This window comes from Phyllobates terribilis, unplaced genomic scaffold (assembly GCF_046119375.1).
Source record: "Phyllobates terribilis strain yellow unplaced genomic scaffold, ASM4611937v1 Scaffold_34__1_contigs__length_13252353, whole genome shotgun sequence".
Classification (NCBI taxonomy): domain Eukaryota; kingdom Metazoa; phylum Chordata; class Amphibia; order Anura; family Dendrobatidae; genus Phyllobates; species Phyllobates terribilis.
The window spans coordinates 9,596,430-9,884,787 of record NW_027362794.1 but is presented as its reverse complement, the minus strand read 5'-3'; the positions used below and the strand labels follow the sequence as shown (position 1 = coordinate 9,884,787).

The following is a 288,358-nucleotide window of genomic DNA, read 5'->3' as shown; positions in this document are numbered from 1 at the left end:
CCCCAGCCTGGTCCCCATCTTGGAGGACTGTCCCCAGCCTGGTCCCCATCTTGGAGGACTGTCCCTTATGCCGTTCTACACATACAAGAGAAAAAAAAGATTCTTCTCACCTGTCCTCCGTTCCCTCGGCGTCTTTTCTGCACCTGTGGCCCGCAGGCACCATAGACCCCGATCCAGGAGCTGCCGGCAGCTGCGCTTCAGTTCAGTGTACTGCCGCGCAGAGACCGGCTCTCTGCACAGCAATACCAGTGGCAGCCGCCGGCCTATCAGAGGCCAGCAGCTGACATCTGCGCGTGTCAGGGACGTCATACACTGCTGCGCTGGACGCAGATGTCAGCTGCTGGCCTCTGATAGGCCGGCGGCTGCCACTGGTATTGCTGTGCAGAGCAGTACACTGAACTGAAGCGCAGCTGCCGGCAGCTTCTGGACCGGGCCGCCATCGGGGTCTATGGTGCCTGCGGGCCGCGTGTTTGAGACCCCTGCCTTACAGCAAACCAACCATTTGCTTTGTGTGTAATACCAGGGTGAACCCAAGGTTATGTAATGATTTGTACTCACAGAACTATAATAAAACAATAGATTTGTCACTTAGTTGATTTTCTTATAGAATGATCAGACTCGCAGAATTGCAAGAAATCAGTTCTGCAGTTTTGTAGGAAAGACTTTGCCCATAAATCCAAAAGACTTTGCTAAAACATCTGAAAAGAATTCTGCCACCATCCCTTTCTTTTAGGAAGGATAATGGCCGTTCTCTTTCTTCCCTTTCAGAAGGCGTTTAATGTGTCCAGCGACTGCTCTGCACTTATACCGCTGGCAAACACCGCAATGAGGAGCGACGTCCAGGAAAGTCAGGCGCGCGGCTTACTACGTCTGGGGAGGCGCAAAGAAGCGCTGGAGAGCGCAGAACTGCTGGGAATGGAATTGGAGACATTATAGGGAAACATTATTTGTCCAACTTGAGAAGAAAAAGTTGCTTTATTATGTTTAAAAGTAAAAATGGATGAAACTTACTATTATGCTCTAGTTAAAAAAAAAGGTATGGAAAAGTTGTCATATTTGCATTGGTCCAGGATCTCCTTCTGCCAGTGACACCTATGTGGGAATGGAGCTGCCAACACCTGGGACCAGCGCTGATATAGTGTTGTGGGAAAACGCTGCAAAGTCAGAATGCTTTAAAAAATAAGTGTTGTGTAGGGGGGGCATGTCCGGCAGCCATTGGGTGCGTATGTGTCCAAGGGGGCTCCGAGCTACACAGAGGGCTCATCCCGGCATGGCGGGCCATCAGTGTGACTCCTCTTGGTTACAAGAAGCTTATGGGCCCATTTTCAGATGAGTTTGGCTGTGCTCCATTAGCATGGCCTACGCGATGCTCAGAGTTGCGGCCTCACTTGAGCTGAGGTGGGAGACCAGAGGACCTTGTCTGCCATTGTCCTGTTACCAATGGGCCCCAGACTGTGAGACCCGACTCAGAAACACATGGCCCCTTAGCAGCGCTTCACTAATTGGTACTGTCCCTTACCACAAGATGGCGTAGTTGGCCCAGACCAAGGGTGCAGTTGTAGGTAGACATTGTTCCCCCTGATACCATCACCTATTTACCAGCGCTCAGAGGGAGAGTGAGAGGAGACTGAGGAACAGGGCACAGATACGCCCTCACAGACATTATCGGGCGCACTTACAGTCTGATGTCAGCCATACCAGTGCAAGTGGCAGTATCTCTCATTAGTCAGCACATGTAATATGCAGGTACTGTTATGTCTGACCTTATTCTGAGCATAGTACTCTGCTGCCCTCATGTGGTGAATGTGAAAACTGAAACATCTCTGCACATATAAATAAAAATGATTATTGTATCATAGCACCAACATATTCTGCAGCACTTTCCAATTAAGTAAGGACTTATACAGACAATAAAAACAATACAATGTAACACATTTTATCCGTTACAGGAGGAGTGAGGGCCCTGCTCGCAAGCTTACAATTTATATACTGAACTCTCTCAGTATCTTAAGCTGTGCAAAGCCCCCCGCTCTCATTCTCTGATGCCGGTGAAATCTGCAGCATTAACTCTGGCTTTGTGGGGTCCGTCCTTTTCAGGCTCATTATAGCTCATTTGCTAATTCTACTTTGGCTACATGAATCTAGTTCTCTATGAATTTGTCTGTCACCCCTCCCCCATCAGATCCTCTTGTTTGTGTGTCTGGAGTAGATCATTAGTGATCCAGTCTCCTTGGGAAACTGTGCGATCTCCTTTTCCGTTGGATTCTATCCTTCTCTTCCTGCCCCTCTTGGAGTTGTACACCCCCGGTAGCACACCGGACCCTTACCTTATTCTGTGACAGAGACCACCTACTACACGGCTCATTAGAAGGGGAGATGTAGCGTCCGTCCTTTGCTCGGCTTCACCTGCATCCGGCTATTGCTAACCCGGGCTGTGGAGTCAGTAAGCCAAACCTCCGACTCCTCCATTTCCAGGCCTCCGGCTCCCTCATACACGGCTCATGTGTAAGTGATAAATTTACTGTAGCACAGATTCATCTCAGCTAAAAGTCTAGACCCTTAGATCAGGAATAGGACAGACATTTATAGGACATTTCATAACTTTACCAAATTCTTGTGAAAAAAATATTCCCCACAAACTACTGTACCCAATTTATTATATATTTTAGGAGTCTGAGTTGATCCATTTTATACGGACTCCACCAAAATGGGCTTCATCTCACAACAGAACAGCAGATAAGCTGCAACTTGTTAGGGTGCTTTCACCTTGCATTCTGTGTCCCCATCGGGGCATACTTCCGAAGTTCCCCAAAAAACAGGGTCCAGGCGTATTCACTGACTGGACATAGTAGACTGGGTCTGGGTGTCTGTCTCCGGGAGGCGTATACTGGACGTTCTCTCAGTTTGCATCATTGCAGTCTAGGCCCCTTTGGCGCATACTCCTAGACCTTGTTTTGTGGGGGTATTTCAGACATATTCCCAAGTATCCACAGCTCTTTTTAGGGAATGTACTGATCTCCACCTATGGCCGGGATAGTTTCTCGGCTATGTACATTGCAGAGGGCATATCACATCCCTCCATCCCTTGCCCCTTGGGTCTGCACCTTACACCTTCATTGCAAAATTCTTCAACTGTAGGGACAGAGACTTTCTTCTTTGCTTGTCTCGAAAAGACCATATGTAGTTTGAGAATACTCGCTCAGTTCTGTCAAATTCCTGAAGGAACTCAACCTTATATACTCCATGTTCTCTCTGCCTCGCCTGAAGGTCATTGCTGACAACCAGTCTGACTTCTTTGAAATCCCACTGGAGGCGTTTTCACGTTATCTGTCTTCAGGTGGGCTTACTATTCAGTCTTTTGTACATATGCCGGGGAGTTTCTATCCTAGTCATGCGCACCCTAAATTGTACCCTTTACAACATTGAAATTTATATAAAGAAGGTATGTGTGTATTCTTGTACTGTACGGAACTTGTGTGTCCTATTACCCATCTGGATATTTATATACCCCCTCCATTTATACCAGTCGTCATGCACAAAGCTGTTGCTTTCATGCTACTATATAGTTCCCCACTAGTAATCTGGCTCCAGTATTTTAACTGTACTCGTGGTATAAATAGGGAGCGGTCCCGGCTGTTGAGCCCTGACACTGATGTGGACTCCTCTGTAATATTGCAGTGTATGGGGACTGGGTCTGGTGCTCTTCCATCTCATCGTCTAGGACACACTCCTGTTATCCTTTCACTCATGACTGCCTCTCCCACATAGAATAAGAAAGCACAGCAGCACTCTGTAAGGACCAAGACATATGCAAACGCTAAGAAAATAAGATCTAAACTGCACTATTGCTAAATAAAATGTACTTAGAAAAAATCAAGGTTCTTAGCTCATAAATTGGCCAATTCATGTGTGCCCATCAACCACGGCAAGGTGACCTCCGCATGATGGGTAACTATTTTCCTAAACATGCCTCTCTTGGGCTATAAGCCTACCTTTTTAAGTGGGCAGTTAGAAAGCAACACTAATTAAAAGCACTCTTGGGTTGATGGGTGGAGTGCAGAGTCAGAAAAGGAGGCAGTCAAAACCTCCATGGTAAACTGCAAGAAAACAAAAAACCTGACCACCACCTCTTGGCCCTTACAGAGTGCTGCTGTTCTTTCTTATTTTATGTTATGCAGTCATTGCAGCGTGCACCTGTTCACACTATATGGAGGCTGTTAGGGATCCGGGTGGTGGAACCTCTGTGCTGCGGTGCAAGGAGGGACCAGAGGGGCGTAACTAGGTATCAACTCGGACTGACCAAGGTCACACGGCGGCTCACTCGACTCCGTGAACCAGGGAAGGACCGAGCAGAGGGACCAATTGCTACTCTGGGCCAGTCCTTCTATGAGAGCAGGTGACTCCCATGGGTCAGAAGGCAGGGACTGACCGGTACAGCAGATGAGCACGGCAGGCAGACTGACAGGTGATCCGGGTAGACGGACTGGCGGACACCACAGGTAACTGGCAGGAGCCTCTGGGTAGGCTGGCTGGTAGGCACGGCAGGTAACTGGTACGTTCTCCGGGTAGGCAGGCAAGCCTGGCCCATAGACAGACTGGCGGGTTTGGACCGTAGGCAGACCGTCGGGCTGGAGAGTGTACTTGCCTGGCGGAGTGGACTGGTAGTCAGGCTGGCGGACTGGACTGGTAGTCAGGCTGGCGGACTGGACTGGTAGTCAGGCTGGCGGACTGGACAGGTAGTCAGGCTAGCAGCGGGACCTGAGGGCTGAAGCAGAGTTTAGAACACCGAGCTACAACCTTGCACAGGCACCTCCATTTTGGAGGAGGTTCCTTTTATATGATAAGACCTCCGGCCATTGGCCGGGAACTCCTTAGGACGGCGCGTGCGGCCCCTTTTAAGAGGGAGGGAGCGCGCGCCCTAAGCACAGTGCCCGGGAAGCTGCACGCGCCGGCAGCAGCAGCAGGAGAGCCGGAAGGTGCCGGGCCGTGAGCGCGGCGGTAAGGGGGACGGCGTCGACGCCGATGCTACAGAGGTTCTGGTCAGGTTTTTGTTTTCTTGCCTCTCCCACATAGATCTTGCCCTGGTGCCGGACTCTGCCTTGGCTGCAGTCATTTTCTATTATTACCTCTGTCACTCCATCCCAGATCTTACTCCTCTCCCTGTTCCCCTCTTGGGAGGGTCCATTTCCAAGGCCACTGTGACATATAAATCCATCTTGTGTCTCTCTCCTTCTCCTTTTTTTTTATTTCAAAATAACAATGAGGACCGTATAATACAACAGGTATGGGATACTTTTGAAGCATTTGCTCATGATATCCTGGCTCCTGTTGTGAGGGATGTGGAGATGACTGAGGTATCACACAGGAGCTCCAGTACCTGTGGAGCATAATTCCCAGTGGCCGGCAGCCTTACTTGTTACACTCCCTCTGCTTAGAGATGATGAGCAACATGGTCCTTTTATGTATGACAGGAATACTAAATGGGGACAAATGTGGTAAACTACTTATGGCAAATCGTTACTGTGACCCCATGGTAATCAGGGCACTTAGGGGCGAGGAGAGGAGAACTAGAGGGGACCCTAAACATGTTCTGTCGGAGTTTGATAATTTTTACCAATCTTTATTCCTCATACAGGCCTGTTTATTACTTCAGTTTGATGTAAAAATTCTAGATAAAGTATTGGAAATTCCTCTGCGTTCATATATTCGGCAAATTATTCATTGTGACCAAACTGACATTGTGCCAGGAAAGTCGACAACCCTCAACCTCCAGCGTTTTTATTTATTTTTCTCTAAGGAGGACACGTTATGGTCTCACTTGATGCCAATAAAGCCTTCAGCTCTATTGAATGGTCTGCTCTTTGGGCGACCAAGCGTTGGATGGACTTTCGGCCAGTGATTACTAAATGGGAGAAGCTCCTATACGCGGACACTGTGGTGCGTATATGCTTCCCCCTGATCCAGGGCGCGCAGCAGGGATGTCCGCTGTCCCCAATGCTGTGACTGTAGTGGGGCCACTGGCCGCCCTTATCCGCTCCACCCCAGAGATTCAGGGGTTTATCCAGGCCCCAACACACAGCAAACTTAGTCTCTACGCAGACAGCACTTTCCTGTACCTGCAAGGTGCTAACGTGTCAGTACCAGCAGCGCTGAATGTGATTGATGAGTGCGGCCTCTTCTCAGGTCAAAAAATCAACTGGGATAAGTCTTTTGTCTTCCCTGTAGACCTGAAAGTCACCTCCAGACAAGCCTCCCTCCTATCTTTGATATGGGTTTCAAAGTTCTCTTATCTAGGAGTCCAAGTATCTACATATTTAGGTGAATTCGCTACACAGCTTCGCTCTTTTGTTGATTATAAAAGCTAAGATAAGGAGATAAGAGAAGTTACTCCTGTCGGTCGCGGCTCACATCAGGTTATATCCCCAATATATGTGAACTTCAATACCTTCAATAAGCGTAACTCCATCTTTTCCTCATTCATTTTGCAGGGTCACAGAACTGGGATCCATCGCCCGGTCCTGTAATATGCTCGGGTGAGGGGGTGGCTTTATCGGACCCTAGACTGTATTATTGGGCGTATTATTATCCTTTTGCGCATTATTGGTTTGTTCAGCTTTCTTGTATATGTAGGTGGAACAGGGATGACTTCCTGAGAGCCCTTGTGGCCATTGTTTGACCCTATGACCCAGAGATTAAACACCCTTTGCACATACTTTTTTGCTCCTCCAAGAGCATACATGGAAAGCACTGGCCCGCAGGGTGATTTATATTTGGCTTGCGGCACCAGAACCTCCACCCCTATGTGGGGCCCATTACCCTGTATGGAGGACTATGTGGGGCACATTATACTGTATACTGATTGGCTCACGACTTTGTCCAAGGTTTTCATTTTGGCCCTCTGTGTGTTTGAGTTTGACATCCCTGTTCTAGAGGGCCCCTTCAATACATAACTGATTTTCATGCAGGCTATATCAATCTAGACCATGGTATGGAAACTTTTCTGTGCTCCTTTTTCTCACAATCATACCCCTCTCTGGCATAGCAGCACTCTTATTGAATTATTAGATTTGGAGTGAGGGCCTTTATGGGAAAGGGCAGGCTCGGTTTACCTGGGTCAGGTCTATGTGGCTGGTGACCCATTTCATGTTCTGAAGTGAAATCTTCTTTACCCTTCCATTTCCTACAGCTTAGACAAACTAATTCCTAGCTATTCCGAGAGAGCGGCTCAACTCTGTATCCTACATTGCACATATTACACCACAGCCAGGATGAGTAGGGTCCAGCCCCAGTTCCTGGATGTATGCCTCATGTGCCGCAAGGGCCGGGGGACGTTCCTCCACCTTCTGTGACACTGTCCAGAGATTTGGGCTTACTGGCCAAGTTGGTTAGATTCCTACATGACAGTATGGAGAAGCCTGTCGCAGAGGACCCTGTAACCTGCCTTTTGGTTCTTGACCTTGAGGCGTGCCTGGGTCACTCCTAACTGCCTGCACTCTTTTGGGGCTGGTGGAAGGGTGAGAGCGTCGATCCTCATATCTGGTGGCAGAGTTTGTGGTATGGTGGAGTGTTCGTCATTTTTTTCCTTCTTACTGTTCCTCGGTCTCACCCCCGGCCCATTCTCTGTTTCCGGGCCCCCAGTGGGAGCAGTTTATTTTTATTTTTTTATTATTAAAATTGTTTGATCCCAGGCCTTCATAATGTACAATCTCATGGCAGTGCACTTGGTATACGTGATATTTTCTTTGCACATCGGTCCCTCCTAGTTGTACACTGCATGTTCGGTTGACTTGTTCTTTTGTTGTACTGTAGTATGTACTTCATTCTGTATTTTCTTAATGACATTGCCTGGATCGTCCGGCTGCAGAATGATTTTGGCACCAGTCAGACACCTCCGTAATGGTACTGAATGGTGGATAAGAATCTGCCTGTATTTCTCAACATCGAGGACACCAAGAAATGGGCAACGTTAAGTGCTGTAGATGCAATGGTCAACCAAGGAAACGTAGTGCAGCAGATGAAAGATATATCAGGATTACTTCCCTTCAGTGTTGGAATATGTCCAGCAGTGTCATCAGCTCTAAGCTCCGTTTGTTTGTTTAGTTAAATCTCCATTTATTATGCCATACCTCTGTCTTTTTTTTGTGCATATATTTGTGTTTCTTCAGATATTTTGTTATACCATGCCTGAGGAAGAGACCTAAGAAGTCCTGAAAGCTTGCTTTGTAACATCATTTATTTTATTATTTTTGTTAGCCATTAAAAGATATCATAACTACAAGATTATCTTGTTTTTTCCTACTGAGAGCAATCTTTTTTTTTTTTTTTTTAATTAGCTAACAAGTAGAGATGAGCGAACATTTCAATGTTCGGTTCGGAAATGTTCATAGAATATTTAGACATTCGCCGAACATTTCCGAACACCATACTGTTCAATGGGGGGGGGGGACAAAAAAAAAGCATATGCAACACCTTCACTCTGGCCCAAAAGCTGTCAAAACACATCAAATTAAGGGTGTAGACACCAGGAAAGTGGGTCAATTGATGCCAGAGTACAAATACTATATTTATTATTACTATTGCAGCGACATTTATTCCGTGGTGCTTTGCATGTGAAAAGGGGTCACCGACTGGTACAAGAGGAGAGCGGACCCTGCCTGCGAGGGTGCACAAACAATCTGCAAGGGATGGTTGAGGATACAGTAGGTCAGGGTACAGCTGGTTGTGCAAAAGTACGCTGGAGTGAGGGTTACCACATATTGTACGCTTGTCAGAAGAAGTGGATCTTCAGCTTCTTTTTCAAGGTTTCCATGGTAGGCGACAGTCTGATGTGTTGGGGTACAGCGTTATCACAGTAGGGGAGATGCATGGAACAAATCTGCTGAGAGCCTAAATCTCGGTAAGCTTCCAAGAGCTCACAACTGAGCAGATAAACCCCTGCACCAATTAATATGAAGGTGAAAGGCTTCTAATGACTGCAGGAGTGGGAGGAATCAAACACTTCTGGCTCCTCTCTGTGACGGTAAACCCATGACACCTTGCAAGCTTCAACACAATGTTCACAAGGTAGACAGCAGTGGTGGTCGGTCTCCTACACAACGAGCTAACTCCATGATGATAGAGGACAACATCTGCAAGTAGTTTGTATGTTCTCCCCGTGTTTGTGGGGGTTTCCTTCAGGTTCTCCGGTTACCTCCTCAGTGAAAAAGCAGCCTTACAGCAGTGTTCACAGTTCAAAAAATTAGGGACTGACACCACCATTTGCGTGGCCAACAGTTTGGAGATGGTGGAGTTCGACCTCTTAGCTTTGTCATGTGTGGGAGGAAATTTGTAAGAAGTAAGGGGCAGACCTAGCACCACACTAAATATAAATTATGTATTTGTGCCAATGTCCCCATGAATGCAAACAAGCATAAGAAAAAGACAAGGGGGATTGGGACAAATCCAGGGCACCAAATACAATTAATAAATAGATATAAAGACACTAATGTACAAAAATATGCAAAATGTTATTAGTCTCAAAGCACACTACATAGGACATTATTAAAAAACATGATAAAAAACATACACAGGACAAAGAAGGAAAAAAATCCACCCAGACAAAAGAAAAATAATCAATAGATATGTCAAAGATGTATTACACAACTGTGCAAGATAAATGTACTTCAATAACAATGGTACATAATTCCAAATATCGCTAAAATATATATGGCATGTTATAGATAAATCAATTGGTAAGAGAGCATAGTGGAAAATATCTATGCTCCACTATCGAGCCCACAAATAAATGAAGTATAAAGCAATATAGGAATAAGGAGAGTACCAGAAAATAAAGATGCACAGAGAAAAGGAAAGAGTATAAATAACCTACGCGTTACGCCAAATGCTTATGAAGCCATGAGCATATTTGGAATTATGTACCATTGTTATTGAAGTACATTTATCTTGCACAGTTGTGTAATACATCTTTGACATATCTATTGATTATTTTTCTTTTGTCTGGGTGGATTTTTTTCCTTCTTTGTCCTGTGTATGTTTTTTATCATGTTTTTTAATAATGTCCTATGTAGTGTGCTTTGAGACTAATAAAATTTTGCATATTTTTGTACATTAGTGTCTTTATATCTATTTATTAATTGTATTTGGTGCCCTGGATTTGTCCCAATCCCCCTTGTCTTTTTCTTATGTGTGGGAGGAAACAATCTTTTACGTGACCACAAATGTGGGACTGAGGGCTGGCTGTGGTGCTGATAGAGGGCGGAGTATGGTGAAACGGACAAACTGCTGGACCGTGAGTGAGGTGCAAGCACAGATGTAACGGTGGATTGAGAAACATGGTGTGCTCAGTGAAACAAACACAGCAGGCATGTCTGCTTCTGATACAGCTGACAGGCTCTCTTTCACCCTGACTGGAGCGGGTACAGAACTAGAAGTTCTGTGGTGGGAGACCTGCGTGACAATACTTGGCACGGTAACAGAGGAGGAGGAAGAAGCAGCTGATGCGGTTGATGAGGCAGCTGATGGTTGTTGAGGTCCGCATTTTAGCGCGGTAAGATTACCAGCGTAACACATGTTGTGTGCGCATGTGAAGGTTCATGCATGTAGTAGTCAAATCATTAGCACTTTTTCCCTCTACTGAGTTTTTTATCGCAAACTTTGCAGATAACGCGATCTGGCTCATCCTTTGCGGTCTCAAAAAAAAAAGCCCAGACTAGGCAACCTTTGCCGCCCCTGCGAGCTGCAGACCAGCGGCCGCTTCCAGTCACTGCCACGGTTGTTGCGAAGGATGCAGTGCTCCTCGTGTTTGCATTACTTTGTGTCTGCGCCATAGGACACAATGTAACCTTCTCGTCTTCCTCCTCCACCTCCTCAGATGAGCTACTCAGCTGCGTACCTCTGGGTTCACACCAAGTTGGATGAACAACCTCATCATCCCATGTGCTATCCCATTCCTCACCTTCAGAGTCACCCTCCTCTTCTTCTTGCCCCGACCGCACAGTACAGTCGAGGGTCACGGAACTACTCTTACTCAACTCCCCCCTCCCCCCCTGTATGGAGAACAATATCTGTCCCAAACAATTTTAAGCGGAGATGTAGCCTGCTTTATATACCAATTTTGAGTTTATCAGGTCTGTGCACCCCTTTTGTGGAGAAAAATATCGGCACCAAAAAATTTATTTCACTAGAGTATAACTATTGTAAAGGAGACCAAAACCTCTTCGAATACAGCCAACCCAGCACATCGAGATTGTTATGCACACGCCCGGACTGACTGGCGTGTGCGGGTGTTGTGGTTCCACTGGACCATGAACCGGAGAGTGCCTGGAGGGGCGTGACTAAGTATCTGGCCGATCCGACCAAGATGGCACGACGGCATACGACGCCAGTGCACCAGGGAGAAACCGGGCAGAGGGACCAGGTGCTACTCCAGGTCAAACTCCGGACACGGGGGTTGACCCACACAGGGATTACTGGAACAGGCTGGTTAGGCTGGCGCACAGACTGGAGGGTATAGGCAGGCACGACTGGTATGCAGGCAGGCGGGTAAAGGCAAGCGCAGCTAGAGTGCAGACAGGGAGGCACTAGCAGGTAGGAACACAGGCGGGATAGGACCCAGTACACACTGGGACTCAGGAACAATACAGGCAGAGGGGTACAGGCAAGCACAGCTAGAGTGCAGACAGGGAGGCACTAGCAGGTAGGAACACAGGCGGGATAGGACCCAGTACACACTGGGACTCAGGAACAGGCAGGTTAGGCTGGCACAGACTGGTGGATGTAAGCAAACACGGCAGGTATGCAGATGGGTGGATACAGGCGAGTATGCAGGCAGGGAGGTACTGGCCGAAAGGACGGGCTGGAGCACAGAAAGGTTAAGACCCAGTACAGACTGGGTCACAGAACCACAGATGCGGTAGACAACCACAGCAGAGAGGGAACGCCCGAAGCAGTGGGTAAGAACAGAGCAGGACGGGGCTGCAGGAGCAGCGAGGGCAAGAACAGAGCAGGACGGGGCTGCAGGAGCAGCGAGCACAAGCAGGGCAGGACAGGACTGCCGGAGCAGCGGGCAGAAGCAGGGCAGGACAGGACTGCCGGAGCAGCGGGCAGAAGCAGGGCAGGACAGGACTGCCGGAGCAGCGGGCAGAAGCAGGGCAGGACAGGACTGCCGGAGCAGCGGGCAGAAGCAGGGCAGGACAGGACTGCCGGAGCAGCGGGCAGAAGCAGGGCAGGACAGGACTGCCGGAGCAGCGGGCAGAAGCAGGGCAGGACAGGACTGCCGGAGCAGTGAGCAAAAGGGTCAGAGCGGAGCAAGGCTGCCGGAGCAGTGAGCAAAAGGGTCAGAGCGGAGCAAGGCTGCGGAGCAGTGAGCAAGGAGTCAGAGCAGGCTAGAACCGCCAGAGCAGTAAGCAAAGGAGTCAGAGCAGACTAGAACCGCCGGAGCGGTGAGCAAAGGAGTCAGAGCAGGCTAGAACCGCCGGAGCGGTGAGCAAAGGAGTCAGAGCAGGCTAGAACCGCCGGAGCGGTGAGCAAAGGAGTCAGAGCAGGCTAGGCTGAGTATGGGGGACAGGGCTCTGTTCACACGGAACAGACAGGAAGGGAAAGGCAGAGCCAGACACCCACAGGGTACTAGCAGAGAAGTAGCGAGTGGACCACAAACTCACAAACGGGAGTACAGAGACAACAAGCAGGAGTTAGGTACGAGTTCAGACTCTGCAGAAAAAGGAAGGGAACGGACATAGAGGCAAAACAGGTAAAGGATAGGAGAGAGTTCAGACTGGAACTGAGTGTACGGAAGAGACCGACACTGCAGCGGAATACAGGAGCGGGTCTAGGAATACGGCCCCCAGAGAGGCAGGACGAACAGGCAAGGAGCGTGTTCAGACAGGACAGACAAGATACAGGAGCGGGTCTAGGTAATCAGCCCCTAGAAGGCGGGAGGAACAGGCTAGGAGCGTGTTCAGACAGGTCAGACAAGATACAGGAACGGGTCTAGGTAATCGGCCCCTAGAAGGCAGGAGGAACAGGCTAAGGAGCGTGTTCAGACAGGCCTGGAAATACAGCCTCCAGGATAGGCAGACAAGAGAACACAGAACGGGACCTGGCACCTTCAGAGTGCAAGCACACACTGAATGAAACACTATGCTCAGGCAGGAATAGATGGGAGCAGCTGAGCTATATACCAGGTGACAGACAGCAATAGGCTGAGGACGCACAAGGGGTGTGACCCACAGCAGGTACAAAAAGCAGGAAGTGATCGGGCGCCGCCCTTAAGCAGCAGAAACAGACACAAACAGACAGCATGGAGGGAAGCCAGAGAGACATTCTGGACTGGAGATCAAGTGCGCGCTCTTGCACAGTGGGAGATGGACCACCATGCAAGGACGCCGCCAGGTATGTTACAGTACCCCCCCCCTTACGCCCCCTCTTCTTCAGGCCTGCCAGAATCTTCCGCAGGGAATTCGAGGACCAGTCGTTCACTTCAAGGAGATCACTTCCACTGTCCACAGGAAAAACTGATCTCATCTGGTTAGCTAGGATGCTACCTCCTATCCAGCCATCCTCAGCAACAGACGAAACGGGTGGAGTACCAGGAACAGCACACAAGGAAGTCTCTCTCCACATATTTTCAGGTGGCACCCCAGAGGGTACAGGAGACAACTGGAAGTCCTTCACCGGGTTGGAGGGGGACAGAGACTTGGAGGTAATCTCTGCTTCGAGGTACATCTTGTCAAGCTCACAGGAAGAAATAGACGGGTTATCAGGTACATAATGAGGAAAAGTCACTGTCTCTTTGTTATCTGGTGGTACCCCGGAGGATTCAGGAAACAACTGGAGGTCCTCCGCCGGGTCAGAAGAGTGCAGAGGCTCAGAGAAAACATCTGCTTCAGAGTACACTAGGTCGGACTCACTGGACGAAGCAGGCGAGGTATCGGGTACCGAGTATAGGAAAGTCTCTGTCCATTCACCACCAGGTGGCACCCCGAAGGGTTCTGGAGACAACTGGCGGTCCTCCGCCTGGTCAGAAGGGTGTAGAGACTCACGGGTAACCTCTGCTTCAGAGTACACTAGGTTGGACTCACTGGACGAAGCGAGCGAGGTATCAGGTACAGAGAAAAGGAGAGTCTCTGTCCTTTCGCTACCAGGTAGCACCCCGAAGGGTTCTGGAGACAACTGGAGGTCCTCCGCCTGGTCGGAGGGGTGTAGAGACTCGGGAGTAACCTCTGCTTCGGAGTACACTAGGTTGGACTCACTGGACGAAGTGAGCGAGGTATCAGGTACAGAGTATAGGAGAGTCTCTGTCCTTTCGCTACCAGGTAGCACCCCGAAGGGTTCTGGAGACAACTGGAGGTCCTCCGCCTGGTCGGAGGGGTGTAGAGACTCGGGGGTAACTACCACTTTGGGGTACCGATTGTCAGGCTCACAGGACGAAGCGGACAAAGTATCGAGTACCGAGTGTAGAGAAGTCTCTCTCCATTTGTCATCGAGTGGTATCCCGGAGGATTCAGGAGGCAACAGGGGGTCCTCCGCCAGGTAGTAGAGGTGCACAGACTCAGAGGTAACCACAGCTTTGGAGCATGCTTGGACATGCACACCGGTTAAAGTGGGTGAAGCATCTGATACCGGGTGCAGGAAGTTCTCCTGTGTGGAGTCTGGATGGGCAGAAGTCTCTTCGGGCAGGAGAACCGGAGCACTACCCACGCACATTACCCGTTGGGGCTTCTCCGGGATACAGGGAGATGAAGCTTCAGTAGGGACTTCAAGGTTGGGGTCAGGAGGTCTCAGGGAGGACAGACCCTGGCGTGACGGCTTGCCTCTACGTCTAGCACGTCTGGACTGCCTCTTGAGGTTGGGAGATGTATTCCGGAAAGCGTAGTCACCCTGTGAAGATTCTGGGTGGACAGTAGTCTCATTGGGCTGGAGGACTATTGCGCTACCCACACACATTACCCATCGGGGCTGCTCCGGGATATTGGGAGGTGAAGCTTCAGCAGGAGCCTCCGGGTTAGGATCATCGAAGACCATTAGAAAGGCCACCAGGAAGGCCATTAGGTCCAGGAGGATCGGATCCTGTGTTTCATATAGGGGGTTGATCCATTCCAAGGCATCACCCGCCAGGTAAGACATAATGAATGCCACCTTAACCCGATCGGTGGGAAAACATAGAGGGTAGAACTTGAAGTGTAGCATGCATTGCTCCACAAATGCACGACTTTGTCTTGGATCCCCATAGTAACGTGGCGGATCCGCAGGAACGAGAGCAGATAGATCCATCTGGACGGGTGCGTAATTCGCCTGGAACTCAGCTGAGAAAAAAAAATAAATAAATTTTATTTATTTATTTTTAATGCATGTATTCGCTGGAAAACTTCTCAGAGAGCGAAGGCCGTGGGGCTCAACGGGAACCATGGCCTGAGCATGCTGTTATGCACACGCCCGGACTGACTGGCGTGTGCGGGTGTTGTGGTTCCACTGGACCATGAACCGGAGAGTGCCTGGAGGGGCGTGACTAAGTATCTGGCCGATCCGACCAAGATGGCACGACGGCATACGACGCCAGTGCACCAGGGAGAAACCGGGCAGAGGGACCAGGTGCTACTCCAGGTCAAACTCCGGACACGGGGGTTGACCCACACAGGGATTACTGGAACAGGCTGGTTAGGCTGGCGCACAGACTGGAGGGTATAGGCAGGCACGACTGGTATGCAGGCAGGCGGGTAAAGGCAAGCGCAGCTAGAGTGCAGACAGGGAGGCACTAGCAGGTAGGAACACAGGCGGGATAGGACCCAGTACACACTGGGACTCAGGAACAATACAGGCAGAGGGGTACAGGCAAGCACAGCTAGAGTGCAGACAGGGAGGCACTAGCAGGTAGGAACACAGGCGGGATAGGACCCAGTACACACTGGGACTCAGGAACAGGCAGGTTAGGCTGGCACAGACTGGTGGATGTAAGCAAACACGGCAGGTATGCAGATGGGTGGATACAGGCGAGTATGCAGGCAGGGAGGTACTGGCCGAAAGGACGGGCTGGAGCACAGAAAGGTTAAGACCCAGTACAGACTGGGTCACAGAACCGCAGATGCGGTAGACAACCACAGCAGAGAGGGAACGCCCGAAGCGGTGGGTAAGAACAGAGCAGGACGGGGCTGCAGGAGCAGCGAGGGCAAGAACAGAGCAGGACGGGGCTGCAGGAGCAGCGAGCACAAGCAGGGCAGGACAGGACTGCCGGAGCAGCGGGCAGAAGCAGGGCAGGACAGGACTGCCGGAGCAGCGGGCAGAAGCAGGGCAGGACAGGACTGCCGGAGCAGCGGGCAGAAGCAGGGCAGGACAGGACTGCCGGAGCAGCGGGCAGAAGCAGGGCAGGACAGGACTGCCGGAGCAGCGGGCAGAAGCAGGGCAGGACAGGACTGCCGGAGCAGCGGGCAGAAGCAGGGCAGGACAGGACTGCCGGAGCAGTGAGCAAAAGGGTCAGAGCGGAGCAAGGCTGCCGGAGCAGTGAGCAAAAGGGTCAGAGCGGAGCAAGGCTGCGGAGCAGTGAGCAAGGAGTCAGAGCAGGCTAGAACCGCCGGAGCGGTAAGCAAAGGAGTCAGAGCAGACTAGAACCGCCGGAGCGGTGAGCAAAGGAGTCAGAGCAGGCTAGAACCGCCGGAGCGGTGAGCAAAGGAGTCAGAGCAGGCTAGAACCGCCGGAGCGGTGAGCAAAGGAGTCAGAGCAGGCTAGGCTGAGTATGGGGGACAGGGCTCTGTTCACACGGAACAGACAGGAAGGGAAAGGCAGAGCCAGACACCCACAGGGTACTAGCAGAGAAGTAGCGAGTGGACCACAAACTCACAAACGGGAGTACAGAGACAACAAGCAGGAGTTAGGTACGAGTTCAGACTCTGCAGAAAAAGGAAGGGAACGGACATAGAGGCAAAACAGGTAAAGGATAGGAGAGAGTTCAGACTGGAACTGAGTGTACGGAAGAGACCGACACTGCAGCGGAATACAGGAGCGGGTCTGGGAATACGGCCCCCAGAGAGGCAGGACGAACAGGCAAGGAGCGTGTTCAGACAGGACAGACAAGATACAGGAGCGGGTCTAGGTAATCAGCCCCTAGAACGCGGGAGGAACAGGCTAGGAGCGTGTTCAGACAGGTCAGACAAGATACAGGAACGGGTCTAGGTAATCGGCCCCTAGAAGGCAGGAGGAACAGGCTAGGAGCGTGTTCAGACAGGCCTGGAAATACAGCCTCCAGGATAGGCAGACAAGAGAACACAGAACGGGACCTGGCACCTTCAGAGTGCAAGCACACACTGAATGAAACACTATGCTCAGGCAGGAATAGATGGGAGCAGCTGAGCTATATACCAGGTGACAGACAGCAATAGGCTGAGGACGCACAAGGGGTGTGACCCACAGCAGGTACAAAAAGCAGGAAGTGATCGGGCGCCGCCCTTAAGCAGCAGAAACAGACACAAACAGACAGCATGGAGGGAAGCCAGAGAGACATTCTGGACTGGAGATCAAGTGCGCGCTCTTGCACAGTGGGAGATGGACCACCATGCAAGTACGCCGCCAGGTATGTTACAGAGATCCAATCAGGAATGTTCACATTTCCCTAAATTAGGGCCTAAAACCACCGAAGTGGCATCAATTTCACTACAGTAGAAATTGTAGAATTAGAAAGGACACCTCTTCCCCTACAGCCAACCCAGTAGATGGAGATCTAATCAGGATTCCCCACATTTCCAAAAATTAGGGCCTAAAACCTGCAGCAGCAGCAAGAGCAGGCACACAACCCACATCACAGACGCAATTCCGCAAGATCAATGCAGCAAACTAAAAACTACAACATCGCCTACTCTGTACAGTCTGCAGTTATGGTGCAAAAGTCCTTGGAGATCCATGACTTGTTCATCTTGATGAAAGTTAGGCGGTCAACACTTTCATGGGACAGCCGGCTGCGCTTATCCGTCGGGACACGACCAGCAGCGCTGAAGACACGTTCTGAGGGAATGCTGGCTGTCGGGCATGATAAAACCTCCAAGGCGTGACAGGCGAGCTCAGGCCATTGATCCATTTTTGAAGACCAAAATGTAAAAGGGTTAAAATCCTCCCTGATAGTATTCATATTGAGCTCTAGATACTCCTCCACCATCCTCTCCAGTCGTTTACCATGTGTCAAACTTGTACTCTGTTGTGCTAGTGCATGAGCTGGTCTAAAAATGTGTGAAAGGACTCAGAAATTGCTTCTGCCACTTACGCTGCTGCTGCTAATGTTTTGGCGTTGACAAACTGACGTGCTGGAGGTTGAAAGACTACAGCTGCGACGCACACTGTGTGCCTCACTCCTATCTTGGGGAAAAGCTCTATTAAGGTTGCTTAAAAGCTTGTTTCGAAACTCCAACATTAGCAGGTCCCTTTCCAGGGCGGGAAGCATCTGGCAAAATTTAGTCTTATAACGTGGATCTAACAAGAGTGGCAACACAGTAGTCAGCATTATTTCGAATCCTAACTATACGAGAATCATGTTGCATATAGTGCATCAAGAAGGCACTTGTATGTCAGGCTCTTCCAGGTGGTCCAAAGCCAGGCTCTGTTGCTGGCTGCGTAACACTGATGCTTTTTTCCTCCGTCCCCTCCTGCAAACCACGTTCAACAGAGAGGGGATGATTATCCTCTTCATCCTCTGACAGCTACTCGCCCATCACCTCTTCCTCCTCCTCCTCCATTTGTTCCTCGGCTCTTGCACCTTCACTAACAGTATGTCTGGTGTCACCAAACCCCTCGATCGCCGGAATCCACCGTCACTTGGCATCCGCCTGTGTGACGATAGTCTGGAACTTTGAGACATTCTTATCCCTTCCGCATCCTCCTCTTCTTCTGGGACAACCACCTCGTGCTGCACACTATTCAAATTCTGCTCCAGCATGTGTATGACCGGAATAGTGACGCTGATGATGGCATCGTCAGCGCTAACTATTTTAACCCCTTTCTGACCTTGTCAGTAATAGTACGTAGCTGTGCCCTGGGACTTATGGACCAGCTACGTATTATTACGCGCGCTGCGATCGCGCCCGCACACAAGCGGGGCGATCGCCGCCGAGTGTCAGCTGATTGTCACAGCTGACACCCGGTGCTATGTGCTGGGAGCGGTCCCGCACCGCTCCCAGCACATTATCCCCCGCAATGCTGCGATCGAAGTCGATCACAGCATTGCGGTGGCAAGGGGGGAGGTGATCGGTATAATCGCCTCTCCTGCCGGCGTCCAGCGATGTCTGCGGCGGCTTCCGGATGTTGCCATGACGATCCGATGTCAGCATGACAACATCCGGGTCACCAGGAGGCAGGACGTTCCTTTGGTCATGCGCAGTGTGCGACCAAAGTAATGTCTCCCCGGTGTGCAGCGCTGACAGGCTGCATGACAAAGAGAGTTGCTGCTCTCTATGCCATGCAGCCGATCAGGCAGCAAAAAGTGAAAGTCCCATAGTGGGACAATGTGTAAAAGTAAAAAAAAAAAAAAAAGTAGAAAAGTGAAAAAAAAAATGTAAAAAAAATTGTAAAAATATAAAAAAAAAAAGAAAAAAAAAATCCCCAAAAAATAAAAATATATTGAACCCATAATATTTATTTATTATGAAAAAAAAAATAAACCAATAAAAGTACACATATTTGGCATCGCCGCGTCCGGAACGACCTGACCTATAAAACTGTCCCACTAGTTAACCCCTTTAGTGAAGACAGTAAAAAAAAAAAAACGAAGCAAAAAACAATGCTTTATCATCATACTGTCAAACAAAAAATGGAATAACACGCGATCAAAAAGACGAATGTAAATAAAAATGGTACCGCTAAAAACGTCATCTTGTCCCGCAAAAAAACAAGCCACCACACAGCAACATTGTCCGAAAAAAAAAAAAGTTATAGCTCTCAGAATAAAGCGACACAAAAAAATATTTTTTCTAGAAAATCGTTTTTATTGTGTAAAAGCGGCAAAACATAAAAAAAACTATATAAAAAATGCACTGACCCGAAGAATAACGCTGCATTATCAATTTTACCACACGCAGAATGGCATAAAAAAAACGCAAAAAAACAATTCCTGAATTGTTACTTTTTGTTTATTCTGCCTCCCAAAAATCAGAATAGAAAAAAAATGTCACGTGCCTTGAAATGGTACCAATAAAAAAACCTCAACTTGTCCTGCAAAAAACAAGAAATCACATGACTCTGTCGGCCAAAATATGGAAAAATTATAGCTCTCAAAATATGGTGATGCAAACACTAGTCTGTGCAAAAAAAAGCGTCTTTTAGTGTGTGACCGCTGTCAGTCATAAAAACCCGATATGAATCTGGTATTGCTGTAATCGCACCGACCCGAAGAATAAAGTAGTCTAATCACTTGTACCACGCGAGGAATGGTGTAAAAAAATAAACACTAGGGTTACAGATGTGCTAGGGTTAGGGTTGGGGTTGTATTAGGGTTGGGGCTAGGGTTGTTTTTTTCAAAAGTAAAGAAAAAAAAAAAGATAATATGGCGACCAGTGTTGACCCAAGTGCTCGCTACTTGAGTTTGCATCGGGTACTCGGGTATGCACTGAGTATCGCGGGTGCTCGAGTGACATGCTCGAGTCTCCGCCCCATATGCTTCGCGGCCAAAAAAAAACGTTGCTGGGGTCGCCTGCCATGCACGAGCGATCCCCGCATGTTTTTTTTGGATGTCTAACAACCGTGAAACATGCGGGGCGGGGACTCGAGCATGTCATTCGAGCACCCGCGATACTTGGTGCATACCCGAGTACCCGATGCAAACTCAAGTAGCGAGCACTTGTGCTCAAGACTAATGACAACTTATTTAATATGTTGACCTAATGTTATCAAATTCTGTCGTACCTTTGGGTTCAAAATGTACACTATACCCCTTGATAAAATTCTTGAGGGGTCTAGTTTCCAAAATGGGGTCACTTGTGGGGGGTTTTCACTATTTCGGCACATCAGGGGCTCCCGAAATGCGACATGGCGTCCGCTCTTGATTCCAGGCAATTTTGCGTTCAAAAAGTCACACAGTGCTCCTTCCCTTCTGAACCCTGATGTGCGCCCAAACAGTGTATTTTCCCCACATATGGGGTATTGGCGCACTCAGGAGAAATTGCACAACAGTTTTTAGGTTCCATTTTCTCCTCTTACCCTTGTGGAACTAAAAAAAATTGGGGCATTTTTGTGGAAAAAGTTTGATTTTTTTTATTTTCACGGCTTCATGTTCTAAACTTCTGTGAAGCACCTGGGGGTTAAGGGTGCTCACCACACATCTAGATAAGTTCCCTCAGGGGTCTAGTTTCCAAAATGGTGTCACTTGTGGGGGTTTTCCACTGTTTAGGCACATCATGGGCACATCCGCTAATTATTCAAGCAAATTTTACATTCAAAAAGTCAAATGGCACTCCTTCCCTTCCGAACCCTGCCGTGCGCCCAAACAGTGGTTTTCCCACACATATGGGGTATTGGCTTACTCAGGAGAGAATGCACAACAAGTTAGATGGTGCAATTTCTCCTGTTACCCTTATGAAAATGCAAAAATGGGGGCTGAAAAACATTTTCGTGGGAAAAATGTGAAAATGTTATTTACATTGCTCCATGTTATAAACTTCTGTGAAGCACCTGGGGGTTCAAGATGCTCACCACACATCTAGATAAGTTCCCTGAGGGGTCCAGTTTCCAAAATGGTATCACTTTCCACTGTTTAGGCACATCAGGGGCTCTCCAAACGCAACATGGCATCCGCTAATTATTCATGCAAATTTTACATTCAAAAAGTCAAATGGCGCTCCTTCCCTTCTGAGCCCTGCTGTGCGCCCAGTGTTTTTTCCCCACGTATGGGGTATCTGCGTACTCAGGGGAAATTGCACAACAAATTTTGGGGTCCATTTTTTCCTGTTACCCCTGCAAAAATAAAAAAATTGGGGTCTAAAGTAACATTTTTGTGAAAAAAGTTAAATGTTCAGTTTTTTCTTCCCCATTCCAAAAATTCCTGTGGAGCACGTGAAGGGTTAATAAACTTTTTGAATGTGGTTTTGAGCACCTTGAGGGGTGCAGTTTTTAGAATGGTGTCATTTTTGGGTATTTTCTGTCATAAAGGCCCCTAAAAAAAAAATGGTTTTGTAAATTTTGTTGGAAAAATGAGAAATCGCTGATCAACTTTTAACCCTTATAGCGCACTAATAAAAAAAAAATTGGGTTCCAAAATTGTGCTGATGTAAAGTAGACATGTGGGAAATGTTATTTATTAACTATTTTGTGTAACATATCTCTCTGATTTACCGGAATAAAAATTCAAATTTTGAAAATTGTGAAATTTTCAAAATTTTCGCCAAATTTTCAATTTTTTCCACAAATAAACGCAAGTGATATTGAAGAAATTTTACCACTATCATGAAGTACAATATGTCACGAAAAAACAGTCTCTCATAATCAGCGGGATCTGTTGAAGCGTTTCAGAGTAATTACCTCCTAAAGTGACAGTGGTCAGAATTGTAAACATTGGCCTGGTCATTAACGTGCAAACCACCCTCGGGGGTGAAGGGGTTAATAATAGCCATTTCAAAACTGTGCAGAAGGGTGCAGAGGTCCTTAATCTGTTCCCACTCCGTAAACGTGATACGCCCCACGTCCGTACTGCGTTGGCACAGGCTATACGACATGACATACTGCGTCAGGGCTCGTTGCTGCTGCCACAGTTGCTGCAACATGTGCAGAGTGGAATTCCACCGCGTTGGCACATCACTATCAACCTGTTAACTGTCATGGAGAAAGACCTCTGTATCAATGCAAGTCGATGACATGAGGGGTGCGAACGGCGGAGGTGAGCACACAGCTTCCGGACTTTCTGAAGCAGCTCATCCAGGCCGGGATAGTGGCGGAGAAATCGCTGTACCACCAGGTTGAGGACGTGAGCCATCCAAAGCACGTGTGTGGGTTCGCCTTGGCGTAGAGCCGCAAACAGGTTCGCACCGTTATCGTACATGGCTTACCTGGCTCCAGGTTCAGCGGAGACGGCTATTGCTGAAACTGAGCCTGGAGAGCTGTCCACAACTCTTCAGCTGTATGACTGCGATCTTCAAGGCATATTAATTTGAAGACTGCCTGATTGCTGTGCTGCGCAGTATGGAGGTGGTGTGAATTTGCTCTGCACTGTGGGAACGCGTGTCTCGTTAAGGCAGAGGTTGATTGCCAAGTGAAGCACAGTGGATTGTCCTTGCAATTTAGCAAATGGAGTTAGGGATTTAGTCAGGATTGATGGCTAATTATCTGCCTGTATTTTTCAGCATTAAGGACTCCATCATACAATTCCATCAGGGAGGCGTCTGATTGCCTCCAACATTATTCTGCAGCAGCAAAACGACCACAAATATACAGCCAATGTCATTAAGAACTGTAAATGGCAAAAAGAAGAAAAAGGAGTCCTGGAAGTGATGATATGTCCCCACAGAGCCCTGATCTCAACATCAAGTTTGTCTGGGATTACATGAAGAGACAGAAGGTTTTGTGAAAGCCTACATAGGATCTGTGGTTAGATCTCCAAGATGTTCGGAACAATCTCCCTGTCGAGTTCCTTCAAAACTGTGTAAGTGCATCCAGAAGAATTGATGCTTTGATGATGTATTGTGTTCATTCACTTTGTATTTTGTTAATTGATAAAAATAGACACTTCTACATTTTAAACCATTTTCACTGTGCAGCATTTCTCCACACCTGCCGGTCTAGTTGATTGGAGGGGTTTCGGTCCTGAGGAACGGTCTTGGGAGCCTGCCGACAACATCGTTCTCCCCCCTCTTCCCCCCTGCGATTTTTGAGCAGTTTCTCCGTCGGGTTGGCCTAAAGAACAGTGGGGCGTCAGGGGGGTGCTGTCACAGCAGTAACTCACGTGCCTCCTCAGCGTCGTCCTACTCTCCATCGTCAGCGTTCGGCGTCTCCTCCCATCAGGGCGGCTCGCTGAGGTTTGCCTCTTGCAGCTCTCCTCTGCACAGCTGCAACAGCATGGTGTTTTCCATTTGGCCTTAGGGGGCGTGGCCGGTCTCTGCAGGAATTTAACCCTGCTTTGTCCTGCAGAGATCAGGAGTGGTACCTGGCGACTACCTGCGGCCAAGACTATCCTCGCCACCAGAGGCTCTAGTGAAAACCAGTTAGTTGCTTAGTCACGCCACTCCAGGGTCAGCCCGGCCCCAGGAGCAGTGGGTCCACACCCAGCCGTGTTACAGGAAGTTTCATCAGTTTTTATTTTAAGTACATTAAGACAACTTTTTCTGTTGAACAACTTCCTTTGTAGAGAAGCTGTCACTTGACATAAATGTGTAATTTTTTCCGTTCTCATGAATCTGCTTCATTTTGTTTTTCTTTCCTGTGCCCCTTAGTTTCTAAAATATGGCACTTTACGCCTTGTGTAAAGTAGTCTTTTTAGCCAACTCGGAGTGGTCTTTAACCCCTTACTGGCCAGGGGCGTATTAGTACACCCCAGGCCATCACTCCCGGTTCCGCACTGGCTCCGGCGCTGAGCCCGCACTGAACCAGGCACATGTCAGCTGATTCTTACAGCTGACATGTGGCTGCAACAGCCGTTGGTGGAATTGCGATCCACCCGCAGCTGTTAACCACTTAAATGCCGCTATCAATCTCCGACAGCGGCATTAGCCCCGCCCATCGGTGACCTGTCACGTGATCGCGGGTTACCGATGCGTGGGCATGGCAACCCGGGGTCTGCAGCAGACCCCTGTGGTTGTCATGTCTTGCTTGCTATTAGCGCCACCGAGTGGTTGGCGCTCATAGCACATGAGCATTTCTGCTACATAGAGGCAATCTGCTCATCGCCTTTCTGAAGCCGAGCCGATCAGGTATCTGCAGCTTCTGGTCTCCTGTGGAGACTATTGAAGCATGCAGAAAGTGGAAAAAAATGTTTTTAAAAATATGAAAAAGGTAAAACAATATATAAAAGTTTAAATCGCCCCCTTTCGCCCCATTCAAAATAAAATAATAATAAAGAAAAAACACATATTTGGTATTGCTGCGTTCAGAATCGCCCATTCTATCAATATAAAAAAAAGAATTAATCCGATCGGTAAACGGCGTAACGAGAAAATTCTAGACGCCAGAATTATGTTTTTTGGTCGTCACAACATTGAAATAAAATGAAATAACAGGCGATCAGCTCGACACGCAAAAAATAAGCCCTCACTTGGCCCCAGATCCCGAAAAATGGAGACTCTACGGGTCTCGGAAAATGGCGCCATTTTTAGCAAACTTTGGATTTTTTTTTCACCACTTAAATAAAAAAGAACCTATACATGTTTGGTGTCTACAAACTCGTAATGACCTGGAGAATCATAATTGCAGGTCAGTTATAGCATTCAGTGAACCTGGTAAAAAAAAAACAACCGTGGAATTGCATTTTTTGTTGCAATGTCACCGCGCTTGGAATTTTTTTCCCCGTTCTCCAGTACATGATATGGTAAAACCAGTGATGGCGTTTAAAAGTACAACTTGTCCCGCAAAAAATAAGCCCTCACATGGCAATATTGACCTAAAAATAAAAAGGCTATGGGTCTGGGAAGAAGGGGAGCAAGAAATGAAAATGCAAAAATGGAAAATGCTCCGGTCATTAAGGGGTTAAAAAGCCTCCCATGTAGAGGAGTTTTGTATCACTACCACTTAGCTAAAGGGAGAAGATTAATATATAAGTAAGAGGAGTGGAGTGGCCGATGGAAAAGGGAATAAAACCAATCCCAGATTCAGAAGAACAGCGGCATTTACACCAAATAAATGTCACAGATTTATGACAAGTGACAGATCCTATTTAATGTGATTGTTTCTGTGACAAAACAGACATTTTCTGATGTTCTATAACTCCTTTCCATATAAATGTATTGTGGGCTCTAGATGGTGCCGTGTATGCTATCATTGTAATCTCCATTACTGGATAGAATTAGAGAAGAAAGACTAAGGCTCGAAGCTGTGACAAAAAATTATCAAAAGTGACTGCAGATTTTATTTGTATTTTTTTTAGGCAAAAGGAGTTAATAACAGCGACCACCTGACTGGGGTCTTACATCTTCAAGCAACTATTCCCAATCATCCGGGGAATCTACAAGAAGAAATGTCTTGTTTGCAGCCACTGATTTCTCTGCCTCCATTCAGTCCACAGTTGTGGATTTGTCCGGCTGAATCTTCCATGAGGCTTTTCCTCTCCATCACTGACTGCGAGGATCCATCACATAACAGCCATAGATTCAGCTTATGTGCTCAGACATCACTGGGAGCCCCCCAGCAATGTATACATGACATTGCCAGAACAGACCACCCCACTGTATCCAGAGCTGATCACTCCGTACTAGGACCCTGGAATAGAAGTGGACGGCCCCCACACACAGGGAGCAGCTGTGGACGTGGTCCTGTGCCGGCTTCATTAGGGCAAGGTATATAGAGGATCTCATCTGTACCGAGAAGCCGGACGAGCAGTCCTGCAGCAGAAGTGACCGAACACTGCGAGGGTCAGTACCTAGGACCACCTCTTGGGAGGAGGAGGATGTTTTAATGCATTATAAAAACTTAGGACACTATAGTCCTGATTGATCAATGCAATTATGCCAGAATTCTGGTGTAAATCACTTTGAAAAGTCACAATTTTTGTGCATTGTTGAGTTGATCAAAAATGTTGTGACTTTTGGTGTTTTCACGTCAGTTTTGCCCAGCTTCACCAAAATGGGCAGAGTTGGGGCAGGATGGAAGTGTGGCACCACAGCTTGTCTAATTCATAGCGAACTGTGGCTTCCCTTACACCAGAAATCTTACTCCAGTCCATGACTGGAGCAAGATTTGTGGCAAGGTGCACGCACCACTTGTCAGAAGCGCATAATTCATGCGCCACTTAATGAATCTGGACCGTCTGACTCCAGCACGCTCCCTCATCAAGAGCAGCTTGAATATGGCCAGTCTTAATGAATCCGTGTCCTAAGTGCTTTATTAGTTAAAGAATAACCGTTGTTTTAATTTTTGTTTTGTAAATTAATATTACACATGATAATAAGTAATTTTATAATCTTATCAGAGAAGTCTTCTTTTTCCTGCTGGATTGATCTTTCAGTCTCAATTCGCGGTAACATCTGTAAAATCTGTATTCAGTGAAGACAAACTTTCCTATTAGTGAGATAGATGACAGTTAGTGCTATTAATACTCTTTAAAGAAGGAAGGGGGAGGAGCTAGTGGAAGGGGGAGGAGCTAGCGGAAGGGGGAGGAGCTAGCGGAAGGCACAGACCTTCTGCTGCAAGTTCTCCTGAAACCACAGTTACTTCTCCATGGAAGATTGCAGCTGGTGTTTATACATAGAATCCTAGAACATTAGAATTGGAGGAACCTCCAGGGTCCTAGTGTCCAACCCCTGCTCAATGCAGGATTCACTAAACCATCTCAGACAAATGTCTGTCCAGCCTCTGTTTGAAGACTTCCATTGAAGGAGAATTCACCACCTCTCGTGGCAGCCTGTTCCATTGAAGAACGCACCAAATCTGCAGCGTGTGCACACAGCCTTGTTGTTCTTTTGGTCACAGGCAGGTCTTTGCACAGTCCTGAATGATAAGTACAGCACATACACGCTAAGGCTATGTGCACACGTAGCAGATTTGATGCAGAGCGTTTTTGCCTCTCTCTGGCGGAAGAAAACGCATGCAGATTTACATGCAGATTTACATGCAGATTTACATGCAGATTTACATGCATTTTTTCTGCCAGAGAGAAGTGTTTTTCCAGCATTTTTTCAGCGTTTTCGCATGCGTTTTTTCAAGCACTTTTCCAAGTGATTTTGAGCATCACTTGGAAAAGTGCTTGACAAGTTGGTCACACAATATAAATCCATGCAACCGGCATGGATTTATATTGTGTGACCAACTTAGATGCTTTAAATGCTGCATCTATAGTAAAAAATAAAAAGAATTAAAAAGTTAAAAATAAAAAACAAACCTGTATACTCACCTCTCCAGTCTCCTCCCGGCGGCGTTCTCTCTCTTCAGCGTCCCGCGGTATACTGGCAGGACCTGCGGTGACGTCATTTAGTCAGCTGATGGTCACGCGACCATCACCTGACCTCTGACGTCAGCGGTCGCGTGACCATCAGCTGACTAGATGACGTCACCGCAGGTCCTGCAAGTACACCGCTGGACGCCGAGGAGAGAGGACGCCGCCGGGAGCAGACCGGAGAGGTGAGTATACAGGGTTTTTTATTTTTAACTTATTTATTTCTTTTTTTCACCGCTTGGTAGCCGGGATGAAGAGGAGTTGTAGTCTCTTCTTCATCCTGGGTACCACACGCACCCCGATTACGCTGCAAATTCTCGGCCATTAAATTTAATTGAAACGCAGCAAATCCACATATACCTGCGGGGTTGCTGCTTTTCAATGGCCGCGAATTTGCGGCGTAATCGCGGTAGAAATGGTCATGCTGCGTTTTGCAACGCAATGTGAATTCGGCGCGCTAATTAGCGCATCATGTGCACAGCACATCCGAATTCACATTGCTTTGCATGGCAGACGGTTTTACAAGCGTTTTCATGGGCACATAGCCTAAGAGCGGGGAGCGGCTCTAGTGTCACCTGCTGGGATGGCACAATCACTGTCACCAGGATACAGGGGACATTATCAGAAAGGAGGAGATGACGTCTCTTCCCTCTCGCCTATCAGAGAATAGATTGCTGTATACGGGGGGCCTTATCCTCCTCTATTACACATCACTCAGTTCCTAAAGGGAATGATTTGACCATAATACAATATATTTGAGTGGGGCCAGTGCTCCAGTTTTATGTTCATAATGTTGAATGGAGATTGATCAGTTCCAGTGTGTCTGAACAGGGTCCGAGCCCACATCTCCTGAGCTCAGGCTTTACACTGAGCATCACTGTCACGGACGTCAGATGAGAAGGGCATGGAGCACGATGTGGATGGTTGCCTCCGTATCCGCCATTACCTGGACTGCTAGCTTTACCTGGACACTCTGGATCAGCTCCTCCGTCTTGTCGAGACCTCTAAGGGCCAGTTCACACAAGCAGATAAAATATCATTCAGAGTTTCATCCAGAAAAGTGGGAGAATTCTTTTCTCACTTGTCATCCATGTGCAGTCCAGATCTAATCTGGCTTTTTAACCATTTACAGTTTCCAGGGCTACAGGATTGCAATGTATCTGTATAAAGCAGATTTTTTTCTGTACCCATAGACTTGAATGGGTGAATCTTGTCTGACGGATGAAACGAGTACATGCTGCCATTTTCTTTCTTTATTTTTTGCTCACACACAGATTCGATCAGTGACAAAAAAAAAAAAGACTCATCTGCACTTTCCCATTGAATAGCATTGGTCTGAGTGCTGTCCATTTGTTCCACAGACAACTTTCCTACTGAAAATACATTCGTGTGAACGAGTCCTAAGAAAGACATTGTAATTGGTTATTAGATGTTGACTGAAGTTTGGCTCTGAAAATGCAGGGCTCTTAAAGACGTTCTCTAATACTTTAATGCAGATGATTTATGCATAAAATAGGTCGTCTATATCAGATGGTTGTAGGTCCGACTCTTGGCTCCCCACCAATAAGTTGTTTATAGCTCTGGCAACGGCCGGATGTAACTTGTGCACAGAGCGCACCCCAGTGGCCACTGCCTGGTGCTGCAGATCACCTCCGGTACTCCTCAATAGCTGGTCTGCACCCGGCAGCGGCCGCAGTGTACGGAGCGGTTTTGTTCCACTTTGAACATTGCCTGCATCTTGCCAGAGGTGATGACAGCTGATCATCGGGGGGCCGATGGTTGGACCCCCACCTATCTTATATTAATGACCTATCCAGTGGAGTATAAAAGTGTTTGATAACTCCTTTTAAAATCTTGTTTCCATACCATTGTCTTATACAGCGTGTATCTGTGTTCTTTGTGTAACCAGATCGGCCTGACCTCTGATGGTTCTTCTAGGCCTCTATTACAGCTCTTACAGCCCCAGCATGCATCATTTGTGCTGGAGAGGAATATGAAGATGCAGGAGCAAATAGAAGAACAATTAGGAAAGCTTGGATTATTAGAAGAGCAAAAAATGCTCATAGTGGAGGTGAGCCTATTATTATTATTTTTTTTTTTTTTAACTTTCATTTTTATATTTTTTTATTTTTAGGACATTTGTTTCCTCTCTTCAGAAAATAACAGTAGATAAGATTGATTAAAGCTTCTGGAAAGGTGTTCAATAACGTCTGATCAGGTGGCTGGTTTGTAATGGTTGTCCTATCTTACCAATCCCTCTCTCCTGCGGTGAATGTGACATTGTGGGATGAATATATATATATGTATATGTGTATATGTGAAAAGTTGTTTGCCCCTTCCTGATTTCTCATTCTTTTGCATGTTTGTCACACTTAAATATTTCAGATCTCAAAACAAATTTTAATATTAGACAAAGATAACACAAGTAAACACAAAATGCAGTTTTTAAATGAAGATCCTAATTATTAAGGGAAAAAAAAATCCAAACCTACAGGGCCCTGTGTGAAAAAGTGATTGCCCTCTAAACCTAATAACTGGTTGAAGCACCCTCAGCAACAACAACTGCAATCAAGTGTTTGGGATAATTGGCAATGAGTCTTTTACAACACTCTGGAGGAATTTTTGCCCACTCATCTTTGCAAAATTGTTGTAATTTAGCCACATTGGAGGGTTTCCGAGCATGAACCGCTTTCTTAAGGTCAGGACTTTGACTAAGGCTGTGTGCCCACGATGCGTTTTTGGTGCGTATTTTGGTGCATATTTGCAGCGCGTAAACGCTACAGAAACGCATTGCATACCTTATCCCATGACTTCCTATGACATTCTGCAAGTTCTGTGCACATGGTCCGTATTTTTTCTGCGCAGATTTTACTCGCAGAAAAAATACGGACATGACCAATTCTTGTGCATTTCTGCATGCGTATTTGCCTATACAATGCATTGGAAAAACGCATGGCAAATACGCATGCAAATACTAAGGAAAATTTCTGCTTCATTTCTGCATCGTGGGCACTAAGCTTAAGCCACTGCAAAGTCTTAATTTTGTTTTCCTTAAGCCATTCAGAGGTGGACTTACTGCTGTGTTTTGGATCATTGTCCTGCTGCATAACCCAAGTGCACTTCAGCTTGAGGTCATGAACAGATTGCCGGACATTCTCTTTCAGGATTTTTTGTTTAACCAGCAGAATTCATGGTTCCATTTACCACAGTAAGTCTTCCAGGTCCTGAAGCAGCAAAACAGTCCCAGACCATCACAATACCGCCACCATATTTTACTGTTGGTATGATGTTCCTTTTTTGAAATGCAGTCATACTTCTACGCCAGATGTAATGGGACATACACCTTCCAAAAAGTTCAACTTTTGTCTTGTCAATCCACACAGTATTCTCCCCAAAGTCTTGGCGATCATCAAGATTTTTTCTGCCAAAACTGAGATGAGCCTTTATGTTCTCATTGCTCAGCAGTGGTTTTCGTCTTGGAACTCTGCTATGAGTGTCATTTTTGCCCAGTCTCTTTCTTATGGTGGAGTCATGAACACTGACCTTAACGGAGGCAAGTGAGACCTGCAGTTCTCTGGATGTTGTTGTGGGGTCTTTTGTGACCTCTTGAATGAGTCTTTGCTGCGCTCTTGGGTTAATTTTGATCAGCCGGCCACGCCTAGGAAAGTTCACAAAACCACAGTTAATTTATGTTTTAAGGAGGGAGGGGGATCACTTTTTCACTCAGGGCCCTGTAGGTTTGGATTTCCTTTTCCCTTAATAATAAAAACCTTCCTTTTAAAAACTGCATTAAGTGTTTCCTTGTGTTATCTTTGTCTAATATTTAAATTTGTTTTGTGATCTGAAACATTTAAGTGTGACAAATATGCAAGGAAAGGGGCAAACACTTTTTCACACCAGTGTACGTATATGTGTGTGTGTGTGTGTGTGTGTATATATATATATATATATATATATATATATATATATATATATGCATATGTGTATATCTAATATATATGATCGTCTTATCCCGTCTGTCTGTCCAGGAAATCCCGCGTCGCTGATTGGTCCGGCCGCGGCCAATCAGCGACGCGGGTTTTCAGAAAAAGATGGCGGCCGTTAGCGGCTCATCTGCCGGACGGAGGTCAGCGGCGATGCAGCCGGGAGATGAGCAGCGCTAGCCGCTCATCTCCTGTCTGCTGGCAGCACAAGTACCCCGACGGGCGGCGCCGCTGACCTCCATGCGGCTACCGTCGGGAGATCAGCGGCGATGCAGCGGGAGATGAGCGGCGCTAGCCACTCATCTCTCGGCTGCTAGCAGCATAAGTACCCCAACCTGTGGCACCGCTGACCCCCATGCGGCTACCGTCGGGAGATCAGCGGCTTGGGCCGCTGATCTCCTGACGGCAAGTGTGAAGGGAGGGACGGCGCCGCTGCCCGGTCCTCAGTAATACGGTTCGCCAATCAGCGATATTGGCGCCAAATTTAAACACCGCTGTGCTGATTGGTCGCGCCCCCCGGCCACGACCAGTCAGCGATATTGGCGCCAAATTTAAACACCGCTGTGCTGATTGGTCGCGCCCCCCGGCCACGACCAGTCAGCGATATTGGCGCCAAATTTAAACACCGCTGTGCTGATTGCGCCCGGTGTACCGCATACATATTCTAGAAAACCCGATGCGTTTGAATCGGGCCACCATCTAGTGTATATATATATACAGTACAGACCAAAAGTTTGGACACACCTTCTCATTTAAAGATTGTTCTGTATTTTCATAACTTTGAAAATTGTACATTCACACTGAAGTCATCAAAACTATGAATTAACACATGTGGAATTATATACTTAACAGAAAAGTGTGAAACAACTGAAAATCTGTCTTATATTCTAGGTTCTTCAAAGTAGCCACCTTTTGCTTTGATGACTGCTTTGCACACTCTTGGCATTCTCTTGATGAGCTTCAAGAGGTAGTCACTGGAAATGGTTTAAACTTCACAGATGTGCCCTGTCAGGTTTAATAAGTGGGATTTCTTGCCTTATAAATGGGGTTGGGACCATCAGTTGTGTTGTGCAGAAGTCAGGTGGATACACAGCTGATAGTCCTACTGAATAGACTGTTAGCTGCTTTTTTCTTGCCATAATACAAATTCAAAGTAAAGAAAAACGAGTGGCCATCATTATTTTAAGAAATGAAGGTCAGTCAGTCTGAAAAATTGGGCAAACTTTGAAAATGTCCCCAAGTGCAGTTGGAAAAACCATCAAACGCTACAAAGAAACTGTCTCACATGAGGACCGCCCCAGGAAAGGAAGACCAAGAGTCACCTCTGCTTCTGAGGATAAGTTTATCCGAGTCACCAGCTTCAGAAATTTCAGGTTAACAGCAGCTCAGATTAGAGAGCAGATCAATGCCACACAGAGTTCTAGCAGCAGACACATCTCTACAACAACTGTTAAGAGGAGACTTTGTGCAGTAGGCCTTCATGGTAAAATAGCTAATAGGAAACCACTGCTAAGGACAGGCGACAAGCAGAAGAGACTTGTTTGGCCTAAAGAACACAAGGAATGGACATTAGACCAGTGGAAATCTGTGCTTTGGTCTGATGAGTCCAAATTTGAGATCTTTGGTTCCAACCACCGTGTCTTTGTGCGACGCAGAAAAGGTGAACGGATGGACTCTACATGCCTGGTTCCCACCGTGAAGCATGGAGGAGGAGGTGTGATGGTGTGGGGGGCTTTGCTGGTGACACTGTTGGGGATTTATTCAAAATTGAAGGCATACTGAGCCAGCATGGCTACCACAGCATCTTGCAGCGGCATGCTATTCCATCCGGTTTTCGTTTAGTTGGACCATCATTTATTTTTCAACAGGACAATGACCCCAAACACACTTCCAGGCTGTGTAAGGGCTATTTGACCAAGAGGGAGAGTGATGGGGTGCTACGCCAGATGACCTGGCCTCCACAGTCACCAGACCTGAACCCAATTGAGATTGTTTGGAGTGAGCTGGACCGCAGAGTGAAGGCAAAAGGGCCAACAAGTGCTAAGCATCTCTGGGAACTCCTTCAAGATTGTTGGAAGACCATTTCCGGTGACTACCTCTTGAAGCTCATCAAGAGAATGCCAAGAGTGTGCAAAGCAGTCATCAAAGCGAAAGGTGGCTACTTTGAAGAACCTAGAATATAAGACATATTTTCAGTTGTTTCACACTTTTTTGTTAAGTATATAATTCCACATGTGTTAATTCATAGTTTTGATGCTTTCAGTGTGAATGTACAATTTTCATAGTCATGAAAATACAGAAAAATCTTTAAATGAGAAGGTATGTCCAAACTTTTGGTCTGTACTGTACACACACACCACACACACACACCACACACACACACACACCGCACACATACGCGCACACACACGTGCACACACACGCGCGCACACACACGCACACGTGTGTGTGTATGTGTGTGTGTATATATATAATTTTCCAAGTGCCAATTGAAACATGTGTTCACTTTGCACTTGCATTTCTTTTAATCTCCCCACTGTCTGCCAAGTTACCTACATTATAGATCCAAATAGAATGTTAGATTCCTCTGCTGAGGCTGTTTCACGTAAGGACACGGGACGTGGTCCCCAGCATGGGACACCCATTCAGGGCCGGCATAAGGGCAGGCAGACTAGACATCTGCCTGGGGCCCCCAGCCCGTGGCGTGCCGCTATAGGGCCTGTGAGTTCGTCCCCCCGCATCGCGCATTGAACTGTATCGGCAGCGGGGGAATGACTGTGCCTGCAGAGTGGAGCTGCTGAGACGCTCTGCAGAGCATGGAGCAGCTGGAGAACGAGGATGAGTATTGTATGTATTTGTTTTTTTATACGTGGTGACCATAATACTGCAGAACTGGGGGGCTGCATTATACTGTATGGAGTGGCTGAATTATACTCTATGGGGGGGCAGAATTATACTTTATCGTGGACTATGGGTTGCATTATATTATATGTACTATATGTTTGGCTGCATTAAACTATAGGGAGGCTGCATTATACTCTATTAAGGACTAAGGAGAATGCATTATACTATATGAAGGACTATGGGGAGTGCATTATACTATATGAAGGACTATGGGGAGTGCATTATACTATATGAAGGACTATGGGGAGTGCATTATACTATATGGAGGGCTATGGGGAGTGCATTATATTATAGGGAGGGCTATGGGGAGTGCATTATACTATAGGGAGGGCTATGGGGAGTGCATTATACTATACTGAGGGCTATAGGGAGTATATTATACTATATGGAGGGCTATGGTGAGTGTATTATACTATATGTGTGGCGCCCCTGAGGGTTCGGTCGCCACAAGAGGGGATACTGCAGCCTGTCAGCAGGTGTAGTGTCTCCTCACCCAGGTAAGGAAGGTGCACTGGTCAGGACCCTGTCTTGCATCCAACACTACACACTACTGACCTATGGGAGGCAAGTATGCACCATAGCGCTGCCTCAGCAGGATCACGAGTGGGGGGAACCAAAAGTTAGGGGAACCATGTAGTGGGTGAAGGGTGTAGAACACACTTTTAGTTTGCACACATAGTTTCATATATAATAGCCAGCCATCTTAAGCACAAGGTTCTTGATTCTTGGTTCTTGGCTCCTGTTCTTTGATTGTGGTCTTTGCAGCTGACAGTGGCCTTGTGTAGGAGCCTGCAGTGTGCTGAAGATGCACAGTCCTCATGCTCTGACCTTGACACGAGGAGCGGGTACGAGTTAACAGAGTCTCTACCCCGGTCAAGTTCCCTTGCTTAAGAAGGTCGGGAGCTATAGTGTAGCTCCATAGCAAAAGGATCCCAGGAGGATGCAGACGGAGCGGTATACGCCACCTGTCCTCGCTATACTGGCCCAGCCAGAAGGACTCCTGCTGCAAGAGGGGTACCGGCCCCCGATATCTGACTTTGTCACTTTAGGTCTCCGTCAGAGAAGCCCGGTGGGCTACAGTGGATCCCGTCGCGGGACGGACGCAACAGCAATTGCCGCCGTGCCCCAAATCTGTGGAAAGTCCAGAGGGATACCCAGCCTTTAGTCTACACACGGACAGGAGAGGTCCAAAAAGGGGAGAGTTAGGAACACTCTGAGGGTCCTGATCCAGGCACCTGAAGGACTTGGGTGCGCTGAGCCCTCATCCCTGGTGGCCGCAGTCATCCGTGAGGAGCAGGTAGAAGCCTTGCGGCTGAGCTAAAAGAACTGTGAGTAAAAGACCTGAAAGACTATCCTTATGGCCTATGGTTCCTTTATTTCTGAGCTGCACCACACCGCACCCGAGTGACCCAGGACTACTCTCCCCATCCTCCTGTTACTTCTGCCCTGAGACACAGCTCCGCCTGTGGGGAGTTATATCATCGCAAGCTGCCACAACTCCCGGCCTCAGAGGACTGCTAGCAGCGCTGGTGGCGCATCACCAGACACCGCAGGTGGCGTAGTCGATAATACCACTCAACCCTGAAAGCCCTTACATCCTTTTCAATGTGACGGCCCTGGGCACGGAACGGGTCCGGTCCACGACTGCATCCCCCCTAACATCTGACCCGGTTCCGAGTACCCCCACCATCTTTTCCCAGGGCAGGGCTGCGAGCGTCACACATATGGAGGACTATGAGGTGCATTATACTAATATGGAGGACTATGGGGAGTGCATTGTACTATATGGAGGGCTATCGGGAGTGCATTATACTATTTGGAGGAATATGGGCCACATTATACAATATGGAGCGCTGTGTGGCACATTATACAATATGGAGGACTATGGGGAGTACATTATACTATAGGCAGGGCTATAGGGAGTGCATCATACTATATGGAGGGCTATGGGGCAGTGTATTATACTATATGGAGGGCTATGGGGCAGTGTACTATACTATATAGAGGGCTATGGGGAGTGTATTATACTATATGGAGGACTATGGGGAATGTATTATACTATATTGAGGAATATGGGCCACATTATACAAAATGGAGGGCTGGGGGGCACATTATACAATATGGAGGACTATGGGCAGTGCATTATACTATAGGTAGTGTATTATACTATATGGAGGGCTATGGGGCAGTGTATTATACTATATGGAGGACTATGAGGTGCATTATACTATATAGAAGGCTATGGGGAATATATTATACTATATTGAGTAATATGGGCCACATTATACAATATGAAGGGCTGTGGGGCACATTGTACAATATGAAAGACTATGGGGCGTGCATTATACTATATGGAGGCCTATGGGGCAGTGTATTATACTATATGGAGGGCTATGGGGCAGTGTATTATACACTGTGTGCAGAAATATTAGGCAAGTTGTATATTAAAGGATTATTTTTATTATTGATCAACAACTAAGTTCTCAATCAACCGAAAAGACTCATAAATATCCAAACTTAATATTTTTGGAAGTTGGAGTGGGTTTTTTTTAGATGTGGCTATCTTAGGAGGATATCTATTTGTGCAGGTAACTATTACTGTGCAGAATTATTAGGCAACTTAATAAAAACCAAATATAATCCCATCTCACTTGTTTATTTTCACCAGGTAAACCAATATCCGTGCTCAAAATTTAGAAATAAACATTTCTGACACGCAAAAACAAAAACCAAAAAATTAGTGATCAATATAGCCACCTTTCTTTATGATGACACTCAACAGCCTTCCATCCATAGATTCTGTCAGTTGCTTGATCTGTTTTTGATCAACATTGCGTGCAGCAGTCACCACAGCCTCCCAGACACTGTTCCGAGAGGTGTACTGTTTTTCCTCCCTGTAGATCTCACATTTTATGATGGACCACAGGTTCTCTATGGGGTTCAGATCAGGTGAACAAGGGGGCCATGTCATTATTTTTTCTTCTTTTAGACCTTTACGGGCCAGCCACGCTGTGGAGTAGTTGGATGCATGTGATGGAGCATTGTCCTGCATGAAAATCATGTTTTTCTTGAACGATACCGACTTCTTCCTTACCACTGCTTGAAGAAGTTGTCTTCCAGAAACTGGCAATAGGTCTGGGAGTTGAACTTCACTCCATCCTCAACCCTAAAAGGTCCCACAAGTTCATCTTTGATGATACCAGCACATACCAGTACCCCACCTCCACCTTGCTGGCGCCGGAGTGGAGCTCTCTGCCCTTTACTGATCCAGCCTCTGGCCCATCCATCTGGCCCATCAAGAGTCACGCTCATTTCATCAGTCCATAACACCTTTGAAAAATCAGTCTTAAGATATTTCTTGACCCATTATTGACGTTTTATTTTATGTTTCTTGTTCATAGGTGGTCGTTTTTCAGCCTTCCTTACCTTGGCCATGTCCCTGAGTATCGCACACCTTGTGCTTTTTGATACTCCAGTAACGTTGCAGCTCTGAAATATGGCAAAACTGGTGGCGAATGGCATCTTGGCAGCTTCACGCTTGATTTTCCTCAATTCATGGGCAGTTATTTTGCGCCTTTTTTGGCCAACACGCTTCTTGCGACCCTGTTGACTATTTGCCATGAAACGCTTGATTGTTCGGTGATCACGCTTCAAAAGTTTGGAAATTTCAAGACTGCTGCATCCATCTGCAAGACATCTCACAATTTTGGACTTTTCAGAGCCCGTCAAATCTCTCTTCTGACCCATTTTGCCAAAGGAAAGGAAGTCGCCTAATAATTAAGCACACCTTATATAGGGCGTTGATGTCATTAGTCAACACCACTCCTCATTACAGAGATGCACATCACCAGATTTACTTAATTGGTAGTTGGCTCCCAAGCCTATGCAGCTTGAAGTAGGACAACATGTATAAAAAGTATCAAAGTGATCAAAATACGCATTTGCCTAATAATTCTGCACGCGGTGTACTATATGGAGGGCTATGGGGCAGGGTATTATACTATATAGAGGGCTATGGGGAGTGTATTATACTATATGGAAGACTATGGGGAATGTATTATACTCTATTGAGGAATATGGGCCACATTATACAATATGGAGGGCTGGGGGGCACATTATACAATATGGAGGACTATGGGGAGTGCATTATACTATATGGAGGACTACGGGGAGTATATTATACTATATGGAGGGCTATGGGGAGTGTATTATACTTTATGGAGGACTATGGGGAGTGCATTATACTATATGGAGGGCTATGAGGAGTGTATTATACTATATGGAGTACTATGAGGTGCATTATACTATGTGGAGGGCTATGGGGAGTGTATTATACTATTTGGAGGAATATGAGCCATATTATACAATATGGAGCTCTGTGGGGCACATTATACAATATTGAAGACTTTTGGGAGTGCATTATACTATAGGGAGTGTATTATACTATAGGGAGTGTATTATACTATATGGAGGGCTATGAGGCAGTGTATTATACTATATGGAGGGCTATGGGGCAGTGTATTATACTATATGGAGGGCTATGAGGCAGTGTATTATACTATATGGAGGGCTATGAGGCAGTGTATGATACTATATGGAGGGCTATGGGGCAGTGTATGATACTATATGGAGGGCTATGGGGCAGTGTATGATACTATATGGAGGGCTATGGGGCAGTGTATGATACTATATGGAGGGCTATGGGGCAGTGTATGTAACTATATGGAGGGCTATGGGGCAGTGTATGATACTATATGGAGGGCTATGGGGCAGTGTATGATACTATATGGAGGGCTATGGGGCAGTGTATGATACTATATGAAGGGCTATGGAGCAGTGTATTATACTATATGGAGGGCTATGGGGCAGTGTATTATACTATATGGAGGACTATGAGGTGCATTATACTATATAGAAGGCTATGGGGAATATATTATACTATATTGAGTAATATGGGCCACATTATACAATATGGAGTGCTGTGGGGCACATTGTACAATATGAAAGACTATGGGGCGTGCATTATACTATATGGAGGGCTATTAGGTGCATTATACTATATGGAGAACTATGAGGTGCATTATACTATATAGAAGGCTATGGGGAATATATTATACTATTTGGAGGAATATGGGCCACATTATACAATATGGAGAGCTGTGGGGCACATTATACAATATGGAGGGCTATGGGGAGTGCATTATACTATATGGAGGGCTATCGGGAGTGTATTATACTATATGGAGGACTATAGGCCTCATTATACAATATGGGGGGCTGTGGGGCACATTATAAAATATGGAGGACTATGGCATGTATTATACTAAACAAGCAAAATGCTGCCTATTCATCGAGTAATTGGATTGTTTATGCCAGAACAAAAATCCTTGTTCTCAGCAGCACATCGGCCGGTGTAACCTGCAGATGTGCTGCTGATAACATGATGCTGTATGGGGACAGATTGATCTATTAGTGATTGTTCTGTATCCATCATTCTTCCTCAGCTGGTGTAAAGAGGTCGGGAAACAAGCGTCGAACGGCTTCAGTATTGTGGATTGCGCTCGTTTAGCGGCCTGATCTCAGCGCATGTAAATACAAGCTAAATGTTTGTGCGGTGCTGTATGTCAGCATTTGGGACCCCACTTTAAACTTTTCCCCAGGGCCCCACTTTATCTAAAATCGGCCCTGCACCCATTTAAATGGTTCCCGTACGCTGCACAGACTGGGAGAGAGAGGGGAGACTATTTGTGGCTTATGTAGTGGCGCTCAGTTTTGTGGACATCGGAGGGAAAGTTTTCTTTTAATTTATGAAATTCAATTCATGCGCTAAATTTAAAAAAATAATATTAGTAACAATTCAACTTTATTTTAGTCCTTAGGTTATGGGTGAGGATCTTTTGGCAGAAAGAACAGAGGAAGGACAAACGGACACAAAAACCACTCAGACCTTGGCCTCTTACATAATGCCGTCTGACGCCGAGTTCAGAGTCAAATGGTTTCAGAAAGCGACCACTTTCCTAATGAGCAGCGAGTAAAGATGATCAGCTCTCCGCCATCACTGACTGTCTGCCAACTGGAGCTTGTCCATCTCTAATCATTCCTGCTCAATGGGGGCCACAATATTTTTACTTCACAGTAATCCCTGACATCTTTTCGGAGTATATTTTATACATAGTGATCTTTATACGGCTGGAGCACTTACAGTAGCAAATCAGATGGCATGCAGGTAGCGTTGTGCGAGATCCAGTATGCCGTCCTGCTTCTATCATTAGAGGGTCCTGCTAGAGAACAGCGGCCACACTATTATACTGTGTCCAGAGTTACAGGAGTCTGTCAGATGTGGACTGCTACGTTGCAAAAAATGCTTAATAAGTTATTTTTTTTCAAACTGGATTGATATGCAAAATATTTTTAATAAAATCATTTTCTTATACTTGCAGGGTTTCTGTTTATTCAGTAATGTTGTAGCTGTTTGCTCTCACGCTGTGGATGATTGTAAATGAATACAGTTTCCTACATAATCATTGCAGCGGATCAGTTAAAAACGGGTGCCGTATGTGTTGTACCCAGGACCGGCATCACCACCCGGGCAAGTGCCTGGGCCCTGAGCGAGCAGGGGGCCCACTCACCCTCTGGGACACCAGCGCGCTATGGGGCCCATGAGTCGGCGGGGCCTGATGCCAGCGAATGGGCACTTGCACTGGGCCTTTCCCAGTGCTTTAAACTGTTTGCAATACTTACCTCTCCCTGTTCCTCTGCTGCTCCTCTGTCTTCTGCGTCTTCTTACTCTGTGACATCTCAGGGCAGAGGGCGCGATGACGTCACTACAGAGCGCCCTCTGCTGATCAGTCCCAGTGCAGAGAGTCGGAAGACGCTGATGAGACAGGCCTGCTTCCAGCAAAGAGCGGTGAGTATTTGATTTTTTTTTTTTTTTATGTAAGGAGTATTATATGGGGCTCATTATATATGGAGTATTATATAGGGCCCATTATCTATGGAGCATTATATGGGGCCTATTCTTTATCGAGCAATATATTGGGCCCACTATTTATGGAGCAATATATAGGGCCCATACTGTATGGAGCAATATATGGGGCCCATACTGTATGGAGCAATATATGAGGCTCATTTTACTTTATGGAGCAACATATGGAGTCCATTATACTGAATGGAGCAATATATGGGGCTCATTATACTGTATGGCGCATTATGTGCGGTCCATTATTCTGTATGAAGCAATATATGGTGTCCATAATACTGTATGGAGGACCATGTGGTGTCCATAATACTGTATGGAGGACCATGTGGTGCCCATAATACTGTATGGAGTATATTCTGCCACCGATGTACGTGGGGCGAGATGTGTCTGAGGGATGTGACACGGATCTCTGTATAAGCAGTGGCATATAGCGTCAACTCACTGACCTGAATAGATGAAAACTACCGCACTCCTGAGGTGATGGTGGTGCCCAGGTAGGGTTACAAGCCCGTAGTCATGTAGAGAAGTAACCTGGCACTCAGAAGACTCATGGGTTCTTTTATAGTTTTTAATAAAGTAGTGCAGAAAAATAAACAACAGACGTTTCGGTCACATTAGACCTTCATCGGTGTACTACAAAAATAAAAATGGCAGTAAGTATCATATAGACATGTATAAATAATACAGATGTGACCAAACATGATCAAATCAAACCAATTAGTCATGAAAAAGTGCTTAAAGGGAGTACAACATGGGAAAAAAAGGATGGGAAGGGGAGGAGGATTAGGAGAGGGAATGGTGGCAGATCCTGAAATCTTATAGAAAGGAACCTACCAGTTAGCAGAAGTGGGTATATTAAAGCAGTAGCCTATTAGGTTCTGTAAGCTGTGGGGATAAAAATAAAGGCATAAATGCCATGGACCAAGGCTATTACTAGTATGGAGAGTGAGGGGATTGTCCCTATGAAGTTACCTGTAGATGTGTGGTAGCCGGACACGTTGTCCACCGTTTGTCAGGAGGTGCTATGAGGGACTGAGGACCTTATGGGTCTTAAGTAGGTAGTGGAGAGGGTTAAAGGTCACTCTCTGGGCTGATCATTGGTAGCAGTGGGATTAGAGCGCGCATATAACAATCAGAAGGATCTGAGAAGCGGAAGTAGCGTCATTTGACGTTCTTTAAGGTCCTACAACGAGAAGGGCCGGTCAGGTGACCGGAAGTGACGCACGAGTGCGTTCCACGCTATGTTGTATGCGTTCCACTGCATAAGAGTAGCACTGGAGACAGTTTGGTAGGATGGAGGGATGTAATAGGATCAGGATAGGAGTCCAGGAGGGTAGGGGATCAGGAGGGAGGAACCGCCGAAGGAGACGAGAGGTAGAGATTGGGAAAAGGAGTTACGCCACTGTACTAATCTTGAACTACATTGTGCCACACTCTCTAAATACGTCAGAGTCCAACGTATTCCAAGGGGACTTAGAGTCCCATTACGCCCTACACTTTTCTATGACCAAGAGGACTATTGCATAAAGTTTGAACTTATTTTAAACAAATGCTCGTTTGATCTCATGACTTTAACGATTGAATTCTTACAGAAGGAAATCATGGCATCCAAAGAACAGATTTCTAGCATTGAAACTCAACTAGCATCCACGATCTCCATAGAAGAATTGAATTCTCTAAAGACCAAGGTAAATCAGAACCTGGAACAACACCGACGGGATACTGAAAAAAGGAAACGACTGAAATTCATCCGTGACGCAGAGGACTACCAGAAGGATCGAGTATACAAATGGCGCGACTTCTCCAGCACACGACGTGGTCTGGGACAACCGGGTCACTCCTCCACCGACCTTTCCTCTTCTGGCTCGGAATTGGACAGACCAAATCACCCATCCACCTCTACTCATTATTTAGGTTTTCGGAAGAAGTACAACCGAAAAAGAGGAGGACGAGGAGAGGCGGTACCAACAGTTGGCGACAGGAGCTTCGTCAGGGTTACACGCTCCCAGGTATGACCCCATTAGTTGTGAACATTTCGTCACGATCCCTCAGCATAGCGGAACTATCGGTGTTACAGAAAGGCCTGTCTTTCTGCCCGTCTTACAAGTGTAATACTTTTGGTTTAGAGATGGATTTACAAAGGTTTTTCAGATCTATTAGACTCAAGGCTCACTTTTCTCAGGAGGTTATTCCCAATACCACTACACCTATCATTAATCCAGTCAGCATCACAGCGGCTAGCCTAGGATTAAAGAATAAAAGTACTTATCGACCCCCCCAGAACTACCATGCTGCAGAAACTTTCATCGATTTTATTAAACAATCTTTCCAAAAATTACGATCAGATATTGATTTAGGCCGGTTACATTACCAACAGAATCTGTCCTCTTTGGACAGACAAGCACTAAAAACACTCCAATCTGATTCTTCCGTTATCATCAAATCAGCGGACAAGGGCGGGGCGATAGTAGTAATGGACAAATCCACCTATCTGAATGAGATTCATAGACAACTAGACGACAACTCAGTTTATGAGAGACTTACACACGACCCCACCTCCACTATTAAGGAGGCTATCTCCAAAACCCTGGAACATCATTGCCTTAAGGGAACAAATGACAACAAAACCCGTGAATTCTTAACCAATACCTTCCCAATTACTCCAGTGTTTTATACCTTACCGAAAATTCACAAGAATCTCGAAAACCCCCCGGGCTGTCCGATAGTCGCTGACACTAATTCCATTCTATCATCTTTAGCGATTTTCTTGGAAAAAATATTGACCCCTTTGGTTAAACACTATTATTAAAGAAATCGCACAGATCCACCCAGAATCCTTATTAGTCACATTTGATGTCAATAACCTATATACCTCCATCCCACATGAGAAAGGGATCACTTGTGTAAAAAACCTACTGGCTATTTCCCATACACCACCAGAGATCAACCGCCTCTGCCTAGATCTTTTAACCTTGGTCCTATCTAAAAATTTCTTCTTATTCCAAGACACTTTTTACCTACAGAAACAGGGTACCGCAATGGGGTCTAATGTAGCCCCCCCGTATGCTAACTGCTACATGTCAAGATTTGAGGAAGAGGTAGTATACACAAATCCACTATTCAAGACCCACTCTAGGTTATGGAAGTGATACATAGATGACATTTTCTGCATTTGGACAGGGCCCATGGAGACTTTGACACAATTTTTTGAAATTCTGAACTCATCCTGGGATGGTCTTGGTTTCACCATGTCTTCCAGTAGACAATCTATTCATTTCCTTGATACCACCATCATCAAAGATGAGCTGGGCTTCCTCTCTACTGACTTGTATGTGAAACCCACAGACAGAAATAGTCTTCTACACTACACGAGCCTTCACCCGAAATCCATCTTTACCTCAGTACCCAGATCCCAATTCCACCGGGTTCAACGCATTGTTAGTAACCCCTCTACACAGGATGTCAGGATCACTGAGATGAGGGAAAAAATTCTTAACATGGCTGGTGGATAACCTCTGTCATCTCGAGCCTTAGAGCCCACTACAAGCACTCGTCTTACTTCTAACAAACGCATACCATTCGTCCATACTTACCATCCTATGGTTTCAATATTACATAAAAAGATCAGGCAACACTGGAACATATTGAAAACAGCTTATCCAGCAGTTCCAGAATTTAAGGTCCCGTTCTTACCATGTTATAAAAGATCCACCAACCTCTGTGACCAACTCGTCCACTCAGACATCGGTACCACTAACACTCAACCAAGACAGAGATTCCTATCCACACCGAAACATTGGACTTTTCCATGTTTACAATGTCACCAATGCAATAACATTATCCGAGGAGATACTATCTATCACCCACAATCAGGCAAACAGTATAAAATTAGGGATTATTTCACATGCAACTCTTCTTACGTGGTTTACTTTTCAAAATGCCCTTGTGGCCTGATTTATGTGGGGGAGACTACTCAGTGTATCAAAGATAGGATCTCTAAGCGTAAATCAACAATATGTTGTAAAAATTTACTCTTACCAGTTCCCTTACATTTTGTGACAGACGGTCATCTGGTGTCACAACTCAAATTCCAGGTGATTGAACATGTCCCCCCTCCCAGACGGGGAGGAGACCGAATCCGTTTGTTAAAACGCAGGGAGTCTTTTTGGATCCATGAGCTACAATCACTATCCCCTAAAGGACTCAATAAAGAATATGATCTTAGCTCATTCACTTAGTTATCAATTAGCTCATGCAATCATATTGAACATGGGCTTAACTATGGCATTTAACAGGGACCTTTGATTTTCTACATATGATACCGTTTATCCAAGGGACTACTAACTCAGTTGTCATTATCATATTGACCTATATGGGATACCCTGTTATTGTAATCATTACTCTGATTCTCTGATGTCTTGAAATATGCGATGCCTTGCTGATATGATCTATATTATTCTATGCTGGTTTAATGATGCATACTATGATCATGTTATTTATACCCTTTTTCTCATTTTCTTTAGATCCCATCCTAATTGGTGTTCCTCCCTCCTGATCCCCTACCCTCCTGGACTCCTATCCTGATCCTATCACATCCCTCCATGCTACCAAACTGTCTCCAGCGCTACTCTTATGCAGTGGAACGCATACAACATAGCGTGGAACGCAATCGCGCGTCACTTCCGGTCACGTGACCGGCCCTTCTCGTTGTAGGACCTTAAAGAATGTCAAATGACGCTACTTCCGCTCCTCAGGTCCTTCTGATTGTTATATGCGCGCTCTAATCCCACTGCTACCAATGATCAGCCCAGAGAGTGACTTTTAACCCTCTCCACTACCTACTTAAGACCCATAAGGTCCTCAGTCCCTCATAGCACCTCCTGACAAACGGTGGACACCGTGACCGGCTACCATACATCTACAGGTAACTTCATAGGGACAATCCCCTCACTCTTCATACTAGTAATAGCCTTGGACCATGGCATTTATGCCTTTATTTTTATCCCCACAGCTTACAGAACCTAATAGGCTACTGCTTTAATATACCTGACGCGCCCCTGGGCCTGCTGTGTCGCGCAGCGTCTCGCGCACGGGGGCTTACCCGGAACCGGATCAGATGAGGGTTGTAGTCTCCGAGTGGCGGGGACCCGGTCCGTGCCCAGGGAGTCAGACTCAGTGTGTGGCAGTCTTGATAGATGTTATTTGAGTGTCGACTACGCCACCCGTTGATTTGCAGCTATGGAGCTGCCGCTGCAGGGCAGACCGCTGAGGCCGGTGTAGAATTGTGCAGCGTGATAGTATAACCCCCAACGGGAGGGGTATGGCCTCAGGGCAGCCGACGTGGAAGATGGGGGTAGCAGGAACCACTCAGAGACGGTGCGGTGTAATTCAGGGTCTTTACTGGTAACAACGATAGACCCTCCCGGAGTACTTGCTAGCGAACGGGGCCTGGTCAGTCCTTGAGCAGATGGGATCTCCCCTGGCCAGGCGGAGTTGTAGGCCTCCCAAACTGACTGTACTCTTCTGGCTACCTTGCTAGAAGCGGATATAAGTAGCCCACGTCCCTGGGTGTACCGTGTGGTGCTCACCCGTATGGCCGGTGACTCGGGGCCTTCTATTGGCTTCCGCTCCACGATGGCGGTGCTGGTCCCACACGTGTGACCGTGCCTTCGGGTTTCTGGACCTGAGGACCTGAAATCCCCTGCCGGTCGGCTTCTGCTGCTGGGTAAGAGTTAGTCCCCACAGCCTCGGACGCCGGGTCCGGTAAGAAAGCTTCTCAGTCAGGGCGAGCTCTGCAGCTGCCAGCCCCTGACTCGTAGTAGTATTGCTCCCACTGAGCTCCTGCTGTTTCTTCCTATGACTGTTTCTTGTCTCTACTCTCCTTGACTCCTCACCCTGCTTCAGCCCCGGGTTTATATAGGGGAAGTTCTTCCCCTCCCAAGACTGGGCAGGAGGTGTGGCATGCACAGGATCCCTGACCAAAGGACCTCCCACCTGCTCTCAGACATAACATCTCTATCACTGTGGCAACCAGACCCCTGGGGTGTCACATTCCCCCCTAGTGAAATTTAGTACTCCGGGACTAAACATATTTTAGAAAAACATAACAAGATAAAAACAATAATAATACAATAAGAAAAACATATAAAGATGGTTACGGCATGTCCGTAACCGGGTGCAGTCTTTGAAGAAAAGCAAGGTGTCCATTTCACCAAAACAGGGAGACGTAACCAGGTAGGGGTTTGTCCTACCCCGAGTCCTTAACAGTCTTTAGTCCGTCCTGGGTTACGCTCCAACTACGTACAAGGATTCCCGGTAAATCCGCCAAGGACTCCTACAAATAACTAGAAACACAAAATTATACACAAGCAACAATACACAGGTAAACATAAATAAAACAATTTATACACTTCAAATCCTCCACCGTGCGGGTAACTGGCCTCTAGTGGCCCTAGTGGACCTACGGAGCTGACTGCCTAGCCCTGAACTACAGGGTGTAGGAGCTGTCAAGGGTAAACTGGGCAGCTGTCTACCGGCTCTTTGGCTCACTAGGGATATGGCAGGCTCACTGCAAGCAGAGGGTTGATCCTCCTGGTCTGCGGGTGTGGGGTCTTCTGCCTCCTGGACCGGCTGTTCTTCCAGCTCTACCTGTTGCTCCGTAGGTGCTTGGGATGCTGGTTGGAGGAAGGTGAGTACGGGTACCACAACTGCACCATTGACTTGAGTCCAAGACCGAGGGAAGTCCCCGAGCAAAGTACTAACCATATCTTCCCTTTCCTCTACGGGTCGATGGTCTTCTTGTTCCTCTTCAGGGTTCCTCAGTTGTTCGGGACACTTCTTCAGGTGGTCCCGGGATACAATAGCTGTGGTTTCCCCTCCGTCTTTACTGATGGTACAAACCTTCGGGTTCTCGTGGCTTGAGGGCAGTACGGTGTACGGGTCCTTTTCCCACTGGTCGTCCAACTTGTGGAGCCGTCTCTTCCTCTTCAAGACCTGCTCTCCGGGTACCAGGGGAACAGCGGGAGCATACTGGTTGTAAGTTTTCTCTTGTCTTTCCCTAGCCTGACAGAGACTTCGCTCCACGCTCTCCTGTATTCTCCGGTACTGCTGCTGCCTCTCTGTGTCCCAGTTTGTTTCTGGTGAAGTGTCCTCGGGTGTCAGGACTCCCATTTCCAGGTCAACAGGTAACTTACCAGGTCTTGCCCTCATTAGGTAAGCCGGGGTACAGTTGGTGGAACCTACCGGGATGTGGTTGTATAGGTCCACCAGATCGGGCAACTTCTCAGGCCACAGACTGCGTTCTTCCAGGGGCAACGTTTTTAAAAGATCCATTACCACCTGGTTCATTTTCTCACAAAGTCCATTAGTTTGCGGATGGTAGGGTGTCGTCCTTATCTTCCGGCAGCCATACAGATTGCAGAATTCCTGGAAGACCTCCGCTTCAAAGGCAGGTCCCTGGTCCGTCAGCACTTGGTCCGGGTACCCGTGTGGACGGCAAAAGTGCTGCTGGAAGGCTCTAGCTGCTGTTTGAGCCGTTAAGTCCTTGACGGGGACGACAACCAAGAACCGGGAGTAATGATCCACGATGGTTAACGCGTAGACGTAGCCACTTCTGCTTGGGGTCAGTTTTACATGATCCAAGGCTACCAGTTCCAACGGTTGCCGGGTGACGATGGACTGCAGGGGAGTCTTCTGGCTGGCACGGTCCTTCCTTCTCAGGTTGCACGGGCCACAGTCTCTGCACCACTTCTCAATGGTTCCCCTCATGCCTACCCAGTGGAATCGCTCGCGCAGCAGGAACTCCAGCTTCTTCCACCCGAAGTGTCCAGCTCCATCGTGGTATGCCTCCATCACCATGGCTGCGTCTCTTCGTGGCACCACTACTTGCCAGAGTAGTTCATGCGTCCGGGAGTTAACCATTCTGCAGCACAACTTCCCCTTGTAAAGGAACAGTCGACTCTTCTCTGCCCATAGTTGTTTGGCTTCCTCCGGAGCGTCTGGTTCAAGGCAAGCCTCCGGGCGAGTCAGCATCTCCTTCACCAGTCGGACGGCAGGGTCGCTGTCTTGCGTTTCCGCCCAGTTGTAGTGAGGTAAGGGGTTCAACGTAGCAGCCTGCTTACTCCTTACCCGGTGGGAATACTGGATAGTCCCATGACGGTGGAACGCAGGGAGTTCAACTTCTTCCAGTCCCTCCGGATCTTCTCCTTCGTCCGGCAGGTTGGGCATCCTGGACAGGGCATCCGCGTTGGTATTGGAGCGTCCGGCCCGGTATTTGATTGTGAACTCGTAGTTGGACAGACGGGCCATCCACCTCTGCTCCAGGGCACCGAGTCTTGCCGTGTCCAGGTGTGTCAACGGGTTGTTATCCGTGTACACGGTGAACCGGGAAGAAGCGAGGTAATGCTTAAAGCGCTCGGTGACTGCCCATACTACGGCCAGGAACTCTAGCTTAAATGAGCTGTAATTCTCGGGGTTCCTTTCGGTGGGTCGCAGTTTTCGGCTGGCGTAGGCGATTACTCGTTCCTTCCCCTGCTGGATCTGGGACAGTACGGCTCCTAGCCCGATGTTACTGGCGTCGGTGTAGAGGATAAAGGGCTGGCTATAATCCGGGTACGCCAGGATTTCGTCCCCCGTGAGGGCCATCTTCAGCTGGCGGAAGGACTCTTCTTCCAGCTCCTCCCATTTGAAGGGCGGCTTCTGGTTCTTGGCCTTCCGGGACTGGCCTATCAGGAGGTCCTGCATAGGTGCTGCCTTTTTGGTGAAACCGGGAATAAACCTTCGGTAGTAGCCTACCAACCCGAGGAACTGCCGCACTTCTTTTACGCTGGAGGGGCTTGGCCATTCCTTAATTGCGGTGATCTTATCAGGGTCGGGAGCCACTCCGTCAGCGCTCACCACGTGTCCCAGGTACTGCACCTTTGGTTTCAGGAGGTGACACTTGGAGGGTTTCACCTTTAGGCCGTAACTCGCCAGAGCTTCGAACACTTCCGCCAGGTGTTTCAGGTGGTCCTCATACGTCTTGGAATATACGATGACATCGTCCAGGTACAACAGGACCGTCTCGAAGTTTCTGTGGCCCAGACAACACTCCATTAGTCGTTGGAAGGTTCCTGGTGCGTTGCAGAGTCCGAACGGCATGCAGGTGAACTCGCTAAGTCCCATCGGGGTGGTGAATGCAGTCTTCTCCCGGTCCGCCTCTGCTACAGGAACCTGCCAGTACCCGCTAGTGAGATCCAAGGTAGAGAAGAAGTTAGCAGATCTTAAAGCAGCCAATGACTCCTCTATCCTTGGTAAGGGGTACGCATCCTTGTGTGTGATACGGTTGATTTTCCGGTAATCTACACACATCCTCATGGTGTTGTCTTTTTTTCTGACTAAGACTAGTGGAGCTGCCCAGGGGCTACAGCTATCCCTGATCACCCCAGCCTCCTTCATGTCTCTAAGCATCCCCTTGGCGTGTTGGTAGTGGGCAGGGGGTACGGGTCGATACCTCTCTTTTATAGGAGGATGGTCTCCCGTGGGGATGTGGTGTTCTACCCCCTTGACTCGCCCGAAGTCTAACGGGTGTTTACTGAACACTCTCTCGTACTCCTGAACCACCCGATAGACTCCTTGTTTCTGGTGTGAGGGAGTGGAGTCAGTACCCAGATGTAGTTGCTGACACCAGTCCTCCATGTTTTTCTTAGAGCCGTTACCTTCCTCCGGGTGAGATGGAGGCAAGGGTTCCACAGATTGTATAGAATTTTGGTTAATGGTATATAACTTGGCTAGCGTGGCATACCGGGGCAGGTACACTTCCCTCTCCCCGATATTTATTATGCGAACGGGCACCCTCCCATGGCGTACATCAACCACCCCCCGTGCTGTCAAAATGGTGGGCCTACTGTCTGAGTAAACTGGTTCTACCATTGCCTGGTAATCCCTACCTCTCAGACCAATAGCTGCCCGGCACCAAATCATCATTTCACTTTTTGGGGGCATGGCAATAGGAAAAGGGTCACACATTCTTACGCTACCAATCTCACCGCCGGAGAGTTCCACCTGTTGCCGTCGCATCAGTGCCCGGATCTCTTTCTGGAGCACCCGCTGCTCGCCGGAGCTGGTGTTCTTGGCAACCTGCTGTAAAAGGAAAATCACCTCTGCAAGACAATTTTCAATTACATTAGTTCCTAGAGTTATTTTTGGGTGACTCTCATGTTTGTCAATATCTACAATGATCAGTCCCTGTGCTGCCAGTTCGACTCTACCGATTTTGATGGTCACCTCTTTAAATCCGATCTGTGGCATGGGCTGGCCATTGCTGGCGATGATACTCAAGTCGTCGTCAGGGTAGCGGGTAATATCCGAGTCATTCCAGTACTGCTTAAAGAGCACGTACGGGATGGTGGTGACCTGTGACCCAGTGTCCAGTAGGGCACTCATGGGAATGCCATCCAGTACCACAGGCAAGACTGGACGTCCTCCCACATATCTGTCGCGCCAGTTCGATGGGCCTGGTGATCTTTTTCCTGGGGGTTGGCCCTCTACCCCAGGTTGTGCCCGTTTAAAGAACAGTACCTTGCCATATGTCCGGGTTGATTGCAGCGGCGGCAGATGGGTTGTCCGTCCTCGTTGTATCGGTCGCTGGGTCTTCCTCTGGCCGGTGGGGTCCTCCTTGGTCGACGCCACGGGATGTCCTCCGGTCCGGATGCCAGCTGGATCTTCCCTGGGGTGGAAACCTGTAAAGACTGCACAGTTCGGGTTAGCGCAGCAACGCTCTTAGCTAGCTCTTGGACCTGATGGTGTAGGTCTGGAGCCGGGTCATTGTCCAAAGCCTGCGCATCAGCTCCCACAGGCCCTGCCGACAAGGGCGCCGCCTCCTGGTGGTAAGTAATAGCTGGGCGCCTGTGGGTCATAACGCCACCCGGTGCCGGTTCTCGGAGCACCCGGATGGCTCTGTCCTTGAACTGTGCAAAGCCCAGATGGGGATCCTGTAAGGCCATCGCCCGCAACTGGGTTCGGTGGGCATTACAATACAGTCCCTCTATAAATTGTTCAGTCAACAGCCTGTCCTCGTTTCCCACTCCATCAGGGTCGGTCTGCTTAATGGCCCTCAGGGCCTCTTGTAGGTTTAGTGCATAGTCCCTTATACTCTCATGCGCTCGCTGCTTGCACCCGTAGAATCTAAGCTTAATCTCGGCTGAGGTGCGGGTATCAAAGGTATCCTTCAGCCGGGTTAGTATCCCTGCGACAGTCTTCTTCCCAGGTGGCCAGGATTTTACTTCCCTTTTAGCTGCCCCGGTTAGTTGGGCCACCAGGATGCTCACTTTTTGCTCTTCTGTGAGGGGGTACACCTGGAAGAGGCTATCCAGCTTTTCTCTAAAGTCATGCAGGGTATGTGACTCCCCTGAGTACTGGGGTAGCCAAGCTGCTCCCGGGATATAGGGCATGGTGAAGGGCATAACTGCAGCAGCGGTGGCGCTGGCGGGGGTTGAGGCAGTGAAGCTCTCCTCCGTATCCGACATCTTCCTCCCCCCTAGTGGACCGTGGCCTACCTTGCGATGATCCTGTTCCGTAGGCCGCGGCTCCGCAGTAGATCGTCAGGGTTGAGGACCTTCCGTCGCGCTCCGGTGACGTCGGCGTCTGCTGGGCTCCTTCCAGGACCTTACGCAACGTCCGGACGTGAGGCGGGGCTTCAGTTCTCGCGCGCTTTCGAAGTCCACGCCCCTCTTCTTCCCGCGCGGCGTCCTCAAGATGGCGTCCAATGGCGGGAAAACTCCACGGATGGCGGGAAGAAGGCCGAAGATGGCGCCGGATGGCGGGAAAACTTCGCGGATGGCGGGAAGAAGGCAGAAGATGGCGCCGGATGGCGGGAAACCTCACCACTGGTAAGTTTGAACAGTCTTTGCTTTTCAGGCACGCAGTACCCGGTGGTTGCGGGCACGAAATCCTGCCGACTACGCCAAAGTTGACGCGCCCCTGGGCCTGCTGTGTCGCGCAGCGTCTCGCGCACGGGGGCTTACCTGGAACCGGATCAGATGAGGGTTGTAGTCTCCGAGTGGCGGGGACCCGGTCCGTGCCCAGGGAGTCAGACTCAGTGTGTGGCAGTCTTGATAGATGTTATTTGAGTGTCGACTACGCCACCCGTTGATTTGCAGCTATGGAGCTGCCGCTGCAGGGCAGACCGCTGAGGCCGGTGTAGAATTGTGCAGCGTGATAGTATAACCCCCAACGGGAGGGGTATGGCCTCAGGGCAGCCGACGTGGAAGATGGGGGTAGCAGGAACCACTCAGAGACGGTGCGGTGTAATTCAGGGTCTTTACTGGTAACAACGATAGACCCTCCCGGAGTACTTGCTAGCGAACGGGGCCTGGTCAGTCCTTGAGCAGATGGGATCTCCCCTGGCCAGGCGGAGTTGTAGGTCTCCCAAACTGACTGTACTCTTCTGGCTACCTTGCTAGAAGCGGATATAAGTAGCCCACGTCCCTGAGTGTACCGTGTGGTGCTCACCCGTATGGCCGGTGACTCGGGGCCTTCTATTGGCTTCCGCTCCACGATGGCGGTGCTGGTCCCACACGTGTGACCGTGCCTTCGGGTTTCTGGGCCTGAGGACCTGAAATCCCCTGCCGGTCGGCTTCTGCTGCTGGGTAAGAGTTAGTCCCCACAGCCTCGGACGCCGGGTCCGGTAAGAAAGCTTCTCAGTCAGGGCGAGCTCTGCAGCTGCCAGCCCCTGACTCGTAGTAGTATTGCTCCCACTGAGCTCCTGCTGTTTCTTCCTATGACTGTTTCTTGTCTCTACTCTCCTTGACTCCTCACCCTGCTTCAGCCCCGGGTTTATATAGGGGAAGTTCTTCCCCTCCCAAGACTGGGCAGGAGGTGTGGCATGCACAGGATCCCTGACCAAAGGACCTCCCACCTGCTCTCAGACATAACATCTCTATCACTGTGGCAACCAGATCCCTGGGGTGTCACATACCCACTTCTGCTAACTGGTAGGTTCCTTTTTATAAGATTTCAGGATCTGCCACCATTCCCTCTCCTAATCCTCCTCCCCTTCCCATCCTTTTTTTCCCATGTTGTACTCCCTTTAAGCACTTTTTCATGACTAATTGGTTTGATTTGATCATGTTTGGTCACATCTGTATTATTTATACATGTCTATATGATACTTACTGCCATTTTTATTTTTGTAGTACACCGATGAAGGTCTAATGTGACCGAAACGTCTGTTGTTTATTTTTCTGCACTACTTTATTAAAAACTATAAAAGAACCCATGAGTCTTCTGAGTGCCAGGTTACTTCTCTACTAACTCACTGACCTGCGCTCCTGTTCCTCATGAACTGCACGTGGTAATCCGGAATGATGATGCAGTGATGAATTCAACAGATTTATTTACAGTTCTTGATGAGGTGAGATGAGGGAAAGTGAAGGATGAGGAAAGGGTAGGAATTGTAGGTATTAGAAGCGCCAGGTAAAGTGGTAACAAGAGAATCCTTTCTCCAGTCCTGCAGCATGAGTAGTCAAGATGGATGTGAAGAAGAAGAAGGAAGTGCTGAGCAGGAGATAGGAGGAGTTACAGACCGAAGGGGTTTGTGGGTAAAACACAAGAATAATATATGTTATAACATACAGTATTATAACTACGGCCAGTAGATGGCAGCAAAGTACAACAATACAATAATCATGTAACATTAGGTAATGCCCCAAATGTCTGAAAGTATTTTCAAATAAAAAGCTGGACAGCACACTCCCCGTCTGAAATCCCTGGATTTCACTATATTAACAGTCTTGAGGTGGGGGTGTTTTCCTGAAGTACTGAGGGATACCTCAACCTGAAAGACAAACAATGCATGCAATGCAACAATAACATATAACAAACAAGGTAGACGAATGTCTATAACAGTTCCTGAAGCAATCCAAAGGATGCCCATCTTCAGATTGGAGAAGCCGCACTAGGCCAAACTGTCTCCAACCCAATTGTAATCCAGTAGTTACAGTTCCTGGTTGCAATCAGATGAGTGTTTTTAGCAGTCCAAAAGTTTCTTGAAAGTTCCAAGTTCAAGTTCCAGATGTGTTGGCGCAAACAAACCTTGTCCATCTGGAGAAGTGTTCAAATTGCTGTCAGCCCAAGCCAACCTTCTCTTTGGTAATTGGGGTGCTGACATCAGGACGGATCTCTGGGTCAACGTCCGGATCCTGAAGACTGAAGCTGCCTTCAACAGCAGTCTCTTCACACTGGCCGCAAAGGAACCCCGGTCCTTTTAACCAAGAAGAGTTTGCGAGGGCACCAACAGACACTGGCCTAGTAGCAATGTCAGCAGGGTTAAGATGTGATGGAACATACTTCCATTGCTCAGGTTTAGAGGATTTCCTGATCCTTTCAACGCGGTTACTGACATAGACATAGAAGCGTTTTGTCTGGTTGTATATGTAGCCCAGAACAACCTTGCTGTCTGTGTAGAATCTTGTGTCATCCACCTGAATAGCTAGTTCATTCTGTATGAAGTCTGCAATCTCGATGGCTAGTACAGCTCCACAGAGCTCAAGTCTGGGTATGGTGTGTTCAGGTTTAGGAGCCAGTTTAGCCTTTCCAAATAGAAATCCAACATGGGCTTCATTGTTAGAGTCTATAACCTTCAAATAGGCAACAGCTGCAATTGTTAGAACCCTCCTGTTAGTTTTTGCTATCTTGTGTTTTGCGGTCACGTGACCAGCTGCCTATATATTCCAGCTCCGCCCTTCTGGCTTTGCTGGACTTCAGTGTTTTTTGCCTGTCTCTCTAGCCAGGTGCTTCGGTGCCTATCTGTCTAGTTTGGTTGGTCCTCTGGGGCCTCTAGTACTTTTTGTCAGTTTGTCTTTTTGCTCTGCAACAACTTCTGTTAGGAGGTGTCCCATTTTTGTCCCAGTCCTTAGTTCTTTTAGGGACCTCTCCCTTTATTCTATATGTCTCCGTTCAGACTAGCCGAGGATGAAGGCGGGTCTGTTCACAAGGAACAGGCTGCCCGCTACATTGTAGGGATTCAGCTTAGTCTTACTGTAGGGACAGCTTTTCCCATTCTTTCCTTAGTTTATGTTGCAGATCATAACTTCGGACTCCAAGATTAAGTCTTGGAGTCCGAAGTGCTATGATAAATGTTGTAATGGTCGCATTGCGGCTGTGGAAAAAGGGGAATTACCTGTACCTATTCAAGATTTTTGTAGGGTTTTTTCGGAGGAGGAGTCGCAAGTTTTACCTCCTCATAGGGATTATGATTGCACCATTGAGTTTGTTCCAGGTGCTACTCTTCCCAAAAGTCGCTTGTTTAATCAGACTATCCCTGAAAGAAAGGCATTGGAGGAGTACATACAGACTAGCCTGGCTGCTGGTCACATTAGACCTTCTAAGTCGCCTGTGGCAGTCGGATTCTTCTTTGTTAAAAAAAAGGACGGCGGTTTGCGTCTATATCTGGATTTTCGTGAAATTAATAAGAGTACCATATGCAATTCCTACCCATTGCCGTTAATTCCTGATTTGTTTAACCAGTTAGTGGGGGCCAAGTGGTTCTCAAAAATTGATCTCCGAGGGGCATACAATTTGTTACATGTGAAGGAGGGTGATGAATGGAAAACTGCTTTTAACACTCCGGTAGGTCATTTTGAGAATCTGGTTATGCCTTTTGGTCTTACCAATGCACCTGCATTTTTTCAGAATCTTATTAACGACATCCTAAGATCTTTGATTGGTAAGAATGTGGTTGTTTATTTGGATGACATTTTGATTTAGTCCCATTGGCAGAGTGTACATGAAGTTTTGCAGTTATTGAGTGATAATTCACTTTTTGCTAAGCTGGAGAAATGTGAGTTCCCTGTGCAGAAAATTAGTTTTTTGGGCTACATTGTCTCCAGCGAGGGCTTTGAGATGGACCCTGTGAAGGTTCAGGCTGTGCAGGAATGGCCTAGGCCTATTGGTTTGAAATCTATACAGAGGTTTTTGGGTTTTGCCAATTATTACAGGAAATTCATTAAGAATTTTTCTGTAATTGTTAAACCTCTAACCGATCTCACCAGGAAAGGTGCGAATACGACCCAGTGGACTACTGAAGCCATTGAAGCATTTGAGTATCTCAAAGAGAGGTTCAGTTCTGCCCCTATCCTTATACAGCCTGATGAGACCAAACCTTTTTTGGTCGAGGTCGATGCTTCATCAGTGGGGGTCGGAGCAGTTTTGTCTCAGGAGAACAAGGGTGGATGGAGTACATCCTTGTGCCTTCTTTTCGAAAAAAAATTCGGAAACCGAACTGAATTATGATGTTGGAAATCGGGAGTTTCTGGCTATCAAACTTGCGTTTGAACACTGGCATCATTTTTTGGAAGGCGCTAGATTTCCTATTCAGGTTTTCACAGATCATAAGAATTTGATCTATCTGGATGCTGCCAAGCGCTTGAATGCCTGTCAAGCTAGGTGGGCACTTTTTTTTTTTCGGTTTCATTTTTCTGTTACCTATATCCCTGGTACTAAGAATGTTAAAGCCGATGCTTTATCTCGCAACTTCTCTCCTACGGTCGGTGCCGAGGAGCAGGAGAGCATTTTGCAGAAAGGAGTTGTGGTGGCGGCATTGGACTCTGATTTGGAGAATGGGATTCTGAATGCTCAAGATGATGCTCCATCTAACACTCCCCATGGGAGGTTGTTCGTGCCTAGAGCCTTTAGGAAAGATTTGTTTGTGGAGTGTCATGAGTCTCGGTTGGCAGGTCATCCAGGAGTTTCGGAGACCAAGAGACTTATCAGTCGCAGTTTTTGGTGGCCTGGATGGCAGAAGGAAGTCATCAAGTGGGTGCGTCAGTGTACTGTGTGTGCCAGGTCAAAGGCTTCACATACTCCTGCTGCGGGGTTGCTTTGCCCTCTGGAGGTTCCTAGTGCGCCTTGGACGCATCTCTCTATGGATTTTATTACTGATCTTCCTGTGTCTGAGGGTTTTACTGTCATCTGGGTGGTCGTAGACCGTTTTAGTAAGATGTGTCATTTGGTTCCATTCATTAAGTTGCCCTGCGCCAAGACACTCGCTAAGGCGTTTGTTAAGGAGATTGTCAAGCTCCATGGCGTTCCCACGGATATTGTTTGTGATAGAGGACCTCAGTTTGTGGCTCGCTTTTGGCGTGCTTTTTGTGACTGGTTGGGAGTTCATTTGTCATTTTCGTCTGGTTATCATCCTGAGTCTAATGGACTGGTTAATCTGTAGGACCTTACACAGCTCCTTCATTACCTTGCTCATGAATAGGGTCCCTTGATCGGTTAGTATTTCCTTCGGCAGACCGGTCCTGGTGAATATATTGACAAGTTCTCTGGCTATGTACTTAGTCGATGAGTTCCTTAGCGGTACCGCTTCTGGATACCAGGTCACATAGTCCATGACCACCAGAATGTATTGGTGGCCCCGGACTGATTTGACTAAGGGCCCCACTAGGTCCATTGCAATCCTCTCAAAGGGGACCTCTATCACAGGTAGTGGGATTAGTGGGCTACGGAAGTGGGAAGACGGAGTGGTTAACTCGCAGGTGGGGCAGGACCTACAATAGTTTATAATTTCTCGGTAACACCCTGGCCAATAAAACCTTCTCAACATCCTCTCCTGAGTTTTCTCGACCCCTAGGCGTCCCCCCAGAACATGTGAATGGGTCATATCTAATACCCTCCGTCGGTAGGGCCCCGGCACTAACAGCTGTTCCACTATCTCACCGCCCCTTAGTTTGGCCACCCGATAGAACAACTCCCCCTGAACTGCAAAGTGGGGGAACCTGGTGTCGGCCCCCGGCTCTTGAGCAACCCCATTACATACAGTAACCTGGTCAAACGCCCCCTTTAAGGTCAGGTCCCGAACTTGAGCAGTCCCAAAGTTCTCTCTGGACACATCTAATTCAGGAAGCTCGGCCTCGTCGGTCACCATCTCACCCTCATTGCCAGCAAGGATGCACAGTGGGAACTCATCCACTTGAGACTTCATCGGGGGCTCTTACCTAGGGACCAAGCTTTGGCCCATGCTACATAGTCCGGTTCCCTTTCCCCACAAGTCCCAAAACGAAGAAAAATCACATCCTAGTAATACGGGATATATCAGGTCCTTTACCACCCCGACCTCGTGGGAATGGGCACCACACTCTTTTCCCACTGTCACTGTGGCCACGGGGTAGTGCTTGGCATCCTGATAGATTTACCGAACGCCCACGGATTTGGTAGGGACCAACTGGTGGGGAAGGGTAGCTCTGATTAAGGTCACCAGACTCCCAGAGTCCAACAACAAAAAACAGGGATCCAGCAACAAACATCCAAATGAGAATCTGAATGTGTATTAAAACTTCATGTTTATTAGAATTCCTTTAAAATCATGCTGTTAAAATTGTGGATCCAAGGGATTACGCGTTTCGAAAAAAATATCCTTAGTCATAACCATGTCTCAGACAAATATGGTGCCAGAACCTCTGCCCAGTGTTCTGGTGGAAGTCAATGCCGATCAGCCACCCTCTCAAAGACTGTCAGAAAGGCTTCTACATCATCCCAGGGGTCATCTTCTGCATGGCCCATCTTACCGCCTTCCTGACGTGTGAGTCATCAGTCGGCCCAGGGGGTGGTGCGGTTGCTCTACCCTGGATGGCATCCGCCAGAAACTGTATCTTCTTTTGCTGCTCCCGCTGGTGCTGCTGCTGCGCCTTTGGCTACAACTGTTGCAGCAAGTTTGGTCGTCTCCTGTTGAGCTTGTTGCTGCTGTAGCTCCCGGTGCTGCTGTAATTGCTGTAGGTGCTGCTGGTGTTGCTGCGCTTGGCTCTGGACTAAATGCTTAATAAGCTCCTCCATGTTTCCGGACATCTGTGGCTGGCTGACGGCCTTCACCCAGGACATCCACCGTTCTCTATGGCAGGTACAAGTGTTCCTAGAATCTTGCCCGTATTCTCCACCAATTGTGGTAAAGCGACTTGCTAGGCTTTCCAGAGGCAGACACAGGACACACGGTTCGGGTTAACTTCCTGCTGGTTTATTGTATGGCATAAACTCCAGCAGCGTTCCACAAAAATAAACAGGCCCTCTCTGGGTTAACGGGAAAACAAAAGATAAAGTATAGCAGAGTCCATTAGCGAGGCTTTGCCCACTCAAAGCAGCACAGTGAAGTGCCCCAAACACCAGTCCTTCGGTGTTGCTCTCTGGCAAACACAGCCTGGAAAATTCACTCTCCAGACCACACACTACAGAAAAAAAACAGTGACTGAGCATTTAAGCTTGCTCAGCTACACCCTGAGGGGACATAGGGTGAATGACCTCCCACCCTCTTTGCCATTCACATAAAACCACACCCTTTAGGAATTAACCCCAACATATAACATGCTGGGGGAAAGTTTGTAGGTTTCAGTTCTCACAAGCTAGCAGCTGGAGTGACACATACCTCCTCTTGCATATAACACCAGTGACTCTGTCACAGGGTGCAGAATACTGTTTAAGGGAACTTTGTGGGGACAATACTGTGTGAGGGGGCTGTGTGAGCATATCGTTCTGTGTGGACATAATACTGTGTAGTGAGGCTTTGTGGGGATGTCATTCTAGGTGCCGGGCCGTGTGGTACATCATATTGTATTAGTAACTGTTGATCAAAATACAAGGGCTGAATAACAGGAGCAGTATGATTTCCGCTTTATATACAATTGATAAAAATCAGTACATTTTATGGTTTTGATTAGCTGCTACAGGTAAGAATGCATGCTACAAGAAGCCCTATTGTATGACAATTGAAAAGCACTACAATCAGCGTCGGACTGGGGAGACTGGGGCCCACCCTACAGCTAGATGCAGATACCTGTTAGCCTTTATCCCCGTTATAGTGGAACCTCGACTGTAAAACACAGGCGGCTCCTGCACATCTACTGTGCGCACAGCACAACTGGGATGTACAATTACGGTAGTTTGCATTAAAGGGCTTCTTTGGTGAAAACAAGTTATCACCGATCCATGGGCTCCTCAGGATTGGTGATAACTTAATGATCGTTTGGGTCCGACCATTGGAAACCGCACTGATCAGAATTGGGAAGTTTTATCCCTGACAGGACACTTTTATCCCCATTTTAAAATGCAGCGGCAGGTGGGATGTCTGACTGCAGATCCATTCATTCTCTTTGGGGCTTCCAGAAAAAAACAAGAGCAGCGCTCGCAGCCATTGAGGGAATGAATGGATCAGTGCTGAAGTCGCACATGCTGCTCCAGTCTAGTGGGGATAAAAGCTCCACATTCTACCAATCGGTGCGGGTCCCAACAGTCAGACCCCCACCAATCAATACCTTATCACTTATCCTTTGGAGAGGTGATTACTTGTTTTCACAGTAGATTTGATGTAAGTGCATCTTGTTCCAAGTATTTAATCACAAATCTAAATAAAGATTATTCTCCTAATTAATATCTGAGAGAACAATTGACTGCTATACACAACACAATCCACTTTTTCAGGACCAATAATACCACATTCAAGGGAGAACTAACGCGACACTGTGACCAGACCACATATTACCAGCATAAAGCGACCGAATAATCCCACGTAGAAGGGAGAAATACAGCCACACCGTGACCAGACCACATATTACCACCACATAGTGACCGAATAATACCACATATTGTATAAGGGACAAATATCGCCACACCATGACCAGACCAGATTTTACCAGCATATAGCGACCAAATTATTCCACATAGAAGGGAGAACTACCGTCACACCGTGAGCAGACCACATATGATCACCACATAGTGACCGAACAATACCACATACTGTAAAAGGGAGAAATATCGCCACACCATGACCAGACCAGATATTACAAACATATAGTGACCAAATAATTCCACATACAAGGGAGAAATACCACCACACCATGTCCACACCACATAGTGACCAAATAATAACACATACAGGGATAAATACCACACCATGACTGGACCAGATATTACAACATAGTGACCGAATATTACAATACTGATCATTAATGAAATGTCCTCGGACGCACATTCAGTTGAAACCAGTGGGCCCCCTCTACGTCCTGCTCAGGGTCCTGCCAAGGACCCTGGCCCACTGGATAATCGTCCAGTGTCCCGGTGCTCCAGTCAGACCCTGTTTGCCCACAAAACTCATCCATTTAAATGTCTGATTTTAGAGTTTGCATTGTGTTCCTTTTCTTTGCTTATAAAAACGTAATAATTATAGTCTATGGACCTTTTCTGATGCTGATGGTTCACAAAAGAAATTTGAGACATGTTTGATTGTAATCTGATTTGCAGATAAAACTGGCCCATTCAAATGATTGGATTGTCAAAAAAAAGATACATTTGCATCCTTGTTCTGTATGTTTTTCACTGACTAATGTTAGAAGTTTGTAAATCTTCATCACTTTTTTTCTCTCATCAATAGGTGGCAGAAAATGTCATTTTTCAACATGAGGAGAGAAAACTTCCTTCCATCACTTTACCTGATGGGCCCATGTGTCAGATCAGCACAGAAGCAAATAGGCTGCAATTGCTCATTTTTAACTCCTCTTTAGCTCATAATGTGGAGTAACATTGTGTGGATCAGACACACAAAAACTCTGTTCAAAGGTCGGCTTAGGGTTTACTTCATGTACACACAAATTGCCAAAGGCAAATAGAGATCCCTTAATAAAGACCGAAATATAAAACATAACTTTTATTTTGATTATTAGATATAATAACGGAAAAGATAACACACACTTAAAACCACACAGTACTGGATGTTTCTGATAATTCAGCGCTGGGTTATATGAGCCATAACTATTAAAGTGCTTGTGCTTCTGTTATGGCAGTTGTGTATCGAGGGCTTATTTGTCTAATATATTATTCTTCAGAATAAATCACCACCAATAGTGAGTCCTCAATATAATCCTACTCGGTATACACTATTCACTTTATTATGAGGGCTTATTTATCAGGAAATTGGATAAAAGGGATTATGCTATACGTAGCAGGAGAAAACTGCTTCTATGTACAACTACACTGCTCATCCCGGTGTTCAGCCGTCTCTCCAGTCTCTATAGATAGAAAACTATTTGGATCACAATAGATATCTTTTCATATCCAAATGAGCCTTATTCGGCAATATTTGGTTTCATTCATTAGTGGGCAGTGAGGTAAATGCTTCTACTGCCGCCCTTGTATCTCATCTATTAGACTTAGGAGCTGTAGCACTTATTTATCATTGTAGTCAGGCTCGGTCTGGCCTGGCGGGGCGCCGGGAAATTTCCCGGTGGGCCCAGGGCCCCTTGCAGAGGGAACAGGAGAATAAAAAAAAAAAAAAGTGGTCGTGGACCCTTTAAGGGCGCACGCAAGCACTTTCACCGACGCGATGCCCAGGACAGTAGCGGGAGGGGCCTGGGAGCAGGAGAGCAGGGGCTGCACTGCAGCGTCACACTCAGCAGACAGGGCCGTACGTCTGCTAAAAGTGACGTCACAGCGCGCCCTGTACTGCAGTCTCCCACATTAGGGGCGCGTCTGTACACTGTATGGGCTGGAGACAAGCCAAGGTACTGTAATATTTGTGTGTTTGTATGGATTTTTATGTATATGCTGCCTGCATGTGTGTGTGTACAGTGTGTGTATATGCCTGTGTGTGTATATGCCTGCGTGTGTACAGTGTGTGTATATGCCTGTGTGTACAGTGTGTGTATATGCCTGTGTGTACAGTGTGTGTATATGCCTGTGTGTGTACAGTGTGTGTGTACAGTGTGTGTATATGCCTGTGTGTGTACAGTGTGTATATGCCTGCATGTGTGTGTATATGCCTGTGTGTGTACAGTGTGTGTATATGCTTGTGTGTGTACAGTGTGTATATGCCTGTGTGTGTACAGTGTGTGTATATGCCTGTGTGTGTATATGCCTGTGTGTGTGTACAGTGTGTGTATATGCCTGTGTGTGTATATGCCTGTGTGTGTACAGTGTGTGTATATGCCTGTGTGTGTATATGCCTGTGTGTGTACAGTGTGTGTATATGCCTGTGTGTGTATATGCCTGTGTGTGTACAGTGTGTGTATATGCCTGTGCGTTTGTGTATATGCCTGTGCGTGCGTGTGTGTGTGTATATGCCTGTGTGTGTGTATATATGCCTGTATGTGTGTGTGTGTGTATATGCCTGTGTGCGTGTGCGTATGTGTGTATATGCCTGTATGTGTACATTGTGTATGCCTGTGTGCTTATGTGTCTTCACACGTGTGTGTGTGCTTCCCTGCGTGTCTGCATTTTTGTGTGTGATTGTCTGAGTGTGTCTGTGCATTTCTGTGTGTGCTTGCCTGTGTGTGTACTTGTCCCCATTTCTGTGAGTATGTGTATCTGTGTGTGTATATTAGGGCTCTTTCACATGTCCTGATATTTACGGGACTGGAGATATCCGTGTCCACCTGTGTGTCATCCAAGTGACACATACTGGCGCTTGGGAATCAGTGTACAGTTAGCGCTGTTCCCAAGAGCCGGGTGCTGAGCGCTGCCCTCATCATAGATCCCTGCAGGCGCTGTGATCAGCAGCAGCGGGGTCAATGATGAGAGTAGTAGTCTACTCCCACTGTGTCCGTGTCCAACTGTAAAAATAAGAATAAAATAAAAAAATCCTTATACTCACCTCTCCTAAGTGTCACCTGCTGTAATCCGTGCGAGCGCTCACGCCAAGGAGAATGACTTCTGCAGCGAGCTTGCTCCAGAGCTGCGCTTAGTGAATCACAGGGCACCGCTTGTTGAGCGCAGCTCCGGAGCCCACTCGCTGCAGGAGACATTCTCCTCGGCGTGAGCGCTCGCACGGATTACAGCGGGTGACACTTAGTAGAGGTTAGTATAAGGATTTTTTTATTTTATTCTTTTTACAGTTGGACACAGCGGGTATAGACTATTACTCTCATCATTGACCCTGGGGTGCTGATCGCAGAGCCGGCAGGGATCTATGATGAGGGCAGCGCTCAGCGCTCTTCCCAAGCACCGGGTGCTAACTGTCATCAGTGTGCGGGACATTTTGCGGTCTGGACATCAGGTAAAAAACAGACATGTCAGCGTGTTTTGCCCACGGACACCACATGGTCTGTGTAAAGTGGAAACACACTGACATGTGCAGATACGCATTCATGTGAATGGGTCTACGTGTGTCAGTGTCTCTGGTACGTGTGGAAACGGTCACCGCATGTACTGACGTGTGAAAGAGCCCTTAGTATGTGTCCGTGTGCGCTTGTTTTCGTGTGTGTAAGCGTGCTTCTGCATGTCTGTGTGCTCTTCCGAAGATTTATTATATTTGGAGAGAGATGGGAGAGAAATTCTAGGAGACAGAATGGGGAGATGTGTGAAGAAACAGTATGGTGAACTAGGGGAGGGGTGGGAATGGGTGCGGGAACAGAATGGGGAAGGGATGTATAAGACAGTATGGAGAGTGGGGGAATAGTGTGAGGAGACAGTATGGAGGGAGAAAAGTGTGAGGTGACACAGCACAGATACTAGGTAGTGTGGGGGAAGGTATAGAGATGCGGCACTATGGGGGGAACAGTGTGAGGGCACAGCAAGGAGGGAACAGTATGCTGAGGAGGGGGGAGTGTGATGAAGGGGCACAGTATAGAGACTGGGCAGTATAGGGGGGACACAGTGTGAGAGGACAATGTGAACAGGGGGCCCAGTATGGTAAGGAGGGGGCAGTGTGGAGAGCAGGTACCATAAGAGGGGTAGAGTGTATGTCATGTTTTGTGCAGGGAGCATTGTAAGAGTTAGGTTTATTCAGGGGCTCAGTGTAGATATTTTTATTCAGGAGCATTATAATGACACTGCTATCTTTAAGGGCATCGTGTCGGGATGTGCTGCAGAAGACCGGAGAAGATGGAAGTCTGCAGAGACGAGCTGTGGATGAGAAAAGTCATCATGGAGACTGGACAAGAGGTAAGATACCTGGATGTAAATGTTCATCTGTGATCCTGCCTGCGTCTCATCAGTACTGTGGTTCCTGTATGGTCCACAGTCTGATGATGACTGATAACAACTCCCAGTATCTCTATTGTTAATTACATACTGGGAGTTGTAGGTTTATGCGATACAAAGATATATGGGGCTGACCTGACATTACAAATGATGGTGGTTCAGATGATGTATTCTTGTACTAATGTGTTTGTGCGCGTCTGTGTGTTTGTATGTGTCTACGTATCTGGAATAATATGTATTTTTGTAAGATGCGTGTATGTAAGAGTCCATTGTGGTGTGTAATAACATTCATATGCTTGGGGCACCTTTACTAAATCTATTAGGACTTGCTCACATGTGTTAGGGAATTCCATTTGTCTTTCCACATTTAGGAACAGACAAGTGAAATTTGCTAACCTTGTCATAACCATAGGGTTGTACTTGTATGGAGCGGGTTCAGGAGCTGAGCCTGCTCCATACCAGGCGGATGTCGGCTGTGTTACATAGCCGGCGTCTGCCTGTAACAGCAGTGATCAGAGTTCGCCTTGATTGCTGCTGTTCTGAGTATTTAAGTGCCCTTGTCAATCACTGACAGCGGCATTTAGATAGCACGATGGCCGGTGCATGCAGTCACCTGCTCCCTTCTGCCCCCTGTGATGCAGTTGCAGGTTGCTGGTGGGTTGCCAGTAGTGCTGAGTGAGCGTGGTCGGACAAGGTGTTATCTCAGCATGTTCGGGTGTTATCTGAGTATCTTGTAGTGCTCTGCTAATATGCTCGAGTCCCTGCGGTAACATGTTTTGCGGCGGTAGACAGAAGCAACACATGCAGTGATTACCTAACAAACAGGCAATTCCTGCATGTGTTGCGTCTGCCTGCAAAACATGCTACCCTGGGGACTCGAGCATATTAGCAGAACATTACAAGATACCTGGATAACACCCGAGCATGCTGGGATCACACCTTATCCGACCATGCTCGCTCAGCACTAGTTGCCAGATGCTGCTGCCATGTTAGTCGTTCAATGAAGCTCAGCCTGAGGCTGGGCTCCATGGAAGTGTCACAATCAAGGTGTCGGACGTTATTGCAGCACCCTCACTTTGTAGTTCGCGGTGACTGTAATGTCTCCCTCCTTGCACCGACCTTATAACAGGAAGCGAGTTGCGGCAGGGAGAATAAAACGTAATTTTCTCTGTGTAGCCAACGCTTTTCCATTAAGCTGTCTAACCAGGCTTTAAACCCTATTTACCTGCAGATTACCCCTATATCTGCAGATAAATAGCGTTTTTCAAGGTGACAAGTTACCATTAAAGGGACTCTGGCAGTACGGAATGACTGTTCGAACAAAGTCCTGCCGCTCAGTGCTTCACAGCGTGGCCAATCATGTAACTATAGTGCATTATAGAAAAGCATAACAAGTAATAAAACCGTTTATGGAGGGCTGTAGTGTGGGCCCCTAGAGTCAGTTCCCCTGGTGGGCCCTGGGCACCCCAGTCCGACTCTGCTCACCGCTATAATAAAACATTGTATTCCATAATTAATAACCATCAGCTTCTCACAGAGGGAGGTCGGCGAGTGGTACATACAGCGCATTGTGAAAGGATTTGGCCCCCTTGAACTTTTCTACCTTTTGCCACATTTCTGGCTTCAAACATAAAGATATAAAATTCAAATTTTTTTGGGAAGAATCAACAAGTGGGAATGAAATCTATTGGATATTTTAAACTTTTTAAAAAAAATAAGAAATGAAAAGTGGGACGAGCAATATTATTCGGCCCCTTTACTTTCAGTTCAGCAAACTCACTCCAGAAGTTCAGTGAGGATCTCTGAATGATCCAATGTTGTCCTAAATGACTGGTAACGATAACTAGAATCCACCTGTGTGTAATCAAGTCTCTGTATAAATGCACCTGCTGTGTGATAGTCTCAGGGTTCTGTTTCAAGTGCAGAGAGCATCATGAAGACCAAGGAACACACCAGGCAGGTCCGAGATACTGTTGTGGCGAAGTTCAAAGCCGGATTTGGATACAAAAAGATTTCCCAAGTTTTAAACATTTCAAGGAGCACTGTGCAAGCGATAATATTGAAATGGAAGGAGTATCAGACCAATGCAAATCTACCAAGACCCGGCCGTCCCTCTAAACCAGTTTTTCCCAAACTCCAGTCCTCACGGACCCCCACAGGTCATGTTTTCAGTATTCCCTTAGTATTGCATAGGTGATGGAAGTATCATCAAGGCATCAGGAATTCTCTCACCTGTGCAATACTATGGAAATCCTGAAAACATGACCTGTGGGGTCTGTGAGGACTGGAGTATGGGAAACACTGCTCTAAACTTTCATCTCGAACAAGGAGAAGACTGATCAGAGATGCAGCCAAAAGGCCCATGATCACTCTGGATGAACTGCAGAGATCTAGAGCTGAGGTGGGATAGTCTGTCCATAGGACAACAATCAGTTGTACACTGCACAAATCTGGGCTTTATGGAAGAATGGCAAGAAGAAAGCCATTTCTCAAAGATATCCATAAACAGTCTCGTTTGAAGTTTGCCACAAGCCACCTGGGAGACACACCAAACATGTAGAATAAGGTGCTCTGGTCAGATTAAACCAAAATCGAACTTTTTGGTCACAATGCAAAATGATCTGTTTGGCGTAAAAGCAACACAGCTCATCACCCTCAAAACACCATCCCCACTGTCGAACATGGTGGTGGCAGCATCATGGTTTGGGCCTGCTTATCTTCAGCAGGGACAGAGAAGATGGTTAAAATTGATGGGAAGATGGATGGAGCCAAATACAGGACCATTCTGGAAGAAAACCTGTTGGAGTCTGCAAAAGACCTGAGACTGGGAAGAAGATTTATCTTCCAACAAGACAATGATCCCAAACATAAAGCAAACTCTACAATGGAATGGTTAGAAAATAAACGTATCCAGGTGTTAGAATGGCCAAGTCAAAGTCCAGACCTGAATCCAATCGAGAATCAGTGGAAAGAGCTGAAAACTGCTGTTCACAAACGCCCTCCATCCAACCTCAATGAGCTCGAGCTGTTTTGCAAGGAAGAATGGGCAAGAATTTCAGCCTCTCGATGTGCAAAACTGATAGAGACATACCCCAAGCGACTTGCAGCTGAAATTGCAGCAAAAGGTGGCACTATAAAAGTATTAACTCAAGGGGGCCGAACAATATTGCACGCCCCACTTTTCAATTTGTTAAAAAAGTTTAAAATAGCAAATAAATTTCGTTCCACTTCACGATTGTGTCCCACTTGTTGTTGATTCTTCCCCAGAAAAATAGAATTTTATATCTTTACTAGATGGTGGCCCGATTCTAACGCATCGGGTATTCTAGAATATGTATGCGGCCGACCGGGCGCAATCAGCAGAACGTTGTTTAAATTTGGCGCCAAAATCGCTGATTGGTCGCGGACGGCAACCGCGACTAATCAGCAAAACGGTGTTTAAATTTGGCGGCAATATCGGTGATTGGTCATGGGTGGCGGCCGCGACCAATCAGCGAACTGTGTTAGTGAGGACGGGAGAGCTTGTTTAAATTTGGCGATAAAATAGACCAATCAGCAGAGCGTTGTTTAAATTTTCCGGCAATCTCGCTGATTGGTCTTGGCCGGCCGGCGGCCGGGACCAATGAGCAGAGCGGTGTTTAAATTTGGCGCCAAAATCGCTGATTGGTAGCAGTCGCCGGCGGCCGCGACCAATCCGCAGAGCGTTGTTTAAGTTTGGCGCCAATCTCGCTGATTGGTCGCGGCTGTCGGCCACGACGAATCAGCACAGCGGTGTTTACATTTGCCGCCCATCTCGCTGATTGGTCGCGGCCGGCCACCGCGACCAATGAGCAGAGCGGCGTTTAAATTTGCCGCCGATATCGCTGATTGGTCGCGGTGGCCGGCTGCGATTAATCAGCACAGCGGCGTTTAAATTTGCCGCCCATCTCGCTCATTGGTCGCGGTGGCCGGCCGCGATCAATCAGCAGAGCGGCGTTTAAATTTGCCGCCCATCTCGCTGATTGGTCGCGGTCGGCCAACGCTACCAATCAGCAGAGCGGCGTTTAAATTTGCCGCCCATCTCGCTGATTGGTCGCGGCCGGCCACCGCGACCAATCAGCGTCGTATTAGTGTAGGCCCGGGAGCGGCGCTGCTTGTGCGGCTCCTTCTGCTGCGAGAAGCCGGGAGATGAGCGGCTGCTCGCAGCAGAAGCATCCCGACCGGCGGTGCCGCCCCCCGGCCCTCCGTTCACACTTGCTGTCGGGAGATCAGCGGGCCGAGCCGCTGATCTTCCGACGTTAGCCGCATGGAGGTCAGCGGCGATGCAGCGGGGAGATGAGCGGCGCTAGCAGCACAACTACCCCGACCGGCGCCGCTGACCTCCATGCGGCTAACGTCGGAAGATCAGCGGCTCGGCCCGCTGATCTCCCGACAGCAAGTGTGAGCGGCGCCGGTCGGGGTAGTTGTGCTGCTAGCGCCGCTCATCTCCCCGCTGCATCGCCGCTGACCTCCGTCTGCCAGATGAGCCGCTAACGGCCGCCATCTTTTTTCAGAAATCCCGCGGCGCTGATTGGCCGCTGCCGGACCAATGAGCGACGCGGGATTTCCAGGACGGACAGACAGACAGACAGACAGACGGGATAAGACAATTATATAGTAGATGTTTGAAGCCAGAAATGTGGCAAAAGGTAGAAAAGTTTAAGGGGGCCAAATCCTTTCACAATGCGCTGTATAGGCGACGGCAGTACTGTGTATTTGCAGGATTCCAGGCCAGTGTCTGCCACCCGCTGTATTTCCCATGTGAGAAGCTCTGATATTTTATTACAGGGAAACTGTCATCAGGTTTTTGCTATGTAATCTAAAAGCAACAAGTCGGGGCAGAGGACCTTATCCCAGCGATGTGTCACTTGCTGGTCGGCATGATGGCATTTTGATATAATCCCTCTTTTATCTGCTGCAGATCTAGCAGTTCCCTGAATTCACAGATTATGTAGAGACCAATGCGGGAAAGTTACCCCAAATGTTATAGAAGTCAGCATTGGATTTTCTTCTTTCAGATCACCTCACAGACCAATGTAAGTTAAGGGACAAGTTCAGATGACTGTTTATCCCACTGTTTTTTGAAAGAAATTCGCCATTAAAACTCATGCATCCAGTACAAAAAGAAATAGATGCCACAACCAGGGCCGGCTCCAGGATTTCATGGGCCCCGGGCAAAAGTCTCAGTGGGCCCCTTTCACACCTACCACGATTCATGATGCACAGAAATATAGGTATAGTACAATGCTAAAGATTTCACTGACTTCTCACATTACATGAGTGATATCTATTGTAAAGTCTACAACAGCTCAGAAACCGGCGAATCCTCCCAGCGCACAGTGCAGACAATATAGTCCTCTATACAGTATTATGGGCCCACGTAGTCCTCCATATACAGTATTATGGGCCCCACGTAGTCCTCCATATACAGTATTATGGGCACCACGTGGTCCTCCATATACAGTATTATGGGCACCACGTGGTCCTCCATATACAGTATTATGGGCACCACATGGTCCTCCATATACAGTATTATGGGCACCACATGGTCCTCCATATACAGTATTATGGGCACCACATGGTCCTCCATATACAGTATTATGGGCACCACATGGTCCTCCACACAGTATTATGGGCACCACATGGTCCTCCATACAGTATTATGGACACCACATGGTCCTCTATACAGTATTGTGGACACCACATGGTCCTCCATACAGTATTATGGACACCACATGGTCCTCTATACAGTATTATGGACACCACATGGTCCTCCATACAGTATTATGGACACCACATGGTCCTCCATATAGTATTATGGGCAGCACATGGTCCTGCATCCAGTACTATGGGCACCATATATTGCTCCATACAGAATAATGGACCGCATATAATGCTCCATACAGTATGATCCCCATATATTGCTCCATTCAGTATAATGGACCCCATATATTGCTCCATAAAGTAAAATGAGCCCCATATATTGCTCCATACATAATGGGTACCATATAATGCTCCATACAGAATAATGGAGCCCAAATATTGCTCCATACAGTATGGGCCCCATATATTGCTCCACACAGTATGGGCCCTTTATATTGCTCCATAAATAGTGGGCCCAATATATTGCTCCATAAAGAATAGGCCCCATATAATGCTCCATAGATAATGGGCCCTATATAATACTCCATACATAATGGGCCCCATATATTGTTCAATATATAATGAGCCCCATATAATACTCCATACATAATGAGCTCCATATAATACTCCTTACATAAAAAAAAAATCAAATACTCACCGCTCCTTGCTGGAAGCAGGCCTGTCTCATCAGCGTCTTCCGACTCTCTGCACTGGGACTGCTCAGCAGAGGGCGCTCTGTAGTGACGTCATCGCGCCCTCTGCCCTGAGATGTCACAGAGTAAGAAGACGCAGAAGACAGAGGAGCAGCAGAGGAACAGGGAGAGGTAAGTATTGCAAACAGTTTAAAGCACTGGGGAAGGCCCAGTGCAAGTGCCCATTCGCTGGCATCAGGCCCCGCCGACTCATGGGCCCCATAGCGCGCTGGTGTCCCAGAGGGTGAGTGGGCCCCCTGCTCGCTCAGGGCCCAGGCACTTGCCCGGGTGGTGATGCCGGCCCTGGGTACAACACATACGGCACCCGTTTTTAACTGATCTGCTGCAATGATTATGTAGGAAACTGTATTCATTTACAATCATCCACAGAGTGAGAGAAAACAGCTACAACATTACTGAATAAACAGAAACCCTGCAAGTATAAGAAAATGATTTTATTAAAAATATTTTGCATATCAATCCAGTTTGAAAAAAAATAACTTATTAAGTATTTTTTGCAACGTAGCAGTCCACATCTGACAGACTCCTGTAACTCTGGACACAGTATAATAGTGTGGCCGCTGTTCTCTAGCAGGACCCTCTAATGATAGAAGCAGGACGGCATACTGGATCTCGCACAACGCTACCTGCACGCCATCTGATTGGCTACTGTAAGTGCTCCAGCCGTATAAATATCACTATGTATACAATATACTCCGAAAAGATGTCAGGGATTACTGTGAAGTAAAAATATTGTCGCCCCCATTGAGCAGGAATGATTAGAGATGGACAAGCTCCAGTTGGCAGACAGTCAGTGATGGCGGAGAGCTGATCATCTTTACTCGCTGCTCATTAGGAAAGTGGTCGCTTTCTGAAACCATTTGACTCTGAACTCGGCGTCAGACGGCATTATGTAAGAGGCCAATGTCTGAGTGGTTTTTGTGTCCGTTTGTCCTTCCTCTGTTCTTTCTGCCAAAAGATCCTCACCCATAACCTAAGGACTAAAATAAAGTTGAATTGTTACTAATATTATTTTTGTAAATTTAGGACATGAATTGAATTTCATAAATTAAAAGAAAACTTTCCCTCCGATGTCCACAAAACTGAGCGCCACTACATAAGCCACAAATAGTCTCCCCTCTCTCTCCCAGTCTGTGCAGCGGACGGGAACCATTTAAATGGGTGCAGGGCCGATTTTAGATAAAGTGGGGCCCTGGGGAAAAGTTTAAAGTGGGGTCCCAAATGCTGACATACAGCACCACACAAACATTTAGCTTGTATTTACATGCGCTGAGATCAGGCCGCTAAACGAGCGCAATCCACAATACTGAAGCCGTTCGACGCTTGTTTCCCGACCTCTTTACACCAGCTGAGGAAGAATGATGGATACAGAACAATCACTAATAGATCAATCTGTCCCCATACAGCATCATGTTATCCACCGGCCGATGTGCTGCTGAGAACAAGGATTTTTGTTCTGGCATAAACAATCCAATTACTCGATGAATAGGCAGCATTTTGCGTGTTTAGTATAATACATGCCATAGTCCTCCATATTTTATAATGTGCCCCACAGCCCCCCATATTGTATAATGAGGTCCATAGTCCTCCATATAGTATAATACACTCCCGATAGCCCTCCATATAGTATAATGCACTCCCCATAGCCCTCCATATTGTATAATGTGCCCCACAGCCCCCCATATTGTATAATGAGGCCCATAGTCCTCCAAATAGTATAATACACTCCCGATAGCCCTCCATATAGTATAATGCACTCCCCATAACCCTCTATATAGTATAATATACTCCCCATAGTCCTCCATATTGTATAATGTGCCCCACAGTCCTCCATATTGTATAATGTGGCCCATATTCCTCCAAATAGTATAATACACTCCCCATATCTCTCTATATAGTATAATGCACCTCATAGTTCTCCATATAGTATAATGCACCTCATAGTCCTCCATATACACTGTGTTCCAAATTATTATGCAAATAATATTTTCTCAGATTTTCCCAAATTACCTATATGAATTGCAGTCATTGTAATTTTCCAGTCAAATAACTATTAGAGTACAATTGAAAGGTTTTTGTACAAACTGCCTATGATAACAGTATATTTTGAAAAAAATAAAAAACTCAAACTGCACTCAAAATGCATGTTCCAAATTATTATGCACAGCAGAGTTTTCAACCTTTTCATTTTAATAAAGAACAAAAAAATGGTCATTTTTGAAATTATAAGCATTAGCAGGTTATTACAAACTGAACTCAAACAGTTTTCAACTCAAAACTTTATTCTAGGTGATGTAATATTTGCACATAGGACCCCTTGTTCGAAAGGAGCTTCTGAACTCTCTCATTCATTGAATAAGTTTGTCCCGTTTTATACCCACAGCAGCCAGAGATGCAGATGTGTTATGTGCAGCATGAGACGGGGCATTATCATGCATGAAAATGATCTTGCTGCGGAATGCACGGTTCTTCTTCTTGAACCATGGCAGGAAGTACTGTTTGAGAAACTCAACATACATTATGGAGTTCATCTTTACCCCTTCAGGGATCCTAAAAGGGCCGACAATCTCTCTCCCCATGATTCCAGCACAAAACATTACTCCGTCTCCTCCTTGTTGGCGCCGTAGCCGTGTTTGCATGGGGTGTCCATCAACCAGCCATCCTCCATTCCATCCATCTGGACCATCGAGATCATTTCATGCATGATAATGCCCCGTCTCATGCTGAACATAACACATCTGCATCTCTGGCTGCTGTGGGCATAAAACGGGACAAACTTATGGTGTGGCCCCCATGCTCCCCTGACCTCAACCCCATTGAAAACCTCTGGAGCATCTTCAAAAGGAGTGTCTATGATGGCGGGAGGCAGTTCACATCTAAGCAATAGTTCTGGGAGGGTATTCTGTCCTCATGCAAAACAATTGAAGCAGAAACCATCCAAAACCTGACAAATTCAATGAATGAGAGAGTTCAGAAGCTCCTTTTGAACAAGGGGTCCTATGTGCAAATGTAACATCACCTAGAATAAAGTTTTGAGTTGAAAACTGTTTGATTTCAGTTTGTAATAACCTGCTAATGCTTATAATTTCAAAAATGACCATTTTTTTGTTCTTTATTAAAATGAAAAGGTTGAAAACTCTGCTGTGCATAATAATTTGGAACATGCATTTCGAGTGCAGTTTGAGTGTTTTATTTTTTTAAAAATATACTGTTATCATAGACAGTTTGTACAAAAACCTTTCAATTGTACTCTAATAGTTATTTGACTGGAAAATTACAATGACTGCCATTCATATAGGCAATTTGGGAAAATCTGAGAAAATATTATTTGCATAATAATTTGGAACACAGTGTAGTATAATGCACCTCATAGCCCTCCATATAGTATAATGCACCTCATAGCCCTCCATATAGTATAATATACTCCCTATAGTATAACGCACTCCCCAAAGTCTTCAATATTGTATAATGTGCCCCACAGAGCTCCATATTGTATAATGTGACCCATATTCCTCCAAATAGTATAATACAATCCCCGTAGCCCTCCACATAGTATAATGCACCTCATAGTCCTCCATATAGTATAATGAACCTCATAGTCCGCCATATAGTATAATACACTACCCATAGCCCTCCATATAGTATAATGCACTCCCCATAGCCCTCCATATAGTATAATGCACTCCCCATAGCCCTCCATATAGTAAAATGCACTTCATAGTCCTCCATATAGTATAATACACTCCCCATACCCCTCTAAATAGTATAATGCACTCCCCAAAGTCCTCCATATAGTATAATATACGGCCCATAGTCCTCCATATAGTATAATGCACTCCCAATAGTCCTCCATATAGTATAATGTGGCCCACAGCCCTCCTGTCACACTGTCACAGAATACTGGAGGTAGGGGGCCTAAGCTGACCCTAAGCTGGGACCCTGACTAATCCCTCATCCTGGAGGTACTGTTAAAGGTACAGAGGTCCAGGCCGCCAGCGTAACCCCTACCTTCTGAGGATCCCTGCACCTAAGTAATCTAGTCCTGAGAAGGACCCCGATCACAACAATAGGGAACCAGAAATAATATGCCCACACACAGTATTTAGACGAACGAGACAGTACAAGGGAAAAACCAAAACCACCTTGCATACAACTTCTAAACAACTACAACAGAGGGAACACCAACGGGAAAGGAGATAAATGATAAAGCGAGGAAAGGGAAAACACACTTCCAAATACACTTATCTCAGCAACTCCAAACACCACGATCCGCTCTGTAAGTCTGAATGAAAAGCTTTCACCGACACCTCCCAAACAGACCTGCAGGAATATAAAGGAGTCTCACTAAAGAAGCATTGATTGCAGCTGGGCGAGGCTGGACCTCAGCTAGCCCAGAGAGAGAGAGAATTAACTCCTACACTGCCGAGAAAACACAAAGCACCAACAAGTCAGCTGCGAGAAGTCAGGCTGTGTACTCGTGACGATCTTCGTGGCAACACACCCGTGACAGTACCCCCCCTTCTACGAGGGGCCTCTGGACCCTCAGGGCCAGGTTTATCCGGGTGAGTCGTGTGGAAGGCCCGAACTAATCGGTCTGCGTTAATATCCGACGCAGGAACCCACATCCTCTCCTCAGGACCATACCCCTTCCAATGAACCAAGTACTGAAGGGACCGGCGATTAAGGCGTGAATCAATGACCCTCGATACCTGGAACTCCAAGTTACCATTGACAACCACAGGAGGGGGAGGTAAAGGTGACGGTACCACCGGCGCCACATACCTCTTAAGCAATGATCTGTGAAACACGTTGTGAATTTTAAACGTAGGGGGGAGGTCAAGACGGAATGCCACCGGATTAATAACAGAACTGATTCTGTACGGCCCGATGAACCTGGGACCCAGTTTCCAGGAGGGAACCTTAAGTTTAATATTCCTGGTAGACAACCATACCTGATCGTTCACACTTAGGTCCGGACCAGACACTCTCCTCCTATCAGCCATACGTTTGTATCGGTTCCCCATAGTATTCAGATTCTTCAGCACCCCTCTCCATACTGAAGCGAGAGATGAGGAAAATCGTTCCTCCTCCGGAACCCCCGAAGAGCCCCCCCTACTGAAAGTACAAAACTGGGGGTGAAAACCATATGCCCCAAAAAAGGGGACTTACCAGTGGACTCGCTCCGCCTATTATTGAGAGCAAACTCTGCCAGAGGTAGGAAAGAAGCCCAGTCCTCCTGGTTCTCTGACACAAAACACCGAAGATATGTCTCCAAGCTCTGGTTCATACGTTCCGTCTGACCATTGGTCTGAGGATGAAAAGCCGACGAGAATGACAAATGCATCCCCCGCCGTGCACAAAACGCCTTCCAGAACTTGGACACAAACTGAGACCCCCGATCAGACACCACCTCGGAGGGTACCCCGTGAAGCCTCACAATCTCCCCAATGAATACCTGCGCAAGAGTTTTAGCATTAGGGAGAGCCGGAAGAGCGATAAAATGTGCCATCTTGCTGAACCTGTCCACTACAACGAGTATGACCGTTTTACCCGAAGACGGAGGGAGGTCAGTAATAAAGTCCATAGACAGATGAGTCCAAGGACGCTCCGGGATCTTCAAAGGTAAGAGGGCCCCAGACGGACGGGTATGTGAGGTCTTAGAGCGCGCACAAACCCCACAGGACGCGACAAAAGTTACCACCTCTTTATGTAAGTTAGGCCACCAAAACCGACGCGAGAGGAGATCCACAGTTGCTTTACTCCCCGGGTGTCCTGCAAAAACTGAGTTATGGTGTGCCTCGATCACCTTTTGTCGCAACTGATCTGGAACGAACAGTCTCCCCGGAGGTCCAACAGGGGCGTCTCCCTGAGCCTCCAATATCTCCTCCTCCAGCTCAGAGCATACTGCCGAAACCACCACCCCCTCCTGAAGAATAGGAATCGGGTCGTCCGTATTCCCGGCCCAAGGGAAACTACGAGATAAGGCATCCGCCTTTACATTTTTAGACCCAGGACGATATGTAACGACGAAATTAAACCTGGTAAAAAACAATGACCACCTAGCTTGTCTGGGATTCAGACGTTTAGCGGACTCCAGATATAGCAGGTTCTTGTGATCGGTGATGACGGTGACCGGATGAACTGCCCCCTCCAAAAAATGGCGCCACTCCTCAAAAGCTAACTTAATGGCCAAGAGTTCCCTACTAATTGCATAGGCTCCTCCGGACTGACCAGGGGAACCACCATATGAGGGGACCTTGTAGGAGGTGGAGACATTACAGGGGGTAGAGTTATCCCGCACCTCTCCCGAAGCCGTCTGTCAACGCGAATAGCAAGGGCCATAGCGGCTTCCAGTGACGCGGGAGAGTCATACTGTGCCAACACATCCTGTAATTTGTCGGATAAACCATGACAAAACTGGCTCCTAAGAGCCGGGTCATTCCACTGGGTGTCCGTGGCCCACCTACGGAACTCCGAACAGAATTCCTCCGCCGGACGATCTCCCTGCTGAATCCTACGTAACTTAGACTCAGCAAGGGAGATCCGATCTGGGTCATCATATACGAGTCCCAGAGCAGCGAAAAACCTATCCACTGACTGGAGAACCGGGGAGCTTGGGGGAAGAGAGAACGCCCAAGATTGTGGGTCCCCTTGTAGGAGCGAGATGACAATTCCCACCCTTTGTTCTTCACTGCCCGATGACCGAGGCCGCAGCCGAAAGTACAATTTGCATGCCTCCCGGAAAACAAAAAACTTGTCCCGCCCCCCAGTGAACCTGTCAGGGAGAGCTACTTTAGGTTCTGGTCCGGCTTGCTCCAGAGGATGCAAAACCTTGGACCTAACGTCCGCCAGCCCCATGGACAAACTCTGCAACTGCCGAGCTAGACCGGCTACTGGATCCATGGTAGCTGGAGAAAAACTAAGATGGTCGGTGAAAATGTCACACTGTCACAGAATACTGGAGGTAGGGGGCCTAAGCTGACCCTAAGCTGGGGCCCTGACTAATCCCTCATCCTGGAGGTACTGTTAAAGGTACAGAGGTCCAGGCCGCCAGCGTAACCCCTACCTTCTGAGGATCCCTGCACCTAAGTAATCTAGTCCTGAGAAGGACCCCGATCACAACAATAGGGAACCAGAAATAATATGCCCACACACAGTATTTAGACGAACGAGACAGTACAAGGGAAAAACCAAAACCACCTTGCATACAACTTCTAAACAACTACAACAGAGGGAACACCAACGGGAAAGGAGATAAATGATAAAGCGAGGAAAGGGAAAACACACTTCCAAATACACTTATCTCAGCAACTCCAAACACCACGATCCGCTCTGTAAGTCTGAATGAAAAGCTTTCACCGACACCTCCCAAACAGACCTGCAGGAATATAAAGGAGTCTCACTAAAGAAGCATTGATTGCAGCTGGGCGAGGCTGGACCTCAGCTAGCCCAGAGAGAGAGAGAATTAACTCCTACACTGCCGAGAAAACACAAAGCACCAACAAGTCAGCTGCGAGAAGTCAGGCTGTGTACTCGTGACGATCTTCGTGGCAACACACCCGTGACACCTCCATATTGTATGATGTGGCCCATATTCCTCAATATAGTATAATACATTCCCCATAGTCCTCCATATAGTATAATACACTTCCCATAGCCCTGTGTATAGTATAATACACTGCCCCACAGCACTCCATATAGTATAATACACTGCCCCATAGCCCTCCCTATAGTATAATGCACTCCCCATAGCCCTCCCTTTAGTATAATGCACTCTCCATAGTCCTTCATAGTGTATAATGCACTCCCCATAGTCCTTCATATAGTATAATGCATTCTCCTCAGTCCTTAATAGAGTATAATGCAGCCTCCCTATAGTATAATGCAGCCAAACATATAGTACATATAATATAATGCAACCCATAGTCCTCGATAAAGTATAATTCGGCCCCAACCATAGAGTATAATGCAGCCCCCCAGTTCTGCAGTATTATGGTCACCACGTATAAAAAACAAATACATACAATACTCACCTCTCCTCGTTCTCCAGCTGCTCCATGCTCTGCAGAGCGTCTCAGCAGCTCCACTCTGCAGGCACAGTCATTCCCCCGCTACCGATACAGTTCAATGCGCGATGCGGGGGGACGAACTCACGGGCCCTATAGCGGCACGCCACGGGCTGGAGGCCCCAGGCAGATGCCTAGGCTGCCTGCCCTTACGCTGGCCCTGAATGGGTGTCTCATGCTGGGGACGTGTTTTTCTGCTTTTTTTCTTGCCATAGTACAAATTCTATTCAGTAGGACTATCAGCTGTGTATCCACCAGACTTCTGCACAACACAACTGATGGTCCCAACCCCATTTATAAGGCAAGAAATCCCACTTATTAAACCTGACAGGGCACACCTGTGAAGTGAAAACCATTTCCGGTGACTACCTCTTGAAGCTCATCAAGAGAATGCCAAGAGTGTGCAAAGCAGTCATCAAAGCAAAAGGTGGCTACTTTGAAGAACCTATAATATAAGACATATTTTCAGTTGTTTCACACTTTTTTGTTAAGTATATAATTCCACATGTGTTAATTCATAGTTTTGATGCCTTCAGTGTGAATGTACAATTTTCATAGTCATTGAAAATACAGAAAAATCTTTAAATGAGAAGGTGTGTCCAAACTTTTGGTCTGTTACTGTATATATCCAGGATGTGTGATCAAGGGGTGCCATACATACCAGAATGGGGGATCAAGGGGTGTCATGCATACCAGGATGGGTGATCAAGGGATGCCATGCATACCAGGATGGGGGATCAAGGGGTGCCATGCATACCAGGATGAGGGATCAAGGGGTGCCATGAAAACTAGGATGGGGATCAGGGGGTGCCATGCATACCAGGATGGTAGATCAAAGGGGTGCCATGAATACCAGGATGGGGGATCAATGGGTGCCATGCATTCCAGGATGGGGATGAGGGCCACGTATACCAAGATGGGATGGGGGCCACATATACCAGGAAGGAGGGACCATACATACCAGGATGGAGGATATTAACAGAATTAGGGGACATTACCCCAATACCAATGTCAGCAGCAGACTCCTATTAGACAAAGATAGCACAAGTATACACAAAATGCAGTTTTTAAAAGGAAGGTTTTTATGATTAAGGGAAAAGGAAACCCAAACCTACAGGGCCCTGTGTGAAAAAAGTGATGCCCCTCCCTCCTTAAAACATAAATTAACTGTGATTTGTCACATCTTTGGGAAGCTGAGTTCAATTTCCGTAGCCCCACACAGCCCTGTTTACTGCCACACGTGTTCTCAATCAAGAAATCACTTAAATAGGACATGCCTGACAAAGTGAAGTAGAACAAAAGATCCTCTAAAGCTAGAGATCATGCTGCGATCCAAAGAAATTCAGGACCAAATGAGAAACAAAGTAATTGAGATCTATCAGTCTGGAAAAAGTTCTAAAGCCATTTCTAAAGATTTGGGACTCCAGCGAACCACAGTGGGAGTCATTATCCACAATAGGCGAAAATATGGAACAATGGTGAACTTTCCTAGGCGTGGCCGGCTGATCAAAATTACCCCAAGAGCACAGCAACGACTCATCCAAGAGGTCACAAAAGACCCCACAACAACATCCAGAGAACTGCAGGTCTCACTTGCCTCAGTTAAGGACAGTGTTCATGACTACACCATAAGAAAGAGACTGGGCAAAAATGACACGCATAGCAGAGTTCCAAGATGAAAACCACTGCTGAGCAATAAGAACAAAGGCTCATGTCAGTTTTGGCAGAAAACATCTTGATGATCGCCAAGACTTTTGGGAGAATACTCTGTGGACTGACAAGACAAAAGTTGAACTTTTTGGAAGGTGTATGTCCCATTACATCTGGCGTAGAAGTAACACTGCATTTCAAAAAAGGAACATCATACCAACCGTAAAATATGGTGGCAGTAGCGTGATTGTCTGGGACTGTTATGCTGCTTCAGGACCTGGAAGACTTGCTGTGGTAAATGGAACCATGAATTCTGCTGGTTAACCAAAAAATCCTGAAAGAGAATGTCTGGCCATCTGTTCATGACCTCAAGCTGAAGTGCACTTGGGTTATGCAGCAGGACAATGATCCAAAACACAGGAGTAAGTCCACCTCTGAATGGCTTAAGGAAAACAAAATTAAGACTTTGCAGTGGTTTAGTCAAAGTCCTGACCTTAAGAAAGCGGTTCATGCTCGGAAACCCTCCAATGTGGCTAAATTACAACAATTTTGCAAAGATGAGTGGGCAAAAATTCCTCCAGAGTGTTGTAAAAGACTCATTGCCAATTATCCCAAACACTTGATTGTAGTTGTTGTTGCTGAGGGTGCTTCAACCAGTTATTAGGTTTAGAGGGCAATCACTTTTTCACACAGGGCCCTGTAGGTTTGGATTTCTTTTTCCCTTAATAATTAGGATCTTCATTTAAAAACTGCATTTTGTGTTTACTTGTGTTATCTTTGTCTAATATTAAAATTTGTTTTGAGATCTGAAATATTTAAGTATGACAAGCATGCAAAAGAATGAGAAATCAGGAAGGGGCAAATAACTTTTCACACATACACATATACATATATATATATTCATCCCACAATGTCACATTCACCGCAGGAGAGAGGGATTGGTAAGATGGGACAACCATTACAAACCAGCCACCTGATCAGACGTTATTGAACACCTTTCCAGAAGCTTTAATCAATCTTATCTACTGTTATTTCCTGAAGAGAGGAAACAAATGTCCTAAAAATAAAAAAATATAAAAATGAAAGTTAAAAAAAAATAAAATAATAATAATAATAGGCTCACCTCCACTATGAGCATTTTTTGCTCTTCTAATAATCCAAGCTTTCCTAATTGTTCTTCTATTTGCTCCTGAATCTTCATATTCCTCTCCAGCACAAATGATGCATGCTGGGGCTGTAAGAGCTGTAATAGAGGCCTAGAAGAACCATCAGAGGTCAGGCCGATCTGGTTACAGAAAGAACACAGATACACGCTGTATAAGACAATGGTATGGAAACAAGATTTTAAAAGGAGTTATCAAACACTTTTATACTCCACTGGATAGGTCATTAATATAAGATAGGTGGGGGTCCAACCATCGGCCCCCCGATGATCAGCCGCCATCACCTCTGGCAAGATGCAGGCAATGTTCAAAGTGGAACAAAACTGCTCCGTACACTGCGGCCGCTGCCGGGTGCAGACCAGCTATTGAGGAGTACCGGAGGTGATCTGCAGCACCAGGCAGTGGCCACTGGGGTGCGCTCTGTGCACAAGTTACATCCGGCCGTTGCCAGAGCTATAAACAACTTATTGGTGGGGAGCCAAGAGTCGGACCTACAACGATCTGATATAGACGACCTATTTTATGCATAAATCATCTGCATTAAAGTATTAGAGAACGTCTTTAAGAGCCCTGCATTTTCAGAGCCAAACTTCAGTCAACATCTAATAACCAATTACAATGTCTTTCTTAGGACTCGTTCACACGAATGTATTTTCAGTAGGAAAGTTGTCTGTGGAACAAATGGACAGCACTCAGACCAATGCTATTCAATGGGAAAGTGCAGAGGAGGAATTTTTTTTTTGTCACTGATCGAATCTGTGTGTGAGCAAAAACTAAAGAAAGAAAATGGCAGCATGTCCTCGTTTCATCCGTCAGACAAGATTCACCCATTCAAGTCTATGGGTACAGAAAAAAATCTGCTTTATACAGATACATTGCAATCCTGTAGCCCTGGAAACTGTAAAGGGTTAAAAAGCCAGATTAGATCTGGACTGCACATGGACGACAAGTGAGAAAAGAATTCTCCCACTTTTCTGGATGAAACTCTGAATGATATTTTATCTGCTTGTGTGAACAGGCCCTTAGAGGTCTCGACAAGACGGAGGAGCTGATACAGAGCGTACAGGTAAAGCTAGCAGTCCAGGTAATGGCGGATACGGAGGCAACCATCCACATCGTGCTCCATGCCCTTCTAATCTGACGTCCGTGACAGTGATGCTCAGTGTAAAGCCTGAGCTCAGGAGATGTGGGCTCGGACCCTGTTCAGACACACTGGAACTGATCAATCTCCATTCAACATTATGAACATAAAACTGGAGCACTGGCCCCACTCAAATTTATTGTATTATGGTCAAATCATTCCCTTTAGGAACTGAGTGCTGTGTAATAGAGGAGGATAAGGCCCCCCGTATACAGCAATTTATTCTCTGATAGGCGAGAGGGAAGAGACGTCATCTCCTCCTTTCTGATAATGTCCCCTGTATCCTGGTGACAGTGATTGTGCCATCCCAGCAGGTGACACTAGAGCCGCTCCCCGCTCTTAGGCTATGTGCCCATGAAAACGCTTGTAAAACCGTCTGCCATGCAAAGCAATGTGAATTGGGATGTGCTGTGCACATGATGCGCTAATTAGCGCGCCGAATTCACATTGCGTTGCAAAATGCAGCATGACCATTTCTACCGCGATTACGCCGCAAATTCGCGGCCATTGAAAAGCAGCAACCCCGCAGGTATATGTGGATTTTTCTGCGTTTCAATTAAATTCAATGGCCGAGAATTTGCAGCGTAATCGGGGTGCGTGTGGTACCCAGGATGAAGAAGAGACTACAACTCCTCTTCATCCCGGCTACCAAGCGGTGAAAAAAAGAAATAAATAAGTTAAAAATAAAAAACCCTGTATACTCACCTCTCCGGTCTGCTCCCGGCGGCGATCCTCTCTCCTCGCCGTCCAGCGGTGTACTTGCAGGTCCTGCGGTGACGTCATCTAGTCAGCTGATGGTCACGTGACCGCTGACGTCAGAGGTCAGGTGATGGTCGCGTGACCATCAACTGACTAAATGACGTCACCGCAGATCCTGCCAGTATACCGCGGGACGCTGAAGAGAGAGAACGCCGCCGGGAGGAGACTGGAGAGGTGAGTATACAGGTTTTTTTTTTTTTTTTTTTAACTTTTTAATTCTTTTTTTTTTTTTACTATAGATGCAGCATTTAAAGCATCTAAGTTGGTCACACAATATAAATCCATGCCGGTTGTATGGATTTATATTGTGTGACCAACTTGTCAAGCACTTTTCCAAGTTATGCTCAAAATCACTTGGAAAAGTGCTTGAAAAAACGCATGCGAAAACGCTGAAAAAATGCTGAAAAAACACTTCTCTCTGGCAGAAAAAATGCATGTAAATCTGCATGTAAATCTGCATGTAAGGCTATGTGCCCACGTTGCATTTATGAAGCAGAAAATTTCTGCTGCATAAATGCAAGTCCTCTCCCGGAAAAACGCATGCGGAATTCCGCACGCGTTTATCGCGCGTTTTTCGCGCGTTTATCACGCGTTTTCCACATGCGGAATTGCCTTGCGTTTTTTATGCATTGAACAAAGGCAATTCTGCTTGCGGAAACGCAAAATTAAATGACATGCTGCGGATTTTTGAACGCAGCATAAACGCTGCGGAAAAATCCGCAGCATGTGCATAGAACTTGCGGAATCCCATTGGGGACCATGGGGTGCGTGTTACCAAGCGTTTTTCAAACGTTTACGCTCCGGAAATTCCGCATCAAAAACGCTTGAAAAATGCTACGTGGGCACACAGCCAAAATCTGCCAGAGAGAGGCAAAAACGCTCTGCATCAAATCTGCTACGTGGGCACATAGCCTTAGCGTGTATGTGCTGTACTTATCATTCAGGACTGTGCAAAGACCTGCCTGTGACCAAAAGAACAACAAGGCTGTGTGCACACGCTGCATTTGGTGCGTTCTTCAATGGAACAGGCTGCCACGAGAGGTGGTGAATTCTCCTTCAATGGAAGTCTTCAAACAGAGGCTGGACAGACATTTGTCTGAGATGGTTTAGTGAATCCTGCATTGAGCAGGGGTTGGACACTAGGACCCTGGAGGTTCCTCCAATTCTAATGTTCTAGGATTCTATGTATAAACACCAGCTGCAATCTTCCATGGAGAAGTAACTGTGGTTTCAGGAGAACTTGCAGCAGAAGGTCTGTGCCTTCCGCTAGCTCCTCCCCCTTCCGCTAGCTCCTCCCCTTCCTTCTTTAAAGAGTATTAATAGCACTAACTGTCATCTATCTCACTAATAGGAAAGTTTGTCTTCACTGAATACAGATTTTACAGATGTTACCGCGAATTGAGACTGAAAGATCAATCCAGCAGGAAAAAGAAGACTTCTCTGATAAGATTATAAAATTACTTATTTTCATGTGTAATATTAATTTACAAAACAAAAATTAAAACAACGGTTATTCTTTAACTAATAAAGCACTTAGGACAGGGATTCATTAAGACTGGCCATATTCAAGCTGCTCTTGATGAGGGAGCGTGCTGGAGTCAGACGGTCCAGATTCATTAAGTGGCGCATGAATTATGCGCTTCTGACAAGTGGTGCGTGCACCCTGCCACAAATCTTGCTCCAGTCACGGACTGAAGTAAGATTTCGGGTGTAAGGGAAGCCACAGTTCGCTATGAATTTGACAAGCTGTGGTGCCACACTTCCATCTTGCCCCAACTCTGCCCATTTTGGTGAAGCTGGGCAAAACTCACGTGAAAACACCAAATGTCACAACATTTTTGATCAACTCAACAATGCACAAAAATTGTGACTTTTCAAAGTGATTTACACCAGAATTCTGGCATAATTGCATTGGTTCAATCAGGACTATAGTGTCCTAAGTTTTTATACTTCATTAAAACATCCTCCTCCTCCCAAGAGGTGGTCCTAGGTACTGACCCTCGCAGTGTTCGGTCACTTCTGCGGCAGGACTGCTCGTCCGGCTTCTCGGTACAGATGAGATCCTCTATATACCTTGCCCTAATGAAGCCGGCATAGGACCACGTCCACAGCTGCCCCCTATGTGTGGAGGCCGTCCACTTCTATTACAGGGTCCTAGTACGGAGCGATCAGCTCTGGATACAGTGGGGTGGTCTGTTCTGGCAATGTCATGTATACATTGCTGGGGGGCTCCCAGTGATGTCTGAGCACATAAGCTGAATCTATGGCAGTTCTGTGATGGATCCTCGCAGTCAGTGATGGAGGAAAAGCCTCATGGAAGATTCAGCCAGACAAATCCACAACTGTGGACTGAATGGAGGCAGAGAAATCAGTGGCTGCAAACAAGACATTTCTTCTTGTAGATTCCCCGGATGATTGGGAATAGTTGCTTGAAGATGTAAGACCCCAGTCAGGTGGTCGCTGTTATTAACTCCTTTTGCCTAAAAAAAATACAAATAAAATCTGCAGTCACTTTTGATAATTTTTTGTCACAGCTTTGAGCCTTAGTCTTTCTCCTCTAATTCTATCCAGTAATGGAGATTACAATGATAGCATACACGGTGCCATCTAGAGCCCACAATACATTTATATGGAAAGGAGTTATAGAACATCAGAAAATGTCTGTTTTGTCACAGAAACAATCACATTAAATAGGATCTGTCACTTGTCATAAATCTGTGACATTTATTTGGTGTAAATGCCGCTGTTCTTCTGAATCTGGGATTGGTTTTATTCCCTTTTCCATCGGCCACTCCACTCCTCTTACTTATATATTAATCTTCTCCCTTTAGCTAAGTGGTAGTGATACAAAACTCCTCTACATGGGAGGCTTTTTAACCCCTTAATCACCGGAGCATTTTCCATTTTTGCATTTTCATTGTTTGCTCCCCTTCTTCCCAGACCCATAGCCTTTTTATTTTTAGGTCAATATTGCCATGTGAGGGCTTATTTTTTGCGGGACAAGTTGTACTTTTAAACGCCATCACTGGTTTTACCATATCATGTACTGGAGAACGGGGAAAAAAATTCCAAGCGCGGTGACATTGCAACAAAAAATGCAATTCCACGGTTGTTTCTTTTGTACCACGTTCACTGAATGCTATAACTGACCTGCAATTATGATTCTCCAGGTCATTACGAGTTTGTAGACACCAAACATGTATAGGTTCTTTTTTATTTAAGTGGTGAAAAAAAAATCCAAAGTTCGCTAAAAATGGCGCCATTTTCCGAGACCCGTAGAGTCTCCATTTTTCGGGATCTGGGGCTAAGTGAGGGCTTATTTTTTGCGTGTCGAGCTGATCGCCCGTTATTTCATTTTATTTCAATGTGACGACCAAAAAACATAATTCTGGCGTCTAGAATTTTCTCGTTACGCCGTTTACCGATCGGATTAATTCTTTTTTTTATATTGATAGAATGGGCAATTCTGAACGCAGCAATACCAAATATGTGTTTTTTCTTTATTATTATTTTATTTTGAATGGGGCGAAAGGGGGCGATTTAAACTTTTATATATTGTTTTACCTTTTTCATATTTTTAAAAACATTTTTTTTCCACTTTCTGCCTCTTCAATAGTCTCCACAGGAGACCAGAAGCTGCAGTTACCTGATCGGCTCGGCATCAGAAAGGCGATGAGCAGATTGCCTCTATGTAGCAGAAATGCTCATGTGCTATGAGCGCCAACCACTAGGTGGCGCTCATAGCAAGCAAGACATGACAACCACAGGGGTCTGCTGCAGACCCCGGGTTGCCATGCCCACGCATCGGTAACCCGCGATCACGTGATAGGTCACCGATGGGCGGGGCTAATGCCGCTGGCCAGTAAGGGGTTAAAGACCACTCCGAGTTGGCTAAAACGACTACTTTACACAAGGCGTAAAGTGCCATATTTTCTAAACGAAGGGGCACAGGAAAGAAAAACAAAATGAAGCAGATTCATGAGAATGGAAAAAATTACACATTTATGTCAAGTGACAGCTTCTCTACAAAGGAAGTTGTTCAACAGAAAAAGTTGTCTTAATGTACTTAAAATAAAAACTGATGAAACTTCCTGTAACACGGCTGGGTGTGGACCCACTGCTCCTGGGGCCGGGCTGACCCTGGAGTGGCGTGACTAAGCAACTAACTGGTTTTCACTAGAGCCTCTGGTGGCGAGGATAGTCTTGGCCGCAGGTAGTCGCCAGGTACCACTCCTGATCTCTGCAGGACAAAGCAGGGTTAAATTCCTGCAGAGACCGGCCACGCCCCCTAAGGCCAAATGGAAAACACCATGCTGTTGCAGCTGTGCAGAGGAGAGCTGCAAGAGGCAAACCTCAGCGAGCCGCCCTGATGGGAGGAGACGCCGAACGCTGACGATGGAGAGTAGGACGACGCTGAGGAGGCACGTGAGTTACTGCTGTGACAGCACCCCCCTGACGCCCCACTGTTCTTTAGGCCAACCCGACGGAGAAACTGCTCAAAAATCACAGGGGGGAAGATGGGGAGAACGATGTTGTCGGCAGGCTCCCAAGACCTTTCCTCAGGACCGAAACCCCTCCAATCCACTAGACAGGCAGGTGTGGAGAAATGCTGCACAGTGAAAATGGTTTAAAATGTAGAAGTGTCTATTTTTATCAATTAACAAAATACAAAGTGAATGAACACAATACATCATCAAAGCATCAATTCTTCTGGATGCACTTACACAGTTTTGAAGGAACTCGACAGGGAGATTGTTCTCAACATCTTGGAGATCTAACCACAGATCCTATATAGGCTTTCGCAAAACCTTCTGTCTCTTCATGTAATCCCAGACAAACTTGATGTTGAGATCAGGGCTCTGTGGGGACATATCATCACTTCCAGGACTCCTTTTTCTTCTTTATGCCATTTACAGTTCTTAATGACATTGGCTGTATATTTGTGGTCGTTTTGCTGCTGCAGAATAATGTTGGAGGCAATCAGACGCCTCCCTGATGGAATTGTATGATGGAGTCCTTAATGCTGAAAAATACAGGCAGATAATTAGCCATCAATCCTGACTAAATCCCTAACTCCATTTGCTAAATTGCAAGGACAATCCACTGTGCTTCACTTGGCAATCAACCTCTGCCTTAACGAGACACGCGTTCCCACAGTGCAGAGCAAATTCACACCACCTCCATACTGCGCAGCACAGCAATCAGGCAGTCTTCAAATTAATATGCCTTGAAGATCGCAGTCATACAGCTGAAGAGTTGTGGACAGCTCTCCAGGCTCAGTTTCAGCAATAGCCGTCTCCGCTGAACCTGGAGCCAGGGAAGGCCATGGACGATAACGGTGCGAACCTGTTTGCGGCTCTACGCCAAGGCGAACCCACACACGTGCTTTGCATGGCTCACGTCCTCAACCTGGTGGTACAGCGATTTCTCCGCCACTATCCCGGCCTGGATGAGCTGCTTCAGAAAGTCCGGAAGCTGTGTGCTCACTTCTGCCGTTCGCACCCCTCATGTCATCGACTTGCATTGATACAGAGGTCTTTCTCCATGACAGTTAACAGGTTGATAGTGATGTGCCAACGCGGTGGAATTCCACTCTGCACATGTTGCAGCGACTGTGGCAGCAGCAACGAGCCCTGACGCAGTATGTCATGTCGTATAGCCTGTGCCAACGCAGTACGGACGTGGGGCGTATCACGTTTACGGAGTGGGAACAGATTAAGGACCTCTGCACCCTTCTGCACAGTTTTGAAATGGCTATTATTAACCCCTTTACCCCCCAGGGTGGTTTGCACGTTAATGACCAGGCCAATGTTTACAATTCTGACCACTGTCACTTTAGGAGGTAATTACTCTGAAACGCTTCAACGGATCCCGCTGATTATGAGAATGTTTTTTCGTGACATATTGTACTTCATGATAGTGGTAAAATTTCTTCAATATCACTTGCGTTCATTTGTGAAAATATTGGAAATTTGGCGAAAATGTTGAAAATTTCACAAAATAGTTCATAAATAACATTTCCCACATGTCTACTTTACATCAGCACAATTTTGGAACCAACATTTTTTTTTATTAGTGCGCTATAAGGGTTAAAAGTTGATCAGCGATTTTTTTTAGTTCCACAAGGGTAAGAGGAGAAAGTGGAACCTAAAAACTGTTGTGCAATTTCTCCTGAGTGCACCAATACCCCATATGTGGGGAAAATACACTGTTTGGGCTCACGTCAGGGTTCAGAAGGGAAGGAGCACTGTGTGACTTTTTGAACGCAAAATTGCCTGGAATCAAGAGCGGACGCCATGTCGCATTTCGGGAGCCCCCGTCTCATGCTGCACATAACACATCTGCATCTCTGGCTGCTATGGGCATAAAAGGGGACAAACTTATGGTGTGGCCCCCATGCTCCCCTGACCTCAACCCCATTGAGAACCTCTGGAGCATCATTAAAAGGAGTGTCTATGATGGCGGGAGGCAGTTCACATCTAAGCAACAGCTCTGGGAGTGTATTCTGTCCTCATGCAAAACAATTGAAGCAGAAACCATCCAAAACCTGACAAATTCAATGAATGAGAGAGTTCAGAAGCTCCTTTCGAACAAGGGGTCCTATGTGCAAATGTAACATCACCTAGAATAAAGTTTTGAGTTGAAAACTGTTTGATTTCAGTTTGTAATAACCTGCTAATGCTTATAATTTCAAAAATGACCATTTTTTTGTTCTTTATTAAAATGAAAAGGTTGAAAACTCTGCTGTGCATAATCATTTGGAACATGCATTTTGAGTGCAGTTTGAGTTTTTTATTTTTTTAAAAATATACTGTTATCATAGGCAGTTTGTACAAAAACCTTTCAATTGTACTCTAATAGTTATTTGACTGGAAAATTACAATGACTGCAATTCATATAGGTAATTTGGGAAAATCTGAGAAAATATTATTTGCATAATAATTTGGAACACAGTGTATTCGGAGAGCTATAACTTTTTTATTTTTCGGACAATGTTGCTGTGTGGTGGCTTGTGTTTTTGCGGGACAAGATGACTTTTTTAGCGGTACCATTTTTATTTACATTGGTCTTTTTGATTGCGTCTTATTCCATTTTTTGTTTGGCAGTATGATGACAAAGCATTGTTTTTTGCTTCGTTTTTTTTTTTTTTACTATGTTCACTAAAGGGGTTAACTAGTGGGACAGTTTTATAGGTCAGGTCATTCCGGACGCGGCGATGCCAAATATGTGTTCTTTTATTGGTTTATTTTTTTTTTCATAATAAATAAATATTATGGGTTCAATATATTTTTATTTTTTGGGGATTATTTTTTTCTTTTATATATTTTTACAATTTTTTTTTTTTTTTTTTTTTTTTCACTTTTCTACTTTTTTTTTTACTTTTACACATTGTCCCACTATGGGACTTTCACTTTTTGCAGCCTGATCGGCTGCATGGCATAGAGAGCAGCAGCTCTCTTTGTCATGCTGCCTGTCAGCGCTGCACACCGGGGAGACATTACTTTGGTCGCGCACTGCGCATGACCAAAGGAACGTCCTGCCTCCTGGTGACCTGGATGTTGTCATGATGACATCGGATCGTCATGGCAACATCCGGAAGCCGCCGCAGACATCGCTGGACGCCGGCAGGAGAGGCGAGTATACCGATCACCTCCCCCCTTGCCACCGCAATGTGCCGGGTGTCAGCTGTGCACATAGCACCGGGTGTCAGCTGTGACAATCAGCTGACACCCGGCGGCGATCGCCCCGCTTGTGTGCGGGCGCGATCGCAGCGCGCATAATAATACATAGCTGGTCCATAAGTCCCAGGGCACAGCAACGTACTATTACTGACAAGGTCGGAAAGGGGTTAAAATAGTTAGCGCTGACGATGCCATCATCAGCATCACTATTCCGGTCATACACATGCTGGAGCAGAATTTGAATAGTGTGCAGCACGAGGTGGTTGTCCCAGAAGAAGAGGAGGATGCGGAAGGGATAAGAATGTCCCAAAGTTCCAGACTATTGTCACACAGGCGAATGCCAAGTGACGGTGGATTCCGGCGATCGAGGGGTTTGGTGACACCAGACATACTGTTAGTGAAGGTGCAAGAGCCGAGGAACAAATGGAGGAGGAGGAGGAAGAGGTGATGGGCGAGTAGCTGTCAGAGGATGAAGAGGATAATCATCCCCTCTCTGTTGAACGTGGTTTGCAGGAGGGGACTGAGGAAAAAAGCATCAGTGTTACGCAGCCAGCAACAGAGCCTGGCTTTGGACCACCTGGAAGAGCCTGACATACAAGTGCCTTCTTGATGCACTATATGCAACATGATTCCCGTATAGTTAGGATTCGAAATAATGCTGACTACTGGGTTGCCACTCTTGTTAGATCCACGTTATAAGACTAAATTTTGCCAGATGCTTCCCGCCCTGGAAAGGGACCTGCTAATGTTGGAGTTTCGAAACAAGCTTTTAAGCAACCTTATTAGAGCTTTTCCCCAAGATAGGAGTGAGGCACACAGTGTGCGTCGCAGCTGTAGTCTTTCAACCTCCAGCACGTCAGTTTGTCAACGCCAAAACATTAGCAGCAGCAGCGTAAGTGGCAGAAGCAATTTCTGAGTCCTTTCACACATTTTTAGACCAGCTCATGCACCAGCACAACAGAGTACAAGTTTGACACATGGTAAACGACTGGAGAGGATGGTGGAGGAGTATCTAGAGCTCAATATGAATACCATCAGGGAAGATTTTAACCTTTTTACATTTTGGTCTTCAAAAATGGATCAATGGCCTGAGCTCGCCTGTCACGCCTTGGAGGTTTTATCATGCCCGACAGCCAGCATTCCCTCAGAACGTGTCTTCAGCGCTGCTGGTCGTGTCCCGACGGATAAGCGCAGCCGGCTGTCCCATGAAAGTGTTGACCGCCTAACTTTCATCAAGATGAACAAGTCATGGATCTCCAAGGACTTTTGCACCATAACTGCAGACTGTACAGAGTAGGCGATATTGTAGTTTTTAGTGTGCTGCATTGATCTTGCGGAATTGCGTCTGTGATGTGGGTTGTGTGCCTGCTGAAGGTTTTAGGCCCTAGTTTTTGGAAATGTGGGGTATCCTGATTAGATCTCCATCTACTGGGTTGGCTGTAGGGGAAGAGGTGTCCTTTCTAATTCTACAATTTCTACTGTAGTGAAATTGATGCCACTTCGGTGGTTTTAGGCCCTAATTTAGGGAAATGTGAACACTCCTGATTGGATCTCGATGTGCTGGGTTGGCTGTATTTGAAGAGGTTTTGGTCTCCTTTACAATAGTTATACTCTAGTGAAATAAATTTTTTGGTGCAGATATTTTTCTCCACAAAAGGGGTACACAGACCTGATAAACTCAAAATTGGAATATAAAGCAGGCTACATCTCCACTTAGAATTGTTTGGGACAGATATTGATCTCCATACAGGGGGGGGAGTTGAGTAAGAGTAGCTCCGTGACCCTCGACTACTGTGCGGTCGGGGCAAGAAGAGGAGGAGGGTGACTCTGAAGGTGAGGAATGGGATAGCACATGGGATGATGAGGTTGTCCATCCAACTTGGTGTGAACCCAGAGGTACGCAGCTGAGTAGCTCATCTGAGGAGGTGGAGGAGGAAGACGAGAAGGTTACGTTGCGTCCTATGGCGCAGACACAAAGTAATGCAAACACGAGGAGCACTGCATCCTTCGCAACAACCGAGGCAGTGACCGGCAGCGGTCGCTGGTCTGCAGCTCGCAGGGGCGGCAAAGGTTGCCTAGTCTGGGCTTTTTTTTTTTTTTTTTGAGACCGCAAAGGATGAGCCAGATCGCGTTATCTGCAAAGTTTGCGATAAAAAACTCAGTAGAGGGAAAAAGTGCTAATAATTTGACTACTACATGCATGAACCTTGACATGCGCACACAACATGTGTTACGCTGGTAATCTTACCGCGCTAAAATGCGGACCTCAACAACCATCAGCTGCCCCATCAACCGCATCAGCGGCTTCTTCCTCCTCCTCTGATACCATGCCAAGTATTGTCACGCAGGTCTCCCACCGCAGAACTTCTAGTTCTGCACCCGCTCCAGTCAGGCTGAATGACAGCCTGTCAGCTGTATCAGAAGCAGACATGCCTGCTGTGTTTGTTTCACTGAGCACACCACGTTTCTCAATCCACCGTTACATCTGTGCTTGCACCTCACTCACGGTCCAGCAGTTTGTCCGTTTCACCATACTCCGCCCTCTATCAGCACCACAGCCAGCCCTCAGTCCCGCATTTGTGGTCACGTAAAAGATTGTTTCCTCCCACACATAACAAAGCTAAGAGGTCGAACTCCACCATCTCCAAACTGTTGGCCACGCAAATGGAGGTGTCAGTCCCTAATTTTTTGAACTGTGAACACTGCTGTATGGCTGCTTTTTTACTGAGGAGGTAACCAGGGAACCTGAAGGAAACCCCCAAAAAAACGGGGAGAACATACAAACTACTTGCAGATGTTGTCGTCTATCATCATGGAGTTAGCTCGTTGTGTAGGAGACCGACCACCACTGCTGTCTACCTTGTGAACATTGTGTTGAAGCTTGCAAGGTGTTATGGGTTTACTGTCACAGAGAGGAGCCAGAACGTCTGATTCCTCCCACTCCTGCAGTCATTAGAAGCCTTTCGCCTTCATATTAATCGGTGCAGGGGTTTATCTGCTCAGTTGTGAGCTCTTGGAAGCTTACTGTGATTTAGGCTCTCAGCAGATTTGTTCCATGCATCTCCCCTACTGTGATAACGCTGTACCCCAACACATCAGACTGTCGCCTACCATGGAAACCTTGAAAAAGAAGCTGAAGATCCACTTCTTCTGACAAGCGTACAATATGTGGTAACCCTCACTCCAGAGTACTTTTGCATAACCAGCTGTACCCTGACCTACTGTATCCTCAACCATCCCTTGCACCACGGAATAAATGTCGCTGCAACAGTAATAATAAATATAGTATTTGTACTCTGGCTTCAGTTGACCCACTTTCCTGGTGTCTACACCCTTAATTTGATGTGTTTTGACAGCTTTTGGGCCAGAGTGAAGGTGTTGCATATGCTTTTTTTTTGTCCCCCCCCCCCACATTGAACAGTATGGTGTTCGGAAATGTTCGGCGAATGTCTAAATATTCTATGAACATTTCCGAACCGAACATTGAAATGTACAACTAGGAGGGACCGATGTGCAAAGAAAATATCACGTATACCAAGTGCACTGCCATGAGATTGTACATTATGAAGGCCTGGGATCAAACAGTTTTAATAATAAAAAAATAAAAATAAACTGCTCCCACTGGGGGCCCGGAAACAGAGAATGGGCCGGGGGTGAGACCCAGGAACAATAAGAAGGAAAAAAATGACGAACACTCCACCATACCACAAACTCTGCCACCAGATATGAGGATCGACGCTCTCACCCTTCCACCAGCCCCAAAAGAGTGCAGGCAGTTTGGAGTGACCCGGGCACTCCTCAAGGTCAAGAACCAAAAGGCAAGTTACAGGGTCCTCTGCGACAGGCTTCTCCATACTGTCATGTAGGAATCTAACCAACTTGGGCAGTAAGCTCAAATCTCTGGACAGTGTCACAGAAGGTGGAGGAACGTCCCCCGGCCCTTGCGGCACATGAGGCATACATCCACGAACTGGGGCTGGACCCTACTCATCCTGGCTGTGGTGTAATATGTGCAATGTAGGATACAGAGTTGAGCCGCTCTCTCGGAATAGCTAGGAATTAGTTTGTCTAAGCTGTAGGAAATGGAAGGGTAAAGAAGATTTCACTTCAGAACATGAAATGGGTCACCAGCCACATAGACCTGACCCAGGTAAACCGAGGCTGCCCTTTCCCATAAAGGCCCTCACTCCAAATCTAATAATTCAATAAGAGTGCTGCTATGCCAGAGAGGGGTATGATTGTGAGAAAAAGGAGCACAGAAAAGTTTCCATACCATGGTCTAGATTGATATAGCCTGCATGAAAATCAGTTATGTATTGAAGGGGCCCTCTAGAACAGGGATGTCAAACTCAAACACACAGAGGGCCAAAATGAAAAACTTGGACAAAGTCGTGAGCCAATCAGTATACAGTATAATGTGCCCCACATAGTCCTCCATACAGGGTAATGGACCCCACATAGGGGTGGCGGTTCTGGTGCCGCAAGCCAAATATAAATCACCTTGCGGGCCAGAGCTTTTCATGTATGCTCTTGGAGGAGCAAAAAAATATGTGCAAAGGGTGTTTAATCTCTGGGTCATAGGGTCAAACAATGGCCACAAGGGATCTCAGGAAGTCATCCCTGTTCCACCTACATATACAGGAAAGCTGAACAAACCAATAATGCGCAAAAGGATAATAATACGCCCAATAATACAGTCTAGGGTCCGATAAAGCCACCCCTTCACCCGAGCATATTACAGGACTGGGCGATGGATCCCAGTTCTGTGACGCTGCAAAATGAATGAGGAAAAGATGGAGTTATGCTTATTGAAGGTATTGAAGTTCACATATATTGGGGATATAACCTGATGTGAGCCGCGACCGACAGGAGTAACTTCTCTTATCTCCTTATCTTAGCTTTTATAATCAACAAAAGAGCAAAGCTGTGTAGCGAATTCACCTAAATATGTAGATACTTGGACTCCTAGATAAGAGAACTTTGAAACCCATATCAAAGATAGGAGGGAGGCTTGTCTGGAGGGGACTTTCAGGTCTACAGGGAAGACAAAAGACTTATCCGAGTTGATTTTTAGACCTGAGAAGAGGCCGCACTCATCAATCACATTCAGCGCTGCTGGTACTGACACGTTAGCACCTTGCAGGTACAGGAAAGTGCTGTCTGCGTAGAGACTAAGTTTGCTGTGTGTTGGGGCCTGGATAAACCCCTCAATCTCTGGGGTGGAGCGGATAAGGGCGGCCAGTGGCTCAACTACAGTCACAGCATTGGGGACACGGACATCCCTGCTGCGCGCCCTGGATCAGGGGGAAGCATATACGCACCACAGTGTCCGCGTATAGGAGCTTCTCCCATTTAGTAATCACTGGCCGAAAGCCCATCCAACGCTTGGTCGCCCAAAGAACAGACCATTCAATAGAGCTGAGGGCTTTATTGGCATCAAGTGAGACCATAACGTGTCCTCCTTAGAGAAAAATAAATAAAAACGCTGGAGGTTGAGGGTTGTCGACTTTCCTGGCACAATGTCAGTTTGGTCACAATGAATAATTTGCCGAATATATGAACGCAGAGGAATTTCCAATACTTTATCTAGAATTTTTACATCAAACTGAAGTAATAAACAGGCCTGTATAAGGAATAAAGATTGGTAAAAATTATCAAACTCCGAAAGAACATGTTTAGGGTCCCCTCTAGTTCTCCTCTCCTCGCCCCTAAGTGCCCTGATTATCATGGGGTCACAGTAACGATTTGCCATATAGGTAAGTAGTTTACCACATTTGTCCCCATTTAGTATTCCTGTCATACATGAAAGGACCATGTTGCTCATCATCTCTAAGCAGAGGGAGTGTAACAAGTAAGGCTGCCGGCCACTGGGAATTATGCTCCACAGGTACTGGAGCTCCTGTGTGATACCTCAGTCATCTTCACATCCCTCACAGCAGGAGCCAGGATATCATGAGCAAATGCTTCAAAAGTATCCCATACCTGTTGTATTATACGGTCCTCATTGTATTTTAAAATAAATAAAAGGAGAAGGAGAGAGACACAAGATGGATTTATATGTCACAGTGGCCTTGGAAATGGACCCTCCCAAGAGGGGAACAGGGAGAGGAGTAAGATCTGGGATGGAGTGACAGAGGTAATAATAGAAAATGACTGCAACCAAGGCAGAGTCCGGCACCAGGGCAAGATCTATGTGGGAGAGGCAAGAAAGCAAAAACCTGACCAGAACCTCTGTAGCATCGGCGTCTCTGCCCCCTGATAGGCAGAGACGACGTCCCCCTTACCGCCGCGCTCCCGGCCCGGCACCTTCCGGCTCTCCTGCTGCTGCTGCCGGCGCGTGCAGCTTCCCAGGCACTGTGCTTAGGGCGCGCGCTCCCTCCCTCTTAAAAGGGGCCGCACGCGCCGTCCTAAGGACTCCCCTGCCAATGGCCGGAGGTCTTATCATATAAAAGGAACCTCCTCCAAAATGGAGGTGCCTGTGCAAGGTTGTAGCTCGGTGTTCTAAACTCTGCTTCAGCCCTCAGGTCCCGCTGCTAGCCTGACTACCAGTCCAGTCCGCCAGCCTGACTACCAGTCCAGTCCGCCAGCCTGACTACCAGTCCAGTCCGCCAGCCTGACTACCAGTCCAGTCCGCCAGCCAAGTACACTCTCCAGCCCGACGGTCTGCCTACAGTCCAAACCCGCCAGTCTGTCTATGGTCCAGGCTTGCCTGCCTACCCGGAGAACGTACCAGTTACCTGCCGTGCCTACCAGCCAGCCTACCCGGAGGCTCCTGCCAGTTACCTGTGGTGTCCGCCAGTCCGTCTACCCGGATCACCAGTCAGCCTGCCTGCCGTGCTCATCTGCTGTACCGGTCAGTCCCTGCCTTCTGACCCATGGGAGTCACCTGCTCTCATACAAGGACTGGCCCAGAGTAGCACCTAGTCCCTCTGCTCGGTCCTTCCCTGGTTCACGGAATCGATTGAGCCGCCGTGCGACCTTGGTCAGTGTGAGTTGATACCTAGTTACGCCCCTCTGGTCCCTCCTTGCACCGCAGCACAGAGGTTCCACCACCCGGATCCGTAACAGTTTGCACGGGCCATGGAACCCGGTGACCCCCAGGCTCCTTCGCTTGCTGACCTGTACCAGGAAGTTTCTCGTCAGAGATCCCAACAGGAAACCATCCTGACCTACCTGCGGTCTGTCAACTCTCGCCTGGACACGCTGATCGTCCCACCTGTGTCCGCCTCGAGCCGAGCGACACCCGCTCCGGCGGCGCCTCTGCCTACCAGTGCCACGGCATCTAGCTCTGGACCCCGGCTCTCTGCGCCTCCTCGTTTTGGGGGTAACCCCGTCTTACGTCGGGGTTTTCTGAACCAGTGCACATCAGTTTCCCTCCGACCGGGCCAAGGTGGCGTTCATTATGTCTCACCTCACCGGGGAAGCATTGGCATGGCTAAACCCTCTATGGGAGAGAGGGGATCCCCTGGTGTCCGATCTTCCGGCTTTCCTCACTGCCTTCCGGAGGGTCTTCGATGAGCCCGGACAAAGAACTTCTACTGCCTCCTCATTGCTCCGTCTCCGCCAAGGGAGTCTCACCGTGGGCCAGTATGCCATACAGTTCCGTACCCTCGCTTCTGAGCTTGACTGGAACAACGAGGCCCTAGTGTCCACCTTCTGGGAGGGTCTTTCCGGACGGATCAAGGACGAGCTGGCTGGCCGGGACATTCCTACCACCTTGGTTGACCTGGTGTCACTAGCTACCCGGATTGACATGCGTTTCCTGGAACGTGCTAAGGAGACTACCCGGGAGAGAAGATTTCCTCGTCTTGCTCCTGTTTTCCAAAAACCTGCCTCCCAACCAGCAACTCCCCGGGCACGCTCGCCTGAGCCCATGCAGATCGACCAGACCAAGATGGCCAAGTCTCGCCAAGAAACACGCCGAGCCGAGGGGAGCTGTTTCTACTGTGGTAGTAAGGAGCATCTGATCTGTTCCTGTCAGGTGAAGCCAGGAAACTACAGTGTCTAGGACCGCTCGGAGAGGTCGTCCTAGGCAAGAGTAAATCCTCTCCGTTCTTGACTTTTTCTGTTTCTATTTCCTGTGGAGAGAACCGCTTCTTTGAAACTGCCCACCTGGACTCCGGAGCCGCTGGGAATCTCATTTATCAGTCCCTTGTAGAGAAGTATCAGATTCCTACCAAACCTCTGGCTGAACCATTGGCAGTCACTTCCGTGGATGGAAGACTCCTTCCGGTGACCATCTAGCTCGTCACAGAGCCTGTAACCCTTCAGGTGGGAATGCTGCACTCGGAGAGGATCTCCTTCCATGTGCTATCCGGAGTCTCTCACTCCCTTTTGCTAGGTCTACCCTGGCTACAGAGACATGAACCCGTTCTGAATTGGCAATCCGGTGAGGTGCTCCGTTGGGGGCAGGATTGCCATGAGACCTGCCTGGTTCCGATTCGCCCGGCTTGACCTCCGTCTACTCCGGCTAATTTACCTGGTCTACCGGCACCTTACTGGTCCTATGCAGATGTCTTCGACAAGAAGGAGGCAGAGACCCTTCCACCTCATAGGCCATATGATTGCCCTATCGACCTGGTACCCGGTGCCACTCCACCCCGTGGGCGTATCTACCCATTGTCGTTGGCCGAAACCCGGGCCATGTCGGAGTACATCGAAGAAAATCTGGCTAGGGGATTCATCCAGAAATCTACCTCCCCGGCTGGAGCTGGATTCTTCTTCGTTAAAAAGAAAGACGGTTCACTACGCCCCTGTATCGATTATAGAGAACTCAACCAGATTACTATCAAAAATAAATAGCCCCTGCCGCTCATCTCTGAGCTGTTCCACCGCCTTAAAGGCGCGAAGATCTTCACCAAGCTCGATCTTCGTGGTCCGGATCCGCCAAGGAGACGAGTGGAAGACGGCATTCAATACCTGGGACGGCCACTATGAATACCATGTGATGCCCTTCGGCCTCTGTAATGCTCCAGCCGTCTTCCAAGAACTAGTTAACGACATCTTCCGTGACCTCTTATATTCATGCGTGGTGGTGTACCTGGACGACATCTTGGTCTTCTCTCCGGATCTTCCCACACACCGGAGGACTGTTCGTCAGGTCCTGCTTAGGCTCAGGCAGAATCACCTAAGCGCAAAATTTGAGAAATGCCTCTTCAAGCATACCTCTCTTCCATTCCTGGGCTATATTATCTCTAAGACTGGTCTACGGATGGATCCCGAGAAGGTCTCTGCCGTCTTAAAGTGGCCCCAACCAGAGGGGTTGAAGGCGATTCAGCGATTGCTGAGCTTCGCTAACTATGAAAGCCTCTTCATCCCACATTTCTCTTCCCGGACTGCACCCATCTCTGCGCTCACCCGTAAGGGAGCAAATCCTAAGGAATGGACGTCCGAAGCGGAGGAGGCCTTCCTCTCATTAAAACAAGCCTTCTCCTCTGCCCCGATGCTGCACTGTCCGGATTGCAACAAACAGTTCTTTCTGGAGGTTGATGCTTCCTCTTCCGGAGCGGTGCTCACCCAGGAATCTCCGTCCGGGAGAATGGTAACCTGCGGCTTCTTCTCCAAGCTCTTCTCCTCGTCCGAGCGCAACTATTCCATTGGAGATCGAAAACTGCTAGCCATCAAATTGGCGCTGGAGGAGTGGTGTTACCTGCTAGAGGGGGCTCTGCACCCGGTGGTCATCTACACTGACCACAAAAAACTGGCATATCTACAAAATGCCCAAAGACTCAATCCGCGTCAGGCCCGGTGGTCTTTGTTCTTTTTAACTTTACCCTACATTACCGCCCTGCGGACAAGAACGTTAAAGCCGACGCTTTGTCGAGATCCTTCCTGTCTTCCGATCAAGAGGAGGAGCCTATGCATATCATCGATCCCTCCAAAGTGATGAATGAGGTCCAAGGGAGCCAGTCTCGTCTCCCACCCGATAAGACATTTAACCATATATTCATAAGGTACATTGTAAAAAACCACTCTACCCCAAGTGAGGTCCCAAAAATTGGAAAAGTGGAAGTTTATGCCACTCCATAAGACAAATATGCATGCTACCACAAAACACAGGAGTTTTTTTTGGCAATAATTAGTAGACAAATATTTTATTGAACACTTAAAGACATGGGACATACAACAAGGAACAACCCGGCATAAAAAGTGGGGCTGCATATATAAATATATTAAGATCGAACAATCATAAAGAATAGAAATAACAATGGAGAAAAAAAGTGCCACAGTATTTAACCCCTAGTGGGATAGTTGTCTAAGTGCTGCATACAGGAAAAGTCTATAAAGACATGCATTGTTAATACAAAAAAGTATATAATAATCGTGTCAGCACATAAACCCCTATAATCTTTGTTCAAATCATGGTATTGCACGCTTACCCATTGCTAAATAGCAGCCCCACAAGAGAAAATCCCCAACGCACGTTTTGCTTGGTGTGTTAAACCGCTTCCTCGGGGGGGAATAAGGACTTCATCCATCACATCTTTCGTCTCCACGGCCTACCCCTCCACATCGTGTCTGAACGCGGGGTCCAGTTTACTTTGCGCTTCTGGAGAGCTACGTGTAAGCTGCTGGATGTCTCCCTGTATTTCTCCTCTGTTTATCATCCACAGTCCAATGGCCAAGTGGAACGTATCAACCAGATCCTTACCAGCTTCCCCCGACACTTTGTCAACGCTCACCATACCGATTGGGTAGAGTTCCTACCATGGGCCGAGTTCTCCTATAACAACCATGACAGCGAATGTTCTTCCAAGTCCCCATTCTTTGTGGTCTACGGTCAACATCCCCGGATTCCGTTTCCCGTCTCCGCTTCAGTGGACAACCCTGCCGCAGAGTCTCTGATCAGCGAATTTTCCACCATTTTGGAGGACACTAGATCCGCACTTCTTCAATCCTACAAGCAGATGAAGAGACATGCCGACAAGAGATGTCTGGATCAGCCTCCATTCCGCCCTGGAGACAAGGTTTGGCTCTCCTCCAAACATGTTTGTCTCAAAATACCCTCCTATATGTTGGGTCCACGGTTCATCGGTCCATTTGAAGTCCTCAAGCAAATCAATCCAGTGGCCTACAAGTTAAAACTCCCGGCCCCCTTCGGGTTCCCAACTCCATCCACGTATCTCTCCTCAAACCAGTTGTTCTTAATTCTTTTTCCGACAATCCAGGTACTTCCCCAGCTCCGGGCTCCACTGAGGAAGTCTATGAGGTAGAGAACATTCTGGCCACCAAGAGGGTAAGAGGAAAAACCTTTTTTCTGGTGGATTGGAAGGGGTTTGGCCCAGAGGAGAGAATTTGGGAACCCAGGGAGAACATCCACACCCTGCTTCACCTTAAAAAATTTCTTTCAGGCTTAAAAAAGAGGGGGCATAAAGGTGGGGGGGGGGTACTGTAGCATCGGCGTCTCTGCCCCCTGACAGGCAGAGACGCCGTCCCTCTTACCGCCGTGCTCCCGGCGTCTTCCAGCTCTCCTGCTGCTGCTGGCACGCGCAGCTTCCCGGGCACTGTGCTTAGGGCGCACGCGCCGTCCTAAAGAGTCCCCGGCCAGTTGCCAGAGGACTTCTCATATAAAAAGGCACCTCCTCCAAAATGGAGGTGCCCGTGCAAGATTTTAGCTCTGTGTTCTAAACTCTGCTTCAGCCCTCAGGTCCCGCTGCTAGCCTGACTACCAGTCCAGTCCACCAGCCTGACTACAAGTCCAGTCCGCCAGCCTGACTACCAGTCCAGTCCGCCAGCCTGACTAACTGTCCAGTCCGCCAGCCTGACTACCTCTCCAGTCCGCCAGCCTGACTACCTGTCCAGTCCGCCAGCCTGTCCAGTCCGCCAGCCTACCAGTCCAGTCCGCCAGCCTACCAGTCCAGTCCGCCAGCCAAGTACGCTCTCCAGCCCGAGGGTCTGCCTACGGTCCAAACCCGCCAGTCTGTCTATGGTCCAGGCTTGCCTGCCTACCCGGAGAACGTACCAGTTACCTGCCGTGCGTACCAGCCAGCCTAACTGGATGCTCCTGCCAGTTACCTGTGGTGTCCGCCAGTCCGTCTACCCGGATCACCCGTCAGTCTCCTGCCATGCTCATCTGCTGTACCGGTCAGTCCCTGCCTTCTGACCCGTGGGAGTCACCTGCTCTTATACAAGGACTGGCCCAGAGTAGCACCTGGTCCCTCTGCTCGGTCCTTCCCTGGTTCATGGAGTCGATTGAGCCGCCGTGCAACCTTGGTCAGTCCGAGTTGATACCTAGTTACACCCTCTCTGGTCCCTCCTTGCACCGCAGCACAGAGGTTCCACCACCCGGATCCCTAACAACCTCCATATAGTGTGAACAGGTGCACGCTGCAATGACTGCATAACATAAAATAAGAAAGAACAGCAGCACTCTGTAAGGGCCAAGAGGTGGTGGTCAGGTTTTTTGTTTTCTTGCAGTTTACCATGGAGGTTTTGACTGTCTCCTTTTCTGACTCTGCACTCCACCCATCAACCCAAGGGTGCTTTTAATTAGTGTTGCTTTCTAACTGCCCACTTAAAATTGTAGGCTTATAGCCCAAGAGAGGCATGTTTAGGAAAATAGTTACCCATCATGCGGAGGTCACCTTGCCGTGGTTGATGGGCACACATGAATTGGCCAATATATGCGCTAAGAACCTTGATTTTTTCTAAGGACATTTTATTTAGCAATAGTGCAGTTTAGATCTTATTTTCTTAGTGTTTGCATATGTCTTGGCCCTTACAGAGTGCTGCTGTGCTTTCTTATTCTATGTGGGAGAGGCAGTCATGAGTGAAAGGATAACAGGTGTGTGTCCTAGACGAGGAGATGGAAGAGCACCAGACCCAGTCCCCATACACTGCAATATTACAGAGGAGTCCATATCAGTGTCAGGGCTCAACAGCCGGGACCGCTCCCTATTTATACCACGAGTACAGTTAAAATACTGGAGCCAGATTACTAGTGGGGAACTATATAGTAGCATGAAAGCAACAGCTTTGTGCATGACGACTGGTATAAATGGAGGGGGTATATAAATATCCAGATGGGTAATAGGACACACAAGTTCCGTACAGTACAAGAATACACACATACCTTCTTTATATAAATTTAAATGTTGTAAAGGGTACAATTTAGGGTGCGCATGACTAGGATAGAAACTCCCCGGGCATATGTACAAAAGACTGAATAGTAAGCCCACCTGAAGACAGATAACGTGAAAACCCTCCAGTGGGATTTCAAAGAAGTCAGACTGGTTGTCAGCAATGACCTTCAGGCGAGACAGAGAGAACATGGAGTATATAAGGTTGAGTTCCTTCAGGAATTTGACAGAACTGAGCGAGTATTCTCAAACTACATATGGTCTTTTCGAGACAAGCACAGAAGAAAGTCTCTGTCCCTACAGTTGAAGAATTTTGCAATGAAGGTGTAAGGTGCAGACCCAAGGGGCAAGGGATGGAGGGATGTGATAGGCCCTCTGCAATGTACATAGCCGAGAAACTATCCCAGCCATAGGTGGAGATCAGTACATTCCCTAAAAAGAGCCGTGGATATTTGGGAATATGTCTGAAATACCCCCACAAAACAAGGTCCAGGAGTATGCGCCAAAGGGGCCATAGACTGTAATGATGCAAACTGAGCGAACGTCCAGTATACGCCTCCCGGAGACAGACACCCAGACCCAGTCTACTATGTCCAGTCAGTGAATACGCCTGGACCCTGTTTTTTGGGGAACTTCGGAAGTATGCCCCGATGAGGACACAGAATGCAAGGTGAAAGCACCCTAACAAGTTGCAGCTTATCTGCTGTTCTGTTGTGAGATGAAGCCCATTTTGGTGGAGTCCGTATAAAATGGATCAACTCAGACTCCTAAAATATATAATAAATTGGGTACAGTAGTTTGTGGGGAATATTTTTTTCACAAGAATTTGGTAAAGTTATGAAATGTCCTATAAATGTCTGTCCTATTCCTGATCTAAGGGTCTAGACTTTTAGCTGAGATGAATCTGTGCTACAGTAAATTTATCACTTACACATGAGCCGTGTATGAGGGAGCCGGAGGCCTGGAAATGGAGGAGTCGGAGGTTTGGCTTACTGACTCCACAGCCCGGGTTAGCAATAGCCGGATGCAGGTGAAGCCGAGCAAAGGACGGACACTACATCTCCCCTTCTAATGAGCCGTGTAGTAGGTGGTCTCTGTCACAGAATAAGGTAAGGGTCCGGTGTGCTACCGGGGGTGTACAACTCCAAGAGGGGCAGGAAGAGAAGGATAGAATCCAACGGAAAAGGAGATCGCACAGTTTCCCAAGGAGACCGGATCACTAATGATCTACTCCAGACACACAAACAAGAGGATCTGATGGGGGAGGGGTGACAGACAAATTGATAGAGAACTGGATTCATGTAGCCAAAGTAGAATTAGCAAATGAGCTATAATGAGCCTGAAAAGGACGGACCCCACAAAGCCAGAGTTAATGTTGCAGATTTCACCGGCATCAGACAATGAGAGCGGGGGCTTTGCACAGCTTAAGATACTCAGAATAAGGTCAGACATAACAGTACCTGCATATTACATGTGCTGACTAATGAAAGATACTGCCACTTGCACTGGTATGGCTGACATCAGACTGTAAGTGCGCCCGATAATGTCTGTGAGGGCGTATCTGTGCCCTGTTCCTCAGTCTCCTCTCGCTCTCCCTCTGAGCGCTGGTAAATAGGTGATGGTATCAGGGGGAACAATGTCTACCTAGAACTGCACCCTTGGTCTGGGCCAACTGCGCCATCTTGTGGTAAGGGACAGTACCAATTAGTGAAGCGCTGCTAAGGGGCCATGTGTTTCTGAGTCAGGTCTCACAGTCTGGGGCCCATTCGTAACAGGACAATGGCAGACAAGGTCCTCTGGTCTCCCACCTCAGCTCAAGTGAGGCCGCAACTCTGAGCATCGCGTAGGCCATGCTAATGGAGCACAGCCAAACTCATCTGAAAATAGGCCCATAAGCTTCTTGTAAACAAGAGGAGTCACACTGATGGCCCTCCATGCCGGGATGAGCTCTCTGTGCAGCTCGGAGCCCCCTTGGACACATACGCACCCAATGGCTGCCGGACATGCCCCCCCTACACAACACTTATTTTTTAAAGCATTCTGACTTTGCAGCGTTTTCCCACAACACTATATCAGCGCTGGTCCCAGGTGTTGGCAGCTCCATTCCCACATAGGTGTCACTGGCAGAAGGAGATCCTGGACCAATGCAAATATGACAACTTTTCCATACCTTTTTTTTTAACTAGAGCATAATAGTAAGTTTCATCCATTTTTACTTTTAAACATAATAAAGCAACTTTTTCTTCTCAAGTTGGACAAATAATGTTTCCCTATAATGTCTCCAATTCCATTCCCAGCAGTTCTGCGCTCTCCAGCGCTTCTTTGCGCCTCCCCAGACGTAGTAAGCCGCGCGCCTGACTTTCCTGGACGTCGCTCCTCATTGCGGTGTTTGCCAGCGGTATAAGTGCAGAGCAGTCGCTGGACACATTAAACGCCTTCTGAAAGGGAAGAAAGAGAACGGCCATTATCCTTCCTAAAAGAAAGGGATGGTGGCAGAATTCTTTTCAGCTGTTTTAGCAAAGTTTTTTGGATTTATGGGCAAAGTCTTTCCTACAAAACTGCAGAACTGATTTCTTGCAATTCTGCGAGTCTGATCATTCTATAAGAAAATTAACTAAGTGACAAATATATTGTTTTATTATAGTTCTGTGAGTACAAATCATTACATAACCTTGGGTTCACCCTGGTATTACACACAAAGCAAATGGTTGGCTTGCTGTAAGGGGTTGTCGGGTCACTGTGTAACTGCAGACTTATAAATCCTCCAGCGCAGAGACTGTGCACTGTGCGGAGTCGCTGGTTTCTGACCCGGGGACGGCGGTGATATATGCATTATACATACTCCCGGGCAGAACCCGACTAGTGGGCGCAGCCCCGCTCCAGAGTGGACTTGTACACACCAGTTTTTTGATTCGGAAGTGACAGTCAGTTTTTTGCTATTTGTACATTGTCTCTCTGACCGAGCACTCCACCCTCCAGCCTGTGGCGGATTTAATTGCAGCAGGATCCTAGCTACCCATAAATGCAGGCTTTAGCCTAGCAGAGGATTCACATTAGATCAGTTCCCAGCAAACCGGAAAGTGCCTTGTCGTTGGCTGCTGGGTTTGCATGAATTGGCCAAATTATGTGCTAAACATCTCCATTTTTTCTTATTATCTAAAGCAGTAATGACATTCAAATTCCATGTATTTCATGTTTCCATGCTTTAGCACTACAGAGTGCTACTTTGTCTTTATATCATGTGGCTTCTGCCACAGAAACAGCACGGCCATGCCAGCCACACATCTCCTGGATGCTCACTATGGTTATAGTGATATACTGTACTGCTGCTCCCAGGGCTGCCATTGCTGGCCCTACACTGGAGTCTCTGGGCAATGGGGAGCCAGTGAAGGGATTGACAGAGAGGAGAGGCGGGGGACACGTGGATTAGTCGGGCAGCAGAGTTTAGGATAGATTGGAGGTGTGCGAGTGGTAGAAGGGAGGCCACAGAGCAAGAGGTTGCAGTAGTCAAGGCAGGAGATGATGAGGGCGTGCACTAGTGTTTTTGCAGATTCGTGGTTGAGGAATGTGCGGATCCGGGAGATATTTTTTGAGTTGGAGTCGGAAGGAAGTGGAAAGGGCTTGGATATGTGGTTTAAAGGAGAGGTTAGAGTCCAGGGTTACCCTGAGGCAGCGGGCTTGTGGGACTAGGGAGATTGGGCAGCCATTGACTTTGATGGATAGGTCAGTTGGGGGGGGTTGAGTGAGACGGTGGAAAAATGATGAATTCAATTTTGTCTATGTTAAGTTTTAGAAACCTGTCAGAGAAGAAGGATAAAATAGCGGACAGACATTGTGGGATTTTGGTTAGTAGGGAGGAGAAATCGTATCCAGAGAGGTAGATCTGTGTGTCATCAGCATAGAGGTGATACTGAAAGCCATGGGACCCTATGAGCTGTCCCAGGCCGAAGGTTTAGATGGAGAAGAGCAGGGGTCCTAGGACTGAACCTTGGGGGACACTGACAGATAGGGGGCGAGATGAGGAGGTGGTGTGTGAGTGGCAGACACTGAATGTCCGGTCAGTTAGGTATGAAGAGATCCAAGATAGGGCCAAGTCCGTGATGCCAAGAGATGAGAGTCTGCAGTAAGAGGGAATGGTCGACTGTGTCAAAGGCAGATGACAGGTCCAGGAGGAGGAGGACAGAGTAGTGTTGCTTGGATTTGGCAGTTAGTAGGTCGTTGGTGACTTTAGTCAGGGAAGTTTCAGTGGAGTGGTGCGGTCGGAAGCCAGATTGGAAGCGGTCAAAGAGGAGAGGTGGGAGGACAGTTCAGAATGGACGTGTTGTTCCAGTAGTTTTGAGCCATAGGGGAGAAGTGATATGCGGCGATAGCTAGACAGAGAGGATGGGTCAAGGGATGGCTTTTTGAGGATGGGTGTGATCGAGGCATGTTTGAAGCATGAGGGGGAAGACACCAGTTGTTAGTGACAGGTTGAAAAGGTGGGTTAGGGTTGGGATGAGAATAGTGTTAAGGTTAGGGATAAGGTGGGACGGGACTGGGTCAAGTTTGCAGGTGGTGAGGTGTGATTTGGAGAATAAAGAGGAGAGTTGATTGTCTGTAATGGTGGAGAAGCTGGTTTTGGAGGAGGATGGTTGAGTAGGTGTGAGGAGGGGCTGTGGGGACTTTAGTCAAAAGATTTGTCTGATAGTGTCAACCTTCTGCTTGAAGAATGTGGCAAAGTCTTCGGCTGAGATGAGAGGAGATGAAGGAGGCGCCGGGGGACGGAGGAGAGAACTGAAAGTTTTGAATAGCTGTTTAGGGTTGTGAGACAGGGATGATATGAGAGATGAGAAGTATGTTTGTTTTGCTGCAGTAAGTGTGGACTTGAAGGTAGTGAGGGACTGTTAGAATGCAATGAAGTGCTCGTTGGAGTGGGACCTTTTCCATTTCCACTCAGCAACCCTGGAGGCCCTTCGCAGTTCTTTAGTCAGGTTGGTGAGCCAGGGTTGCCGGTTGAATGGGCGAGCTGTGATAAGTGTGAGGGGGCGACCGATTTGAGAGCTACAGCTATTGAGGTGTTATATAAAGTGGCAGCAGCATTTGCATTGTGCAATGAACTTATGCCTGTGAGAGGGAGAAGGGATTCAGAGATTGATTGTAGGTCAAGGTGTTTGAGATTTCTGTGAGGGTGTGCAAGTTTGTGGAGTGTGGCTTGTGTACCTGGAGAGGAGAGGTAAGAGAATGTAAGTTGTGGTCAGAAAGAGGGAGAGGTGAGCTTGAGAGGTTAGATAGGGAACAGAGGAGGGTGAAGATGAGGTCCAGTTTGTGGCCATCTTTGTGAGTGGGGGCTGAAGACCATTGAGCAAGGCTGAAGGAGGAAGTGAGGAATAGAAGCTTCGAGACAGATGAGTGGGAAGTGTCAATGGGGATGTTGAAGTCACCCATGATGATAGTGGGGATGTCATCGGAAAGGAAATTAAGCAGCCAGGTGTTGAAGTGGTCAAAGAAGGTGGTGGCTAGTCCTGGGGGGCAAGTAAACGACGGCCAGTTGGAGGGGGGAGTAGATGAGCACACAGTGTACTTCAAAGGAGGGGAGAGTAATGGAGGGTGGCAGTGGGATATGGGTGAAGGGGCAGTTGCCTGACAGGAGAAAACCTACTCCTCCACCATGCTTGAAATTGGAGCGGGGTGTGTGAGAAAGATGGAATCCACCGTACGAAAGTGCAGCTGGGGACGCCGTGTCAGAGGTGGTGAGCCAGGTATCGGTGATGCCGATGAAAGAGAGTTTGTTAGTAATGAAAAGATCATGGATGTAGGAAAGTTTGTTGCACACGGAGCGAGCATTGCATAGAGCTCCTGTTAGTGGGACTGGGGAGGCGGGGGCTGGGCAGATGGGAGTAAGGTTAGAAGGGTTGCGAGAGTTTGTGACAGATCGTGGATAGGAGGTGGAAGTGACTATATGACAGAAATACCCAACAGTGACAGCATTCTAAAAACTGCACCCCTCAAGGTGCTCAAAACAGCATTCAAGAAGTTTATTAACCCTTCAGGTGCTTCACAGGAATTTTTGGAATGTGGAAGAAAAAAATGAACATTTAACATTTTTCACAAAAATGATCTTTCAGCCCCAAATTTTTTATTTTCACAAGGGTAAGAGGAGAAAATGGACCCCAAAACTTGTTGTGCAATTTCTCCTGAGTACGCCGATACCTGATATGTGGGGAAAAACCACTGTTTGCGCGCACTGCAGGGTTCAGAAGGGAAGGAGCACTGTGTGACTTTTAGACCGCAAAATTGGCTGGAATCGAGAGCGGACGCCATGTCGCATTTGGAGAGCCCCTGATGCACCTAAACAATGGACATCCCCCACAAGTGACCCCATTTTGGAAACTAGACCCCCCAAGGATTTTATCAAGAGGTTGTTGTAGATCGGCTCACTTGGTTGCATATAGCGGTACACAGGAACACTGTCTCTTTAAATCTTCTGCTGGGTTTATTAAGAATGCTGCATAAACCACAGCACAGATAGCAAAAACAAACACGACCTTCCTGGCCTAACAGGAAAAACAAAACATAACGTATGGCACAGTCCTTGTTGCTACGAGTAACCGCCCGCTTCAGGAAGAAACAACTCAAGGTTTGTCTTTCCTTCACATGACAAAACAGCTCAGAGCCTTCACCTCCAAACCCACCCTACACACAAATCCTCTAAAAGGCTGGGATTTTATCCTCTGACCTCCTTCCTTTCTACAGGTGTTTAACCACCTTAGAACTAAAGATGGCTGAGTAACCCCTTCGTATGCTGGAACCTTTTTCCTATATTTAATTACTGGAGCTCCTAATCTCAGTGCTACACATCTTCCCTCCAGTACTTTGCCAGTGACTTTGTCACAGGGTATAGTGAACATTTTGAACTCAGAGGTACGACACAGAACACAGAGTTTGATAACATTATGTCATCATATTGAATATGTTGTCATTAGTCTTAAGCGCAAGTGCTCGCTACTTGAGTTTGCATCAGGTACTCAGGTATGAAACAAGTATCGCGGGGGCTCGAGTGACATGCTCGAGTCCTCGCCTCGCATGTTTCACGGTTTTTAGACACTCAAAAAAACAACAACAAAAAACATGCAGGGATTGCCGATGCATAGCAGGCAATCCCCATGTGTTTTTTTCTTTTGGCTGTATAACAGCCGTGAAACATATGGGGCAGAGACTCGAGCATGTCACTTGAGCACCTGCGATACTCAGTGCATACTCAAGTAGCGAGCACTTGCGCTCAAGACTAGTCACCATATCGTCATCATTTTTTTTTTTCTTTACTTTTGAAAAAATCCCAACCTCAATACAACCCTAACCCTAAAACAACCCTAAGGCCAGGGCCCCATTATCAGTATCTGGTCAGTATTTTTTCTCAGGAGTGGGAGACAAAACCAGGAGAAGAACAATCAGAGAAAAGGTATAATAGAAACAAGTCACCAACTCTGCATTTATCACCCACTCCTGGCTTTGGTTCCCACTCCTGAGAAAAAATACTGAGCGAATACTGATAATGAGGCCGTGGTCTAACCGTAACTCTAATGCTAGAGCTTATTTTCTACGCTGTTCCTCGTGTGGTATAAGTGATTAGACGACTTTATTCTTCGGGTTGGTGCGATTACAACGATACCAGATTCATATTCATAAAAGACGCTTTTTTTGCACAGACTAGTTTTTGCATCCCCATATTTTGATAGCTATAATTTTTCCATATTTCGGCCGAGAGAGTCATGTAAGGGCTTGTTTTTTGCGGGACAAGTTGACGGTTTTATTGGTATCATTTTCAGGCACGTGACATTTTTTGATCGCTTTCTACTCGTATTTTTGGGAGGCAGAACAAACAAGAACCAACAATTCAGGAATTGTTTTTACTTTTTTTATGCTGCTCCACGTGTGGTAAAATTGATAAGGTCGCTTTATTCTTCGGGTCAGTACATTTACTGCTATACTACATTTATATAGTTTTTTTATGTTTTGGTGCTTTTACACAATATAAATGCATCTGAATTGATGATATTTCGCCAACGAGGAATTGGTCTTCACATTCCGGAGTTATGTTCATCATACTTATCTGAATAAATACCAGTGACAGGCTGCTGTATATTAATACAATAGCTTTTTTGATATAGAGGTTTTTAAAATTAGTGGTTCCTCTCAATCCTTATATATTTATTATTGTTTTAAATAAATTACATACACATTTTTTATTGTTCATATATGCACTGTAGCACTTTCATTAGTTTATGGAAAGTATGATCAATTGTTATTCACTTTGTGTCGTTTACTTTTAGTTCACAATCATATAAAGTACAGACCAAAAGTTTGGACACACCTTCTCATTTAAAGATTTTTCTGTATTTTCATGACTATGAAAATTGTACATTCACTCTGAAGGCATCAAAACTATGAATTAACACATGTGGAATTATATACTTAACAAAAAAGTGTGAAACAACTGAAAATATGTCTTATATTCTAGGTTCTTCAAAGTAGCCACCTTTTGAAAAATCTTTAAATGAGAAGGTGTGTCCAAACTTTTGGTCTGTACTGTATACTCATTACTTAGAAAAAGAAACTATTTTCTTCTTTCTTACTTCCATTTTTCACATTTGGTTCCCCCCCCCCACTGTTTATTCATAATCGGTCACTAACATTCATTCATTCACCTTTCACACTTCTGTTTTACGTTTCAGGACATGAGGCTCCTTGTATATTTATTGCGCTGAGCCCAGCCGGCTGTTATTTGACCCTTGTGTTCTAACGTGGAGCGCAGAAGTCGCCATCTTGTTTTGCGCTCCAACGCTGAACGCATACCGCCGTCACTTCTGCCCTATTGATGCGCTCAAGCGAGTCGAGTCACGCGGACCGGATGTGACGTTGACATGTCATGCATGACGATCCCTCTCTCTGTTACCAGCTAATCGCGGCTTGCTATCTCGCACTTTGGACTCTTTTTGGCTGACTCCGGCTTAAATACCAACGCTGCCTTTTTGTTCCTTGTCCCTAGTCAAAGCCCAGATGGCGAGACGTGCGTTGGGAGCAGGAGCATGTGTGTGTGGTTTCAGCTCATGCCGGTATGTTAATTTTTTCTGGCGATATGGCACCAGAGAGATCCCGCAGAATCCCACCACTGCCACCACATGTGAAGGATCCACACCTCGCCACCCGCCTGACATCACAGTTACGTCTGACAGATCACATGATATGGATCTGCCCTTTGCACCAACTTGATGTTCCGCACCCCCTCGAGGTAATGTCAGATTGGTACAGTTCTACACAGACACCCCCTGTCCACACAGGTACAGGAAGGTACCGGGCGTGAGTAGAGGTTGCCCACTCAGTGTCTGACGTGGCACCACACTCGCTCACACCCCTGACAGGCTGAGAGGCCCCTTCCACTAGCCCCAGTGAAACAGAACCTTGTCAGCCTGGTAGAGCTGCTACCAGTTTCTATTAGATATAAGCCCCCCGGTCCGTTAACGGGAATTATCGGGCCAGAAACCAGCCCCGGTATTGTGTTAGTTGGACCGTACAATGGACATGAGGATTCGTGGATCGAGATAAAAGATCAGCCCAAGGTTAAACTATATATTTAATCGCCATCACATCGCCTATATACATAAGGATTATAAATACATAATGGTCAGAGATGCAAACACAATAGTAGTGGTACAAAAGATAAAAACAGATATTAAGAGTGAGTTACCAGTCAGATGGAAAGCTTGGCTTGTGGGGGAGGGCTGCCACATGGGAGGCCTCTGTGGGGATGACTTCCCTCACATGATGTGTCGTCGCGACCTCCCAGAGAAAAAGCCCTAGGCTAGAACTGCAGGAGCTTTTAAACTCTCTGGGTCACTCCCCCTCCTGCCCCCTGGACTGGACCTAAATCTCCACCCATGGCCTCCCTCAGCTATAAACTCCAAAAACAAAAATGGGTTATACTTCCTTAATGGACGGTCCTGGGGAGCCGGTTCTGGTGTCATCACGATCCAGCCGGGCCCCTGCTACACGAGGAGACTAAAGACAGTGGCCCTACGGGTCTTCAAAAGGCTGTGTCTGGTATCTCCCCATCTCTACGCGCTAGACTGGGCTGGGAGTAAGGCTGACATTCCCCATTCTCTTGGGATCTTGAAAATCTATTTTATAAATAACTAGGACATATAGCATTTCCATAATTTGGTATTGAATTATAGTTGTCTGACACAAAGGGAACGGCATGGCTTGGATCTCTAGGGGGTCTTCATATTGAAGCCCACCAGCTAGCTGGTGGGGGTATAATTTCTTGGCTTGGAGCTGCTAAGTGAGATATTTGTCACTCACTCTCTCGGGCCCCCTTCCTCCTTCTTGGCTGTAGAAGTGTCCAGTTACAACTGTATGCAGTAGATCTTTATAATCCCCTGCCAAATAGGATACAATGATTGACATGGGATTATATCTACAATATTCTTTACATATTTTGTATTTTTATTGCATCGTTTTATTCTGAGAGCTATAACTTATTTTTCGGCTGATGGAGCTGTATGGCGGTTTGATTTTTGCGGGACAAGATGACGTTTTCAGCGGTACCATTTTTATTTACATTTGTCTTTTTGATTGCGTTTTATTCCATTTTGTGTTCGGCGGTATGATGATAAAGCACTGTTATTTGCATTTTTTTTTTACACCGTGTTCACTAAATGGGTTAACGAGTGGGACAGTTTTATAGGTCAGGTCGTTCTGGACGTGGTGATGCCAAATATGTTTACTTTTATCGTTTTGTTTTTTTCATAATAATATTTATTTCTGGGTATAATATATTTTTATTCTTTAAGATTTTTTCATTTTGTTTTATATTTTTCCAATTTTTTTTTTACTTTCTGACACTTTTTTACTTTGTACTACTATGGGACTTTCATTTTTTTGCAGGCTGATTGCTTGTATAGCATAGGGATGCAGCAGCATCTCTAAGCTATGCAGGCTGTAAGCTCTGCACTGACACAAGTTAGATAGATAGTGCTCTGCACATGATCTAACAAACTTACTGGTGCCTGGTGACCCGGAAGTAGTCATGAAGACATCGGGTCACCATGGCAACAAACAAGACCACCCCACTGAGACAGCGAGGGGTCTCCGATCCAAGGTAGGAGGGCAGTCTTACCTCTGCCTGCTCCCGAAATGCTGCGATCGACTTCAAATCGCAGCATTTTGGGGGTTAATGTGCCGGGCTGCTCCTGGCACAGAATACTGGGTGTCAGCTGTCAGAATCAGCTGACACTCGGAGATGAACGCACCAGCACAGCATGTGTGCGGGCGCGATCGCCGAGGTGTAATAATACGTACCTGGTCATTAAGGCCCAGGGCACAGGGATGTCTTATTACGCCTCATGCCAGAAAGGGGTTAAAGAAATTTTTGTATGACTGTGACGCTGGATTTCCAGCATTTCCATTGCTGGTGAGCTGGATTTTTCCTATAAAGTCTGTTAGTGCAGTTAATAGTTACCATCCGTTTTCCTCTAGTCAGATAGGTTCAGATCACTTGGACACTAAGTTTGTGTTAAAAAACTCAAAAGAGAATAAAAAAAGTTAGAGAAGACCTCCATGTGTTATACACGTATTTTCCCATCAATATTTTGCCACAAATCAATTTATTGTGGAAAACTCATCATGGCTGGCAAACTGAAATGTTACCAGATTCTGTCATCTGCTCCTCAATGTTTGCTGATCCCTCAGTGCACACGGTGTATAATGCAGTCACAGCACCCGGCACTTACTTCCAGCTGTTAGGAGGTGCTGGGAAGTTTCCTTCAGTTTAATGCTGACTGATATTATAGTGAATGATTCCCAGTGAATAGACCATGCTGGCGATGTGGAGCATTATTCTATTCAGGGGTCGCCCACCCGTCACCTCCAGTGACTCCGCTCAGTAAGCGCTGCAGCTGCAAGAACTGGTAATAATCAGTGTGGGGCGTCACATTCCTCCCGCAGCGGCCATTTCATCCATCTGCCACATTCTTACACTGTCTTGTCCACATTTACACCATCTAGTTAGTTAGTTACTTATTTTCTGCCAGAAATGTGAGCTACAATTTTGGTGTAATTTCTGGAGTAGAATGTTAGGCCCCTCCCCTCTCATATAAGCCACACCCCTTTTCAGCTAAGCCACGCCTCTTGTCAGACAAGGCACAGAAAGGGTTTAAAACATGTGAAGCAAATCATGAAATACAGATTTTGCTGCACAGAACTACAGGATTCTGTCATTTAGCTGATAAATCTCTCCCAGTGACTTCTGATTAATATTTAGATTTGTATTGAACATAAACCGCAATCGTATGACCATTAATAGATAACCAGCCTTCTTTATACACGTTCAATTGTTACCATAAGTTATTTTTCCCCAAAATATCTCTGCAGATCCTCTAAATGAATCTATGTAAAAGAGATTAGTTACTTACCGGTAACGGGATTTCTCGGAGACCATGACAGCACCACGAGAGAGGGAATCCGCCCACCAAGGACAGGAAACCTACAGGCTTAAAAGGGGGCGGCCCTCCCTCTCGCCTCAGTTTGGATTACAGAGCATTGAGAGGACCGTCCGGTTAGTAGACATAGCAACATAATCATGAAACAAACAGTATATACATTTTCTTACAACATCAATGTGTGAGAATAAAGAATGAAAACAGATAAGAAGTGCTCCCAATAAGGGGTGAAGGGAGGTAATATAAGGGTGCTGTCATGGTCTCCGAGAAATCCCGTTACCGGTAAGTAACTAATCTCTTTATCGGTCGACCATGACAGCAACGCGAGAGAATTGCAGAGATGAAGATTCTAGGGAGGGACCACCGCTTTGAGCCCCCTTCTCCCAAATGTGAGGTCAGACGAAGCACCCAGATCTAGTCTATAGTGCTTATAGAAGGTAGATGGAGAAGACCAGGTAGCAGCCTTACATATGTCCTCCATCGAGACGCCAGACCTCTCTGCCCATGAGGTTGCCACCGCCCCGGTAGAGTGAGCTTTCAGGCCACGCGGTGCTTCCTCTCCGCTGGATACATAGGCTAGCGTAATGGCCTCCCTAATCCATCTAGCCATGGTGGATCTAGAGACCTTTTGCCCCTTCCTAACCCCCTGATAGGAGATAAACAGGGAACTATCTCTCCTAAAGGGCTGAGTGACAGCAAGGTACCTAACCACACACCTTCTCACATCTAAAGCATGGAAATCTGTTTCTCTCTGATTACTAGGGTTCGGGCAAAAAGAGGGTAATATTACTTCCTGAAGTCTATGAAACCGAGAAGCTACCTTAGGCAAGTATGCCATGAAAACTAGGAATGGGATCAGGGGGTACCATGCTTACCAGGATGGTAGATCAAAGGGGTGCCATGAATACCAGGATGGGGGATCAATGGGTGCCATGCATTCCAGGATGGGGATGAGGGCCACGTATACCAAGATGGGATGGGGGCCACATATACCAGGAAGGAGGGACCATACATACCAGGATGGAGGATATTAACAGAATTAGGGGACATTACCCCAATACCAATGTCAGCAGCAGACTCCTATTAGACAAAGATAGCACAAGTATACACAAAATGCAGTTTTTAAAAGGAAGGTTTTTATGATTAAGGGAAAAGGAAACCCAAACCTACAGGGCCCTGTGTGAAAAAAGTGATGCCCCTCCCTCCTTAAAACATAAATTAACTGTGATTTGTCACATCTTTGGGAAGCTGAGTTCAATTTCTGTAGCCCCACACAGCCCTGTTTACTGCCACATGTGTTCTCAATCAAGAAATCACTTAAATAGGACATGCCTGACAAAGTGAAGTAGAACAAAAGATCCTCTAAAGCTAGAGATCATGCTGCGATCCAAAGAAATTCAGGACCAAATGAGAAACAAAGTAATTGAGATCTATCAGTCTGGAAAAAGTTCTAAAGCCATTTCTAAAGATTTGGGACTCCAGCGAACCACAGTGGGAGTCATTATCCACAATAGGCGAAAATATGGAACAATGGTGAACTTTCCTAGGCGTGGCCGGCTGATCAAAATTAACCCAAGAGCGCAGCAACGACTCATCCAAGAGGTCACAAAAGACCCCACAACAACATCCAGAGAACTGCAGGTCTCACTTGCCTCAGTTAAGGACAGTGTTCATGACTACACCATAAGAAAGAGACTGGGCAAAAATGACACGCATAGCAGAGTTCCAAGATGAAAACCACTGCTGAGCAATAAGAACAAAGGCTCATGTCAGTTTTGGCAGAAAACATCTTGATGATCGCCAAGACTTTTGGGAGAATACTCTGTGGACTGACAAGACAAAAGTTGAACTTTTTGGAAGGTGTATGTCCCATTACATCTGGCGTAGAAGTAACACTGCATTTCAAAAAAGGAACATCATACCAACCGTAAAATATGGTGGCAGTAGCGTGATTGTCTGGGACTGTTATGCTGCTTCAGGACCTGGAAGACTTGCTGTGGTAAATGGAACCATGAATTCTGCTGGTTAACCAAAAAACCCTGAAAGAGAATGTCCGGCCATCTGTTCATGACCTCAAGCTGAAGTGCACTTGGGTTATGCAGCAGGACAATGATCCAAAACACAGGAGTAAGTCCACCTCTGAATGGCTTAAGGAAAACAAAATTAAGACTTTGCAGTGGTTTAGTCAAAGTCCTGACCTTAAGAAAGCGGTTCATGCTCGGAAACCCTCCAATGTGGCTAAATTACAACAATTTTGCAAAGATGAGTGGGCAAAAATTCCTCCAGAGTGTTGTAAAAGATTCATTGCCAATTATCCCAAACACTTGATTGTAGTTGTTGTTGCTGAGGGTGCTTCAACCAGTTATTAGGTTTAGAGGGCAATCACTTTTTCACACAGGGCCCTGTAGGTTTGGATTTCTTTTTCCCTTAATAATTAGGATCTTCATTTAAAAACTGCATTTTGTGTTTACTTGTGTTATCTTTGTCTAATATTAAAATTTGTTTTGAGATCTGAAATATTTAAGTATGACAAACATGCAAAAGAATGAGAAATCAGGAAGGGGCAAACAACTTTTCACACATACACATATACATATATATATATTCATCCCACAATGTCACATTCACCGCAGGAGAGAGGGATTGGTAAGATGGGACAACCATTACAAACCAGCCACCTGATCAGACGTTATTGAACACCTTTCCAGAAGCTTTAATCAATCTTATCTACTGTTATTTCCTGAAGAGAGGAAACAAATGTCCTAAAAATAAAAAAATATAAAAATGAAAGTTAAAAAAAAATAAAATAATAATAATAGGCTCACCTCCACTATGAGCATTTTTTGCTCATCTAATAATCCAAGCTTTCCTAATTGTTCTTCTATTTGCTCCTGCATCTTCATATTCCTCTCCAGCACAAATGATGCATGCTGGGGCTGTAAGAGCTGTAATAGAGGCCTAGAAGAACCATCAGAGGTCAGGCCGATCTGGTTACAGCAAGAACACAGATACACGCTGTATAAGACAATGGGATGGAAACAAGATTTTAAAAGGAGTTATCAAACACTTTTATACTCCACTGGATAGGTCATTAATATAAGATAGGTGGGGGTCCAACCATCGGCCCCCCGATGATCAGCCGCCATCACCTCTGACAAAACCGCTCTGTACACTGCGGCCGCTGCCGGGTGCAGACCCTCTATTGAGGAGTACCGAAGGTGATCTGCAGCACCAGGCAGTGGCCACTGGGGTGCGCTCTGTGCACAAGTTACATCCGGCCGTTGCCAGAGCTATAAACAACTTATTGGTGGGGAGCCAAGAGTCGGACCTACAACCATCTGATATAGACGACCTATTTTATGCATAAATCATCTGCATTAAAGTATTAGAGAACGTCTTTAAGAGCCCTGCATTTTCAGAGCCAAACTTCAGTCAACATCTAATAACCAATTACAATGTCTTTCTTAGGACTCGTTCACACGAATGTATTTTCAGTAGGAAAGTTGTCTGTGGAACAAATGGACAGCACTCAGACCAATGCTATTCAATGGGAAAGTGCAGAGGAGTCATTTTTTTTTTGTCACTGATCGAATCTGTGTGTGAGCAAAAAATAAAGAAAGAAAATGGCAGCATGTCCTCGTTTCATCCGTCAGACAAGATTCACCCATTCAAGTCTATGGGTACAGAAAAAAATCTGCTTTATACAGATACATTGCAATCCTGTAGCCCTGGAAACTGTAAATGGTTAAAAAGCCAGATTAGATCTGGACTGCACATGGATGACAAGTGAGACAAGAATTCTCCCACTTTTCTGGATGAAACTCTGAATGATATTTTATCTGCTTGTGTGAACAGGCCCTTAGAGGTCTCGACAAGACGGAGGAGCTGATCCAGAGTGTCCAGGTAAAGCTAGCAGTCCAGGTAATGGCGGATACGGAGGCAACCATCCACATCGTGCTCCATGCCCTTCTAATCTGACGTCCGTGACAGTGATGCTCAGTGTAAAGCCTGAGCTCAGGAGATGTGGGCTCGGACCCTGTTCAGACACACTGGAACTGATCAATCTCCATTCAACATTATGAACGTAAAACTGGAGCACTGGCCCCACTCAAATATATTGTATTATGGTCAAATCATTCCCTTTAGGAACTGAGTGATGTGTAATAGAGGAGGATAAGGCCCCCCGTATACAGCAATCTATTCTCTGATAGGCGAGAGGGAAGAGACGTCATCTCCTCCTTTCTGATAATGTCCCCTGTATCCTGGTGACAGTGATTGTGCCATCCCAGCAGGTGACACTAGAGCCGCTCCCCGCTCTTAGGCTATGTGCCCATGAAAACGCTTGTAAAACCGTCTGCCATGCAAAGCAATGTGAATTCGGATGTGCTGTGCACATAATGCGCTAATTAGCGCGCCGAATTCACATTGCGTTGCAAAACGCAGCATGACCATTTCTACCGCGATTACGCCGCAAATTCGCGGCCATTGAAAAGCAGCAACCCCGCAGGTATATGTGGATTTGCTGCTTTTCAATTAAATTCAATGGCCGAGAATTTGCAGCGTAATCGGGGTGCGTGTGGTACCCAGGATGAAGAAGAGACTACAACTCCTCTTCATCCCGGCTACCAAGCGGTGAAAAAAAGAAATAAATAAGTTAAAAATAAAAAATCCCTGTATACTCACCTCTCCGGTCTGCTCCCGGCGGCGTCCTCTCTCCTCGCCGTCCAGCGGTGTACTTGCAGGACCTGCGGTGACGTCATCTAGTCAGCTGATGGTCACACGACCGCTGACGTCAGCGGTCAGGTGATGGTCACGTGACCATCAGCTGACTAAATGACGTCACCGCAGATCCTGCCAGTATACCGCGGGACGCTGAAGAGAGAGAACGCCGCCGGGAGGAGACTGGAGAGGTGAGTATACAGGTTTGTTTTTACTTTTAACTTTTTTACTATAGATGCAGCATTTAAAGCATCTAAGTTGGTCACACAATATAAATCCATGCCGGTTGCATGGATTTATATTCTGTGACCAACTTGTCAAGCACTTTTCCAAGTTATGCTCAAAATCACTTGGAAAAGTGCTTGAAAAAACGCTGAAAAAACACTTCTCTCTGGCAGAAAAAATGCATGTAAATCTGCATGTAAATCTGCATGTAAATCTGCCAGAGAGAGGCAAAAACGCTCTGCATCAAATCTGCTACGTGGGCACATAGCCTTAGCGTGTATGTGCTGTACTCATCATTCAGGACTGTGCAAAGACCTGCCTGTGACCAAAAGAACAACAAGGCTGTGTGCACACGCTGCAGATTTGGTGCGTTCTTCAATGGAACAGGCTGCCACGAGAGGTGGTGAATTCTCCTTCAATGGAAGTCTTCAAACAGAGGCTGGACAGACATTTGTCTGAGATGGTTTAGTGAATCCTGCATTGAGCAGGGGTTGGACACTAGGACCCTGGAGGTTCCTCCAATTCTAATGTTCTAGGATTCTATTTATAAACACCAGCTGCAATCTTCCATGGAGAAGTAACTGTGGTTTCAGGAGAACTTGCAGTAGAAGGTCTGTGCCTTCCACTAGCTCCTCCCCCTTCCGCTAGCTCCTCCCCCTTCCTTCTGTAAAGAGTATTAATAGCACTAACTGTCATCTATCTCACTAATAGGAAAGTTTGTCTTCACTGAATACAGATTTTACAGATGTTACCGCGAATTGAGACTGAAAGATCAATCCAGCAGGAAAAAGAAGACTTCTCTGATAAGATTATAAAATTACTTATTATCATGTGTAATATTAATTTACAAAACAAAAATTAAAACAACGGTTATTCTTTAACTAATAAAGCACTTAGGACAGGGATTCATTAAGACTGGCCATATTCAAGCTGCTCTTGATGAGGGAGCGTGCTGGAGTCAGACGGTCCAGATTCATTAAGTGGCGCATGAATTATGCGCTTCTGACAAGTGGTGCGTGCACCTTGCCACAAATCTTACTCCAGTCACGGACTGGAGTAAGATTTCTGGTGTAAGGGAAGCCACAGTTCGCCATGAATTAGACAAGCTGTGGTGCCACACTTCCATCCTACCCCAACTCTGCCCATTTTGGTGAAGCTGGGCAAAACTGACGTGAAAACACCAAACGTCACAACATTTTTGATCAACTCAACAATGAACAAAAATTGTGACTTTTCAAAGTGATTTACACCAGAATTCTGGCATAATTGCATTGATCAATCAGGACTATAGTGTCCTAAGTTTTTATACTTCATTAAAACATCCTCCTCCTCCCAAGAGGTGGTCCTAGGTACTGACCCTCGCAGTGTTCGGTCACTTCTGCTGCAGGACTGCTCGTCCGGCTTCTCGGTACAGATGAGATCCTCTATATACCTTGCCCTAATGAAGCCGGCACAGGACCACGTCCACAGCTGCTCCCTGTGTGTGGGGGCCGTCCACTTCTATTCCAGGGTCCTAGTACGGAGGGATCAGCTCTGGATACAGTGGGGTGGTCTGCTCTGGCAATGTCATGTATACATTGCTGGGGGGCTCCCAGTGATGTCTGAGCACATAAGCTGAATCTATGGCAGTTCTGTGATGGATCCTCGCAGTCAGTGATGGAGAGGAAAAGCCTCATGGAAGATTCAGCCGGACAAATCCACAACTGTGGACTGAATGGAGGCAGAGAAATCAGTGGCTGCAAACAAGACATTTCTTCTTGTAGATTCCCCGGATGATTGGGAATAGTTGCTTGAAGATGTAAGACCCCAGTCAGGTGGTCGCTGTTATTAACTCCTTTTGCCTAAAAAAAATACAAATAAAATCTGCAGTCACTTTTGATAATTTTTTGTCACAGCTTCGAGCCTTAGTCTTTCTTCTCTAATTCTATCCAGTAATGGAGATTACAATGATAGCATACACGGTACCATCTACAGCCCACAATACATTTATATGGAAAGGAGTTATAGAACATCAGAAAATGTCTGTTTTGTCACAGAAACAATCACATTAAATAGGATCTGTCACTTGTCATAAATCTGTGACATTTATTTGGTGTAAATGCCGCTGTTCTTCTGAATCTGGGATTGGTTTTATTCCCTTTTCCATCGGCCACTCCACTCCTCTTACTTATATATTAATCTTCTCCCTTTAGCTAAGTGGTAGTGATACAAAACTCCTCTACATGGGAGGCTTTTTAACCCCTTAATGACCGGAGCATTTTCCATTTTTGCATTTTCATTTTTTGCTCCCCTTCTTCCCAGACCCATAGCCTTTTTATTTTTAGGTCAATATTGCCATGTGAGGGCTTATTTTTTGCGGGACAAGTTGTACTTTTAAACGTCATCACTGGTTTTACCATATCATGTACTGGAGAACGGGGAAAAAAATTCCAAGCGCGGTAACATTGCAAAAAAAATGCAATTCCATCGTTGTTTTGTTTTTACCACGTTCACTGAATGCAATAACTGACCTGCAATTATGATTCTCCAGGTCATTACAAGTTTGTAGACACCAAACATGTATAGGTTCTTTTTTATTTAAGTGGTGAAAAAAAAATCCAAAGTTTGCTAAAAATGGCGCCATTTTCCGAGACCCGTAGAGTCTCCATTTTTCGGGATCTGGGGCCAAGTGAGGGCTTATTTTTTGCGTGTCGAGCTGATCGTCCGTTATTTCATTTTATTTCAATGTTGTGACGACCAAAAAACATAATTCTGGCGTCTAGAATTTTCTCGTTACGCCGCTTACTGATCGGATTAATTCTTTTTTTTATATTGATAGAATGGGCGATTCTGAACGCAGCAATACCAAATATGTGTTTTTACTTTATTATTATTTTATTTTGAATGGGGCGAAAGGGGGCGATTTAAACTTTTATATATTGTTTTATCTTTTTCATATTTTTAAAAACATTTTTTTCCACTTTCTGCATGCTTCAATAGTCTCCACAGGAGACCAGAAGCTGCAGTTACCTGATCGGCTCGGCTTCAGAAAGGCGATGAGCAGATTGCCTCTATGTAGCAGAAATGCTCATGTGCTATGAGCGCCAACCACTCGGTGGCGCTCATAGCAAGCAAGACATGACAACCACAAGGGTCTGCTGCAGACCCCGGGTTGCCATGCCCACGCATCGGTAACCCGCGATCACGTGACAGGTCACCGATGGGCGGGGCTAATGCCGCTGTCAGAGATTGACAGCGGCATTTAAGTGGTTAACAGCTGCGGGTGCATCGCAATTCCACCAACGGCTGTTGCAGCCACATGTCAGCTGTAAGAATCAGCTGACATGTGCCTGGTTCAGTGCGGGCTCAGCGCCAGAGCCAGTGCTGAACCAGGGGTGATGGCCTGGGGTGTACTAATACGCCCCTGGCCAGTAAGGGGTTAAAGACCACTCCGAGTTGGCTAAAAAGACTACTTTACACAAGGCGTAAAGTGCCATATTTTAGAAACGAAGGGGCACAGGAAAGAAAAACTAAATGACGCAGATTCATAAGAACGGAAAAAAATACACATTTATGTCAAGTGACAGCTTCTCTACAAAGGAAGTTGTTCAACAGAAAAAGTTGTCTTAATGTACTTAAAATAAAAACTGATGAAACTTCCTGTAACACGGCTGGGTGTGGACCCACTGCTCCTGGGGCCGGGCTGACCCTGGAGTGGCGTGACTAAGCAACTAACTGGTTTTCACTAGAGCCTCTGGTGGTGAGGATAGTCTTGGCAGCAGGTAGTCGCCAGGTACCACTCCTGATCTCTGCAGGACAAAGCAGGGTTAAATTCCTGCAGAGACCGGCCACGCCCCCTAAGGCCAAATGGAAAACACCATGCTGTTGCAGCTGTGCAGAGGAGAGCGGCAAGAGGCAAACCTCAGCGAGCCGCCCTGATGGGGGGAGACGCCGAACGCTGACGATGGAGAGTAGGACGACGCTGAGGAGGCACGTGAGTTACTGCTGTGACAGCACCCCCCTGACGCCCCACTGTTCTTTAGGCCAACCCGACGGAGAAACTGCTCAAAAATCGCAGGGGGGAAGAGGGGGGAGAACGATGTTGTCGGCAGGCTCCCAAGACCTTTCCTCAGGACCGAAACCCCTCCAATCAACTAGACCGGCAGGTGTGGAGAAATGCTGCACAGTGAAAATGGTTTAAAATGTAGAAGTGTCTATTTTTATCAATTAACAAAATACAAAGTGAATGAACACAATACATCATCAAAGCATCAATTCTTCTGGATGCACTTACACAGTTTTGAAGGAACTCGACAGGGAGATTGTTCCGAACATCTTGGAGATCTAACCACAGATCCTATGTAGGCTTTCGCAAAACCTTCTGTCTCTTCATGTAATCCCAGACAAACTTGATGTTGAGATCAGGGCTCTGTGGGGACATATCATCACTTCCAGGACTCCTTTTTCTTCTTTATGCCATTTACAGTTCTTAATGACATTGGCTGTATATTTGTGGTCGTTTTGCTGCTGCAGAATAATGTTGGAGGCAATCAGACGCCTCCCTGATGGAATTGTATGATGGAGTCCTTAATGCTGAAAAATACAGGCAGATCATAATAATAAATAATAATCTACTATATAATTGTCTTATCCCGTCTGTCTGTCTGTCCAGGAAATCCCGCGTCGCTCATTGGTCCGGCAGCGGCCAATCAGCGCCGCGGGATTTCAGAAAAAAGATGGCGGCCGTTAGCGGGACAGAGCTCAGCGGCGTTGCAGCCGGGAGATGAGCGCCGCGAGGCGCTCATCTCCCGGCCGGTACCAGCAGAAGGACCCCGACCGCCGGACCCATCTGCGGGATGGAGATGCAGCCGGGAGATGAGCGGCGCGAGGCGCTCATGTCCCGGCCGGTAGCAGCGGAAGGACCGCCGGCGTCGCTGACCTCCATGCAGAAGAGAGGACCGGTGAGCGGCACTGCGGGTCGAGATACTTCTGCTGCGAGCACCCGCTCATGTCCCGGGTTCTCGCAGCGGAAGTAGCCGAACAGGCAGCGCCGCTTCCTGGTCCTCACCAAGACGATTCGATGATTGGTCGCGGTCTTCGGACCCGACCAATCACTGATCGTAGCGCAAAAGTTAAATACCGCTGTGCTGATTGGTCGCGGACGCTGCGCGCGACCAATCACCGATTTGGGCGCCAAATTTAAATATCGGCCGCGACCAATCAGCACAGTAGTGGTTAACTTTAGCCGCAAGATCAGTGATTGGTCGCGGGCCAAGACCGCGACCAATCACTGATTTGTGCGGCACATTTAAATAGCGGCCGCGACCAATTAGATGTCAGCGCCGCTCCCCGGTCCTCTCTTGACACCCTAGCCGCTGATGTCCCCACAGTATCCGCATGGTGTTACAAAGATCCGGACATTTGTGTTAAAAATTGCTGATTGGTCGCTGGAGCTGCCCGCGACCAATTACCGATTTGGGCGCCAAATTTAAATATCGGCCGTGACCAATCAGCACAGCGGTGTTTAAATCTGGAGCCAAGATCGGTGATTGGTCGTGTAGCACCCCGAGGGCTCGGCTGCTACAGGGGTATTGCACCTCAAACCAGAGGTGTGGTATTCCACTCCCAGGTAAGGATGGAGTGTGGACCAGGACTCGGTAGGCTGCATGCACCACATACACCCCATTTCCGAGGGACAGCTCAACGGTGCTCCCACTAGACAGAAGTGCAGGCACGACAGCATCTGTCCCTGGCTGGTGTGGGGGGGGGGGAGTGCACCCAGTGGTGTAGGAGCAGATAGGGGTGGGTCTCTGGGCATAGGTAGGGGCCCATTGGTTGCTAGTCACCTGGGCTCGGGTGTTAGAAGGAGGTATATAAGGTGGGCACCATCTTAGGACAGTAGTGAGTTGAGTCAGAGGGGAAGACAGGAAGCAGAGCCTCTGCATGGGCTCTGCTCCGCAGGCTGGCCTTGTCCGGAGGCTGGAGCCTGAGAGAGAGAGAAAGGAGAAGGAACAGAAAGGACAGTAAGCAAGGAACAGGAACACAGAGAAAGGCCCAGAGACACGAGTGAAGTAGGAACCTTAAGAACCCACGAGATAACGGGTGAAGGGTTGGCAGAGCAGGGTACCGGAACCCAAATTGGTGGAGGCGACTAATCCTCAGCCAAAACCGGAGGTTGTGACCACATCTTGGTGCGACCCCTCACTACATCCACCAGGAAAGCATACCACATAGGGTCAGGGAAACCAGAGAGAGGTTTCGCCAACAGAAGGCCCGAGGAAGCTGGACAAAGGTGGGTCACTGGTGGGGACGGCCAGAGAAGGGAAGAGAAGGGAGTTCTGTGCCACACTCTGGAATTGCCTGGGAGTTGACCGAGTCCCTCACCTGGTGGACGCAGCACGGCTTGGGCAGTCATCGCCTGCAGCATTGACACGAATAACAACTGTGAGTAAAGCATTGGAAACTGCAACCGCACGTCTCTGTGTTTCATCGCCGCACCAGCACCATTAGTACTGGGACGCTCGCACCATCACTCCCATCATCTCGCACACTAACTGCCCTGGGGCTGCACTCTTCCCGTGGGGAGTCACACTACCTAAGCTGCGTATACCATCAGCCCCAGCGGTCTGCCTTGCAGCGGCGGTCCCCACTGACCGCAATCCACGGGTGGCGTAGTCGGACACTTATTATAACACCAATAGACTGCCACTGGTTTGACCACCCTGGGCACGGACCGGGTCACCGCCACACGGAGACTACAACCCCCAGCGATCCGGCTCCGGGTATCCACTGCACAGCGCAGGCCCAGGGGGCGAGTCAGTCGCATCCGATATTTAAATTTGGCGCCCAAATCGGTGATTGGTCGCGGGCAGCGCCAGCGACCAATCAGCGATTTTTAACACAAATGTCCGGACCTTTGTAACACCATGCGGATACTGTGGGGACATCAGCGGCTAGGGTGTGAAGGGAGGACCAGGGAGCGGCGCTGCCTGTGCGGATAGTTCCGCTGCGAGAACCAGGGACATGAGCGGGCGCTCGCAGCAGAAGTATCCTGACACGCAGAGCCGCTCCCCGGTCCTCCCTTCTCACCCTAGCCGCTGATGTCCCCACAGTATCAGCATGGTGTTACAAAGGTCCGGACATTTGTGTTAAAAATCGCTGATTGGTCGCTGGCGCTGCCCGCGACCAATCACCGATTTGGGCGCCAAATTTAAATATCGGCCGCGACCAATCACCGATCTTGGCTCCACATTTAAACACCGCTGTACTGATTGGTCGCGGACGCTATTTAAATGTGGCGCCAAAATCGTTGATTGGTCGCGCCCAGCGTCGGCGACCAATCAGCACAGCGGTGTTTAAATGTGGAGCCAATATCAGCGATTTTTAACACAAATGTCTGGACCTTTGTAACACCATGCGGATACTGTGGGGAGATCAGCGGCTAGGGTGTGAAGGGAAGACCGGGGAGCGGCGCTGCGGGTCGGGATACTTCTGCTGCGAGCAGTCGCTCATGTCCCGGGTCCTCGCAGTGGAAGTAGCCGCACAGGCAGCGGCGCTCCCCGGTCCTCACTAATACGATTCCGCTCCCCGCTCCTCACCAATACGATTCGCTGATTGGTCGCGCTCTCCGCACGCGACCAATCAGCGAGCTTGGCGCCAAATTTAAACAACGCTCTGCTGACTGATCGCGGTCGCTGGCCGAGATCAATCAGCAGTATTGGCGCAAAATTTAAACAACGCTCTGCTGATTGGTCGCCGGCCGCGACCAGTCAGCAGTATTGTCGCCAAATTTAAACACCTCTTTGCTGATTGGTCGCGGTCGCGACTAATCAGCGATTTTGGTGCCAAATTTAAACACGCTCTCCATTCCTCACTAACACTTTTCGCCGATTGGTCGCGGCCGCCGCCTGCGACCAATCACCGATATTGTCGCCAAATTTAAACACCGCTTTGCTGATTGGTCGCGTTAGGCAACCGCGACCAATCAGCGATTTGGGCGCCAAATTTAAACGCCGCTCTGCTAATTGCTCCCCGTCGGCCGCATACCTATTCTAGAATACCCGATGCGTTTGAATCGGGCCACCATCTAGTAATAATAATAAACAGGCAATGGAAGAAAAGTGCACACTACAAATGTGAATAAAGGATGCGCAGCCCTGGAGACATAACTCATGGTAATAATAATATAACAATATTTTTGATAGGGGTGACATGCAGGTATATGTATACATGTGCTGCATTATTGTGTATTAGCATGGTCATAATTTTCATGATATGAAGGGGATAAATACATATATGTATACTAGATGGTGGCCCGATTCGAACGCATCGGGTATTCTAGAATAGGTATGCGGCCGACGGGGCACAATTAGCAGAGCGGCGTTTAAATTTGGCGCCCAAATCGCTGATTGGTCGCGGTTGCCTAACGCGATCAATCAGCAAAGCGGTGTTTAAATTTGGCGGCAATATCGGTGAATGGTCGCGGGCGGCGGCCGCGACCAATCTGCGAACCGTGTTAGTGAGGAATGGAAAGCGTGTTTAAATTTGGCACCAAAATCGCTGATTAGTCGCGACCGCGACCAATCAGCAAAGAGGTGTTTAAATTTGGCGACAATACTGCTGATTGGTCGTGGCCGGCGACCGTGACCAATCAGCAGAGCGATGCAGAGCGGTGTTTAAATTTGGCGCCAAAATCGCTGATTAGTCGCGGCTGACGGCCGCGACCAATCATCAGAGCGTTGTTTAAATTTTGCGCCAATGCTGCTGATTGATCTCAGCCAGCGACCGCGATCAATCAGCAGAGCGTTGTTTAAATTTGGCGCCAAGCTCGCTGATTGGTCGCGGCTGGCGTCCGCGACCAATTAGCACAGCAGTGTTTAAATGTGGCGGCAAGATCGGTGATTGGTCGCGGCCGCTATTTAAATGTGGCGCCCAAATCGGTGATTGGTCGCGGGCAGCGTCCGCGACCAATCAGCACAGCGGTATTTAACTTTTGCGCTAAGATCAGTGATTGGTCGGGTCCGAAGACCGTGACCAATCATCGAATCGTCTTGGTGAGGACCGGGGAGCGGCGCTGCCTGTGCGGCTACTTCCGCTGCGAGAACCCGGGACATGAGCGGGCGCTCGCAGCAGAAGTATCCCGACCCGCAGCGCCGCTCCCCGGTCCTCCCTTCCGCATGGATGTCAGCGACGCCGGTGGTCCTTCCGCTGCTACCGGCCGGGACATGAGCGCCTCCCGCCGCTCATCTCCCGGCTGCATCTCCGTCCCACAGATGGGTCCGACGGTCGGGGTCCTTCTGCTGGTACCGGCTGGGAGATGAGCGCCTCGCGGCGCTCATCTCCCGGCTGCAACGCCGCTGAGCTCCGTCCCGCAGATGAGCCGCTAACGGCTGCCATTTTTTTTCTGAAATCCCGCGGCGCTGATTGGCTGCCGGACCAATGAGCAACGCGGGATTTCCTGGACAGATAGACAGACAGACAGACAGACAGACGGGATAAGACAATTATATAGTAGATATTGTTCTATTGACATTACCATGAATTATGTCTCCACGGCTGCGCGTCCTTTATTCACATAGCGATTTGCACTGTGCACTTTTTCTTCCATTGCCTGTTATCATTATTTTTTTTTAATAAATGAAGATTCATTTCATTAATATGTGTTGTAGCCTATGTACATAAGCACAATCATACATGCGCACAAACACACACGTCACTCACCATCCCTCTGCTCGGCTCCTGTCATCCAACTCCTCTCCGGTGCAGCAGTGCAAGGCGCACTGCCTGACGTCACAGGGCCGTGTCTCCTAGCTATGACGCGGCCGGTCCAGCACACAAGAAAGTTTACAGATGCAGTGCTGGCCCGGCCGAAAGAAGAAGCAGGGGCCCTGCGCAGCTGCTGGGGGAGTGGCACGCCTCCCCCTTCCTCGCCGTCCAGCTCGCCCCTACCCACCGGGATATGTGCGCCACATCAGCTGCGCACACATTATAATGAGGGCGATCTGGCCAAGGGCCCCTCCGGAGCTCCGGACCCCGGGCGGTAGCCCAGATTGCCTTCATTATAATGCGCCTATGATAGAGGCCACTATCTCCTTAGCTTGCTGGTGGTACTTTTCTGCAGGAATCAGCTTGGCTCCAACCAGCCTGAAATATTTCCAGTGAATTATGGCACGACGCCATAGTATTAGCACTGCCCCCAGTACCAGTAGCGAAGCCATCCACAATTTCCTTCTCAGGAATTTTATTTGGTAGAATGAGTAGCTGGCCAAATACATTTGTTTTTCATAAAGGAGCTGAAGATACTGAGTGGCAAGTTTCTTCAGTATGTTAGACCGGAGATTACGTAAGGGAATATATCAGGAGAGATTACACTGTGTTCCAAATTATTATGCAAATAATATTTTCTCAGATTTTCCCAAATTACCTATATGAATTGCAGTCATTGTAATTTTCCAGTCAAATAACTATTAGAGTACAATTGAAAGGATTTTGTACAAACTGCCTATGATAACAGTATATTTTTAAAAAAAAATAAAACACTCAAACTGCACTCAAAATGCATGTTCCAAATTATTATGCATAGCAGAGTTTTCAACCTTTCAACCTTTTCATTTTAATAAAGAACAAAAAAAATGGTCATTTTTTAAATTATAAGTATTAGCAGGTTATTACAAACTGAAATCAAACAGTTTTCAACTCAAAACTTTATTCTAGGTGAAAGGAGCTTCTGAACTCTCTCATTCATTGAATTTGTCAGGTTTTGGATGGTTTCTGCTTCAATTGTTTTGCATGAGGACAGAATACCCTCCCAGAGCTGTTGCTTAGATGTGAACTGCCTCCCACCATCATAGACACTCCTTTTGATGATACTCCAGAGGTTCTCAATGGGGTTGAGGTCAGGGGAGCATGGAGGCCACACCATAAGTTTGTCCCCTTTTATGCCCATAGCAGCCAGAGATGCAGATGTGTTATGTGCAGCATGAGACGGGGCAATATCATGCATGAAATGATCTCGATGGTCCAGATGGATGGAGTGGGGGATGGCTGGTTGATGGACACCCCATGCAAACACGGCTACGGCACCAACAAGGAGGAGGTGGAGTAATGTTTTGGACTGGAATCATGGGGAGAGAGATTGTCGGCCCTTTTAGGATCCCTGAAGGGGTAAAGATGAACTCCATAATGTATGTTGAGTTTCTCAAACAGTACTTCCTGCCATGGTTCAAGAAGAAGAACCGTGCATTCCGCAGCAAGATCATTTTCATGCATGATAATGCCCCGTCTCATGCTGCACATAACACATCTGCATCTCTGGCTGCTGTGGGCATAAAAGGGGACAAACTTATGGTGTGGCCCCCATGCTCCCCTGACCTCAACCCCATTGAGAACCTCTGGAGCATCATCAAAAGGAGTGTCTATGATGGCGGGAGGCAGTTCACATCTAAGCAACAGCTCTGGGAGGGTATTCTGTCCTCATGCAAAACAATTGAAGCAGAAACCATCCAAAACCTGCCAAATTCAATGAATGAGAGAGTTCAGAAGCTCCTTTCGAACAAGGGGTCCTATGTGAAAATGTTACATCACCTAGAATAAAGTTTTGAGTTGAAAACTGTTTGATTTTAGTTTGTAATAACCTGCTAATGCTTATAATTTCAAAAATGACCATTTTTTTGTTCTTTATTAAAATGAAAAGGTTTAAAATTCTGCTGTGCATAATAATTTGGAACATGCATTTTGAGTGCAGTTCGAGTGTTTTATTTTTTAAAAAATATACTGTTATCATAGGCAGTTTGTACAAAAACCTTTCAATTGTACTCTAATAGTTATTTGACTGGAAAATTACAATGACTGCAATTCATATACAGTACAGACCAAAAGTTTGGACACACCTTCTCATTTAAAGATTTTTCTGTATTTTCATAACTATGAAAATTGTACATTCACACTGAAGGCATCAAAACTATGAATTAACACATGTGGAATTATATACTTAACAAAAAAGTGTGAAACAACTGAAAATATGTCTTATATTAGGTTCTTCAAAGTAGCCACCTTTTGCTTTGATGACTGCTTTGCACACTCTTGGCATTCTCTTGATGAGCTTCAAGAGGTAGTCACCGGAAATGGTCTTCCAACAATCTTGAAGGAGTTCCCAGAGATGCTTAGCACTTGTTGGCCCTTTTGCCTTCACTCTGCGGTCCAGCTCACCCCAAACCATCTCGATTGGGTTCAGGTCTGGTGACTGTGGAGGCCAGGTCATCTGGCGTAGCACCCCATCACTCTCCTTCTTGGTCAAATAGCCCTTACACAGCCTGGAGGTGTGTTTGGGGTCATTGTCCTGTTGAAAAATAAATGATGGTCCAACTAAAAGCAAACCGGATGGAATAGCATGCCGCTGCAAGATGCTGTGGTAGCCATGCTGGCTCAGTATGCCTTCAATTTTGAATAAATCCCCAACAGTGTCACCAGCAAAGCCCCCCCACACCATCACACCTCCTCCTCCATGCTTCACGGTGGGAACCAGGCATGTAGAATCCATCCGTTCACCTTTTCTTCGTCGCACAAAGACACGATGGTTGGAACCAAAGATCTCAAATTTGGACTCATCAGACCAAAGCACAGATTTCCACTGGTCTAATGTCCATTCCTTGTGTTCTTTAGCCCAAACAAGTCTCTTCTGCTTGTTGCTTGTCCTTAGCAGTGGTTTCATAGCAGCTATTTTACCATGAAGGCCTGCTGCACAAAGTCTCCACTTAACAGTTGTTGTAGAGATGTGTCTGCTGCTAGAACTCTGTGTGGCATTGACCTGGTCTCTAATCTGAACTGCTGTTAACCTGCGATTTCTGAGGCTGGTGACTTGGATAAACTTATCCTCAGAAGCAGAGGTGACTCTTGGTCTTCCTTTCCTGGGGAGGTCCTCATGTGAGCCAGTTTCTTTGTAGCGCTTGATGGTTTTTGCAACTGCACTTGGGAACACTTTCAAAGTTTGCCCAATTTTTTCGGACTGACTGACCTTCATTTCTTAAAGTAATGATGGCCACTCGTTTTTCTTTACTTAGCTGCTTTTTCTTGCAATAATACAAATTCTAACAGTCTATTCAGTAGGACTATCAGCTGTGTATCCACCTGACTTCTGCACAACACAACTGATGGTCCCAACCCCATTTATAAGGCAAGAAATCCCACTTATTAAACCTGACAGGGCACACCTGTGAAGTGAAAACCATTTCCGGTGACTACCTCTTGAAGCTCATCAAGAGAATGCCAAGAGTGTGCAAAGCAGTCATCAAAGCAAAAGGTGGCTACTTTGAGGAACCTAGAATATAAGACATATTTTCAGTTGTTTCACACTTTTTTGTTAAGTATATAATTCCACTTGTGTTAATTCATAGTTTTGATGCCTTCAGTGTGAATGTACAATTTTCATAGTCATGAGCATACAGAAAAATCTTTAACTGAGAAGGTGTGTCCAAACTTTTGGTCTGTACTGTAGGTAATTTGGGAAAATCTGAGAAAATATTATTTGCATAATTATTTGGAACACAGTGTAGTTCAGAGATGTACGGAGGAGAAAGGTTGTGGATGGCTTTGTAGGTCAGTGTTAGTAGTTTGAACTGGTTATGCTGGGCAATTGGGAGCCAGTGAAGGGATCTTATAGATTGCAATCTTATAGATTGCTGGAGCCAGTCCACAGTAAAAAAAAAAAAAAAGCAGCCATAGAGTGTCTGGGAACCTTCACACAGACTTTTATTAGCCAGGGCTGCTTCTCAGAAGGGTTGGACATGCCCACCAGAGAACCAGAGACTCCTCCGGTGGGCCCTGGCTTCTCCTTCTGAATAGTTCATAGTGCAAACCTTACAGCTGCTATGGGGCTCTTGAGCGAGAGAGAAAGGTGGACCCTCAGAGAATCAAATCCTCTGGTGGGCCCAATGTTCTTCAGTCTCACACTGCTTCACGGTGAGAGTTGTATTTCACCACAGCCATATTCTTTAGCTCTGTGAAAGGACTGGTATAGAGGGAAACCGTATCTACTCCAGCTGTCATTTCTCCCAGGAAGTCCTCTAATGCAGCTTGTTGCATAAGCAATGGCAGCCCGTCCAACATCAGCTACCACTTCTGGGTGGTGCTTCAACATACAAAGATCTTTCTTTGTGGCTTGAATTTCATGACTACAGAGTTGGGCAATGGCCTGATCTGCAATGCGTTTTGAGAAATAACGTGCATAAGCACGTCCAATCCACAGTAAAAAAAAGCAGCCATAGAGTGTCCGGAAACCTTCACACATACTTTTCTTAGCCAGGGCTGCTTCTAGGAGAGAGTTGTATTTCACCACATCCATATTCTTTAGGTCAGATGAAAGGACTGGAATACAGGGAAACCTTATCCACTCCGGTTGTCATTTCTCCACCACCAGGTTCCGGACATTGTCACACACGACCATGTCTGGCTGCATGTTCAGCGGTGAAAGCCACAGATCTGCCTGCTGTGTTACAGCTTTCAACAACTCTGCAGCGGTGTGTGGTTTGTCACCTAAGCATAAGCATATTATCTTTGGCACAGCCTGTTGCCGCTTGGCCAAGGAAGTGCTGCAGTGCTTCCAGCTTGTGACTGATCATTTTGGAAATGGAGGCCGAACAGGAGGAGGATGAGAAGGAGGAGGTGCAGGAGCTGAACAATGTGATTACATTGAGGTTGTATTGTCGAGTCTGTTTTTTATTAGTGATGAGTGAGCATGCTCGCTACTGCTCGGTGCTCGCCCGAGCATCTCACTGCTCGAGATGCTCGGCGCTCGCCAAGTATTCCCGGGGTTGCTCGGGTCCCCTCCCTGCATGTTTGGCGCTCTTTAGAGCGCCAATCAACATGCAGGGATTGCCTGCCACTCATTGTAATGCCGCAGCCATGGTGGTTGTGGCATTACAGTGGTTGGATGGCCGCACAGCGTCATCAGGTCTATATCAGACCTGGCGCCGCTGTGCTCGTCACAGTCACTCCGGAGTCAGGCAGAGTAGGGAGAGGTGCTGCTGCTTCAGGGAGAGATTTGCTTGTATATTAGGTAGTGTAGGGAGAAAAACCGTACATTACACTTATCCATCTTAACAAACAGTCATTTTGAGCACTGACTAATCCATATGCAGAGATATCAGGCAGGCAGTGTACATAGGCTGGCAGGCAGTGTATATAGCAGACTGCAGTGCATATAGCACAAGAGGCTCCATTCCAATTCTGCCTTCTGCTGCTGTTAGATATTTCTATACAAAGGCCCAGGTCTCAGGGGCCAGGAATACTTTTTTTTTTAAATCCTCATTATTTGCTTAAAAAGCAATCCAGAGAACACCATTTTTTTCTGCGCCATTTGCTTGTTGGCACTGCAGAATACAGTCAGGTCCTTTCCATATTACAGCGCTAGAAATCCAGCTAGTTAAAACCGTGTTTTCTCCGTCACATGGATCACATATACGTATTCAGAAAATACTGCCATTTTTGGCCTCCATTCCAATTTTTTTTCACTGTGTCAGCAAAGTTTTTGACACCAGTTTGCTGTTCAAACTAGTTACCTACAGGCCAGGTATTTAAAACTTTGTTTTCTCCGTCACACGGATCACATATACGTTGTCAGAAAACACTGCCATTTCTGGACTCCATTAAAAATTTCCTTCAGTGTGTCAGTGAAGCAATTCACACCAGTTTGCTGTTCAAACTAGTTACCTACAGGCCAGGTATTTAAAACTCTGTTTTCTCCGTCACACGGATCACATATACAGTACAGACCAAAAGTTTGGACACACTTTCTCATTTTAAAGATTTTTATGTATTTTCATGACTTTGAAAATTGTCTTTTGTGTCTACTCACAGATAACTTGAGACTGTCTTTGATCATCCTGGAGCTGATCATTGGCTGTACCTTTGCCATTATGGCTATTCTTCGATCCATTTTAAACCATTGGAGATCATTTTAGCTGAACAGCCTATCATTGTCTGCACTTCTTTAGAAGTTTTACCCTCTCCAATCAACTTTTTAATCAAAGTACTCTGTTCTTCTGAACAATGTCTAGAACAACCCATATTTCTCAGGCTTTCAAGGAGAAATGCATGTACAACAAGTGCTGGCTTCATCCTTAAATAAGGGCCAACTGATTCACACCTTTTCTTCACAGAATGATTGACCTCACTAATTGAACTCCACACTGCTATTATTTTGAACACACCCCCTTTCAATTAATTATTCAAATACACAGACTCAAAAACATGCAGATCATGAATGCTGAGTCTGTTGGTTTTCTTAGAATCTATTGCACCAACTGGTAAATTGTTTGATATGTGGTAATATAATTTATATCAAAAACAGTGATTAATCTGGTTAGTCATATTAAACTGCTATTATTTTGAACAGTATGTATAATGAATGGGGGGATGGATGCAGGGCAGGGACTAAGACTATGTGCACACATTCAGGATTTCCAGCAGAAAATTCTACTGCAAATCCTAATGTGTTGGCAGGAAAAACGTTGCATAAAATACGCTTTTTTGCTGTGCTTTTAAAAGGCGATTTTGTTGCAGATTTTTCTCCACTCATTGGAATGGGTGAAATATGCTGCAAGAATTGACATTATGCAGATTTGAATCTGCTGCAAATCTGTAAGGAAAAAATAGGCAGCGTGTGCATGACTTCAGGATTCTCATTCAATTTGCTGGTACAGTAAAATGATGCGTATTTGATGCAACATGTGCACATAGCCTTGAAATTAGTTGGGGGAATGTTAGACACTGACTAATATTTATTTATTGGGCTTCGAAAATTATAGTTAATGTGGGGTGGGGGGCACAGAGCTAGATTACTTATCAGTTTATATTTTTAAGGAGCAATGTGATGGAGACGTTTGTGTGTGTGTGTGTGTGTATATATATATACATATGATATATGTGACCTTATTATTTTCAGGGCTGCGGTGATCAGTGTGACAAGACGCGTCGTGGGTGGAAGATGTCGACATGAAGGTCTGACCAGATTGAAAAGAAACAACAGAAAATGGCTCTAATCAGACGAGATGTAAGTATTTATTCTGATGTGTATGACTTGGAGTAATACTGTTCTTTGTAAAATTCCTTAGGCCACTTTCTCACATTTGTGTGAAATGTCTGTGAGCTGCCAGATTTTTTTATTGGTTAGCACATGGACTCATAGATCCATTCACTTATCAGTAAAAATCATGGATCCGAGAATGAGGTCTGCGAGACTCGGGGCATGTCCTGTTTCTGATCTGATTTTGAAGATCAGAATAGGACTTACTCAGTGGGTCTGTGTGCTGTTCGAGAGAAAAAGAAAATTGAGCAGCACACTGATACAGAAATGTAGCCTTACTATATACTGCACCGTCCCTTATTGTATAGTGTACTCCCTTATTATGTATAGCACAGTCATTAAAGGAGTATTCCCATCTCTAAGTTCCTATCCTAATATGTAGTAAGTGTAGTAATATTAGCAAATGGCCACACACATAGTGACTGTTAGTCAGCTGTTAGTGGTCGTAACTAGTGATGAGCGAGCTCGCTCAGTTAACCCTTTCACCGAGCACGCTCGGATACTGACCGAGAATTTTCGGAGTGCTCAACAACTATGTTCGAGTCGCTACGGCTGCATGTGTCGCGGCTGTTACACAGCTGCAACACATGCAGGGATTGCCTGTTTGTTAGGCAATCCCTGCATCTTATTATGTATAGCACCGTCCCTTACATAGCATATTCTTGTTAGTTTTGATAATCACTGCGCCCTCTCTTTATCACATGGTTCTCACTTGTTAGATATATAATGACTGCTGATGAAGCAGCATCTGACCAGGAGACCAGTCCATCATCCGCCTCCATTAGAAAAAAAGCTTTCCCATGCTCCATCAGCCGTCATTTTAATTTATTTCTAACAAGAGTGAACGCAATGAAATAAGGACAGGGCACCAAAATATTGAGAATTTGACATGTAAAGGACAAGAGAGGACACTATATAAAATTATATTACGTGTATATAGCTTTGTCACCACAAAAGGATGGGGGCCCAGACACATTTCTTAAACAGGGGCCCCAACCTTTTAGTGTCCGCCCTTGGACGGTGGTATATACAGTTAGGTCCATATATATTTGGACAGAGACAACATTTTTCTAATTTTGGTTCTAGACATTACCACAGTAAATTTTAAACAAAACAATTCAGATGCAGTTGAAGTTCAGACTTTCAGCTTTCATTTGAGGGTATCCACATTAAAATTGGATGAAGGGTTTAGGAGTTTCAGCTCTTTAACATGTACCACCCTGTTTTTAAAGGGACCAAAAGTAATTGGACAATTGACTCCAAGGCTATTTCATGGACAGGTGTGAGCAATCCCTTTATGTCATTCTCAATTAAGCAGATAAAAGGCTTGGAGTTGATTTGAGCTGTGGTGCTTGCATTTGGAAGGTTTTTCTGTGAAGTAAACATGCGGTCAAAGGAGCTCTCCATGCAGGTGAAACAAGCCATGCTTAAGCTGCAAAAACAGAAAAAACCCATCCGAGAAATTGCTACAATATTAGGAGTGGCAAAATCTACAGTTTGGTACATCCTGAGAAAGAAAGAAAGCACTGGTGAACTCATCAATGCAAAAAGACCTGGGCGCCCACGGAAGACAACAGTGGTGGATGATTGCAGAATAATCTCCATGGTGAAGAGAAACCCCTTCACAACAGCCAACCAAGTGAACAACACTCTCCAGGAGGTAGGCGTATCAATATCCAAATCTACCATTAAGAGAAGACTGCATGAAAGTAAATACAGAGGGTTCACTGCACGGTGCAAGCCACTCATAAGAATCAAGAATAAAAAGGCTAGACTGGACTTTGCTAAAAAACATCTAAAACAGCCAGCACAGTTCTGGAAGAACATTCTTTGGACAGATGAAACCAAGATCAACCTCTACCAGAATGATGGAAAGAGAAAAGTATGGCGAAGGCGTGGTACAGCTCATGATCCAAAGCATACCACATCATCTATAAAACACGGCGGAGGCAGTGTGATGGCTTGGGCATACATGGCTGCCAGTGGCACTGGGTCACTAGTGTTTATTGATGATGTGACACAGGACAGAAGCAGCCGAATGAATTCTGATGTATTCAGAGCCATACTGTGTGCTCAGATCCACCCAAATGCAGCCAAACTGATTGGTCGTCGTTTCATACTACAGATGGACAATGACCCAAAACATAAAGCCAAAGCAACCCAGGAGTTTATTAAAGCAAAGAAGTGGAATATTCTTGAATGGCCAAGTCAGTCACCTGATCTCAACCCAATTGCATTTCACTTGTTAAAGACTAAACTTCAGACAGAAAGGCCCACAAACAAACAGCAACTGAAAACCACCGCAGTGAAGGCCAGGCAGAGCATCAAAAAGGAGGAAACACAGCGTCTGGTGATGTCCATGAGTTCAAGACTTCAGGCAGTCATTGCCAACAAAGGGTTTTCAACCAAGTGCTAGAAATGAACATTTTATTTGCAATTATTTAATCAGTCCAATTACTTTTGGTCCCTTTAAAAACAGGGTGGCACATGTTGAGGAGCTGAAACTCCTAAACCCTTCATCCAATTTTAATGTGGATACCCTCAAATGAAAGCTGAAAGTCTGAACTTCAACTGCATCTGAATTGTTTTGTTTAAAATTCATTGTGGTAATATCTAGAACCAAAATTAGAAAAATGTTGTCTCTGTCCAAATATATATGGACCTAACTGTATATGAATGTATGTGTATATGCAAAACATAATACAACAACAGAGGACCTGTGTCTCCAGTCACGCACTGATTGGCTGCCGGCATGTATTGCAGCGCAGGGACTCGGCGGGTCCCCTGCACCGTAATACATTTCAGCTGAATGTGTGTACGATGATGCACATCAAGCTGAAATAGTCGCTGGTATCGGCGGGCCCCCTCCAGCTGCATCAGACCCTGGTGCAGTGAGTAGCTGGGGTCCCTGACATCACAGCTGAGCCTAGAGCACATGCAAGGCCGTCCCTGGGACGCCATACTATGTATATTACTTATACTTCAGCAGTTGGGTGAGCAGTTTTTAATTATAACACAAGTGTTGGCACATTATCATTCTGATGCAATTAAGGCTTTTTATCACTATATGCAAATACATGTGAAGTGGTACAGAATAAAAATGAAGTATTGTTATATGAGGAGATGAATATTATTGCAGTATGATTTCCTGATGTACAGTGATTAATCACTGATTATGGAGTAGATCTTATATATACCTTGTTTATGCACTGTGAATGTTCATGGCTTGAGAAAGGCTCACAGTATAAAGAGCTGAAATGTCGCACCTACACGGGTGAATAAAGATCAGTGTTTTTACTATCTCGCAGATGGAGTGCTGCCATTTTCTTGCTGTATTTCACTATAAATAAATATCTATATGAATCTCTAGTTATATGGTTACATTTTTATATGTAAAACAAAAACTGCATAGATTTCTCCTCATATATATTAGTGTAGAATATACGGACTCGAGAAAATCGGCAGGATCTATTGTAAAACTTCTTCGGCTGGTATTCAGACTAAAGCTTGTCACCGCAGGAGTCGCAATGTGACCCTACTCACCTGCATCACGCTACCATGCAGCAGCGGCATAGAACAAAGTTTGGCAGCTTGACCTATGTTGTGACCAAATTTCGTGTCACCCAAGCATAGGCTAGACCATGTGTGTGGGCTAACGTCACTGCCATGAAACGCCAATCCCTGGCACATCAACGTCAGCTGCTGCCCTCTGATTGGCCGGCAGCGTGTATTGTAGTCCAGGGACTCAACGATTCTCTGCACCGCAACACACTTCAGTCCTGAGGTGCACATCCGACTGAAGTAGTCATATGGGTCCAGTTGCACTTTATGAGACCGCAATCATTACGCCCCTGGGTAATGTAGGGGACATGGGATGATACTGACATCATTGTGGATGGGGTGTGAGATGAAGTGATCGGTGCCGCACTGCCACAGATAAAAGCACAGGACCACTGCTCAGTCAGTTCCAATGCTGGAATGAATGAGGTCAGTGCTGAGGCGGTTTACTAACAGCCAATGAGTGAGTATTGGGCGGGTAGAAGCAAGTGCTGGACAATTGAGCCAGGCAGTGCTAGCTCTGGTTCTGAGTCTACAAAAAAAAGTACAGGGAGCACAACCTAGTCTGGAGAGCAGCATGTAAACAGGGTGCAGCAAATAAAAAGAAATTCAGGAGTAATGAAAGGTAGAAATCAAAAACAAAGTTTATTGGGCTGTCATCCAAAATTGCCAGTAAAAAAATAAAAAAGTGGTATCTATCAAGGCAGGTGGTGGTATCTATCAAGGCAGGAGGTGGTATCGGTGGTATCAAGGCAGGCGGTGGTATCGGTGGTATTAAGGCAGGTGGTGGTATCAAGGCATGTGGTGGTATCGGTGGTATCAAGGCAGGTGGTGGTATCGGTGGTATCAAGGCAGGTGGTGGTATCGGTGTTATCAAGGCAGGTGGTGGTATCGGTGGTATCAAGGCAGGTGGTGGCATCGGTGGTATCAAGGCAGGTGGTGGTATCAAAGAAGGTGGTGGTATCAAGGCAGGTGGTGGTATCGGTGGTATCAAGGCAGGTGGTGGTATCGGTGGTATCAAGGCAGGTGGTGGTATCGTTAGTATCAAGGCAGGTGGTGGTATCGGTGGTATCAAGGCTGGTGGTGGTATCAAGCCAGGTGGTGGTATCGGTGGTATCCTATATAGATTGGAGATATAACAAATAATATTGTTAAAGCGCATTAAAGTCACAAAAGTAGTCAGTGAACATCTTGTATAACTGTGTACATTTGGTGTGCTCTCTAAGTAACTCAACACACAGCCATTAATGTCTAAACCACTTACAACAAAAGGGAGTACACCCCTAAGTGAAAATGGCCAAATTGTGCTCAATTAGGTACTTTCCTTCACCGATTTCATGTGGCTCATTAACGTTACAAAGTCATAGATGTGAATTTGGAGCAGGAGCATTAAATTTGGTGTTATCGCTCTCACACTGCTCACTAGAAATTCAACATGGCACCTCATGGCAAAAAAAACTCTCTGAGGATCTGAAAAAAAGAATTGTTGCTCTATGTAAAGATGGCCTAGGCCAGGGGTCCTCAAACTACGGCCCGCGGGCCACATGCGGCCCGTGGAGGATTTTTATCCGGCCCGCCGGGCTGTGCGCAGAGGGGAGCTGTGCCAGCGCCCACCCTTCTTCCCCGCTTTCTCAGAGCCCCGGTAGCCCGATACTTACCTCTCCCCGTGCCTTCGCAGATCCACTGTCTTCCTGGTCTGCGCTCCCTGTGACGTCTCAGGTCAGAGGGTGCGGTGACGTCTTTACACCGCGCCCTCCCCTGAGCCATCACAGGCAGCGCAGAGAGGGACGACGACGCCGCGACGCTGGAGTCCGGACCTGAGCAGCGGCAGCAGGCAAGGAGGGAGGGGAGTATTGGATTTTTATATTTTTTGTTAATGTATGGAGGCATGGGACATAATATTAGGGGTGACATCCTGCATGTGGCATTATATGGGGGGGTGACTTCCTGAATGGGGCATTATATGGGGGAGTGATATCCTGCATGGGTCATTATATGGGGGGGGGTGACATCCTGAATGGGGCATTATATGGGGGGGTGACATCCTGAATGGGGCATTATAAAGACAGGGGAGTGATATCCTGCATGGGTCATTATATGGGGGGGGGGTGACATCCTGAATGGGGCATTATATGGGGGGGGTGACATCCTGAATGGGGCATTATAAAGACAGGGGAGTGATATCTTGTATGGGGCATTATATGGTGGGAGAAAGGGAAATCCTGCATGGGGCATAATAAGGAGGGAACAGCCTGCATAGGGCATTATAAGGGGGAAACAGCCTGCCTATTGGGGATATTTACTTGCCTATTCGGGATATTTACCTGCCTATTAGGGACCTATGCTGCCTATTTGGGACATTTACCTGCCTATTGGGGACCTATGCTGCCTATTGGGAACATTTACCTGCCTATTGGGGACATTTACTTGCCTATTAGGAACCTATGCTGCCTATTGGGGATATTTACCTGCCTATTGGGGAACTATGCTGCCTATTGGGGATATTTACCTGCCTATTTGGGACATTTACTTGCCTATTAGGAACCTATGCTGCCTATTGGGTACATTTACCTGCCTATTGGGGACATTTACTTGCCTATTAGGAACCTATGCTGCCTATTGGGTACATTTACCTGCCTATTGGGGAACTATGCTGCCTATTTGGGACATTTACCTGCCTATTTGGGACATTTACCTGCCTATTGGGGACCTATGCTGCCTATTGGGAACATTTACCTGCCTATTGTGGACATTTACTTGCCTATTAGGAACCTATGCTGCCTATTGGGTCATTTACCTGCCTATTGGGGACATTTACTTGCCTATTAGGAACCTATGCTGCCTATTGGGGATATTTACCTGCCTATTGGGGAACTATGCTGCCTATTGGGGATATTTACCTGCCTATTTGGGACATTTACTTGCCTATTAGGAACCTATGCTGCCTATTGGGTACATTTACCTGCCTATTGGGGACATTTACTTGCCTATTAGGAACCTATGCTGCCTATTGGGTACATTTACCTGCCTATTGGGGAACTATGCTGCCTATTTGGGACATTTACCTGCCTATTTGGGACATTTACCTGCCTATTGGGGACCTATGCTGCCTATTGGGAACATTTACCTGCCTATTGTGGACATTTACTTGCCTATTAGGAACCTATGCTGCCTATTGGGTCATTTACCTGCCTATTGGGGACATTTACCTGCCTATTGGGGACCTATGCTGCCTATTGGGAACATTTACCTGCCTATTGGGGACGTATGCTGCCTATTGGGGACATTTACCTGCCTATTGGGGATATTTAACTGCCTATGGAGGACCTATGCTGCCTATTGGGGATATTTAACTGCCTATTGAGGACCTATGCTTCCTATTGGGTACAGTTACCTACCTATTGAAATACCGGTTGATTTAACTTTACTTGTTCTTCATTTTAAATATTGTATTTGTTCCTGTATTGTTTTTTTTTACTACAAAATAAGATATGTGCAGTGTGCATAGTAATTTGTTCATAGTTTTTTTAAAAAACTATATTCCGGCCCTCCAATGGTCTGAGGGACCGTGAACTGGCCCCCTGTTTAAAAAGTTTGATGACCCCTGGCCTAGGCTATAAGAATATTGCCAACTGTTAGAACCCTCCTGTTAGTTTTTTTCCTATTTTGTGGTCACGTGACCTGCTGCCTATTTAAGCTCCGCCCTTCTGGCTTTGCTGGACTTCAGTGTTACTTTGACTCTTAATCTAGCCAGTTGCTTTGTACCTCTCTATAGTTTGCTTGGTCCTTGGACCTCTAAGTATTTCTGTGTGTTTGTCTTTTTGCTCCACTACAACGTCTATCATCCTGAGTCTAATGGACAGACAGAAAGAAAGAACCAGGATGTTGAGCAGTTTTTGCGTTGTTTTGTGGCAGACAATCAAGAGGTGTGGTCTGAGTTTCTGCCACTTGCTGAATTTGCTCTTAACAACCATACATCCTCCTCTGCTGGGTGTTCTCCGTTTTTTGTTGTACTGGGAGACATCCGTCGTTTGGTTCGTTCTCCAAATTGGTGTCTGCTGTGCCGGAGGAGGAGAATTTTTCCGGTGATTTGGAGAGAGTTTGGACTGATGTACGTTGTAACCTTCAAGAGGCTAACAAAAAGTTTAAGAAGTATTTTAACAGGAAACGTCAAGAGGTTTTGTTTACGGTTGGTGACATGGTTTGGTTGTCCTCAAAGAATCTGCGGTTGAGGATTCCTTCTAAAAAATTGGGTCCGAAGTTTGTGGGACCATTTAAGGTGCTTCAGGTGGTTAACCAGTCTGCTGTTAGGTTGGAGGTTCCCTCCTCCTGGAAGATTAATCCGGTGTTTCATGTTTCCTTGTTGAAAAAAGCTGATGTATCGGATAGGGATGCCACTGTCACAGTTCCTCCGGTGGTGGAAAACGGTGAATATGAATTTCTCGTATCCTGAATTCCAGAGGGCATAGAGGGAGATTGCAGTATCTCGTCGCTTGGAAAGATTTCGTTCCTTAGGATAACTCCTGGGTAAGGGCAGATGATGTCTCTGTTCCTAGACTTATCAGAGCGCTTCACAGGAGGTTTCCTGATAGGCCTGGGCCTGGAGGATCCTCATAGAAGAGGGGGTACTGTTAGAACCCTCCTGTTAGAAAAAAAACTATTTTGTGGTCACGTGACCTGCTGCCTATTTATTCAAGCTCCGCCCTTCTGGCTTTGCTGGACTTCAGTGTTACTTTGACTCTTAATCTAGCCAGGTGCTTTGTACCTATCTCTATAGTTTGCTTGGTCCTTGGACCTCTAAGTATTTCTGTCTGTTTGTCTTTTTGCTCCGCTACAACTTCTGCTAGGAGGTGTCCAATTTTGTCCCAGTCCTTAGTACTTTTAGGGACCCCTCCCTTATATCTATAGGTCTGTGTTCAGACTAGCTGAGGATGAAGGCGGGTCTGTTCACAAGGAACAGGTTGCCCGCTGCATCATAGGGAATCAGCTTAGTCCTATTGTAGGGACAGTTTTCCTATCTTTGCTTAGCTCTTGTAGCAGATCATAACAGTAAGTCCAGCCCAAAATAAAATAAAAAATCCTAAGGAAAGAGATCCGGAGATCAGCATGGTGTCTGTTCAGAAATTGGCTCAACGCCTGCTGGGATTGTCTCTTGAGGTGGCCGAGCTCCAGCAACACGTGAGTAGCTGTCCTGGAGTGCATTTTGTTGAACCGAAGGTAGGATTGCCTGATTTTTTTTATGGTAAACGACAAGATTTTTTTTCCTTTAAAAATGCTTGTTTATTATATTTTTGTTTGAGACCCAGGTCCTCTGGGAATGAATCACATTGCATTGGGTTTATCATGTCACTTTTGCGCAAGGAACCACAGGGATGGGCCTTTTCTCTCCAACCTAATGATCCGTGGTTTAGATCGGTGGAAGATTTTTTTTCTGCTATGGGGTTGTTGTATGACGATCCTGGTCGAGTCTCTTCTGCTGAGACACAACTGAGACGTTTAAAGCAGGGGTCAGGTGATGTTGAAAATTATTGTACACACTTCAGAAGGTGGTCTTCTGAAGTGAGATGGAATGATTCGGCGTTAAAATGTTTGTTTCTTGCTGGTTTAAGTGAAAGGGTTAAGGATCTGCTGATTGCTTTCCCTGCACCTGGAAACTTGCAAGAAGCCATGCAATTAGCTATTCAGGTGGACAGGAGACTGCGTGCCAGGGTTAATGAGGAGAAAACTCCTGCTATGGCAGCTCCTAGTCATCAGGGGGTCTGCTCGGACGACGGAGAACCGATGGAGATTGGGGCGATGCCACTCCGCTCTCAGGAAAAAGACCGCAGGTTTTCCAAGGGATTGTGTTTTTAATGTGGTAAATCTGACCATTTTGTTAAGAACTGTGAGCTTCTGTTAAACAAAAAAAAAGGTCAGTTACGCCGTATTGCTTGTTTAAACACTAAGGGAGTATTTCTTTCAGGGAGTACCTCATTGCAGGAGGAATTGATTGAATTTCAAGTATTTGTGGATTGTGGTTCTACACTGAATGTGATTGATAAGGGATTTTTGGAAAAACTTAAATTGGAACCCAAACCTTTGTCATCTCCTATTTCTGTGGTTGCTGTTGATAACACTCCTTTGAAATGTGTTACTCACAAGGTTTTTGAATTTCCCCTCACTATTAATGGTATTGACCAAGAGAATTTGGATTTAGTGGTATTAAATAATTTACCTTCTCCAGTAGTTTTAGGTTTGCCTTGGTTAAAACTGCACAATCCTTTACTGGACTGGTCTACTAATGAGATTAAGTCTTGGAGTCCTAAGTGTTATGATAAATGTTGTAACGGTCGCATTGCTGCTGTGGAAAGAGGGGAATTACCTGTATCTATTCAGGATTTTTGGAAGTTTTTTTCAGAGGAGGAGTCACAAATTCTACCTCCTCATAGGGACTATGATTGCACCATTGAGTTTGTTCCTGGAGCTACTCTTCCCAAGAGTCGCTTATTTAATCTTACTATCCCTGAAAGATAGGCCTTGGAGGAATACATACAGACGAACTTGGCTGCTGGTCACATTAGACCTTCTAAGTCACCTGTGGCTGTTGGATTATTTTTTGTAAAAAAAAAAGGACGGCGGTTTACGTCCATGTCTGGACTTTCGCGAAATTAATAAAATTACCGTACGGAATTCCTACCCACTGCCGTTAATTCCTGACTTGTTTAACCAGTTAGTGGGGGCCAAGTGGTTCTCTAAAATTGATCTCCGGGGGGCATACAATTTGTTGCGAATGAAGGAGGGTGATGAATGGAAGACTGCTTTTAACACCCCGGTGGGTCATTTTGAGAATCTGGTTATGCCTTTTGGTCTTACCATTGCACCAGCGTTTTTTCAGAATCTTATTAATGACATCCTGAGACCTTTCATTGGTAAGAATGTGGTGGTGTATTTGGATGACATTTTGATTTATTCGCCAGATCTGGAGTCTCATTGGCAGAGTGTACGTGAGTTATTGCAGTTATTAAGTGACAATTCACTTTTTGCTAAGCTGGAGAAATGCGAGTTCGCTGTGCAGAGAATTCGTTTTATGGGCTACATTATCTCCAGCGAGGGCTTTGAGATGGACCCGGTGAAGGTTCAGGCTGTGCAAGAATGGCCTAGGCCTATTGGTTTAAAATCGATACAGAGATTTTTGGGTTTCGCCAATTATTACAGAAAATTCATTAAGAATTTTTCTATAATTGTTAAGCCGCTGACTGATCTCACCAGGAAACGTGCGAATACGGACCAGTGGACTACTGAGGCCATTGAAGCTTTTGTGTATCTCAAGGAGAGGTTCAGTTCTGCCCCCATCCTTATGCAGCCTGATGAGACCAAGCCTTTTTTGGTCGAGGTTGATGCTTCTTCGGTGGGGGTCGGTGCGGTTTTGTCTCAGGAGAACAAGGATGGAGTACATCCCTGTGCTTTTTGTTCGAAAAAATTTTCTGAAACCGAACTTAATTACGATGTTGGTAATCGGGAATTGCTGGCTATCAAACTCGCATTTGAACATTGGCGTCATTTCTTGGAAGGTGCTAAATTTTGCATTCAGGTTTTCACTGATCATAAGAATCTGATCTATCTAGATGCTGCCAAGCGCTTGAATGCCTGTCAGGCTAGGTGGGCTCTTTTTTTTTCACAGTTTAATTTTTCTGTTACTTACATCCCGGGTACTAAGAATGTTAAAGCTGATGCTTTATCTTGCAGCTTTTCTCCCATGGTTGGTACCGAGGAGGAGGAGAGCATTATACAGGAAGGAGTTGTGATAGCAGCATTGGACTCCGTTTTGGAAGATGGGATTCTGAAAGCCCAGGAGGATGCCCCATCTAACACTCCCCATGGGAGGTTGTTTGTACCTAGAACCTTTAGGAGAGAGTTGTTTGTGGAGTACCATGAGTCTCGGTTGGCAGGTCATCCAGGAATTTCGGAGACTAAGAGACTGGTAGGTCGCAGTTTTTGGTGGCCTGGGTGGCAGAAGGAAATCATTAAATGGGTGCGTCAATGTACTGTGTGTGCCAGATCAAAGGCTTCACACGCTCCTGCTGCGGGGTTGCTTTGCCCTCTGGAGGTTCCTAGTGCACCTTGGACGCATCTTGCAATGGATTTTATTACTGACCTTCCTGTGTCCGAGGGTTTCACTGACATCTGGGTGGTCGTGGACCGTTTTAGCAAGATGTGTCACTTGGTTCTTTTCATTAAACTACCCTGTGCTAAGACACTCGCTAAGGCTTTTGTCAAGGAAATTGTCAGACTCCATGGCATTCCCACCGACATTGTTTCTGATAGGGGACCTCAGTTTGTGGCTCATTTTTGGCGTGATTTTTGTGACAGGTTGGGAGTCCATTTGTCATTTTCATCTGGGTATAATCCTGAGTCTAATGGACAGACAGAAAGAAAGAACCAGGATGTTGAGCAGTTTTTGCGTTGTTTTGTCGCAGACAATCAAGAGGTGTGGTCTGAGTTTCTGCCACTTGCTGAATTTGCTCTTAACAACCATACATCCTCTTCTGCTGGGTGTTCTCTGTTTTTTTGTTGTACTGGGAGACATCCGTCGGTGGTTCGTTCTCCAAATTGGTGTCGGCTGTGCCGGAGGAGGAGAATTTTTCCGGTGATTTGGAGAGAGTTTGGACTGATGTACGTTGTAACCTTCAAGAGGCTAACAAAAAGTCTAAGAAGTATTTTAACGGGAAACGTCAAGAGGTTTTGTTTACGGTTGGTGACATGGTTTGGTTGTCCTCAAAGAATCTGCGGTTGAGGATTCCTTCTAAGAAATTGGGTCCGAAGTTTGTGGGACCATTTAAAGTGCTTCAGGTGGTTAACCAGTCTGCTGTTAGGTTGGAGGTTCCCTCCTCCTGGAAGGTTAATCCGGTGTTTCATGTTTCCTTGTTGAAAAAAGCTGATGTATGGGATAGGGACGCCACTGTCACAGTTCCTCCGGTGGTGGAAGACGGTGAATATGAAATTTCTCGTATCCTGAATTCCAGAGGGCATAGAGGGAGATTGCAGTATCTCGTCGCTTGGAAAGGTTTCGGTCCTAAGGATAACTCCTGGGTAAGGGCAGATGATGTCTCTGCTCCTAGACTTATCAGAGCGTTTCACAGGAGGTTTCCTGATAGGCCTGGGCCTGGAGGATCCGGAGGATCCTCATAGAAGAGGGGGTACTGTTAGAACCCTCCTGTTAGTTTTTTTTCTATTTTGTGGTCACGTGACCTGCTGCCTATTTATTCAAGCTCCGCCCTTCTGGCTTTGCTGGACTTCAGTGTTACTTTGACTCTTAATCTAGCCAGGTGCTTTGTACCTATCTCTATAGTTTGCTTGGTCCTTGGACCTCTAAGTATTTCTGTCTGTTTGTCTTTTTGCTCCGCTACAACTTCTGCTAGGAGGTGTCCAATTTTGTCCCAGTCCTTAGTACTTTTAGGGACCCCTCCCTTATATCTATAGGTCTGTGTTCAGACTAGCTGAGGATGAAGGCGGGTCTGTTCACAAGGAACAGGTTGCCCGCTGCATCGTAGGGAATCAGCTTAGTCCTATTGTAGGGACAGTTTTCCTATCTTTCCTTAGTTCTTGTAGCAGATCATAACACCAACACTGTGAAACTGAGCTTCAACATGCTGGCCAAGACCATACAGTGGTTTAACAAGATAGGTTCCACTCAGAACTGGCCTCGCCATGGTCGAACAAAGAAGTTGAGTACACGTGCTCACCGTCATATCCAGAGGCTGTCTTTTCAAAAGAGGTGTAAAAGTGCTGCCAGCATTGCTTCGGAGGTTAAAGGCGTGGGGGGTCAGCCTGTCAGTACTCAGACCATACTTTGCAATCAAATTTTTATTGCATGGCTGTCGTCACAGAAGAAAGCCTCTTCTAAAGATGCTGCACAAGAAAGCCCGCAAACACTTTGCTGAAGACAAGCATACTAAGGATATGAATTACTGGCACCATGTCCTGTGGTCTGATGAAACCAAAATAAAGTTATTTGGTTCATATTGTGTAAAGTGTGTTAGGTAGCGAGCAGGTGAGGAGTACAAAGACAAGTGTGTCTTCCCTACAGTCAAGCCTGCTGGTGGGAGTGTCATGGTTGGGGATACATGAGTGCTGCCGGCTGTGGTGAGCTACAGTTCATTAAGGGAACCATGAATGCCAAAATGTACTGTGACATCCTGAAGCAGAGCATGATTCCCTCACTTCGGAAGCTGGGCCAAAGCGCAGTATTCCAACATGATAATGACCCCAAACATACTTCCAAGATGACCACTGCCTTGCTAAAGAAACTGACGGTAAAGGTGCTGGACTAGCCAAGCATGTGTCCAGACCGAAACCCTGTTGAACATTTGTGGGGCATCCTCAAACAGAAGGTGGAGGAGTGCAAAGTCTCTAACATCCACCAGCTCCGTGATGTCATCATGGAGGAGTGGAAGAGGATTCCAGTGGCAACCTGTGAAGCTCTAGTGACCTGCATGCCCAAGAGAGTTAAGGCACTGCTTGAAAATAATGGTGGCCACGAATCATCTATTTAATTCTCTTCCTCTTGTCGGAACTAATCCTCACCTTTAGCTCTACTCAACTGGCACTTCTGTTTGATTTCTAATTTTTGATCTTCCTGTAATATCTTATTTCCAGATGTTGTTCCACCATTGTTGTATCTCTGATTTGTCTTTACTTTTTTGATTCATGATAAATAAATAATTTAAATCAAAACGAAAATAATGGTGGCCACACAAAGTTTTGACACTATGAGCACAATTTGGTCATTTTCAAGTAGGGGTGTACTCACTTTTGTTGCCAGTGGCTTAGACATTAATGGTTGTGTGAGTTATTTAGAGGGCACACCAAATTTACAAGCTGTACACTGACTATTTTACATTGTATCAAAGTGTCATATCTTCAGTGTTGTCCCATGAAAATATATAATAAAATATTTACAAAAATGTGAGGGGTGTACTCACTTTTGTGATATACTGTATCCCCAAAGATCAACGGCTGTAAGCTATTCTAGTGCCTGATCTGCATTGTCTGGTGATGACTGCTATACATTGGGACTACACACTGGAAATCTGGGAGATGAGACATGGGAGCCAGAATGGGAGATGAGACATGGGGGCAGAATGGGAGATGAGACAAGAAGGTCAGAATGGGAGCTAACACATGGGGGTCAGAATGGGAGCTAACACATGGGGGGGGGGGGGCAGAATGGAAGCTGAGACAGGGGGAAGAATGGGAGATGAGGCATGGAAGCAGAATGGATGATGATACATGGGGGGCAGAATGGGAGATAACACATGGGGCAAAATGGAGAGAAGACACATGGGGGCTGGATGGAGCAAAAAAATGGGGGCAGAATGTAGAGGAGACATGGAGGCAGAATGGGAGATAAGACATGGGGGGCAGAATGGGAGCTGACATATGGGGGGCAGAATGGGAGCTGACATATGTGGGGCAGAATGGGAGCTGACATATGGGGGGCAGAATGGGAGCTGACACATGGGGGGCAGAATGGGAGATAACACATGGGGCAAAATGGAGAGAAGACACATGGGGGCTGGATGGAGCAAAAAAATGGGGGCAGAATGTAGAGGAGACATGGAGGCAGAATGGGAGATAAGACATGGGGGGCAGAATGGGAGCTGACACATGGGGGGCAGAATGGGAGCTGACACATGGGGGGCAGAATGGGAGCTGACATATGGGGGGCAGAATGGGAGCTGACATATGGGGGGCAGAATGGGAGCTGACATATGGGGGGCAGAATGGGAGCTGACACATGGGGGGCAGAATGGGAGCTGAGAAATGGGGGGCAGAATGGGAGCTGAGAAATGGGGGCAGAATGGAAGCTGAGAATTGGGTTCAAAATGGAAGCTGAGACATGGGGGGCAGAATGGGAGATGACACATGGGGGGCAGAATGGGAGATGACATGGGGAGCAGAATGGGAGATGACACATGGGGGGCAGAATGGGAGATGACACATGGGGGGCAGAATGGGAGATGACACATGGGGGGCAGAATGGGAGATGACACATGGGGGACAGAATGGGAGATGACACATGGGGGACAGAATGGGAGATGACACATGGGGGACAGAATGGAATATGAGACAAGGGGGGCAGAATGAGAGCTAACACATGGGGGTAGGCAGAATGAGAGCTAACACATGGGGGTAGGCAGAATGAGAGCTAACACATGCACATGGGGGTCAGAATGGAAGCTGAGACATGGGAGGCAGAATAGGAGATGACACATGGTTGCAGAATGGGAGCTGAGACATGGGGGGCAGAATGGAAGCTGAGAAATGAAGGCAGAATGGAAGCTGAGACATGGGGGCAGAATGGTAAATGACACATGGGGGGCAGAATGGAAGCTGAGACACGGGGGGCAAAATGGGAGATGAGACATGGGGGGCAGAATGGGAGTTGACACATTGGGGGCAGAATGGGAGCTGACACATTGGGGGGCAGAATGGGAGCTGACACATTGGGGGGGCAGAATGGAAGCTGAGAAATGGGGGGCAGAATGGGAGATGATACATTGTTGCAGAATGGGAGCTGAGACCTGGGGGGCAGAATGGAAGCTGAGAATTGGGTTCAGAATGGAAGCTGAGACATGGGGGGCAAAATGGGAACTGACACATGCAGGGCAGAATGCGAGCTAACACATGGGGGCCAGAATGGAGAAATATGCAGGGAGAATGAAGTCACATGGGGCCAGGATGGGAGAACATATCAGGGCAAGATGAAGACATATGGGGTCCAGAATGGAGTACATATGGAAGCAGGATGTGGGACATTATTACATTATTACTGTAGGGGCTAATAAAAGGACATTATTACAAGTGTGATGTATTTTATTTTTGAGAATGCTGTTTTCAGTGGGGAGGGGGCCCTGTTCCTGTGCAGGGTGGCACTATGTTGCTTTTTTTCTTCATTTGGTGTAGTGTAGAAGTTGGTGAAAAATTAGGGAATGTGCTCTGGAAACTGCTCTAGATAACTATGTGTTATTTTCTGCAGAGACGAGTCCTTGCTGGAAGAAGTGATGGCAGTCTGTGCTGGATGAAGAGGAAAAGCGAAGATGAAGGACTTCAACTAGAGACGTTACCGGTGAGTCAGTGTGTTACCTGTACATTTACACTATGCATTACATACTATACACAGAGCTCCTATATACTGTACTTAAAAAGAGTTTTAGGTAAAATAAGAAATGTTTAATAGGTTAGAGTAGAGTAGGGCCCGGCCAGAAGAATCTCCTTGTCGTGGTGGCAGCTTAAAAAAATCTTTTGGCCAAAACAAAAGCTGCTGGCTATGTAGGTGATCTGGTATTCGATGGAACTGTTAATATGTGATTGGTGAGGACGTGGTGCAGAAAGTGGAGTTTTTCCAAGAGTGAGCGGTGGCACTGTGGAAGGTTCGAGGGGTGCAGCTGGTGTGGAGCCTGGGGTGAAGTCTCAGGGGGGCCCAAAAACTTTGGCTGTATGGGGCCCTAAAATTCCTGGAGGCAGCCCTGCAATGTATTCAGGCAGGTCACATTCTCCTGGCATTCACCAAACCTAGAGCCATCCATCAGATGCAGGGCTGCCACCAGTAATTTGGGGGCCCCATACTGACAAAATTTTTGGGCCCCCTTGAAACTCCAGCCAGGCTCCATCCCAGCTCCACCTCCACCCCAGCTCTGTCTCCATCCCTCAAACGTTCCACAGTCCCACCGCCCACTCCTGGAAAAACTCTACTTTCTGCACCACATCTTCACCAATCACACATTAACATTTCCCATTGAACAGCAGATCACATATATAGCCAGCAGCTTTTGTTTTTGCCAAAAGATATTTTAAGTCACCACCACGGCAAGGAGACTCTTCTGGCCGGGCCATACTCTACGCTAACCTATTAAAAATTTCTTATAATATCCAATATTCTTTTTAGGTATATTTTTATTTATGGGAATGTGTTACATATATTTTTTAAAATGACCAATAATACCACGTATAAGGGACAAATACCATCACACCATGACCAGATCACATAATACCACCACATAGTGACCGAATAATACCACATACAAGGGTCAAATACCACCACACTATGACCAGATCACATATTACCACCACATAGTGACCGAATACTACAATACTGATTATTAATAAAAAAAAGAAAACTAATATTACCATAAGTACCATTATACACAGGAGCTCTGTACAACGTACACAGTGTATAGTGTAAATGTACAGATAACACATTGACTCACCGGTGACATTTCTAGTTTAAGTCCTTCATCTTTGCTTTTCCTCTTCATCCAGCGCAGACTGCCATCACTTCTTCCAGCCAGGACTCGTCTCTGCATAAGATAACACAGTTATCAAGAACAGTTTCCAGAGCACATTCCCCAATTTTTCCCCAGCTTCTACACTGCACAAGATAAAGAAAATAAAGCAACCTAGTGTCGCCTTGCACAGTAACATGACCCCCCCTCACAAGGTCTTCATCCTGTCCCCCATGTCTCCATTCCCCCCCCATGTCTCCATTTTGCCTCCATTCTGCCCATGTCTCAAGCTTGCCCCCCATCCTCTCCCCCATGTCTCCATCCCGCTCCCTATGTCTCCATTCTGCCCCCCATGTCTCTATCCTGGCCACAATGTCTCCATCATGCCCCCATGTCTTCATCCTGTCCCCCATGTCTCCATCCTGCCCCTCATGTCTCCATTTCCCCCCCATGTCTCCATTCTGCCCCCCCATGTCTCAAGCTTGCCCCCATCCTCTCCCCCATGTCTCCATCCCGCTTCCTATGTCTCTATCCTGGCCCCCATGTCTCTATCCTGGCCCCCATGTCTCCATTTTGCCTCCATTCTGCCCCCAATGTCTCCATTCTGTCCCCAATGTCTCCATCAAGCCCCGCCCCCTACACCCCCTGTACAGAGAACAGAGGGCCCCTCGGTTCGCTAATCATGTCGGCAGCACTGCCGATATGATTAGTGATGGGCCCAATGGAGAGCGATCTCCCTGCTCTGCCTGCTGCCGCAGTGGCCTTCTGCCTCCCGTGCGCAGCGCGACACTGCCGGAGCGTGCGCAGGAGGTCAGTCTCAGGGTGATGACGTCATCGCCCTGGGACTGCTTCCTGTGCGCGCTGACGGACCCGGCGTCGCTCCATGCAGCGGCTGCAGGCCTGCCTCTCATCTCGACGCGTGAGTATGAAAAGCAGGGGCCGGGACTCGGGGAGGGATTGGTGGGAGTGACTGGGAGGACCCCTGGCCGAGGCTGGCAGTAAATACTACTGGGCAGTGGGCATGATTATCATCATGCCCATTGCCTAGCATGTCTTGCTTCCAGCCTCTGGTTACTGGTACTATGCCTAGCAGCATGTACTACCACCAGGGGCTGGCAGGACATGCTGGGTGGGCATGATAGTACCAAGGAGGCTGGTGGAGTGGTAGTCAGTGCTGGCGTCAGCTCCCGGGCAAGTGCCGGGGCCCTGAGCAGGCGGGAGGTCCACTTGCCGTCGGGCTCCCCGCCGGGCTATGGGTGGAGGAGAGCAGTGCCAGCGCCCGCCCTTCTCCCCCGCTTGCTCAGGGCCCTGGCAGCCGGATACTTACCTCTCCCCGTGCCTTCGCAGATCCGCTGTCTTCCTGGTCTGCGCTCCCTGTGACGTCTCAGGTCAGAGGGTGCGGTGACGACTTTCCACTGCGTCCTCCCCTGAGCCATCACAGGCAGCGCAGAGCGGGAAGACGCCGGCAACGCAGGAGTATAGACCTGAGCAGCGGCAGCAGGTGAGGAGGAGGGAGGTGAATATTTGATTTTTTTTTTTTTTTATGTATGGAGGCATGGGGCATTATATGGGCGGGGGTGACAGCCTGCATGGGGCATTATATTGGGGGCGGGTGACATCCTGCATGGGGCTTTATATGGGGGGGTAACAGCATGCATGGGGCATAATATGGGGGGGTAACAGCCTGCATGGGGCATTATATGGTGGGGTGACACCCTTCATGGGGCATTATATGGTGGGGTGACAGCCTGCATGTGGCATTATATGGGGGGGGTGACAGCATGCATGGGGCATTATATGGGGGGTCACATCCTGCATGGGGCATTATATGGGGGGAAGGGACATCCTACATGAGGCATTATAAGGGGGGGTGACATCCTGCATGGGGCTTATATGGCGGGGTGACATCCTGCATGGGGCATTATATGGGGGGGAGAAGTGACATCCTGCATGGGGCATTATATGGGGGATGGCATCCTGCATGGGGCATTATATGGGGGGGAGTGATATCCTGCATGGGGCATTATATGTGGGGGAGTGACATCTTTCATGGTGCATTATATGATGAGTGACATTCTGCATGGGGCATTATATGGAGGGGAAGGGACATCCTACATGGGTTATTATATGGGGGGGGAAGGGACATCCTGCATAGGGCATTATATGGGGGGGGGAGTGACATCCTGCATGGGGCATTATATGGGGGGAAGTGGCATCCTGCATGGGGCATTATATGGGGGGAAGTGGCATCCTGCAAGGGGCATTATATGGGGGGTGACATCCTGCATGGGACATTATATGGGGGGGGGACAGCCTGCATGGGGCATTATAAGGGGGGGATGGGACAGCCTGCATAGGGCATTATGTGGGGGGAACAGCTTGCATGGAGCTTTATATGGGGGCCAGTATCCTGTATGGAGCCTTATATGGGGGGGCCAGTATCCTGTATGGAGCATTTTATGGGGGCTAGTATACTGTGTGGAGCGTTATATGGGGCCATTATCCTGAATGGAGCGTTATATGGGGGCCAGTATCCTGTATGGAGCATTTTTGGGGGGGCAGTATCCTGTATGGAGCGTTATATGGGGACCAGTATCCTGTATGGAGGATTTTTTTGGGGGCCAGTATCCTGTATGGAGCGTTATTTGGGGGCCAATATCCTGTATGGAGCATTTTTTGGGGGCCAGTACACTGTGTGGAGCGATTAGCCGGTTTCTGAGCTATTGTAGAATTTAAAATAGATATCACTCATATAATATAAGAAGTGAAATCTTTGCATTGTACTATACTTTTATCTCTCTGCAGTATCTGTGCATCATGAATCGTGGTATGTGTTAAAGGGGCCCACTGAGACTCTTTCGCCCGGGGCCCAGAAAAACCTGGATCCGGCCCTTTGTGGTACTATCATGCTAGTACTACTACCGCCAGTGGCTGGCTGGCAGGACATGCCGGGTGGGCATGATAGTACCACAGAGGCTTGCAGGACATACTAGGCATGAATAATGCTTAGTATGTCCTGCCAGCCTCTGTGTACTATCATGCCCAGCATGTCCTGTCCTGCCAGCCACTGGTGGTACCATCATGCATGGCCATTGCCCAGTCACTGGTGGTGTGGTACTATCATGCTAGTACTAACACCAGTGGCTGGCTGGCAGGACATGCCATGTGAGCTTGAATGCTAGTACCACAGAGGCTGGCAGTACATACTGGGCAATGGGCATGATAGTACCACCAGTAGACTGACTAGGCGGTCTCCAGGGCTCCGTCTCCCCTTCTCGCTGCTGTTAGGATGGGTTAACATTGCGTTTATGCTGTGCGTTAAAACGGATCCGTTGTAAATCAGCGCAGACGCAATGTACCGTAGACTTGCATTGCAAAAATAGGCATGCATTTGAAAGTATGCATTATTTGCAACGCGCAGGAAAACATGGTCGGCGGCTGGAGGCCAGCTGAGCACTTCTCTGACAACTGTGTTCTAGTGTCATTCTGTGCCTGCTCATCTCTGTCAGCAGGCATATTTGTCTGATCTGATGGCAAAGATGTTGCAGAGCTGGAGACAGAAGATCCGTGGATTACGTCAGGGCGAGGATTTTGTTATTTATTAAAGATGGAGTCCCTACATGTGTTTTGTGTTTTATTTTTATTAAAAAAAAATTTCTGTGTTTGTGGTTTTTTTTTCTGTTTACTAGAAATTCATGGTGGCCATGTCTAGGTTGGCGTGACGCCATGAATTTCAGGCTTAGTGCCAGCTGATAATACAAGGCTGGTACTGACCCCATTATCACCCAGCGTGCCAACCCCACCAGGGCCGTTGTAAGAGCCGGATAAAGTGCCTGGAAATGGCGCTACGATGTATGCGCCAATTCCAGGGGTGGCTGCGGGCTGCCGTTTTCAGCGTGGGGGGCCCAGAATGCTTGGGCCTTACCATGCTGAGAATCCCACACCCCAGCTGCCTGTTTTTTTTACCAGGCTGGCGATCAAAATATGGCGGGAGCCCACGCATTTTTTTTAAATTATTTTTTTAAATAATTTAAAAAAAACATTGGGCTTTCCTGACTTTTGATCGCCAGGCAGCTAGAAGTGGCAGCCTGTAGCTGTCTGCTTTATCTGCGCTGAGAATCAAAAATTCTGCGGAGCGCTATGTCATTTTTGTTTTATTATTTATTTTCACACTTCTATATGTGTGACAGGCCCAACAGCTAATCACAGACGCTGACACAGAAAATGGGCGTCTGTGATTGGCTGCTTGAGTAACCTGAAAGCAGCCCATACATAGTACCATACTAGAATGTATGGGCTCATTGTACATTACTCGAACAGCCAATCACAGACGCCCTTCCTCTTTGACAGCATCTGTGATTGGCTGAGGGGGCTGTGACATATAGAAGTGTGAAAAGAAATCATTTTTAAAAACATGATGTAGCACTCTGCAGAATTTTTGATTCTCACCGCAGGTAAAGCGGACAGCTACGGCCTGCCACCCCCAGCTGCCTGGCTTTACCTTGGCTGGCGATCAAAAGACAGAGAAGCCGAATATTTGTTTTAAACTTATTTTAAATATTTTTTTTTTAGAAAAAGGTGTGTGCTCCTGCCATATGTTGATCGCCAGCCAGATAAAACAAGGCAGCTGGGGGCTGGGATTCTCAGCATGGTAAGGCCCAAGTGTTCTTGGCCCCCCACGCTGAAAATCGCAGCCCGCAGCCACCCTTGAAAATTTCCAGGCGCTTTAGCTGGCTCTTCTAGCGGCCCTGGTGGTGAGTACCCTGGGTAATAATAGGGTTAGTGCCAGGCCAGCTTTGTATTATCAGCTGATACTAAGCCCGGAATTCATGTTGTCACGCCAAATTAGACATGGCCACCATGAATTTCTAGTAAACAGAAAAAAAACACAGAAATTTTTTTTTTATTAAAAATAAAACACAAAACACATTTAGGCTACGTTCATACGCGGCGCAAAAAATCGCTACTGCATGCCGACGTTGCGCTTTTCTCAGCGTGCTTTTCCCAAGGCCATGTTAACATGTAGCCTATGGGGAAATCGTGCCGAAAAAAACGCCAAGAATTGGCATGTCAATTCTTTTTGCACGGCCGCTTTTGCAGTGAAAGCGCCCGCGCAAAAATACCTGGCAAAACGCGGCGTCTGAACGCTTTTAAGTAAAAGCCATAGCTTTTGCTGGAAGCCGTTTCCAGCTTTCTTTGGCACTGCTTTTACGCGAGCGCTCTAAAACGCCGCATAAAAGCAGGAATATGCGGCTATTACTCCTCGTGGGAACGTAGCCTAAGGGACTCTATCTTTAATATAAAAAAAAAATCCTCGCTCTGACGTAATCCATGGGTCTTCTGTCTTCAGCTCTGCTACATCTTTGCCATCAGACAAATATGTCTGCTGAGAGATGAGCAGGCACAGAATGACACTGGAGCACTGTTACTGTGTAGTGCGGCACTATGTTGCTTTTTTGTCATTTCATGCAGTGTAGAAATCTTGGGAAAAGTGTGGATTGTGCTCTGGAAGTGATCAGTTATAGCTAACTATGTTATTTTCTGCATAGATAAGTCCTGCATAGAAGATGTGATATATCGGTCTGCGGCAGATAAAGAACTTCACCTAGAGACATCACTGGTGAGTATGTGTATTACCTATACACACACACTGACACTATATACAGAGCTTCTGTGTATAATGTCACTGGTGATGACTGTATAACCTGTACACTATATACAGAGCTCCTGTGTATAATGTCACTGGTGATCACTGTATAACCTGTACACTGACCCAATATACAGAGCTTTTTTACATTTTTATTATTTTAGCATTATTTGTCACTATGTGGTAGCATTATGTGCTTTGGTCATGACATGACGATATTTGTCCCTTGTATGTGGCATTATTCAGTCACTATGTGGTGGTAATATGTGGTCTCATGGTGTGTCAGTATTTATACCTTGTATCTGGTAGCATTTGATCACTATGTGGTGGTATTATGTGCTTTGGTCATGGTGTGGCGGTATTTGTGCCTTGTATGTGGCATTATTTGGGCACTATGTGGTGGTAATATGTGATCTGGTCACGGTGTGGTGGTATTTCTGCCTTCTATCTGGTAATATTACATAGTTACATAGTTTATAAGGCCGAAAAAAGACAAGCTTCCATCCAGTTCAGCCTATTTCTTGTGCACTGCAGCTATTCCGCAGCGTTGATCCAGGGGAAGGCAACAAAAAACTATGCGGTATAGGCCAGTTTACATCATTGAGGAGAAATTCACTTCCCGACACTAATCTGGCAGTCAGATTAAATCCCTGGATTAATTAACTATCACTAAGCATAAGATGTAATTTTATTGTTCTCAAGAAAGGCGTCCAGGCCTCTCTTGAACTCATTAAGTGAGTTGGACATCACCACTTCCTCTCCCAGAGAGTTCCAGAGTCTCACGGCTCTGACCGTAAAGAATCCCCTTCTATGCTGGTGCAGGAACCTCCTTTCCTCCAGACGCATAGTGTGCCCCCTCGTCTTTGTCACCATCCTTGGTATAAACAGGTCATGGGAAAGATCTCTGTACTGCCCCCTGATGTATTTATACATGTTTATGGGGTCTCCCCTAAGCCTTCTCTTTTTCAATGTAAATAGGCCTAATTTTGACAACCTCTCTGGGTATTCTAGTCCCTCCATTCCCTTTATTACCTTAGTCGCCCTCCTTTGTACCCTCTCTAGCTCCAATATGTCTTTCCTGAGCACCGGAGCCCAGAACTGTGCACAATATTCTAAGTGCGGCCTTACCAGCGCTTTATACAGAGGAAGAACAATGTTCTCATCACATGCCCCTATTCCTCTTCTGATGCATGCCATGACTCTATTTGCCTTCGCAGCTGCTGCCTGACACAGGGCACTCCAATTTAATTTGCTATTAACCAAGACGCCCAGGTCCTTCTCCATGTCAGATTTCCCCAACGGTTTCCCATTTAATATGTGTGGGTGACTGCTGTTTTTCTTTCCCATGTGCATGACCTTACATTTATCGGCATTGAACCCCATTTGCCATTTTTTGGCCTAACTCCCCAATTTATCTAAATCCTCCTGTAGCTGTGCCCTATCCTCATCTGTATTAACTACTTTACAAAGTTTAGTATCATCTGCAAATATTGCTATTTTACTATGCAACCCTTCCACTAGATCATTAATAAATATATTAAATAATGTAGGGCCCAAGACAGACCCTTGAGGCACCCCGCTAGTAACCCTGACACCCCCTGAGCTTACTCCATTGATAACCACCCTCTGCTTTCTATCACTCAGCCAGCTATTTACCCACTTGCACACATTATCCCCCAGACCAAGCATTCTCATTTTATATACCAACCTTTTGTGTGACACGGTATCAAACGCTTTGGAGAAGTCAAGGTATACAACATCCACTGACTCTCCCCGGTCCAGCTGTGAACTCACCTCCTCGTAGAAGGCCATCAGGTTTGTTTGGCAGGAGCGATCCCTCATGAATCCATGTTGATATGGAGTTAGACAGTTATTATTATTAAGATATTCTACAATAGCATCTCTAAGAAATCCTTCAAACAATTTACCCACAACAGACGTTAAGCTGACTGGTCTATAGTTCCCAGGGTCACTTTTAGACCCCTTTTTGAATATTGGTACCACATTTGCTTGGCGCCAGTCTAGTGGGACAGTCCCTGTCCATAAAGAGTGCTTGAATATAAGATACAGTGGTCTGTCTATCACATTACTTAATTCTTTTAGTACCCGGGGGTGTATGTCATCTGGGCCTGGTGACTTGTCTATTTTGATATTATTTAGGCGTTTCTGAACTTCCTCCTGGGTTAGGTGGGTGATATTTAGCGGAGGGTTTACTTTATCACTCTGCATTTCCTTCGATAAATTGTTTTCTTTTGTGAAAACAGTGGAGAAGAAGCTATTGAGTAGGTTTGCTTTACCCTCATCGCCCTCTATGATTTTACCCAGGTTATTTTTCAATGGGCCAACTCCATCAGTTTTAATCCTTTTACTGTTTATATAGTTAAAGAACAGTTTGGGATTCGTTTTACTTTCCTTCGCAATTAGTCTCTCTGTCTCCTCTTTTGCTATTCTTATTTGTTTCTTACAGATTTTGTTTTTTTCCCTATAAGATATTAGCGCTTCCTCGCTGCCTTCTTGTTTAAGTTTACCGAAAGCCCTTTTTTTGTTTTTCATTGCCCTGATATTGATCTTGGTAGAGTGGATTGTGGTTGGTCATTTGTTTTACCTGATATCAATAAGGGGAAACCTCTTTATTTCCAATAGATATTAAATACTTGGATGTTTAACTCCTCCCTGCCCTGTGACTATTACACAGCAGCAGAGATGCAGTTACAGAGGTTCACCAGAGAAAGCAAGTTGGCATTTGGTGAGATTTTCACCTCTGAAGTTGACGCGCCCCCTGGGCCGAGTGGGGAACCCGGAACTGGGCCTTTCGTGGGATGCTGGGAGTTGTAGTCACCGTGGCGGCGACCCGGTCCCGTGGCTCAGGGTGGTCAAACCAGTGGCAGTCTATTTGTAAGGTTTTAGGTTAATTGTCCGACTACGCCACCCGTGGATTGCGGTCAGGGTGTACCGCTGCTGCGAGGCAGACCGCTGAGGCTGGTGTTGTATGAGCAGCAGAGAATGGGATGACTCCCCACGGGAGGAGTATAGCCTCAGGGCAATGAGTGTGGATGATGGGAGTGATGGTGCACGAGCGTAACAGGAACGACTCAGAGTCTTTGCAGTGCAGTTCAGGGTCTTTACTGATGATAATAAGGCAGACCCTCCCGGGAGTACTGGCTAGCATAAGAGGCCTGGTCAGTCTGTGAGCAAGCAGGAGCTCCCGTGGCCAGGTGGAGTTGTAGGCCTCCCCGTCTGTCTGCACTCTTCCTGGCTACCTTGCTATAAGCGGGTGATAGTAGCCCACGTCCCTGAGTGTACCGTGTAGTGCTCACCCATATGGCTGGTGACTTGGGGCCTTCTGTTAGCCTCCGCTCCTCGATGGCGGTGCTGGTCCCTTGCTTGTGACTGAGCCTCCGGGCTTCTATGGCCAGAGGACCTGGAATCCCCTGTCAGCTGGGTTCTGCTGTTGGACTTAGAGATCCTTACAGCCTCGGACTCCGGTGTCCGGTACTTAGATTCTTCTGCCAGGGCGAGCTCTGCTCAGCTCCAGCCCCTGGTCTTCAGCTCCTGCTCCTACAGAGCTCCTTGCTGTTACTTTCCCTGTGTCTGCTTGTTCTCCCTAACCCCGCCCCAGACCCAGTTTATAAGGGCAGATTCCTCCCCTCCCAGGACTGGACAGGAGGTGTTGCATGTTTAAGGGCTCCTGACCAGGAAACCTCCCACTTGCTCTCAGACGTAATATTTCTATTACTGTGGTAACCAGACCCCTGGGGTGCCACATTCCCCCCTAGTAAATTTTAGTACTCCGGTACTAAACACATTTTTAAGAAAACACAAATACAGGGTAAAACAATAACAGGAAAAGTACATTTTGTATTGATGGTCACGGCATTTCCGTAACCGGGTGTCCATATCACCCAAGGTGAAGTTTTTTAGAATAGAGTAGGGGACCTGTCCAAAGCAAACCCCGAACGTTGGCCCTGGGCGTGGCTGCAAGGCAAAGCTAACTACTTTGGGCCACATGGAGGCCACGCCAGACAGGTTTTTCTTCGTTTTCGCAAGAAGCACCAAGTGTAACTATCTACAATGTAGTTCCGGTTATTCAGCGTCCATAACCTGTCAGTCCAAATAAACCTGAAGGGTAACTAGAGAAACATAATTAATAAACAGGCAGCAAACATAAACCATTTTCAACATTTGCAGTTTACAGGTAAATTCACATTACAGTTTAGATTCTCCAGCGAGCGGGCATCTGTCCTCTAGTGCTCCTGGTGGACCTACGTAACCCACTATCTGGTTCTGCACTACAGGGTGTAGAAGGTGTTGCGGGTAGGCCTGGCAGCTTTCTGCGTACTCTTTGGCTTACTAGGGGCACGGCAGGCTCACTACTAGCAGAGGGTTGATTCTCCTGGGCTGCTGGTATGGATTCTTCTGCCTCCTGGGCCGGCTGCTCTTCTGACACTCCCTGTTCTTCTGTAGGCCCTTGAGGGGCTGGCTGGAGAAAGGTGAGGACGGGTACCACGACTGCGTTGTTGATTTGAGTCCAGGACCGGGGAAAGTCTCCGAGTACGGTACTGATCATTTCTTCTCTTTCCTCTGCGGGTTGAGGGTTCTCTTGATCTTCGTCAGCTCTTTGCAGCTGCTCGGGACACTTTTTCAGGTGGTCTCTGGAAACAATGGCTGTGGTTTCTCCTCCATCCTTACTGATTATGCAGACTTTTGGATTATCATGGCTTGAGGGCAGTACTGTGTACGGGTCCTTCTCCCACTGGTTGTCCATCTTGTGGAGCCGCCTCTTTCTCTTCAAGACCTGCTCTCCAGGTACCAGGGGAACAGCGGGAGCATGCTGGTCATAAGTCTTCTCTTGCCTTTCTCTTGCTTGAGACAGACTTTGCTCGACGCTCTCCTGTACTTTCTGATACTGCTGCTGCCGTTCTGTATCCCAGTCTGCCTCTGGCGAGGTGTCCTCAGGTGTCAGTACTCCCATATCCAGGTCAATAGGCAGCTTACCAGGTCTTGCTCTCATTAGGTAAGCCGGGGTACAGTTGGTAGAACCTACGGGGATGTGGTTATACAAGTCCACCAGATCAGGCAGTTTTTCAGGCCACAGACCGCATTCTTCCAGGGGCAACGTTTTTAGCAAGTCTATCACCACCTGGTTCATTTTCTCACATAGTCCGTTGGTCTGAGGGTGATAGGGCGTTGTTCTTATCTTCCTGCAGCCATACAGATTGCAGAACTCTTGGAAGACCTCCGCTTCGAAGGCTGGCCCTTGGTCAGTTAACACTTGCTCCGGATACCCGTGTGGACGGCAGAAGTGCTGCTGGAAGGCTCTAGCTGCTGTTTGAGCCGTTAAGTCCTTGACAGGGACCACCACCAGGAACCGGGAGTAGTGATCTACGATGGTGAGGGCGTAGACGTACCCAGATTTGCTTGGAGCCAGTTTCACATGGTCCAGGGCTACCAGTTCTAGTGGCTGCCTGGTGATGATGGGCTGCAGGGGAGTCTTCTGGCTGGCACGGTCTCTTCTCCTTAGGCTGCACGGGCCACAGTCTCTGCACCACCTCTCGTGGCTCCTCTCATGCCTACCCAGTAGAACCGTCCACGCAACAAGAACTCCAGCTTCTTCCATCCGAAGTGTCCTGCTCTGTCGTGGTATGCCTCCAGAACCATAGCCGCTTCTCGTCTTGGGACCACTACCTGCCAGGTCAGCTCATGTGTTCTAGAGTTGACCATTCTCCGGCACAGCTTCTCCTTGTAAAGAAACAGTTTACTTTTCTCCTTCCACAGTTGCTTGGTCTCCTCCGGAGCATCTGGGTCAAGACGGGCATCAGCCTGTGTCAGCATTTCCTTCACCAGACGGACTGCGGGATCACTGTCTTGTGTCTCCGCCCAGCTATAGTGGGGTAAGGGATTGAACGTAGCAGAGCGCTTGTCCCTTACACGGTGGGAATACAGGGTAATCCCATGACGGTGGAACGCAGGGAGTTCGACTTCTTCCAGTTCTTCTGGATCTTCCCCTACGTCCGGTAACTTTGGCATTCTGGACAGGGCATCCGCGTTGGCATTTGAGCGTCCCGCCCGGTATTTGATGGTGAATTCATAGTTGGACAGGCGGGCCATCCATCTCTGCTCCAGGGCACCAAGTCTTGCAGTGTCCAGGTGTGTCAACGGGTTGTTATCCGTGTACACGGTGAACTTTGAAGAGGCAAGGTAATGCTTGAAACGTTCGGTCACTGCCCACACCACTGCCAGGAACTCTAGCTTGAATGAGCTATAATTCTCAGGGTTTCTCTCTGTGGGCTGTAGTTTTCGGCTGGCGTAAGCGATTACCCGTTCTTTCCCCTGCTGGATCTGGGACAGTACGGCTCCTAGCCCGATGTTGCTCGCGTCCGTGTGGACGATAAAGGGCTGGCCGTAGTCAGGGTATGCCAGGATTTCATCCCCCGTGAGGGCCATCTTCAGCTGGCGGAAGGACTCCTCTTCCAGCTTTTCCCACCTGAAGGGCGGCTTCTGGTTTTTGGCCTTCCTGGATTGACCTATCAGGAGGTCCTGCATAGGAGCTGCCATTTTGGTGAAACCGGGAATGAATCTTCGGTAGTAGCCTACCAACCCGAGAAACTGCCGCACTTCCTTTATGCTGGAGGGTCTTGGCCAGTCTTTAATCACGGTGATCTTATCGGGGTCGGGAGCCACTCCGTCAGCACTCACCACGTGTCCCAGGTACTGCACCTTTTGTTTCAGCAGGTGACACTTGGAGGGTTTCACCTTTAGGCCTTAGCTTGCCAGGGCGTCAAACACTTCTGCCAAGTGTTTCAGATGGTCCTCGTAGGTTTTGGAATAAACGATGACATCGTCCAGGTATAACAGGACAGTCTCGAAATTCCGGTGTCCCAGACAGCATTCCATCAACCGCTGGAAGGTTCCTGGTGCGTTGCAGAGCCCGAACGGCATACAGTTGAATTCGCTGAGACCCATCGGGGTGGTGAATGCGATCTTCTCCTTGTCTGCCTCTGCTACAGGAACCTGCCAGTACCCGCTAGTAAGATCCAAAGTGGAGAAGAAGTTAGCAGATTTTAATGCAGCTAAAGATTCTTCTATTCTAGGTAGCGGGTACGCATCTTTGTGTGTGATACGGTTGACCTTTCTGTAGTCTACACACATTCTCATTGTGTTGTCCTTCTTTTTCACTAGAACTAGTGGAGCTGCCCAGGGGCTACAGCTGTCCCTGATTACCCCAGCCTCCTTCATGTCCTTCAACATCCCCTTTGCATGCTGATAGTGTGCAGGGGGTACAGGTCGGTATCTTTTCTTTATGGGTGGATGGTCTCCCGTGGGGATGTGATGTTCTACCCCCTTTACTCACCCGAAGTCTAGCGGGTGTTTACTAAAGACTCTTTCGTACTCCTGAACCACCCGGTAGACTCCCTGTTTTTGGTGTGAGGGAGTGGAGTCAGTACCCAAATGCAGTTGCTGACACCTGTCCTCCATTTATTTCTTAGAGCCGTTACCTTCCTTTGGTTGAGATGGAGGCAAGGGTTCCACGGCCTTTACAGAATTTTGATTTATGGTGAACAATTTGGCTAGCGTGGCATACCGGGGCAGGTATACTTCTCTCTCCCCGATATTTACGATGCGGACAGGTACCCTCCCATGGCGTACATCGACTACTCCCTGTGCTGTCAAAATGGTGGGCCTACTGTCTGAGTAGACGGGCTCTACCATTGCTTGGTAGTCTCTACCTCTTAGACCAATAGCTGCTCGGCACCAGATCATCATCTCACTTTTCGGGGGCATGGTAATAGGGAACGGGTCGCACATTCTCACGCTACCTATCTCACCATCAGATAGTTCCACTTGTTGCCGTTTCATCAGTGCCCAGATCTCTTTTTGGAGGACACGCTGCTGGCTGGAACTGGCTTTCATGGCAACCTGCTGTAAAATGAGAATTATCTCTGCAAGACAATTTTCAATCACGTTAGTACCCAAGGTTATTTTAGGGTGACTCTCACGACGGTCAATGTCCACAATGATCAGTCCTTGTGCCGCCAGTTCGACTTTACCGATTTTAATGGTCACCTCTTTGAATCCCACCTGCGGCACGGGCTGACCATTGCTGGCGATGATACTCAGGTCGTCATCTGGGTAGCGGGTTATGTCCGAGTCATTCCAGTACCGCTTAAAGAGCACATAAGGGATGGTAGTTACCTGTGACCCGGTGTCTAGTAGGGCACTCATTGGAATGCCATCCAGTACCACAGGCAAGACTGGATGTCCCCCTACATATTTATCACGCCAGTTCGAGGGGCCTGATGATCTTATGCCTGGGGGTTGGCCCTCTGCCCCAGGTTGTGCCCGTTTAAATGACAGTACCTTGCCATATGTCCGGGTTGATTGAAGCGGCGGCAGATGGGTTGTCCGTCCTCGTTGTATCTGTCGCTGGGTCTTCCTCTGGACGATGAGATCCTCCTCTGTCGGCGCCACGGGACATCCTCCGGTCCGGATGCCGGCTGGATCTTTCCTGGAGGAGAGACCTGTAAAGACTGCACAGTTCTAGTTAGCGCGGCTACGCTTTTAGTTAGCTCTTGGACCTGATGGTGCAGGTCTGTAGCCGGGTTGTTGTCCAAAACCTGCGCACCAGCTCCTATAGGCTCTGCAGACAAGGGCGCCGCCTCCTGGTGATAGGTAATAGCAGGGTGCCGGTGGGTTACAGCGCTACCCGGTGCCGGTTCTCTGAGCACCCGGATGGCCCTGTCTTTGAACTTTGCAAAGTCTAAACCAGGGTTCTGCAAGGCCATTGCACGTAACTGGGTTCGGTGGGCGTTGGACAGCAGACCCTCAATGAATTGCTCAGTTAATAGTTCATCTGCATTCCGCACACTGTCAGGGTCTGCCTGTTTAATGGCTCCCAGGGCCTCATGCAGACTCAAAGCATAGTCTCTTATACTGTCTTGGGCCCGCTGCTTGCACCCATAAAATCTCATTTTGATCTCGGCTGAGGTGCGGGTATCAAAAGTGTCCTTCAGCCGGGCTAAGATCTCCTTTACGGTCTCCTTGTCCCGGACTGACCAGGACTTTACTTCGCGTTGGGCTGCGCCGGTTAGCTGGCCTATCAATATGCTCACTTTCTGGCCCTCCGTCAGGGGGTATACCTTAAATAGGCTGTACAGTCTCTCTTTATAGTCGCTTAGGATATGCGACTCCCCTGAGTATTGGGGCAGCCAGGCCGCTCCGGGGATGTATGGCATTGTGAACGGCATTACTGCGGCAGCGGCCGCGCTGGTGGTAGAGGGTCCCTCCGTGTCCGTCATCTTCCTCCCCCCTAGTTAAGTGTGGCCTACCTTCCGACGATCCTCTTCTGTAGGCCGTGGCTCCGCTGGTGCTGCTCCGGACAAGGACCTTGCGTCGCGTCCTGGTGACGTCAGCGTCGCTCTCTCTCCCTTCCAGGACCTTGCGCAGCGTCGGTGCGTAGGGCGGAGCTTCAGGTCTCGCGCGCTTTCGGCATCCACGCCCCTCTTCTTCCCGCGTGGCGTCCCGAAGATGGCGCCCGATGGCGGGAAAACAGTTGCAGATGGCGGGAAAACAGTTGCAGATGGCGGGAAAACGGCTGAAGAGGGCGGAAACCTTCACCACGGCAGGTATGACAGTCTTTTGAAGGCGCGCAGTACCCGGTGGTTGCGGGCACGAAATCCTGCCGACTACGCCAAAGTTGATGCGCCCCCTGGGCCGCGTGGGGAATCCGGAACTGGGCCTTTCGTGGGACGCTGGGGGTTGTAGTCACCGTGGCGGTGACCCGGTCCCGTGGCTCAGGGTGGTCAAACCAGTGGCAGTCTATTTGTAAGGTTTTAGGTTAATTGTCCGACTACGCCACCCGTGGATTGCGGTCAGGGTATACCGCCGCTGTGAGGCAGACCGCTGAGGCTGGTGTTGTATGCGCAGCAGAGAATGGGAGGAGTATAGCCTCAGGGCAATGAGTGTGGATGATGGGAGTGATGGTGCACGAGCGTAACAGGAACGACTCAGAGTCTTTGCAGTGCAGTTCAGGGTCTTTACTGATGATAATAAGGCAGACCCTCCCGGGAGTACTGGCTAGCATAAGAGGCCTGGTCAGTCTGTGAGCAAGCAGGAGCTCCCGTGGCCAGGTGGAGTTGTAGGCCTCCCCGTCTGTCTGCACTCTTCCTGGCTACCTTGCTATAAGCGGGTGATAGTAGCCCACGTCCCTGAGTGTACCGTGTAGTGCTCACCCGTATGGCTGGTGACTTGGGGCCTTCTGTTAGCCTCCGCTCCTCGATGGCGGTGCTGGTCCTTTGCTTGTGACTGAGCCTCCGGGCTTCTATGGCCAGAGGACCTGGAATCCCCTGCCGGCTGGGTTCTGCTGTTGGACTTAGAGATCCTTACAGCCTCGGACTCCGGTGTCCGGTACTTAGATTCTTCTGCCAGGGCGAGCTCTGCTCAGCTCCAGCCCCTGGTCTTCAGCTCCTGCTCCTACAGAGCTCCTTGCTGTTACTTTCCCTGTGTCTGCTTGTTCTCCCTAACCCCGCCCCAGACCCAGTTTATAAGGGCAGATTCCTCCCCTCCCAGGACTGGACAGGAGGTGTTGCATGTTTAAGGGCTCCTGACCAGGAAACCTCCCACTTGCTCTCAGACGTAATATTTCTATTACTGTGGTAACCAGACCCCTGGGGTGCCACATATTTATAAGACAAAACCAGGAGTGGGTGAGAAATGCATAAAACATTACCTCAGATTGCTCCACTGCTGGTTTTGTCTTATAAATACAGAGGTAAAAATCTCACCAAATATTCAAAGTGCCACAATCTTCTGACAGTGCGGATTCCACCAATAAATAAGTGATCACCTTCCCAACCTGTGCATCGCTGATAACTTGTTTTCACCAATAAAAACCCTTTAATGCAAACTACAGTAATTGTACATCGCAGTTCTTGTGAGCGCACAGTGATATGCAGGAGCCGACAATATAATGGGTATAACGGCTAACAGGTATTTGCAAATAGCTGAAAGGTGGGTGGGCCCCTGCAGTCAATGTCCCTGGTGGGCCCCAGACACCCCAGTCCGGCGCTGTATGTACAGTAGTATTCAAAATAATAGCAGTCCAATATGACTAACCAGATTGATCACTGTTTTTGGTATAAATTATATTAAACATTAACAGCAAAATTCAAGGGGAGGCAATATGTGTGGGTTGCCCCTCCTGCCAAGTCCATAATTCGAAAATCATACAGTTAGGTCCATATATATTTGGACAGAGACAATATTTTTCTAATTTTGGTTCTAGATATTACCACAATGAATTTTAAACAAAACAATTCAGATGCAGTTGAAGTTCAGACTTTCAGCTTTCATTTGAGGGTATCCACATTAAAATTGGATGAAGGGTTTAGGAGTTTCAGCTCCTTAACATGTGCCACCCTGTTTTTAAAGGGACCAAAAGTAATTGGACAGATTAAATATTTGTAAATAAAATGTTCATTTCTAGTACTTGGTTGAAAACCCTTTGTTGGCAATGACTGCCTGAAGTCTTGAACTCATGGACATCACCAGACGCTGTGTTTCCTCCTTTTTGATGCCTGGCCTTCACTGCGGTGGTTTTCAGTTGCTGTTTGTTTGTGGGCCTTTCTGTCTGAAGTTTAGTCTTTAACAAGTGAATTGCATGCTTAATTGGGTTGAGATCAGGTGACTGACTTGGCCATTCAAGAATATTCCACTTCTTTGCTTTAATAAACTCCTGGGTTGCTTTGGCTTTATGTTTTGGGTCATTGTCCATCTGTAGTATGAAACGACGACCAATCAGTTTGGCTGCATTTGGGTGGATCTGAGCACACAGTATGGCTCTGAATACATCAGAATTCATTCGTCTGCTTCTGTCCTGTGTCACATCATCAATAAACACTAGTGACCCAGTGCCACTGGCAGCCATGCATGCCCAAGCCATCACACTGCCTCCGCCGTGTTTTACAGATGATGTGGTATGCTTTGGATCATGAGCTGTACCACGCCTTCGCCATACTTTTCTCTTTCAATCATTCTGGTAGAGGTTGATTTTGGTTTCATCTGTCCACAGAATGTTCTTCCAGAACTGTGCTGGCTTTTTTAGATGTTTTTTTTTAGCAAAGTCCAGTCTAGCCTTTTTATTCTTGATTCTTATGAGTGGCTTGCACCGTGCAGTGAACCCTCTGTATTTACTTTCATGCAGTCTTCTCTTTATGCTAGATTTGAATATTGATATGCCTACCTCCTGGAGAGTGTTGTTCACTTGGTTGGCTGTTGTGAAGGGGTTTCTCTTCACCATGGAGATTATTCTGTTATCATCCACCACTGTTGTCTTCCGTGGGCGCCCAGGTCTTTTTGCATTGATGAGTTCACCAGTGCTTTCTTTCTTTCTCAGGATGTACCAAACTGTAGATTTTGCCACTCCTAATATTGTAGCAATTTCTCGGATGGGTTTTCTCTGTTTTTGCAGCTTAAGGATGGCTTGTTTCACCTGCATGGAGAGCTCCTTTGACCGCATGTTTACTTCACATCAAAACCTTCCAAATGCAAGCACCACAGCTCAAATCAACTCCAAGCCTTTTATCTGCTTAATTGAGAATGACATAACGAAGGGATTGCTCACACCTGTCCATGAAATAGCCTTGGAGTCAATTGTCCAATTACTTTTGGTCCCTTTAAAAACAGGGTGGCACATGTTAAGGAGCTGAAACTCCTAAACCCTTCATCCAATTTTAATGTGGATACCCTCAAATGAAAGCTGAAAGTCTGAACTTCAACTGCATCTGAATTATTTTTTTTAAATTCATTGTTGCAATGTCTAGAACCAAAATTAGAAAAATGTTGTCTCTGTCCAAATATATATGGACCTACAGTAACTGTATATACCAACTATAGGGATTTAAAACTTAACTTTTACTATCAAGAATAAAAGATTTGGCAATCCTCTATACAAAATTGACAATACACATAACAAATATGTTAAAAAGTAGAAAATGTGCCCATGTCCCTGTATAGGATCATACTCTGACAATAGTCAAAAAAGTGGCAACAAGGCATCAGTGAATACCTATATAAATATATAACATGTTACAACAAAACCAAACAATAAAGTCCAGAAATTGTATACAGTAGGGCCAATGGATATAAGGAAAGATCTCACCAAATTCGCTGGTCTCCAAATTCCTCCAACAGGTCCTCATCCATAAAGGCCCAAATCATGGAGTCCAAGGTGTTGATTATCCCTTTCAGTCCCTATAATGTTGACTGACCCTCAAACGTATTCTGCGCTCCAGTGCACCGGAAGTGACGTGCATACGTGTCGCTAATGGTGCGCCCCATCTACTTGGCACGCAGGGTGCGTTCCAGCATACTGGAAGTGACGTGCCGGCGTACCGGAAACGAAGTTTGCGGCTCCCCCGGAAATATAGTAGGGAAACTGTGGAGCGCATACAGCATAGTTTGCGGCTCCCCCGGAAATCCTGTGGAGAGCATACAGCGTTCCATAATAGCATAGTGGCGCATACATCCCGGAACCAACCGGCGGTCCACAAACATGAGATAGAATATTAAAACTGGTTATAGGGGCGTGCCCTCTGTTTATTGCAGGGTCACAGATATGGGTGGTTTTGTAATCCTATTTGCCCAAATAAGGTGAGAATGTCTTGGATAGGTCCACTTGATTAGTTTATTTTTGAATCTACGAATTACGACACATCTACATAACTAAGGGGTGGGGCACCACTCTCCAGGTGTCCACACTCCCTGATTTAGACATGCTATAAATTGCTGGCAGCCTCTATGGAATCTGCCATTGCCTAAAATTACAACCCAGATAGAGGGTTCCCAGCCCAGTTCCCAGCCCTATATTCTACAGTTTTTTGTGCCAATCCCCTGATGACTCAAGATTTTTGAAGAAACGCGTCGGGAGGCGCATAGGGTCAGTTCAGGGCTGTCCAGGTTTTCAGGGTCACCTCTTGACTGCCCTTGTAAGGGCGGGAGTCTTGGGGTTTGAGGGTCAGTCAAGATTATGGAGACTGACAGGGATAATCAACCCCTTGGACTCCATGATTTGGGCCTTTATGGATGAGGACCTGTTGGAGGAATTTGGAGACCAGCGAATTTGGTGAGATCTTTCCTTATATCCATTGGCCCTACTGTATACAATTTCTGGACTTTATTGTCTGGTTTAGTTGTAACATGTTATATATTTCTATAGGTATTCACTGATGCCTTGTTGCCACCTTTTTGACTATTGTCAGAGTATGATCCTAAACAGGGACATGGACATATTTTATAGTTTTTAACATATTTGTTATGTGTATTGTCAATTTTGTATTGAGGATTGCCAAATCTTTTATTCTTAATAGTAAAAGTTAAGTTTTAAATCCACTATAGTTGCTATATATGATTTATAAATTATATTACCACATGTCAAACAATTTACCAGTTGGTGCAGTAGATTCTAAGAAAACCAACAGACTCCGCATTCATGATCTGCATGTTTTTGAGTCGGTGTATTTGAATAATTAATTGTTAGGGGGTGTGTTCAAAATAATAGCAGTGTGGAGTTCAATAGTGAGGTCAATCATTCTGTGAAGACACAGGTATGAATCAGGTGGCCCTTATTTAAGGATGAAGCCAGCACATGTTGTACATGCATTTCTCCTTGAAAGCCTGAGAAATCTGGGTCATTTGAGACATTGTTCAGAAGAACAGCGTACTTTGATTAAAAAGTTGTTTGGAAAGGGTAAAAATTATATAGAAGTGCAGACTATGATAGGCTGTTCAGCTAAAATGATCTCCAATGCTTTAAAATGGAAAGCAAAACCAGAGAGACGTGGAAAAAAAACAGAAGACTACCATTCGAATGGATCGAAGAATATCCAGAATGGAAAAGGTTCAGCCAATGATCAGCTCCAGGATGATCAAAGACCGTCTCAAGTTACCTGTGAGTACTGTGACAGTTAGAAGATGCCTGTGTGAAGCTAATCTCTTAGCATGAAGTCCCCGCAAAGTCCCACTGTTAAAAAAAGACATGTACTGAAGCGGATACAATTTGTCCAAGAACTCATCAACTAGCCTAAAGAGAAGTGGAGAAACATTTTGTGGACTGATGAAAGTAAAATTGTTCTTTTTGGGTCCAATGGGCACAGACAGTTCGTCAGACGACCCCTAAACTCTGCATTCAAGCCACAGTACACTCTGAAGACAGTGAAGCATGGTGGAGCAAGCATCATGATATGGGCACGTTTCTCTTACTATGGTGCCAGACCTATTTACCGCATACCAGGGATTATGGACCAGTTTGCATATATTAAAATACTTGAAGAGGTCATGTTGCCTTACGCTGAAGAGGATATGCCCTTGAAATGGGTGTTTCAACAAGACAACGACCCTAAACACACCAGTAAACGATCAAAATCTTGGTTCCAGTCCAACAAAATAGAGGTTATGGAGTGACCAGCCCAATCCCCGGTGTTACGGATCCGGGTGGTGGAACCTCTGTGCTGCGGTGCAAGGGGGGACCAGAGAGGCGTAACTAGGTATCAACTCGGACCGACCAAGGTCGTACGGCGGTTCAATCGACTCCGTGACCAGGGAAGGACCGAGCAGAGGGACCAGGTGCTACTCTGGGTACCAACCTTGTATGAGAGCAGGTGACTCCCACGGGTCAGAAGGCAGGGACCGACCGATACAGCAGATGAGCACGGCAGGCAGGCTGACGGGTGATCCGGGCAGACGGACAGGCAGGCGCGACAGGTAACAAGCAGGAGCCTCCAGGTAGGCTGACAGGTAGGCACGGCAGGTAACAAGCAGGAGCCTCCAGGTAGGCTGACAGGTGGGCACTGGCATGCACGGCTGGCATGCAGACAGGTAGGCACGGCAGGTAACAGGCAGATGCCTTCAGGCAAGCAGGCGGGTTGAGCCCATAGACAAACTGGCGGACTGGACCGTAGGCAGACTGTCGGGCTGGAGAGTAGACAAGCTGGCGGACAGGACTGGTAGTCAGGCTGGCGGACAGGACTGGTAGTCAGGCTGGCGGACAGGACTGGTAGTCAAGCTGGCGGACAGGACTGGTAGTCAGGCTGGTGCGGGCAGGCAGGACTTGTAGTCAGGCTAGCAGCGGGACCTGAGGGCTGAAGCAGAGTTTAACACACAAAGCTACAACCTTGCACGGGCACCTCCATATTGGAAGAGGTGCCTTTTATAGGGGAAGTCCTCCGGCCATTGGCCGGGGACTTTTTAGGACGGCGCGCGCGGCCCCTTTAAGAGGGAGCGAGCGTGTGCGCGCCCCAAGTACAGAGCCGGGGAAGCTGCGTGCACCAGCAGCAGCTGCAGGGAGGCCAGAAGACGCCGGAGCAGGACCGCGGCGGTAATGGGGACGGAGTCTCTGCCGGGCAGGAGGCAGAGACGCCGATGCTACACCCCTATCTTAATCCGATAGAACACTTGTGGGGTGACATCAAAAATGCTGTTTCTGAGGCAAAGCCAACAGATGCCAAAAAATTGTGGGGTGTAGTCAAAGCATGAAACTACTTGCATTTTGCACTTAGTGCATAGCCTTTATGAGTCTAGAAGTATTACTATATGTCAAATTGACCAGAATGTGTATGAGACCCTCCTTTATTCTAATACAGGATGTATCAGAATCCCTAATTTTTGGCAGTTCTTTCTTCCTTCATAAATTACACTGAAATTACCTATTTCTTAATAAAAATAAAATTTTGGTTTAAGTCATTATACAGGAAAAAAATGATTCTTAAAGAAGTTGTCCAGTACTTTAGATTACCCCCCCCCCAATGTATCCCCACGGGGCCCCTAAGGATTTTTGTAATTAGCTGACGTTGCAGCCAAGGATAGCGCCGCTCACAGGCATCACGTGACCCCGCGCTGACGTCACGACAAGTGAAGCGTGACAGCTGGATTGTGGGCGCCATCACCCCCCGCGTCACACCCAACATTCACCGCGTGCGTTCCCAATGAATGGGGAGAGGGAGAGCGCGAGGTGGATGCCGGGTGTGACGCAGGGGGTAACCCCACCTACAGCCTGGCATTCACCGTGGAATGTGGAAGAGAGAGACCCCCGGCTGCTGCCAGCACTTGTCGTGACATCAGTGGATATCAGAGCCGGCTGCAGCCGGGGGTCACGTGATGCCTGTGAGCGGCCAGTGATAGCGCCGCTCACAGGCATTATCTGCAACGTAAGGTAATTACAAAAATCCTTAGGGGCCCAGGGGGGATACATTGTGGGGGTAATCTAAAGTACTGGGCAACCCCTTTAACATTTTTGTTCCTGTAAAATGCAATTTCTCATTGATTGGGAATGTTTTATTGTCAGTCATTAAAGTGGAGAAAAAGTGTCACACCATTGTTCTCAGCAGCGATCTGGGAGTCAGAGATGCCTCCAGGGGTCTTCCACATGCTGTTCTCCTTCCATTCATCACTTTTTCCATCCATTTGTACATTTTCACTGCCACCCAGACCTCCTTGTAGGGTCTTCCAGAAAAATGCTCGGATTTCTCATTGACTTCCATTATACTTGTTACTTGAAATGAGCACACGAGCATTAGGAATTGTTCGGTTCGAGTAACAAGCATCTGAGCAGTTTAGTGCTCACTCATCTATATGCTGTTATCTACCACTATATGGTCACCAAATAGTGGTAATATCGGTTAGTGACCCACTCGGATGTTTCGCCTCCCCTGTGCTTGAAGTCTTAGCTACGATTTTGGTGGATTGTGACTGCTGGGACCCCCAGGATGCACAGCACAGAATCCAACTTGTTCTTGTGCCTGAATCTGAAATAGAGCGCTACTAAGGTAAAAGTATCTGAGCTCTTGTAAAGTCAGTGGATCAGGGCATGTTTCCACCTAGCTTGATTGCCACTTTTTGTGCACACAATGTCTATTTCAGGTGGTTTCCTCCTGGTTCGCTTATGAAAAGCACTCAATAAAAATTAAATTGAACATACACTGCAATGTAAAAACAACTTGCTGTGCAAACTGTATGTTTCAGTGTTGTCTAATCTTCTGTTTGGTGTCCAAACCGTTGGACAGATATAACATGTATAGCATTGATATGCCATAAATGTCAGTAATATTCAATTAAATTCAAAAGGACATTAATCAATTTTAATTTTTTTTTTTTAATTAAGAATTACATGGAAGGTTGAAAAGATGTTCTTGGAGGCCTTTGACTTTTGCAGATATTTCTTGCTGGTCAGACGGCCACAGGTACAGTAGATGGTACAACTCTTTCCATGCAGGTACAGCATTGATGGTGGATGTGCTGTACTTTCTTCAGGGCACTAGATGTGAGGGTTTTCTGCCCTTGAGATGTTTCTGGTGCCCTGGTGACAGTGGGCAAAAATGCAGCTTTGTCTGATAGTGCGAGCAGCCCTGGATAATCCACGCCGGCAGGATGATATCATCCGGCGGAAGATAGAACCTATAAAAAAGATGCAAAACCGAAGTAAGTAATGGGACTCCATATTAGAGGACACTACTGTGGTGTCTCTGTGGGAGGCCGATAGAGGAATCTTCTCCATACAGAGGTGCGGGATCATTGTCAGCCATCATACATGTGACAATCCCACCACTGACAGATGACATCTGCTCCACATGACTTATCTCACTGACATCATACAACATGGAGATTATCGTCACACTTACCTCGCCTACTACTTTCCCCCTCTTCCACTTTATCTGTTCTTTGCTGTTTTCTCAGATTTAGTGCAGATTTCTTTCTCTCCTGAACTGGAGGTTCTAATAAAAAGTCAGAAAAAGATGTTGATTATAAACTCCTCAAAGATTAATTTTATATGTTTATAGAGTTACTCAAACTGGTTAATATGCACTTGTAGCTTTTCTGTGTGCGGCCGTGTGGTGTCTCCCTTATTAACATGACATTACTTGCAGCAAGCCAAAGTGTTTTTATATAATCCGTCAGATAACACTTAAGCGTAAGTTTAAAGAAGACTCATCACCAGGTCTTAAGTGTCCAGAATTCACTCTTGCTTTATTCCCCCTGCTCCCCTGAGGACTCTGTTTTTGGTTTTTATTAAAATCCCCCTTAGGCTATGTGCCCACGATGCAGAAATGCTCCGGATTTTTTTTTGAGCGTTTCTGCATCTCCCTGGCACAAAAAACGCATGCGGATTGTACACGCGGATTGTACACGCGGATTGTACATGCGTTTTTCCTGCCAGGGACATGCGGATGCGAAGCGTTTTGATCGAAAGAATGGTAAAAAATAAAAAATAAATATACTTCCCTTCTGATGGCCTCCGCAGTCCTTGTCTTGGCTTGCCGGCAGCTCGCGGTAGATTTAAGGACCTGCCAACATCATTGGTCGCATGACCCGTCACATGACTAAATGACGTCAGCGCAGGTCCTTTAGTCTACCGCGATCTGCCGGCAAGCCGAGACAAGGAACCAGAGGCCATCAGAAGGTAAGTATAATATTTATTTTTTATTTTATTCTTTTTTTTTACAGGTTCTATGGTAGGGGGGGTCTGGAGGAGAGGCTCCTCTTCTCCAGACCCGAGTACCATCCGCACATTGAAACAAATGGATTCCGCATGTACAGATGCAGTGATGCGGATTCCATGTGTTCCAATGCAAGTCAATGGCGGTGAAAACGCAGCACTTCTGCAAAATAATTGGTAGTGCTGCGGATTTTTCCGCAATGATAATCCGCAGCGGAAATTTCCGCAGCATGTGCACAGCAGATGCGGATTATCATTGGGGAACATGGCAGACCTTCTACCAAGCGTTTTTTAAGCGTTTCTGCGGCGGAATTGCCGCTGCGGAAACGATTAAAAACGCATAGTGAGCACATCGCCTTACAGTTCCACAGACAGGGGCCTTTTTATTTAGTGGTCATTTTTATGGTCTTTACCACACTATAATACTGAAGAAGAGGCTGAAGACGCCCCCCCCCAGATAATCCTGTAAGCACCACCCCCTTGTAAAGAACATAAAAATTAGCACTAAATAAAACTGCCAATAACTCTGGAACCGTATGGTGGATTTTACTAAAACAAAAAATTGAATACTCAGGGGCAGCGGGAATAAAGTAAGTCATTATCTGAGCCTTCATGTGAAGATTCACATTACACTTTTGTATCATAGCCTATAATGGGATGGTCTATAAATCTGTACATACCTGACAATGAGGGCGAGGATGACTCACACTTTTTAGCAGTGGCACACTGATTGTCACCATCATCAGTTTTGGAAGGGGGAGATTCTTTCTGCCTATTTGGTAGAAGAAAGTCAAGTAAATTACAAGTGAAAACAATACAAAAATGAAGAACACTTGTCTGTAAGGCCATTTGGGACATCATGAACGGGATACTCTGCTCAGGACCCCATTCTACCAGCAAGAATGGAGTCTAACTAGTAATATTGGCCTATAAAGAGCTGGGAATGAATGGCTGGTTGCAATGATCAACTGATATTGCTGTGTAATCACAAGCCAGATCCACAGTAATCAGTTATCATGGGGTGGTGGATGCTGGATTTAGATTTGTGTTACTCGTGTCTGAGCATATATCAGAGCTAAATCTCATAATAATAATAATCTACTCACCAGTCTGGGTGTTTTTCGCTGTTCTCAGGGGTACACTCTGGAGGTGACATAGGTTCTTCAATGGTCACCATCTTGGTACTGGTGGTATATAGCTAAAAAACACAAAGAAATATAAATAGATATATTTTTAAACTTTTTTTCTAATTATAGGTTTTATTCATTTTATTGACCTACATGCTTTAGACATACTTACTTTGGAAAACCTTTGAGAAGATGATTCAAAGTTTTTGATTTCTGGACAGTCATTGTCCTCACTTGTGTCCCCATCATCTGAATTCCTAAATTTATAACGCACAGAGCGATCTGAAAAGTAAAAGTGTTATGAGAAATTATTAGTATAAGAGCCGGTCAGACAGTCACCATGTTATTACTCATTATGATAGGAACTGATTGTCACACATAATGAAAGAAAAGGCACTCAGCAGTTTTCTGCTGATAACGTCTCATTTTACTTACTGCTAAAGTAGCAGGTGTCCTCATCTGATTTTAGATCAGGAACGAACAGAGGCTTCTGACTTAGAAGGTTGTTAAAGTTTAAGGCACGCAGAAATGGATGAATTTTGATCTCGTGTGCCCCTCCTGGAAAAGGAAGACAAGAAAGAAATCGATAGTTATTGTCAGAGAAACTACTCCGTATCTATACAGTTTATGTTAATCTGAACTGGAGATTTAAAAGAGCCAACATGAAGGAAATGTACTAAACATTAGAGCATGAAGAATGGGGAATGGACACGTTGGTAGAGACCTTCAGTGCTCATCCTCATGGACACCTTCATTTGTCCAGAGGTGTAATAAGTCATTATTAATACTATTATCATATTACCTGTCCCAAGTCTTTGTTCTGGATTTTTTCTGAGTAGCTGAGTGATGATGCCCCGAGCATTTGGTGGAGGAAAGTAATTACATCTCCAAACAACGTCATCTGTGATATAAAAAGAAAATATTACTGGAAATAAAACCTCTTCATTTATTTACATAAAAAAGCATTTTCCTTAAAAAAAGCTAGAAGCTAAACCAAGGAACCAATCAAACCAAATAACAGCGACATGACAAGCAGTCAGATTATTTTACTTACCACTGAGGATACTGCGTAATTTCTCCTTTTGGGAAGCCCTATAAAATGGTGTATATCCAAAGAGAAATTCATATAGGATGATGCCTACTGACCACCAGTCAACAGGTCTTCCATAGCCTTTCTGTAGGATAACTTCTGGGGCCATGTAACTAGACGTGCCAGCAGTCTGGAAAACAACAGAAGAATGAGATGATGATCAATACATACGACAAATAACATCAGTGGAAATGTGATGAGAAATGATCAGAGAAGGAGAAAGAGATGAGATATGTAAAGTAGAAGATCCTGTAAGTAAAGCCGACCTCTTTATCACAGAACTCTTTGGTGATGTCCTTAGTTGGAGCCTTATAGATGTTTGATGTTGGTCTCATGAGGCCAAGTTTTGAAACTCCAAAATCGGTCACTTTAATATGTCCTGTTGATGTTATCAGGATGCTGTAAAAGAAAAGATGGTGTCAGCCCCAAGTAATAACCCATAGACTGTATAACAAACTAACTTTCATCCCCTTTATTATACCTCAAGGGTCACTTACTTTACAGGCTTCAGGTCTCTGTGCACCACACCATAGCTGTGCAGATATTCCACAGCAAGGACTGTTTCTGCAATGTACAGACGGGCCAAGGTGATAGGTAAAGGACCCCTGTGCTGTAGAAGATTGCCACAGTCTCCTCCTACAGGAAAAAGCAAATATGACAGGTGAGGGTCTGTTACAGAGTAAATTACACATGATGAGTGTGAATGTGAAACAAGCGGAGATATTGGGACAGGATGGTATATATAGAGATACACTGTGTAATGTAGAGCGTATACTGCAGAGGAACCCTGTACATAGAGACAGAGCCAGGCCTCATCTACAAGCCTCTAATTTATTTCTCTGTGAAAGTTCTCATCTATAAAAACTGTTCAAATACAGAGAAATCTTCCTTTCCTCCATAGCAGATATTGCCGCCATGCTCAGTGAGGACACACAAGGCATCTTAGTAACATTATAGTAAATGCGGTGTGGACATGTAACCGTCCATGTGGACATGTTCAGGTTATATATAAGGTGCTAGGATTAGGCAGACGTGGGCTGGATATAAATACAATGGATGTGTCCTACCTGGTGCATACTCCATGACCATACACAGATGAAGTTTAGTAGGAAAGGAGCAGAACATGGAGGCCACAAAGGGACAATCAGCGAATGTAGAGATGTCCCTCTCCTGAAAGGCCCATTTAAGGGTCTTTGGCTTTTTCAGGTTCTGCTTGTCCATTTTCTTCATAGCACATATCTTGTTTGTGTCTGTATGGCGAACTAGGTGGACGGATCTGAGGAGGAAGAAAATCCATGATTTATTATGAATTCTTACTAACAGTCCATCCATAGACCTGATCAAGTGATCTCCTGTACTAATGGTTAATACTAGATGTGCGGCCATCACTAGAAATCCATAAAATAACACTCCATAAATGATCACCTATGGAAAGTCCTCATCCACGTCACATCCTAACTGACCTGAAGAGAGACAATTAGATGTGGACAGTGATGTGGAACCATAATTTCTCTATGGTAGCATTGCAGGGGCAAGACGTAGAGACATAGGCATCGTCATAAGGAGCCCTGAGAAATGAATATTATACCAAAGTAAAGCTCACCCAAATCCTCCACAGCTGATCAGTTTGATAGGATTAAAGTCGTCCTTACAAGGATTTCTCCCCGGGTTCACTGATCCGATCAAGGCCTAAAAAGGAATAAGAAATGACATCAAGACAACGAAGCTGCAGGAGGATAAAAGCTCCAGATGCAGGAACATCTTCCGTCTATATTATATCCCCCCTGATTACACTGCAACCGAAGTAGAGGACGTGATAAAAGCCGGACCCCCCACAGACACTATTATATTATAAGGGGATATTCCCCATACACATAAATCATTGTACTGCAGGGGAGGATAAGGGACATCACACGGAGGAGACAGAATAATAACACCACCGTCACACATAATAGGTCTGATCTACATAAGAGCAGAGATATCCCATTGTCATATGGGATGTGTAATTCCCACCCGTCATCTGATGATATACAGACGTCCCATGATACTTACACTGGCAGATTCCTGGATGATTTCTGGTGGCTCAGATGTTCCACCATCAGTATTTGACGGCACAGTTATTCCTATAATAATGATAAAATAAAAAAGAGACGACATGTATTAGTCTATATCACCACTTATATAACACATCCATATAATAATGGAAATAAGACCCCTGTACATGGAATATACTAGATATAAGGATATTCTGCACACACTGTATATATTTATGGCATATCTATATATATATATATATACTGTACTATGAACGTGTCATTGCGCAGGATCTGACCGAATCCTCAACAATTACATGATTGGGGACCAATGAGCCTCTTTGTACATTTGTGACCCCCTCCATTATAGTCCATGGGGGCTCATGAGCCGCCAGCGGCCTCATACATTGGATGAAGAGTAAATCTCCATGTTCTCTGCCGTTCTCTATAACTTGATATTTGTATGTAGAATATTAGATGACCGGCTTACCTTCCATCAGATCAGGGTTCGGCCCCGGCTGACTGATATCAGGGTCAGCAATATTTCCATTTTGCCCCTCTTTGGAGTCGCCTTCAGATGTTTCCTGATGGATATAATATATACAATTAATATAACATTTCACAAATACTACATTACCACATACAATAGACAGGAAGGATTAAACATTGGATTTCCTGGATAATTTCAGTATTGGACGAACTGTACAACGCCGCTCCCCCCAGTAAATCCACATTAATATACAACCCCTGGCAAAAATTATGGAATCACCGGGCTCGGAGGATGTTCATTTAGTTGTTTAATGTTGAAAAAAAAGCAGATCACAGACATGGCACAAAACTAAAGTAATTTCCAATGGCAACTTTAGGGCTTTAAGAAACACTAAAATAAATCAATATTAAAAATGTGGTACTCAGTAAGGGTAATTTTTTTTAGACCAAGCAGAGGGAAAAAATTTATGTTATCACTAAATTCTGAAGAAAAAATTATGGAATCACCCTGTAAATTTTATTTTCCAAAACTAACACCTGTATCAAATTAGATCTGCTAGTTAGTCTGCATCTAAAAAGGAGTGATCACACCTTGGAGAGCTGTTGCATCAAGTGGACTGACATGACTCATGGCTCCAACACGAGAGATGTCAATTGAAACAAATTAGAGGATTATCAAACTCTTAAAAGAAGGTAAATCATCACACAATGTTGCAAAAGATGTTGGTTTTTCACAGTCAGCTGTGTCTAAAATATGGACCAAATAGAAACAACATGGGAAGGTTGTTAAAGGCAAATATACTGGTAGACCAAGGAAGACATCAAAGCGTCAAGACCGGAAACTTAATGCAATATGTCTTCAAAACAGGAAATGCACAACAAAACAAATGAGGAATGAATTGGAGGAAACTGGAGTCAATGTCTGTGACCGAACTGTAAGAAACCGCCGAAAGGAAATGGGATTTACATACAGAAAAGCTAAACATAAGCCATCATTAACACCTAAACACAAAAAAAACAAGGTTACAATGGGCTAAGGAAAAGCAATTGTGGACTGTGGATGACTGGATGAAAGTCATATTCAGTGATGAATCGCGAATCTGCATTGGGCAAGGTGATGATGCTGGAACTTTTGTTTGGTGTCGTTCCAATGAGATTTATAAAGGTGACTGCATGAAGAGAACATGCAAATTTCCACAGTCATTGATGATATGAGGCTGCATGTCAGTTAAAGGCATTGGGGAGATGGCTGTCATTACATCTTCAATAAATGCCCAAGTTTACATTGATATTTTGGACAGTCTTCTTATCCCATCAATTGAAACGATGTTTGGGGATGATGACATCATTTTTCAAGATGATAATGCATCCTGCCATAGAGCAAAAACTGTGAAAACATTCCTTGAAAGAAGACACATAAGGTCAATGTCATGGCCTGCAAATAGTCCGGATCTGAATCCAATTGAAAATCTTTGGTGGAAGTTGAAGAAAATGGTGCATGACAAAGCTCCAACATGCAAAGCTGATCTGGCAACAGCAATCAGAGAAAGTTGGAGCCAGATTGATGAAGAGTACTGTTTGTCACTCATTAAGTCCATGCCTCAGAGACTGCAAGCTGTTATTAAAGCCAGAGGTGGTGCAACAAAATACTAGTGATGTATTGGAGTGTTCTTTTGTGTGTTTGTTTTCCATGATTCCATAATTTTTCCTCAGAATTGAGTGATTCCATATTTGTTTCAATTGACATCTCTCGTGTTGGAGCCATGAGTCATATTAGTCCACTTGGTGCAACAGCTCTCCAAGGTGTGATCACTCCTTTTTATATGCAGACTAACTAGCAGATCTAATTTGATGCAGGTGTTAGTATTGGAAATGAAAATTTACAGGGTGATTCCATAATTTTTTCTTCAGAATTTAGTGATTCCATAATTTTTTTCCCTCTACTTGGTATGAAAAAAATTACCCTTACTGAGTACCACATTTTTAATCTTGATTTCTTTTAGTGTATCTTATAGCCCTAAAGTTGCCATTTGAAATGACTTTAGTTTTGTGCCATGTCTGTGATCTGCTTTTTTTTCAACAACATTAAACAACTGAATGAACATCCTCCGAGCCCGGTGATTCCATAATTTTTGCCAGGGTTTGTATAAGGGACTTGTATCTACAACTGATCTCCAATATCTTCTATCAGGACTACAGCATTTATAAGAAGGAAGATTGTGATCATCGAGAGAGACAGAAGCGGAAATACTAACTCCGCACCGCTGAGTACAGACTGTCCTCACAGATGATGGAGCCGCAGAGACAGTCGGCCAAAAATGTCCTGTGTCTGACTGGAGCGGACAGGGAGGCCTCTACCACCATAAATCTGAGCTTCTGCTATATGACGGTAATCTGGAGAAGATCAGACAACAAGGACATGAGATATAGAAGACGATGGCTCCTTACCAGGCGCTCCAGGGAGTAGGCCGGATACTCCAGTACAAGCAGGACATTCTGGGCCAGTTGTTTAATAAAGGCCAATTCTCCACTATGGGATTTTTCTTCAGCCTATAGAGATGGAAATAAACAAGAAAGGAAAATCATGAGAGAAAGTGCAGAATGGAGGACGCCATTTATATCGCCGTGTTACTCCTGATATCGGCACTACAAATGCTACATGACAGCTGACGAGGGATCCGGTCATTTGTAAACCTCTAAAGGGAACCTGTCATGTAAAGTAATGCTAGTAACCTGCAGATATGGAGTTGATATACAGGTTATTAGCATTCTGACACTGTGCTGCCATATTAGCACCGGCTGTCAGTCAGTGCCGGGTGCGGTCACAGCCGCCGCTCACTATGCAGAGAACGGTGACTGAAAGCCTGCCGGCGCCACCGATATGACTGAAAGAGTGAGGCTGCCTGGGGGATACAGTTTATTTCAGTGTGGCGGCTCCATGGTGTCAGAACGCTATTAACCTGCAGATTAAGGTGCATATTAATAGCATTATTTTAGGCGACAGGTTCCCTTTATATCTCCACGTCCACCCTCCACACCTAGGGCATGTAAGTAAGACACATGACTGCTTACGACTTGTGTAAATCGGCCTGTGACAATTAAAAATCACATCTCCCCAAACCCTCTATTTATCAAGTACCGCCTTTTAAATCCTCCTTCCTCTCCTCCATTTCTTACAGCGTAAAAAACAAGTCTTCACTGGGCCCCATCAACAGAAAAATAAGAAATGTTACGGGTCTCAGAATATAGCGACACAAAGCAAAAAAATGTTTTTGCAATATTCTGAATTTTCTTTGCATATTCGGTATCGCCTTAATCGAACTGACGTGGAAAATCATTTTTCCAGGTCATTTTTACTGCATAACAAACGCTGTAAAAACAAAACCCTCCAAAAACTACTGTATATTTTATGGTAAAAAGAATGGAGCCACTCAAAGCTACAACTCTTCTCACAAACCCCAACAGAAAAATAAGAAAGTTATGGCTCTTAAAAGAAAGTGATGAAAAAATGACAGCAAAAAAATATCAAATTTCCTGGTCCTTACAAGGTTAACCAATCCCATTCACCCCACGGTAACAACCTTCCTGTCCCTATTTCAATTAACCCTTTAGATACCTCAATTTCCCTTGTCATGTAGCCTGTATGCCCTATTTTTGGTCCCCAGCTATTCTTATCTTAGTATTTGGAACAGGTTAAACTTAAACTTGTAATCCCTTATCATATTCTATTATTATTATTATTATAAGATTTGTGCAGATTGCCTGCTATTTACCTGCTGTACGAGTGTCCAGATGTTTTGCTGTAAATGCTCAAGATATTCTGAGCTAATACGACCTTTGTGGTATTTGGTCAGGCAGTCTCTCACAAGCTTCATAACCAGCCGGTAAGTGAAGCTGAGGACGCCATCGGGTAGTGGTAGCACAATGTCAGGGGCGTAGGTGGTAAGAATCCCCTGGAGCAGTGCTAACACCTGAAGTCTGTCTGAAGGAATTTCAGACATTTCAAGTAAATCCAAAGTAAATCCAAGCGCAATCAGTATATGATTAGCTATGCAGCTTCTCACTGACAGCAATGACACCGGAATGTCAAAGTGACTATATGGGTGTAAACACTTCTGTAAGTAGTGATGGTTAATTATGATGTCATGATGGAATCTAGTGTTCTCATCTTTTTTTTTTTTTTTTAAACAAACTTTATTTAATGAGACAAAATAGACAAACAAATCAGGTTATAATCCTAGAATCTCCATGACATTTACCAACACAGACCACATCTTTAGAAATAAGTGTGAAATCCATCCAATCATTTTTTTTCACAATTTTAACAGATTCAGTTTTTAACTCCGCATGCAAAACAACAAAAAAATACTTGTCCAAAATCCTTATATGAATAGATGTAAAAATAAGTGAATCCATTAGACTTTAAGTAATCCTGTTGTCCCCCTATGTTCCTCCGTATGATACCAGGATGTGTGTCAGAATACTTTCATCAGCTGTGACATATCAGATTGTGTATTGCTATATTCATTAAAAGATCTCAGTTTGTGAAAAAACGCTGTCGTCGACTTTTCTTTTTGTCTTTCTGACTCAAGTTTGTCATAAACTAATAAGGTTTTCAGAGTTTTGATTATTTCAGATAATTGAGGAGTCTCTTTCTTCAACCAATATCTAAGTGGACATTTTTTAACCACCAAAAGAACAACATGTATTATCTGTATAGACAGAACTCTGTCCCCATCCTCCCGATGTTCTGTTACAATATGATGAAATAAACATGCCCGAGGAGACTGTGGTACTTTAATTCTCCAAACATTATCTAAATAGAGAAGGGTCTCTTCCCACACCATTTGGGTGGAAGGGCATCGCCTGATTCTATCAAACAAATTGGTTTTAGGTTACATTTTGGGCATTTTCATAAATAATGTGATGAAGCATCTTTGTAGGAAAAATTGAAAGCATAAATGGCATTATGAATCAGTTTGTACTGCATTTCTCTCCATTGTTCATTGCTATTTTTACTTTATCCAAGCCCGTCAAAAGTTTACCATCTATCTAAGTGTCATTTAGCGCTATACTCCAATGGATAAATGAATCAGGTACCGCAGTGTGCAGAATTTGTCTCCTAATCCTTTGGTATATTGTGGATAGGGAATTTACCCATGAGCTAGACCACATCAATATGTCAAAATCACCCCTCCTTTCCACCTTCCTGAAATTTCTCACCACAGAGCTGTGGAAAGTAACTGTTTGGTGGTACTGTAGACATTGATGATCTCCCATATCATACATCCCTGAGAATTCCTGCCAGGTGAGCAGCCTTCCTTCATTAACATTTAATAAATCCCTTTCTGGTTCCATTGCTTACAAAGCTTGTTCTGTTTACCCTGAATAAATCTAGGATTTTCCCATAAGGGCACTAATTTAGATAGGTGAAAAGGTTGTGTGTATAATTTTCTTAAAACTTTCTACACACCCCCGGGCATGGGGAGCAGTGAATATTCCGGCAGCTGACATCGGCGTGTGGGGGCCATAAACAGTGCCAGCAGGAGACCCTTCCCCATAACAATGCGGCATGACATTTTTTTCTTCACATTTTTTTTCTATTTTCCTCCTCTAAAACCTTATAGTCTGTAAAATACGGTATATTAAAAACTGTGGATTAAGACATAGATTTCAAAAAACAAATCACATATATACATTGCTCATTTAACCCCTTTACCATCTTGGGATTTTTTGTTTTTGCATTTTCATTTTTTGATCCCCTTCTACCCAGAGCCATAACTTTTTTTTTTCAGTCAATATGGCCATGTGAGGGCTTGTTTCTTGCGGACAAGTTGTACTTTTGAACGACACCATTGATTTTACCATATTGTGTACTGGAAAACGGGAAAAAAATTCCAACTGTGGTGAAATTGCAAAAAAAGTGCAACTCGACAATTGTTTTTTTAAACATATTCACTAAATGCTAAAAGTGACCTGCTATTATGATTCTCTGTATCATTACGAGTTTGTAGACACCAAACATGTCCAGGTTCTTTTTTATTTAAGTGGTGAAAAAAAATTCCAAAGTTTGTAAAAAAGAAAATAAAGGAGCCATTTTCCAAGACCCATGGAATCTCCTTTTTTGGGATCTGGGGCCGGGTGAGGGCTTATTTCTTGCGCGCTGAGCTGACGTTTTTAATGATGCCATTTTGGGGTAGATACGATGTTTTTATCACCCGTTATTTCATTTTATTGCAATGTTGCAGCAACCAAAATTCTACATTTTTGTTTTTTTCCTCATTACCGATCAGATTAATTCTTTTTATATTTTGACAGATCGGGTGATTCTGAACTCGCCGATTAGAGATGAGCGTTGTTCGACTCGAACTGTTCGCCAATCTCAAATTCGAGCTGTTTTGGGCGGTGTTCGAGCCGTTCGGCGAACACGAACGATTTGAAAAAAATTCGGCTGTTCGAGGTTATGTTCGATAACTGTTCGTGCACCAAAATCATAACTGGATTTTTTCTCAGTAATGATGAAAATTAATGTTAATACGCAGTTTGAGTGTACAGCGGGGCGGGGGGAGGGGCAGGGGATGGATCTCTGCAGGAATAATGAAGAACTCCATTTTTTTTTCTCTTTCCCGCATTTACAGTGGGGAGGTGCAGTCTGTCAGCCTATCAGCAGCGCACACACGGAGCGAAGTGCTTTTTTTCACACAAGCAAGGGCATGTGTCATTGGCAGTGTATGTCACATGTCCTTGCCCTATAAGACCCAGCCATTTTCCCCGTCGCCACCATTTTCTCACTGCTGCAGCTGCGTGTTAGACGGCACCGCTGTTGCTGTGTGCGCTATACCTTGTTAATTTCAAGCCAATTTTCGCTCAAATCTACAGATAGCTTGGGAGTAGGGAATAGTTGTGATTGCAGTCCTTTTAAGGACTAGGTTACAGCATTTCCTACGACTTTTATCAGGCAGGTCTGTGCTCTTAAATAGATAGGTTGGGAGTAAAGACTAATTGTAATTGCAGTCCTTTTCAGGACTAAGTTACATCAGTTCCTATCAGTTTTTGCCAGGCAGGTCTGTGCTAGTGCTGTGCAAGTTTTTTTCACAGCATTTGGCTAAATCTAGCAAAGCAAATCCTTTTTGGCCTATTGCAGAGTGTGTTAGTCAGTGGAGTAGCCTATCTGTGTTGCAAGCTACACCATATATACATATACCATATACACTGTGTATAGAATACCAATTTTTTTACTGTACCTAGTGAAGTAAAACCTTTTGGACATAGCATCATTATATTAGTCCATCTATACTGACCTCCATCAGGTTGCAAATTGAATATAATTTTTATCTGCATCTAGCTCTAAAAAAATATTTGGGCTTCTAGCAGTGTGTGGGACTTGTTCTATTAGTCCATCTATACTGACCTCCACCAGGTTGCAAATTGAATATAATTTTTTTCTGCATCTAGCTCTTAAAAAATATTTGGGCTTCTAGCAGTGTGTGGGACTTGGTCTATTAGTCCATCTATACTGACCTCCATCAGGTAGCAAATTAAAAATAATTTTTATCTGCATCTAGCTCTGAAAAAATATTTGGGCTTCTAGCAGTGTGTTGGACTTGTTCTATTAGTCCATCTATACTGACCTCCACCAGGTTGCAAATTGAATATAATTTTTTTCTGCATCTAGCTCTGAAAAAATATTTGGGCTTCTAGCTGTGTATGGGACTTGTTCTATTAGTCCATCTATACTGACCTCCATCAGGTTGCAAATTAAAAATATTTTTTATCGGCATCTAGCTCTGAAAAAATATTTGGGCTTCTAGCAGTGTGTGGGACTTGTTCTATTAGTCCATCTATACTGACCTCCATCAGGTTGCAAATTAAAAATAATTTTTATCTGCATCTAGCTCTGAAAAAATATTTGGGCTTCTAGCAGTGTGTGGGACTTGTTCTATTAGTCCATCTATACTGACCTCCATCAGGTTGCAAATTGAATAAAAAAAATTTCTGCATCTAGCTCTGAGAAAATATTTGGGCTTCTAGCAGTGTGTGGGACTTGGTCTATTAGTCCATCTATACTGACCTCCATCAGGTTGCAAATTAAAAATAATTTTTATCTGCATCTAGCTCTGAAAAAATATTTGGGCTTCTAGCAGTGTGTGGGACTTGTTCTATTAGTCCATCTATACTGACCTCCATCAGGTTGCAAATTGAATAAAAAAAATTTCTGCATCTAGCTCTGAAAAAATATTTGGGCTTCTAGCAGTGTGTGGGACTTTCTCTATTAGTCCATCTATACTGACCTCCATCAGGTTGCAAATTGAATATAATTTTTTTCTGCATCTAGCTCTGAAACAATATTTGGGCTTCTAGCAGTGTGTGGGACTTGGTCTATTAGTCCATCTATACTGACCTCCATCAGGTTGCAAATTAAAAATAATTTTTATCTGCATCTAGCTCTGAAAAAATATTTGGGCTTCTAGCAGTGTGTGGGACTTGGTCTATTAGTCCATCTATACTGACCTCCATCAGGTTGCAAATTCAATATAATTTTTTTCTGCATCTAGCTCTGAAAAAATATTTGGGCTTCTAGCAGTGTGTGGGACTTGGTCTATTAGTCCATCTATACTGACCTCCATCAGGTTGTAAATTGAATATAATATTTTTCTGCATCTAACCCAGCCAATAGTTTTGGCCTAATACCACAGTTTGGCCACTCAGCTCTGCTCGGTTCCCATCCATTGTTTTTTTGTGCAAACAACTCCAGAGTTGTGAATTAGTTAACCACCAAAATGAGTGGAAAAAGGCCTGCTGCTGGTGGAAAGGGGAATAGGCGTGTTGGGAAGGGGAAAAAAGGTTGTGTCCGTGGGGTAGGTTTTAAAGCAACAGTAACATCTGCAGAAGAAAGACCATCTTCCAGCCAAACTAAAATGTCTACTTCTTTTAGCGGACAATGTGATAAGATCCCTTTCTTACGGCCACGCCAATCGCTACAAATTCCAGATGAGGCACAAAAACAGCAGGTGCTTCAACGGATATCAAGTGCTCCTTTAAGTGGGCTCTCCTCCACATCAACTTCAACATCACAAATACTCCAGTCCTCAGAGGTGTCACCCCAATCGCACTTGCTTCCTCACAGCTCCCAAATCTCCAGCTGCCCGTCTGAGTATGAGGTAGAACAGATGGTTGAGACTGCAGAGCTGTTTACTCATACTATAGCCTGGGAATCAGAGGTCGGCTCCAGCGCTTCTGTGAATCCAGACGAGGAAATGATCTGCACTGATGCCCAGATACTTTATGAGTCGGATCCAGGACCAGACGCAGAAGGTTCTGACCATAATGTAGACCCTCATTCCCAAACTGTAACACCTGTTGGTGGAGACAATGAGGAAGACGATGATGAGACTCAAATACCTGATTGGAGCGACAACTTTAGTTTTTTGTCAGGGCAGGAACAGGTTGGCTCTGAGGACGACGGGTGTGATAACACACAGGGTGATGATGATGAGGTTGGAGATCCCACTTACTGTCAACCCACAGTCAGCCAAGAGATGAGGTCAGCAGAGGAGGTGGAGGAGAATGCTAGTGACGACGAGGTCAGGTTGCGCCTTCCTGGACAGAGACGTAGTACTGGAAGCACGTCAACAACTGCATCCTCAAACACAACTCTACCTCTCACCACAAGTCGTGGTGGCTCTTCAGGTCACATGGGTGCTAAGCCTTGCATAGACTGGGCATTTTTTCAGATCGATAAAGATGACCCAACTCGTGTTATCTGTAACATTTGTCAGCAAAAGCTATGTAGAGGCCAAAAAATACATAGTTTGAGTACTTCATGCATGAACCGGCACATGGACATGAAGCATAAGTTTCAGTGGGAAGCTCACTGTGCTACAATGCGGCCTAGCCAGCCGGGCCAACCACCGTCTGCCATATCTTGTGCATCCGCGGCCTCTTCATCCTCTGTGACTGGGTCATCATTTTCTTTGGAGGTGGTAACACCAGCTGGTGTTGAGCGCTGTCCGACATCGATAGCACCACCTTTGGATCAAGGCAACCTAACATGTCTGCCTGCATCTTCCTCACAGACCGGCAGTTTGCCCGGGACACCCTTATCAACCCCGTCTAAGCACAACAGCCAGCCCTCGGTCCCTCAGATGTGGTCAAGTAAAAGACCATTTCCTCCTAGCCGTGAGAAAGCTAAGAGGTTGAATTTCTCCATCTGCAAGCTCTTGGCTACAGAAATGCTGCCTTTCCGCCTGGTGGACACAGAGGATTTTCGAGACCTTATGTTATGTACAGGCTTACAGCCCAAGAGTGGCATATCCAGTGGTAGCGTAGCGTAGTTTCCCATCATACGAAGGTGACCTTGTCGTGGTTGATGGGCACACATAAATTGGCCAAATTATGAGCAAAAAAACCTTCATTTTTCAAAGTGACATTAGTCTAGATACAATATTTCTTATATATTCATGTATGGAGTGCCGAAGTTCTTTTTGCAATTGAGATTACTTTTTTCTTCAGAGCACCCGAATATACCAGTGAGCGAACCCTCTCTTTTTTCTATTAATCATTTTTGGGATCCCGCTCCTGGAACATTGCAGCTGGTACGTGTTCACACTATTAGAAATTTGACAGCCTTTTTTCTGACCATGTGTCCCTCCCATTCAGTCACAGGTTGTTTTAACTAGCTCTACCAGCCCATACATTGTAGGTTAAAAGCCCAAGCAGAGAAATATTGTTCATACAGGCTTACAGCCCAAGAGTGGCATATCCAGTGGTAGCGTAGCGTAGTTTCCCATCATACGAAGGTGACCTTGTCGTGGTTGATGGGCACACATAAATTGGCCAAATTATGCGCAAAAAAACCTTCATTTTTCAAAGTGACATTAGCCTAGATACAATATTTCTTATATATTCATGTATGGAGTGCCGAAGTTCTTTTTGCAATTGAGATTACTTTGTTCTTCAGAGCACCCGAATAGACCAGTGAGCGACCCCTCTCTTTTTTCTATTAATCATTTTTGGGATCCCGCTCCTGGAACATTGCAGCTGGTACGTGTTCACACTATTAGAAGTTTGACAGCCTTTTTTCTGACCATGTGTCCCTCCCATTCAGTCACAGGTTGTTTTAACTAGCTCTACCAGCCCATACATTGTAGGTTAAAAGCCCAAGCAGAGACATATTGTTCATACAGGCTTACAGCCCAAGAGTGGCATATCCAGTGGTAGCGTAGCGTAGTTTCCCATCATACGAAGGTGACCTTGTCGTGGTTGATGGGTACACATAAATTGGCAAAATTATGCGCAAAAAAACCTTCATTTTTCAAAGTGACATTAGTCTAGATCAGTGATTTTCAACCAGTGTTCCGCGGCACACTAGTGTGCCGCGACACATGGTCGGGTGTGCCGCGGGGAAAGTTCCCCAAACTATGGTGCCCCCTGTGTTTTGTTTCCCGACAATGCGCTCGATGGGCAGTCACGCCTTCTTATAATGTAGGAGACGTGTACAATAACACATGCGCAAGCTTTGAACCTCGCGCGACTTAATGACGTCACCGAGGCCGGCGCGTCATCCTGAGAGCGGAGAGACTCTCGCATTTGCCCGCCGCCAAGGTAATGCCCGCCAATAATGCTGACTATATGAGCTTTTGCCTGAGTATATGAACTGTTGGCAGAATACTCAGCATATGAGCTGGTACTTTTAGTACTCCAGCAGTATACTGCATATAACAATGAGAAATGTAAAATGAGAAATACTATAGTCATGAGGCTGGAGTACTACAAGTACCAGCTCATATGCTGAGTATATGAGCTGGCACTTGTACTCTGGCCTCATGGCCATAGTACTTCTCATTGTACCCCTTTATATTGCAGTATATGAGCCACATAATAATCAGCACCATATACTGTGGCGCTGTACAGTGCACATCATCACAGTATATGATGCTGATAATCATGTGCTCATATACATGGGACTGTATTTATGAGGTTACATGGGATTGAATATATGAGGGGGTTATCCTTTTTTATTTCACTTTTTTAAAATAAATAATTTATTGAAAGGACCTCTGCCAGGCATATTTCACTCTTGAGGGCTAAAAAAGTAGCTCTTGTGGTGGTAAGAAGCTGATTTAAAACCCCCAAGAGTGAACTCCGTGAGAGTTGTATGTATGGAATAATAAATGATATTAGTACCGTTCTTCAGCAGTCATGTCCTGCTTGAATTGACTCTAGTGGCGTAGCACTTGGCAGCCGGCTCTATTCTACTTATAGAGAAAGCTGAGTGCTACGTCACTAGTGTCAACTCAAGCAGGAAATGCAGACCGTAGTAATAGAAGTTATTATCACACACATACAGCTCTCGCGAAGTTCACTCTTGGGGGGTTTAAATCCGCTTCTTGTCACCACGAGAGCTGCTTTTTAAGCCCTCAGGAATGAAATATGCCTAGCAGAGGTCCTTTAAGTGTGGCAGATAATGTAATACTCTTCTATTTTAGTGTGTGGCTGCGCACACTATCTCAGCAGTGATGGAGAAGTATTTGAGAATGGAAAAGGCAAATGCCGAACAGGACCCTGGACACAATTCTAACCCAAATGAAGGCCCTAGTATGAGAGTTCGACAAAAGAAAAAAGACAAGACGGTGAGCTCAAGGCAATACAGTGAAAGCTATCTTTCATTTGGATTTACTTCCACTGGGGATGCGACAGCACCAACACCACTGTGCTTGGTGTGTGGTGAGAAGCTTTCCAATAGCGCTATGGTGCCAAGCAAACTTAAACGCCATCTCCAAACGAAACACCCTTCCGTTCAAAATAAACCGATGGAGTATTTTGTACGCTTACGTACAAACAATGAGAAAGGGGCAACTTTTTTGAGAAAAAGCACAAAGGTAAATGAGAGAGCCCTCAAAGCTAGCTACCTTGTTGCTGAACTCATAGCTAAATCAAAAAAGTCCCACACTGTGGCAGAAACATTAATACTACCAGCTTGTAAAGCTATTGTAAATGAGATGCTTGGCCCTGAAGCAGCTAAAGAGATAGCTAAAGTGCCTCTCTCTGATAACACAATTGCCAGACGGATTGATGACTTGTCTGCGGACATTGAAACAGTTGTTTTGGAAAAGGTGCGCATCAGTAAGAAATTTGCCTTGCAACTTGATGAGTCGACGGATATCAGTGGACATTGTCAGTTGTTGGCCAATGTGCGTTTTGTGGATGGTGAAGCCATTAGAGAAAACTTCCTATTTTGCAAGGCACTGACAGAAAAATCAACAGGAGAGGCAATATTCCAAGTCACATCGGAATATCTTGATAAAAGTGGACTTACATGGGAAAACTGCACAGGTGTCTGCACTGATGTAGCCGCAGCCATGGTCGGGCGCATCAAAGGCTTTGTAAGTAGGGTTAAAGAAAGAAACCCAGATGTTCTTGCTACCCACTGTTTCTTGCACCGTGAGGCCCTCGTTGCAAAGACCTTACCAGCAGATCTAGCTCCTGTGTTGGATGATGTTGTGCGCATAGTGAACTTTGTGAAGACGCGACCTTTGAGATGTCGCTTATTTGCGTCTTTGTGTACAGAAATGGGAGCGGAGCATAAAATCTTATTGCTTCACACGGAGGTCAGGTGGCTGTCACGCGGCAAAGTGCTGGCCCGTGTGTATGAGTTGCGAGAAGAACTTAAAATATTTCTTACAAACGAGAGGTCCGATTATTCAAAGCTGCTTGCAAGTGATGAGTGGTGTGCAAAGCTGGCATACCTGGCTGATATATTTCAATATCTGAATGAACTAAACACACGGATGCAAGGTCGAAATGAAAACCTGCTTACAAGCACTGATAAAATGAACGGATTCCGTTTAAAGGTGCAGCTCTGGCAACAACATGTGCAGGGTGGCAACCTTCAGATGTTCCCACTCACCGAGAAACTGCATGATGACAATACTGCTGCAATGTGCGAAGCGATTGGCAGACATTTGAAAACTCTTGAGGAGAAGTTATCGTTCTATTTCTCTTCAGCCTTCACAGAATGCCTTGACTGGGTTAGGGACCCATACAGCTCATTATCCGTTGCTGGAAAGGACATGACTTTAAAGGAGCAAGAGGAACTCGTTGAACTGAAGCAAGATCGCGGTTTAAAGCTAAAGTTTGCTGATCTTCCTTTGGACAGTTTTTGGTTATCTGTTGCCAAGGAGTTCCCCATTCTGGCCAACAAAGCTATTTTGACATTGCTCCCATTTTCAACCACATATCTATGTGAGCTGGGCTTCTCAAGCTTGACTGCGATAAAAACTAAAAACAGGGAGAAACTGAGAACTGTTGAGGAAGAGCTTCATGTGTGTCTTTCCACCATTCCTGCCAGGATATCCCTTTTGTGTTTATCGAAACCGGCCCAGGTTTCACACTGAGTGAGTAAAATAAATTTAGAATCTATATTATTAACTATATGTATAATATGACTGTTTTAGTGTCATTTTGTGCTATTTTGGTTGGTGGTGTGCCCCAGGATTTTCTAAGTATAAAAAGTGTGCCGCGGCTCAAAAAAGGTTGAAAATCACTGGTCTAGATACAATATTTCTTATATATTCATGTATGGAGTGCCGAAGTTCTTTTTGCAATTGCACACAGTGCAAGGCAGCAGTGGCATGTCACAGCTGGTTGCACTAACCAGTCCAATCAGCTGCTAGCAGAGACATACAGGTGAACTGAATGGTGGAACAAGGAACTGAAAGCTTCTTCCTCCACTGATCAATCTCAGGAAAGGCTGGAGGTCCTGTCACTGATGATGATGGTAAAACAGTGCTGCTGTAGGTGCAGCGCAAAATCACATTTTGCAAATGGGAAAGTAATCAGACCTAGGTATTTCTAATAGCTGCAGAGCAGGTGACATTACTTTGACCGATGTCCTAATAGACCTTTCTTCAGTCAAGGTCTAATAGGAGCAGTAAGATGTCAGTCATGGGGGTCACTGTTAGGACCCCAACTTCTATAGAAACTCATCAGCACCGTAATCGTATCTCCCTCTCCTTCTGTCCAAACCATCTAGATGCTGTGGTTGCTACTGACGGTGGGCTATAAGGGGTTAAACTGCCAGGATCAGGAATAGCTCCTCCAGCAGCGGGACTGTGTAATACAGCTGTACGACTGCTGCAGATCTCGTAGGTGCCCTGACGACACCTGCCTGATGAAAATGTGCACTATTGAGCGGGTGCTGGATCCTGACTGTGAAGTATATTTTCGATGCTTCTCGGGAACCAGTTATTCTTAATCTTTCAGCAGGTTAAGGGTAGAGAGTCTGATTCCAGTGATGTGTCAATTACTGGGTGTGTTTTGCTGTTTTAATACAATCAGTATTTTATCAGCAGGACGTTATCACTACAAGACTAGGTGTCTCGTGTCTCCTAGTCCAACCACACCGCCATCACTGGTTAGCGGCTTTCTGTCAATATACAGTGTACATAGAAAGCTGCCAATCAATGGTGTGTTCAGGGTTATACAGGGCTCAACATCTGAGCTCTGCTACAGAGAAAAGTGTGATTCTATCACAATTGCTGCACCCAGTAAGTGGCACATCGCTGGAATCAGGGTCTCTGTCCCTACATCATGCTCCTGTCAGATTACATAGCAAAAACCGGCTGACAGATTCCCGTTAAGGCCCAGCTATAATATCACTGTAACACTATCATTAGATGTGAGCTCCCTATACCTGTATACCTGCTGCTGTGATGCTGCACAAAAAGTTATTCACAAAACGAGTGTATACATGTATATCTATATCTCCTGAATGGTATTACTGCTAGATTTACTATAGATATACAGTACAGACCAAAAGTTGAAGCTCATCAAGAGAATGCCAAGAGTGTGCAAAGCAGTCATCAAAGCAAAAGGTGGCTACTTTGAAGAACCTAGAATATAAGACATATTTTCAGTTGTTTCACACTTTTTTGTTAAGTATATAATTCCACATGTGTTAATTCATAGTTTTGATGCCTTCAGTGTGAATGTACAATTTTCATAGTCATGAAAATACAGAAAAATCTATAAATGAGAAGGTGTGTCCAAACTTTTGGTCTGTACTGTAAATATGAGGTTCTTAGCGCACATTTTGAGCAAATTGTGCGAGCCCATTTGCCAACGACAAGGCGACCTCTTCAGATGGGTCCCTACACTAACCTAACACTAATTTATTTACTAACTGGAACTCGGCCTCACAAATATCTTTTTATTACTACCATTTTTACGATTTATTAAAAATGTACCTTTTATTATTTACTTTATTTATTAGTTTTATCATTTTTTTTATTACTCTTGTGACTCTAATAATGGTATTACTAAAATCCCTATGTCTAAAGCTTTTGATCCAGAAGAAGGCAAAAACCCCAGGACACATTCAGCCAATTTGTGTCACTGGGGAAAAATTCCTTCTTGACCCCGAGAAAAGGCGATCAGTCCTAGGACCCTGGATCAAACCTAATTATGTTATTACTAGTTATCTAATTAATATTGCAGTGCTAATTATACTACTACTATAGTTATTATTATTTTATATATAGGGTTTTGTTCTTTTTATAGATATACTATTATTAATATCCCGCTATTTTATTACAGAACTATTCTAACTTTTAGATCCGGTTTTGTTCTTTTTATAGATTTTATATTTATTACTTACGTCCTGCTATCTTATAGTACTATTCTAACTTTTCTATGACTATTTCACTTTACACTACTGATTGAGCTACTACTATAATTATTTTAATTTAGTGTTTTGTTCTTTTTATAGATATAACTATTTTATATTCTTACTATTATTAATACTGCTATTTTATAACTATTATTCTAACTTTTCTATTATCATTAATACTACCCTATTCCTACACTGTTGATCCAGAAGAAGGCAAAAACCCCAGGACACATTCAGCCAATTTGTGTCACAGGGGAAAAATTCCTTCTTGACCCCGAGGAAAGGCGATCAGTCCTAGGACCCCGGATCACACTGCTATTCTACCTACTACTGTACTATTACTACGGATATTTTATTACTACTTTTATGACTTTCTTATTATCACTAATATAATGACTCTTGTTAGTCTAATACTGATCTATTACCACTATATTACGATTCTCCTGCTATTATTATTACTAGTGTTTTTATACTTACGGGCCGGTAATGCCGCATCTGATGTTATCGGCAGAGAGGTCCCAGCAGGACGGTCCACAGGATGTTCTTCTTTCTTGTCATAGGGAAGACTTGGCTGACTTGGTGGTGGAAGTTGTGCGGCCTGGTCCTGCTTCTTCTTGTGCTGCTTCTCGGGAGCTTAATGTCCAGTTTGATCTTCTTTGCCGCCTTCTGCTCTTCTTTCTTGTCTTCCTCTTCATCCAGATAGTCCAGCATTTCTCTTAGAGCCATTTGTTCTTCTTCTTCCCGTTTCCTTTTCTCCCTGGCTTGGATGCTTATGGGTGGAGCGGGCCGTTCTTCTCTCCTTACAGTATACCTTCTTTGGGCTTCTGGGTTGGTTGGCATGAGGCGCTCCTTCTTGTAGAGGGGAGAAGGGAGAAGCTTCGTACAATACGCCAGTCTTCTCAGTATCTCCTCAGGGGGGACGTATCCGGGGCACATGGTGACTGCTGACATCTTCACTGACAATGTATCCAAATCCTATAAAACATCAGGAATAGTCAGCAGGGGTTTTGACTATAAATTCTGGTGCAGGGGAAGGGCAACATTGGGAAATGTATTGGATATTGACTGTTACATATGTCGGCTCCTTTACAGGGGGATTATCAGTTGGAACAAGTTATCACTTATACCTGGGATAGGTGATGACTTATAGATCAGTGGGGTCCGTCCGCTGGGAACTCCAGCCGTCACCAGAACTTTTATCCCCGTTAGATGGTAGAGGAGGTGCACATGCTCCACCGCCGCTCCATTCACCCTCTCTGGGGCCTGCAGGAGCTGTACTCAACGTTCTCTGGCACCCTCGGTGGTTGGGCGAGGGTACTGCCGCTGCCTCCTAACAGGATAACAGGGCCCTGTTCTGGCGATTGGTGGTTCCCAGTGGTCGGACTCTGATCTTATCCCGCAGATAGGTGATAACTTGTTGGGAGCTCCCCTTTAGTATGTGGTATATATGGAGGACGGGGTATCGTGCAGAGTACTAGCAATACTACACTGCGGCCATCCTGTGTGCGCCGGGGCCGTTCCCCATGGAGGAGCAGAGCGGGGGGTAAATATCGGGATCTTGTCGCCGGATCCATCCAGATGGGAGATGTGACGAGTGCGGCCTCACCCCCTGATATCTCATCCTATTGTGTGTTGGGGAATAATAAGTTGGTGCTGAGCAGATTTCTCAGGACGTCTTGGTTGTGGTCTGTGAGTGCGTGTGATGGGATGTGGCTCCTCCGTTATCTTATAGACGTCTTATACCTGGAATCTCGCGCTGACTGCAGGTGTCTGTCTTCACACTCGGATGAGATATAACAGACTGACTTTTTTTTTTTCCAAATTCAAACTGAGCAATCCTATTGGTTGTTCAGAAATGCAGTTACCATGGTGACAGAAGTATCTGAAGATTTAAAGGGACAGGATGCTGTTATAGTGCTATAATACATTTTACTATAATGTTCCCCAAATACTGTATATTATGTGGCCCTGTGCAGATAATGTGGGGGCATATATAGATCTCCATATATAGCTCTTCATATTTTACATAGATTCATTTAGAGGATCTGCAGAGATATTTTGGGGGAAAATAACTTATGGTAACAATTGAACGTGTATAAAGAAGGCTGGTTATCTATTAATGGTCATACGATTGCGGTTTATGTTCAATACAAATCTAAATATTAATCAGAAGTCACTGGGAGAGATTTATCAGCTAAATGACAGAATCCTGTAGTTCTGTGCAGCAAAATCTGTATTTCATGATTTGCTTCACATGTTTTAAACCCTTTCTGTGCCTTGTCTGACAAGAGGTGTGGCTTAGCTGAAAAGGGGTGTGGCTTATATGAGAGGGGAGGGGCCTAACATTCTACTCCAGAAATTACACCAAAATTGTAGCTCACATTTCTGGCAGAAAATAAGTAACTAACTAACTAGATGGTGTAAATGTGGACAAGACAGTGTAAGAATGTGGCAGATGGATGAAATGGCCGCTGCGGGGGGAATGTGACGCCCCACACTGATTATTACCAGTTCTTGCAGCTGCAGCGCTTACTGAGCGGAGTCACTGGAGGTGACGGGTGGGCGACCCCTGAATAGAATAATGCTCCACATCGCCAACATGGTCTATTCACTGGGAATCATTCACTATAATATCAGTCAGCATTAAACTGAAGGAAACTTCCCAGCACCTCCTAACAGCTGGAAGTAAGTGCCGGGTGCTGTGACTGCATTATACACCGTGTGCACTGAGGGATCAGCAAACATTGAGGAGCAGATGAGAGAATCTGGTAACATTTCAGTTTGCCAGCCATGATGAGTTTTCCACAATAAATTGATTTGTGGCAAAATATTGATGGGAAAATACGTGTATAACACATGGAGGTCTTCTCTAACTTTTTTTATTCTCTTTTGAGTTTTTTAACACAAACTTAGTGTCCAAGTGATCTGAACCTATCTGACTAGAGGAAAACGGATGGTAACTATTAACTGCACTAACAGACTTTATAGGAAAAATCCAGCTCACCAGCAATGGAAATGCAGGAAATCCAGCGTCACAGTCATACAAAAATTTCTTTAACTCCTTTCTGGCATGAGGCGTAATAAGACATCCCTGTGCCCTGGGCCTTAATGACCAGGTACGTATTATTACACCTCGGCGATCGCGCCCGCACACATGCTGTGCTGGCGCGTTCAGCTCCGAGTGTCAGCTGATTCTGACAGCTGACACCCAGTATTCTGTGCCAGGAGCAGCCCGGCACATTAACCCCCAAAATGCTGCGATTTGAAGTCGATCACAGCATTTCGGGAGCAGGCAGAGGTAAGACAGCCACTCCTACCTTGGATCGGAGACCCCTCGCTGTCTCAGTGTGGTGGTCTTGTTTGTTGCCATGGTGACCCGATGTCTTCATGACTACATCCGGGTCACCAGGCACCAGCAAGTTTGTTAGATCATGTGCAGAGCACTATCTGTCTAACTTGTGTCAGTGCAGAGCTTACAGCCTGCATAGCTTAGAGACGCTGCTGCATCCCTATGCTATACAAGCAATCAGCCTGCAAAAAAATGAAAGTCCCATAGTAGAACAAAGTAAAAAAGTGTCAGAAAGTAAAAAAAAATTGGAAAAATATAAAACAAAATGAAAAAATCTTAAAGAATAAAAATATATTATACCCATAAATAAATATTATTATGAAAAAAACGAAACGATAAAAGTAAACATATTTGGTATCACCACGTCCAGAACGACCTGACCTCTAAAACTGTCCCACTCGTTAACTCATTTAGTGAACACGGTGTAAAAAAAAAATGCAAAAAACAGTGCTTTATCATCATACCGCCGAACACAAAATGGAATAAAACGCAATCAAAAAGACAAATGTAAATAAAAATGGTACCGCTGAAAACGTCATCTTGTCCCGCAAGAATCAAACCACCATACAGCTCCATCAGCTGAAAAATAAGTTATAGCTCTCAGAATAAAACGATGCAATAAAAATACAAAATATGTAAAGAATATTGTAGATATAATCCCATGTCAATCATTGTATCCTATTTGGCAGGGGATTATAAAGATCTACTGCATACAGTTGTAACTGGACACTTCTACAGCCAAGAAGGAGGAAGGGGGCTCGAGAGAGTGAGTGACAAATATCTCACTTAGCAGCTCCAAGCCAAGAAATTACACCCCCACCAGCTAGCTGGTGGGCTTCAATAGGAAGACCCCCTGGAGATCCAAGCCATGCCGTTCCCTTTGTGTCAGACAACTATAATTCAATACCAAATTATGGAAATGCTATATGTCCTAGTTATTTATAAAATAGATTTTCAAGATCCCAAGAGAATGGGGAATGTCAGCCTTACTCCCAGCCCAGTCTAGCGCGTAGGGATGGGGAGATACCAGACACAGCCTTTTGAAGACCCGTAGGGCCACTGTCTTTAGTCTCCTCGTGTAGCAGAGGCCCGGCTGGATCGTGATGACACCAGAACCGGCTCCCTAGGACCGTCCATTAAGGAAGTATAACCCATTTTTGTTTTTGAAGTTTATAGCTGAGGGAGGCCATGGGTGGAGATTTAGGTCCAGGGGGCAGGAGGGGGAGTGACCCAGAGAGTTTAAAAGCTCCTGCAGTTCTAGCCTAGGGCTTTTTCTCTGGGAGGTCGCGATGACTCATCATGTGAGGGAAGTCATCCCCACAGAGGGACCCACAAGCCTCCCATGTGGCAGCCCTCCCCCACAAGCCAGGCTTTCCATCTGACTGGTAACTCACTCTTAATATCTGTTTTTATCTTTTGTACCACTACTATTGTGTTTGCATCTCTGACCATTATGTATTTATAATCCTTATGTATATAGGCGATGTGATGGCGATTAAATATATAGTTTAACCTTGGGCTGATCTTTTATCTCGATCCACGAATCCTCATGTCCATTGTACGGTCCAACTAACACGATACCGGGGCTGGTTTCTGGCCCGATAATTCCCGTTAACGGACCGGGGGGCTTATATCTAATAGAAACTGGTAGCAGCTCTACCAGGCTGACAAGGTTCTGTTTCACTGGGGCTAGTGGAAGGGGCCTCTCAGCCTGTCAGGGGTGTGAGCGAGTGTGGTGCCACGTCAGACACTGAGTGGGCAACCTCTACTCACGCCCGGTACCTTCCTGTACCTGTGTGGACAGGGGGTGTCTGTGTAGAACTGTACCAATCTGACATTATGCTTCCTCAAGGGGGTGCGGAACGTCACGTTGGTGCAAAGGGCAGATCCATATCATGTGATCCGTCAGACTTAACTGTGATGTCAGGCGGGTGGCGAGGTGTGGATCCTTCACATGTGGTGGCAGTGGTGGGATTCTGCGGGATCTCTCTGGTGCCATATCGCCAGAAAAAATTAACATACCGGCATGAGCTGAAACCACACACACATGCTGCTGACCTATTATGAATAAGCAGTGTGTGTGTGTGTGTGGGGGGGGGGGGGGGCGGTAAGCAAATGTGAAAAATGTAAGTAAGAAAGAAGAAAATTGAAAAATAAACTAAGTAATGAGTATACAGTACAGACCAAAAGTTTGGACACACCTTCTCATTTAAAGATTTTTCTGTATTTTCATGACTTTGAAAATTGTACATTCACACTGAAGGCTATCTGCACGCGATCTGAATGAGAACGCTGTCGGGGAGATAAGAGGCTCTGCTCTCCACGTGCTCTAGCCAGCAATACAAACTGGCAGCTAACTGCACGACTTCTATAATCAATCATTTCTATCCGGCCGGCTTAATATATGAAGCGGCAGTGATAGCGTGCAGATTATCTGCACGAGGTCTGAGTGTGAGCGCTGCGGGGGAGACAGTGTGTTCTGACCTCCACGTGAAGCAAATGATATACATTGACATCTCACTTTATCTTTAATCTCTGCAATATATAATAGTAATTGCTAGCAGACCACCCGCACACAGCAAGAATGTACACGCTGTGGGATTAAATGAGCACCCTTATATTTACGGGTATGACTTGATAGAACAGCGGTATTAACCGCATAGACCACCCATATTAGATTAGTGCTTGGCTCAGAGATACAAATCCAGCTATATAGCTGTTTTTTTCATGCCAGCTTTAATAGTGAGATTGCAAGGAAATAGCTCATCTTTAATATCGGCATTAATTTATTAATAATGCAGAGTATATAAGAAGTCATTTAGGCTCACTGGTGGAAAATTAACTATCATCTCACATATTTCCACGGCACTTTATATATGTTATTATTTACTTTATGACGGAGAATGTTGGGATACCTGGGACACATAACTTATAATACCCAGCCAATAATTATAGGGACATTGGCTGTGGATAATTTATTTTTGTGTCCTCACAATTGAAATAAGTGATTTGTGGGCTAGCACTGCATATAAATACACAGCAGTGGCCCTATATACATAATTTGATGTATGAATATTTATTCACCAATAATTCACAAAATAAGAGTTTTTTTTAATTATATTAATAAAAGTTATATTTTATTCACACAACTTTTCCCTTCTATAAACCCTTCCTAATTTATACTTCATGGTAAAATAGCTGCTAGGAAACCACTGCTAAGGACAAGCAACAAGCAGAAGAGACAAGTTTGGGCTAAAGAACACAAGGAATGGACATTAGACCAGTGGTGTGATGGTGTGGGGGTGCTTTGCTGGTCAAACTGTTGGGGATTTATTCAAAATTGAAGGCATACTGAACCAGCATGGCTACCACAGCATCTTGCAGCAGCATGCTATTCCATCCAGTTTGCTTTTAGTTGGACCATCATTTATTTTTCAACAGGACAAGGACCCCAAACACACCTCCAGGCTGTGTAAGGGCTATTTGACCAAGAAGGAGAGTGATGGGGTGCTACGCCAGATGACCTGGCCTCCACAGTCACCAGACCGGAACCCAATCGAGATGGTTTGGGGTGAGCTGGACCGCAGAGTGAAGGCAAAAGGGCCAACAAATGCTAAGTATCTCTGGGAACTCCTTCAAGATTGTTGGAAGACCATTTCTGGTGACTACCTCTTGAAGCTCATCAAGAGAATGCCAAGAGTGTGCAAAGCAGTCATCAAAGCAAAAGGTGGCTACTTTGAAGAACCTAGAATATAAGACATATTTTCAGTTGTTTCACACTTTTTTGTTAAGTATATAATTCCACATGTGTTAATTCATAGTTTTGATGCCTTCAGTGTGAATGTACAATTTTCATAGTCATGAAAATACAGAAAAATCTTTAAATGAGAAGGTGTGTCCAAACTTTTGGTCTGTACAGTATATGATTGTGAACTAAAAATAAATGACACAAAGTGAATAACAATTGATCATACTTTCCATACACTAATGAAAGTGCTACAGTGCATATATGAACAATAAAAAATGTGTATATAATTTATTTAAAACAATAATAAATATATAAGGATTGAGAGGAGCCACTAATTTTAAAAACCTCTATATCACAAAAGCTATTGTATTAATATACAGCAGCCTGTCACTGGTATTTATTCAGATAAGTATGATGAACATAACTCCGGAATGTGAAGACCAATTCCTCGTTGGCGAAATATCATCAATTCAGATGCATTTTTATTGTGTAAAAGCGCCAAAACATAAAATAACTATATAAATGTAGTATAGCAGTAAATGTACTGACCCGAAGAATAAAGCAACCTTATCAATTTTACCACACGTGGAACAGCATAAAAAAAGTAAAAACAATTCCTGAATTGTTGATTTTTGTTTGTTCTGCCTCCCAAAAATAGGAGTAGAAAGCGATCAAAAAATGTCATGTGCCCGAAAATGATACCAATAAAACCATCAACTTGTCCCGCAAAAACCAAGCCCTTATTGACCAGATACTGATAATGGGGCCCTGGCCTTACGGTTGTTTTAGGGTTAGGGTTGTGTTGAGGTTGGGATTTTTTCAAAAGTAAAGAAAAAAAAAATGATGACGATATGGTGTCTAGTCTTGAGCGCAAGTGCTCGCCACTTGAGTATGCATCGGGTGCCGGGTATGCACTGAGTATCGCAGGTGCTCAAGTGACATGCTCGAGTCTCTGCCCCATATGTTTCATGGCTGTTATACAGCCAAAAGAAAAAAACACATGGGGATTGCCTGCTATGCATCGGCAATCCCTGCATGTTTTTTTTGTTGTTTTTTTGAGTGTCTAAAAACCGTGAAACATGCGAGACGGGGACTCGAGCATGTCACTCGAGCCCCCGCGATACTTGTTTCATACCTGAGTACCTGATGCAAACTCAAGTAGCGAGCACTTGCGCTTAAGACTAATGACAACATATTCAATATGATGACATAATGTTATCAAACTCTGTGTTCTGTGTCGTACCTCTGGGTTCAAAATGTTCACTATACCCTGTGACAAAGTCACTGGCAAAGTACTGGAGGGAAGATGTGTAGCACTGAGATTAGGAGCTCCAGTAATTAAATATAGGAAAAAGGTTCCAGCACACGAAGGGGTTACTCAGCCATCTTTAGTTCTAAGGTGGTTAAACACCTGTAGAAAGGAAGGAGGTCAGAGGATAAAATCCCAGCCTTTTAGAGCATTTGTGTGTAGGATGAGTTTGGAGGTGAAAGCTCTGAGCTGTTTTGTCATGTGAAGGAAAGACAAACCTTGAGTTGTTTGTTCCTGAAGTGGGCGGTTACTCGTAGGAGCAAGGACTGTGCCATACGTTATGTTTTGTTTTTCCGGTTAGGCCAGGAAGGCCGTGTTTGTTTTTGCTGTGGTTTATGCAGCATTCTTAATAAACCCAGCAGAAGATTTAAAGAGACAATGTTCCTGTATACCGCTATATGCAACCAAGTGAGCCTATCTACAACAACCCCTTGATAAAATCCTTGGGGGGTCTAGTTTCCAAAATGGGGTCACTTGTGGGGGATGTCCACTGTTTAGGTGCATCAGGGGCTCTCCAAATGTGACATGGCGTCCGCTCTCGATTCCAGCCAATTTTGCGTTCTAAAAGTCACACAGTGCTCCTTCCCTTCTGAACCCTGCCGTGCACGCAAACAGTGGTTTTTCCCCACATATCAGGTATCGGCGTACTCAGGAGAAATTGCACAACAAGTTTTGGGGTCCATTTTCTCCTCTTACCCTTGTGAAAATAAAAAATTTGGGGCTAAAAGATCATTTTTGTGAAAAATGTTAAATGTTCATTTTTTTCTTCCACATTCCAAAGATTCCTGTGAAGCACCTGAAGGGTTAATAAACTTCTTGAATGCTGTTTTGAGCACCTTGAGGGGTGCAGTTTTTAGAATGCTGTCACTGTTGGGTATTTCTGTCATATAGTCACTTCCACCTCCTATCCACGATCTGTCACAAACTCTCACAACCCTTCTAACCTTATTCCCATGCGCGCAGCCCCCGCCTCCCCAGTCCCACTAACAGGAGCTCTATGCAAAGCTCTCTCTGTGTGCAACAAACTTTCCTACATCCATGATCTTTTCATTACTTGCAAACTCTTCTTCATCGGCATCACCGATACCTGGCTCACCACCTCTGACACGGCGTCCACAGCTGCACTTTCGTACGGTGGATTCCATCTTTCTCACACACCCCGCTCCAATTTCAAGCATGGTGGAGGAGTAGGTTTTCTCCTGTCAGGCAACTGCTCCTTCACCCATATCCCACTGCCACCCTCCATTACTCTCCCCTCCTTTGAAGTACACTGTGTGCTCATCTACTCCCCCCTCCAACTGGCCGTCGTTTACCGCTCCCCAGGACTAGCCACCACCTTCTTTGACCACTTCAACACCTGGCTGCTTAATTTCCTTTCCGATGACATCCCCACTATCATCATGGGTGACTTCAGCATCCCCATTGACACTTCCCACTCATCTGTCTCGAAGCTTCTATTCCTCACTTCCTCCTTCAGCCTTGCTCAATGGTCTTCAGCCCCCACTCACAAAGATGGCCACACACTGGACCTCATCTTCACCCTCCTCTGTTCCCTATCTAACCTCTCAAGCTCACCTCTCCCTCTTTCTGACCACAACTTACATTCTCTTACCTCTCCTCTCCAGGTACACAAGCCACACTCCACAAACTTGCACACCCTCACAGAAATCTCAAACACCTTGACCTACACTCAATCTCTGAATCCCTTCTCCCTCTCACAGGCATAAGTTCATTACACAATGCAAATGCTGCTGCCACTTTATATATCACCTTAATAGCTGCAGCCTCAAATCGGTCGCCCCCTCACACTTATCACAGCTCGCCCATTCAACCGGCAACCCTGGCACACCAACCTGACTAAAGAACTGCGAAGGGCCTCCAGGGTTGCTGAGTGGAAATGGAAAAGGTCCCACTCCAACGAGCACTTCATTGCATTCTAACAGTCCCTCACTACCTTCAAGTCCACACTTACTGCAGCAAAACAAACATACTTCTCATCTCTCATATCATCCCTGTCTCACAACCCTAAACAGCTATTCAAAACTTTCAGTTCTCTCCTCCGTTCCCCAGCGCCTCCTTCATCTCCTCTCATCTCAGCCGAAGACTTTGCCACATTCTTCAAGCAGAAGGTTGACACTATCAGACAAATCTTTTGACTAAAGTCCCCACAGCCCCTCCTCACACCTACTCAACCATCCTCCTCCAAAACCAGCTTCTCCACCATTACAGACAATCAACTCTCCTCTTTACTCTCCAAATCACACCTCACCACCTGCAAACTTGACCCAGTCCGGTCCCACCTCATCCCTAACCTTAACACTATTCTCATCCCAACCCTAACCCACCTTTTCAACCTGTCACTAACAACTGGTGTCTTCCCCTCATGCTTCAAACATGCCTCGATCACACCCATCCTCAAAAAGCCATCCCTTGACCCATCCTCTCTGTCTAGCTATCACCGCATATCACTTCTCCCCTATGGCTCAAAACTACTGGAACAACACGTCCATTCTGAACTGTCCTCCCACCTCTCCTCTTTGACCGCCTCCAATCTGGCTTCCGACCGCACCACTCCACTGAAACTTCCCTGACTAAAGTCACCAACGACCTACTAACTGCCAAATCCAAGCAACACTACTCTGTCCTCCTCCTCCTGGACCTGTCATCTGCCTTTGACACAGTCGACCATTCCCTCTTACTACAGACTCCATCTCTTGGCATCACGGACTTGGCCCTATCTTGGATGTCTTCATACCTAACTGACCGGACATTCAGTGTCTGCCACTCACACACCACCTCCTCATCTCGCCCCCTATCTGTCAGTGTCCCCCAAGGTTCAGTCCTAGGACCCCTGCTCTTCTCCATCTACACCTTCGGCCTGGGACAGCTCATAGGGTCCCATGGCTTTCAGTATCACCTCTGTGCTGATGACACACAGATCTACCTCTCTGGATCCGATTTCTCTTCCCTACTAACCAAAATCCCACAATGTCTGTCCGCTATTTTATCCTTCTTCTCTGACAGGTTTCTAAAACTTAACATAGACAAAACTGAATTCATCATTTTTCCACCGTCTCACTCAACCCCCCCCAACTGACCTATCCATCAAAGTCAATGGCTGCCCAATCTCCCTAGTCCCGCAAGCCCGCTGCCTCAGGGTAACCATGGACTCTAACCTCTCCTTTAAACCACATATCCAAGCCCTTTCCACTTCCTTCCGACTCCAACTCAAAAAATATCTCCCGGATCCGCACATTCCTCAACCACGAATCTGCAAAAACACTAGTGCACGCCCTCATCATCTCCTGCCTTGACTACTGCAACCTCTTGCTCTGTGGCCTCCCTTCTACCACTCGCACACCTCCAATCTATCCTAAACTCTGCTGCCCGACTAATCCACGTGTCCCCCGCCTCTCCTCTCTGTCAATCCCTTCACTGGCTCCCCATTGCCCAGAGACTCCAGTGTAGGGCCAGCAATGGCAGCCCTGGGAGCAGCAGTACAGTATATCACTATAACCATAGTGAGCATCCAGGAGATGTGTGGCTGGCATGGCCGTGCTGTTTCTGTGGCAGAAGCCACATGATATAAAGACAAAGTAGCACTCTGTAGTGCTAAAGCATGGAAACATGAAATACATGGAATTTGAATGTCATTACTGCTTTAGATAATAAGAAAAAATGGAGATGTTTAGCACATAATTTGGCCAATTCATGCAAACCCAGCAGCCAACGACAAGGCACTTTCCGGTTTGCTGGGAACTGATCTAATGTGAATCCTCTGCTAGGCTAAAGCCTGCATTTATGGGTAGCTAGGATCCTGCTGCAATTAAATCCGCCACAGGCTGGAGGGTGGAGCGCTCGGTCAGAGAGACAATATACAAATAGCAAAAAACTGACTGTCACTTCCAAATCAGAAAACTGATGTGTACAAGGCCACTCTGGAGCGGGGCTGCGCCCACTAGTCGGGTTCTGCCCGGGAGTATGTATAATGCATATATCACCGCCGTCCCCGGGTCAGAAACCAGCGACTCCGCACAGTGCCCAGTCTCTGCGCTGGAGGATTTATAAGTCTGCAGTTACACAGTGACCCGACAACCCCTTACAGCAGGGGTCTCAAACTCGGCTTGGTATATGGGCCGCACACGGAAAAAAAATTAATTTGGGGGGGTCATTCTTTGCAGGACAAAGTGACATTTTTAGTGATACCATTTTTTTTCTATACACATTCTAAACATTTTTGCTGTTTTATTTTTTATAGCTTGGGTCGTTGTGGATGTGGCGATAATAAAACATGCACTTTTTTTGCTTACTTTAGTTTATACAGTACAGACCAAAAGTTTGGACACACCTTCTCATTTAAAGATTTTTCTGTATTTTCATGACTATGAAAATTGTACATTCACACTGAAGTCATCAAAACTATGAATTAACACATGTGGAGTTATATACTTAACAAAAAAGTGTGAAACAACTGAAAATATGTCTTATATTCTTGGTTCTTCAAAGTAGCCACCTTTTGCTTTGATGACTGCTTTGCACACTCTTGGCATTCTCTTGATGAGTTTCAAGAGGTAGTCACCGGAAATGGTTTTCACTTCACAGATGTGCCCTGTCAGGTTTAATAAGTGGGATTTCTTGCCTTATAAATGGGGTTGGGACCGTCAGTTGTGTTGTGCAGAAGTCAGGTGGATACACAGCTGATAGTCCTACTGAATAGACTGTTAGCTGCTTTTTTCTTGCCATAATACAAATTCTAAGTAAAGAAAAACGAGTGACCATCATTACTTTAAGAAATGAAGGTCAGTCAGTGCGAAAAATTGGGCAATCTTTGAAGCTGTCCCCAAGTGCAGTTGCAAAAACCATCAAGCGCTACAAAGAAACTGGCTGACATGAGGACCGCCCCAGGAAAGGAAGACCAAGAGTCACCTCTGCTTCTGAGGATAAGTTTATCCGAGTCACCAGCCTCAGAAATCCCATGTTAACAGCAGCTCAGATTAGAGACCAGGTCAATGCCACACAGAGTTCTAGCAGCAGACACATCTCTACAACAACTGTTAAGAGGAGACTTTGTGCAGCAGGCCTTCATGGTAAAATAGCTACTAGGAAACCACTGCTAAGGACAGGCAACAAGCAGAAGAGACTTGTTTGGGCTAAAGAACACAAGGAATGGACATTAGACCAGTGGAAATCTGTGTTTTGGTCTGATGAGTCCAAATTTGAGATCTTTGGTTCCAACCACTGTCTTTGTGCGACACCGAAAAGGTGAACGGATGGACTCTACATGCCTGGTTCCCACCGTGAAGCATGGAGGAGGAGGTGTGATGGTGTGGGGGTGCTTTGCTGGTGACACTGCTGGGGATTTATTCAAAATTGAAGGCATACTGAACCAGCATGGCTACCACAGCATCTTGCAGCAGCATGCTATTCCATCCGGTTTGCGTTTAGTTGGACCATCATTTATTTTTCAACAGGACAATGACCCCAAACACACCTCCAGGCTGTGTAAGGGCTATTTGACCAAGAAGGAGAGTGATGGGGTGCTACGCCAGATGACCTGGCCTCCACAGTCACCAGACATGAACCCAATCGAGATGGTTTGGGGTGAGCTGGACCACAGAGTGAAGGCAAAAGGGCCAACAAGTGCTAAGCATCTCTGGGAACTCCTTCAAGATTGTTGGAAGACCATTTCCGGTGACTACCTCTTGAAGCTCATCAAGAGAATGCCAAGAGTGTGCAAAGCAGTCATCAAAGCAAAAGGGGGCTACTTTGAAGAACCTAGAATATAAGACATATTTTCAGTAGTTTCACACTTTTTTTTAAGTATATAATTCCACATGTGTTAATTCATAGTTTTGATGCCTTCAGTGTGAATGTACAATTTTCATTGTCATGAAAATACAGAAAAATCTTTAAATGAGAAGGTGTGTCCAAACTTTTGGTCTGTACTGTATATAGAGCAGCATTTTTAGTGGCAAAATATTTTTTCATGCTTTATTTTGAAGTTTTTCTGCCAAAATCTAGTAGTAACGTGCCCCACCCTGGTCTGCATCTTGTAATGTCCCCCATCTTTGTCCCCATCTTGTCGTAATATTCCATACTGGGCCCCATATTGTCGTAATGTCACATACCGGTCCCCATATTGTAGATATGTCCTCATCTTGTAGTAATGCCCCATCCTGGTCCCCATCTTGTTGTAATGTCCCCATCTTCTAGGAATGTCCCCATCCTGGTCCCCCTCTTGTAGTTCTGTCCCCAGCCTGGTCCCCATGTTTTAGGACTGTCCCCAGCCTGGTCCCCATGTTTTAGGACTGTCCCCAGCCTGGTCCCCATGTTTTAGGACTGTCCCCAGCCTGGTCTCCATGTTTTAGGACTGTCCCCAGCCTGGTCTCCATGTTTTAGGACTGTCCCCAGCCTGGTCTCCATGTTTTAGGACTGTCCCCAGCCTGGTCCCCATGTTTTAGGACTGTCCCCAGCCTGGTCCCCATGTTTTAGGACTGTCCCCAGCCTGGTCCTCATGTTTTAGGACTGTCCCCAGCCTGGTCCTCATGTTTTAGGACTGTCCGCGGCCTGGTCCTCATGTTTTAGGACTGTCCCCAGCCTGGTCCACATCTGTTAGGACTGTCCCCAGCCTGGTCCCCATCTGTCAGGACTGTCCCCAGCCTGGTCCCCATCTGTTAGGACTGTCCCCAGCCTGGTCCCCATCTGTTAGGACTGTCCCCAGCCTGGTCCCCACCTTTTTAGGACTGTCCCCAGCCTGGTCCCCACCTTTTTAGGACTGTCCCCAGCCTGGTCCCCACCTTTTTAGGACTGTCCCCAGCCTGGTCCCCACCTTTTTAGGACTGTCCCCAGCCTGGTACCCATCTTTTTAGGACTGTCCCCAGCGTGGTACCCACCTTTTTAGGACTGTCCCCAGCCTGGTACCCATCTTTTTAGGACTGTCCCCAGCCTGGTACCCATCTTTTTAGGACTGTCCCCAGCCTGGTCCCCACCTTTTTAGGACTGTCCCCAGCCTGGTACCCATCTTTTTAGGACTGTCCCCAGTGTGGTACCCACCTTTTTAGGACTGTCCCCAGCCTGGTCCCCATCTTGGAGGACTGTCCTCAGCCTGGTCCCCATCTTGGAGGACTGTCTCTTATGCCGTTCTACACATACAAGAGAAAAAAAAAGAAGATTCTTCTCACCTGTCCTCCGTTCCCTCGGCGTCTTTTCTGCACCTGTGGCCCGCAGGCACCATAGACCCCGATCCAGGAGCTGCCGGCAGCTGCGCTTCAGTTCAGTGTATTGCCGCGCAGAGACCGGCTCTCTGCACAGCAATACCAGTGGCAGCCGCCGGCCTATCAGAGGCCAGCAGCTGACATCTGCGCGTGTCAGTGACGTCATACACTGCTGCGCTGGGACGCAGATGTCAGCTGCTGGCCTCTGATAGGCCGGCGGCTGCCACTGGTATTGCTGTGCAGAGCAGTACACTGAACTGAAGCGCAGCTGCCGGCAGCTTCTGGACCGGGCCGCCATCGGGGTCTATGGTGCCTGCGGGCCGCGTGTTTGAGACCCCTGCCTTACAGCAAGCCAACCATTTGCTTTGTGTGTAATACCAGGGTGAAGCCAAGGTTATGGAATGATTTGTACTCACAGAACTATAATAAAACAATAGATTTGTCACTTAGTTGATTTTCTTATAGAATGATCAGACTCGCAGAATTGCAAGAAATCAGTTCTGCAGTTTTGTAGGAAAGACTTTGCCCATAAACCAAAAGACTTTGCTAAAACATCTGAAAAGAATTCTGCCACCATCCCTTTCTTTTAGGAAGGATAATGGCCGTTCTCTTTCTTCCCTTTCAGAAGGCGTTTAATGTGTCCAGCGACTGCTCTGCACTTATACCGCTGGCAAACACCGCAATGAGGAGCGACGTCCAGGAAAGTCAGGCGCGCGGCTTACTACGTCTGGGGAGGCGCAAAGAAGCGCTGGAGAGCGCAGAACTGCTGGGAATGGAATTGGAGACATTATAGGAAAACATTATTTGTCCAACTTGAGAAGAAAAAGTTGCTTTATTATGTTTAAAAGTAAAAATGGATGAAACTTACTATTATGCTCTAGTTAAAAAAAAAGGTATGGAAAAGTTGTCATCTTTGCATTGGTCCAGGATCTGCTTCTGCCAGTGACACCTATGTGGGAATGGAGCTGCCAACACCTGGGACCAGCGCTGATATAGTGTTGTGGGAAAACGCTGCAAAGTCAGAATGCTTTAAAAAATAAGTGTTGTGTAGGGGGGGCATGTCCGGCAGCCATTGGGTGCGTATGTGTCCAAGGGGGCTCCGAGCTACACAGAGGGCTCATCCCGGCATGGAGGGCCATCAGTGTGACTCCTCTTGGTTACAAGAAGCTTATGGGCCCATTTTCAGATGAGTTTGGCTGTGCTCCATTAGCATGGCCTACGCGATGCTCAGAGTTGCGGCCTCACTTGAGCTGAGGTGGGAGACCAGAGGACCTTGTCTGCCATTGTCCTGTTACCAATGGGCCCCAGACTGTGAGACCCGACTCAGAAACACATGGCCCCTTAGCAGCGCTTCACTAATTGGTACTGTCCCTTACCACAAGATGGCGTAGTTGGCCCAGACCAAGGGTGCAGTTGTAGGTAGACATTGTTCCCCCTGATACCATCACCTATTTACCAGCTCAGAGGGAGAGCGAGAGGAGACTGAGGAGCAGGGCACAGATACGCCCTCACAGACATTATCGGGCGCACTTACAGTCTGATGTCAGCCATACCAGTGCAAGTGGCAGTATCTCTCATTAGTCAGCACATGTAATATGCAGGTACTGTTATGGCTGACCTTATTCTGAGCATAGTACTCTGCTGCCCTCATGTGGTGAATGTGAAAACTGAAACATCTCTGCACATATAAATAAAAATGATTATTGTATCATAGCACCAACATATTCTGCAGCACTTTCCAATTAAGTAAGGACCTGTACAGACAATAAAAACAATACAATGTAACACATTTTATCCGTTACAGGAGGAGTGAGGGCCCTGCTCGCAAGCTTACAATTTATATACTGAACTCTCTCAGTATCTTAAGCTGTGCAAAGCCCCCCGCTCTCATTGTCTGATGCCGGTGAAATCTGCAGCATTAACTCTGGCTTTGTGGGGTCCGTCCTTTTCAGGCTCATTATAGCTCATTTGCTAATTCTACTTTGGCTACATGAATCCAGTTCTCTATGAATTTGTCTGTCACCCCTCCCCCATCAGATCCTCTTGTTTGTGTGTCTGGAGTAGATCATTAGTGATCCGGTCTCCTTGGGAAACTGTGCAATCTCCTTTTGCGTTGGATTCTATCCTTCTCTTCCTGCCCCTCTTGGAGTTGTACGCCCCCGGTAGCACACCGGACCCTTACCTTATTCTGTGACAGAGACCACCTACTACACGGCTCATTAGAAGGGGAGATGTAGCGTCCGTCCTTTGCTCGGCTTCACCTGCATCCGGCTATTGCTAACCCGGGCTGTGGAGTCAGTAAGCCAAACCTCCGACTCCTCCATTTCCAGGCCTCCGGCTCCCTCATACACGGCTCATGTGTAAGTGATAAATTTACTGTAGCACAGATTCATCTCAGCTAAAAGTCTAGACCCTTAGATCAGGAATAGGACAGACATTTATAGGACATTTCATAACTTTACCAAATTCTTGTGAAAAAAATATTCCCCACAAACTACTGTACCCAATTTATTATATATTTTAGGAGTCTGAGTTGATCCATTTTATACGGACTCCACCAAAATGGGCTTCATCTCACAACAGAACAGCAGATAAGCTGCAACTTGTTAGGGTGCTTTCACCTTGCATTCTGTGTCCCCATCGGGGCATACTTCCGAAGTTCCCCAAAAAACAGGGTCCAGGCGTATTCACTGACTGGACATAGTAGACTGGGTCTGGGTGTCTGTCTCCGGGAGGCGTATACTGGACGTTCGCTCAGTTTGCATCATTACAGTCTATGGCCCCTTTGGCGCATACTCCTGGACCTTGTTTTGTGGGGGTATTTCAGACATATTCCCAAGTATCCACGGCTCTTTTTAGGGAATGTACTGATCTCCACCTATGGCCGGGATAGTTTCTCGGCTATGTACATTGCAGAGGGCATATCACATCCCTCTATCTCTTGCCCCTTGGGTCTGCACCTTACACCTTCATTGCAAAATTCTTCAACTGTAGGGACAGAGACTTTCTTCTTTGCTTGTCTCGAAAAGACCATATGTAGTTTGAGAATACTCGCTCAGTTCTGTCAAATTCCTGAAGGAACTCAACCTTATATACTCCATGTTCTCTCTGTCTCGCCTGAAGGTCACTGCTGACAACCAGTCTGACTTCTTTGAAATCCCACTGGAGGCGTTTTCACGTTATCTGTCTTCAGGTGGGCTTACTATTCAGTCTTTTGTACATATGCCCGGGGAGTTTCTATCCTAGTCATGTGTAGCACCCTGAGGATTCGGCTGCTACAGGGGTATTGCACCTCAACCCAGAGGTGTGATATTCCACTCCCGGGTAAGGATGGAGTGTGGAACTGAGCTCGGTAGGCTGCATGCACTACACACATCCCATTTCCGAGGAGCAGACCGACGGTACTCCCACTTAGAAATGTGCAGGTACGACCGAGTCTGTTCCTGGCTGGAGTGGGAGGGGGGTGGTACATCCCAAGTAGTGTAGGGGCAGATAGGGGGAGCAGCCTGGGTAAAGATAGGAGCTCATTGGGTGCTGGTCACCTGAGCTCACACATAGAGGGATATATAAGGTGGGCACCAACTAAGAACAGGGTCAGTTGCAGAGAGAAAGTCAGCGAGCAGAGGAGAAGAGAGACCCAGAGTGAGAGAGGAGAAAGAGAGACCCAGAGGGGGAAACAGAAGAGAGGACTCTAAGAACCCAAATTAAATCCCCGGGTGAAGAGTCGGCATCAGGGTACCGGAACCCAAGCTGGTGGGGGCAAAAACACACCCCAGCCAGAGACCGGAGGCCGTGGGCAGCGTCTGCCACGGCCACCCACCACATCCACCACGAAGGCATACCACGAGGAGGGTCAGGGAACCCAAGGCCAAGGGTCTCCCAACAGAAGGCCCGAGGGAGCTGGACCTGGGTGGATCAATAGTGGGGACGGCCAGAGAAAGGACAGAAGGGGAGCTCAGGGTCACGCTCCGGACTTATTTGGGGGTTGGCTGGATCCAGAACCTGGTGGACGCAGCACGGCTCGGGAGGTCACTCGAAGCTGGAGTGACCGGAACATCAGCAGTGAGTAAACATCCTAAACTGCATAACCCGACTCTGTCTCTGATTGCCGTCTACACTGCATCACCACAACCCCCATCCTCTGCACCTGATCCCCCTGAGGCTATACCCCACCCGTTGGGGGTTATATCACCAAAGCTGCACCTACACCATCAGCCTCAGCGGACCCTGCTGCAGCGGCGGCCGTAGTGACCGCAATACAACGGGTGGCGTAGTCGACATTAAGAACTTATTAACATCTGTAGGACTGCCACATACAACTGAGTTTGACACCCTGGGCACGGACCGGGTCACAGCCACTCGGAAGACTACAACTCCCATCTGATCCGGCTCCGGATATTCCCCCTAAAGAATATGGCCCAGGGGGCTCGTCAACTTTGGCGTAGTCGGCAGGATAACGTGCCCGCAACACCCGGGTACTGCGTGCCTGAAGAAAAGTGCAAGTTTACCTCAGAACGAAGTCTCCTGCCGGTTCCGGAGGGTCCCCGCCATCGGACCCCATCACCAGTCGATTCCAGCCGGTTGTCCGCCATTAACAGCGTTTTCCCGCCATCTGCAGAGTTTCCCGCCACTGGGAAGCGATTCCCGCCATTTCCAAAGGTTTCCCGCCTTGGAAGAGCGGACGCCATTATGGGCGTGCCAGAGGGTGGCGAGAGGCCACCTCCCATCGTGGGCCAGGACCGAAAATGGCGCCAAAAGTGGAAACCGCCCCCACCAACAGAGACTGTGATGCTAGAGGTGTCTGTCAGCGTGAAAGAACTGCCCCTGGAGCTGACAGTCACCAAGTGGCCCCGGGACCGCCCTCGAAGTGGGAGGAGACGAAAGGAGAGAACAAAGATGGGTGCCACCTGGAGCAGTCTAGAGCGAGCGCACCCGGAGGCAAGAAGCCTGGAGAAGAGTATCGGAGGAGCTTACCCGGAGATGGCGAGAAAGCAGAGCAGCACCGGCCCGTTGGCCAGGAGCCTGCTAGAAACCGAGGAGGGAGAGCAGAGCAGCACCGGCCCGCTGGCCAGGAGCCTGCTGGAGACGACTGTAGGAGAGCAGAGCAGCACCGACCCGTTGGTCAGGAGCCTGCTGGAAACAACGACCCCACTAGGCCTAGTGGAGGTCCTAGCACAGCTCCCCCGAGACCGGGAGTGTGCACAGACCGCTCTGGAGGGCCTCGCAAGGAGGATGGCCCGGGTGCAGCGAGAGACGTTGGCGGAGTGGAGCCGTGAGATGGCCCAGCAGACCGAGACCTGTCAGCGGAGCACGCCACCCGAGACGAGGAGACAGACCGCCTCTGAGGATGGCGCGGGAGGACTGAAGGCTGGAGACGGCGCCGAGAAGGGAGCCGAACGAGTGGAGGCAGGTAAAGGGGACGTCTATACCCCAGACCGGGAAACCGCGTACCTGCCCCAGCTCCCCGTCGCAGAGCCCGAAGTCTATCCTGCCGTGCCCGTCGCTGCAACGTCACCGCCGCAGACTAGGCCTCAAAAGGGAGCCGCGACCCCTGTGACGTCACACGCCTCGACCCCGAGCGTGACCAAGCAGGAAGTACCACCAGCCTGGTCGCAAGGCCTAGTACCCCCGGGCGCCGCAATACCAACAGCGCCCCCTACCTCCGCGGAGCCCCCGGCCTGGTCGCAGGGCCAAGTAGCCCAGGGCGCCGCCGTCCTTACGGTGCCCTTTACCTTCCAGATACCCCAGGCCTGGCCGCAAGGCCCGGGCAACTCGGGCGCTAACACCACCGCGCCCATAAGACCAAGAGTGCCGCATCTGGGAGAGGACCTGTACGCCCAGCATACGTGCCCGGATGGGCAGCCATTTATATGGCCACCGGAGTTCCACCATCCCCGACTCCGGAGAGAGAGACCCCTGGATGAACCCCTGATCCCGGCTCCAAAGCCCGTAAAGAGGATCTCGCCCCCGCTAGCGGAAGCGCAGTTTGAGTGGGACCCCACCGGAGAAGATCTTATGGGATTCACTCAAGAGACTCGGGCAGCTGCAGCGGAGCGTGCTGAGTGCTGCCGCCAACAGCTCGAGGACTTCGAGAGGGAGCGGAGAGAGAGGCGGGTCCGGGAACAGCAAGCTCAAATAAGGAGCGCGGAGCAGAAGAGCCGGGCCAGGAGAGACCCCCGTGCAGCGCATAGTCCCCGCACCACCGGGACTGTGATAAAGTTTAACCTGCAGCATGGGTGGAGCTTCATCCGAGACAACCACACCCTAGGCGACGTCTTTGTGACCAGGAGAGACGTTGAGTCCCACCTACCGGAGGGACACAGAGGTCGTGACCTTTACATCGGGGACGAGGTCACCTTCACCCGGCACAAGTGTGCCAAAGGTCCCTACGCCCTCCATGTGCATCGCCTGACGGAGGAAGAGCTGCGGTGTGAGGAGGAAGAACAAGAGGACCCGGACGGGTCTGAAACTAGAGCCAAAGGTAACCATAAAGCAAGAGCAGGAGGACGCCGTCGCTAAGGACAGCGAAGCAGAAGCTGTATATAGTTGCCCGTCGGGGCACAGTAAACTGAAACCGTAAACTGAAACTGAAACTGTTGTTGCTAATATAGTCCCCGTTGGGACCAGCATGTGTGAACTGTTTACCCGTTGTTCCCTTAATTCCCACTGACCGAGGACTGAGAGCGGTCATTCCTCCCTAATACCTGGCCGAGGACTGAGAGCGGCCATATCCTTGTATATAGTTGCGTGTCCTAAAGCGCCCCCTACCGGTTTTATAGGAAAACCAGTTTTCCAGAGAGACTGTCGCACTTTACCCGGTCACACGTTGCATAGTGACCGGTGGAGGAGCCAGAGGCGACGAGAATGTTTTATATTGATATATATATATATAATGTTTTTTATATGTTTTATATGTTTATGCAAAAATTTGTATGTTTTTGGTGTTATGTCTTACAGCCCGAGGACGTGCTGTGATTTACCAGGGGGGAATGTAGCACCCTGAGGATTCGGCTGCTACAGGGGTATTGCACCTCAACCCAGAGGTGTGATATTCCACTCCCGGGTAAGGATGGAGTGTGGAACTGAGCTCGGTAGGCTGCATGCACTACACACATCCCATTTCCGAGGAGCAGACCGACGGTACTCCCACTTAGAAATGTGCAGGTACGACCGAGTCTGTTCCTGGCTGGAGTGGGAGGGGGGTGGTACATCCCAAGTAGTGTAGGGGCAGATAGGGGGAGCAGCCTGGGTAAAGATAGGAGCTCATTGGGTGCTGGTCACCTGAGCTCACACATAGAGGGATATATAAGGTGGGCACCAACTAAGAACAGGGTCAGTTGCAGAGAGAAAGTCAGCGAGCAGAGGAGAAGAGAGACCCAGAGTGAGAGAGGAGAAAGAGAGACCCAGAGGGGGAAACAGAAGAGAGGACTCTAAGAACCCAAATTAAATCCCCGGGTGAAGAGTCGGCATCAGGGTACCGGAACCCAAGCTGGTGGGGGCAAAAACACACCCCAGCCGGAGGCCGTGGGCAGCGTCTGCCACGGCCACCCACCACATCCACCACGAAGGCATACCACGAGGAGGGTCAGGGAACCCAAGGCCAAGGGTCTCCCAACAGAAGGCCCGAGGGAGCTGGACCTGGGTGGATCAATAGTGGGGACGGCCAGAGAAAGGACAGAAGGGGAGCTCAGGGTCACGCTCCGGACTTATTTGGGGGTTGGCTGGATCCAGAACCTGGTGGACGCAGCACGGCTCGGGAGGTCACTCGAAGCTGGAGTGACCGGAACATCAGCAGTGAGTAAACATCCTAAACTGCATAACCCGACTCTGTCTCTGATTGCCGTCTACACTGCATCACCACAACCCCCATCCTCTGCACCTGATCCCCCTGAGGCTATACCCCACCCGTTGGGGGTTATATCACCAAAGCTGCACCTACACCATCAGCCTCAGCGGACCCTGCTGCAGCGGCGGCCGTAGTGACCGCAATACAACGGGTGGCGTAGTCGACATTAAGAACTTATTAACATCTGTAGGACTGCCACATACAACTGAGTTTGACACCCTGGGCACGGACCGGGTCACAGCCACTCGGAAGACTACAACTCCCATCTGATCCGGCTCCGGATATTCCCCCTAAAGAATATGGCCCAGGGGGCGCGTCACATGCGCACCCTAAATTGTACCCTTTACAACATTGAAATTTATATAAAGAAGGTATGTGTGTATTCTTGTACTGTACGGAACTTGTGTGTCCTATTACCCATCTGGATATTTATATACCCCCTCCATTTATACCAGTCGTCATGCACAAAGCTGTTGCTTTCATGCTACTATATAGTTCCCCACTAGTAATCTGGCTCCAGTATTTTAACTGTACTCGTGGTATAAATAGGGAGCGGTCCCGGCTGTTGAGCCCTGACACTGATGTGGACTCCTCTGTAATATTGCAGTGTATGGGGACTGGGTCTGGTGCTCTTCCATCTCCTCGTCTAGGACACACTCCTGTTATCCTTTCACTCATGACTGCCTCTCCCACATAGAATAAGAAAGCACAGCAGCACTCTGTAAGGACCAAGACATATGCAAACACTAAGAAAATAAGATCTAAACTGCACTATTGCTAAATAAAATGTACTTAGAAAAAATCAAGGTTCTTAGCTCCTAAATTGGCCAATTCATGTGTGCCCATCAACCACGGCAAGGTGACCTCCGCATGATGGGTAACTATTTTCCTAAACATGCCTCTCTTGGGCTATAAGCCTACAATTTTAAGTGGGCAGTTAGAAAGCAACACTAATTAAAAGCACTCTTGGGTTGATGGGTGGAGTGCAGAGTCAGAAAAGGAGGCAGTCAAAACCTCCATGGTAAACTGCAAGAAAACAAAAAACCTGACCACCACCTCTTGGCCCTTACAGAGTGCTGCTGTTCTTTCTTATTTTATGTTATGCAGTCATTGCAGCGTGCACCTGTTCACACTATATGGAGGCTGTTAGGGATCCAGGTGGTGGAACCTCTGTGCTGCGGTGCAAGGAGGGACCAGAGGGGCGTAACTAGGTATCAACTCGGACTGACCAAGGTCGCACGGCGGCTCACTCGACTCCGTGAACCAGGGAAGGACCGAGCAGAGGGACCAATTGCTACTCTGGGCCAGTCCTTGTATGAGAGCAGGTGACTCCCATGGGTCAGAAGGCAGGGACTGACCGGTACAGCAGATGAGCACGGCAGGCAGACTGACGGGTGATCCGGGTAGACGGACTGGCGGACACCACAGGTAACTGGCAGGAGCCTCTGGGTAGGCTGGCTGGTAGGCACGGCAGGTAACTGGTACGTTCTCCGGGTAGGCAGGCAAGCCTGGCCCATAGACAGACTGGCGGGTTTGGACCGTAGGCAGACCGTCGGGCTGGAGAGTGTACTTGCCTGGCGGAGTGGACTGGTAGTCAGGCTGGCGGACTGGACTGGTAGTCAGGCTGGCGGACTGGACTGGTAGTCAGGCTGGCGGACTGGACAGGTAGTCAGGCTAGCAGCGGGACCTGAGGGCTGAAGCAGAGTTTAGAACACCGAGCTACAACCTTGCACAGGCACCTCCATTTTGGAGGAGGTTCCTTTTATATGATAAGACCTCCGGCCATTGGCCGGGAACTCCTTAGGACGGCGCGTGCGGCCCCTTTTAAGAGGGAGGGAGCGCGTGCCCTAAGCACAGTGCCCGGGAAGCTGCACGCGCCGGCAGCAGCAGCAGGAGAGCCGGAAGGTGCCGGGCCGTGAGCGCGGCGGTAAGGGGGACGGCGTCTCTGCCTATCAGGGGGCAGAGACGCCGATGCTACAGAGGTTCTGGTCAGGTTTTTGTTTTCTTGCCTCTCCCACATACATCTTGCCCTGGTGCCGGACTCTGCCTTGGCTGCAGTCATTTTCTATTATTACCTCTGTCACTCCATCCCAGATCTTACTCCTCTCCCTGTTCCCCTCTTGGGAGGGTCCATTTCCAAGGCCACTGTGACATATAATCCATCTTGTGTCTCTCTCCTTCTCCTTTTTTTTAATTTCAAAATAACAATGAGGACCGTATAATACAACAGGTATGGGATACTTTTGAAGCATTTGCTCATGATATCCTGGCTCCTGTTGTGAGGGATGTGGAGATGACTGAGGTATCACACAGGAGCTCCAGTACCTGTGGAGCATAAGTCCCAGTGGCCGGCAGCCTTACTTGTTACACTCCCTCTGCTTAGAGATGATGAGCAACATGGTCCTTTTATGTATGACAGGAATACTAAATGGGGACAAATGTGGTAAACTACTTACCTATATGGCAAATCGTTACTGTGACCCCATGGTAATCAGGGCACTTAGGGGCGAGGAGAGGAGAACTAGAGGGGACCCTAAACATGTTCTGTCGGAGTTTGATAATTTTTACCAATCTTTATTCCTCATACAGGCCTGTTTATTACTTCAGTTTGATGTAAAAATTCTAGATAAAGTATTGGAAATTCCTCTGCGTTCATATATTCGGCAAATTATTCATTGTGACCAAACTGACATTGTGCCAGGAAAGTCGACAACCCTCAACCTCCAGCGTTTTTATTTATTTTTCTCTAAGGAGGACACGTTATGGTCTCACTTGATGCCAATAAAGCCTTCAGCTCTATTGAATGGTCTGTTCTTTGGGCGACCAAGCGTTGGATGGGCTTTCGGCCAGTGATTACTAAATGGGAGAAGCTCCTATACGCGGACACTGTGGTGCGTATATGCTTCCCCCTGATCCAGGGCGCGCAGCAGGGATGTCCGCTGTCCCCAATGCTGTGACTGTAGTGGAGCCACTGGTCGCCCTTATCCGCTCCACCCCAGAGATTCAGGGGTTTATCCCGGCCCCAACACACAGCAAACTTAGTCTCTACGCAGACAGCACTTTCCTGTACCTGCAAGGTGCTAACGTGTCAGTACCAGCAGCGCTGAATGTGATTGATGAGTGCGGCCTCTTCTCAGGTCTAAAAATCAACTGGGATAAGTCTTTTGTCTTCCCTGTAGACCTGAAAGTCCCCTCCAGACAAGCCTCCCTCCTATCTTTGATATGGGTTTCAAAGTTCTCTTATCTAGGAGTCCAAGTATCTACATATTTAGGTGAATTCACTACACAGCTTCGCTCTTTTGTTGATTATAAAAGCTAAGATAAGGAGATAAGAGAAGTTACTCCTGTCGGTCGCGGCTCACATCAGGTTATATCCTCAATATATGTGAACTTCAATACCTTCAATAAGCGTAACTCCATCTTTTCCTCATTCATTTTGCAGGGTCACAGAACTGGGATCCATCGACCAGGTCCTGTAATATGCTCGGGTGAGGGGGTGGCTTTATCGGACCCTAGACTGTATTATTGGGCGTATTATTATCCTTTTGCGCATTATTGGTTTGTTCAGCTTTCCTGTATATGTAGGTGGAACAGGGATGACTTCCTGAGAGCCCTTGTGGCCATTGTTTGACCCTATGACCCAGAGATTAAACACCCTTTGCACATACTTTTTTGCTCCTCCAAGAGCATACATGGAAAGCTCTGGCCCGCAGGGTGATTTATATGTGGCTTGCGGCACCAGAACCGCCACCCCTATGTGGGGCCCATTACCCTGTATGGAGGACTATGTGGGGCACATTATACTGTATACTGATTGGCTCACGACTTTGTCCAAGGTTTTCATTTTGGCCCTCTGTGTGTTTGAGTTTGACATCCCTGTTCTAGAGGGCCCCTTCAATACATAACTGATTTTCATGCAGGCTATATCAATCTAGACCATGGTATGGAAACTTTTCTGTGCTCCTTTTTCTCACAATCATACCCCTCTCTGGCATAGCAGCACTCTTATTGAATTATTAGATTTGGAGTGAGGGCCTTTATGGGAAAGGGCAGGCTCGGTTTACCTGGGTCAGGTCTATGTGGCTGGTGACCCATTTCATGTTCTGAAGTGAAATCTTCTTTACCCTTCCATTTCCTACAGCTTAGACAAACTAATTCCTAGCTATTCCGAGAGAGCGGCTCAACTCTGTATCCTACATTGCACATATTACACCACAGCCAGGATGAGTAGGGTCCAGCCCCAGTTCCTGGATGTATGCCTCATGTGCCGCAAGGGCCGGGGGACGTTCCTCCACCTTCTGTGACACTGTCCAGAGATTTGGGCTTACTGGCCAAGTTGGTTAGATTCCTACATGACAGTATGGAGAAGCCTGTCGCAGAGGACCCTGTAACCTGCCTTTTGGTTCTTGACCTTGAGGCGTGCCCGGGTCACTCCTAACTGCCTGCACTCTTTTGGGGCTGGTGGAAGGGTGAGAGCGTCGATCCTCATATCTGGTGGCAGAGTTTGTGGTATGGTGGAGTGTTCGTCATTTTTTTCCTTCTTACTGTTCCTCGGTCTCACCCCCGGCCCATTCTCTGTTTCCGGGCCCCCAGTGGGAGCAGTTTATTTTTATTTTTTTATTATTAAAATTGTTTGATCCCAGGCCTTCATAATGTACAATCTCATGGCAGTGCACTTGGTATACGTGATATTTTCTTTGCACATCGGTCCCTCCTAGTTGTACACTGCATGTTCGGTTGACTTGTTCTTTTGTTGTACTGTAGTATGTACTTCATTCTGTATTTTCTTAATGACATTGCCTGGATCGTTGTCGTCCGGCTGCAGAATGATTTTGGCACCAGTCAGACGCCTCCGTAATGGTACTGAATGGTGGATAAGAATCTGCCTGTATTTCTCAACATCGAGGACACCAAGAAATGGGCAACGTTAAGTGCTGTAGATGCAATGGTCAACCAAGGAAACGTAGTGCAGCAGATGAAAGATATATCAGGATTACTTCCCTTCAGTGTTGGAATATGTCCAGCAGTGTCATCAGCCGTAAGCTCCGTTTGTTTGTTTAGTTAAATGTCCATTTATTATGCCATACCTCTGTCTTTTTTTTGTGCATATATTTGTGTTTCTTCAGATATTTTGTTATACCATGCCTGAGGAAGAGACCTAAGAAGTCCTGAAAGCTTGCTTTGTAACATCGTTTATTTTATTATTTTTGTTAGCCATTAAAAGATATCATAACTACAAGATTATCTTGTTTTTTCCTACTGAGAGCAATCTTTTTTTTTTTTTTTTTAATTAGCTAACAAGTAGAGATGAGCGAACATTTCAATGTTCGGTTCGGAAATGTTCATAGAATATTTAAACATTCGCCGAACATTTCCGAACACCATACTGTTCAATGGGGGGGACAAAAAAAAAGCATATGCAACACCTTCACTCTGGCCCAAAAGCTGTCAAAACACATCAAATTAAGGGTGTAGACACCAGGAAAGTGGGTCAATTGATGCCAGAGTACAAATACTATATTTATTATTACTATTGCAGCGACATTTATTCCGTGGTGCTTTGCATGTGAAAAGGGGTCACCGACTGGTACAAGAGGAGAGCGGACCCTGCCTGCGAGGGTGCACAAACAATCTGCAAGGGATGGTTGAGGATGCAGTAGGTCAGGGTACAGCTGGTTGTGCAAAAGTACGCTGGAGTGAGGGTTACCACATATTGTACGCTTGTCAGAAGAAGTGGATCTTCAGCTTCTTTTTCAAGGTTTCCATGGTAGGCAACAGTCTGATGTGTTGGGGTACAGCGTTATCACAGTAGGGGAGATGCATGGAACAAATCTGCTGAGAGCCTAAATCACGGTAAGCTTCCAAGAGCTCACAACTGAGCAGATAAACCCCTGCACCGATTAATATGAAGGTGAAAGGCTTCTAATGACTGCAGGAGTGGGAGGAATCAAACACTTCTGGCTCCTCTCTGTGACGGTAAACCCATAACACCTTGCAAGCTTCAACACAATGTTCACAAGGTAGACAGCAGTGGTGGTCGGTCTCCTACACAACGAGCTAACTCCATGATGATAGAGGACAACATCTGCAAGTAGTTTGTATGTTCTCCCCATGTTTGTGGGGGTTTCCTTCAGGTTCTCCGGTTACCTCCTCAGTGAAAAAGCAGCCATACAGCAGTGTTCACAGTTCAAAAAATTAGGGACTGACACCACCATTTGCGTGGCCAACAGTTTGGAGATGGTGGAGTTCGACCTCTTAGCTTTGTCATGTGTGGGAGGAAATTTGTAAGAAGTAAGGGGCAGACCTAGCACCACACTAAATATAAATTATGTATTTGTGCCAATGTCCCCATGAATGCAAACAAGCATAAGAAAAAGACAAGGGGGATTGGGACAAATCCAGGGCACCAAATACAATTAATAAATAGATATAAAGACACTAATGTACAAAAATATGCAAAATTTTATTAGTCTCAAAGCACACTACATAGGACATTATTAAAAAACATGATAAAAAACATACACAGGACAAAGAAGGAAAAAAATCCACCCAGACAAAAGAAAAATAATCAATAGATATGTCAAAGATGTATTACACAACTGTGCAAGATAAATGTACTTCAATAACAATGGTACATAATTCCAAATATGCTTATGGCTTCATAAGCATTTGGCGTAACGCGTAGGTTATTTATACTCTTTCCTTTTCTCTGTGCATCTTTATTTTCTGGTACTCTCCTTATTCCTATATTGCTTTATACTTCATTTATTTGTGGGCTCGATAGTGGAGCATAGATATTTTCCACTATGCTCTCTTACCAATTGATTTATCTATAACATGCCATATATATTTTAGCGATATTTGGAATTATGTACCATTGTTATTGAAGTACATTTATCTTGCACAGTTGTGTAATACATCTTTGACATATCTATTGATTATTTTTCTTTTGTCTGGGTGGATTTTTTTCCTTCTTTGTCCTGTGTATGTTTTTTATCATGTTTTTTAATAATGTCCTATGTAGTGTGCTTTGAGACTAATAAAATTTTTCATATTTTTGTACATTAGTGTCTTTATATCTATTTATTAATTGTATTTGGTGCCCTGGATTTGTCCCAATCCCCCTTGTCTTTTTCTTATGTGTGGGAGGAAACAATCTTTTACGTGACCACAAATGCGGGACTGAGGGCTGGCTGTGGTGCTGATAGAGGTCGGAGTATGGTGAAACGGACAAACTGCTGGACCGTGAGTGAGGTGCAAGCACAGATGTAACGGTGGATTGAGAAACATGGTGTGCTCAGTGAAACAAACACAGCAGGCATGTCTGCTTCTGATACAGCTGACAGGCTCTCTTTCAGCCTGACTGGAGCGGGAACAGAACTAGAAGTTCTGCGGTGGGAGACCTGCGTGACAATACTTGGCACGGTAACAGAGGAGGAGGAAGAAGCAGCTGATGCGGTTGATGGGGCAGCTGATGGTTGTTGAGGTCCGCATTTTAGCGCGGTAAGATTACCAGCGTAACACATGTTGTGTGCGCATGTGAAGGTTCATGCATGTAGTAGTCAAATCATTAGCACTTTTTCCCTCTACTGAGTTTTTTATCGCAAACTTTGCAGATAACGCGATCTGGCTCATCCTTTGCGGTCTCAAAAAAAAGGCCCAGACTAGGCAACCTTTGCCGCCCCTGCGAGCTGCAGACCAGCGGCCGCTTCCAGTCACTGCCACGGTTGTTGCGAAGGATGCAGTGCTCCTCGTGTTTGCATTACTTTGTGTCTGCGCCATAGGACACAACGTAACCTTCTCGTCTTCCTCCTCCACCTCCTCAGATGAGCTACTCAGCTGCGTACCTCTGGGTTCACACCAAGTTGGATGAACAACCTCATCATCCCATGTGCTATCCCATTCCTCACCTTCAGAGTCACCCTCCTCTTCTTCTTGCCCCGACCGCACAGTACAGTCGAGGGTCACGGAACTACTCTTACTCAACTCCCCCCTCCCCCCCTGTATGGAGAACAATATCTGTCCCAAACAATTTTAAGCGGAGATGTAGCCTGCTTTATATACCAATTTTGAGTTTGTCAGGTCTGTGCACCCCTTTTGTGGAGAAAAATATCGGCACCAAGAAATTTATTTCACTAGAGTATAACTATTGTAAAGGAGACCAAAACCTCTTCGAATACAGCCAACCCAGCACATCGAGATCCAATCAGGAGTGCTCACATTTCCCTAAATTAGGGCCTAAAACCACCGAAGTGGCATCAATTTCACTAGAGTAGAAATTGTAGAATTAGGAAGGACACCTCTTCCCCTACAGCCAACCCAGTAGATGGAGATCTAATCAGGATTCCCCATATTTCCAAAAATTAGGGCCTAAAACCTGCAGCAGCAGCAAGAGCAGGCACACAACCCACATCACAGACGCAATTCCGCAAGATCAATGCAGCACACTAAAAACTACAACATCGCCTACTCTGTACAGTCTGCAGTTATGGTGCAAAAGTCCTTGGAGATCCATGACTTGTTCATCTTGATGAAAGTTAGGCGGTCAACACTTTCATGGGACAGCCGGCTGCGCTTATCCGTCGGGACACGACCAGCAGCGCTGAAGACACGTTCTGAGGGAATGCTGGCTGTCGGGCATGATAAAACCTCCAAGGCGTGACAGGCGAGCTCAGGCCATTGATCCATTTTTGAAGACCAAAATGTAAAAGGGTTAAAATCCTCCCTGATAGTATTCATATTGAGCTCTAGATACTCCTCCACCATCCTCTCCAGTCGTTTACCATGTGTCAAACTTGTACTCTGTTGTGCTGGTGCATGAACTGGTCTAAAAAATGTGTGAAAGGACTCAGAAATTGCTTCTGCCACTTACGCTGCTGCTGCTAATGTTTTGGCGTTGACAAACTGACGTGCTGGAGGTTGAAAGACTACAGCTGCGACGCACACTGTGTGCCTCACTCCTATCTTGGGGAAAAGCTCTATTAAGGTTGCTTAAAAGCTTGTTTCGAAACTCCAACATTAGCAGGTCCCTTTCCAGGGCGGGAAGCATCTGGCAAAATTTAGTCTTATAACGTGGATCTAACAAGAGTGGCAACACAGTAGTCAGCATTATTTCGAATCCTAACTATACGAGAATCATGTTGCATATAGTGCATCAAGAAGGCACTTGTATGTCAGGCTCTTCCAGGTGGTCCAAAGCCAGGCTCTGTTGCTGGCTGTGTAACACTGATGCTTTTTTCCTCCGTCCCCTCCTGCAAACCACGTTCAACAGAGAGGGGATGATTATCCTCTTCATCCTCTGACAGCTACTCGCCCATCACCTCTTCCTCCTCCTCCTCCATTTGTTCCTCGGCTCTTGCACCTTCACTAACAGTATGTCTGGTGTCACCAAACCCCTCGATCGCCGGAATCCACCGTCACTTGGCATCCGCCTGTGTGACGATAGTCTGGAACTTTGAGACATTCTTATCCCTTCCGCATCCTCCTCTTCTTCTGGGACAACCACCTCGTGCTGCACACTATTCAAATTCTGCTCCAGCATGTGTATGACCGGAATAGTGATGCTGATGATGGCATCGTCAGCGCTAACTATTTTAACCCCTTTCTGACCTTGTCAGTAATAGTACGTAGCTGTGCCCTGGGACTTATGGACCAGCTACGTATTATTACGCGCGCTGCGATCGCGCCCGCACACAAGCGGGGCGATCGCCGCCGAGTGTCAGCTGATTGTCACAGCTGACACCCGGTGCTATGTGCTGGGAGCGGTCCCGCACCGCTCCCAGCACATTATCCCCCGCAATGCTGCGATCGAAGTCGATCACAGCATTGCGGTGGCAAGGGGGCAGGTGATCGGTATACTCGCCTCTCCTGCCGGCGTCCGCGATGTCTGCGGCGGCTTCCGGATGTTGCCATGACGATCCGATGTCATCATGACAACATCCGGGTCACCAGGAGGCAGGACGTTCCTTTGGTCATGCGCAGTGTGCGACCAAAGTAATGTCTCCTCGGTGTGCAGCGCTGACAGGCTGCATGACAAAGAGAGTTGCTGCTCTCTATGCCATGCAGCCGATCAGGCAGCAAAAAGTGAAAGTCCCATAGTGGGACAATGTGAAAAAGTAAAAAAAAAAAAAAAAAGTAGAAAAGTGAAAAAAAAAATGTAAAAAAAATTGTAAAAATATAAAAAAAAAAGAAAAAAAAAATCCCCAAAAAATAAAAATATATTGAACCCATAATATTTATTTATTATGAAAAAAAAAATAAACCAATAAAAGTACACATATTTGGCATCGCCGCGTCCGGAACGACCTGACCTATAAAACTGTCCCACTAGTTAACCCCTTTAGTGAAGACAGTAAAAAAAAAAAAACGAAGCAAAAAACAATGCTTTATCATCATACTGTCAAACAAAAAATGGAATAACACGCGATCAAAAAGACGAATGTAAATAAAAATGGTACCGCTAAAAACGTCATCTTGTCCCGCAAAAAAACAAGCCACCACACAGCAACATTGTCCGAAAAAAAAAAAAGTTATAGCTCTCAGAATAAAGCGACACAAAAAAATATTTTTTCTAGAAAATCGTTTTTATTGTGTAAAAGCGGCAAAACATAAAAAAAACTATATAAAAAATGCACTGACCCGAAGAATAACGCTGCATTATCAATTTTACCACACGCAGAATGGCAGAAAAAAAACGCAAAAAAACAATTCCTGAATTGTTGCTTTTTGTTTATTCTGCCTCCCAAAAATCAGAATAGAAAAAAAATGTCACGTGCCTGAAAATGGTACCAATAAAAAAACCTCAACTTGTCCTGCAAAAAACAAGAAATCACATGACTCTGTCGGCCAAAATATGGAAAAATTATAGCTCTCAAAATATGGTGATGCAAACACTAGTCTGTGCAAAAAAAAGCGTCTTTTAGTGTGTGACCGCTGTCAGTCATAAAAACCCGATATGAATCTGGTATTGCTGTAATCGCACCGACCCGAAGAATAAAGTAGTCTAATCACTTATACCATGCGAGGAATGGTGTAAAAAAATAAACACTAGGGTTACGGATGTGCTAGGGTTAGGGTTGGGGTTGTATTAGGGTTGGGGCTAGGGTTGTTTTTTTTTCAAAAGTAAAGAAAAAAAAAAAGATAATATGGCGACCAGTGTTGACCCAAGTGCTCGCTACTTGAGTTTGCATCGGGTACTCGGGTATGCACTGAGTATCGCGGGTGCTCGAGTGACATGCTCGAGTCTCCGCCCCATATGCTTCGCGGCCAAAAAAAAACGTTGCTGGGGTCGCCTGCCATGCACGAGCGATCCCCGCATGTTTTTTTTGGATGTCTAACAACCGTGAAACATGCGGGGCGGGGACTCGAGCATGTCATTCGAGCACCCGCGATACTTGGTGCATACCCGAGTACCCGATGCAAACTCAAGTAGCGAGCACTTGTGCTCAAGACTAATGACAACTTATTTAATATGTTGACCTAATGTTATCAAATTCTGTCGTACCTTTGGGTTCAAAATGTACACTATACCCCTTGATAAAATTCTTGAGGGGTCTAGTTTCCAAAATGGGGTCACTTGTGGGGGGTTTTCACTATTTCGGCACATCAGGGGCTCCCGAAATGCGACATGGCGTCCGCTCTTGATTCCAGGCAATTTTGCGTTCAAAAAGTCACACAGTGCTCCTTCCCTTCTGAACCCTGATGTGCGCCCAAACAGTGTATTTTCCCCACATATGGGGTATTGGCGCACTCAGGAGAAATTGCACAACAGTTTTTAGGTTCCATTTTCTCCTCTTACCCTTGTGGAACTAAAAAAAATTGGGGCATTTTTGTGGAAAAAGTTAGATTTTTTTTATTTTCACGGCTTCATGTTCTAAACTTCTGTGAAGCACCTGGGGGTTAAGGGTGCTCACCACACATCTAGATAAGTTCCCTCAGGGGTCTAGTTTCCAAAATGGTGTCACTTGTGGGGGTTTTCCACTGTTTAGGCACATCATGGGCACATCCGCTAATTATTCAAGCAAATTTTACATTCAAAAAGTCAAATGGCGCTCCTTCCCTTCCGAACCCTGCCGTGCACCCAAACAGTGGTTTTCCCACACATATGGGGTATTGGCTTACTCAGGAGAGAATGCACAACAAGTTAGATGGTGCAATTTCTCCTGTTACCCTTATGAAAATGCAAAAATGGGGGCTGAAAAACATTTTCGTGGGAAAAATGTGAAAATGTTATTTACATTGCTCCATGTTATAAACTTCTGTGAAGCACCTGGGGGTTCAAGATGCTCACCACACATCTAGATAAGTTCCCTGAGGGGTCCAGTTTCCAAAATGGTATCACTTTCCACTGTTTAGGCACATCAGGGGCTCTCCAAACGCAACATGGCGTCCGCTAATTATTCAAGCAAATTTTACATTCAAAAAGTTAAATGGCGCTCCTTCCCTTCTGAGCCCTGCTGTGCGCCCAGTGTTTTTTCCCCACGTATGGGGTATCTGCGTACTCAGGGGAAATTGCACAACAAATTTTGGGGTCCATTTTTTCCTGTTACCCCTGCAAAAATAAAAAAATTGGGGTCTAAAGTAACATTTTTGTGAAAAAAGTTAAATGTTCAGTTTTTTCTTCCCCATTCCAAAAATTCCTGTGGAGCACGTGAAGGGTTAATAAACTTTTTGAATGTGGTTTTGAGCACCTTGAGGGGTGCAGTTTTTAGAATGGTGTCATTTTTGGGTATTTTCTGTCATAAAGGCCCCTAAAAAAAAAATGGTTTTGTAAATTTTGTTGGAAAAATGAGAAATCGCTGATCAACTTTTAACCCTTATAGCGCACTAATAAAAAAAAAATTTGGTTCCAAAATTGTGCTGATGTAAAGTAGACATGTGGGAAATGTTATTTATTAACTATTTTGTGTAACATATCTCTCTGATTTACCGGAATAAAAATTCAAATTTTGAAAATTGTGAAATTTTCAAAATTTTCGCCAAATTTTCAATTTTTTCCACAAATAAACGCAAGTGATATTGAAGAAATTTTACCACTATCATGAAGTACAATATGTCACGAAAAAACAGTCTCTCATAATCAGCGGGATCTGTTGAAGCGTTTCAGAGTAATTACCTCCTAAAGTGACAGTGGTCAGAATTGTAAACATTGGCCTGGTCATTAACGTGCAAACCACCCTCGGGGGTAAAGGGGTTAATAATAGCCATTTCAAAACTGTGCAGAAGGGTGCAGAGGTCCTTAATCTGTTCCCACTCCGTAAACGTGATACGCCCCACGTCCGTACTGCGTTGGCACAGGCTATACGACATGACATACTGCGTCAGGGCTCGTTGCTGCTGCCACAGTCGCTGCAACATGTGCAGAGTGGAATTCCACCGCGTTGGCACATCACTATCAACCTGTTAACTGTCATGGAGAAAGACCTCTGTATCAATGCAAGTCGATGACATGAGGGGTGCGAACGGCGGAAGTGAGCACACAGCTTCCCGACTTTCTGAAGCAGCTCATCCAGGCCGAGATAGTGGCGGAGAAATCGCTGTACCACCAGGTTGAGGACGTGAGCCATGCAAAGCACGTGTGTGGGTTCGCCTTGGCGTAGAGTCGCAAACAGGTTCGCACCGTTATCGTCCATGGCCTTCCCTGGCTCCAGGTTCAGCGGAGACGGCTATTGCTGAAACTGAGCCTGGAGAGCTGTCCACAACTCTTCAGCTGTATGACTGCGATCTTCAAGGCATATTAATTTGAAGACTGCCTGGTTGCTGTGCTGCGCAGTATGGAGGTGGTGTGAATTTGCTCTGCACTGTTGGAACGCGCGTCTCGTTAAGGCAGAGGTTGATTGCCAAGTGAAGCACAGTGGATTGTCCTTGCAATTTAGCAAATGGAGTTAGGGATTTAGTCAGGATTGATGGCTAATTATCTGCCTGTATTTTTCAGCATTAAGGACTCCATCATACAATTCCATCAGGGAGGCGTCTGATTGCCTCCAACATTATTCTGCAGAAGCAAAACGACCACAAATATACAGCCAATGTCATTAAGAACTGTAAATGGCAAAAAGAAGAAAAAGGAGTCCTGGAAGTGATGATCTGTCCCCACAGAGCCCTGATCTCAACATCAAGTTTGTCTGGGATTACATGAAGAGACAGAAGGTTTTGCGAAAGCCTACATAGGATCTGTGGTTAGATCTCCAAGATGTTCGGAACAATCTCCCTGTCGAGTTCCTTCAAAACTGTGTAAGTGCATCCAGAAGAATTGATGCTTTGATGATGTATTGTGTTCATTCACTTTGTATTTTGTTAATTGATAAAAATAGACACTTCTACTTTTTAAACCCCAGGAGCAGTGGGTCCACACCCAGCCGTGTTACAGGAAGTTTCATCAGTTTTTATTTTAAGTACATTAAGACAACTTTTTCTGTTGAACAACTTCCTTTGTAGAGAAGCTGTCACTTGACATAAATGTGTAATTTTTTCCGTTCTCATGAATCTGCGTCATTTTGTTTTTCTTTCCTGTGCCCCTTAGTTTCTAAAATATGGCACTGTACGCCTTGTGTAAAGTAGTCTTTTTAGCCAACTCGGAGTGGTCTTTAACCCCTTACTGGCCAGGGGCGTATTAGTACACCCCAGGCCATCACTCCCGGTTCCGCACTTTCTCCGGCGCTGAGCCCGCACTGAACCAGGCACATGTCAGCTGATTCTTACAGCTGACATGTGGCTGCAACAGCCGTTGGTGGAATTGCGATCCACCCGCAGCTGTTAACCACTTAAATGCCGCTATCAATCTCCGACAGCGGCATTAGCCCCGCCCATTGGTGACCTGTCACGTGATCGCGGGTTACCGATGCGTGAGCATGGCAACCCGGGGTCTGCAGCAGACCCCTGTGGTTGTCATGTCTTGCTTGCTATGAGCGCCACCTAGTGGTTGGCGCTCATAGCACATGAGCATTTCTGCTACATAGAGGCAATCTGCTCATCGCCTTTCTGAAGCCGAGCCGATCAGGTAACTGCAGCTTCTGGTCTCCTGTGGAGACTATTGAAGCATGCAGAAAGTGGAAAAAAATGTTTTTAAAAATATGAAAAAGGTAAAACAATATATAAAAGTTTAATTCGCCCCCTTTCGCCCCATTCAAAATAAAATAATAAAGAAAAAACACATATTTGGTATTGCTGCGTTCAGAATCGCCCATTCTATCAATATAAAAAAAAGAATTAATCCGGTAAACGGCGTAACGAGAAAATTCTAGACGCCAGAATTATGTTTTTTGGTCGTCACAACATTGAAATAAAATGAAATAACAGGCGATCAGCTCGACACGCAAAAAATAAGCCCTCACTTGGCCCCAGAACCCGAAAAATGGAGACTCTACAGGTCTCGGAAAATGGCGCCATTTTTAGCAAACTTTGGATTTTTTTTTCACCACTTAAATAAAAAAGAACCTATACATGTTTGGTGTCTACAAACTCGTAATGACCTGGAGAATCATAATTGCAGGTCAGTTATAGCATTCAGTGAACGTGGTAAAAAACAAACAACCGTGGAATTGCATTTTTTGTTGCAATTTCACCGCGCTTGGAATTTTTTTCCCCGTTCTCCAGTACATGATATGGTAAAACCAGTGATGGCGTTTAAAAGTACAACTTGTCCCGCAAAAAATAAGCCCTCACATGGCAATATTGACCTAAAAATAAAAAGGCTATGGGTCTGGGAAGAAGGGAAGCAAAAAATGAAAATGCAAAAATGGAAAATGCTCCGGTCATTAAGGGGTTAAAAAGCCTCCCATGTAGAGGAGTTTTGTATCACTACCACTTAGCTAAAGGGAGAAGATTAATATATAAGTAAGAGGAGTGGAGTGGCCGATGGAAAAGGGAATAAAACCAATCCCAGATTCAGAAGAACAGCGGCATTTACACCAAATAAATGTTACAGATTTATGACAAGTGACAGATCCTATTTAATGTGATTGTTTCTGTGACAAAACAGACATTTTCTGATGTTCTATAACTCCTTTCCATATAAATGTATTGTGGGCTGTAGATGGCACCGTGTATGCCATCATTGTAATCTCCATTACTGGATAGAATTAGAGGAGAAAGACTAAGGCTCGAAGCTGTGACCAAAAATTATCAAAAGTGACTGCAGATTTTATTTGTATTTTTTTTCGGCAAAAGGAGTTAATAACAGCGACCACCTGACTGGGGTCTTACATCTTCAAGCAACTATTCCCAATCATCCGGGGAATCTACAAGAAGAAATGTCTTGTTTGCAGCCACTGATTTCTCTGCCTCCATTCAGTCCACAGTTGTGGATTTGTCCGGCTGAATCTTCCATGAGGCTTTTCCTCCATCACTGACTGCGAGGATCCATCACATAACTGCCATAGATTCAGCTTATGTGCTCAGACATCACTGGGAGCCCCCCAGCAATGTATACATGACATTGCCAGAGCAGACCACCCCACTGTATCCAGAGCTGATCACTCCGTACTAGGACCCTGTAATAGAAGTGGACGGCCCCCACACACAGGGGGCAGCTGTGGACGTGGTCCTGTGCCGGCTTCATTAGGGCAAGGTATATAGAGGATCTCATCTGTACCGAGAAGCCGGACGAGCAGTCCTGCAGCAGAAGTGACCGAACACTGCGAGGGTCAGTACCTAGGACCACCTCTTGGGAGGAGGAGGATGTTTTAATGAAGTATAAAAACTTAGGACACTATAGTCCTGATTGATCAATGCAATTATGCCAGAATTCTGGTGTAAATCACTTTGAAAAGTCACAATTTTTGTGCATTGTTGAGTTGATCAAAAATGTTGTGACGTTTGGTGTTTTCACGTCAGTTTTGCCCAGCTTCACCAAAATGGGCAGAGTTGGGGCAAGATGGAAGTGTAGCACCACAGCTTGTCTAATTCATGGCGAACTGTGGCTTCCCTTACACCAGAAATCTTACTCCAGTCCGTGACTGGAGTAAGATTTGTGGCAAGGTGCACGCACCACTTGTCAGAAGTGCATAATTCATGCGCCACTTAATGAATCTGGACCGTCTGACTCCAGCACGCTCCCTCATCAAGAGCAGCTTGAATATGGCCAGTCTTAATGAATCCCTGTCCTAAGTGCTTTATTAGTTAAAGAATAACCGTTGTTTTAATTTTTGTTTTGTAAATTAATATTACACATGATAATAAGTAATTTTATAATCTTATCAGAGAAGTCTTCTTTTTCCTGCTGGATTGATCTTTCAGTCTCAATTCGCGGTAACATCTGTAAAATCTGTATTCAGTGAAGACAAACTTTCCTATTAGTGAGATAGATGACAGTTAGTGCTATTAATACTCTTTAAAGAAGGAAGGGGAGGAGCTAGCGGAAGGGGGAGGAGCTAGCGGAAGGCACAGACCTTCTGCTGCAAGTTCTCCTGAAACCACAGTTACTTCTCCATGGAAGATTGCAGCTGGTGTTTATACATAGAATCCTAGAACATTAGAATTGGAGGAACCTCCAGGGTCCTAGTGTCCAACCCCTGCTCAATGCAGGATTCACTAAACCATCTCAGACAAATGTCTGTCCAGCCTCTGTTTGAAGACTTCCATTGAAGGAGAATTCACCACCTCTCGTGGCAGCCTGTTCCATTGAAGAACGCACCAAATCTGCAGCGTGTGCACACAGCCTTGTTGTTCTTTTGGTCACAGGCAGGTCTTTGCACAGTCCTGAATGATAAGTACAGCACATACACGCTAAGGCTATGTGCCCACGTAGCAGATTTGATGCAGAGCGTTTTTGCCTCTCTCTGGCAGAAAAAAACGCATGCAGATTTACATGCAGATTTACATGCATTTTTTCTGCCAGAGAGAAGTGTTTTTTCAGCATTTTTTCAGCGTTTTCGGATGCGTTTTTTCAAGCACTTTTCCAAGTGATTTTGAGCATAACTTGGAAAAGTGCTTGACAAGTTGGTCACACAATATAAATCCATACAACCGGCATGGATTTATATTGTGTGACCAACGTAGATGCTTTAAATGCTGCATCTATAGTAAAAAAAAAAGAATTAAAAAGTTAAAAAAAAACAAAACAAACCTGTATACTCACCTCTCCAGTCTCCTCCCGGCGGCGTTCTCTCTCTTCAGCGTCCCGCGGTATACTGGCAGGACCTGCGGTGACGTCATTTAGTCAGCTGATGGTCACGCGACCATCACCTGACCTCTGACGTCAGCGGTCGCGTGACCATCAGCTGACTAGATGACCTCACCGCAGGTCCTGCAAGTACACCGCTGGACGGCGAGGAGAGAGGATCGCCGCCGGGAGCAGACCGGAGAGGTGAGTATACAGGGTTTTTTATTTTTAACTTATTTATTTCTTTTTTTCACCGCTTGGTAGCCGGGATGAAGAGGAGTTGTAGTCTCTTCTTCATCCTGGGTACCACACGCACCCCGATTACGCTGCAAATTCTCGGCCATTGAAAGTTAATTGAAACGCAGCAAATCCACATATACCTGCGGGGTTGCTGCTTTTCAATGGCCGCGAATTTGCGGCGTAATCGCGGTAGAAATGGTCATGCTGCATTTTGCAACGCAATGTGAATTCGGCTCTCTAATTAGCGCATCATGTGCACAGCACATCCGAATTCACATTGCTTTGCATGGCAGACGGTTTTACAAGCGTTTTCATGGGCACATAGCCTAAGAGCGGGGAGAAGCTCTAGTGTCACCTGCTGGGATGGCACAATCACTGTCACCAGGATACAGGGGACATTATCAGAAAGGAGGAGATGACGTCTCTTCCCTCTCGCCTATCAGAGAATAGATTGCTGTATACGGGGGGCCTTATCCTCCTCTATTACACATCACTCAGTTCCTAAAGGGAATGATTTGACCATAATACAATATATTTGAGTGGGGCCAGTGCTCCAGTTTTATGTTCATAATGTTGAATGGAGATTGATCAGTTCCAGTGTGTCTGAACAGGGTCCGAGCCCACATCTCCTGAGCTCAGGCTTTACACTGAGCATCACTGTCACGGACGTCAGATGAGAAGGGCATGGAGCACGATGTGGATGGTTGCCTCCGTATCCGCCATTACCTGGACTGCTAGCTTTACCTGGACACTCTGGATCAGCTCCTCCGTCTTGTCGAGACCTCTAAGGGCCTGTTCACACAAGCAGATAAAATATCATTCAGAGTTTCATCCAGAAAAGTGGGAGAATTCTTTTCTCACTTGTCGTCCATGTGCAGTCCAGATCTAATCTGGCTTTTTAACCATTTACAGTTTCCAGGGCTACAGGATTGCAATGTATCTGTATAAAGCAGATTTTTTTCTGTACCCATAGACTTGAATGGGTGAATCTTGTCTGACGGATGAAACGAGGACATGCTGCCATTTTCTTTCTTTATTTTTTGCTCACACACATATTCGATCAGTGACAAAAAAAAAAAAAGACTCCTCTGCACTTTCCCATTGAATAGCATTGGTCTGAGTGCTGTCCATTTGTTCCACAGACAACTTTCCTACTGAAAATACATTCGTGTGAACGAGTCCTAAGAAAGACATTGTAATTGGTTATTAGATGTTGACTGAAGTTTGGCTCTGAAAATGCAGGGCTCTTAAAGACGTTCTCTAATACTTTAATGCAGATGATTTATGCATAAAATAGGTGGTCTATATCAGATGGTTGTAGGTCCGACTCTTGGCTCCCCACCAATAAGTTGTTTATAGCTCTGGCAACGGCCGGATGTAACTTGTGCACAGAGCGCACCCCAGTGGCCACTGCCTGGTGCTGCAGATCACCTCCGGTACTCCTCAATAGCTGGTCTGCACCCGGCAGCGGCCGCAGTGTACGGAGCGGTTTTGTTCCATTTTGAACATTGCCTGCATCTTGCCAGAGGTGATGGCGGCTGATCATCGGGGGGCCGATGGTTGGACCCCCACCTATCTTATATTAATGACCTATCCAGTGGAGTATAAAAGTGTTTGATAACTCCTTTTAAAATCTTGTTTCCATCCCATTGTCTTATACAGCGTGTATCTGTGTTCTTTGTGTAACCAGATCGGCCTGACCTCTGATCGTTCTTTCTAGGCCTCTATTACAGCTCTTACAGCCCCAGCATGCATCATTTGTGCTGGAGAGGAATATGAAGACGCAGGAGCAAATAGAAGAACAATTAGGAAAGCTTGGATTATTAGAAGAGCAAAAAATGCTCATAGTGGAGGTGAGCCTATTATTATTATTATTTTATTTTTTTTAACTTTCATTTTTATATTTTTTTATTTTTAGGACATTTGTTTCCTCTCTTCAGAAAATAACAGAAGATAAGATTGATTAAAGCTTCTGGAAAGGTGTTCAATAACGTCTGATCAGGTGGCTGGTTTGTAATGGTTGTCCCAACTTACCAATCCCTCTCTCCTGCGGTGAATGTGACATTGTGGGATGAATATATATATATGTATATGTATATGTGAAAAGTTGTTTGCCCCTTCCTGATTTCTCATTCTTTTGCATGTTTGTCACACTTAAATATTTCAGATCTCAAAACAAATTTTAATATTAGACAAAGATAACACAAGGAAACACAAAATGCAGTTTTTAAATGAAGATCCTAATTATTAAGGGAAAAAGAAATCCAAACCTACAGGGCCCTGTGTGAAAAAGTGATTGCCCTCTAAACCTAATAACTGGTTGAAGCACCCTCAGCAACAACAACTACAATCAAGTGTTTGGGATAATTGGCAATGAGCCTTTTACAACACTCTGGAGGAATTTTTTCCCACTCATCTTTGCAAAATTGTTGTAATTTAGCCACATTGGAGGGTTTCCGAGCATGAACCGCTTTCTTAAGGTCAGGACTTTGACTAAGCCACTGCAAAGTCTTAATTTTGTTTTCCTTAAGCCATTCAGAGGTGGATTTAATGGTGTGTTTTGGATCATTGTCCTGCTGCATAACCCAAGTGCACTTCAGCTTGAGGTCATGAACAGATGGCCGGACATTCTCTTTCAGGATTTTTTGGTTAACCTGTCACACTGTCACAGAATACTGGAGGTAGGGGGCCTAAGCTGACCCTAAGCTGGGGCCCTGACTAATCCCTCATCCTGGAGGTACTGTTAAAGGTACAGAGGTCCAGGCCGCCAGCGTAACCCCTACCTTCTGAGGATCCCTGCACCTAAGTAATCTAGTCCTGAGAAGGACCCCGATCACAACAATAGGGAACCAGAAATAATATGCCCACACACAGTATTTAGACGAACGAGACAGTACAAGGGAAAAACCAAAACCACCTTGCATACAACTTCTAAACAACTACAACAGAGGGAACACCAACGGGAAAGGAGATAAATGATAAAGCGAGGAAAGGGAAAACACACTTCCAAATACACTTATCTCAGCAACTCCAGACACCACGATCCGCTCTGTCAGTCTGAATGAAAAGCTTTCACCGACACCTCCCAAACAGACCTGCAGGAATATAAAGGAGTCTCACTAAAGAAGCATTGATTGCAGCTGGGCGAGGCTGGACCTCAGCTAGCCCAGAGAGAGAGAGAATTAACTCCTACACTGCCGAGAAAACACAAAGCACCAACAAGTCAGCTGCGAGAAGTCAGGCTGTGTACTCGTGACGATCTTCGTGGCAACACACCCGTGACAGTACCCCCCCTTCTACGAGGGGCCTCTGGACCCTCAGGGCCAGGTTTATCCGGGTGAGTCGTGTGGAAGGCCCGAACTAATCGGTCTGCGTTAATATCCGACGCAGGAACCCACATCCTCTCCTCAGGACCATACCCCTTCCAATGAACCAAGTACTGAAGGGACCGGCGATTAAAGCGTGAATCAATGACCCTCGATACCTGGAACTCCAAGTTACCATTGACAACCACAGGAGGGGGAGGTAAAGGTGACGGTACCACCGGCGCCACATACCTCTTAAGCAATGATCTGTGAAACACGTTGTGAATTTTAAACGTAGGGGGGAGGTCAAGACGGAATGCCACCGGATTAATAACAGAACTGATTCTGTACGGCCCGATGAACCTGGGACCCAGTTTCCAGGAGGGAACCTTAAGTTTAATATTCCTGGTAGACAACCATACCTGATCGTTCACACTTAGGTCCGGACCAGACACTCTCCTCCTATCAGCCATACGTTTGTATCGGTTCCCCATAGTATTCAGATTCTTCAGCACCCCTCTCCATACTGAAGCGAGAGATGAGGAAAATCGTTCCTCCTCCGGAACCCCCGAAGAGCCCCCCCTACTGAAAGTACAAAACTGGGGGTGAAAACCATATGCCCCAAAAAACGGGGACTTACCAGTGGACTCGCTCCGCCTATTATTGAGAGCAAACTCTGCCAGAGGTAGGAAAGAAGCCCAGTCCTCCTGGTTCTCTGACACAAAACACCGAAGATATGTCTCCAAGCTCTGGTTCATACGTTCCGTCTGACCATTGGTCTGAGGATGAAAAGCCGACGAGAATGACAAATGCATCCCCCGCCGTGCACAAAACGCCTTCCAGAACTTGGACACAAACTGAGACCCCCGATCAGACACCACCTCGGAGGGTACCCCGTGAAGCCTCACAATCTCCCCAATGAACACCTGCGCAAGAGTTTTAGCATTAGGGAGAGCCGGAAGAGCGATAAAATGTGCCATCTTGCTGAACCTGTCCACTACAACGAGTATGACCGTTTTACCCGAAGACGGAGGGAGGTCAGTAATAAAGTCCATAGACAGATGAGTCCAAGGACGCTCCGGGATCTTCAAAGGTAAGAGGGCCCCAGACGGACGGGTATGTGAGGTCTTAGAGCGCGCACAAACCCCACAGGACGCGACAAAAGTTACCACCTCTTTATGTAAGTTAGGCCACCAAAACCGACGCGAGAGGAGATCCACAGTTGCTTTACTCCCCGGGTGTCCTGCAAAAACTGAGTTATGGTGTGCCTCGATCACCTTTTGTCGCAACTGATCTGGAACGAACAGTCTCCCCGGAGGTCCAACAGGGGCGTCTCCCTGAGCCTCCAATATCTCCTCCTCCAGCTCAGAGCATACTGCCGAAACCACCACCCCCTCCTGAAGAATAGGAATCGGGTCGTCCGTATTCCCGGCCCCAGGGAAACTACGAGATAAGGCATCCGCCTTTACATTTTTAGACCCAGGACGATATGTAACGACGAAATTAAACCTGGTAAAAAACAATGACCACCTAGCTTGTCTGGGATTCAGACGTTTAGCGGACTCCAGATATAGCAGGTTCTTGTGATCGGTGATGACGGTGACCGGATGAACTGCCCCCTCCAAAAAATGGCGCCACTCCTCAAAAGCTAACTTAATGGCCAAGAGTTCCCTATTGCCGACATCGTAATTCCTCTCAGCGGACGACAATTTTTTAGAGAAAAAGGCGCACGGATGCCACTTACCAGGGGACGAACCCTGTGACAATACTGCTCCCACCCCTACCTCGGAAGCGTCTACCTCTACAAAGAATGGCTGAGACGCATCAGGTTGAATGAGTATGGGTGCCGAGGCAAAACATTTTTTCAAGGAGGAGAATGCTTGACAAGCCTTGTCAGACCACCTAGAAAAATCCGTCCCCTTTTTAGTCATGTCTGTGAGAGGCTTAACCATGGACGAGAAATTACGAATGAACTTCCGGTAATAGTTAGCAAACCCCAGGAAACGTTGTAGTGCCTTAAGATTCTCCGGCCGATCCCACTCAAGAACTGCCCGCACTTTCCCAGGGTCCATACGAAAACCGGACGCTGAAACCAGGAAGCCTAAAAACTGGAGTTCCTGTACGGCGAACACACACTTTTCCCACTTGGCATACAGTTTATTATCCCGCAAGATCTGTAACACCTGTCTAACGTGCTCCTGATGAGACACCAGATCCGGCGAGTAAATTAAGATATCATCCAGATATATGACAACAAACTGTCCCACCAGGTGGCGAAAAATATCATTAACAAAGTGTTGAAACACCGCCGGGGCATTAGTCAGACCGAATGGCATGACAAGGTTCTCATAATGCCCCTCCGGAGTGTTAAAAGCCGTCTTCCACTCATCCCCCTCCTTCATCCTAATCAGATTGTACGCCCCCCTGAGATCCAACTTAGAGAACCATTTGGCGCCCACGATCTGATTAAAGAGATCGGGAATAAGTGGGAGCGGATACGGATCTCGGACCGTAATCCGATTAAGTTCACGGAAATCCAGGCAAGGGCGTAGGCCTCCATCTTTCTTCTTAACAAAGAAGAACCCCGCGGCCACCGGAGAAGATGAAGGTCTAATATGCCCCTTAGCCAGACTTTCAGAAATATAATCCTTCATGGCCTGCCTCTCAGGACCAGAAAGGTTATACAACCTAGCTTTAGGTAACTTGGCCTCAGGGAGCAGTTTTACAGAACAGTCATACACGCGATGAGGAGGTAGTTCCTGACACCCATTCTCCGAGAATACATCCTCAAAGTCCGCCAGAAATGGAGGTAAGACCCAAGGAGTAACCGCACCGATGACCGTGTTCATGCAGTTTTTATTACAGAATTTACTCCATTGGCTTATCTCTCTGGTTTGCCAATTAATAACCGGGTTATGCTTAGCTAACCAAGGAAGGCCCAACACTATAGGAGTGGGAAGACCCTCCAACACGTAGCAAGACAACAGTTCTTTATGTATTGCCCCCACTTGAAGTTTTACGCCATGCACAGCTTGCAAAAAACTTCCCTGACCGAGAGGTCTGGCATCGATCGAGAATATGGGGATGGGTTTAGCCAACTCACTCAATCGCATACCTTGAACCCGGGCAAACCGAGCATCAACCAGATTAGCCCCGGCCCCACTATCCAGAAGAACAGATATCCTCTCAGTTCTCGTACCCACCACCACCTCCGCCGGTACGAGAAACTGAGACGAACCTAGGGACGAAATACCTACTCCCAGATTGCCGTCCACCACACAACCTGGGATCAACAGTTTTTTCGACGACTCTTTACTCTGCAAGGGACGGGATGGACACCCCCCAATAAAATGTCCCTTTTTCCCGCAGAGAAAACACCTTCCTGTCTTATGGCGCACCACCGGTCCCCTTCCCCGAAATGATGTCCCTCCTAATTGCATAGGCTCCTCCGGACTGACCAGGGGAACCACCATATGAGGGGACCTTGTAAGAGGTGGAGACATTACAGGGGGTAGAGTTATCCCGCACCTCTCCCGAAGCCGTCTGTCAACGCGAATAGCAAGGGCCATAGCGGCTTCCAGTGACGCGGGAGAGTCATACTGTGCCAACACATCCTGTAATTTGTCGGATAAACCATGACAAAACTGGCTCCTAAGAGCCGGGTCATTCCACTGGGTGTCCGTGGCCCACCTACGGAACTCCGAACAGAATTCCTCCGCCGGACGATCTCCCTGCTGAATCCTACGTAACTTAGACTCAGCAAGGGAGATCCGATCTGGGTCATCATATACGAGTCCCAGAGCAGCGAAAAACCTATCCACAGACTGGAGAACCGGGGAGCTTGGGGGAAGAGAGAACGCCCAAGATTGTGGGTCCCCTTGTAGGAGCGAGATGACAATTCCCACCCTTTGTTCTTCACTGCCCGATGACCGAGGCCGCAGCCGAAAGTACAATTTGCATGCCTCCCGGAAAACAAAAAACTTGTCCCGCCCCCCAGTGAACCTGTCAGGGAGAGCTACTTTAGGTTCTGGTCCGGCTTGCTCCAGAGGATGCAAAACCTTGGACCTAACGTCCGCCAGCCCCATGGACAAACTCTGCAACTGCCGAGCTAGACCGGCTACTGGATCCATGGTAGCTGGAGAAAAACTAAGATGGTCGGTGAAAATGTCACACTGTCACAGAATACTGGAGGTAGGGGGCCTAAGCTGACCCTAAGCTGGGGCCCTGACTAATCCCTCATCCTGGAGGTACTGTTAAAGGTACAGAGGTCCAGGCCGCCAGCGTAACCCCTACCTTCTGAGGATCCCTGCACCTAAGTAATCTAGTCCTGAGAAGGACCCCGATCACAACAATAGGGAACCAGAAATAATATGCCCACACACAGTATTTAGACGAACGAGACAGTACAAGGGAAAAACCAAAACCACCTTGCATACAACTTCTAAACAACTACAACAGAGGGAACACCAACGGGAAAGGAGATAAATGATAAAGCGAGGAAAGGGAAAACACACTTCCAAATACACTTATCTCAGCAACTCCAGACACCACGATCCGCTCTGTCAGTCTGAATGAAAAGCTTTCACCGACACCTCCCAAACAGACCTGCAGGAATATAAAGGAGTCTCACTAAAGAAGCATTGATTGCAGCTGGGCGAGGCTGGACCTCAGCTAGCCCAGAGAGAGAGAGAATTAACTCCTACACTGCCGAGAAAACACAAAGCACCAACAAGTCAGCTGCGAGAAGTCAGGCTGTGTACTCGTGACGATCTTCGTGGCAACACACCCGTGACATAACCAGCAGAATTCATGGTTCCATTTACCACAGCAAGTCTTCCAGGTCCTGAAGCAGCATAACAGTCCCAGACCATCACGCTACCGCCACCATATTTTACTGTTGGTATGATGTTCCTTTTTTGAAATGCAGTGTTACTTCTACGCCAGATGTAATGGGACATACACCTTCCAAAAAGTTCAACTTTTGTCTTGTCAGTCCACAGAGTATTCTCCCAAAAGTATTGGCGATCATCAAGATGTTTTCTGCCAAAACTGAGATGAGCCTTTGTTCTTATTGCTCAGCAGTGGTTTTCGTCTTGGAACTCTGCTATGCGTGTCATTTGTAGTCATGAACACTGTCCTTAACTGAGGGAAGTGAGACCTGCAGTTCTCTGGATGTTGTTGTGGGGTCTTTTGTAACCTCTTGGATGAGTCGTTGCTGCGCTCTTGGGGTAATTTTGATCAGCCGGCCACACCTAGGAAAGTTCACCATTGTTCCATATTTTCACCTATTGTGGATAATGACTCCCACTGTGGTTCGCTGGAGTCCCAAATCTTTAGAAATGGCTTTAGAACTTTTTCCAGACTGATAGATCTCAATTACTTTGTTTCTCATTTGGTCCTGAATTTCTTTGGATCGCAGCATGATGTCTAGCTTTAGAGGATCTTTTGTTCTACTTCACTTTGTCAGGCATGTCCTATTTAAGTGATTTCTTGATTGAGAACACGTGTGGCAGTAAACAGGGCTGTGTGGGGCTACGGAAATTGAACTCAGCTTCCCAAAGATGTGACAAATCACAGTTAATTTATGTTTTAAGGAGGGAGGGGCATCACTTTTTCACACAGGGCCCTGTAGGTTTGGATTTCCTTTTCCCTTAATCATAAAAACCTGCCTTTTAAAAACTGCATTTTGTGTATACTTGTGCTATCTTTGTCTAATAGGAGTCTGCTGCTGACATTGGTATTGGGGTAATGTCCCCCAATTCTGTTAATATCCTCCATCCTGGTATGTATGGTCCCTCCTTCCTGGTATATGTGGCCCCCATCCCATTTTGGTATACGTGGCCCTCATCCCCATCCTGGAATGCATGGCACCCATTGATCCCCCATCCTGGTATTCATGGCACCCCTTTGATCTACCATCCTGGTATGCATGGCACCCCTTGATCCCCCATCCTGGTATGCATGGCATCCCTTGATCACCCATCCTGGTATGCATGACACCCCTTGATCCCCCATTCTGGTATGTATGGCACCCCTTGATCACACATCCTGGATATATACAGTAACAGACCAAAAGTTTGGACACACCTTCTCATTTAAAGATTTTTCTGTATTTTCAATGACTATGAAAATTGTACATTCACACTGAAGGCATCAAAACTATGAATTAACACATGTGGAATTATATACTTAACAAAAAAGTGTGAAACAACTGAAAATATGTCTTATATTCTAGGTTCTTCAAAGTAGCCACCTTTTGCTTTGATGACTGCTTTGCACACTCTTGGCATTCTCTTGATGAGCTTCAAGAGGTAGTCACCGGAAATGGTTTTCACTTCACAGGTGTGCCCTGTCAGGTTTAATAAGTGGGATTTCTTGCCTTATAAATGGGGTTGGGACCATCAGTTGGTTTGTGCAGAAGTCTGGTGGATACACAGCTGATAGTCCTACTGAATAGAATTTGTACTATGGCAAGAAAAAAAGCAGAAAAACACGTCCCCAGCATGAGACACCCATTCAGGGCCAGCGTAAGGGCAAGCAGACTAGGCATCAGCCTGGGGCCTCCAGCCCGTGGCGTGCCGCTATAGGGCCCGTGAGTTCGTCCCCCCGCATCGCGTATTGAACTGTATCGGTAGCGGGGGAATGACTGTGCCTGCAGAGTGGAGCTGCTGAGACGCTCTGCAGAGCATGGAGCAGCTGGAGAACGAGGAGAGGTGAGTATTGTATGTATTTGTTTTTTATACGTGGTGACCATAATACTGCAGAACTGGGGGGCTGCACTATACTGTATGGAGTGGCTGAATTATACTCTATGGTTGGGGCCGAATTATACTTTATCGAGGACTATGGGTTGCATTATATTATATGTACTATATGTTTGGCTGCATTATACTATAGGGAGGCTGCATTATACTCTATTAAGGACTGAGGAGAATGCATTATACTTTATGAAGGACTATGGGGAGTGCATTATACACTATGAAGGACTATGGAGAGTGCATTATACTATAGGGAGGGCTATGGGGAGTGCATTATACTATAGGGAGGGCTATAGGGAGTGGCATTATACTATATGGAGGGCTATAGGGAGTGCATTATACTATATGGAGGACTATGAGGTGCATTCCATTATATGGAGGACTATGGGGAGTATATTATACTATATGGAGGGCTATGGGGAGTGTATTATACTATATGGAGGACTATGAGGTGCTTTATACTATATGGAGGGCTATGGGGAGTGTATTATGCTATATGGAGGACTATGAGGTGCATTATACTAATATGGAGGGCTATGGGGAGTGCATTATACTATATGGAGGACAATGAGGTGCATTATACTATATGGAGGACAATGAGGTGCATTATACTATATGGAGGGCTATGGGGAGTGTATTATACTATATGGAGGACTATGAGGTGCATTATACTATATGGAGGGCTATGGGGAGTGTATTATACTATATGGAGGACTATGGGGAGTGTATTATACTATATGGAGGGCTATGGGGAGTGTATTATACTATATGGAGGGCTATGAGGTGCATTATACTATATGGAGAACTATGAGGTGCATTATACTATATAGAAGGCTATGGGGAATATATTATACTATTTGGAGGAATATGGGCCACATTATACAATATGGAGTGCTGTGGGGCACATTATACAATATGGAGGACTATGGGGAGTACATTATACTATAGGGAAGGCTATAGGGAGTGCATTATACTATATGGAGGGCTATGGGGCAGTGTATTATACTATATGGAGGGCTGTGGGGCAGTGTATTATACTATACAGAGGGCTATGGGAAGTGTATTATACTATATGGAGGACTATGGGGAATGTATTATACTATATTGAGGAATATGGGCCACATTATACAATATGGAGGGCTGTGGGGCACATTATACTATATGGAGGACTATTTGGAGTGCATTATACTATTTGGAGGACTATGGGCCGTATATTATACGATATGGAGGACTTTGGGGAGTGCATTATACTATTTAAAGGGCTATGGGGAGTGTATTATACTCTATGGAGGACTATGAAGTGCATTTTACTATATGGAGGGCTATGGGGAGTGCATTATATTATATGGAGGGCTATGGGGAGTGTATTATACTACATGGCGGACTATGAGGTTCATTATACTATATGGAGGACTATGAGGTGCATTATACTATGTGGAGGGCTACGGGGAGTGTATTATACTATTTGGAGGAATATGGGTCACATTATACAATATGGAGCTCTGTGGGGCACATTATACAATATTGAAGACTTTGGGGAGTGCATTATACTATAAGGAGTGTATTATACTATATGGAGGGTTATGGGGCAGTGTATTATACTATATGGAGGGCTATGGGGCAGTGTATTATATTATATGGAGGGCTATGGGGAATGTATTTACTATATTGAGGAATATGGGCCAGATTATACAATATGAAAGACTATGGGGAGTGCATTATACTATATGAAGGACTATGGGGAGTATATTATACTATAGGGAGGGCTATGAGGTGCATTATACTATATGGAGGGCTATGAGGTGCATTATACTATATGGAGAACTATGAGGTGCATTATACTATATAGAGAGCTATGGGGAGTGTATTATACTATTTGGAGGAATATGGGCCACATTATACAATATGGAGGGCTATGGGGAGGGCATTATACTATATAGAGATCTATAGGGAGTGTATTATACTATATGGAGGACTATGGGGCACATTATACAATATGGGGGGCTGTGGGGCACATTATAAAATATGGAGTCTATGGCATGTATTATACTAAACAAGCAAAATGCTGCCTATTCATCGAGTAATTGGATTGTTTATGCCAGAACAAAAATCCTTGTTCTCAGCAGCACATCGGCCGGTGTAACCTGCAGATGTGCTGCTGATAACATGATGCTGTATGGGGACAGATTGATCTATTAGTGATTGTTCTGTATCCATCATTCTTCCTCAGCTGGTGTAAAGAGGTCGGGAAACAAGCGTCGAACGGCTTCAGTATTGTGGATTGTTCTCGTTTAGCGGCCTGATCTCAGCGCATGTAAATACAAGCTAAATGTTTGTGTGGTGCTGTATGTCAGCATTTGGGACCCCACTTTAAACTTTTCCCCAGGGCCCCACTTGACCGTATACGGCCAACCCGGGTTCCACCTTTCATAAGCCTCCGCCCCCATCTTACCACACTTACATACTTTAACAAATAAAAACACTGCACCTGTAATTTTCTTTGGATAAATTTGGCCACAGCGGCCATTTTATTAACAAACAACATTAACATATATACATTATTATGAAATAAATAAGAAGGGAGGGTTCTTGGAGTTAAAAATTGATCTGGCAAAACTAAACCGAAGTCGAACCACCGTGTTACCCTCAGCCGTCCATCACCAGCTCGAGGGCACCAAAAGCTCCCAGGGTAAAACCCCGTCCAGAGCCCCAAAAACCAGATGCCAGATCATCCCTCTTAATCAAACCACTGCATGTAAAATTCAAATAATTTTCCACCGACACTTCTGTGCCAACTCCAAGAACCCCACCCCCCGCCACAAACGAACAGCCCTGACCACCTCAGGCTTGTGAGCGCCCCAACACCGCCATGGCCCTCTCAATCCCCTCCTGTATAGCCAATGTCCACAAATCAATTCCAACATCGTTCAGATGTACGCCATCCTTTGCCCAAAATTCTCCAACCCCTGCCTCAAGATCAAGATGCCGAACACTTATTCCCCCGTTCCTACCGACAAACGCTGCTATGGCCCTATTTAACTTAACTCGTGCCCTGTTAATGCCCTTCACTGATCTAGCCTTCCTCCATTTTTTTCTCGGTACAATGTCAGACCAAACCGTTAACACCCCCGGAAAAGATGTCCACAACTTTAAAAAATCAATCCGAATATCCCTCATCAATTCCCTAACCGGCCGAGACCCCAAATCATTCCCCCCCAAATGCACTACCAAAATATCCGGCGCCCGGTCCAAACGAGCCGCCTTATGGAATTCAGACAGCATCCTTCTCCATACCATCCCTCGAAAACCTAGCCACCGAACCACCGCTTGCTCCCTGCTAAAACCCAATTGCCTACCGTTCGGCCTCACGTCCGCCCGCAGCGCCCCCCAATGAACGAAAGAGTGTCCGAGAATCCAGACTAATAATGGGAGGCCACCTGCAAAAAGACAACCAAAGAATTGTATTCACTTCTGACCAGATAAAACATAAGCCTGCACACCTAATGCCGTACATAGGACAGATAACGATCTGAACTCCACCTCCCAATGCACTTTATCACCTCCTGGCTTAAACCCAAACCGTCCGCTTCTGACGCCGCACCGATTCTGAACGAATGTGACCCGTATACCTCAAGGCTAAGGCCCAATTCTATGATCCCTTTCTTAAACACTGCAATAAATTGAAAACGAGACAAAAACTCACCATTTTTATGACACAATAATGGGCCCTTACGTCCCGACCAGACTTGCCAATAAGCCATTAAACATCTCCTAGGACACATAAACGATCCATCAACTTCCCCCAATACCACTCGCTTGCCTCTTCCCAATTGATCCGTCTTCCCCCTCCTGATCCAGAATTCAGTGCACCTGTCCCGACCGCTCACGTCCTCGGCAAACAAACCATCAGCCTTATTCCTACTTGGTGCCACCAACTCACCTAATCTTAGTGCGCCGAAAAACGCCCATGAAAAAGCCAACCTAAACAGTGTGGCTTCAAAAGCCGAACAACAGATCTTATCCAACGCAAAACCCAACTGCTCTAAAATACTAAAAGTCACCGGTCTTCGTTTATCTAACACTTTACTTCCCCTCCTAAAGCCCTTAATTGCTTGTTTCACTAAAAACGATTTTGTAACATCTTTTAACCCCTGTAATCTAAAACCGAATGCCAATCCTGCAACAAATTTACTAACTTTTGAAACGGACCATCCGCTCTCCGCTGCCTTTCCCACAAGAAACAACACCGCCATCTCTCTATCTCCCTCACTCTCCACGCCACCCCACTGCAAAATACAGCTTTGCCATACTCGCCATGATGCCTCGTATGATGCCCAAGTCTGCCTTGTAATGGACTCCTGTATTAAATGTCCTGCTCTTCCATAACCAGCTGCCACAAATGCGAAGGGCATTCCTGTCCCGCGTCCTCGGCCTCTGGTGCTAGCGCCCGAAAACGGTCCCACTGAAAACGAGACAAGGCATCTGCTATGGTATTTTGCACACCTGGAACATGTACCGCTGTAATCCAAGCATTCAAGTTAAGGCAACAAAGAACTAGTTCCCTCAGCAGCCTAATCACAGGCGGGGACGAGGCCGACAAGCTGTTTATGACAGACACCACTCCCATGTTGTCGCAATGAAACTGAATTCTCCTGTTGGCAAAACACTCACCCCAAATAGTAACCGCAACAACGATGGGAAACAATTCCAAAAAAGCCAAATTCTTCATAAGACCCTTCTCCGTCCACTCGCCCGGCCATACTCCAACACTCCACCTCCCTTTCCAATAGGCCCCATAACCAGCACCTCCTGCCGCATCCGTAAATATCTCACAATCAAAGCTGCTTAAGAACTCCTGCTGGATTAATGACCTGCCGTTATAACTTTCCAAAAACAGCTTCCAAACCTTTAGATCCTCCTTGTGTTCCCTATTTAGCCGAATAAAATGATGGGGGGCCCGCACTCCTGCTGTCGCGCCTGACAACCTGCGACAAAATATTCTGCCCATTGGCATAATCCTGCATGCAAAATTCAGTCGCCCTGACAGCGATTGCAACTCCCTCAGGGTCACCTTGCGCAGCCTCCCGACTCTATCAACCTCCTGCTTGAGCAAAATCAATTTGTCCTCCGGTAACCGACACTCCATCCTTTCTGTATCAATTACAATGCCCAAAAAACTTATGGTTGTGCAAGGGCCTTCTGTCTTTTCTTCAGCCAATGGTACGCCAAAATGCTCTGCCACCCACACCATAGTACTTAATAAATTCCTACACAACAACGATTGCGGAGGGCCTATAAACAAGAAATCATCCAAATAATGAATGACTGACTTAACTGATGCCAGGTCCTTCACAACCCATTCCAAAAATGTACTAAACGTTTCAAACAAAGAACACGAAATTGCACAACCCATTGGCAAACACCTATCCACGTAATATGCCCCATTCCAAAAACAACCTAACAACGGGATACTATCCGGGTGAACTGGCAGCAACCTAAAAGCCGACTCGATATCCGTTTTTGCTAGCAACGATCCTGACCCATATCGCCGTACCCATTGCACCGCAGCATCAAATGAAGTATATTCAACTGAACACAATTCTTGTGCAATGCCATCGTTCAACGAGAGCCCCTTGGGGTACGACAAATGCTGAATTAACCGAAACTTATTCCTCTCTTTTTTGGGCACAACCCCCAGTGGCGAGATAATCACTTTGCTACTAGGTAAGTCCTGAAACGGTCCTGCCATCCTGCCCAATTCCACTTCCTTAGCCAATTTCACACTGACCACATCAGGATGAAGGGAGGCAGACAACAAATTTTTTACTGAAACGGGGACCTCGTGCTCAGGAAGAGGTATTCTAAAACCTTCCAAAAAACCTTCCGAAATAACCTTAGCCTTCAACTGATCCGGATACCTACTTAGAAAGGGGGCCATTGCGTGCACCCTCACTGGAGTCCCCCCTTTGACCGGTACCCACTGTCGGCTTTCCCTTACCCTTTTTAAAACATTTTGTTGCTCCGTGTGACCCTCCACTACAATGGGAGCACACATGTTTAAATTTACAGGAGCTCCCATATTTGCAATGGCCATCGTTGAATTGCCAGCAAGTTCCCGCTTCTTTCTTAGTGCTTTGTGCCCCCTGACAGTTTCCCCCATGTCCTGCTGATTGGTTCCCGCCACTGTTGCTCCCGTGAAAGGACTGCCCATACCTCACTGGGGCCATAACCTTCAGCCACAATCCAATGTCCTTTTGATCCCATCTAATCTCCGGGCGAACTGTCTTCCTCTGACGAAATTGCTCGTCATACCGTAACCATGCCTGACCCCCATAAGTCCTATGAGCCTCCCCAATGGCGTCCAAGTAGCAAAACAGCCCCGAGCAATTATCAGGAGCCTTTTCCCCAATAACGCTAGCCATTATTGCAAAAGCTTGTAACCAGTTAACAAACGTCTGTGGAATCAACCTCCACCTGCGCTTTTCTTCCTCCTCTTTCTTACTGTCGTCCTTTTTTCCCTTATCCAGGTTAAACTTTTCCATCGGAAGAAGGGAAAATTTCCACATACTCATCCCGCCAAATTTTTTCCTTAACCTCTTTTTTTAAATGAGCCCACAACGGCCCCTCAAAACACACATATACTTCCCCTTTCGCCCTACCATCCAGTTTTACGGTATCCCCTTTCTCCTTTTCCGTCTGCACACACACCGACACCCCAGACGGTATCCCGGCTGCCACCACCGCTGACCTGGCCGATTCGCTCCCCTCCTGTGACAGCGCCACTTGACTATGTACCCAAACCCCCGCTGGTGACGACCCCACTTGATTAGCCCCACCGCCTTCTAATCTGGCCAGAATGAGCGACATGTTAACCAACATATCCCTAATCCCGCATACATCCGACCCACTACCTCCTCTAACATTTCCCCCGCTGGGGCCCGCCAACTGCCTATCCCCCACCCCGTCCGCTAAAGACCCCGCGGGCGACAAACCATACATAGATGCATACTCATCGAGCTGCACGGGTGCTGTGTCCCCGCCAGCCGTACGCCCCGAGTCCTGACGATTCCTTGCTTCGCCTTGATCTCCACCGAAGTCCAATCCACCCGCCTCCATGCGCTCAGGGCCCGCGCCCCTGGCCTCCACCTCACCAGGGGGGACCCGAGCCTGTGTTGATGTCCCAGCCGCTCGTCCTCCACTCATTTCTGCTCCGGTCCTCACCGCCATCCATGTACGGCCTTGATTGACAGATCCGGACTCCCTGGCCCGATCCGTGTCAGACAGCGAAAAATTGCCAGGCAACCCCATGCTGCTGCCTGCCGCCTCATCCCTCTGCCTGGTGTGACTTGGCCAGGCAGGAGGTCCTGGAATTGCTGCCTGCCCTTGCGCCTCTGCTGCATCCTTCCCCTGCTGGTCTGTCTAGCAGGCACCCCGACAGGTACCTCGCCAGGTGTGCCTGCCGTGCTAGTGTTCCCTCCGTTATCCGCCTCTGCAGTAGCGCTGGTGCTCCAACTTTTGAATTTCCCGCTCCGTACGTTGCCGCGGGATCTTGGAGTGGGGGGCGTGTCCCCACGCCCGCCGCTGATAGGCCTGTCGTTCCTGCCATCTGTTTCCTGGGGCGGAAGTGACGTGGGCCGCCCTTCCGGTGAGGCCCCGCCCCCTGGATGACGCGTCTGCAGCATGGGCCTTCCTTCCGGCGCGGCCTGCGCTCTGGTACTGCGGCGCGCCGCCGGAGCAGGCCGCACCACAACGGAGCGGGGCACCATCTTCCTGGACCGCAACCCGACACTTGGGGAGCCAGCAGGCCGGCTGGGCGGATTCCTGCCGCGGCGTGCACGCTGGCGGGGGGTTCCGCCGGCATGGTCACCAGACGCAGGGTCCCCTGAGGGGCTCCGCAGCCTGCCCCTGCTGCCCGTACCCACCATCTCCGGGGAGAGCCTCTCGGGTGGCCGCGTCCTCCTGGCGGTTCTTCCTGATCCCGACGTGGATTCTTCTTCGCCTGCATTCCCAACAGACCAGACAGCTGGGCCTCGAGCCATCCTCCTCGCCTGGATCTTACTGCCTCCCTCAACCTAGCGACAAGGGACTCCACAGACTCCATGACAGCCAGAGAAGCGTCCCAAACGACTTGGAATTAAGGTAAGATTTTTTTTTTTTTTTTTTAATGTTCCTCTGTTACTTTTTCCTATGCTCTTCTCCTCTGGACTAACAGTTTCCCGCACTTTTCCTTCTTATACCTCTCTTCCCCCATCTCCACCCCGTCCCAATGCCCGCCCTTCCTGACCTCTACCCAATCCCAATTATTGGGATTCAAATTACACCCTGCTGGCCCATCCCGGTCATGTGGGGCTTCCTTCTAGGTTGCCCTGCCTCCAGCCCCTTTCTTTATCTAAAATCGGCCCTGCACCCATTTAAATGGTTCCCGTCCGCTGCACAGACTGGGAGAGAGAGGGGAGACTATTTGTGGCTTATGTAGTGGCGCTCAGTTTTGTGGACATCGGAGGGAAAGTTTTCTTTTCATTTATGAAATTCAATTCATGTGCTAAATTTAAAAAAATAATATTAGTAACAATTCAACTTTATTTTAATCCTTAGGTTATGGGTGAGGATCTTTTGGCAGAAAGAACAGAGGAAGGACAAACGGACACAAAAACCACTCAGACATTGGCCTCTTACATAATGCCGTCTGACGCCGAGTTCAGAGTCCAATGGTTTCAGAAAGCGACCACTTTCCTAATGAGCAGCGAGTAAAGATGATCAGCTCTCCGCCATCACTGACTGTCTGCCAACTGGAGCTTGTCCATCTCTAATCATTCCTGCTCAATGGGGGCCACAATATTTTAACTTCACAGTAATCCCTGACATCTTTTCGGAGTATATTGTATACATAGTGATATTTATACGGCTGGAGCACTTAGCAAATCAGATGGCATGCAGGTAGCGTTGTGCGAGATCCAGTATGCCGTCCAGCTTCTATCATTAGAGGGTCCTGCTAGAGAACAGCGGCCACACTATTATACTGTGTCCAGAGTTACAGGAGTCTGTCAGATGTGGACTGCTACGTTGCAAAAAATGCTTAATAAGTTATTTTTTTTCAAACTGGATTGATATGCAAAATATTTTTAATAAAATCATTTTCTTATACTTGCAGGGTTTCTGTTTATTCAGTAATGTTGTAGCTGTTTTCTCTCACGCTGTGGATGATTGTAAATGAATACAGTTTCCTACATAATCATTGCAGCGGATCAGTTAAAAACGGGTGCCGTATGTGTTGTAGCCACGGCCGGCATCACCACCCGGGCAAGTGCCTGGGCCCTGAGCGAGCAGGGGGCCCACTCACCCTCTGGGACACCAGCGCGCTATGGGGCCCATGAGTCGGCGGGGCCTGATGCCAGCGAATGGGCACTTGCACTGGGCCTTCCCCAGTGCTTTAAACTGTTTGCAATACTTACCTCTCCCTGTTCCTCTGCTGCTCCTCTGTCTTCTGCGTCTTCTTACTCTGTGACATCTCAGGGCAGAGGGCGCGATGACGTCACTACAGAGCGCCCTCTGCTGATCAGTCCCAGTGCAGAGAGTCGGAAGACGCTGATAAGACAGGCCTGCTTCCAGCAAGGAGCGGTGAGTATTTGATTTTTTTTTTTATGTATGGAGCATTATATGGAGCTCATTATGTATGGAGTATTATACGGGGCTCATTATTTATTGAGCAATATATGGGGCCCATTATGTATGGAGTATTATATGGGGCTTATTATCTATTGAACAATATATGGGGCCCATTATGTATGGAGTATTATATGGGGCTTATTATCTACTAGATGGTGGCCCGATTCGAACACATCGGGTATTCTAGAATAGGTATGCGGCCGACGGGGCGCAATTATCAGAGCGGCGTTTAAATTTGGTGCCCAAATCGCTGATTGGTCGCGTTCAGCAACCGCGACCAATCAGCAAAGCGGTGTTTAAATTTGGCGGCAATATCGGTGATTGGTCGCGGGCGGCGGCCGCGACCAATCTGCGAACCGTGTTAGTGAGGACTGGAGAGCGTGTTTAAATTTGGCACCAAAATCGCTGATTAGTCGCGACCAATCAGCAGAGCGGTGTTTAAATTTGGTGCCAATACTGCTGATTGGTCGCGACAAATCAGCGAGATTGGCGCCAAATTTAAACAACGCTCTGCTGATTGGTCGAGGCCGGCAACCGCGACCAATCAGCAGAGCGATGCAGAGCGGGGTTTAAATTTGGCCCCAAAGTCGCTGATTAGTCGCGTCTGACGGCCGCGACCAATCAGCGATTTTGGCGCAAAATTTAAACAACGCTCTGCTGATTGGTCGCCGGCCTCGACCAATCAGCAGAGCGTTGTTTAAATTTGGCGCCAATCTCGCTGATTTGTCGCGGATGGCGGCCACGACCAATCAGCAGAGCGGTGTTTAAATTTGGCGCCAAAATCGCTGATTGGTCGCGGGCGGCGGCCGCGACCAATCAGCGAACCGTGTTAGTGAGGAATGGAGAGCGTGTTTAAATTTGGCACCAAAATCGCTGATTAGTCGCGACCGCGACCAATCAGCAAAGAGGTGTTTAAATTTGGCGACAATACTGCTGATTGTCGCGGCCGATATTTAAATTTGGCGCCCAAATAGGTGATTGGTCGCGGGCAGCGCCAGCGACCAATCAGCGATTTTTAACACAAATGTCCGGACCTTTGTAACACCATGCGGATACTGTGGGGACATCAGCGGCTAGGGTGTGAAGGGAGGACCGGGGAGTGGCGCTGCGGGTCGGGATACTTCTGCTGCGAGCAGTCGCTCATGTCTCGGGTTCTCGCAGTGGAAGTATCCGCACAGGCAGCGGCGCTCCCCGGTCCTCACTAATACGATGCCGCTCCCCGCTCCTCACCAATACGATTCGCTGATTGGTCGCGCTCTCCGCACACGACCAATCAGTGATCTTGGCGCTAAAGTTAAACACCGCTCTGCTGATTGGTCGCGGCCGCTGCCCGCGACCAATCACCGATTTGGGGGCCAAATTTAAATATCGGCTACGACCAATCAGTACAGCGGTGTTTAAATGTGGAGCCAAGATCGGTGATTGGTCGCGGCCGATATTTTAATTTGGCGCCCAAATCGGTGATTGGTCGCGGGCAGCGCCAGCGACCAATCAGCGATTTTTAACACAAATGTCCTGATCTTTGTAACACCATGCGGATACTGTGGGGACATCAGCGGCTAGGGTGTGAACGGAGGACCGGGGAGCGGCGCTGCGGGTCGGGATACTTCTGCTGCGAGCTCATGTCCCGGGTTCTCGCAGCGGAAGTATCCGCACAGGCAGCGCCGCTGACATCCATGCGGCTAGGGCGTGAAGGGAGGACCGGGGAGCGGCGCTGCGGGTCCAATTGGTCGCGGCCGCTATTTAAATGTGCCGCACAAATCGTTGATTGGTCGCGGACTTGGCCCGCGACCAATCACTGATCTTGCGGCCAAAGTTAAACACTAATGTGCTGATTGGTCGCGGACGCTGCCCGCGACCAATCACCGATTTGGGCGCCAAATTTAAATATCGGCCGTGACCAATCACCGATCTTGGCTCCACATTTAAACACCACTGTGCTGATTGTTCGCGGCCGATATTTAAATGTGGCGCCCAAATCTGTGATTGGTCACGGGCAGCGTCGGCGACCAATCAGCACAGCGGTGTTTAAGTTTTGCGCTAAGATCAGTGATTGACGCAGGATTTCCTGGACAGACAGACAGACAGACGGGATAAGACAATTATATATATAGATTGAACAATATATGGGGCCCATTATGTATGGAGTATTATATGGGGCTCATTATCTATTGAACAATATATGGGGCTCATTATGTATGGAGTATTATATGGGGCTCATTATCTATTGAACAATATATGGGGCCCATTATGTATGGAGTATTATATAGGGCCCATTATCTATGGAGCATTATATGGGGCCTATTTTTTATGGAGCAATATATTGGGCCCACTATTTATGGAGCAATATATAGGGCCCATACTGTATGGAGCAATATATGGGGCCCATACTGAATGGAGCAATATTTGGGCTCCATTATTCTGTATGGAGCATTATATGGTACCCATTATGTATGGAGCAATATATGAGGCTCATTTTACTTTATGAAGCAATATATGGGGTCCATTATACTGAATGGAGCAATATATGGGGATCATACTGTATGGAGCATTATATGCGGTCCATTATTCTGTATGGAGCAATATATGGTGCCCATAGTACTGGATGCAGGACCATGTGCTGCCCATAATACTATATGGAGGACCATGTGGTGTCCATAATACTGTATGGAGGACCATGTGGTGTCCATAATACTGTATGGAGGACCATGTGGTGTCCATAATACTGTGTGGAGGACCATGTGGTGTCCATAATACTGTGTGGAGGACCATGTGGTGCACATAATACTGTGTGGAGGACCATGTGGTGCACATAATACTGTATATGGAGGACCACGTGGTGCCCATAATACTGTATGGAGGACCATGTGGTGTCCATAATACTGTGTGGAGGACCATGTGGTGTCCATAATACTGTATGGAGGACCATGTGGTGTCCATAATACTGTGTGGAGGACCATGTGGTGTCCATAATACTGTGTGGAGGACCATGTGGTGCCCATAATACTGTGTGGAGGACCATGTGGTGCACATAATACTGTATATGGAGGACCACGTGGTGCCCATAATACTGTATATGGAGGACCACGTGGTGCCCATAATACTGTATGGAGGACCACGTGGTGCCCATAATACTGTATATGGAGGACCACGTGGTGCCCATAATACTGTATATGGAGGACCACGTGGTGCCCATAATACTGTATATGGAGGACCACGTGGTGCCCATAATACTGTATGGAGGACCACGTGGTGCCCATAATACTGTATATGGAGGACCACGTGGTGCCCATAATACTGTATATGGAGGACCACGTGGTGCCCATAATACTGTATATGGAGGACCACGTGGTGCCCATAATACTGTATATGGAGGATTACGTGGGGCCCATAATACTGTGTATGGAGGACTACGTGGGGCCCATAATACTGTATATGGAGGACTACGTGGGCCCATAATACTGTATAGAGGACTATATTGTCTGCACTGTGCGCTGGGAGGATTCGCCGGTTTCTGAGCTGTTGTAGACTTTACAATAGATATCACTCATGTAATGTGAGAAGTCAGTGAAATCTTTAGCATTGTACTATACCTATATTTCTGTGCATCATGAATCGTGGTAGGTGTGAAAGGGGCCCACTGAGACTTTTGCCCGGGGCCCATGAAATCCTGGAGCCGGCCCTGGTTGTGGCATCTATTTCTTTTTGTAATGTATGCATGAGTTTTAATGGCAAATTTCTTTCAAAAAACAGTGGGATAAACCGTCATCTGAACTTGTCCCTTAACTTACATTGGTCTGTGAGGTGATCTGAAAGCAGAAAATCCAATGCTGACTTCTATAACATTTGGGGTAACTTTCCCGCATTGGTCTCTACATAATCTGTGAATTCAGGGAACTGCTAGATCTGCAGCAGATAAGAGGGATTATATCAAAATGCCATCATGCAGACCAGCAAGTGACACATCGCTGGGATAAGGTCCTCTGCCCCGACTTGTTGCTTTTAGATTACATAGCAAAAACCTGATGACAGTTTCCCTGTAATAAAATATCAGAGCTTCTAACATGGGAAATCCAGCGGGTGGCAGATACTGGCCTGGAATCCTGCAAATACACAATACTGCCGTCGCCTATACAGTGCATTGTGAAAGGATTTGGCCCCCTTGAGTTAATACTTTTATAGTGCCACCTTTTGCTGCGATTACAGCTGCAAGTCGCTTGGGGTATGTCTCTATCAGTTTTGCACATCGAGAGGCTGAAATTCTTGCCCATTCTTCCTTGCAAAACAGCTCGAGCTCATTGAGGTTGGATGGAGGGCGTTTGTGAACAGCAGTTTTCAGCTCTTTCCATTGATTCTCGATTGGATTCAGGTCTGGACTTTGACTTGGCCATTCTAACACCTGGATACTTTTATTTTCTAACCATTCCATTGTAGAGTTTGCTTTATGTTTGGGATCATTGTCTTGTTGGAAGATAAATCTTCTTCCCAGTCTCAGGTCTTTTGCAGACTCCAACAGGTTTTCTTCCAGAATGGTCCTGTATTTGGCTCCATCCATCTTCCCATCAATTTTAACCATCTTCTCTGTCCATGCTGAAGATAAGCAGGCCCAAACCATGATGCTGCCACCACCATGTCCGACAGTGGGGATGGTGTTTTGAGGGTGATGAGCTGTGTTGCTTTTATGCCAAACATATCGTTTTGCATTGTGGCCAAAAAGTTCGATATTGGTTTAATCTGACCAGAGCACCTTATTCTACATGTTTGGTGTGTCTCCCAGGTGGCTTGTGGCAAACTTCAAACCAGACTGTTTATGGATATCTTTGAGAAATGGCTTTCTTCTTGCCATTCTTCCATAAAGGCCAGATTTGTGCAGTGTACGACTGATTGTTGTCCTATGGACAGACTATCCCACCTCAGCTCTATATCTCCGCAGTTCATCCATAGTGATCATGGGCCTTTTGGCTGCATCTCTGATCACTCTTCTCCTTGTTCGAGATGAAAGTTTAGAGCAGTGTTTCCCATACTCCAGTCCTCACAGACCCCACAGGTCATGTTTTCAGGATTTCCATAGTATTGCACAGGTGAGAGAATTCCTGATGCCTTGATGATACTTACATCACCTATGCAATACTAAGGAAATCCTGAAAACACAACTTGTGGGGGTCCGTGAGGACTGGAGTTTGGGAAAAACTGGTTTAGAGGGACGGCCGGGTCATGGTAGATTTGCATTGGTCTGATACTCCTTCCATTTCAATATGATCGCTTGCACAGTGCTCCTTGAGATGTTTAAAACTTGAGAAATCTTTTTGTATCCAAATCCGGTTTTGAACTTCGCCACAAAAGTATCTCGGACCTGCCTGGTGTGTTCCTTGGTCTTCATGATGCTCTCTGCACTTGAAACAGAACCCTGAGACTATCACACAGCAGGTGCATTTATACAGAGACTTGATCACACACAGGTGGATTCTAGTTATCGTTACCAGTCATTTAGGACAACATTGGATCATTCAGAGATCCTCACTGAACTTCTGGAGTGAGTTTGCTGCACTGAAAGTAAAGGGGCCGAATAATATTGCTCGCCCCACTTTTCATTTTTTTTTTATTTTTTAAAAGTTTAAAATATCCAATAGATTTCATTCCCACTTGTTGATTCTTCCCAAAAAAATTTGAATTTTATATCTTTATGTTTGAAGCCAGAAATGTGGCAAAAGGTAGAAAAGTTCAAGGGGGCCAAATCCTTTCACAATGCACTGTATGTACCACTCGCCGACCTCCCTCTGTGAGAAGCTGATGGTTATTAATGATGGAATACAATGTTTTATTATAGCGGTGAGTGCTGCATTCACTTCTTACACTCATTCATGTGGATTTGTCTGATTAGTGACCTGCACCAGCTTATATCATGGGACTGCTCAAAGTATAACAATTTACCAAAAAGGTGTGGTCTGTTTATTTTCTTTTGGTTTCCATTTTTTTTTACTTTTTTTTTTTTTCTTTACCTTGATCTTTCTGTAAAAAATAAATAAATAAAAAATAAAATATAGTCAACCTCTGGTATGCTCTACTACCATGAGATCCCCATAATAAAGGCAGAATTTAATAAAGGGTTACACATTTATCCAAGACATTGAAAGTAACGGTTAAAAAGGTAAAAAGACTTTTCTTTTTTTGCAGCAAAATTGGCTACAATTGCCCAGCCAGGTTATATTTGCCCACAGCGTCGGACTGGGGAGACTGGGGCCCACCCTACAGCTAGATGCAGATACCTGTTAGCCGTTATCCCCGTTATAGTGGAACCTCGACTGTAAAACACAGGCAGCTCCTGCACATCTACTGTGCGCACAGCACAACTGGGATGTACAATTACGGTAGTTTGCATTAAAGGGCTTCTTTGGTGAAAACAAGTTATCACCGATCCATGGGCTCCTCAGGATTGGTGATAACTTAATGATCGTTTGGGTCCGTCCATTGGAAACCGCACTGATCAGAATTGGGAAGTTTTATCCCTGACAGGACACTTTTATCCCCATTTTAAAATGCAGCGGCAGGTGGGATGTCTGACCGCAGATCCATTCATTCTCTTTGGGGCTTCCAGAAAAAAACAAGAGCAGCGCTCGCAGCCATTGAGGGAATGAATGGATCAGTGGTGAAGTCGCACATGCTGCTCCAGTCTAGTGGGGATAAAAGCTCCACATTCTACCAATCGGTGCGGGTCCCAGCAGTCAGACCCCCACCAATCAATACCTTATCACTTATCCTTTGGAAAGGTGATTACTTGTTTTCACAGTAGAATTCCTGTAAGTGCATCTTGTTCCAAGTATTTAATCACAAATCTAAATAAAGATTATTCTCCTAATTAATATCAGAGAGAACAATTGACTGCTATACACAACATAATCCACTTTTTCAAGACCAATAATACCACATTCAAGGGAGAACTAACGCGACACTGTGACCAGACCACATATTACCAGCATAAAGCGACCGAATAATCCCACGTAGAAGGGAGAAATACAGCCACACCGTGACCAGACCACATATTACCACCACATAGTGACCGAATAATACCACATATTGTATAAGGGACAAATATTGCCACACCATGACCAGACCAGATTTTAGCAGCATATAGCGACCAAATTATTCCACATACAAGGGAGAACTACTGTCACACCGTGAGCAGACCACATATGACCACCACATAGTGACCAAACAATACCACATACTGTAAAAGGGAGAAATATCGCTACACCATGACCAGACCAGATATTACCAACATATAGCGACCAAATAATTCCACATACAAGGGAGAAATACCACCACACCATGTCCACACCACATAGTGACCAAATAATAATACATACAGAGATAAATACCACACCATGACCGGACCAGATATTACAACATAGTGACCGAATATTACAATACTGATCATTAATGAAATGTCCTCGGACGCACATTCAGTTGAAACCAGTGGGCCCCCTCTACGTCCAGCTCAGGGTCCTGCCAAGGACCCTGGCCCACCGGATAATCGTCCAGTGTCCCGGTGCTCCAGTCAGACCCTGTTTGCCCACAAAACTCATCCATTTAAATGTCTGATTTTAGAGTTTGCATTGTGTTCCTTTTCTTTGCTTATAAAAACATAATAATTATAGTCTATGGACCTTTTCTGATGCTGATGGTTCACAAAAGAAATTTGAGACATGTTTGATTGTAATCTGATTTGCAGATAAAACTGGCCCATTCAAATGATTGGATTGTCAAAAAAAAGATACATTTGCATCCTTGTTCTGTATGTTTTTCACTGACTAATGTTAGAAGTTTGTAAATCTTCATCACTTTTTTTCTCTCATCAATAGGTGGCAGAAAATGTCATTTTTCAACATGAGGAGAGAAAACTTCCTTCCATCACTTTACCTGATGGGCCCATGTGTCAGATCAGCACAGAAGCAAATAGGCAGCAATTGCTCATTTTTAACTCCTCTTTAGCTCATAATGTGGAGTAACATTGTGTGGATCAGACACACAAAAACTCTGTTCAAAGGTCGGCTTAGGGTTTACTTCATGTACACACAAATTGCCAAAGGCAAATAGAGATCCCTTAATAAAGACCGAAATATAAAACATAACTTTTATTTTGATTATTAGATATAATAACGGAAAAGATAACACACACTTAAAATCACACAGTACTGGATGTTTCTGATAATTCAGCGCTGGGTTCTATGAGCCATAACTATTAAAGTGCTTGTGCTTCTGTTATGGCAGTTGTGCATCGAGGGCTTATTTGTCTAATATATTATTCTTCAGAATAAATCACCACCAATAGTGAGTCCTCAATATAATCATACTCGGTATACACTATTCACTTTATTATGAGGGCTTATTTATCAGGAAATTGGATAAAAGGGATTATGCTATACGTAGCAAGAGAAAACTGCTTCTATGTACAACTACACTGCTCATCCCGGTGTTCAGCCGTCTCTCCAGTCTCTATACATAGAAAACTATTTGGATCACAATAGATATCTTTTCATATCCAAATGAGCCTTATTCGGCAATATTTGGTTTCATTCATTAGTGGGCAGTGAGGTAAATGCTTCTACTGCCGCCCTTGTATCTCATCTATTAGACTTATGAGCTGTAGCACTTATTTATCATTGTAGTGCTTTTCAATGGTCATACAATAGGGCTTCTTGTAGCATGCATTCTTACCTGTAGCAGCTACTCCAAACCATAAAATGTACTGATTTTTATCAATCCTACTACTATTATAAATGCGAAAGTTTGTGAGTATGTATGTTTGTTACTCTTTCACAAAAAAACTACTGGACGGATTTGCATGAAACTTTACAGTAATATAGATTATACATCGGAATAACATATAGGCTACAATTTGTAATGATTTTATGTAATTTTGGTTGTAATATAACGATACATGTCAATTAAGTTGGAAAAAAATCTGGCCTCTGAGAGCTCTCTTGGCGTACGCTGCCTAAACCGTTGGAGTTACACAAAGATGATGTACCGTAGAATTGTTTGTCTTGAATAGTTCTAAATAAAAGTCCGCGACAGCATATATCTACCTTTTATGTGGAAGCCACTATGACCAAAATTGTGAACCATAAATTTAATTAAATTAGATACTATTTTACAATGCACATTTTAGTATATTTATCAAACTTTTTAGTATATTTATCAAACTCTTATATACACACATACACAGGTGATATTTAAATGGCTGATTTACAGCAGTCAGAAGAGGTTGATAATACAATAATTTGCCCATAGTGGATCATTGTATAGGGAGGTCACAGTTGCCGCCTGTCCACAGTCAGAATACAGGGGTGATCATATACCGTGGCCAGGTACAAGTGTGGCACAGGGGGTTCACACACGACCCCCAGGGACTGACATTTCCTAGAAACTTTGGCAGCTGTCAGTCATGAGCTCACCCTGATACATTACACTCTGGAAACAGCTGAAGGGAGAAGGATAATTTATGACATTTTCTCAGACTTAAAAAAAAAAAAAATAAAAAAATAGCCCAGAAAACAGCCCATATGTCAGGAACAGGTTACTAGGGAACTACACGTCCCAGCATGGCCTGCCCGCACCCACAGCCCTGGGGGAGTGTGAGGCTTCCTCCTGCAGGTTGCCCGGGGGCACCGGGCCATCATTGTCCTCACACAGGGGGTCCCCGCCGCCATTGTCCCTCCACATAACACCGTATAATAAAACATGCGCTCACCTGCGCCAGCTGCTGCAGCCGGGACAGTTCCGAGCGCCTCACCTGGGCGGAGGGGAAGTGACTCACACACGGGGAGGGGCAGTAACCTGAGCGCGGCTCCATGGAGGATGCACACACTGCAGCCTGACAGCACCGGCAGCAGCGCTACACAAATGGCATCCTCCCCTCCTGTGTGCAGCACAGCCCTGTGTGTGTGCAGCGCAGCATGTCACCCACAGCACCAGCAGGCTGCTCTCAGCTCCCACAGAGCACTGGGAATGGTTGCTATGGGTAACCGTGCCACAGCTGCTCCTCATAGACCATGTCACCCACAGCACCAGCAGGCTGCTCTCAGCTCCCACAGAGCACTGGGAATGGTTGCTATGGGTAACCGCGCCACAGCTGCTCCTCATAGACCAGTCATATACAACTGATATCGTCTGTACAGCGATCGTAATATAACTAATTAGATTGTTTTAGTATTTTGTTTGAACTTTACTAAGTATCTATTTTGTAATTAGTACTTATAAAAATGCCGCGAAAGCGTAAGTCTAACATTTCGCAAAGCTCTAATAAAGCCCGAGCTATAAAAATAATTAGACGTGATGAGACGTCTCAACAAGCCGAGCAACGAAGGCTGAGCAGGCGGTGCGTTGTGCGGCACATAGAGCTGCAGAGACTCCAGAACAATCCCAAGCCCGACGTGAACAGCATGCGGAGTATCTGGCGTCTCAACGGGCTGCTGAAACTCAAGAACAGTCCCAAGCCCGACGTGAACAGCATGCGGAGTATCTGGCGTCTCAACGGGCTGCAGAGACTCCAGAACAATCCCAAGCCTGACGTGAACAGCATGCGGAGTATCTGGCGTCTCAACGGGCTGCTGAAACTGCAGAACAGTCCCAAGCCCGACGTGAACAGCATGCGGAGTATCTGGCGTCTCAACGGGCTGCTAAAACTCAAGAACAGTCCCAAGCCCGACGTGAACAGCATGCGGAGCATCTGGCGTCTCAACGGGCTGCTAAAACTCAAGAACAGTCCCAAGCCCGACGTGAACAGCATGCGGAGTATCTGGCGTCTCAACGGGCTGCTGAAACTCAAGAACAGTCCCAAGCCCGACGTGAACAGCATGCGGAGTATCTGGCGTCTCAACGGGCTGCTGAAACTCCAGAACAGTCCCAAGCTCGACGTGAACAGCATGCAGAGTATCTGGCGTCTCAACGGGCTGCTGAAACTCAAGAACAGTCCCAAGCCCGACGTGAACAGCATGCGGAGTATCTGGCGTCTCAACGGGCTGCTGAAACTCCAGAACAGTCCCAAGCTCGACGTCAGCAGCAAGCGACTTACATGGCGTCCCAAAGAGCCACTGAAACTTATGAAATGGCCGAATCTCGCAGACGCACTGTTGCTGAAAGGGCAGCACAGCGACGTCAAACATTTACAAGAAATACATGGATATTGTTTAATAAAGCTGCATTTGAGTATGACGAGACTCTTGATTATGAAACTCACAAGCTTATAAAAATAGAAACAATGACCATAGATTGCAAATATTGCGGAGCTCTTAAGTGGAAAGAGGAAGCAGCAGGTATGTGTTGTTTGGGCGGGAAAGTAGCTCTTCCTTATATAGACGAGCCAGTTCAACCTTTAAAAGAGCTTTTCTCTAATGAAACTGATGAATCTCGCCTTTTTCTAAATAATATAAGAAAATACAACATGTGCTTTCATATGACGTCTTTTGGAGCAGATCAAATTGTCTCAATGCCAGGGTTTTGCCCGACCTTTACAATACAAGGACAAGTATACCACCGTATCGGTTCTTTAATTCCTACGTCCATTTCGCAACCACAATTTTTACAAGTTTATTTCATAGGTGGCGAGGAAGAAGAACAAATCAACAGGCATACTGAGTGCGTGCAAAGCGTAGATAGAAACATAGTTAAAAAATTACAACGAGTACTTCACGACCACAACATTTTGGTGCATGAATTTAAAACGGCTAGAGACAGAATGATCAATGACGATCATTTCAAAGTAGTGATTCACCCAGACCGTGTACCACGTGGTCAACATGAGAGACGATTCAATGCCCCTACTACAAATTAAATAGCTGCTGTAATAGTAGCGAACAAACTATGTCTCGGGACATCGTTGTGCAGCAGCGCGATAGCATGCTCACTAGGGTTCCCGATACACATAGATTCTATGACGCTCTCGAGTACCCAATAATTTTTTGGAAAGGACAAGAGGGGTACAGCATTGATATTCCTCAGATAAATCCAATTACCAAACAAGCAATGCCAAGCAAAAAGGTGTCCTGCAAAGATTTTTATGCCTTTCACTTGATGGTCCGTCGCAGCGATTTTAATTTGATGCTTAAGTGTAGGCTCCTAATTCATCAGTTTCTGGTTGACATGTATGTAAAGATGGAAAGTGAGCGCTTAAGGTTCATTTCTTTAAATAAAAAAAAACTGCGCGCAGAAAATTATATTCACTTGCAAGATGCAATAAGAAATGATGTGGATTTGGATCCAAATAACTTAGGTCAGATGGTGATTCTCCCGTCATCATTTGTAAATAGCCCGAGATACCTACACGAATACACACAAGATGCGTTCACATACGTACGTAATTATGGGAGGCCTGATTTATTTATTACAATGACTTGCAACCCCGCTTGGCCAGAAATCACCAAAGAGCTTATGGCTGGTCAAAATTCAACGGACAGACATGACTTAACAGCTCGAGTATTTAGAATAAAAGTACAGAAGTTGGTAGCTCTACTTACAAAAGGTAACATATTTGGTGATATGCAATGCTTCATGTACTCGATCGAGTGGCAAAAGCGAAGTTTGCCTCATGTGCACTTACTGCTGTGGTTAAAGGAAAAATTGCATCCGAACCAAATTGACGAAATCATATGTGCTGAGATACCAAACCCAGAAACCAATCAAAAGCTCTATGATACAGTAACAAAGAATATGATTCACGGGCCATGTGGTACATTCAATTCTTCATCGCCATGCATGAAGGAAGGAAAATGTACCAAAAAATATCCGAGGAAGCTTTTAAAAGATACTCAAACCAATGACAAAGGTTATCCTTTGTACAGGCGCAGAGCACCAGAGAATAGTGGACGCACGACGATTATAAAAACCCGTAGAGGGACACAGGAAATATTGGTGGACAATGGCTGGGTGGTCCCATATTCTCCACTCTTATCAAAAAATTTTAATTCTCATTTAAATGTAGAGTTCTGTAATACGGTACATGCGATAAAATATATTTGCAAATATATTAATAAGGGTAGCGACCAGGCTATTTTTAACATCCGCCAGCAAGGGAATGTTAACATTGACCCAAGAGATGAGGTGCAGACCTTTAGAACCGGCCGATATGTTAGTAGTAACGAAGCAGCGTGGCGGATCTTAGGTCTGCCTCTGCACGAGAGACACCCAACCGTCACTCATCTCGCGATTCATTTACCCAATGGCGAGAGGGTTTACTTTACGGAAAATAATTTTAGAGAGAGATTAGAAGCACCACCTAAAACTACACTAACTGCATTTTTCCTGTTGTGCCAAAGTGATACGTTTGCAAAAACATTACTTTACATTGACGTGCCTCGCTACTATACTTGGAATGTGGCACGGAAGCAATGGAAACGTCATTTACAAGGAACACCTGTCGATGGCTGGCCAGGTGTGAAGGCAGGAGACGCTCTAGGTCGCATTTACACGGTGCACGTTAGCAATTTTGAATGTTATTGCTTGCGTATGCTGCTGAATGTAATAAGGGGTCCAACCAACTTCTCGGATTTAAAAACATTTGAAGGTCAAGAACTTGCAACTTTTCGGCAGGTGTGTGAGAAGATGGGGTTGTTGGAAGATGATAACCACTGGGATACCACCTTAGAAGAGGCCGTGCTATGTCGCACCCCGGCGCAAATAAGAGAGCTGTTTGCCATATTGATATGCACTTGCGGTTTATCCAATCCTCTACAACTCTGGCACAAGTATAAAACTGCGTTATCAGAGGATATCATGCACAGATTTGAAAGAATGGATCACGTTAACGATGATCTCTGTTTCAATGAGGCGTTGGGGCTTATCGAGGACAAAATATTAATAATTTCTGGAAAGAAATTGTCCGATTTTGGTCTACCCTCACCGCGGCGTAGAGGAGAGCTGTCGAACGAGTTGATAAAAGAGCTAAGCTATGATACCAACCAGTTAGACGCTCACGTTTGTGAAACTGAGCCACGTTTGCTACCTGATAAAAGAGAGATTTATCACAAAATAGTAGGACGAGTTGAGAATGGTGAAGGTGGACTTTTTTTCCTTGATGCCCCGGGTGGTACAGGAAAAACTTTCTTGCTTAATTTACTTTTAGCAAAAATTCGTAGCGGTCATAACGTTGCATTAGCTGTGGCTTCCTCTGGAATTGCTGCAACATTGCTAAGCGGTGGACGGACGGCACATTCAGTCTTTAAATTACCTCTTCATCTGGTGAACGAAGAAATCCCATCGTGTAATATCAGCAAGAGCAGCGCCCGTGGCCTCCTGTTGCAACAGTGCAAACTAATCGTGTGGGACGAGTGCACAATGTCACACAAACGCGCCATCGAAGCTCTTGATCGTTGTCTACAAGACTTACACAGTAAACAAACAATAATGGGTGGTGTGGTTGTTTTATTGGCTGGGGACTTTAGGCAAACTTTGCCTATCATCGAGCAAGGCACTGCAGCAGACGAAATTAAAGCATGTCTGAAATCCTCATATGTATGGACCAAAGTTGAAAAGCTGCACCTCACCACCAACATGCGTGTCCAGTTATTCAGTGATCTAGAGTCGGGCGCGTACGCTGAGAAACTGCTCGAGATCGGTGAAGGTCGAATCGAAACTGACGAAGAAGGTATGGTTCTATTCACTAACCAATTTTGTCATGTTGTGGATTCGGAAGACGCACTTATTGCTCAAGTTTTTCCAAATTTGCAACAAAACATCCACGATGAAAATTGGCTATGTGAAAGAACTATACTAGCACCAAGAAATGAAACAGTTGCGAAAATCAATAAAATTATCTTGGACCAAGTAACCAGCGATGCAACAACCTACAACTCTATCGACACAGTCATGTCATCTGAAGACTGTATGAGCTACCCCGTGGAGTTTCTTAACTCTTTGGAGCTATCCGGGGTCCCATCTCATAAGCTCAAATTAAAGGTCGGTATATCCGTTTTGTTAATGCGCAACTTGGACGCCCCGAGATTATGTAATGGCACTAGATTGCGAGTCACTGAACTAGGCAGGCACATTGTAAAGGCCACAATTTTAACTGGAGAAGCTAAGGGTGAAAATATTCTTATATCACGCATCCCAATAATACCCAATAACTTACCCTCTAATTTCAAACGTTTGCAGTTCCCACTTAAAGTTGCATTTTCAATGACCATCAATAAATCGCAAGGGCAAACTTTGAAGGTAGCGGGGATACATTTAGGCGCGCCCTGTTTTTCCCACGGTCAGCTATACGTAGCTTGCTCACGTGTTTCTAAATCGCAAAATCTACATATTTTCGCTGAACGAAAGAAATCAAATAACATAGTTTACAGGAGTATATTGCAGTAAAAACACATAGATAAATTACCTGCAGATGTCCATTATTCCAATTACATACTAATTCTTTACTAACACGAACAATATTAAACGCAAGTAACTTCAGTCCGTCCTGTTTATTAATCAGTGTTTAGTAATCCGTTTGTGATGAAATTTGATATGGATAATTTCAAGCCTGGGGAAGGACATAGGGCTACTTTTTATAAACACACCATACAGGCGAAGATTATATAAAACTGTAAACCTGATTGACTGACACACCTAGCGGTCAACGCACAGCCGAAACCACTGAACTTAGCATCTTGAAATTTGCAGATAGGTTTTATTATAGCTTAAATGAGCACTAAGAAAGGAATTTTGATAATTCCACCCTCAAGAGTTTCCCTCTTCATATTATAGGGGTTCAAAGATTGTATGGAATCCGTCAGTTTTGAAGTTAGACATCTGAAATTTTGGATGTACGCGTAACTAAATAAGATTATTTTTTTTTACTATTAAGATTATTTTTTTTTACTATTAAAATGATCTGTCACGAAACTTAATGTGGCAGACCAAATTCCACGCGAGCGAAGCCGCGGGTAAAAGCTAGTACAGTATAATGGCCACAATATTATATAACAGGCCCAATATATTGCTCCATACAGTTTATACTGGACCCCATATATAGCTCCATACAGTATAATGGCTTCATATAGTATATAATAGGCCCCATATATTGCTCCATACAGTATATAATGGGCCCCATATATTGTTCCATACAGTATAATGACCACATATAGTATATAATAGGCCCCATATATTGCTCCATACAGTATATACTGGGCCCCATATATTGTTCCATACAGTATAATGGCCCCATATAGTATATAATAGGCCCCATATATTGCTCCATACAGTATATAATGGGCCCCATATATTGTTCCATACAGTATAATGACCACATATAGTATATAATAGACCCCATATATTGCTCCATACAGTATATACTGGGCCCCATATATTGTTCCAGACAGTATAATGGACACATAGTATATAATGGGCCCAATATATTGCTCCATACAGTATATACTGGGCCCCATATATTGTTCCATACAGTATAATGGCCACATATAGTATATAATGGGCCCCATATATTGCTCCATACAGTATATACTGGGCTCTATATATTGCTGCACAGTATAATGGCCCCATATAGTAAGTAATGGGTTCCATAAATTGCTAAATGCAGTATAATGGCCTCATACAATTTATAATGGGCCCCATATATTGCTCAAAACAGTATAATGGCCCCATATAGTGCTCCATACAGTATAATGACCACATATAGTATATAATAGGCCCCATATATTGCTCCATACAGTATATACTGGGCCCCATATATTGCTCCTTACAGTATATACTGGGCCCCATAAATTTTTCCATACAGTATAATTGCCTCGTACAGTATATAATGGGCCCCATATATTGTTCCATACAGTATAATGGCTCCATACAGTATGTACTGGGCCCAATATATTGCTCCATACAGTATATACTGGGCCCCATATATTGATCCACAGTATAATGGCCCCTATTATAGCATATAATAGGCCACATATATTGCTCCATACAGTATAATGGCCCCATATAGCGCTCCATACAGTATAATGACTGCATATAGTATATAATAGGCCCCATATAGTTCTCCATACAGTATAATGGGCCCAATATATTGCTCCATACAGTATATACTGGGCCCCATATATTGCTCCATACTGTATAATGGCCCCACATAGCATATAATAGGCCCCATATATTGCTCCATACAGTATAATGGCCCCATGTAGGGTATAATGGGCCACATATTTTGCTCCTTACTGTATATACTGGGAACCATAAATTGCTCAATACAGTATAATGGCCCCATATATTGCTCCATATAGTATACTGACCACATATAGAATATAATAGGCCTATATATTGCTTCATACAGTATAATGGCTCCATATAGTATATAATGGGCCCCACATATTGCTCCATACAGTATAATGGCCCCATATAGTGCTCCATACAGTATATACTGGACCCCATATATTGCTCCATACAGTATAATGGCCCTACATATTGCTCCATACAGTATAATGGCCCCATATAGTGCTCCATACAGTATATACTGGACCCCGTATATTGTTCCATAAAGTATAATGGTCCCATATAGTATATAATGAGCCCCATATATTGCTCCATACAGTGTAATGGCCCCATATATTGCTACATACAGTATATAGCGGACCCCATATATTGCTCCATACAGTTTATACTGGGCCCCATATATTGCTACATACAGTATATAATGGGCCCCATATATTTCTACATACAGTATATACTGGGCCCCAATTATTGCTCCATACAGTATAATGGCCCCATATAGTATATAATGGGCCTTCCTCATATTTTGCTTCATATAGTATATCAAATACTCACCTTTCCCTTTCCCCGTAGGTTCGGTATACTCAGAGCGTCTTCTAATTCTGGAGTGCTCAGGTCAGAGGGCGCGCTGAGGTGACGTCATTGCGCCCTCTGCCCTGACACATCAGTGTTAGAAGACACTGGAGCTGTGGGGAATGAGGAGAGATGGGGAAGGGGCCAAGGGTGGCGGGGATCCCGGTGGCTGCACGGGCCCCATAGCGCGCCATTGTTTCCCCCTCCCTGGGCCACAGTACTTGCCTGCATGCATGGGGTGGTGATGCCAGCCATTGTTGCCATGGCAGGTCAGTTCTGCATGTGCTCACTCCTGCATCCTTCGCTTTTAAAGGGCCAGTGCCCTTTTCCTCCTCCTCTCTGGGGCCCATCGGGCATTTCACCTGTACCCGGCCAGGCCAGTCCGACCCTGTGTGAATGTAATGTTGTACAGAGCACAGACAGATGCCGGCCCTTCCTCCAAAGTGGAACTAAACAATGTGTGCTGCATCTGTGCTGCGCAGACTATGCTGACTTCAGATGACGTCCAGGTTACAGCCCCACTGGATCCGGGACGGTTGTGAGATATGCCGATGATTTCTGCAGGACCCACAGCTTGTTTTTCTCAGTCGCTGCTCTCCTCCTTCTCTGACTGATCACAATAATATCTATTCCAGGTCCTTCAGCTTTGTGGTAGGAGGTAACAGGTTCCCCCAGCACTCCATGTGGCTCACACCTCACACTGCTCAGTACTCTGTCAGTAATCTGCTATATATCATTGTTGCACCAGAGCCATCTAGAGGTCACAGTAATACATTGCAACACAACAAAGTATAACATATACAGCATTACATTAAAAGAGAGAAAAATAGACACTATAGATTAAAATATTCAGTTATTTAAAGGCAGACTGAAAAATTAAATAGTTGGCAGAATACACAGAGGTGACACCACTGAGAAGATGTGTTTTATTGATTAAGTGGTGTGCGCCTCTTCATGAATTTGATGCATCCAACTATAAAATACTCCCTCATTAAAACTGGGGTATACAATGTCAATATAAATGGAAGGTGCCGTGATTTTTATTTTTGTATTAATAATTATTGAGTATATAATCAATTATTTTTAATACAAAATTAATTGCACTGGTTTAATATTTTTTAAATTATTAACTCTATCTACAGCCACAGTGGGCGGCCATATAATATTGCTGATGTGTAATTGTCTGAACACGAAGCTTACACACTTCAAATATGGTAGCCTCTGTGTACTGTGTCCTCCTGCATCTCCTGCATTGTGTCACACCAGGTGTTAGTGCAACACAAAGGGAAAGGGAGCCCAGACACTAGGGAAAGGGGGAAGTGGAGACCTCCTAGTCTGGTCTAGCGTCACCCTGTCTCAACTACTGTCCCTATATTGCCTCTTCAGCAATCGCCGCACGCATGCCTCGCCCCACTTTCCCTGGCGTATGGCTAAGGCTATGGAAGGGAGGAGATGAGCACTAGTCAACCTCCACTAAACACTATAGACAACATGGGAAGACAAAACAGGGGGGAATTGCTTAGCTTTAGATGAGTCCAAATAAGCACACGGCCTCAAGCTCCAGAGAGGACAAAGTACTGCTCCTGCTAAGCCTCACAAGTAGAAATGGATATAGCCGGCGACTCCCTCTCAGACACACCAGGTATATATACACCCAGGCCAGAGAGCTAATTAGCAAGAGAGAGGTAGCCGCTCGGTCCTAAAGACAGCCTCTTATCTAAGAGGCTGTCTGAAATGCCAAACGTAGAGATCTCCTGCAACCCACTGCAGGGCGACTGTCTGTCACCTCTGACACACCCATGACACATTGTGGCTGCCTCCTGCTGTGACCTAGGCACACCTCCTGGGCTGTCCAGGTCACAACTGTGGGAGGAGATCGGCACCATGTTTTTTGAAGCCCATAGCTGTACTGCGAGCTACACTTTCCACCTGTCACCATTCACACTGCTCAGTGCGAGCAGTGACAGGAGGCGCAGGGATGCAGTGAATGCTGAGCGGAGGTCCAGGATGAGATGAGTATCGGCGATGGTGAACAGTGTTCTGCAGCCTGACATTAGCAGAACAATACTGATCACCGCTCTCAGCCGCTGTCACTGCAGTGTTCAGTAGACTTATATAGCAGGATAGGAAGTATTTCTGCGCTCTCCAAAGAGACAAATGTTGGTAATAGAATTGTAGGTTTATTGTCAACGTGTTTCAGAGTCCACAGACTCCTTCCTCCGGACAACCATACATAACCAGTTACAGGCATACATGGTTTAAATACAGAAAAAAAAAAAAATGGCGCCAAGTGCAGAGGGAGGGGAATGTAGAGTCACATGTCTAAATACGTGCACATGACAGCTGATCTGATCAGCTATCATGTGCCTCTAACAACTGCGGGAGGATCCGAGATCCACCCGTGGTTGTTAACCAGTTAAATGCTGCTGTCAATCACTGACCGTGGCATTTAAAATAAGTGCCAGCCGAAAGTGCATCACATGTCCCGCCCATGGATTGTCAAGACAGCCAAGGGCTCTGCAGAAGACCCCTGTGCTTGTCATTGGGAATCTACTATGAACGCTGGCGCATGGCCAGCATTCATGGGAGATCGTGATTTTTGCTACAAATAGCAGTGCTGAAGCCTTGCTATGTGTAGCACAAGCGATCAGATGATCGCAGCTTCAAGTCCCCTATGAAGAATATTGAAGCAAGTTAAAAAAAAAGTTAAAAAAATATTTAAAAAAAAAAAAAAAACGTTCAAATCATCCCCCTTTTGCCCCATAGAAAATAAAAAAATAATAAAATAAACATATTTGGTATCGCTCTGTTCAGAATCGCCCGATCTATCAAAATATAGTAAATAAAGTAAATTAATCCTATCTGTAAATGGAGTAACAAGAAAAACATCGAAAAGCCAGAATTACGTTTTTTTGATCGCCTCAACATTGTAATAAAATGCAATAAAGGGCAATCAAAACATCAGATCTACCCCAAAATGGTATCAATAAAAACATCAGCTTGTTGCGCAAAAAATAAGCCCTCACCCAGCCCCAGATCCCAAAACATGGAGACGCTACGGGTCTCGGAAAATGGCGACATAAGCTAAATTTTTTTTCTTACAAATTTCAGATTTTGTTTCACCACTTAAATGAAAAAGAACCTATACATGTTTGGTATCTGCGAACTCGTAATGACCTGGAGAATTATAATAGAGGGCAGTTTTAGCATTTAGAGAACATGATAAAAAAAAATTGTGGAAATTAACTTTTTTTACAATTTCACAGCATTTTTAATTTTTTTCCCGTTTTCCAGTACACTATATGGTAAAATCAATGGTGTCATTCAAAAACACAACTTGTCCCACAAAAAGCAAGCCCTCGTACGGCCATATTGACGGAAGAATAAATAAGTTATGGCTCTG

The 288,358-nt window shown here is 46.2% G+C and overlaps 1 protein-coding gene across 2 annotated transcripts; it reads left to right on the top strand.

The window, feature by feature from the left end:
• Nucleotides 1-64,259: 64,259 nt before the first annotated feature.
• LOC141180638 (uncharacterized protein C8orf76 homolog) lies at nt 64,260-275,476 on the top strand. Of its 2 annotated transcripts, none has more exons than XR_012256290.1 (3): nt 64,260-64,425; nt 66,705-66,802; nt 274,989-275,476. XR_012256290.1 is itself a non-coding variant. In XM_073660708.1 (3 exons), the coding sequence occupies exons 2-3, from the start codon at nt 66,719-66,721 to the stop codon at nt 222,005-222,007; spliced, it is 252 nt and encodes an 83-aa protein (XP_073516809.1). In that variant the 5' UTR covers nt 64,260-64,425; nt 66,705-66,718; the 3' UTR covers nt 222,008-222,143. The 2 variants fall into 2 exon arrangements, 1 of the variants encoding a protein (XP_073516809.1); XM_073660708.1 differs by lacking the exon at nt 274,989-275,476 and adding an exon at nt 221,840-222,143.
• The last annotated feature ends 12,882 nt before the right edge of the window (nt 275,477-288,358 follow it).

Coding starts and splice junctions, on each gene's coding strand:
- LOC141180638 (XM_073660708.1), top strand. CDS start 66,719: ATGTGCTGCAGAAGACCGGAGAAGATGGAAGTCTGCAGAGACGAGCTG. Junction 66,803..221,839: donor TCATGGAGACTGGACAAGAG/GTAAGATACCTG, acceptor CTTCCCTTTCAG/AAGGCGTTTAATGTGTCCAG.